The sequence below is a fragment of the Antechinus flavipes genome, chromosome 5, assembly GCF_016432865.1.
Source record: "Antechinus flavipes isolate AdamAnt ecotype Samford, QLD, Australia chromosome 5, AdamAnt_v2, whole genome shotgun sequence".
Taxonomy (NCBI): Eukaryota; Metazoa; Chordata; class Mammalia; order Dasyuromorphia; family Dasyuridae; genus Antechinus; species Antechinus flavipes.
Genome location: NC_067402.1, coordinates 199,936,079 through 200,224,436, shown reverse-complemented (window position 1 = coordinate 200,224,436; position 288,358 = coordinate 199,936,079). Strand labels below are relative to the sequence as shown.

Sequence of the window (288,358 nt, the reverse complement as noted above, 5' to 3'; positions counted from 1 at the left end):
GTACCTTGTAAAACATTCACCAATAATGATAAATGATGAGAAATTGCCTTCTTGCCAGAATCTTTGTGGAAAAAGTAGTGATATTAGTCTCAGACTTCATTATTTGTTAACCATATAAGTAACTCTAAGTTCCTTCGGTTTCTCTATCTATAAGGGAATAGGATTTTCATTTTCCTGACTAAAGTATAAAACTTGTAAAGACAAAAAAATCTTTTATTCCATGATTATACATACCATCCAATGCTGTCTGCTTTGGTAAAAAAAAAAATTTGGTAAAAAATGTGTTCCTTAATTCTAAAAAGGACCAATCTCAATATTTAAGTATGATTTTAACTAGAACATCCAATGCTCAATAAATGCAGTAACTCTGATACTATCATCTTCATTTTTTGTAGTGTTCTCACCAAAATGTAACATTCCCTTGTTGGGTTTTCTTGGGGTCTCTGAGAGCAGCCTTCATTTCAGTTCAGAGTAATCACCTCAAGAATAGCCAGGGGTTAAAGTCTAAATCTTTTATTCTCTTCTTCAAAGTCTTGTCTCCTTTCCTGGGGCCCGGTTAGCTTCCTTAGAGATAGGTCTCTAAGACCTATCTCTCTCCTTGGTCCCGAGAGCTTGAGCTCCTGCTCAAGTCCTTTGTCTTCTCTGCTTCTGCCTCTGGCTTCCTGAATCTCTCCTAATTCCAAGGTTTGTGCTTCAGCCTCCAGCCACCACAAAGGTGGATGATGGAATGAATCTGTTCAGCCTCCGAGAGCTTCTAGTGCTTTTGTCCTTTCAGGCCCTGAGAGCTTCTTGCTTATATACCCCACACTGAGTACATTCCAATTGTTACATCACTAGGAAACCATTATTTGTTATAGGATTAAGTCAGTGCTAAACTAGATTTAACCATTGTTTCCTCCATTCCACTTATTACCTTGTTTCAAGTTCTGGCCCATTACAATTTTTATTTTGCTGTTGTTTGTCCTTTGTTCTTGAAGAGAACTATAGCATCTGGAATGTGATGCCATGACATGCAGGTGAATTGGATTTAAGTGAAGGAGGGCTATGAAAGGTCATCTGTCTCAATTTTTTATTATAAAGAGGCTAAGGCTGAGGTTGAATGATAGTATAAATCTCTACATATTTTTGATAGATTACTCATAAAATCTCTCTGTGTTCCTAGCCCAGATGAATTATTTCCTGTTTGGTCAACTTGACGGAGAATTTAATTTAAATGAATATGATTGTTTCTGAAATATACTTCTAGGAGACTCAAAAATTAGAACTATCAAAAAAAACCCAAAACAACCCTTAATGTTTGTAATGAATATTTTGCAATTTTTGATAGCAAATGAATGTTTCCAAGTATTGTGCTACCACTTCAAGACTCTTCTTGGATTGGCTGATTGTCACACTCAGTGGATAAAAACTACATTGGGTTTTTTTTTCCTTAACAAAAAGTTTGTGTTTCACTTAAAGAAGAAAAACCAGCAATTTCTTTGCAGAAGTATTTGAGTAAAAGATACTCTTTTAAAACCAGTGAATACTAGGCTTAGTGCTTCTGCTAACTGTGTAACTTTGAACAAGTTATTCTCTAGGTCTTTATTTCCTCATCTCTATTTGGACTTTAAAGACAAAGATATACAGTAGAGAGTACTGTCTCTGAAGTCAGAGTCCTTAGGTTCAAATCCTGTTTAAGCTACTTAATAACTGTGTGATTTGTACACATGCTTCAACATAGCCAGGGTAACCAGCAGATAGAAAGAAAAATTCCACTTAAAATAATTACAAGCAATATAAAATACTTGTGGGGAAATTGGGACATTAATGCATTGTTTGTAGAGTTGTAAACTGATCCAGTCATTCTGGAGAGCAATTTGGAATTGTGCTCAAAGTGTTACAAAACTATCTTTTGATTCATAAATACCACTCCTAGATCTGTGTCCTGAAGGGTTCATAAAAAACGTGGGAAAGGACTTGCATTTGCAAAACAGTTATAGTAGTCTTTTTCATGGTGGCAAAATACTGGAAACTGAGGGGATGCTTATCAATTAGGGAATGACTATAGTATATGAATGTAATGGAATACTATTGTGCAATAAGAAAGGATGAAAAGCAGATTTTAGATGTGTGTGAATTGATGCAAAGGGAAATAACCAGAACCAGCATACATGATATCAGCAACATAGTGTGATACTTAACTATGAATGACTCAAATATGCTCAGCAACACATGAAGGAAAGTGCTATCCAATCCAGATAAACAACTAATGGACTCTGAATGCAGATCAAAGCATTTTATTCTTTTTTATTTTTTTGTGTTGTCATTTGTTTATTTTAAAGCTTTTTATTTTCAAAACATATGCATAATTTTCAACATTCACTCTTGCAAAACCTTGTGTTCCAAATTTTTTTCTCCCTCCTTTCCCCCTACCCCCTCCTAACTGGCAAGTAATTCAATATGTGTTAAACATGCAATTATTCTATAGATAGATATTTCCACATTTATCATGCTGCACAAGAAAAATTAGCTCAAAAAGGGAAAAAATTAGAAAGAAAACAAAATGCAAGCAAACAACCACAAAAAAGTGACAATACTATGTTGTGATCCTCATATATAGGGATCCTCAGTCTTCTCTCCAAGTGCAAATGGTCCTCTCCATCACAAGACCATTGGAACTGGTCTGAATCATTTCACTGTTTAAAAGAGCCTCATTCATCAGAATTGATCATTGCATAATCTTATTGCCATGTACAATGTTCTCCTGTTTCTACTTACTTCAGTTAGCATCAGTTCATATAAGTCTCTCCAGACCTTTCTGAAATCATCCTGCTGATCGTTTCTTATAGAACAATAATATTCCATTACATTCATATACCATAATCTATTCAGCCATTCTCCAAACTCATGGGCATCCACTCAGTTTCTAGTTCTTTGCCACTATAAAAAGGGCTGCCACAAACATGTTTGCACATGTACATCCTTTTCTCTGTGTTTTTTTTTCTTTTGATCTGTTTTTTCTTTCACAACCATGACTAGTATGGACATATGATTTAAATCATAGCACATATATAACCTATACCAAATTGTCTATCATTTTAGTAAGTGGGAAGGTGAGAGAGGAAGAAAAATTTCAAACTCAAACCTTGTAAAAAATGAATGCTAAAAACTGTCTTGACATGTATTGGAAAAAAAAAACTATTAAAAATAAAAATGCCAAATTGCTATAATTGCATATAATTTTCTCTCATTGATCTTATCTTATATTTTAGTATTAAATTTTGTCTCTGGCAAGATTATTTAACTGTACACATACAAAAATAATTTTAAAATTACTGTTTTTGCTTAGGGGTGGGAGATTATGGAAATGCATGTTTTATTTCATAAATTAAAATAAAATAAATAAATAAAATTCAAAGTGACATATTTTTGCTATATGCTCCTCTGTGGACATTTTTGTAATGAAATCAACAAGTATTTAAATGTTTATTTAATTTAGAAGGTCTTATCTAGTTCATCATAGAATTTCTCTATATCTTGATCTTCTCCAACAAATGCTGTTGTATTCTCATAGTGGTCTTTTTTTTTTTTTAATCATCATCATTATTTTTATTTTTCCCACAAATTTACTTTATTTGAAGAAACAGAATAAGATAAAAGAAGAACAGAAAAGCAATACAAAACAAAAGAGAATATTGTCATGTGCCAAGCAGAATATCAGGGAGGATTCAAAATATATAATAACAAATACCAATTAATGAAAGTACATATATATATATTATATGAAATCATATTCATGAGCGTGTCTTTTCTTTACTTCATTGTAAATTGTTCTTTTGTTCTTTGCTGCACATCTTATTTACTTTATTCTTCCCCCCTTTCATCTGTCCTCCATCTCCAAGTAAACTACAGTTCAGAAAAGATATTTATGTATACATATGTAGATATATACATATACTTATATACACATAAAAACTTCTTTTAATTCCCACCACCACACCTAAGCAAGCTTCAGTTAAGAAAAGATATATTTATACAAACAGTCCTGGAGGAGAAAGTCTCCGTGGTTCCTGCTGAGAATCCAGCCAAACTCAACTAGCCTGAGGGGTCCCCACTTGACAATTCTGAGGAGCTAACCTGGAGTTTGTTGCAATTCAGACAGGTTAATCTTGTCAGATCTTCGCGGGTTATATCTATAGGATCGCTCTTTTGCCCCAAGTTTTTTTTTGATTTTTCACTAGTTTATGGTCTCTGAGGTGCAAATTTGTTCTATTTGGGGGGAAATTCTACTCCATCTTCCCAGAATCCTTCTCTCACAGTCTTTTTGTAAATATTTATGAGTATCTTCTGTCTCCTAGTCAGATATCACTGAATCTAAGTCCTGAACTAAGTCATACAACTTTTTTGACTTATTCACGTTCCAACCTTTAAGTGAAAGAAACTCACAATTCTTACTACACAGTTTGAATGGGTCAAATTATCTGCCTATTGCAGACTTCTCAATCTGCATGTCCAGCCCTAAACTATCTTTTTGTTATCCTCATGTTCAACTCTTCATTACCCCACTTAGAGTTTTCTTGGCAAAGATAGTAGAATGATTTTGCCATTTCCTTCTCCAGCTCATTTTCCAGATGAGGAGGCTGAGGCAAACAGAGTTAAATGACTTATCCAAGATCACACAAAACTAGTGTCTGAAGTCAGATTAATCTACCTGACTTCAAGTCTGGCATTCTAGCCTCTGAGCCACCTGATCTATCTGGAATCTTGTAAATTTGTTACCTAAACTCAATTGGGCTCTCACTACTTTCCAGGCCATGATTTCACTCTTCTCTGATTCTCTAAACTTTTCTATTTAAGTTTCAGATACCACTGCCACCTTATCTCACATTGAGAAAATAAATGACCTTCACTCTTACCTTCTTCTCCCTTAATTTACATCTCAAACCCCTATTACTTTGGTCCCTTTTCTCTCCCCTAATCCAACACTAATAAAATGAAGGTAATTTGGCTTGATCTCATTCCTTTCATCTCCTGCAATCACTCTCAATCTCCCTCTCTAATCTTTAGCCTCTTCCAGGCTACTGGCTTTCCCCCAACTGCTTGTACTTTTACTTGATCCTACTGTCCCCTTGAGCTATTTTTGTTCATTTTTAGTGTCTTTCATAGTCAAATTCCTTGAAAAAGCTGTCTCCTCTCATTGCTTTCATTTTCTCTCCTTTCATTCACTTCTCTATGTTTAGGAATCTGGTTTCTAGTTTTATCATTCAACTAAACCTACCTATTCCAATTTTTACCAAATGACCTCTTGATTGCTAGATCTCACAATCTTTTCTCATTCCTCTTCTTTCTTGACCTTTTCATAGTATGTGACACTGTTTTCCACCTAGATGTTTTCTCTCCTCTAGATTTTCCTAACAGTGCTTTCTTTTTATTCTCCTGGTCACTCCATTTCAGCTTCCCTGATCTATATATCCAATCCTGATATTTCTTCTGAGTACCTTAAGATAAGTTTCCATTCCTTTTTACTCTTTTCTTTTCTCTTAAGTTAACTATACTTTGGCTTCTGTCATCTTCATGCAATTGAAATTGCCTTCTCCAAAGTTACCAGTTATCTCAGTCACCAAATCTAATGATCTTTCTTCAATCCTCATCCTTCTTGACTTCTCCGTAGTCTTTAATATTGTTAATTATCCTTTTTGTCTTGATCACATTGCTAATAAGGGTCATTCAGCTAGTAATTAAGGGTCTGAGGCCAGATTTGAACTTATATCCACCTGAACCCAGGGCTGATGCTCTATCCATTGTGTCACCTAACTGTCCTCAATGGACTTTCCAGGAAAAAAAAAAAAATGTACCTTCCTTTTATTATGATGAAAAGCAGCACCATCTTCCCTATCACCCAGTCTCACAACCTAGGTCATCTTTGAATCTTCACTTCTATTTTCCCCCCATGTCCAATCTCTTGTTAATCCTGTCAATTCTACTTTTATAACTCTCTCTTCTATACCACTCTATTGCAGGATCTCATCAATTTCTATCTGAACTATTTTAATAATCTATTTTAATTGTTGGTTTCTTTGTATCACATTTCTCCCCACTTCAATCTGGGGAGACTGATTGACCAGTGATTGATCAAAGTGATCATTTTCGAAGTGATCTTCCTAAACCATGGCCCTCTATCACCACATACATACCCAAACTGTTCTATTTCAGGTTTAAAGCCTTTCATAAGCCAGTTCCCTTCTCCTATTCCAGTCTTCTTACTCTTTTCTAGGTCCTCAATGACAGTGACAGCTAGCCGTTTTCTATTTTTCAAATAGGACATACTACCTCCCAACTTTGTATATTTTTACTAGTTATCTCCCATGTCTAGAATTCTCTCCCTCTTTGTTTCTTGGTTTTGGTAGCTTCAAATCTCACCTAAATCCAAACTTCTGTAAGAAACTTTCCCCCAATTCTAGGGGAAAATTATACTTCACTCTGTGACCATTCTCATAACCAGTAGATATGCTCTCTGCATTCTTGACTGCCTCCCCCAGTTTTCTAGTCCTAGAACCATAATCAAATCAGCCCTGTTATTGATACTGAAAAGGGTGTGTCCATCTAATCCATTATAATTTTATTCATCATCCCTGTAACTTTTGAAACCAAAATATTCTTCCTTGACTAGCATCCCTTTATTTGTTGTCTCTTCCTATTACCATATAAGTTTTTTGACTTACAGGGACTTTCTTTGCATCAAATAAATTTTCATTTATTCAATATTATTAATACAAATAGGGGAAGGAAAGTGCCAAAAAGAGAAATGGACATTAAGATAGAGTAATAAAAAAATGTATGAAATATCTGAGAATAATAATTTTGGCATCTATAAGATTCTTATACAAAGTTAAATATAAAGAAATTTTTACCAAAAATAAAAAAAAACAAAATTACTTAGGGTTCAGTGTTAGATCAAGTTAATATAATAATGACTGACAATGACTTTCCAAAATAATCTATAGATTTAACATGTCAAAATACTAATAGTCTTGAAAGAATTAGATAAAATAGTAATAAATTTCATATTGAAGCACAAAAGATAAAAATATCAAGGTATGAAAAAGAAAAATATTCACATAATGTATATGCCCACTTAAAAAAAAAAACAACTAGAAAACATGAATTACTAGACAAATTTGACTATGTAAAAATTAGAAGCTTTTGCCCAATAAGAAGTAACAATAAATTTGTATCAAACACTTTTGAGAAAAATATAACTTTCAAATTTATAAAGCATTGCTAAAATATGTATAAGATAAAAAATTTCTTAAAGTTATCAAAAGATATTTAAACAAGAAGTTCTAGTATAAGGAAACAAATTATAAATAAGTGCATGAAAGTATTCAAAACTTCTTATAATCAGAAGCATACAAATTAAAACTAATATTATACCTTATACCCATCAAAATACAAAAAAAATCAATGCTAGTAGGACTATGGTAAAAAATAAAATAGGATAATTGTTGATTATTGTTGGAGTTGTAAATTAGTCCAAAACTTTTGGAGAGCAATATGCAATTATACAGTAAGAATTACAAAAATGTTCATACTCTGACCACTAGCATCTATCTATACAAAAATATTACAGTCAGTAACATTTTAAATAACAAACACTGGAAATAAAATACATTTCTAATGATCAAGAAATTACTAAACAAATCATAATATTTGAATGTAATATATTCTCATGACTTAATGACAAATGTGAACAACATAAATATGGCAAGATTTATTTGAAATGATTCAGAAAGAAGAAAATAGAATGAAAAAAATTTCTGTAATGTAGATTACAATTACTTAAAATAAACAATAATAATTTCTTAGTATAAACAGAATGGTAAAAAGATAAGGTTACTGCAATTATGTTAAAAACAACATACACATTTTTAAGGTTGATGTTAATAAATAAGGGAAGTTAACGTAAACATATGAAATAATTTACAATTTATTAATTTTGTTTCACATTTATGTTCTGTATTTTATGCTATTTTTTAAATGCCCTTGTTTGTATTACATGCATTTGACCATGAAAATTAAGATAAAGCACAGTCAAGCAAACAAATGACATCAATAAGCTGAAAAACAATGCACTGGGATTTTGAATCTGGGATTCAATGAATCCCACTGGGATAATGAATAGTCTCAAGATTGTGCCTTTTAAAGACTTGTGAAAGGAACTAGGAAAGCTTACTCTTGAGAAGAGATATAAAGAGAATTTGGAAATTGTCTTCAAGCCTATGATATGGAATGTGTTTTCCCCCCTTCTTGTTTCCACAGACAAAACTAGAAAGCATTGGGTAAAAATACAAGAGAAGAAAATTTTTTACATAGTAAATGTTTAATAAGGTTTTTTTTTTGTCTTAATTGAACAGATAAAAGCAGAACTTTGCAGAAGTAGAGAGCTATTTGGAGAGGGGGAATGAAGATTGGACTTTTCCTTACTTACAGGCTTCAAGTAAAGGCTGACTGATTATTTGGTGAAGGAAAGATTCTGGATCAGGTATGGTTTATACTAGATAGCCTAAGATACCTTTTAGCTCCTCCAATTCTGTGGTTCTATGATACCATATTAATATGGGAGTTTAAATACACGATATCCTCTTCTTTCTCACTCAACCCAATCTTGACAATTCCTTTGTCACTTTACTCTTTGTATTATGTATATACTAAGGATAATTGACTTCTTAATTTTATCCTTCCTAATAATGTACAAGAACCCTTGAAACTGAGCTGATGCACCCAGGTGACTTACTGAACAATTTATAACTATATTAGTATTTGAATGGACATATTTAGAAACAGTTCATTGGCTATGGGATTTATGAAGCTCATCTGTTCTGCACTGTAAGTTAATGCCAGAGAGAGAATATTAAACAATCCATCAATAGCCTTCACTTGAGATGAACTCAGTGAGAATCAGAATATGTGTAGAAAAGTCTTTTCAAAGTTCCTGTTAGAAATGCACAGTTGTCTAAAGAGTCAGAAGATCTTCTTTTCTGATTTCCCATCTCTTTACTTCCATGGTTTGAGTGAATGAAGGAGAAGGGAAGAGTAGGAGGGATAAAAACAATAAATTTTTGTTCATTGAAAATATAAAATTTAAATATATATATTACATACATATATATAAATGCCTTCCATCTTTTGGAATTTTTCCTAACTTTGAAAAGCTTACTTCTATGAATGGAGGTAGAGGATATAAAAGATAAACATAATACAAAATAATTTGAAGAAAGAGAGGAAACAAGCAGTTCGGGGGCTGTAAGAATAAAGAAAAGGTTTCACTGCATATGTAGCTCCAGAATGTGACCTTGAAGAAAACAAGAATTTTGATAGATAAAGATGTTGATGGTGCATCTTTCACACTTGATTAATAACTATATGAAGGTAAAAGATGATAGTACTATGTAAGATTAGCAGTTACTTCTGGCGAGATGAGGAGAACAGTTTCAAAGGGAAGAAGTAAGAATATATGATTCCCATTTATCTATAGATGTTGTTTGGGCTATGCAGTGGCAGATGCCCTCTTCTCAAAGGCCCAAAACTATTCAGGGCTCAAGCTTATACAGAGTCAGGCAGAATTGACAGGGTACCAATAAGAGACTTCAATGTTACCAATGGAACAAGATAATGGAGTGTTATAGAATATTCTTATTAGACAATGACCCAAGACAATTCCAAAAGACTTGTGATGAAAACTGCTATCCACATTCAGAAAAAGGACTAAGGAAAGAAATCAAGGCTGGAGGATAGCCAGGGAAAATGTTCAGTGAGGAGATGGAGTATCTTGTTAAGGAACAGCAAGGATTATAAGTAATATATAAGGAGACTAGAATGGTAGGAAGATTTTTAAAGCCAAAGAAAAGATTTAGTATTTGTTTCTGGAGGTAAGAAAGACACATACACACATACAACACATATACACTTTTATAAAAATCACATTGCAAAAGAAAACATAAATCCCTCCCCCAAAAAACCCTCAAGAAAAAAAAAGAAAGTTGTTTGGTCTTTTTTTGTTGTTGTTGTTGTTGTGTTTTTTTTTTTTTTTTTAGTATGCTTCAGTCTATATTCAGACACAATTAATTCTTTCTCTGGTTGTAGATAATATTTTTCCTAAGTCTCTCAGAGTAAACTTGGACTATTGTATTGCTGAGAATAGCAAAGTCATTCACAGTTGATCATCCCACAACTTTGCTAAAAGTTGCTAAAAAAAAAAAAAAATCCTCACTTTTGAGCTCACTGACTCAGTGGTGAATTCAACAATAATTGACAATAGGAAGAAGGAAAGATTTTAGGGGAAGAAATAAGGAGTTTAGTTTTGGACATTGAATTAGATATATATGTCCCTAGATGTCTAAAAGGAAGCTAGAATGTGAGATTTAAAGGTCAAGAGAAAGATTAGGGGTAGACATGGGGATTTGATAAACCTAGAGATGATCCCTTAATCCATGAGAGCTGAGATCACCGGTGAAGAAGAATAGAGGGGAAGAGAAGGGGATCCAGAACAAAGTTTGGGGGAGTACCCATGAGTTAACAAGCATGATTTGGTTTAAAAATCCACCAAAAGGAGACTGAGAAGTGGTCAAACAATTTATTTATGGGTTAGACTAGATAGCTGTGGAGGACGTTCCCATCTCAAATTCTGTGATTCTCTTCGCATAGACTGAGGTAGAACAATCAGAAGTAATGAAGTAGCAGGATATGAGGATCATGGAAGGACCAATAATTCCAAGCCAATGCAAGGATATGTTAAACTAGGGATCCGGCATGTCAAGCAAAAGGCAAATTTAGATGAAAAGTTTTTTGCAATTTTTCAGTCATACCCTAGACATGGCTGAATAAAATCTAACTCTATGAACCTGAGTTCATAGATCTTTATTTCCATAGGGAAAGAACAAATGGAAATAAAGATCCACACTTAGGAATTGTTTCCTCTGAGAGAAAACGTGCTATAGCAGCCCTCATATTTATCCAGGCACTCATTAGCCAGTGTTCCTCTGTCCCAAACTAATAGGATGATATTTTCAGCACAAAGCTTCTTACCACAAGAGATTGTGTAGTGATTCAAATTGCTCCAATTTTTAAAGGCACGAAAGCCACCAAGGTCTTGCCCTTGAGCAAGCTACAGCTTCCCCGTCTGTTCTGACCAATCAACAACTCATTCACCTCACACTCAAAGTTTTACTGCCGTTTATCCAGCAAGTCGCTAGAGGTGTGGGGGTGAGGAATGAATTTTAGAAATGGTTTTAGATCTGAGCAGGACCCTTTCATACTTTTCTGTTATATTCCTTCAGCTTTAAGCTTGATCCTAGCACCAAGTAGTAATGCAGAAAGATGCACCATCTTAATATGTCAGGAAACATGGATTCTAGTTCAATTTGGGCCACAATCTTGCTATGTAGTTATAAGAAAACAATAGCTTCTAAGCCTCAATTTTCCCATTTGTAAAAACATGGGTGATTGATTAGGAAATTGAGGTTCAGGCAAGATGAATGATAACACAGACATATTAAGTTTCTGAGGAAATATTAGAACGCAAGAGGTCACAGAATATTGGAGATGTCAGAAATTTTATACAGATGATCTAAATTATCTCCCAGATGGGAAACTGAGGCTCAGAGAGTTGAATTATCATGTAGCTAAAAAGTGATAAAGCCAGAACTCAGTTCATACCATCTGACCCTTTTAGATCACATATAGAAAGCTTGATATAGAATGGGGGAAAGAGTACTAGATTTGAAGCCAGAAAAGTTGGATTTGAATCCCAGCTTCTCAGGGTTGTTATGAGGACCAAAGTGAATTATGTGTGCAAAGTGTGCAGAACATTCCCTGAAATAATTTGGAATTTACTGTGTATATAGTTTTTATTTGCTTTTTTCTGAACAAGAAATGGGCTCTTGATTTTGCCTTTTTTTATCCTGAAAACATAGCTTAGTACTTTGCACACAGTAGTTATATTTTTAATGCTTTATTAAATTTAATTGTTCACTTAATAAATCATTTCAATACAAATTAAAAGTGAAACTTTATTAAGAATTAGATTGAGTGATAAAATACTGCCTAAGGCCAACCATTGGTAACCTATTTACAAGGATCTCTGACAGAAAACAAATTAAATGTTAATGTAGTTGCAATAATAGACTTCAGAAATAAAATAATCAGATTCAATTTCCACCAGTTATATGATCTTGGGCAAGGCATCTGGGTCACAGCTTCTTCACAATGTGAAGGGGTTGGATATAATTTCTAAGGTACCTTCTGGATATAATGTTCTAAGGTTGTAGTTTAAGGCTGAATTTTCTTTTTTAAAAATTTATTTATTAGTTTTCAACATTTATTTTTATAATATTTTGATTTCCCTTTTTATCTTTCTCCTTCCAACCCTCCCTTCTCCCCAAGATTATAATCAATTTTACCTAGACTATACATGTATAATCATATTAAACCTATTTTTACATTAGTCATGTTGGGAAGGAAGCATAAAAGCAAAAGGGGAAAACCACAAGAGAGAAAAAACAACAAAGAAATCAAAATAGTATACTTCGATCTGTATTCAGACTCTATAGTTCTTTGTCCAGATGTGGATATCATTTTAAATCATGAGTTACAGTTGAATATTAAAGGACAGTTATGGAAATAATTCAATCCAGATTACTGATTTAGGCTTCCTGTTGCTATGTCTATGACACTAAGTAGCACCAGCCAGAAAGGGGAAAAATTAAAAAATGAAGGGTAGGTAGGTAGTATAGTGGATAGAAGCCTTGGAGTCAGGAGGATCTGTGTTCAAAATGGGTCTCAGACACTTACTAACTGTGATCCTGGGCAAGTCACTTAATTCCTATTGCTTCCAAGAAAAAGAAAACTAGACTCTTAGAATCTCTGAACTAGAAGGGGCTTTCACTCCAGTATTTTATACTTTTACAGATTTAGAAATTATGATCCACAGAAGAGAAGTAATTTCAATCAATTAATATTTATTAAACACCTATTATGTGCCACATTTAGAGTCTGTGGCAGAGCAAGGACTCAAATTCAGCATTTCCTGAATTCCCCAATAGTGTTATCTAGGTCATTTTTAATAACTGAGATGACTTTTGCATAGATCTTTCTTCCCAGAGTTAGAAATACTTCACAGTCCTGATTCATAAAACAAACAAACAAATAAAAAACCACCTCAGTCCAAGAGAAAACTTTGTGCCTAGAAAACAGAATTAACCGACAAATTCTAAGTTAGTTTGAAAGTTTATTTTGTTATGAAAAGTGCGTGAGATAGTAAGATGTTTGTTAACAGATGGGCAATGTTAGTCTTAGGCATTGGTTATTGGAATGCATTACAAGCATAAAATTATCATAGATAAGAACAGATCTATTTCGTGGCTCAGGTGAATCATCAGAAGGGCCTAAATAAAGATGAATAAAACAAGGAACAATTTAAATTAAAATCCTGCAAACTAATGAGCAACCAGAGGAACCCAGATTCAATGTGCAGTCCCTAAGTAGTCATCATTAGGAATAGAAGTCATTGGTTTAATGCAGGGTTGCTCAACACTAGAAGTATATTCTAGAAGGGCTTATTGGAGTAATTAAAGGTTATGAAAGTAATTAAGATAAAAGGAACAGAGCTAATAAAAGTCAGACAATATTCTGACATTATGTAGCATTCAGAAAATATGAGTGCAGTTTAATTAATTTCCTCACAGTCCTTATATCATTCCTCTGATTGACAACATAAAGATTTCTTAGGTCTTTTGGAGTAGCGTTAGTGCCTAGTGAAAGAGTTCTGGGTGATTTGAGGTTTTGCTTCTGTCCTTCAACTAATTAGTAATTCCACCTTATTACCTCCACTCTTTCTACTTGTGTTCGATATTTTGAAGCCATGGATCTGCTCTTTTGAATGAAAAGTAATTCATTAAGCATGTATATATCAAATACTATGCAAAATTCTGTAAATACAAAAATATAAAATACAGGAATATAATACAAAAGTGAAGACAATCATTTTCTTCAAAAAAGTTATATTTTGTTAACTGCATTAGCTTAAGGAGGGATATCTTGGTTTAGAAAGTTATAATGGAAAAATGAGTAAATTGTTACAGTCTCTTTTTTTTGATTTTACCCAGACCTGCAATTGCACCTGCTACTCATAGCCTGACCACACCACTTTAATCTGTTCTCTTTCCAAACTGGGTTAGGTAGCCCAGTGCTCTCCTATCCTTACTCCATGACTCCTGTACCAAGGAGTTCTTAGGAACTATATTGGTGTCTGGCTTAGTGTGAAAATCTGATCAATTGTACTGCCCTACTTTTAGCCGTATTCCATAACTTAAGAGATCAGCCTCCCCAGTTTACAGGCATGTACTACCATGACCAAAGATTTACTCTTTCTAGTAGCAGGGGCAGCATTGATTTAACTACAAGAGGACTGAGCAGATATTCCAAAACTAAATATTAACCTTTTATGAATTATTAATCCTCTCTACCAAATATTATTATTCCCCTTTTCATACCTGCTGTTTTCTGAGATTAATGCCCAATTAGATTGTCAGATCTTTGAGAACAGAGATTCTAAAGAACACTGATAAGCTGGAGATTGTCCAGAAGAAGGCAAACCAACTTTTGAATCAGTGAAAAATGACTATCAATCATTGTTGTTCAGTCATTTCAACCCCGTCCACCTTTTTGTGATCCCATTCGAGAATTTGCTTGGTTGTTGTTGTTTGCAAAGATACAAGATATTAGTTTGCCATTTCCTCCTCCAGTCCATTTTACAGATGAGGAAACAGACAAACAGGATTAAGTGGCAGGTGATTTTTAGTCTGAAGAAGAGAAAACTCAGGAGAGAGAGACATGATAATTTTCAAGGATGTGAAGAACTGTTATGTAGAAGAATGGGTTGAAGCTGCAAAGGGGAAATTTAGGCTTGATGTAAGGGAAAAACATTCCTAATAATTAGAGTGATCCAACAGTAAAATGACTGCTCTGTTAGAGATTTTCCAATGAAGGAGGAAGAATGATTTGTTAAGTAGCTTGTAGGGGGGAAGGCTGATATCTTGAGTTTCATCAAAATATAAAATATTTTTTGTATTTCATATTTCATCTCAATTATGGATTTTGTCTTATTAAATAGCCAAGCTTTATCTTCTTTTTGGTGGTTAATCTGCCAAAGCTATAGTCTTTCCTTCACTGTGTTGGGCAGACTTTTAGACTCTTTTTGGAACATTACACATTCATCTAGGACTATAAGAGGACAAACACTAGACGGGATAGAGGGAGCCATATACATGAGAGACAAAGCACCTGCCCATTCTCCCACCTATCTCTCAAGATTCAGCTTGAAAACTACCTCATACTTCAGCCAGATAGGAAGAAAATGAGAGAACAGCAAATTGTTTAAATAGACTGGTTTGGAATTCAAAGATAATTGATTAATTTATGAGAGACGCTATTTGTAATAATTTATAAGGAAGTATTAAAAAAAATACTCCTTGATATGGAATAAGAAAAGAATGAATAAGTGATGAATCAAATAGTAGGCTTAAATATAAAAAGAACACTATGAAATTGTTTAAAGACCTGAAAAAAAAAAAACTGGAGAAATATGAAGTAATGAATTAGTAGATCAGGAAAAACTATTCAATTGTTATTTTGTGAATTATCAGAATTAGTTAGTCAACTCAAAAATTCTTGTGATGCAGTAATAGTAGGGGCTAATGTCTGGAAATTGATCTCCATCCTCTAAAAAAGTTTTGTTTTGTTGTTGTTGTTTCTCTGAGGCAATTGTGGATAAGTGACTTGCTCAGGGTCACACAGCGAGGAAGTGTTAAGTGTCTGAGGGCAGAGTTGAATTCAAGTCCTCCTGATTTCAGGCTGGTGCTCTATCCACTGCACCACCTAACTGCCCTTAAAAAGTTTTTTTTTCCCTTTAAATTTAGAAGATAACAAAATCTTACAGAAGAAGAAAGTTAGAGCTATGTATCCTACTAAAGCTCATCTTAATCGTAGATTAAGGCAAGCCTAGGCCTTGGATATGGAAATAAATGAGGGCCCTTAGCATATAAATGGAGAAAGAAGAAAAAAACAGCTTAAGATTTGGACCTATGCCTGAATCACTGCACAGCCTAACATATAAAGATTATTTTTCACTTCAGGGATTTCTAGTGTCACTTTCTCCCTTGGTAGAGTATGGCCAGGAGGTAAAGCACTTCAATCATATTATATCTGACAGGATGATCTCTATTCTCTATCTTTAGAAATAAAATGGAAACCAAATTGAATCCTAGCGGAACAGAGAAATTCATTTAAGTCACAGACCCCCGTGCTCATTTCCATCATTGTCAATGGGGAAGGAAATAGCATTTTAGTGGACTTGAAGGAGGATCTATTTGAGTGCTTCTGGGAGGTTTTTTCATTTGAAGCTGTCATGGTGAAGATGGAGTCCCTTCCTTCCAAATCCCTGAGAGTTGCACTGACAAATCTGAAGATTCAGTTTCTTGAAATTTCCTGCCCAACTTTGTCAATTTGTCTCTTTAATCCTAACCTTCTCCCTACACTATATTTCCTGTATTCTTTTCCTCTCTTCTAATGTTCCTGGCTATTGTTTCTCTCAAATCAGACATTATTATTGTTTTCAATTAAGTATAAACCAAATGCCCCTAAAATGACAACAGCATAAGCTGCTACTCATCCCAACAATTTGAGAAAGGCAAGATTACTATGAGTGCAACATGACTGTCAACAATGCTTATATGATCTTGGATTGTATTGAGAGAATAAATGAGTCCAGAATAAGGGAGGTGATAATCCTACTGTCCATTACCTCTGTTAGATTCCATCTGGAAGACTGGTTGTGTTTACAACTAATAGAAAAATATTGATAAGGTAAAAAATATCCAGATTCTAGAGAGTAGAGGCTGGCAACCATTATAGGGAAAAGATTTGACATCATACCATATGAGAATACCATGTGGGGATTTTTATACTAGAAAAGAGGAAATAAAGGGATATAACAGCTGGCTTTAAGTATTTGAAAGGCTGTCAATCAGTTACTAATATTTATTAAGTGCTTACTATTTTTCAGGCACTGTGTTAAATGCTGGAAATAGAAAGGCAAAAGACAAAACATACTTTTTTAAATTTTATTTTTCTTGAGATCTTTTTTGGGGATAGAGGTCTATGTTTTCTTTTACAATATGACTTTTATTTAATTTTTTTAAAAGAAAGGCAAAAGACAGTTCCTGCCCTTGAGGAATTCAACAGTCTAGTGGAGGAGAAAACATGCAAGCAACTAAGTACAGACAAGCTATTTATTGGATAAATAGGAAATAATCAACAGAGGGAAGGTTAAGAGCTAAGAAGGGACTAAAAAAGTCTTCTGTAGAAGGGAAGATTTAGTTTGGGACTTAAGGAAGCCAGGGAAGTCAGCAGGCAGAGACGAGAAGAGAAACAATCACAGGTATGGGAAGCAGCCGAAGAAAATGCCCCTTTCCAACGAAAGGGGAGTATCTTATTTGGAAAAACAGCCAGGAGGCCAGGAACAATCACCCTGAGCAGTGACTTAACTCTGCCTCAGTTTTCTTATCTGTAAAATGATCTGAAGAAGGGAATGGCAAACCACTCCAATATGTTTGCCAAGATAACTCTAAATAGGGTCACAAAGAGTTGGACATGATTGGAAAATGACTGAACATTAACAGAGGGAGTTTAAAAATAAATGACAGAGTGGAGATGACAGCAGAGGAGAGAGCATGAAATAGGATTGCTTGAATAGGTAGGGGTTAGCCTTGGTAAGGCAAAGGCATTTCATCTTGTGAGATAAGGCTGAAGGATGAGATAGTGGTTAAAGGCACTTAAGTGATAGCAAATGAAAAAGAAGAAAAGGAAGTTCATAGCAAATGACTTCAAAATTTTTTTTTTTCTGTAAAATATGAGGCAAAATTCTCAACTGAGAGAGTGAGGGGAGAGGGGCCATAGAAGATTTGAGGAGGGGTGAAAAGCTTTAGAGGAACTGCTGTGGACAATGAGATAGTGAATTGACAAGGAAGGTATAATAGGATTGCCTAACAGCAGTGAGAGGTTGTGTAACAAATTAGTAGTGGATTAATCAGAATGGTTGTGTGATTTTTCTCCATCTTCATTCAGTAGCCTTTGTGTAGGGGTGAAGGCAGTGAATGATCAAAGTGATCCAAGACTGAGACCTGGTTGGGATTAATTGGCAATATAGGCAGGACAGAGATTCAAAGAAAGAGGACAGTGGAATTGAATTAGCCCTTAGTCCCATGGCTCCTGTCTCAGAAGGAATCAGAGCTCTCCATCAGAGACCATAGACTGGATTCCTGGTTTGGTCATTTCAGTTTCTGCCCCCATCAGGAGAAATCCCTTCAATTTTGAGCCCAATTCTTGCTGCTATTGAGGCAAATTTCCAAGATGCTTTTGGCCATGTCACAGTTCTATGCCCCCAGAGTGCTTTGTGAATCTAAGTTCTGGCATAAGGGAAAATCATATTGAGTCCCGAAGCTGCACCTGATATTGAGAGACACTGGCAGAGGCCTAAGTTCCATTCAACGCAACCACAAGATCCAGAAAATCTCAAAAATTTTCTTTCCTGCCTTCAACCTCCACCTTAAACACCAGCTGCACCAGCTCAGTCTGACAGAGCTGAGAATAGAGCTGAGATTGTCTCAAGCACAGATGTGTCCACCAGTACCCAATAGCTAGCTGATTACCCACTGACATACTTCCACCTGCTTCACACTGCCTTCAAACCACATATCCAGAAAAGTAGCTGGGCTTAATTTAAGCATATTCAGACATTCTCAAAACTCATACAAAGAAGACAATGTTTATGTGGTTGTTCAAAGTCATTCATAAATCATTTTCTTTTATTCTGCATATTTCTTATTTATCTTAATATCTAAATAATTGTTTGTGCCTTTGATGAGAATAGGGTCCTCTAAATGTATTTCAAAAAATTGCATGTGTTTAACCTGCATTGGATTGCTTGCTATTTAGGGGAAAGAGGGGAGGGAGAAAAATTCTGCAAGGATGTTGAAACTATTTTTGCATGTTTTTTGAAAAATAAAAAGCTAATTATTATTTTAAAATAAAATAGTAAATTAAAAAACATGAATCAGGAGAGAGACTGCTTGTCTGAGTCTAAGGGCAATATTTTGGAGTCCCTTCCAACTCTGAAATTCTATGAAGTTTTTGATGCTCAAAGGGAAGAATCTGTAACATTCTAATTTTAGACTTGATAACAGTGCTTTTAAATAGACAGACCCACCCTAACTCATCCAAATCAGCTGCAACTTTCTCTTTCTACTAATAAGGCCAGTCCTGATTATATATATGTAAAACCTGTCAGATTGTGCCTATAAGTAAAGGCTAACCTATTAATCATCCCTCACCCCTTAGCTTGGGAAAGAAAAGAACTCTCTTTCTCCTTTTCAAGGACATATCTTTCTTTTTCAGTGACTCACATCCCACTCCCATTTGAGATTTGAAACTTATGTTTCAAACCCAGTATGCTAAAATGCTTGTTCTTTGTGTGCCAGCTTGCTTTACTATCTCTCAGATCTTGTTCTGCATGCTTTACTTTCTCTGGGAGAGTATCTTTCTTTTACTGGGTTACATCTAGGTTAATTATAATCCCCCAAATTGTTCTCTTCCTCCCCTCCCCCCCTTCTGATCTCAATTAAACATGTGGTTCTAGTGCTCAATAAGTTTGCACTATCAAAATCTAAATGGTGTATATAAACTCAGTAATTTAAATCTGCATTCTTTCTGGGTTTCTTTCCTTCTTTATTAAATCTCATTTAATACATTTATATTACATTAAATAATTACATTTAAATAAATAAAATTGGTCTAGACTCCAAGAACTGTCTAGCTTTTAACAGAATATCAATTGCCTACCAAGAAAACTTAAAACAGTTTTAACAAGATAACAATTGTAAATAGGGCCACATAGTCATGGGATTGGGGAAGGAGGAAGAAACAGAATGACTAGCTTTCCCTTCTCTTGCCCCAAGATATAGAATTTTATGATGTTTCCCAAAACAAGTATGAACCTGATATCCAAAGATTAAATTCCTGCATGTATTTGACTCCTAGCTCTAAGTTCTTACTAGTCTCTGGGAGAGGTTATATATATATATATCTATCCTTATTCCCTATTAGACAATAAATTTCTTAATTCCCTATTAGATACTATATATATATATATATATCCTTATTCCCTATTAGATAATAAATTTCTTAATATATCCTTATTCCCTATTAGATACTATATATATATATATATATATATATATATATATATATTATATATATATATATATCCTTATTCCCTATTAGACAATAAATTTCTTAATATATCCTTATTCCCTATTAGATAATAAATTTCTTGTAATCTCTTGGCTATGTATCTTAAACATCTCTGTACTTTTGGGATGCTAGGTAGGTACTTAGTGATCAAGGGCTTAAGGTTCTCTGAGTCACTAACTCAACTGCTAATAAAACTTTTTTTTGAATCATCTACTCTGTTCCTGTGATATCATATTCCTTTAAAAAAAATCATACTGTCATACTAATCATTAACAGTAGTTTTCAATGCATCTGGTAATGGATTAACACAAGAGTAGGGATCCTTCCTAACTGCACATTTTAAGTAAGCACTTAGTGCTTGCTAAAATGTTGTTTGCCTTGGCTCCACGGTGATCACTAATGGGAAACTTACTGTTTTGGGGATATGCATCTCTCTCCGGGGTCACCACCATTCCAATCCAATTTTTGATGCTTCTCTGATATTGACTTTTTTCCTGTCTCCTGGCTTCTTAACCATTCACCTACAGCAGTTTTTCTAAATAGATCACCAAGAAATTTCTTTTGAGGAACTGGACCCAATGCATTTAGAATAACAGTTCATACTTGAAAAGCATTGGAGAGTTTACAAACTTTGTCAATATGTCTTTTTTTAATAAATATTACATTTGTATGAGAATAATCTGCATATATATTGAGGCTATTCTTGAGAAGGGAAGTAAGGGCAAAAGCAGAAATCAAATGAAAATGATGTTGGAGAAAAAAAGGCTGAAAACATCATAGACTAAATCACAAAATGCCCTTTTGCCAAATTACAATCTAGAAAGACACATATAAAAGGGAAGAAAAGAGGAAAACGATAAAAGGAAATATATAATGTCTCTTTCTTAAGTTAAAAGCTTAAAATGAAAAGGAAATAACTCCTGTCACTTTTCAAGAAGAAATTCTACAGGGCAATGAACAAGGAGGCAAAAAGGATTTTAAGAAGGGTAGGCATGAGGAGGAGATGTTTCAGTGATAGAAAGAGTATCATTGATGAATGTTTATGTCAGAGAAGAGAGATATTCTGTAATATGAGATGGGGACCTTTTCAGTATTATTGGCAGGGATCTGATGCTCAAGGAACATTCATCCTTCTTCAGGAGAAGGGGAATCAGAGTATCTAGACGCAAATAAAAGTAGAAGGGCATGAACCCAGAGAAGACATTTTGAGGAAAATAACCAAAGGGAAGGCAAAGTTACATAAAGAACTGCACAATTAAGGATGTAGGAATATTCCTACCATGGAACAATATATTTTTAATCACCTGTAAGAGTGAGACACAGCAGAAAAAGACAACCTCCAGGGGGTTAGATCTACAAGGAAAAACAGAAGCTGTTTAGAATAGGGAACACAAAATAGGTAGCTCATAAGTTTGAGTTCTGTGAGGAAATCAGAGAATAAAGAAAGGCTAAATAAGGAACAGGGTCATGAATCATACCCTGACCACGAATTCAGATTATACAGAGGCTTAGAGGATAAAGGACAAGAAGTTCCAGTGAACATCATAGGAGCCCCAACTATTCATCCTTTGAACTGCTTCTTGAGTATTTGACGTACTCCTTAGTACCACAAGAATGAAAGAATAGGTTGAGTTTGAAATTTAGCAAGGGGACAGGTGTATTTTCAGGGCATGAATGAACTGCTGAATGTGCTTGAATTCTAACTCATCAAATATAATTCACTAATTCCTGATCCTTCAGAAAAGGAGCTAGGAGGATACCTCTGTCAGAAATCATATCAAAGAAATGCTGATTAATGTCATCATCACTGAATCTGGGAGCTATCATGTATCACCCATAGGGTGGTACCTAAGAAAAATGGAAAGATGCAATCTTATTTATTACTGAACTTTGAACAAGAGGACTAAAGTGGACCAGTACACTATGCTATAAGTTCAAGATACCCCGGATTGCCTGCTCAGCAGCCAACAGTTTTCAGTCTTGAACTTAAATAGTAGATTCTATCCTATAGTGATTCCTATATGTGAGAAAGACAAAGAAAAAATAGCTTTCAACTGCTGAGGGACTTACTTCCAATTTGACTATTGGAAAGCTAACCCATAAAAAGCAAAATAACTCCTGAGAATGGAAGAGACCCTATCAGAACTTTACCATAGCTACTATTGTCCATAAGAATTAGATGAATTTTCTAATGGACGCTCACCTGAGAAAAGTCTGAGGAAGAATCCTGTACATAGACTTTCTGATTCATATGTGGGTACTGAAAATGATGAATCTTGAACTTGTGGTAAAGTGTTCCGGTCCACTTTAGTCTTCTTGTTCAGTAATAAATAGAATTATATCTTTCTCATTGCTATAGAACTCTGTCCTTATTGCTAGGGGCAAGTATCCTGTTCTAAAAAGAGGGATATGATGGAGTTGGTGAGAATGAAAGAGCTCTAGCCTTCTTCAGTTTTCTCTGGGTTTCTTCAAATTTTAAATTATTTTAGGCACTTTTAGCTTTTAGCTTTGAGAAGGAAGATGGAAAAGGACAAATCCTACATCAGATTACTGAAGGAGAAAACTATGGGAAGATATAAGAGGAGTTAATAGTTTCCATCATGTCCCTATCCTCAGCTTGCTACATTGGTTACTTCAGAGAGTTTCTGCTTGGGTAAGATTAAAGATTCTGTCCTAGTTGATCTGAATTATTTTTTATTTCTTTTTTTTTTTTAGTGAGCTTTTTTTTTTAGTGAGTATATAATATTATACTGTAACCTATTCAACATGTAAAGGACTGCTTGCCATCTGGGGGAGGGGGTGGAGGGAGGGAGGGGAAAAATCGGAACAGAAGTGAATGCAAGGGATAATGCTGTAAAAAATTACCCTGGCATGAGTTCTATCAATAAAAAGTTATTTAAAAAAAACCAAGTATATAATATTAATTGGCAGAACACTGAATACAAGCTTCACCATCATAAAATCAAAACATTAAGCAATATTCCAAAAAGATTTTTAGGCAAAAAACTAGCCACCAAGAGTACAAAAATTACACAGCAACACAAAGCATAAAAACATAAACTTTCAGATGAAACAGTCAAAAAGATCTGTAGTTTTATTTCTCCATACTGTGATAATTTCAGGTCTTTCTTTCACTACACAATGTTAAAGGCTTAGTAGTTGCAATGTCTACTGTCTTCTAACTCTAAATCTGTCCCATCTGAGAAACTGCTTTCTTTTTTTGCCCAAATAAGTTATTTGGGATACTCATTTACACCAATGTTCTATATACATATATTAAGCTAAATTCAAACTTAAGCTCATTCTTCAAACATAAGCTTGTATATGAAAGAATTAAATGCAATGATAACATATACAAAATATTATTCCCCATAACTTTTTTTAACCTTAATCTTTTCAGAAATTAGAATTTACACAAACAAAAACTCCAAGAAAATTTGATGTTAATTTATGAGCAGAATTATTTCAATCCAATGCAAGAACTTCTTCACTCTGTATTTTCTGATATACTTTCCTATGTAAACTTTCTTTTTCTTTGTTACTACAATTGGGATAAATTTGCTATTTGCTATGTACATTCATTATGGAACTGGTATTTGAAGGGGAAAAGTTCTAACTTTTCATAGAACTTGAAGTCCTGCTTCCCCTGAATAATGACAGAACAATCAGAAGTTAGATTGAACCTGATTGTATCCTCTAGTCTAACAGTATTTAAAGGGGGGCAGATCTATGTAATCCTAACTATAACCCCTTTTCTCTGAGGAAAGCAAAGTGGTCCTTCAGTTCCAATCTCGTTTCCTCTTCTATTAGGAAGGAGAGACCTTTGGAGAAGAATGGAGGATAAGAAGCTAGCTCTTTGAATCACATACCAATACTCCATGCTACATACAAGGGATAGCTCTCATTACACATGAAGCTTTCTCTATAAACAATTACAGCAAGAGAATTCATATGGTTCTTTCTTATGCTTGTAAACTCTGCCAAAAAGATGAGAATTCCTGTCTTAAAAGACCACTGCACATTAATATGATTCTTAGTAGATTTTCTTGAAGAAATAAAATGATTTGAAACTGACCTACTCCTTGATATGAATGATCTGAGATTTTAGTTTAAGGATAAATGCCATTATAATATCATCATTTAGGATTATAAATTTAGAGTTGAAAAGATACTTTTGAATGTGCAAAATTATGATTTATTATCAGTAAATGTTTGATTTGTACATCTATTTTATGTACCTATATATTTAAGGTCATGTAAAAATCTCTTAGGTGCAAAAGGGTCACCAATGGAAAAAGTTTAACAAGCCCTGATCTAATCCAAGCATCTCATTCTGTAAAGGAGAAAACTGCCTTCTGGCCATTACTGAGTCAGTAGCAATAAAGAAACATAAAGGCCAGTAATGATTTTCTCTTATCATGATCTCTTATCATTCTCTTATCATGTTCTCTCCTATTAAAACTTCTTTGTTTCACATAAAAAATATGTTAAGGACGAAAAAAATTGCATCTCTGGCTAACTTAAGAATTGTGTTCTTTCCCCAAACTCAATCTAAACAAAACACTTTGTACTTTGGATATTGTGTTCCTATAACTCTGTAGATTGCTCATAACAGAAGAGCAGGCTGTTCATAATAGTAGAGGCTATATTAAGTATGGATATATTTATAGATAAATATATATAATATATATACATTATATATAAGTATACAAAAGCATACACACATATATATATATAGATCAAAAATAATATCAATATAGCTGACATATAATATAAATTTTTCTCTTTTGACACTCTTTTTTAACTCTGACTTTGTCCAAGATCAATGATTACTAACTTCACTTTTTTTCTAATAAATTCTACTCTTCATCACTATTATTGTGTTTGTGTATGACTCTTGTTTCCTATCCTTGTTATGTAATGCCTGATGTCATGGTTCTCTTAGAAAATAAAGGATGAATAGCAAGAATCTCTGCTAATTCTTCTACTTTACTTTTACCCCTAGCCTGCCTTACTATTACTTAACCCCACTTTCCCTACCCCTACCTCACAGAGGAGCCCTTCCTTATTAATTCCCCATACCCTTTCCCTCCCTCTTTATCCCATTCCTATTAATCTACACACTTTACCCCATTTCCATTCATCTACACACTCTTCTATACCCTGCCTTATTCTATTTCTTCCCCCTCTTATTTCTGTACAAATTTTAGAATTGTATATTCTTCCAGATATAAATGTATTATTCCCCTTTTACCTCACATCCACCTCTTTAACTGTGAGTAGGATTCCTCTTCCCCCATCTAATTCCTTTGTGTTAATTCTTGCTATTGCACTTCATTCATATAATGTTTTTGCCTTTTACTATAAGGTTTTACTTTTTAGAATCACATCATATTCAACCCTACTTTTTCTTTTGAGCTATCCAATTACTAGTGACAATCTTAAACATATGGCTTATATTTCCACATATAAAACATAGCTTGCTCTTATCAAGTCCCTTGAAATTAGTCTTTGATGTTAACTCTTACATGTTAAATTTTCGATTAAGTTCAGGTTTATTTTCAACAAAATACTGAAAATCTGGCAACTCATTGAATGTCCATTCTTTTTGTTCAGTATTACTTTAATTTTGCTACATATAACATTTTAACTGCATCTATAGTTATTTTTGTTGTTGATATATAGTATTGTAGGACCAGCAGTTTTTTTTTGTAGCTGCTGATAAATCTTGTGTGATTCTGATTGTGGCTCCAAGATATTTGAATTTTTTTTTTTGTTTTTGGTGTTCTTTGTATAATTTTCTCTTTGATCTGAGGGTTTCCAAATTTAGCAATGATGTTCCTATTAGCTTTCCTTGTAGAATCTCTTTCAGGTGGTGATGGGTGGATTTTTTTTTTCTAAAAAAAAAATTTCTTGTATTATTGTATCTGTATTATTATTTTTTTTTGGTCATAGCTTTCAGATAGTCCAATTATTTTTGTTTCCTTTTCTTGATCTTTTCTCTAGATCTATTTTTCTTACGAGGTGCCTCACACTCTCTTCTGTTTTTTCATAAATCTTTATATTTTGTTTTATTATATATTGGTCTCATTGGCTTCTCTTTGCTCAATTCTAATTTTCAAAGAGTCACTTTTTTCCTTAAGACTCTTTTCTGGTTGATTGACTTTGTTTTCACAATTTTCTTGTTTTTCTTGGGTTGTTTGCTTTGACTTTTTTCTCTATCTCTCTGATTTGATTTTAAAAGTCTTTTTTATATCCTATGAATTTGCGGGGGGAGGGAGAAGGGAGGGCAAATGACATTACTCTTTGAGGTAGGAGAGACTTTATTACTTCAATATCCTCCTCTGAAGCTGAATGCTGATCTTCCCTATCCCCATAGTATTTTTCTATATTTGAGTTCTTTCTCCTTTGCCCAATCATTTTTTTTTTTTTTTTTAAGATTGTTAGTGTAATCACTTCCCATCCTGTGATGGGGTTGAAGATGGAGAGGGTTGTGAGATGATGGTACCTCTGTCCTCAGATCCTTCTTCAGTTCTCTCCTGTGATCTGGAACCCCAAACTGAGCACTCCCAGGGCTGAATCTGTGTGGTTCACTTGGGCCTGAGGTTCCTAAGCAGGGATTCTCTCAATTTTCTCCATTCAGACACCTAACTCCCAAAACTATCTGGGATGTGGTAATTCCTCTGGTTGGGCCCTAGACAATCTCCCAATCCTGGGTTTACCAGGATTTCAATGAAATTGAATGTTTCATTCAACTTGTTTCAATGAAATTAGCCTGAGGCCAGACTTCAATTTTTCTTTGGATCTTCTCTTAGTGTCCCAGGAGGACCACTGTTCTGCCTCAACTTGTATATTTTTTAACCACCATATGTCAGACCCGAGGAACAGTTTTGCCTTATTTGTGAAGGAAATCTGAAAAGCTTTGAATTTTCTGACCTACTCTGTTATCTTCCTAGAATCCTCCCTCAGTACTAGTTTCTTCAACTAGACTTTATAGCACATAACCTCAAGGATTTTCACACGGGAAAGAATATTGAATTTAAAGTCTTATGTATTACCTGTGTGATCTGAGGCAAGTCACTTCAGGTTGGGGACAATAGGAATCTATGATTTTTTATCCTAGTATCATTCTGATTTTTTCCTTTGGACATGCTTCAGATAATCATCTGATTATCTGAATATTTTTTTAAAGCATGACTTTTTAAAAGCAATATCTTTTAAAAATGATAACTTGCAGAACTGAACACAATGCTCTAATATGAGTTGGTAAAGGCAGAGTACAGAAAGATTTTCACATTCTCCTTTCTGGAAATTATTTCTCCCTTCATGGAGCTGAAGATCAGGTTAGGATAGACGTGGGAGTCAGAACTGGAAATCAGAAAGACTTAAATCTGAATTCTGCTTTGGACAGTAAGTACTATGTCACCTTAAACAAGTTATATAAGCTCTATTTGTCTCAACTTATATGTAAAATGGGGATAATAATCATAACAACAACAGCAATAATAATGCTTACTTTCCAGTATTATTGTGAAGATCAAATGAGATATGTATATCTCATATATGATATGATGAGATAGACATATACAAAATTCTTAGTAAACCTTAAAATGCAAATCTAGTTATTCTTGTTAACATTTTTGGCTATTATATCACAATGTTGATTTTTACCAACCCAAACCTTAGATTTTCAGAAAAATTGCTTTCTAATCATACTTACCCTATCTTGTACTAACAAAGTTTTTTTTTTAGGTTAATACCTTGTATTTATCACTACTGAATTTCAATTATTAGGTTTGGTTCATGCTGGAGCCTCCCAAGTTTTTGATGCTGGAAGTGGGAGAAAGAGAATTTGTATGACATATACTATGAAAAATCTGAGGTTAATGAATGATAATATGTCCAAAGGAGGATAACCAGATCAGTTGAAGGAAGTGGACATTTAAAGAAAGGTAAGGGAGGAAATGATGTTGTTTTCAAATATTTGAAGAATTATCATGGGAAACAGGGATTAGATTAGTTGGTTTGGTGCCAGAGTGAGAAATTAAGAAGTGACTTGAAGCAAATTATCCATAATTTCTAGAGAGAGGAAATAAAAGAAACAACAAGTAGCATATCTATAGAACATTAAGGTTTGCAATGTACTTTCCAAATGTCACTGATGTACTAAGCAGTAAAATGACTCACCAAGTGTCTAAAGAAAAAGAACTGGAGGAGTAGCAGTGTCATTTTTGTTTCGATCATTCATTTCTTATCTGGATGACAGCTTTTCAATAGTATTATCCCTTTTCTTTTCTTTTTTAAGACCTTCTGTGATATAAAAGTGGCTTCTGTCCTTCAGAAAGATATACCTTTTTTGAAATCTCATTGTTCTTTAGGTATAGTATGTGGGACCCCTTCCTCAGCAGGTCAAGGTCATCACTTCCTCATCTAATATTCATTCTTCTCAGCACAATAGAAAGATTATTATTATTGTGTCTAATTACTCTTAGATATCTTGCTTAGTTAAAGATAGTTGTGAGTTGGTTGATAGTTAGCATGAGTGATGGATTTTGTGCAAATTTTTACTTTCACCTCCATCCCCTTTGCCCTTCATCATGGCTGATTCACAGCTGTTTCTTCATTACCACAAAATCTGGGGGCAGGAGCATCCTATTCCCAGATGCCATTAGCATATTTATTTTAAAGATCTTTTGAGTGATGAGCTTGGCATATTCAAAAATTTCCTAAGTGATCCCTTCAAAACAGGTTTTCAAGCACATTCAACTCTGGGATTCAAATCTTTATTTTGACACTTTCTAGCTTTTTGTCCATTGGAGTCATTTAATCTAAGTCTCCCATCTTTAAAAAAGGACTAACAATATTTATAGTACTTGCTTTTTTTGCATGTTTTAAGAATCAAATGAGGTAATATATTTTGAAGCATTTTCCAGTTGTTATTAGCATTATTATTTTGTAATTCATGAAGGGGAGAGATGGTTGAAATTGTTGTTCTTGTTTGTTCTTCACTGTAGAAGAGGACCATGGCATCAGGGAGGTGATACCATGACATGCAAGTGAATGAGACAGGACTGGGCAAACTCACTCTCTTCTCCAGAAACCTCTGGGTGCAATAGCTAGATATGAATAGAACTGGACAACTGGTGATGGCTCTGAATGCAGTGGAAGATCTTGAGATATGGATTTTTATTTCTGTCTGGCTTTGAAATATAGTCTGAGGTACAGTCTCTTGGGGAAGGTAATTTTCAAATATATACTATCAACAGACTCAGTGACCAAGAGAGGAAGGAATTCTAACTCGAGTCATTTTGGTGGGATTAATTGGAATTATAGTCAGGTTCAAAAAAAAAGGACCCTTCAGGCTGAGTCCTGAGATAGCAGCTTGGATCAAGATAAGGCATTAGATTTAAAACAAGGTCAGTAATAAGGACATCTTTTATTGAGAAATATTATCAAGCACTTAAAAGAGATACAAAGATGATGGGCTATGGTATCTGACCAGAAGTCACCTGAGTTCACAATCTTAGAGTTATTGTCTTCTCCACACTGTCACACATACAGCCAATTACAGTCCATCACAACTAGCTCCAACCTACCTTTTCAGACTTATTATACATTATTTTCCTCAATGTACTCAATAATCCAGTTAAACTGGCCTTTTTATTGTTCTTCATATGTGGCACTCTATCGTCCCTGTATATTTCTTTGCACTGACTATGAAATGCATTCCTTAGTCATCTCTGTCTCTTGGAATCCTTAAATTCCTTCACGGCCTAGTTCAAGCATGACAAGAATTTTTCCAATCTCTCCTCCCATGTTAATACCTTTGCAGAATTATCTTGTTTCTATTTTGTATATATCTGTAAATCTCTCCCCTTCCTAGATTTTAAACTCCTTGGGAACAAGGATTCTTTTACTTTATTTATCTCCAGAGTCCTCCACAGATTGACACATATTGGGAGCCAATATGTGCTTATGGATTATTTGTTTGACTGACAGAGCAAATGTAGATAAGGCATTTGTATAAATAATTAGAATCTGTACAAATCTGAATCAGTTTTCTCCTCAAAGTTCACCAGTACCAGAAAGTAGCATCCTGAGAACTGGAAAAGGGAGAAATATGCCTTAAACTTTTTGAAGGGAACCACTGAAGATAGAAAGATCCTAAACATATTAAAATACTTTTTATTGTATGGTAAGAAACAATGAATATGAACTCTACTCAGAAGCATGGGAAGTTATATCAACTGATGCAAAGTGAAGTACACAGAACCAAGAAAACAATAACTTTAGTGATATAAATGAAAGTGGAATAACAGAAAGAAAAATGAATGCTACATAATTATAATGATAAAATGCTGACTCTGAAGAGATAAGAAAACATGCCTCCCTCTGTTCTTAAGAGATTTTAAGTGTGGAACACTAGATGTATATTGTCAAGATCAATTGATATGTTGATTAATTTTGATTTTTTCTCCCATTCATTTTTATCCTCTGTTACAAAAACTGGCTCTCTAGAGGAAGAGAGAAGGACAGAAATATTTTGGGGAAAAGATGTTATGAAAATAAAAGAGATAATTTTTTTTCCTAAAAAAGAAGGTAACAAAATAGGTCTAAAGCAGTGGATCATTAGTAGGAAGGAATATTCCTAACTTTACCTGTTAGTGATTTTCTTCTGCTTTCATCCTAGATAATTGATTAAATCCTAAATTATTTCAGCTAGGTGGTGTAGTAAGTAAATAGAGCGCCAGGGTTGGAGTCAGAAAGAGTTGAGTTAGAAATCTGGTCTCAGACATTTACTAGCTGTGTGACTCTGGCCAAGTCTCTTAACCCTGTTTGCCTCAGATTACTCATCTGTAAAATGAGCTGGAGAAGGAAAATCATTTTATTTATTTATTTTGAGAGGCAATTGGGGATAAGTGACTTGTGTAGGGTCACACAGCTAGTAAGTATTAAATATCTGAGGCTAGACTTGAACTCAGGTCCTCCTGACTCCAGAGCAGGTAATCTATCTATTGCTCTATTTATTGCTCTATCTAGCTGCCCTACGGCAGACCATTTTGTCAAACAAACCTCAAATGGGGTCATGAAGAGTTAGACATGATTGAAATGATCGACTAACAACATCTCATCTTTATGACTCTCTGCAGAATCTAAATAGTCAGAATTCTTAGATACAACTATGACTCCATCATCATCTCCCTCCATTATTAAAAAGAAACCAAATAGTAGCATGTACCTCCAAATTAAGACTGGCTAGAAAATTCAGTCCTTTAATTTCCTAGCTAAACAATACACTTAATATCACCCCTCAGTCCCACTTCTTTACTCCAGTATCTGATGAAGAGATGGACTATTTTCTTTTCATTTCCCCATTCATTCCTTCTTAATCTTCTCCTCAATCATCTCTATTATCTCTCTACTGTTCAGTTTCTCATTTTACTACATTTTACTCATTTACTGCCCAACTTCCCTCCATCTTTAAAAAATCTTCACTAGATTCTTCCATACCCTCAAATTATCATCTTATGACTCTCCTCTCTTCCTTAACCACACTCCTTTCAGGGGGCTGTGATTGGGGGAACCATGTACTTAATGGCTATTCCATGGATAAAACTACCTGTGCTTCTGATGATGAACCATTTGACAATATTAAGGACTTTTGGTGTCAAGAACATTATTTTCCAGGTATTCAAGGACTGCCGTACGTATAGAAGCATTTGTCAGTTTGCATCCAATGGTTGCTTTCCTGGATCATTGCTGATGGAGCAAGGCCAGTGATGAGGGAGTATTGTTACTCCAAGGATTCCTGGGATTAAGATAGTGAGCTGTTTCCACTGAAGCTGGGAGAAGTGATTAGATTTGCACATGCTGCTCAGGGTACCTTGCTATTTTATCACTTGACTGAATCATCTCTCTCTAAAGTTTCCATTGCTCTCTTAATTGTCAAATATTCTAGTCTTTCCTTGAGCCTCATCCTTTTTAGCCTTTCTGCTGTAATTTGACTCTAACATTCTCTCTTCCTAGAGATCTTTGGGTTTTCATGACACATTACTATTGTTATTACTTTTTTTTTCTGTCTACTTTTCAGGCTCTCATCATCCATACCTTCCTACCTATGAATATATCCCACTCTGTACTGATCCCTATTCTCACTCTGTACTTTCTTGCTTGGTGACCTCATCAATTCCCATGCCTTTAATTTTCATATCTAGGAAGATGACTTCCAGATCTATATGTTCAGTCTTAATTTTAAAAAAAGTTGGATTTATTTTATTTTAAGTGTAAATAGAAAAAAAAAGAAAAAATTGTCATGTGCACAGAAGAACATGAGAAGATTCAAAATATAAAGCAATAAACTTCCATTTCAACAAAGTCTATATAATAAATAATACACATTGTGTTCAGAGCTGTCCATCTTTTTTTTGTTCTCTTGTAGGTTTTCTTTTGTTCTCTGCTTTGCAAATTTTTCTTTATTTTCCCCCCTTTCTCTTCCCCTCCCAAAGAGGGCTACAATTAAGCACCGATATGTATATGTAGATAAATAGATAGATGGACAGGTATATAGATATACAAAATATATCTATATACATACATCATACACATACACAGATGTCTATAATCATGTACATATATACACACAGAGACATTCATACAAATATATGTAAATAATACTATGCTTATTTCCAGTTGTCCTTTGTTTCTCTGATAGTGAATAGTATCCTTCTTTATAAGTCCAAGTCTTTCTATATTTTTTTCAATCCACTGGCTCATCATTTCTTACACCACAGCAATATTCCAATCTTATACTGTCTTGTTATGTTAAAATATTGTAAAACAATATTAATAAATATGGCTGGCATATAATGTGGTATCTCTATTTTTTCTCTTTTGATTAAACCTATTTTAGCTTTAACTTTGTCTGAGATCGTGATTAGTCCTGCGTTTTTTAATACAATAAATTCTATTCCTGATTTTTATTTTATGTTTGTGTGTATCTCTCATTTTTATAACATTTCCTGAAAGCAACATATTATTGAAATCAAATTTTCAATCTACTGTTTCCATTTTAGGCATGAATTCATTCAATTCACATTCTAAGCTATAATTACTAGTTTATTTTCCTCTTTCCTAATTTCCCCACACTAGCCTTCTCACCTAATTCCTATTCCTCCTCACTTCTCTATTTTACTTCACTTGCTACTTTGCTTTCCTATTCCTTAACTTATCCCCCTCTCTAAGAATTCCCACCTTATTCTTTTCTCCCAAATGTTCCCCTTGTCTTTTTATTCCTTTCTGAATGTAAAAGACTTTTATACCTTTCTAGATATATATGTTGTTCCCTCATTAACCCATTCTCAATGAGAATGAGATTTCATTACTACCCATCCTTCCCTTCTACTAACTTCTTCTCTATCAGTTTATCCTTTTTCACCTCATTTTTATGAGGTAATTGCTCCTTTATATCTCTTCCTACACAATTTCACTTTTTTAAAAAAAAGAGTCTTTCAGTTTGTTAAATGTCCTTTTGTTTTCCATTCAGGATTATATTTAACTTTTCTGGGTATGTTACTCTGGGTCATAACTCCAGATATATTTGTACAAAATATGGCATTCCAAGGCTGCGAGGTCTTGTGTAATCTTTTTTTTCACTGTATATAGTATATATATTACATAAGTTCTTCTTCTTCTTCTTCTTCTTCTTCTTCTTCTTCTTCTTCTTCTTCTTCTTCTTCTTCTTCTTCTTCTTCTTCTTCTTTTGAAACATATATACCACTACACACCTCTCAGATTGGCTAAGATGACAGGAAAAGATAATGACGAATGTTGGAGGGGTTGTGGGAAAACTGGGACACTGATACATTGTTGGTAGAATTGTGAACTGATCCAATAGCTCTGGAGAGCAATTTGGAACTATGCTCAAAAAGCTATCAAATCTATGACCCAGAAGTGTTACTACTGGGCTTATATCCCAAAGAGATCTTGAAAGGGGGAAAGGGATCTGTATGTGCAAAAATGTTTGTGGCAGCCTTTTTTGTAGTGGCCAGAAACTGGAAACTGAGTGGATGCCCATTAATTGGAGAATGGCTGAATAAATTGTGGTATATGAATGTTATGGAATATTATTGTTCTGTAAGAAATGATCAACGATGATTTCAGAGAGGCCTGGAGAGACCTATATGAACTGATGCCAAGTGAAATGAGCAGGGCCAGGAGATCATTGTACATGACAGCAACAAGACTATATGATGATCAATTCTGATGGACATCACTCTCTTCAACAATTAGATGATTCAAACAACTCCAATTGTTCAGTGATGAAGAGAGCCATCTACACCCAGAGAGAAGCCTGTGGGAACTGAGGGTGGATCACAACATAGCATTCTCACTCTCTCTGTTGTTGTTTGCTTACATTTTGTTTTCCTTCCCAATTTTTCTTTTTTCCTTCTGATCCAGTTTTTCTTGTGAAGCAAGATAACAGTATAAATATGTATACATATATTGGATTTAACTTATATTTTAACACATTTAACATGTATTGGACTACCTGCCATCAAGGGAAAGGGGTGGAGGGAAGGAAGGGATAATTTGGAACAGAAGGTTTTGTAAGGGTCAGTGTTGAAAAATTACCCATGCATATGTTTTGTAAATAAAAAGCTTTAATAAATAAAATAAAATATTTATTTTTAAAAAAAGAAACAAAGGTATATAGCTTTAATTTACCTATTAAGCTAAATTACCAAAAAGAACAATAGTAAGTTAGAGAAACTATCTTCCTGAAAACAATCATTCCTTATTTAAATACTCTCCTTTCAATCTGGTCAAAGATGGACAAAGGATACTCTTCTTTTTTTTTTTTTTTTCATTTTAATATATTTTGGGTTTTTAATTGAGCATTCAATCAAAATAGAGATTACTTGTCTTTTTTAATAATTTTTTTCTAATAAATTTATTTTTAATACACATTACTTTATGAATCACGGTGAGAGAAAAAAAATCAGAACAAAAGGGAAAAACCATGGAAGAGATTAAAAAAAAAAAACAACAGAAAAAAGAAGTGAACATAACATGTGTTGATTTACATTCATTTCTTTTTCAGGATGTAGATGGCATTTTCTGTCCAAAGACTATTGGGATTGCTTTGAACACTGAACCACTGAGAAAAACCAAGTCTTTCATAGTTGATCATAATACATTCTTGCTGTTACTAAATATGATGTATTCCTAGTTTTGCTTGCTTTGCTTGGCATCAGTATTTGTAAATCTTTCCAGACCTTTCTAAAATTAGCTTGTTCATCATTTTTATAGAACAATAATATTCTGTTATCTTCATATACCACAACTTATCAGCCATTTCCCAATTGATGAGCATCTACTCATTTTCTAATTCTTTATTATCACAAAAAAAAGCTGCTACAAATATTTTTTCACATATGTGTCCTTTTCCCTCCTTTAAAATTTCTTTTGCATGGTCTTGTGTAATCTTAATTTTAGCTCCATAATATTTAAATAGTTTTTTTCTTGTTGCTTCCAATATTTTCTTCTTAACTTGGGAGCTCTGAAACTTGGCTATGATATTCTTGAAAATTTTCTTCCTGGAAAGTCCTTCAAGTGATGATTGTTGGATTTTTTTCTATTTCTGTTTTGCCTTTTTGTTTTAGAACTCCTTTTTCCTTTATAATTTCTTGTAATATTGTAACAAGAGTCTTTTTTAAATCACAATTTTCTGGCAACCTGACTATTTTTATATTATTTCTCCTTGATCTGTCCTCCAGATCCATTGTTTTTCTGATGTTTCACATTCTTTTCTATTTTTTCATTCTTTTGTTTTTGTTTTATTTCTTTGTGTCTTAGAATATATTAGCTTTCTTTTACCCAATTCTAGTTTTCAAGGAATGATTTTCTTCCTTAAGTTTTTGTTTCTCTATTTTAAGTTGGTTGACTTTCTTTTCATAATTTTCTTGTATTGCTCCATTTTCCCCTCATTTTTCCTCAATTTTTCTTATTTGGTTTTTAAAACTCTTTTTTAGTTTTTCCCAGAATTCTTTTTAAAATCAGGACCATTTGATATTTTTTACGGGAAAAGAAAGCAATGGCTTTTTTAGCTTTAGTATCTTCCTTTGAATATAAACCTTGGTGTTCTCTATCACCATAGTAGCTATCTACGGTTTTTTGCTAATTATTTTTGGTTTTCTTATTTTATTTTTAGCAACTATTAGTGAGATTCGGTTCTAGACTTCTATGAAGAAAGGAGAATAATGCCCCAAGACTCAGGTCCTTCTGTTCTGTTCCTACTTAGGATTTTATTTCCTGCAATCCCTCTGGTGGCTGCAGACTACAGTTGTCCTCCCTTCCCTGCAAATGAAACCAGGGACTCTGCTCACCTGCAGGTGCCCACGGCCACCAGAGTCCTTGCCCCTCTGCTACTGCACTGCCCAGATGGCGGTACCTCTTTCTCCCAGGCAGTTGCAGTCTGTCCCAGGATGGATGTGTCTAGTTAACACAGCTATGCTTAGCATCCCTCCACAGGGGAAGGTCCTTCAATTTTCTCCTCCACCATCAGAACCCCACACTGTCTGAGAGATGGACATTTCTAAGCCTGAAGCTGCCCCCAGAGCTTGTTGTTTGTTGATTCTGCACCTAGACTAAACATTTCCTCTTCATTATGGCAGAACCTCTGCCCCTGAAGGTCAGGTCTTTCCTAGGATTTTCTTTGGTTGTCTTAAGTGATCAACTGCTTGGATTTCAGAGATACCTGGAGAGACTTACATGAACTGATGCTAAATGAAATGAGCAGAGCTAGGAGATCATTACACATGGCAACAACAAGACTATAGGATGATCAATTCTGATGGACAAGGCTCTCTTCAGCAACAAGAGGATTCAGGCCAGTTCCAAATGTTCAGTTATAAAGAGAATCAGCTACACCCACAGAGAGAACTATAGGAACTGAGTGTGGATCACAACATAGCATTTTCATTCTTTTTGTTGTTGTTTGCTTTCATTTTGTTTTCTTTCTCACTTTTTTCCTTTTTGATCTGATTTTTCTTGTGCAGCATGATATTTGTGGAAATATGTATAGAAGAATTGCTGTTTTTTGACATATATTTGACATATATTGAATTGCTTGCCATCTCGGGGAAGGGATGGAGGGAAGAGAGGGAAAAAAGTTGGATCCCAAGATTTTGCAAGGGTGAATGTTGAAAATTATTCATGCATATGTTTTAAAAAATAAAAAGATTTAATTTTTAAAAAGGTAAAAAGAGATATCAACTGCTTTATCTTGATTTTTGATTACTTCTGCTCTTCTATGTTATTTCTGAGGCAATGTTCTATTTTTTTCTGTGGAGGAAATTTGGAGAGCTGAAAATTTTCTGACTTACTCTACCGTGTTCCAGGAATCCTCTCCTATCCAGCCCTAGACTTTTCAGAACTTCAGTACTCATCACCACTTGTGTGTGCTATAGGAAGTTCAGATTCAATATACCCCAAAACAAAATTTGTTATTTTTCCTCATTATCCACAACTTTTCTAAACTTCCCTATTTCCCTAAAACAACCTCATTATCTTTCTTACCTCTTCTTCCTCCCTAAGCCTGTATATGAAATCAGATGCTGAGTCTTGCCATATCTATTTATTCAGCAATCTCCCCCTTTTTACAAATCACACCACCATTTAGTTCAGGGCCTTATCACCTCCAGCCTATACTATTACAGCGATCTCCTAATTGTACTCTTTGCTCAAGTCTCCTTCTTGCTCTGGTCTATCCCCCACTTGTCAGAGAGACTTTCTTTAAGCATAGATCTGATTGGCCATGTTACATGCTGATTGTATAGATTTTAGTGGCTTCCTATTGCCACAAGGAGCACACCCATATATATGATATAATTCCAAAGGAATTATACACAACACTTGAACAGCCAGGTAGTAGAATAAATCCATCCAGGTGCATTTTTTATCTATAATAGCCTAGGGACTTTTAAATCTTTAGATTGCATTTTCAGGGGAAGTTTGCATTAAAGACAACACCCTAGTTAGGTTTATTGAAGCCTCAAGTTTCCCTTCAGGCAACTGGTTTTCCAGTCTTTACAGCATTTTCCTCTCTGCTGTTAGAAACATGAGCTTATATCAATTCAATGAAGTTATTTTTGGTACCATATTATTGTTCTTTTTGTCCCAATGCTCCCATAATAAGAACCCAGATCCTTTGGCTACAGATGTTTAATTAATGCTTATTAGTTGATGTATTTATTGTTTATCTATTCCCATTTTTTTGCCCCAACACTGAGTACCTTTTTAATCTTGCTCCAGGAAAAGTCAGACTGAAAGAATCTAATGGACATTTACCAGCCTGAATGCTCAATTTTCCCTTCTCTAGCTCTATACTAGAATGAATAATTTTACAATCTCTTGGTCACTCTGACCTCTCACTGAAAGAATCTCAATTATGATTGTTTTCTTGATTTTCTTTATTCTAACAGAAAAAAGAAAATCTTGGAAATCCATTGCTCTTCAGCCTTGGATCAGCTTTAAGCTTCTGCTTGAAGACTTCTGAGGGGAAACCACCACCTTTCAAGCGCAGATCAATTTTTCTTTCACTTTTGTTTTGGCTAATATAACCTGGTCCTTTGAGTATACCTGGTTTGGCTGAAAATAAGGGCGCTGCATGGATAAGTCTTTAAAATTTGTGAGGCAAAGTTGGCCCTCTCTTTTCATCATTTTTTTTTTTTTTGGCCAGACTCTTTTTCTGTAACTCTTATTTGCTTTGCTCAGCATGAATAACCATGTACTGAACTGATGAGAAGGGAGGGATTTGCCTTTCCTTTTACCCAGGCTCCAAAGAAATAGTCCTGGAGATGTTTGTTTCTGTTCTGCATTATTTGTTCTCAGTTTTAGGTAGTGGGAAATGGACAGGTATGTAGCCGTGTGAGTCATGATGATCCAGGAGGATTGCAGATATGAAAGTGCAGCCCAAAAAAATGATGGGAAGAGAGAGACTACCTTGGTCTCACCAGTTTTAAAGATTCAGTGACCAATCAAAGGGGGCTACCCTACCCATCTTTTTAACAAACTGGGCATCCTCAAAAGTCCAGGTTATACCATCTTTTAAAAATGAATGCCTCAAAAAACATAAGTGCCTTCATCACTACAGTGTAGTTTTTATCCTTATTTTAGGTTATTTTCATGGTGACAGCATTTAGATAATTTTTTTAATGCATTATTCTCAGGGAAACAAAATCTTTCACTTCTCCAGTGACCCCCATTGCTTCATCGATCAAGTCACCTAGAAGAGATTTTTGCTAATCTTCTTTTATTTAAAAAATTAATTGTTTTATTATTTTTTCTGATTATACATGTATATTAACTTTTTAAATACACATTTTTTTATGAATCATGTTGGGAGAAAAAAGATCAGAACAAAAAGGAAAAACCACAAGAGGAAAAAAAAAAAGTGAAAATAGCATGTATTGATTTACATTCAGTTTCCATAGTTCTTTCTGGATGCAGATGGCATTTTCTATCCAAAGTCTATTGGGATTACCTTGGATCACTGAACTGCTGAGAAGAACCAAGTCTTTCATAGTTGATCATCGCACCATCTTGCTGTTACTGTGTATGATGTATTCCTGGTTCTGCTTGTTTTGCTCAATCTCAGTTCATGTAAATCTTTGCAGGACTTTCTAAAATCAGCTTGTTCATCATTTTTTATACAAAGAACAACAATATTCCATTATTTTCATATACCACAACTTGCTCAACCGCTCCCCAGTTGATGGACATTCATTCATTTTCCAATTCTTTGCTACCACAAAAAAAGCTGCTACAAACATTCTTGCAATGAGAGTCCTTTTCCCTCCCTGATGATTCCGTTGGGATACAGACCCAGTAATGGCACTGCTGGGCCAAAGGATATGTATAGTTTTATAGCCCTTTGGGGATCTGATTTTTTCTTTAAAATAAGTTGTAAGCGAAATAGATATGAGCATGTTTTTTAAGTGTGACTGAGACATGTTGATTGCCTGTGTCCTGTAAATGGGAAGGTTTTAGCAGAGAGCCAGTACTTTATACCATTTAATTTCCTTGCTCAGCATGGATTTTAAACAGCTCCACCACCTGGACCTGTAGTTTGAGTGCCCTGCCACCCGGTGGAGACATGAGAGATCACAATCTCTTGTAGCAGAAGACTTATTACGATGCTATACTAATTTTCCTCCAACTTAAGAAAAGAAACAAGTTGATCTCGACTGTTTGCTTTGTAAAGTCCATACATAGTTTCCCAAGTGCCATGTATGGTTCAAATAACTGTCCTAGAGTTATTTGACTCTTCAGGGCTTCTCGCATCTCATCCATCATTAATCAATTGCCAATCTTTTCAACCCTACTTCCACTATGTCTCCACCATCTGTCTCCTTTTCTTCACTTACATGGCTACCCCCTTTGCCTGTACCTTTAACATCTCTTATTTGGACTATTAGATTACTCTCCTAATTGATTTATTTATATCACATCTGTCCCCTCCCTGGTCCATCTTCCACAGACTTGCCAAACTGAAGCTTTCTGTTACTTCTCGGTTAAAATACGAACTCTCAGTGGCATTTAAAATGCTTTACAATCTGGCTCCAGCCCAATTTCATAGACATTACCTATTGCTCCCTCTTACAGCATCTTTCTATTCACTGCTATTGCCTATAGATGATATTCTTTCTCCTATCTATATGACTTTTCATTTGGACTATTCCCCATGCTTGGAATATTGAAATGAAATATTAGGAATATGGCTTAATTATATAAGGAAATGGAGATTAACCTTGATGGCTAGAGAGAGATTAAATGAAGAACAGAGATTATGGACCAAGAAAACTTCTATCCTGAAGATTGAGTTAAGGAGAAAAAATAGAAAAGGTAAGATCCTAAAAGAAAAGAATTTAACTTTTATCTTTCAAAGAACATTATGAAGAAAATTCTTAAGAATCTTTGTCTGCCATTCTAAGAGAGTTAAATGTTGGAACTACATTTCCAAAACTGAGCCATGTTGGTTAGATGTGATGTTCTATTCATAGATGTATTATAATTATTTGTTTGTTGTACTTTTGATGATTTGAAAAGCTAGTAACTTAGAGAAACAGGTTTCTTTGAGCACAGATCCTAATCTATGGGATTAGGGAATTTCATATGGATATAGAGATGAAGATAAGCTTATGGCAGAAAAGTTTCTCTGATTTCTTTAATAAATAATATTTTATAAGCTGGGGTGGGGCACAGATTATTGGTTAAATAATAAAAAAAAATGTTATGTTGTAATTTATGAGAAAATATCAACATTTACTTCTTGAAACCTGGGATGAGATAAGAAGGTAAAATTGGCCCCTTCTCCCACTGATGAGTTCTTTCCAGACCTTTTATTTTGAAGAAAGACTGAATTCATTCTCTAGATTTAGCCACATACTCTCATGCAAGTACCTTCTTCCCTCTGTACTTTCTTCCCTCTACCCCACTTTTCAGCTCCTCTTTTATGTATTGCATTATCCATAAAAATGTTAGCTCTTTGAGGGAGAAGCTTATATTCTTTTTGTTTCTAATTGTAGTCCAGGCACTGAACACAGTATTTGGCAAATTGTAAAATAAATGCTTATTGACTGACAAAGAGAAAAGACATGTTTTTTTTGTTGACTAGGTCATTGTAGCACACTGCTTATCTGATTCCCATGTAGTCTATACAAAGATCTTAAACTTTGTGATCAATGCAAGCTCCTTCAGGATAAAGAGAATAAATACAGTGCTATGTAATCCTGAATGAGTCAGCCAAAGTCATAGGTTAGATTGTACAACATTTTTATTGGAAGGGGGGAAATCTATTACTAGAGAACTGTCAACACTCCGAAGATTATTTCTGGGAAACATTTGGATGATATCACAGAATATAAAGTACTTAGGCATGAGATACCTGATGGAGACATTTGCAATAAATTTTAGGCTGGGAAAAAAATCAATCTTGATTCAGATTTTGAAGATGGAAGGGAATGAATGATGAGCCCTAAGATAATTGACTACACAGAGCATGCTGACCCAGATAACCTGATGAGTCTATTGTTCATAATTCTCCTATTGGAAATAAATAGCACCACTGAAGGAGAGATTGAGCACCTGATCCAAGGTAGATTGTGGGAGGGGAGGGGAGGCACAGGTAACAAAGTTTGAAGCCTGTGCTATGGTAGCCGCTTGACACAGACATGTGTGCTAATGCTGGGAGTAGAGAGCAAGTCACAACCTGTACTTTCAGTCTGAAACCTTTACTGATGTGGGAAAGATTCCTTTTTAGATTCCCACCCGCTCCTAGTTAATGTAATTACTCTTTAACTCACAAATCCTGGTCCTTTTGTATTCCAATAGAAGATCCGGACCTGTCCCAGCCCCACCCACATCGGAGCCATCTTTGGGGCTACACCCAAAAAGCCTCTCTAGCTAAATCTCCTATTATAAAAGGGACACATTGGGAGCCCCTCTTTGCAGAGGTCCCAAACATGCTAGCCATGTGAGGACCCTCTATCCACTGGACCCTCTGTCTGGTGCCCTCCTTATCTCTACCTTCACCTATCTCCTTTCTTCCAAGCCCAATAATAAACCTCTTTTATCAATCTAGCTCTTGGGCCAATAAATGCCTTTATTGGGGAGTCCCACCACTATTAGACCTCATTTACCACCATATCCTTGCGCCAAATCCAGGGGGATTGCAAGGGAGCTCCATTTGACTCCCTGTACCCCAAACCTGCTACTAGACCTCAACTAAACCCTAATTTCATTTAAGTACCCCAAATTTAGACCTCAACATTACCAGTGGTATTTGACTCAGTGCAGGGAAAAAAGGACTATGTAGAAATAATGCATGGGAAAATGACTGGTAAGAGGTCATATAGAAACCCCATATCTTATCATTTCTTATAAACACTCTTCCAGCCCAAATTTTTCATTAGTGTCAAGAAGACCACCATTTTCTCAGTCCTTCCAGCTCTCACTTTCAATGTCTTCCTTGATTCCACATTCACTTGACTTGTGATTCACTCCACATTTCTAATCCATTGCTGTATCGTCTTGTTTTTACCTTCAAAATATAATACATATACATATATATGTATATATGTTTGTTCCTATGGCACTAAATGGCACAATATCTAGTCTACTGGGCTTGGAATTAGGAACTCTCATCTTCCTGAGTCCAAGTCTGGTCTCAGACACTTACTAGCTATGACTGGGGAAGTCACTTAACCCTCCTTGCCTCAGTTCCTCCTTTGTAAAATGAGCGGAGAAAGAAACAATAATTCATGCTAGTATTTCTGCCCCCAAACCCTAAAATGGGATCACAGCGTCAAATGTGACTGAGCAACAATATCAATAAAATATGTCTTTTTACCATCAATCATATAGCTACAACCGTACTTCAAGCTGCCATTATATCCCTTTTCGGTTACTGTAATAACCTTCTAATAAGTTTCTCTGCTTCAAATCTCTTTCTTCTCCAATCCATGCCCTACTTGCTGCCAAAAAGATTTTTCTAAACAATAGATCTGATCATGTCCTACTCAGTGAGCTCCAGTGATGGCGTTACTTCCTTATAAGACTCATAATTTTCATGCCTCTTTTATACATATTAGTTATATGGCAAAGAGGGTCATATCAAATCCATTTTCCAGGAATCTCTAGATTCACAAATACAGCTTTGGGAACTTTTATCAAATGTGTAAGATAAATGGTTTGGATTTTCCCACCAAATTATATAACAGTTTCTTTAATATTTGCATTAAGATAAAGTTTTTTTAAATTGTATTCATAGCCAAATAATAAACATGCATGCATCCTGGCACAGCCTTCTCTGTTTCTAACTTGAACATCCTCGGACTCTATTTGCTTTCTATGTGAACTCGGCAAAGTCAATTATCACCTTAAGGACTTAATTTTTTTTAATTAAAGTTTTTTTGTTTTCAAAACATATGCGTCAATAATTTTTCAACATTAAACCAATTTTTCAACATTAACCCTTGCAAAATCTTGTATTCCAATTCCCTCCCTTTTTCCACCCCCTTCCTTAGATAGCAAGTAATTCAATAAATGTCAAACATGGTAGAAATATATGTTAAATCCAATATATGCATACCAATTTATACAATTATCTTGCTGCACAAGAAAAATCAGATCAAATAGGAAACAAATGAGAAAGAAAATAAAATGCAAGCAAACAATAATAAAAAAAAGTAAAAATGCTATGTTGTGAACCACATTCAGTTCCCACAGGCCTCTCTCTGGGTGTAGATGGCTCTCTTCATCACTGAACAATTAGAGCTGGCATCAGTCATCTCATTGTTGGAAAGAGCCAAATCCATCAGAATTGATCATTGTATAATCTTCTTGTTGTTGTTTGCAATGATCTTCTGATTCTGCTCATTTCACTTAGCATCAGTTCATGTAGGTCTCTCCTGGCTTCTCTGAAATTATCCTGCTGATCATTTCTTACAGAACAATAATATTCTATAACATTCATATACCACAATTTATTCAGCCATTCTCCAATGATGGGCATCCATTCTGTATCTAGTTCCTTGCCACTACAAAGGGCTGCCACAAACATTTTTGCACATACAGGTCCCTTTCCCTTCTTTAATATCTCTTTGGGATATAAGACCAGTAGTAACACTGCTGGATCAAAGGGTATGCAGTTTGATAACTTTTTGAACATAGCTCCAAATTGCTCTCCAGAATGGTTAGATCCATTCACAATTCCACCAACAATGTATTAGTGTCCCAGTTTTCCCACATACCCTCCAGCATTTATCATTATCTTTTCCTCTCATCTTAGCCAATCTGAAAGGTATGTAGTGGTACCTCAGAGTTGTCTTAATTTGCATTTCTCTGATCAACAGTGATTTAGAACCCCTTTTCATATGATTAGAAGTGATATCAATTTCTTCATCTGAAAATTGTCTGTTCATATCCTCTGACCATTTATCAAATTCTTATAAGTTTGAGTCAGTTCTCTTTATATTTTAGAAATGAGGTCTTTATCAGAACTCTTGAATGTAAAATTCTTAGCCAGTACCAAATGGTTTTGATGACCATTACTTTATAATATAGTTTTAGATCTGGTACAGCTAGGCCACCTTTATTTGCAATTTTTTCATTAATTCCCTTGAAATTCTTGAAATTTTGTTCTTACAGATGAACTTTGTTATTATTTTTTTTCTAAATCAGTAAAATACTTTCTTGATTGACTAAATAAGTAGATTAATTTAGGTAGTATTGTCATTTTTATTATATATTCTTAGTCTACCCGAGCACTTGATATTTTTCCAATTGTTTAAATTTGATTTTGTGTGGAAAGTGTTATGTAGTTGTGTTCATATAGTTCCTGACTTTGCCTTGGCAGGTAGTCTCCCAAATATTTTATGTTATTGACAGTTATTTTAAATGGAATTTCTCTTTGTATCGCTTGCTGCTGGACTTTGTAGATAACATATAAAAATGCTGATGATTTATGTGGATTTATTTTGTATCCTGATAAAGTTGTGGATTGTTTCTAGTGGTTTTTTAGTTGATTCTCTAAAGTTCTCTAAGTATACCATCATATCATCTACAAAGAGTAATAATTTGGCTTCCTCATTACCTACTCTAATTCTTTTAATATCTTTTTCTTCTCTTATTGACAAATCTAACATTTCTAATACAATATTGAGTAGTAATGGTGATAGTGGGCAATCTTGTTTCACCCCTGATCTTACTGGGAATGATTCTAGTCTGTCCTCCTTGCATATGATGCTTGCTGATGATTTTAACCAGATACTACTGATCATTTTTAGGAAAAGTCCATTTATTCCTATACTCTCTAGTGTTTTTAATAGGAATGGATGGAAATTTTTTTTGTTGTATTTTATCAAATGCTTTTTCTGCATCTATTGAGGTAATCATAAGGTTTTTTGTTAGTTTGGTTATGGATATAGTCAATTATGTTAATAGTTTTCCTAATATTGAATCAGCCCTGCATTCCTGTTATAAATTCTACTTGGTCATTGGTCCTGGGGATGACTTTCTGTAATCTCTTTGCTAATATGTTATTTAACATTTTTACATCAATATTCATTAAGGAAATTGGTCTATAATTTTCTTTCTCTGTTTTCATCCTACCTGATTTAGGTATCAGTATCATGTCTGTGAAGGACTTAATTTTATAAAATGAGGTGTAGTGCCCAGGTACTTACATAAATCTTAAATTTTATTTGAGTTTGTCATCTAGGGCCCTGGATCTGGAGTTCAAATTCTAACTTCTACTAGAACCTCTCTGGATTTGCTCATCTATAAAAGAAAGTTGTTGGACCAGATCTCCAGGGGCCTATCAATATCTCAATTTATATTTTGGGATCTATGATGTGTTCAAAACTACTTTTCTCAAGTTTTTTCTCAAGAGTTTTCTCAAACTCTCAATTTTCTCTGAACCTCTCAAAAGGCAATTAAAATTTGATAGCATGAAATAATAAGATGACTGTTTACTCAAGAATGACGAAAGAATATTTACAGAACAAAGGATTAAGTCAAGCAAAAACCATTTTGAGTACCTATTTACCTAAGAACCTTTATTCTCACCTGCAATCCTGAGGGGTACAAATCTAAGTTTCCCAGTTCCCATGCTGGCTTGTCAGTAGGATGAAGGCTAAAATCTTGATGTCCGAAAGATGACCTTGTTTCTCAAATTATTCTAGTGGAATCTTAGTCAAAGAAATGTTGTTTTTCTAGTACTACAATGCTGAACTTTTCATATTTACAAAGTGCTTCAAGAGCAGAGTGGGGATTTTGTTATTAACAGAAGGAATTAAGGGAAGCTGTTGAATGTCTACTGGCACTATATCAATATTTTTCTTTCGCTCTCTCTTTTGTCTATTCTCTGGCTCTCTCTTACTCCTCCCATTTGAGTGTTCCAAAAATCTTTTTTCCCACAAGGGTTAGTGGCTGGCCTCTCACCAGATGAAATGTAAATGGCCCCCTTCCAAACAGAGCCTACACTTTGCTCGTATCATCCATCAACCTCTGTGCCCTAAATAGACTTTTCAGGGATACAATTCCCAAAGAGAACATGTTCAAACTAGATGATGTCTAAGATTTCTTGTGGTGAAAATTGATTTCATAAGCTTGTTTTCAATCTTTTAGTTCTTTAATCCTCACAGGTTTTTCCTCTTTCTGTTGTATCTCTATAGTGTGGAGACTATAAGTCAATAGAGGATCACGTCCCAAGGAGAAGGAATAAGAATGATAAAAATCATCAGTGACAGAAGAATAACGTGCCAGGTTAAAAACTTCTAGAAAATAGATTACATATTGAATGCAAACATGTAAATTGCATGCTTTTTGGGGATTCAAGATGCGGGCTTGTTTCCCACATCTCTTCTCCCTCAACTACTTGGTAATACTGGAACATGACCTTTGGGAAATGTTAGTGGAAACCATTGTTTTAGGTCAACTTTTGCTATATGATAGTCAGGGGAAATTTAAAAAAAAAAAAAAACTTGCTCATGGTTCCTTTCAATTCTTTCAGGGCACTTTTTTCCTTGCCATAAGCAGGAAAAGCACAGTAACTTAACTTTGGGAACATGATGGCAGCATTTATTGCCAAAAGGTCTACAGTGGATATCAGTCTCACTCCTATTCCAAAGCTGCCAGTGGGCAACATATAAAAGCAAGGAATGTTCAAGTCTTTGAGTTAATACTATTAATATGCCCCTTCTAATATGGTCATTGATTTGAGTGTGTCAAAAGGAAGGAGAAAAAGACAGAGGAGAACGCTTTGATGTTGTTTACCTGGGCTGTTTGCCCTATATCTATGGTTATGCTTCTTTGAATTGTGTCTTAAATATAAGCTTGTTTGGCAACTTGCTTTATGAAGTATTGGGCAAAAAATGGTTGACAAAACCTTCTGAGCTTTTCTTTTGGATTTCCTGTTTCAGAAATCATGGTGACCCTGGCAGTTAGTGGATTAAAAGGAAATAGCTGGTGAGAGGAAAGGGCCAGATTACCAAGAGGAAATTATTTTCCAACCTAGATTAAATCCAAGTAAGGGAAATACACAACTTTCCTCCTTTTCCTGCCCCACCCCCCATCATGAATCCCTTTATTATCCAATTAGCAGAGTCCTGCTTATTAACATTAGGACCAGCTTTATGAATAGTTTATAATTAGCTGCACGGTGTAATTTGAAAGGCATATGAAAAGATTTCCTGCCATAATTTAAATTGATTGGCTTCCTTAAAGTATATTAAAGTAATAAATCATCCAAATTAATGAACATTTTCAGACTGCAAAGCCACAAAATCAAGAGTATTAGCGTTAGATATAACCTTAGATACGATCTAGTTAAATCCTGTCATTTTTTTAAATGAGGAAATTGAGAGATGAAATGATTGTTCATGAAATATAGTCAGTTAGTACTAGAACTGGAACTTAGACCTCTGTCTTCTGATTGGCAAGCCACTACACCATACTCAAAGGATTCCCAAAGCAGAGCAATGATCGCAAAAGGAATTAAAGGGTGGTTGAAGATGCCCAGAATAATTAGAAGATGGGAAAAGCATAAGAATAAGTTAATCATGGATTGCCTTATCTACTAATCTAATACAAACTAGTGGAGAAAATGTCAGATCTAAATTACTTCTAACCAATGGTTGATGTGTATATTCCAGGTAAGTGACATTCTTAGTTCTTGTAACTTCCAGGTGTCATTGGGAATGTTTCCATTTTAATAGAATTTGAAATATTAACTTCTTTCATTCTTTTCCCCAGTTTCTAAATTAGAACGAACCTTTTCCAAATTTTCCCCTCCTTCCTCCCACCTCCTCCCCTAACTAGCAGGTAGTCCAATACATGTTAAATATGTTAAATACAATATATGTATACATATTTATATAATTATCTTGCTGCACAAAAAAAATCAGATCAAGAAGAGAGAAAGAAAACAAAATGCGAGCAAACAACAGAATGAGAATGCTATGTTGTAGTCCACACTCAGTTCCTACAGCTCTCTGTCTCTGGGTGTCAATGGCTTTCTTCATCACTGAACAATTGGAACTGGTTTGAATCATCTCATTGTTGAAAGAGCCACATCCATCAGAACTGATCATCATATAGTCTTGTTGCCATGCACAATGATGTTCTAGTTCTGCTCATTTCACTCAGCATCAGTTCATGTAAGTCTCTCCAGACCTCTCTGAAATCATCCTGTTGGTCGTTTCTTATAGAACAATAATATTCCATAACATTCATATACCACAATTTATTCAGTCATTCTCTAATTGATGGGCATCTACTTAGTTTCCAGTTTCTGGCCACTACAAAGAAGGCTGACACAAACATTCGTGCACATATAGATCCTTTCCTTTCTTTAAGATCTCTTTGGGATATAAGCCTAGTAGTAACACTGCTGCTTCAAAGGATGTGCACAGTTTGATAGCCTTTTGGGCATAGTTCCAAACTGCTCTCCAGAATGGTTGGATCCGTTCACAATTCCACCAACAATGTATCAGTGTCTCAGTTTTCCCACATCCCCTCCAACCAACATTTGTCATTATCTTTTTCTATCATCTTAGCCAATCTGACAGGTGTATAGTGGTATCTCAGAGTTGTCTTACTTTGCATTTCTCTGATCAATAGTGATTTGGAGCACCTTTTCATATAACTACAAGTAGTTTCAATTTCTTCATCTGAAAATTGTCTGTTCATATCCTTTGACTATTTATAAATTGGAGAATGGTTTGAACTATTACAAATTTGACTCAGTTCTCTATATATTTTAGAAATGAGGTCTTTATCAGAACCTTTGAATATAAAAATATTTTCCCAGTTGCTTCCCTTCTAATCTTGTCTGCATTAGTTTTGTTTGTATAAATACTTTTTAAATTAATATAATCAAAATTATCCATTTTGTAATCAATAATGATCTCTAGTTCTTCTTTGGTCGCAAACTCTTTCTTCCTCCACATATCTGAAAGGTAAACTATCCTATGTTCTTCTAATTTGTTTATAATATCATTCTTTATGTCCAAATCATGAACCCATTTCAACTTTATCTTGGTATATACTAGGGTCAATGCCTAGTTTCTGCCATATTCATTTCCAATTTTCTTAGCATTTTTTGTAAAATAGTGAATTCTTATCCCCAAAACTGGGAATCTTTAGGTTTGTCAAATACTAGATTGCTATAGTCATTGACTATTTTTCAACTTCCATTTCCTTTCTGGGAAGGGCAAATACAGAGCAGCTAAAAATAAATAGGAGTTGAGTCAGAACAGTGGTATTTGGGGTCAATAGAAGATCTGAAGAAAGATGTAAGGATTGAGTTTTAACTCCTGTAAAGTGTAAACACTTCCAGGCTAGTTCTCCTGAAACAAGAAGCAGTGAATTCTGGAGTTGGCTGGGTTGGAAGGAAGCCTAGATTTCAGCCACAAGAACTTTTCCTAGATAGTATGGGGCGTTGGGTGTTTGAGTAGGAGCAAATTGAGGTAGCCTCTGTTGATAAGGAGCGCCAGGTTCAGCTGTGTTGTCCTAGGTGAGAAGGAACCAGTTTATGTGCAGAAGCAGTGGGACAAAGAAGCTTCTATTTGTAGGCACTTAGAGGAGGATAGTGTTTTTGGTTTGGGGTTCCAGGTGAGAACTGAAGGAAGACCAGAAGCCAGAGGCAATATCCCCTCCATCTAGGATTAGAGGTAATTATACTAACAATTTTTTTTAATTGATCAGACAAAGAAAAAAAACCCAATCATACAAAGTTACTATGGGAATGGGGAAGACCAAGGTTCATCTTTAAAGGATGATAGTGAAGTTTTTTTTTTTTTTAAAAGCGTCTTCTATCCCAAGAGTAACAACGAATGATGACCTGACCAAAAAGAATTTATACAACTAAAAAAAGACTTTAAAAATCAAAAGAGGAGTTTAAATCCAGCCTCAGATACTTGACCCTTATTAACTGTGTGATCCTGGGCAAGTAACAATCCCAATTGCCTTAAAAAAGGGAAAAAACCCTAAATTAAACTTAAAAATCCAAACCCTTCTCCCCAAAAAAGTCAAATGAGAGAGACTGAGGAAAAACTGAAAGCAAATACAAATAGAAGAAAATCAAGACTATGAAAAGAAAGTCAACCAACTATGTTATGCTCCTATGGACTACCTCTAACCTGGTAGCTCCTCTTTGAGCTACTCTTAATGCCCATCTGTCAATGGCACAGCTAGGCCACACTTACCTGTCTTCAGGCACCAACCTGGATCCCACAGAGACAGACCACCAGTAGGTAGGGGTGAAGCGAAAGAGAACTTTATTCTTAGATAGCATATTTATACCCCCCTGAGGTTCTGGGAGAAGGGGAGGTCCTCTAGGAACCTGGCATAATGGGATTGGCTGAGAAGAAAGAGAATGGAGTGCTAGGCTTTGAGAGCACTACCTCTCAAAGTGTGGTACCTGGGTCAGACACCGCCTCCTGGGGCTATGCTCCACCTCCACGTAGGAATCACCTGCACCTCGGTACCTCTCATCCCTCAGGTCCTCCCACATGCCTTGAACTGCATTCCTTGCTTCTAGAGGCTTTTTAACCCTTACATCTCCCCCTCTTTTATTAATAAGATCAAATGTTCTCATGTTGAAAAATGAGAAACTCTTCATATGCACCTCTAAAGAATTTTTTAAAGAATACATATAAAGCATCCTAGCAAAGTAGGTAAAAGCAAAAGAAGCAACAATACAAAAATGGCTACATAGAGCCCATGGGATACAAGAGAAGGGGATGGGAAAGGAAGTATATTGGATCCAATCACTAAGCCAGTCTGGCAAGAGTAGTCATCTCTCTGCTATGGCGCTGTTTTGGGCATCTCCTGGGTCATCTCCTTTTCTTCTATTTCAGATCCTGTTTTTAATAGGGGCAACTTTCCTTGTCCTTCTTTCTGGAATCCAGCAGCCTTCCCTGTCAGGATCTGGAAGACATAAATATCCCAGCCCTCTCCAAAGTACTAAGGATGGACCTTGCCAATGTCCCTCCTCGTCCTTACAAAGGACCTTTTGAATGTTCTCTGGCACTTGAAGCGCAGTTTTCATGGAGCTTAGTTTTCTGGTATCCCTATCCAGGCACATAAAATTGTAAGTATATAAGGTCTTATCCACATGCATCTGTGTGGGCCATCGGGGATTCTGTCTACTTCCTCTCCCTTTCTGTTTAAGAAGGGTGGCCTTCAGAGTATGATGGGCCTGTTCCACTGGGGCCTGACCCTGTGGGTTGTAGGGAATCCCTGTAACATGTTTAATGATAAATGTGGCGAGGAAGGTGGCCAGCTGTTTAGAGGTATAAGCTGGCCCATTATTGGTCTTTATGGTATTAGGAACTCCATGAAAGGAGAAGCAACAATACAAATGTTTAATGACTGGAGGAATGTTCTCATGGAAAGGCACTGTGGCCCAAAGGAATCTAGAAAAGGTGTCAATGCAAATCTGGACGGCCACATGGCCCACATGTGTCACGTCCATTTGCCACAAATCATTGGGGAATAAACCCCAGGGATTAACTCCTTTACTAGGTAGAGGAAGGAGAAATTAACACACTGCTTTCCTATTCGTTGGGCTTGTTCACAGGTGAGGCCATAAAGGTGACATAGAGAATTACCGGGTAAGTGAAGAAAATCACGGGCACACTCAGGGGGTGTGATGACCGTGAGAAGGGAACAGTGTAAAGCACAATCCACCACCTCATTGCCAGCAAATATGCCTCCTACACCGCATTGGTGAGAGTATCCATATAGGATGTAAATGGGATGTTTCCTAGTCTGTAAAATCAGCTACAAGTCAGCAAGGAGGTCAGCAATTGAAGAGTTCTGAGGCTGTAGGACAGCATCCTCAATGCCTCTGAGCACTTGGACAGCATATACTCTGTCTGATAGGATATTAATGGGCTCTGGGTATCTCTTACATCCTTTTAAGATGTCATATAAAGGTTGCATCAAAGAAATAGGAATAAGGGCACAAGCCCTTAACCACTGAATTTGTCCAACCAGTTTCTGAAATAGGTTCAGAGTATTCACCTTGTCTAAGGGTAAGTTAGGTATCTGATGAGTAACTGCAGAAGTCCCCATGCAGAGTCCCAGGTAAATGATGGAATAGTTATGTTGGCTCTTTTCTGGGGCTACCATCACTCCATGTGGAGTGAGAATGCTTATGGTCTCTAAGCAAGGCAGAGAAGTCTTTCCCATTGCTCATTGGTAACAGTATATCATCCATATAATGCAGTATCATGGCATGAAGCCACGCCTTCCTAATTGGTTCTAGCACTTGCGCTATGTACACAAAGTGGGGCTACAACACATCCCTCGGGGGAGAACTTTCCATTGGTAATGCAGATCAGGCCCTGCATTGTTTATAGAGGGAATAGTAAAAGCAAATCTTTTCTTCTCCTCTAGGGCTAGAGGGATGGAGAAGAAACTATCTTGTATGTCTATTACTGTAACTGGCCAGCCGGTGGGTACTAGGTTAGGAGATGGCATGCCAGATTGTAGGGCTCCTATAGGTTCGATAGTAACATTAATAGCTCTGGGGTCCACTAGCATTCTGAGTTTCCCAGATTTTTTCTTTATAATAAATACATGGCTATTCCATGGGCTGGACATTGGTTCTATATGTCCGGCCTTCAACTGTTGTTGCATAATTCCACATAAGGCTTGGGCTTTGTAAGCTGAGAAAGGCCACTGGGGCACCCAAACCGGGGTGTTAGGTTTCCACGTTAATGATGTGGGTATGATTTGAAAGGTGGTGCCCCAAAACCCAATGACCCCAATTTAAAATCCTGTGGAGGGAGTATATAAACTGAGGCCCCACAAGCCTTCAATATATCCCTGCCCCATTGATTGTAGCTGAGAATTGAGACCCCCAGGGGTTGGAATACCCCCTGTTTGTCTGCAAACTGCCAGGGCAGATCTTTTGCTGCAACCCCTGTAGATATAGCAGCTGCAAGGACATCCATTTGAAAGGCACTAGAGCCAGAATCCTCACATCTCTTTATCATCTCTTTCAGGCCAGCTTCCCCATGTACAGTGAGAATGGCCTTCTGGCAGTACTATTAGCATTCTCCCCTGCCAATTTCTGTACAAGGAGGCTGGAGGTTTCTCTGCCCACTGACCTCTCAACAGCTGCCTGTAGGCGGGCCACAAAATCAGGAAAAGGTTCATCTGGGCCCTGTTTAATTTTAGTCATCGAGGGCCTCTGCTTTCCAGAAGCCTGAATTTTGCTAAATGCTCTTTGGGTACATTGGGACACAGCTGCTATACTGCTGCATTATACTGCATTTGATCCTCATTTCTTTTATACTTTCCAGCTTTCTGTATTATTTGTCCTAAACTTGTCTGGGAATTTCCAAAGCCTTCACAGAGGGGTGCAGAGGGAGCTGACGGGAGACATATCTCCTCAGGGAAGGTGGGGGATGAGGGAGAAGGCCATGCCTTGGAGAAGGAGGCGACCTTCCCTCTGTTTGCTTTCTCCTCCCTCGTCTTATCACTGTCCTTTTCCTCAAGGTCATATGTCTCTCTGTTTACTTTCTCATTACTCATCTTACCCCTGCCCCTTCCTGTTCTGTCATATCCACCTCCTGCTTCTTCCTCACTACCTCTTCCTTCTTTCACGTCACATCCACCTCCTTCATCTTTCTGTTTATTTCCTGGTTCTTTCCCACAGATAACTTCCGCCAGCTCCATTTTATGAGCATGGCTGGTCCCCATGAGGGCTGGTTTACAACCCTCATTTGTTTTATGACTCTCCATTTGCACTTCATTATCTACTTTTAATGTATTGCGGCTTGTACCTCTTAAAGTGCTCCCAATCACTTGATGCCCTTCTGGGATGGCTCCCAGAGTTTCCTTATCATAGGAAGCCATCTGACTATCTACTACCTCCCACTTTTTAAAATCCATTTCCAATTCTGCTTGCTTTACTATTCTATAAGCTTCTTTCCCTGGTACCTCCTGGTCTGGGACCCTCACAACAATCTGTCCCATTTTCCTAACTTTCTTCTCACTCTAGAGCAGAGTTCTGTCTCTCTTCCCACCTGTAGGCCTGCTACAAGGGGAGGTCTTAGACAAAATTGCCCCACGTTGGGCGCCACTTGTTATGCCCCTATGGACTACTCTAATCTGGTAGCTCCTCTTTGAGCTGCTCTTAATGCCTGTTCATTGGATTCCACAGAGACAGACCACCAGGAGGTAGGGGTGAAGCAAAAGAGAACTTTATTCTTAGATAGCACATCCCCCTGAGGTTCTGGGGAAAGGGGAGGTCCTCTAGGAACCTGGCATAATGGGATTGGCCCGAGAAGAAGGAGAGAGGTGTGCTAGGCTTTGAGATCACTAAGGAGGGAGATATGATACCTGGATCAGACACCGCTTCCTGGGGCTATGTCCCACCTCCAGGTAGGACTCACCTGCACCTCAGTACCTCTCATCCCTCAGGTCCGCCCACATGCCTTGAACTGCATTCTTTGCTTCTAGAGGCTTTTTAACCTTTACACAACTGGAACAAAAAAGAGTCTTAAGGAAGAAAATTACTTTTGAAGATTAGAATCAGGCAAGGGGAAGTCAGTAAAGTTACAAGAGACCAAAAAATAATACAACAAAATATAAAGAATGGAAAAAAATAGAAGTGAATTGAGACATCTCATAAGAAAATAAGCAGACCTGGAGAACAGATCAAGAGGAGAAAATATAACAATAATTGGACTACCTGAAAACTATGAACAAAAAATTATCTAGATATAAAAAATAATTATAGAAAATTGTTCTGAAGTGTTAGAACAAAAGGGGAAAGTAGAAATAGAAAAAAAAATCACCTATCACCATTTGAAAGAGATCTTATGAGGAAAATTAACAGAAATTAAATTTTGAAACCTCCAGATCAGAGATAATTTTACAAGCAACAACAACGAAGTTCAAATATGCCGGAGCAACAATTAAAATCATATAAGACCTATTAGTGGCTACAATAAAAAACCTCGCAGGTTTTGGAATACTGTAAAGAGAAATTAGATGAAGGAGGAGAACTGGTAGTTCTAAAAATCCTACTTATATTGGGAGTGAATTAAAGAGTGAACAATACATACATTTATATATATATATATGTAAGCAGGGTGGTGAGGGAAGGTCTGAGGGAGAGGAGGGGATGTATATATTTCTCTATACATGTGTGTATATATATATGTATATATATATATACATATATATATACATATATATATATATATATATATATATTTCTCTATACATGTATGTATGTGTATATATATATCTAGAAAGACATAAAACTCTCCAAAACTTATAAAGAAATAAATGGGAGAGGGAACAAGATGAGGTAGGGTATATAAGGGTGCATAGATGGATAGGAATGGGATAAGGTGAATAAAGGAATGGATAAAGGAGAAGGGAAAAGGTAGAAGGAGGAAAAATGGGAGGGATATTTGGTTAAGTAATAGTAGGGCAAGTTAGAAGTAAAAAGTAAAGTAGAAGAGTTAGCAGGGACAGGAAACAAAAGACATATACAACCACAATAATAATAATCAGAAGTAGAATTTATTTTTTAAAAAAAGTAGGGGTAGTAATCATTGATATCAGACAAAGTTAAAAAAGGGTTAGTCAAAAGAGAGAAATGTACATTATATGTCAGCCATATTAATACTGTTTTAGGCTATTCAAAACAATTAAATAGTATAAGATTGGAATATTGCTGTAACATAGGAAATGAGTTGGTTTTAGGTTGGATTTAGAAAAATATGGAAAGACTTGGATCTAGAAAGGATGATGTTATCCACCTTCAGAAAAACAGAGGACAAGTAAGTGTATAACTTTAATAGAGATATATGTGAATACATATGTATATATAGGTATGATTACAGATATCTCTATATATGTATGTGCATATGAGTATATATATATATATACATAAATATTTCCATCCTTTTAACAGTCATTTATTTTCAAACCTTTGCAAAGACATAGACTCAGATTACAAAAGCCTATTACTACATTCAGAGGTAAAGTGGTGAAATTTAAAGGAAAAAAAGTGAAATTTAAACAGATTGTTGAAATTAGAAGGTGAAATTGTTATATTTTTGATTGAGCAGAAATCATATTTTGTCATTTTTTCATAATGAATTATGGCTTTCAAAACTATTATTTGTCAGATGTTTTGGAAAAACTCAAGGATTTTAAAATGTTGCTTCCAGGAAAAAATGTAACATTTATGCTAAAAATAAAAAGGAAAGTTTTACTTTAACAGTTAACATATGGAAAAAATAGGGTGAAAATGGTTTTTTAGAAATATTTACAGCTTCAGATGATTTTACAATTGAAAATACCTTTCCAAAGGTGTAAGTGTTAAAATTGGTCATCTGAAGTGCCTACAGAAACAGGTTCCAAATGCTTTCTTTTAAATTTTGATTCTAAAAAACAAAGTTGGGTTCATAAAACATATTCAACTGAAAATTTAAAAGTTAGTCATTTCTCATTAAAAGTTCAAAAAGAATTTGCTAAGTTATACAGGTTTAAAACTTGAGTTTCCTTTAAAAAAATTGTTAAATGAATTTTCGCTTGGGATTAAGACAGAATTTTCAACAATTTCTGAAATGACCCTAAACATACTCCTGCCATTTTGTACTACATATGTATGCAAAGCAATATTCTCAGCACTGACGATTAAAAAATTGAAATATTGATCACAAAACTTTGAAGAGATTTTATGTTCTATAGTATCAAATATTCTACCAAGACTTAATTCTTTATGCAAAAATAAGCAAGTACATCCATCTCATTAGTGTGCTTGTATTTAATAAATGGCAAAATTGAATGTGTACCAAAAAATTGTTTCCTTCCCAAGCTGTGTGACTGACTCTGACCCACAGGTGAGGTGCCTCTCTGGACCCTCTGTCTTTACATGAACAAGGGAGGGGCTGAGATCCCTCAGCTCCAGGCACCTACTGTGAGGAAAGGGTCAGATTCACTAAAGATGGATCAGAGGGACAAACAGAAGGAGCAGACAGACCCCCTCCCAGCAGCAATATTGCTGTAGACCAGTTGTGAGGGGATGAGGGCCTGCTCCAGGGCCAGGGATCATGGCAGAGGAGGGGAGGGGGCCTTTGGGAGAGATGTTGCAGAGGCAGAATTGACAGGCCAAGCTTGGAGACAGATTGGAGAGGGGACAAGGGACAGATAGGGAGAAGACCAGGGTGCAAGGTTAGACTATACCAGAGAGAGAATGGCAGGGCATTCAGTTGTAATAGAGAAGGTATGATTAGGAGTGTCAGAGTTGGGAGGGGACTTAGAACAGGGAATGTCAAAGCTGGAAGGTGCCTTAGAACAGGGGCTGCCTTAGAGCAGGGGATGTGAGAGCTAGTAATGGCTTTAGAACAGGGGCTGTCAGTGCTGAGAGGGGCCTTAGAATGGGGATGTCTTAGAGTAGGGATCATCAGTGCTGAGAGAGGTCTTAGAACAGGGGATGTCAGAGCTGCGAGGGGACTTAGAACAGGGGATGTCTTAGAACAGAGAATGTCTGGACTGGCAAGGGCCTGAGAATAAGGGATATCAGGGTTGGAAGGGCCTTGGAACAGGAAAGATCAGAGCTAAAAGGGAACCTAGAACAGGGAAATCAGAGCAGAGAGAAGCTCTAGAGCATTATCTGTCTGGTCCCCTCATTTCTCTGGTGAGGGCTCTGAGGCCTCCAAGGGGAAAGGACTGCCCCAACATCACACAGTCATTGAGGATAGGAGCCCCATGACCGTGGCTATTTTCTCTTTTCTTGCAGTCCATCTGCTCACTCACTGTAACTGTCTTCTAAAGGATTTCATGAGGTACACAGATGGGCATGTGGGTAACCCCTGGCAAGCCATAGGTTACCCACATTAGCCATATTCCTGGGACCATATCCTGCTCTTCAGTGATGTTCACCTCCTCAGGTCCTTCCTTACAGACCATGGCAGGTCCAGGAGCTTCTAAGTGCCCTTCAGGAACTGGACCCGTAAGCAAGGTGGTGAGGGAAGGGCTGAGGGGGAGGAGGGAAGGAAACGGACAGTGGTGGAGGGCTAGGGTCTGGGCCATCCCACTCTAAGGCTCCCAGAGAGGAGGGGGAGAGATCTGGAGACAGCTCCAGCTCCTCCCAAGATTTTTCAACGAAATGGGAAGAGAATCCTTGTTTCTGGGGATATCTGGTGTGGGAGAGCCTCAGCCAGAGCCTGGGAGAACTGGCCCTTGACTGTGAGGGACATATTTCAGACAGGACATTGATCTGGGGGAGTTTGTATGCAGATGAGTGCACACCACCAAGTCCAGCATCAGAAATACGGGCGATTGGATCAATTAAATGGAGAGGCAGGAGCATCTAGCTGGTCCTGGAGCCCAGAAGTCCATAAGGCCTCTCTGCCCAACTGGAGGCTGAAGCCTCCCTCCTATGGCATCTCCCCCACCAGGAGCCGGGCTGGCTGGTTTTCCTCTTCTACGCCTGACCCGTGGCACAAAGGGAGGGCTCCACAAATGTCTTAGTCGTTATTAATGGCGTGCCAGCAGCTCGGCTGCTTGACCAACTAAACCACCGTCCTGTCTGCAAGTGGCCTAGAGGTGTCCGGGAGAGGGGGGGAGGGTCACGGGCTCTGGGTCCGGGTCCCACCTCTGATATTCATTCCCAGGTGCCCCACCTCCTCTGGCCTCAGTTTCCCCCTCCGTCGCTGTTTCTGCTTCGAAGCCACAACTCCCGGTGGCTCTCACCCTCCGGGTGGCCGACGTCAGGGAAGCGGGCAGGTGCCCAGCAGGGGAGGAGGGGAAGAAAGCCCTCGGCTTGCCGAAGGGCTCAGTCGTCGCGCCCGCCTCTGTGCAAGCTCCTCATACACCAGCCGCTCCATCTCCTCGCAGAGAGAATCACAGCCGGAACGGGGTAATGAAGCCGGCCATGGCCAGTCCGTATGAGGGCAGGAGCGGGTGCGCCCTCCAAGGCTGACACACAGTAAGGGCAGATGTTCTGTGCGGAGGGGCTGCTATCGGGCCGTCGGGGGAGCCCAAGACCCAGTCCGCAAAGATGGACGCTCCCCCCGGAGGACCGCGGGACAGACGGCTGCCTCCGAGGGAGCCGCACGTCCCGGAAGAATCCAGCCGCCGGCCGCGGGGATCTCGGGGTGCCGGCCCCCTGTGCCGGGGGTGGGTGGGCGGCGGGGCGGGAAGGCGGCCGGGGGCAAACATAGAAGAGGAGAGAGCAGCCATCGAGGGCCAAGGATCAAGTTCGTCCGTTAGCATTTGTTAACGTGCCGGGCTTTGTGCCGGACGGCGGGGATAGAGACAAAAATGAACATCGCCTGCCCTCGAGGAGCTTGCGTTTCTACTAGGGGGACACCACGTGCACACAGACTTATTCTGCATCTAGAGCCGCATTTCCATCATCAACGGCGGACTCCTGAGTGTCCCGGCTCTGCTCTTGGATCCCGCCGAGCGTGGAGCTGCGTGAAGGGTCACTGGTAGATGCCGTTATTGGCAGGCAGGGTCACGGCCGCTGCTCCCCAAGCACTGAATTCTCCAGGTGATGCTGCTCTCAGCCTGGGTCACAGGACACTGATCTCCGTGTGGCCAGGGCCGGCCAGGGGCCTTCTGGAGAAAGCCGGCAAGTCGAGGGACTTCTACCCCACCACTTATTGCCTGAACGACTGCCCCGTACCATCGGCAATGGAGAGATTCTAGGGGATGTGGCCTCGGGACTGCCAGAAAATGGCTTGTAACCTTCCCGGCCTGCACACAGCATCCCAGCAGACAAAGTGCTCCAGCTGTCAAGTATTTCCTGCAGGAGCCCGTCCCATACAGAGAGAAGTAGCGGTAACTTTCGCTGCCACTGACTAAAAGGCACCGTGTGCCCTCTAATCACCACTGACAACCAGAGTGCTCCGTGCTATTGAAAGGCTTACCTACTATGGAGCTAGATTTTTTTCCCCTTAAACATAAGCGGATGTTTTTCTTACACACACACACACACACACACAGTCACCGGCTTGAAGATTGTTTTCTCATTTTTCTTTTTATGTCTAGGACAGCCAGACTTAAAACCAACTGGCCCATATGAAATTGCTCCTCACCTTTGGCCTAATTATGGTGTGCTTGGGGAGCCCTGAATGCTGAGAGGAGGTTATTTTCCTGTTAGCTTGCCAAGCCTGGACAATCGTATTTAAACTAATAATAGGTATGAATATTTTAGTATCAATTGCTACCATTTCGACTTGCACTCCACTGTAAAATTTCCAGGAGAGATGCCCTTCCAGGAGTAGCAAATAAGAGCACCTGAAGCCATAGGACCATTAAAGGTCTTTTTAAGATGATTCCACCAAAGGACATTGGTAGGGACACAGTTGTTATCTAAGTCCCAGTGTATTTCTCTAAGTGCTCAAACCGCTGCCCTAAATCTCAAGGGAAGGTAGATGTGGGTGGGAAGTCCTCCATAGTTTTCCCTGTGACTAGTAGACTGAATCCTTCGTTTCTAGCCCTGGACACTGGAGAATTTCAGTTCCTCCCAGAAGCCACAGATGCACTGAAAGGAATTTATACATCCTTGAGTGCTATAGACCAGACCAAGGAGACAGCTTAAATCTGCATAGCAAGAGGGAAGCAAATCCCCATCTCTCACTTCTTACCCCTTCCATCATGTACAACTTTGCATCCCTTAGGGAGTACTTGGATGAGGTAGCCAGAGGCATAATCATTCAGTACATCATCACCCTTTGCCCCCTGCATTCCTTCATCTGTTAACATTATTAAAGCTTTCACTTCAAAATCTGACTTCAGATTCTTAAGCCTTAGGATGAAGCAATTCTCATACAGGCATTAACAGGTTTAAAATAGGCAAAATATTGAGGGGGCTGTTTTTGCACAATCAGAGCCTCTGATACCTGTCCATACTGAGGGTCTCCATTTAATCACCTCATTCAAAACCTCAGAAATCCAGAAGCTTATTTTACTTTTTCTACACAGACCAGAGAGCCTAGAAAAATGGCACCTCAGAGAACTTCCCCCACCCCCCACCGGAAAAGCCACTGACCAGTCCACCAAAGTCCTACTTTGAACACTCCTCCTGACAGATATAGGGTGCAGAATAATACTTTGTTTGTTTGTTTGTTTTGAGGCAATTGGGGGTTAAGTGACTCCCCCAGGACCTCACAGCTAGAAGTGTTGTGTTAAGTGTCTGAAGTGGGCTTTGAACTCAAGATCCTCCTAAATTCGAGGTTGGTGTTCTATCCACTGTGCCAGATCAAGACTTTTAACTACTCTATTCAATGGGGAAATTTATTTTACTTGACTATGAATATTTGTTACAAAGGTTTTGAGTTTTGATTTTTTACAGGGTGAGGGAGTGGAAAGGGCAAAAATGGTTTTCATTGAAGCAAAGTTAATTAAAAAACAAAGTATTGATAGTTCTTTTTGAATTGGCAAAGAAGTGGTAACTAAGGAAGTGGTTATTAATTGGGCTATGACTAAGCACAATTGTATGTAACTGTATTGACATAAGAAATGAAGAGAAATCTTGAAAGATATAGATGAGCTGAAGCAGAGTGAGGTGAGCAGAACCAGGAGAGCAATGAATACAATAACATAAACACTGCAAGAAAAAACAAAACCATTCTGAAAGCAATAAGAACTGTAATGAATGCAATGGCCATCTGTGATTCCAAAGAACTGGTGATGAAGCCTTCCGCCCACCTCTTGACAGGGATATAATGGACTCAGGGTATAATGTATACCCTGCATAATGTATAATTTTGGATGTCACCAAAATAAGGATCCTTTACTTTACATTTGTGACAAGGGTTTTCTTTTGCTTTTTTTCCAATGGTGTCATACTGAGGATGAGAGGGCATAGGAATAAGATAGCAAAAAGAAATCTTTAAGTAATCTTTTAAAAACAAATGCAAAGTCAATCAACAAACATTTATTGGGCATCTAGTATATGAACAGCACTAGAAACAGAAACAAAATAAAGTACAAATAAATAGAACAGCTTTGAAAGTAACATATTACATTTATTATGTATGTTTTTAATGAAAAAAACACAACTTTATTTTTATTAGCCTCTAATTTAGTATTAGACTAAAATTTAGTATTTTATAAAATTATGAATGTAACTATGTTTTTTTTTAAATGAGACTTTTAGTAGATGAGGTCAATGGGGAAATTTATTTTGCTTGATTATGAATATTTGTTACAATAGGGAGTGGAAAGGAAAAATTTTAAATAAATTCTTTTGGGGCTGGGAAAAAACTGGAAACTAGGGAAGTGACTATCAATTGGGATATGGCTAAATAAATGATGGTATATAACAATGATGTCATAAAAAATGAAAAAGATGGTTTCAGAGAATCCGAGGAAGATGTATATAAATTGATGCAGAATGAGATGAACTGAACCAGGAAACAAACATATACAATAATTTTTTTTTAAAACCCAAAATTCTGAAAGCAATAAGAATTCTAATCAGTGTAATGTCGATCCATGGTTCCAGAGGACTGGAATGATGAAGCAGGCCACCCTCCTCTTGACAGAGAAATAATGGACTCAATGAGTCACTGAGATGATAATTTTGGACATCACCAAAATAGGGATTTGTTTCCTTTATATTTGTGACAAGCGTTTTTTTATCTTTTCCCAGGAGTGTAAGGCTGTGTGGGTGAGGAAAAATAGGAATAGGAGAGCAAAAAGAAAAGAAAGCAGGATCTTTAAATCTTTTTTTTTTTTAAAGCAAAGTCAATCAAAAATTTACTAGACATCTATTATGTGAAGAGAACTGAAAACAAAGAATAGAAAAAAGCAGCACAGAGAAGTAGGATAGCTTTGAAAGTAGCATATTAAGTATTTTTTAAAGCAAGTTACAAAAACAGGCAGTTTCATATGCAATCTTTTTCTATTCTACTACATACATGAAAATATACATTTTATTTGGGGTTATGTTCAGAATAAACATAAGTTTTAAGAAATAGAAATGGGAAGAATGCCAAGTAAGGAAAATTAAAATGAAAATACTACAAAAATTAATTTATACCTTAATATTATATCACATAAATCCAAGGGGATAATTTATAGAATTTGATAAAAAATAATATTCATTTGAAAAAAATAAAGATCTAGATTCTCAAGGGAAGGGGTAAAGGAGGAATAGCATTTGTAGATTTCAAAGCTACATGATAAACATCATGAAAATATCTAGTATTGGTTAAAGAATAGAAAGGTTGATAGAGCAGAGTACATAAAAAAGATCAGAAACAACAGAACTCAAAGTTTGAAATGGTTGAAAACATAAATTACCAAGCAAAATCTCTTCATTTAATAAAAACTGCAGGGAAAACTGGACAGCAGTCTGGAAGAAATTAGACCATCACCTTATACCACACTTCACCATACATCTTAAATGGATATTCAACTTTAATGTTAAAGATCATACCATAAAGATCATACCTTCATATTCCTCTCATATCTATGTAATCATTTTTATTTTTATAAGAGGTATATTCTTAACCAAACAAGATGGGATGGGAAAGGATTCCTGAAGGAGGTTTGGCAAGGGAGCAAGGGATTCTAAGGCGCAGCTAGGGGGCTCTTAAATGCACAGAGCACTAGATCTAGCATCCGCAGGACCTGAGTTCAAATCCAATCCCAGACACTTCACCCTCAGCCAGTTATTTCACTCTGCTTCCTCAGTTTCTTCATCTGGAAAATGACCCAGAGAAGAAAATGGCCAATTTCTCTAGTACCTCTGCCAAGAAAACCCTAAATGGGGTCTCAGAGGGTCAGACACAAGTGAAATGACAACCAAGGGATGTATTATCTACAGGCTAATATCTGTGTCACACTCAAGTAATGTGTACACACAAACCCAGGGTCTGCTCCACACTCCCCCCCCCATCCTCTCTCCCCCACCCCCCTCTTCCCCCAGGCCCTTCCACGGGCAGTGCTTGAGATCCTGTTATTTCATCCCCATCCTAATCCCAGTCACCCCATGTCTGTCCCTCTACCCCTCTACTTCTTTTATTCAGTATTTCCTGATTCCATTTTACCCCAGTTTGGTGTTATTGGGGGAGTGGGCTGCATGATCAACCCCTCTCCTTTCCCCTATAGGGACTCTCAAGGAGGAAACTCTCTTCCTTATGCTGATCTCAACCCTACTTTGTGTTCAGTAAAATAAGGATGAGTAAAGAAATTGCATAACGTGGGGAGAAAACTTCCAACAGGTTCAGAAAGCAAAGGTAGGAGCCCCTACCTCAGCTGGCTCTGAAGCAGAAACAGCTTGTCCGAGCCCCCACAGCCCCAGGAAGTCTGAATCAGGACCTCAGTGCGGAGTTCCAGACTTGAGGCGCGCTCTGGGCTCCCTGGAAGATGCTGCTCCGTGGCCTGTGGGCCCGCTCCCTCCCCAGGGACACAGCCTGCTTCTGGCCCGTCTCCCCCATTAGGGCCTTTCTCAGGAATGTCCCTTGGGAGCTCCAGGCTAGGACTGCTGGACCTGAGGCCAGAGGTGGTTGGGATGCTGGACTACCTTTCCAGGGATGCTGCACCTGTCCCCAAACCTCATTTTGTAGCCCCGAGAGGTGAGCGTCCTGGCTTAGAAGGTATCAGCCCCAGATGAGGGATTCTGTTGCTCAGATGTTTCTTCGCTGGATGCCCAGTGTGCCCCTCAGCATCTGTGGAGCTCCTTGGCAATTGTTGAGAGCCCTGGATTTCCTTGGTAGGAAGCAGCTGCCCCTGGGCCAGTAGCTTTTGGATGGCCACTGGGTAACGGATTCAGGAAATTCTTGTTCGTGTAGGGGTTGGAGTCTTGTCACTCAACAAGCATTGATTAAATGCCCACTCTGTGCCAGCCATCATAGTGGACGCAGGGCCAGTCTCAATGTGCACCCCCAGAACTTGGCCCCTCGTCAGCACTGAATACACACACCGATTCTCCTCGGAAAAGGCCCCTGGTTTGGAGAAGTGAACAGCTCGTTCTGATGCAGGAGACCATCAGAGGAGGGAGCTCCAGAGGCTTCATGCTGCAGGAAGCACATATGGAGCATTACTGAACTCTGGGCATATACACACCACTGGAAAGGTCCAGTGTTAGTTCAGTAGAGTGAGCCCTTAATCAATGCTGATTATAATTGCTAAAAGCTCCCTTAGCCTACATGAAAGGTATTTATTATTTTGGATTGATGGAAACGAACCTCTTGGAAGCCTTTATTTTGCCCTTGACTTTAGTCAGAATATTGAGCAATTAGAACAGGCTATTGGCAGTTAGGGAGTATATTCAACAGACTATTGGAATTAGGAGAATGTGAATTCAAATCTTGTCTCAGACTTTCAGTAGATAGGGCAGTGGATAGAGAGCACTGGTGCCTGGAATCAGGAAGCCTCATCTTCTTGAGTTCAAATCCCACCTCAGACATTTGCTAGCTGTGTGACCCTGAGCAAATCACTTGTTTGCCTCAGTTTGTCAGTAAATAAGATGGAAAATAATCCCCAAAATGAACTCAGTAAAAGTAGAACATGACTGAGAAAACTTAAGACACTATCTGTGGCAAGTCACTTTATTCCTGCCTTATTTTTTCCTTAATTGTATTTAGCTATAACTCTAATTTAATATTTTTCCCACTCACATTCAAAACAATTTACATTTTTTTAAAACTTTTGAGTTCCAGATTCTCTTATTCTTATCTCCCAATCCCCCTTAAGAAACTACATATAAATTTATGCAAAACATTTCCATAAAAGTCATGTTGTGAAATAAAACTTAGAGCTCCCACCCTAACTTTCCAAGAAAAATAGCTTCTTAAAAAAAAAAGAGAATATGATTCAATATATATTTAGACACAATTTCTTCTCTGGGTATGGCTGGGATTTTTCATCTTAAGTCCTTCATAGTAGTCATGGATCATTGTACTGCTGAGAATAGCAAAGCCATTCAGTTGCTCATCATTGCTATTACTTTGTATACAATATATTTTACTTTGCTTGAGTTTATGGAGGACTTTCCAGGTGATTTTTTTTGAGAGTATCCTCCTTATCACTTCCCACAGAACAATATTTCATGGCAATCACACACCACAGTTCACTCAACTATTCCCCAATTGATGGGCATCAATCTCTAATTTTTTGCTCAGAGAAGAGTTTCTACATTTGTGTATATCTTTGTACTTTTCCTTTCAAATCTTGTGTATTCATACCTAATAATGGTATTATTAGGTCAAAGGATATGCATGAATTTATAGCCCTTTGAGCATAGATTATTGTAGAGGGTCACAGTCAGTGGGGGAACTCTGGATAAAGTAAAAAACCCTCCAGCCCTGAGGGAACTTGCTGACAATGTCTGGTTTGGCTCCTCATCTCCCCTAAGGGCTCTCAGACTTTCCTGAGAAGTGTATGGGGGGTGACAACCTGTGTTGTGATTGAAGCAGAGAGATACCAGGAGGCAAACTACGTACAATAACAAGTTGTTTATGTGGTCCCACATGCACAGTATTTTTGCTGCATAAGGGTATGAGGGTATAAAAAGGGGAAAGTCCTTGAAATAAATGGCTGAGAGAGCTGGAAACCACCAGTACCAGGTTGATTCAGAAGTCCTGCTTTGCTCAGGCTGGGCCTGGGACTGGAGCTGGAGCACAGACCTTTTCTGCTCTCCTTCCAAGTCTGCTTTGGTGTCTCGGGGCTGAGGGGGCTGGAAACCACTAGTACCAGGTTGATTCAGAAGTCCTGCTTTGCTCAGGCTGGGCTAGGACTGGAGCTGGAGCACAGACCTTTTCTGCTCTCTTTCCAAATCTGCTTTGGTGTCTCTGGGCTGAGGGGGCTGGAAACCACTAGTACCAGGTTGATTCAGAAGTCCTGCTTTGCTCAGGCCGGGCTAGGACTGGAGCTAGAGCACAGACCTTTTCTGCTCTCCTTCCAAGTCTGCTTTGGTGTCTCTGGGCTGAGAGGGCTGGAAACCACCAGTACCAGGTTGATTCAGGAGTCCTGCTTTGCTCAGGCTGGGCTAGGACTGGAGCTGGAGCACAGACCTTTTCTGCTCTCCTTCCAAGTCTGCTTTGGTGTCTCTGGGCTGAGGGGGCTGGAAACCACTAGTACCAGGCTGATTCAGGAGTCCTGCTTTGCTCAGGCCGGGCTAGGACTGGAGCTGGAGCACAGACCTTTTCTGCTCTCTTTCCAAGTCTGCTTTGGTGTCTCTGGGCTGAGGGGGCTGGAAACCACCAGTACCAGGCTGATTCAGAAGTCCTGCTTTGCTCAGGCCGGGCTAGGACTGGAGCTGGAGCACAGACCTTTTCTGCTCTCCTTCCAAGTCTGCTTTGGTGTCTCGGGGCTGAGGGGGCTGGAAACCACCAGTACCAGGCTGATTCAGAAGTCCTGCTTTGCTCAGGCCGGGCTAGGACTGGAGCTGGAGCACAGACCTTTTCTGCTCTCCTTCCAAGTCTGCTTTGGTGTCTCGGGGCTGAGGGGGCTGGAAACCACTAGTACCAGGTTGATTCAGGAGTCCTGCTTTGCTCAGGCCGGGCTAGGACTGGAGCTGGAGCCCGGACTATACTAGTGAGTCCTGCACGCTGGGCTCCCACCCTGTCTCCACAGACCTTTTCTGCTGATCTAAGTTGCCTCCAGCTGGAAACTGTTCTGGGGCGTTCTGATGCTCTCATTTTTTTTGAGTCATTAAAGGAATTTGGCTCCCTTTGAGGGAGAGGTGGTGGACTTCCTGCCTTTTACTTCATCTTGGCTCCATCTCCAGAAACAAACCTCTGTGATCAAGTGGAACAGTTCTGGTTCTGGGCTCTGGCCAGTTGTCTTCTGACCTGGTAGTGAATAATCCTCGCCTGGCCTCTGCAAAGCCGACCTTTTAAATTAGCCTCCAGTGCAGAGCTGACCTTGAACCTGAGGCATTCTTTCTGTATCTCTTAAGCACTTAATATTGTGCAATGCATCATCCTTAAGCACCTGCTGTGTGCAATGCACCATCTGTGGCAGGGGTAAGGGTGAGAAATAAAGATGACCAAGGCATCCCTGCCTTCATGGGGATTCTAGTCTACGGTGAATGGCACAGAAACACTGAGAAACAAAAGACAAGCTAGAGAAAGGCAGTGGGGAGTATTGCAAATGACACCCTGTTGTGCCACAGTTCTCTTTTATTGTCCTGACTCAGTTTCCCTAATTGTCTTGACTCAGTTTCCCCAAATTGTTCTGCCTCACTCCCCATACTGGCTATGTGATGTCCCCTTTTGTCATCCATAAGCGGGGAGCACCTCTCTGCTACTGACTCCTCCACTCTCAGGGCTACTGTGGGTAGAATACCAGAGAAACTGTCAAGTTTCACAATCGGGAGAGTTCTTGGGCCTGGTAAGAGAGTTCTAGAGACTGCAGCCTGGCTTCCAGTCCCAGCTCTGACCGCTCTCTGGAGGATGGACGGGCCCCGTGACTTCAAGGCTGCTGAGGAGGTGTGGGAAGAGGAAGTGGAGGAGCAGCTTACCTCCAGCCACTGAGCACAATCAACTGAGGTGAGAGAACAAAAAATATGGAAGCCATGGGGAGCTCGGCAGGATGGGGCTCTTTCCAGGACATTTCTGTCAGACCCCAGAGAATTTCTAATAATAGTAATAATGAGAGCTGCACAACAGAGTCATGAAGCACCATCGGATCAAAGGACAGAGAAATCCCACGTGGCAGAGGGCTGTCCCCTGGTCCCACTGCTCTGAGCCAATTTTTCTCTGATTTCTTGTATTAAAATGGTAGGAGAGGACATTCAAAGGTGGCCAAGATGGGTCCTTTTCTCGGCCTTAGGAAAAGCTGAACCAAGGAGGGTCTTTAGATGAGGAATTGTGCCTTTCCCTCATCCCCCACTTAGGTCCCCAGTTTTTTAGAGAGGGATTGTCATCCTCACCCACAGGCTGACCCAGGGAGATTGAGACCCTGTCCTGCCCTGAGGCAGCTTCCCACCTTGTCTAAACCGAGCCAACCTCCTCCAGCAAAGCAGAGGGTTCCCATTCATCAAAGAACAGCAGCCTGCAGGGACTCTGTCATGACATTCCCCTGGGGGGGAGGAGGAAATCCTGCCAGAGCCTGGCATTTAGCTGGCATTCAGTGCCCTGCTGGCTCCCTCCACCCATGGATGCAATCCTTCCCCAAGGATTTTGCATGGCTCATTTCCAGAAAGATGGCCCTGGCAGGGATTTTCAGGGGGAGAATCATGTAGCTTCTTCCCCTGAACAGTAACAATCCCCAGCTTTCCCAGGGCATCCGTGAGCATGCCAGGTTTTGCACAGCCCTCCCAGCACGGAATTTATCATCTATTAGATTCAGGGAGCAGCCTAAAGGGCTCTGCTTTTGACCAGGCAGAGTGTGCCCAGAGTACAAGAATTTTCCCATCTGTTCTTTTGAGTCTCCCCCAGCTAAGGATAAGGTTATGTGTCTGTATACAGTAAGTACTTCATAGGGAGTGCAGGGTTTACCAAGTGTGTGTTGATTAAACGGGAAAATCTCTGAGTTTCTTTGCTTCCTTTCCTCCCGACACCAGCTTGAACCTGACATTCCCCCAAAGAGGCGTGTTGTCTCCTAAAATTCCCATTGTAGAGTTAACATCATATGTTTGAGACGTACAAGAAAAAGCCGGCTCAGTCAGCCTGGAGTAAGGAAATGTAACCAGGACATAGTGTTTTGTCCGTATTTATCCCCTCACTGCGCCACTAAGGGGCGCCATTAGTGCACAGTGCTGGGTCTGGAATCAGGAAAACCTGAGTTCAAATCTGTACTCAGAAACTTCCTAGTTATGTGACTGTGGAAAAGTCACTTCATTCTGCTTGCCTCAGTTTTCTTATCTGTCGGAAATGGCAATCCACTCCTGTCCCTTTGCCCAGAAAACCCAAATGGAGTCAGGGAGAGTCAGACGTGACTGAACCCCAAATGGCCCGATTAATGTTCTAGAGTGCCTGCTGGTAAGTGAGAACTCTACAAGCTCCTGTTTTCCATCCACTCTGTGGATGCTTCAGTTCTCCCTCACCCCAGCTGCCCTTTCCTCATCTGTAGAAGCAGCATAAACCCTGACAGCAGCCTGGCTCCAGGGAGTCACAAATGTTTCAGGCAAGGCCGGACCAGGAACCTGAGCAGCCCCTGAAAGGGATGTTTGGTTAGTCTCCTCCCTGTGAATCCCTGTCTGTCACCATTTTTATCAGAAGAAGAAAGCCTCCATGGACATCTGTAGGAGGAAACAAGTCAGAAGGGTCTGCTTCCTTTGTCTGAAAATGATCCGAGGGTCTTAAAGAGACTCCAGCTTCCCTGAGTTGACAGTATGATACAGCAGCCAAGAAAATCAATGCTACCTTGGGTAATAGACGACCAGATTCCACCTCTGGAAAAGAATGGGGGAGATAAAGGATAGAATAACTGTGCCCCAGGGGTTAGGACTAGGAAAGAGGGGCAAATTTAGGGTGGACATCAGCAGAGATCCCACTAATAAGAGGTGCCCTGACTCTGGGGACTACTTGGAGCAGGGGAGAGAGAAGGGTCTATCTTATGGGAGGGCTGTCCCCTCCTTGTTGAGGTTGGAGCTTGTGTCCAGCAGCAAGAACCTATCCAGAGCCAGGGATTCCCCTGATCCATCCCCGAAGGCTATCTGCAAATCCAACAGATGCCTGGTCAGTCCGTCAATAGCCCCCATCTAGGAGATGAAAGCAGAGCTCAAGGATGGGATGTCCTTCATGTAGAGTTCAGAATCCAACTGGAAGGTCAAGGCCCCGTGCCCTAACCACTGCTCAAGCCTCTTTAGTTGGCCCCATTAAGGACAATGATATTGGGGACTGAGGGAGAACTTTATAAATATCCTGTTTTTTTGGAAAGGATTGACTTGGGGGAGACTCCTGGTCCACCTATGGCCTTGGTATTGTAATTCAGAGGACATACCTATTGTACACCTGTTGTATACCTGCTGTATATCTCTTATCATTTCTTAGATTCCTGTGCAACTGGGGTTGGCCTAAAGGCTTTGGGATAGCAAAGGAATGAATGAGTGTTTTTCCTTCCTCCCTTCTCCATCTTCAGTGACCTTGGTGGGGGGTCCTCCCTCCACTGCTGCAGATTGTGACCCTCTGCCTTACTAAATGATCTTTGAAGGTCATTGTGGCTGCGGAATCCATCCTTCACTTAGGAAGGATGGTCCTCTGAGAGCAGATTCTCTTGTCCATCTCTGGACCTGGGCTCAGAGCCCTCCCAGCCTGCTTGAACCTGACATTCCCCCAAAGGGGCATGTTGACTCCTAAAATTCCCATTGTAGATTTAACATCATGTGTTTGAGATGTACAAGAAAAAGCCGGCTCAGTCGGCCTGGAGTAAGGAACTGTAACCAGGACATAGTGTTTTGTCCGTATTTATCCCCTCACTGCGCCACTAAGGGGCGCCATTAGTGCACAGTGCTGGGTCTGGAATCAGGAAAACCTGAGTTCAAATCTGTACTCAGAAACTTCCTAGTTATGTGACTGTGGAAAAGTCACTTCATTCTGCTTATGGGAGTCTATGGGAGGGCTCACCAGAGCTTGTTCTCTGGGAGGTCGAGGAGGAGGAGGAGGAAGAAATGTCAATAAAATAACTACCGTGGGGGGTGGAGGGCTGTGCACCAAGATAATGAAGCAGGGTAGAAGGGCCAGCTAGTAAGTGGAGAGGCTCATTAACCCAGGAGAACCTAGTGAGGTGAGGGCAGGCTGCAGTCTGCAGGTGTGGGTGCAAGGGATGAAGCGCATGGGGGCTGGAAGCTCGTAACATAGACATTTGGGTGTCGCTGGATCTCTTTTCCAGTTTGCCTTCCACATGAATTAATCCAGTTTGTCATTCATCATATACTTTTGGCTGCTGAAGAGCACTGAGCCTAGACTCAGGGAGACCTGAGTCCAAATCTAGTCTCAGACACTAAATAGTGTGACCCTAGCCAAATAATTGTACCTCTGTCTGCCTCAGTCTTCTCATGTAAAAAATGGGTATCATATCTCACAGGGTTTTTGTGAGGATCAAATGAAATAAAAATTAGTGTATCTGTGTGTGTGTGTGTGTGTGTGTGTGTGTGTGTGTATTTCCAACTCTCTCCTGAGCTCCTTTGCTCCATTCAGCTGTCAGTTGGACAGCTCCCTTAGCACACAGCAAGTGCATTATCAGTTAATTGACTGACCTGCCACTCACTCCCATTATCTCTCCTTGCCACCCTCTCTGCTGCTCTTGCTGCCCGTTCTCCATCGGACTTAGGCTGTCTGGGACGGCTTTGGCCCTTTCTCTGGCTTAGATCTATAAGCGTTTGCTCTGCACCTACTGCATACAGGCACAGGGTGGGGAGGAAAGAAAATAGCCGCCCCGGAATCTCCTCTCTGCCCAAACAGGCTCCTCCCCTACCCAGCTCTTATCAATTCCTGTCCCTTCTCTGAACCACCCCCCAAAGCTGGACGTCCATCCCCGCCTCGCTGCCTCCAGGATGGGCTCCAGGCGCCCTCCTCTGCCTCCACCCTCAGCCCCCTACCCAGCCCTTGCAGGACCCCTCCCAGCGCCGTGCGCCCTCCCCCACCCAGGCGTCTCCAGGGACTCTGCTAGTGGCGGTTCCAAGCTTCAGTTTCCCCGAATCTTCCCCCGCCTCTCCTGCCCCCCCGCCCCCCAACCGCCCATCTCACTAGAGCCGGGTCTGGAGGGCCCAGTAACGGGTCGGAGTCATCAAGCAGCGTTTGTTGCCATAACTACTGGCACCGCACCCTGCTGCGGCGGATAGAAAAGGTGGCGCCCTCCTACCCCACCCCCACCATCTCCCCTCCCCTCCCCCTCCCGTGCCCCCTGTCCCGTTCCTAGCCGTTGTAACGGCTGAACTTCGTGTCTGGTACTGGTACGTGCGCGAGTCCGGCCGGAGGAAGAAAGCGGGCGTCCCCGAGCGGGAAGGGTCACGACGGCCAGTCTTCAGTCCCGAACTTGTCTTGCTGCCTCTTCTCAACTGTTTTTTGTGCCGCAAGTGAAAATATTTCTAGTAACAAGTCCAGAGTTCCTGTCTCGCACATCTCTGACAGCTGTCCCCAAACTCAGCTCCGGGCGGGAGGACGAAGGAAGCGCCGGCCTTGGGACCGGGAGGTCCCTCTCCAAAAATGGGTCAGTAAACTTAATCCGAGGAGGCAAAGTACATCCAGGACCAGGCTCCGGATCTGCCTTCAGCCTCCCAGGTCACCAGGCTTCCCACCGCTCTGTGGTCTCTCCTCGGAAATGTGGATTAGCATGTCCGGTTGGGATTATGGGACAAAATTATATTGGGTAACTCATGTTAGGAAAAGCCGACCTGTTTCACGCCAAGAGTCACTCTCCCAGCTTCCCCATGAGTACCCCGCCTGTAATTCGTGGATATTTGCCCCATAGGGTTCTGGCATGAGGGATCATTGGCGGGATAGGATTCCTTGATGATCAATCCTAGAAGACGACCCAGAATGTCAGTTACAGTCCCATGAGTTCTAACGGCAAGTTCCAATGATCAGTTTCATAGCTAAATTTCATCCTTAATGACTAAGATCATATATCCTTGATGTAGATTAAAAAAAATTCAAGGCATTGAATTTTATATTTTTAAAACAAATCATATTCTTTTTAAAAAAAAAAAAAGCTCTAAAATGACTTTTTCCTTCTAGATCTGTTTCAAGTTGTCAAGATTTAACTCAAACTCATTAAGAGCTACAACAACAATTAGTATGTTGAAAACACAAAATTCAACTAGAACTTGAGAATTTTAATTATTACAATTATTACATGATGAGGGCCTTTATTGGAAAATGAATATTTCTCTTACACATTATTAGAAGTTTCAAACAATTTTTACATGTAAAATACTTAATCCAATTTTGGAAATTTGTGTTACATCTCCTATTTTATCATGATGAAAGAATGTTACAGGGTGATATTTTATAAACTAGCCCATCAATGATAAGACTTCATTATTTGTGATTCAAAATGACAATTCAAAATAAACCCTCACTATACTAGCATATATAACTAATCACTTAATAGAGTTCATCTTTTTTTCTTTCTTTTCTTTTTTTTAAATACTTATCCTTGTCAATGGAATTTGCTGCATGAGAAAGCAGGACATAGCAGCATTAGTTCTCTTTGATTTCAGGTAGGAGAGTCATAAGTAGCTAATAATATGACAGGACTTTATGACCAGATTAGAAAAGTTCTTATTCACCAAGGAAGGTGGAAAAATCCTACCTTCACTTTCAGAAAATCATTCTCTCAACTTGCCCAGGGACAGACATCACCTACTGAAGTTATTATAGTGTAGAGATACATGACATTTCCCTTGAATGATGAACCAGCAGCCTTATGCAAGGCTAAGACACTTAGACCTGCATTCAAGACTCAGAATAACAGCAAACTGAAGTCCCAAGAGACTTTCTCAAACAGCAAAACTTTACTAATTATAATAGCTTAGGGCTTTTCTCACATATTAGCCTTAAAATCACATTTAGAATTTTTTAAAGTATTCACAAATTTCATCTATTAGTAACTATCATTCCTTCCACCTCCCTCATCCCCTGGTTGGCAGAGAAAGCTAAAGGGAAAAGATTAGACTATTTCTAGAATACATTGGGATAAGACTGAAATGAAATCCCCTCAACAGCATTCATGTAGACAAATAGGTCATACTTGTGCACAGTTTCCTTGGTGGAGGCTATAGTCTCAGAAGGAGCCTTATCTTTAGAATTAGGGAATAGTTCAACTTTGATCAAGGACTGACTTGACACAATTATAATCTGCTATAAGTGCTCAAAGAGGGATGCAAGCTAGCAGACAGCCAATGTGACTTGAAAGGGAAGCTGCTTAAAAGGTCCACAAGTTAGATAAGTGGCTGTCATGTGAGTTGCCACTAGGGTGGGATCTGAAGTAAACCATTATTGCTTAATTAAATCTATTATCCCATGTGTGCTACAATAACTCCCTTTTATGAACTAAAAAGTATAGCTGAAGGTAGAAGTTCTGGAAAGGAATGCCTTCCTTTCCTTAAGTCACCCAGACCCAAGAGACCTGTTTAGCATTGTACTGTTGTTTTCACTTCTTCACTACAAGTTCATACACAGTGAATAGTTGATTCAATAATGGCATTAAAAAGATACACGAGTTTCAACTGATCTCAAATAACATCCACTTTACTATTCAAAAATGTCATTTTTTTTTCACTTTGGGTGAGAGAGATCTTAGTTTCTCAAAGGCAATGATGCAGAGTTTGACATTGCCCTGTCAGTAGGGCTCACACTAAGGAACTTCGCAAAGATCTCCTGAGAGGATTCTACCATGCCAACAGTAAGTCATTTAGTATTATTTTCTATTTAAATAAATATACATATATATGTATATGTATATATATATGTCTATATATATGTACACACACTAATATCCACATAATATATTTGTAATATAATGGTATTGAAATTGAAAAGAGGAAGAAATTTCAACAGTTTCTCTTAGCCTTTTTGCATTTAAAATATCATTAAGCATATAAATACCTTTCAAACTTCTCAATTCATAGAAAGTGATTTATCTCATTGTCCCCTGGCACTTTCATGCTAATCATAGTAGTTTATGCAGTGCCCACTATATGCCAGGCTTTTTCTAAGTCTTGAAAGTTGCTTAAAACTTGAGAGCATAAGAATAAATGTATTTTTCCTTAAAATAGTCAGGAGCATATATTTAAAACCATCAGTAAGCATCATATGCAATGGGGAAAAACTGGAACCTTTCCCAGTAAGATCTGGAGTGAAGCAAGGTTGCCCACTATCACCATTATTATTCAATATCGTATTAGAAACACTAGCCTCTGCAATAAGAGTAGAGAAAGATATTAAAGGAATTAGAGTAGGCAATGAGGAAACCAAACTATCACTCTTTGCATCATATGATGATGGTATACCTAGAGAACCCCAGAGATTCTACTAAAAAGCTATTAGAAATAATTCATAATTTTAGCAAAGTAGCTGGATACAAAATAAATCCCCATAAATCCTCAGCATTTTTATACCTCTCCAACAAAAGTTGCTTAAGGGGCAGCTAGGTCGTACAATGGATACAGCCCTAGCCCTGATGTCAGGAGGACCAGAGTTCAAATCTGATCTCAGACACTTCCTAGCTTGTATGACTCTGGTCAAGTCACTTAACCCCGATTGCGTCAGCAAAAAATAAAATAAAATAAAGTTACTTAAGCCTATTTTTTTAGTAATACTTTAATATGTTTAGCCAAAAGTTTCCCAGTTTTGTTAATATTCCATGCCAATTAAAAGAAATACCAATAAATGGATAGCATCTTGCTCAACTATATTCCTACAAGGTCTGAATAGTATTTTTTTACATAAACCAGGCACTGAGTTAAGCACTTAATAACAGTGTGTTTCTCCTACCTATGTCCCAATAGGGGTAAATATTTATTATTCTTTTTATACATACAAAGACTGATATAATTTACTAATATTACAATATTTCCAACTGTCGATTTTGATTGATAATTAGTGGTAATAACTAAATGTCATTTTGCACAAGGTGCCATTATTTTTAAGTGGCTTATATTCAAAAGAATTTGTGGTAATACTTCCAATTTCCCATTACTGCCTTTTTTTTGTTACCAAAAAGAAACTGATTCCTTTTATATTGTCTTAATTACTAATCCTTTGGTGTAACTATTGAAACTAGAGCACCAAGATCCTTTCTCTAGCAATGAATCAACAGGGATTTTATGAAGCATATTTTGTAGTCTTAAATTGATTGGGGAAGCAACACATGCATTAACTATGAAAAGGATATTAAAAATATTCCTATATGTTTTCTATCTCACTGGGATTAAGACCCTCTCTGAAATTTCCTTTACAAAATTCTAAACCCCTTTACTATGTAACCTTGAATTTATATTGAAAGTTCAAATAACCTCTTAACTTTATCCATCTAATCATGCTTAACTTTCCTTATCTATGAAACACTATTTTTCTACTTAATTTTTCTAGTAAATTCCATTTTGGTTCTTTAATGGTTACAAATAGAAAATTTCATATTAATTTCTTTAAGGACTATTAGTGCTATGTTACAAACACATAGTTTTTTTTTTTTTTTTTTAATGAAAGGTATTTAGATTCAAAACCAACTCAGCACAATGAGTTCCTCTTTGTAGAGGTGTCACAGATTATAGTAAGCAAGATAATTTTAAAGAAACTATCTCCTCAAAACTCATCTCTTTTACGCAGGTAAAATCAATTCTCTGGTTCCTTTGGCAGTTTGGTGTCCTCAGGTGTTAGTCAGTTAAAAGTAGCAAAATGAAGATTAAATCAACTCCAATACTAACCACATTGACTTTTTTCTGAAGATGGTCTAAAATTTCCTTATTCCTTCTAATAATAAATATTCCTTCCTAAAATAATAGTTGTTAAGTACATTTTTATTCAATAAATTAAATTAAAATCAATTTCATAAATCGATGTCCCAAAATTTCAAAGATTAGTAAACTGAAACTTATTTAAAATTGCAAATTCTGAGTTGTGAAATTATTTAAATTCATAAGACTTTTAATCTAATTTTTCCTATAATATTTCCTAATATTTTCTTATTTTCATACTCCTTTGAATTTTTATTCCATTGCATCTTTCCTAAATATCTCTCATGGCTAAAAAGACAGTTCTTAAAAAGCAAACTTTAGCTTTAAATCAATCATTAGTCATTTTTAGGTTTCTCTAAGGAATAATTTGTGCATTTTTTGGCTGATGTTGTGGCTGTTTTCATTAAACTCTACAGAGTTTACTAATACCCTAAAAGTTCATTAAAATATTTTATAATTTTTTCCAAATTATAATTTAAAAATTAAAGAAATTTATTTTATTTTTTTTTTTTTACAAATTTGGTTTCCATTTTTATCATAGTTGGTTCAATTAATTTTTATGTCTGCCTTTTCTCTCATCAATTTCCTACATGGCAGTGTTAAAAACAGAGGGGGGGAAAGAGATCTGTTCTTTACAAAATCTTTTTTAAAAAGTTTATTTTTTATAGCCTGTTTCTTTTGATTGCACACTCCATGAGAAAAGGCTTAGGTAAAAACACCTGTTAGCTATGGGTTAGCACAAAGCACAAATAGTATAGATAAAACAGACACATTTCCCATTCTTAAAGATTTTTCTAATATAAAGTTCCTATCTATCTGAAGTAAAGAACCCACTTTTCCTAAACTTGGCTTGATCATTTACAAAACACACACACACAGAACACATAACAAGATGATGCAACTTTTAAGTCAGGCCTGAATGTCTCCTTAAGTATAGAACTTATAACTTGTCAGTCTGGGATATTCTTTCTGTTTCCAAATTAAATGAATACTTTCAGAATCATATCAATAATGTAAATTATTAACAAAAATTGCTTTTGTCTAATTTACCAATTGAATCATTCATTTTAAGTGCTCTTTGTATTAAGTCCCTAACAGATAACAGAATTGGGTTAGTTAAAGTCCCATTTCTTTTTTTTTTTAAATACAACCACAGGAAGAAGAAAAAAAAAAACCATGAAGAATTTAGCAGTATCAATAGTTCATTTGTCCTAAGCTGATTTTTGGAGATTATTCAATAAGATTTCATAACTTTTCTAAGGAATCAAAAGTTGTATACTTTGTCCAAAACACTCCTCTAAACCCTTGATGTCCTCAAACCAAACTTTACATAGTTTAATGGCTCATTCTTTAGTCATTCCCCTAACAGAGACTCCAACTCTGTCCTAATTGGGATTCTATAGGATGCATTGCTCCCCTTACCTGATCTTTTCTCTATGGCATCCCCGATCAGGAGGGCACTTCTCAGAGGACCTTCCCCTAAGAAAATTGGATCAAATTTCCAAAGACCTGTTTTATCCGTCTGAGAATTTCTCCAACTGAAGATGCTGGAGATTACCTGTCTCCAATATGAAGCAAGAGAGAGCATTTCCTATCTGCTTGAGTCCTCCCTACATAATATCTTTCTATAGCTAACACTATAATATTCAGGGGTTTGTTTTGGCAAATTCTCTAATATTTGTAATTCTTGACTTATTTCTCTAAGAGAAATTCCAAGGCTCACACAGCTACCCAGGGCAGGGCTGAAATCCAGGTCTCTGGCCTCCAAAGCATGCCCTTTGTCCACAAGCCACACTCTGAGATTGGGGGGCTCTAAAGTCACCCAAAATAAGAGACTGGCCCTGAGTCTCTGGACCCTGATGGGGGCAGCACTTGGAGGACTTGGGTTCTCAATTACAGCCAAATAATCCATGTTGAAATGTTTGAATTGCAGATTATGCCCAGCTTTCTGTCCACTGGGTCGGTGGTAGATGTTGTGGACAGCTACTCTAGGCTGTAGAGATTTCAGATGGAAGGTGAGTCACTTTTTCTTCTTGCCCTTGATTTGGCATTTTCCAGGAATCTGGCATCTCCCAACATTTTCATCAATGACTGATAAATGCCACATGGCAGGCTTACCCAACCTCCCATGGACTCAAAATAAGGTGGCAGACCCATGGGATGCCAGGTGCCCACAAACATCAGCAGCCTTGCACATTAGCCCAAATCTAAAAAGAGACCAAAATAAAGGCCTTTACTGAGCCTAAATACTCAATTTCACGAGTACACGAAAGAGAAGCTCTAGCTGGAAAATATCTTGGATTCTTAGGTAACTAAGTAGAATGAGTGTGGTAGAAGAGCCAGGATCCAAGAAAGCTGGCATGGTCTTGGGAGACAGTGGGAAAGGCAATGGGTCCAGAGCTACAGAGTGAGGGATCATTGTGTAGCTAACAGACTGGTTTGTGCAAATTGAAGTTTGGGCTCAAGGGAGCTGAGGCTCCTGGGTCCCTTGGATCCTGCACAGCTTGGAGCTGCTTGATGAAGTGGGTTTCACATGTGCATCACCAAGCTCAGCATGTGGCACTTAGACCTTGCACCCACGTAGGCAGAAGTGAATGCACTGTGCATCATTAGCACCGAAGAGGCCTTTGCTGTCATCACTTGAGAGAAACTCATAGAAATATTCTGAAGCAACCTTTTTTTTTTTTCCCTGCACATTGGTGGTGAGGTGGAGGTTAGAAGTACTTACTGGGCTGCCTCGGTTGCTTCCCTGACATCACACCTAAACTGAAAGCCCTGCAGAATGAACAGCAAGGTATAACTGGGAAGGTAGAATTGGTAATGTGCCAGGCATGGAGGCCCATGATGGCTATACTTTTTGTATAGCTGATCATCCTCAAGGAAGAGAAATCCTTAAACCAGAAATGTTTGGTTACAATGGGCGACAAGTCGGCCGATGAAGTTTATAGGTAGATTTCAGGGCTGACACAAGAAGTTGGTAGATGGCTGTTACTTCTTCTGGCAGCTTACTGCCACTGCTCCTCTAAGCACTATATGCTCAAGGTAATGCTCCCCTTAGTATGAGGTGATGGATATTTCACCAGCAGGCTTTGCAGGAATAGCTTTAGCATACCTTCTGGATAAATCTGGCAAGACCCACCCCACTTGTTATTTTTTGAGTGGCTTATCTATAGCACAACCACTTTAGCAGTGGAGAGATTCTATGTAATGTAGTCTTGGGAATGCTAGGAAATAGCTTGCAACCTACTCAGCCTATATACAACATTGCCCCAGAAAAAGGTGTTCCAAGCTGCTATGTATTTCCTGCAGAAGTCCATCCCATGTATAAAAGAGGTAGCAGAAATTTCTGCTGCCACTGACTAAAAGGCACTGTGCCCTCCAGTTACTACTTCGATATAGGTGTGCAAAACTTTAGCTACCATGGAGCTAGGTTTTTTCCCCTTTCTTAAAGCATACACGGGTGTGTGTGTGTGTGTATGTACATATGCATGAATTTGTACATGCACACACACCACAGTTCCAGATTTGAAGAACACTATTTTGTCATTGTTGTTCTTATTCCTAGGCCAGGTAGAATCATTAGCTTGGCTCTAGTTATGGTGTATTTGGGGAATATTGCATGCTGAGAAGAAAATGGTCCTTTTATCATTTTCCAAGCATGGATAATTGTTTTTAAACCAATAATGTATGTGAGTATAGCATCAATTGCTGCCATTTCTGCTTCCACTTCACCATAAATGTGCCAAGTGAGATGCCCTTCCAAAAATAGCAAATAAGAGCATCTGAAGTCATGGGACCACTAAAGGTCTAAAGGACATTGATAGGTACTCAGTTGCTACCTAAGCTTCAGTGCATTTCTCTTAATTGCTTGCAACTGGTACCCTAAATCTCAAGGGAAGATGGATGTGGTGGGAAGTCCTCCATAGTTTTCTCCGTGGTTAGTAAACTGAATCCTTTTCTACTATTGGATATTGGAGGATTTCATTATCTCCCAGAGGCCACAGTTTTACTGATAGGTTTTTATTCTTCCTTGGGTACTATATGTAGACCTGGCAGACCAGAGAAGTGTGGGAAATTAGCCTCCAGCTTAAATCTGTTCAGGAAGAAGCAAATGCACATATCTCCCCATCCCTTCTATACCATTAAAATAATTTTGCATCTTTATAAAGGATTGCTTGCATTGGAGTGAGGCAGCTGGAGCCTGTGATCATCCAGCACATCATCATCTTTTGTCCCCCATTCTTTCAAATTCCATCCTTCTCAAGGAGATCCAAGGACATGCTCTCCACCCTCCCCCATCTGTTATCATTACTAAGATTTTCACTTTAAAATCTGACAAGAGATTCTTGTATGTCCCACCAATATTGGGTAACAGAAATGAGGTTAAGCCACAGAATGGAGTTAAATAAGTAAAAACTTTTCATGGAGAGAGCTCATGCAGAAGGAAGGGCCAATCAGAGCCCCTGATATCTGTCCATATTGAAGATCTCTACTTAATCATTTTGTTCAAAGCTTCCTCCTGACTTGGAAACATGGTCCCATGACTTCAGATGCTCTTATTTGCTATTTTTGGAAGGGCATCTCACCTGGCACATTTATGCTACAGTTAAAAGTGGAACTCCTCATTATTGACCTGGATTTGACCCAAGCAATGATGGACCATTGTATAGTGATTCAGAAATACAGAATGAGGAATTTGTGTTGTCAAACTATAGCTCTTTTCTCATAGTCTATTGCTTTTGCTTATCGAGCTATGTATTACCTCCTTTAGATGATAAAATATTGTCTGTTTTAATTTTTTTAAATTATCATCAGAATAGTCAGGAAGCCCAGAGTGATGGGAAGGACTTGATCCACTTGGGAAATGGCACAAAACGAGTTGAAATCATGCAGTTTCTGGAGATATGTCAAGGATTTTCTTGGCCATTCTGAATTAGATGTAGAGAAGAAAAATAAGAGAAACATTGAACACATTCCTGATGGTAGTGTCTTTTTCCTTATAGATGGTGACTGTCTCCATGGATACACTATGATAAATAACATGGCAGCTCTATATAGCTATAGCTCAAGCTGACTTCGCCTGTGAAAGAGGAGACTGAACGAGTGGACAGCCAAACATAGGTGGATGACCCTCAGTCTCTAGTACAGAATAAGTTGGTGTCTGAATTAAAGATGGCCAGCTCCAGGACCACAGACCATGTCCCTTCATGGACCTATTGGCTCCAACGTTCCTGCAGCCTTAATTGTTGCATCACACAGCTGCTGGTCAAGGAAGAAATAAGAGAATACACCCCCCCCCCATTCCATAGGCATAAGCCAGTCTGTAGGAATAATAGACCCATTTCTGTCCACAGAAGAGTCAGTGGGGGCGGTCCAAAAGCTGCTAGAGTTTTTCTGATCCTCCATGACCTGGATGTATTGGCTTTTGACAATGGATGCCCTTTTTCATTAACATATCAGCTGTGGTACCAGAGAGGAAGATTTGGTGCTCACTTGTCACATCCTTGGCAAGTCCAGGGAGCTGGACCGATTGTTAGAGAGAAAAGCTGGATTCTGGCTATCGTGAACAGCAGGATCCGGGCGCCACCTGCAGCTGTCATTCAGTTCTCTGACCTTTTTGAGGTTCCTGGAGAACTGCCTCCAGCCTGCCTGGTGGAAGCCGTGGAGGTCCCGGGACGGGAGGCGAGGCCCGCATGGGAGCAAAGGCTGAGGGCGTTCCTCTCTTCCCGATCCTCTCCTTCCTTTTGAATATTCTGGTTTCATTTTCCACCAAGGGTTGGTACATTCTAGTGTTGTGGATCCGGATGATGTCATAGTGCTGTTCTCTTGTGTCATCAGCATCGAAGTTCGTGCCTTGCAGTCTGCCCTCGATGTTATTGTACCTCGTTGTCCAGGAGATGTTCTCACAGTTCTTGGCTCTGCTTCACTTGATGCCGGACAAGAGCAAGATCTTGGTCACCTGGATCAGAAATATTGACCTGCTCAGGGAGGACACGGAGGCCAGCAGCCAATCCTAGGACTTGTGGTATCCGCCCGTTGGCCCCACGCGGGATGATGAAAAAGGAGCAAAGGTCACAGCCGCAGCGGACCAGGAGCCAGGCCCGCAGGCGCGCCCCCAGGGGAGGACAAAGCGAGGCTTGGCTTCGCAGAGCATGACTTTCTTAGGCCTGTCTTCTAGGATTTCACCTGAAAAACGATGGACGTCTCGGTGGTTATCTGGGACAAGCTGTCCTAAGTTGGAGGGTGCTGAACTCCCGGCCGGCCGCGGTTGGGACGGCAGCGATCTGTTCTGGGAGCCCAGAGCTTCGCCTTGGTTTTATGTGAGGGCACTGGCTGCCGCCTCCGGAAGCATCACGTTGTTCCTCGGGGCCTGCTTTTTTGTGGGGACTCCGTGGCCCCGAATCTGCGGTCGGCCCGTCTCAGGATAGGACCCCATCTCCAGGCGCTCGTTGCAGTTTGGGAAGAAGCCCTCCTGAAGGGGTGAGGGCGCGGAGCCACGTGCGCCCCAGGCCCAGGGAGACCTTTCTCTGGGAATAGGTGAAGAGAGCACGAATGGCCATCTCCAGAGGCTCATAGAACAGAGAGCTCTTCATGGCCTCGTCACGTCCTGCAACTCAGGAAGGAGCTTCCCCTCCTGGTCCCAGCTGAAGAGCATGATATTACAGAGGAGCGAGCTCAGGAGCTCCAGCAGAGAGCGGCCGCAGCCGGTTGGGGGGTCCCGGGAGCACGCTGGCGAAGACGGCCAGCCAGACGTGATTGGGGGCCGAGCAGATTCGCGGCTGGAGGTGGAAGTAGTCCTTCATGCTGAGGGGCTGCGCCTTGTGGATGGGCTCAACGTCTGCCCCTGTGACTCCTCCGAGAGCCAGGTCTGGCAGAGCCGAGAGCCAGGTCTGGCAGAGGAAAAGCCAGATGTGCGGGTTGGAGAGTTTTCGACCTTTACCCTGCTCAGAGTTTTCGACTTTGACCCTGCTCAGGTACCAGCTGGGCCGGCGGCCTTGGGTGTGGTCCCACACTTGGATGGCCCGGATGTTCCCCCAGGTCTTTTATGATGGTCAGACGGAAGGTGTCGGTGCTGCCCCCGGAGAAGGGGGTGAAGTCGGCGTGACTCGGGAAGTGCACCTCGCTGGACTTCCTTCTGTTGCCAGGAGCTAGAGAAAGAGGTTGGCCCGGGCGCCCGAGCCCAGGTAGCTAGCACCCGGTGTAGATGACCAGGTAGCAAATGTATTTTTTTTTTTTTAAGCAAGTTGTGGATAGGCCGTTTCCTTCAATAGAGATAGGCCGTTTCATAAACAGTCTTTTCCTATTCTACTACGTATATGGAAATAACCATTTTATTTGGTGTTTCTTATGTTCAGAGTAAACATGAATTTAAAGAAGAGAAAAGTATCCCTATTTGCTGACAATATGATAGTTTACTTTGAAAATCTTACAGACTCAGCAAAAATGGAGATTTCAACAACAGCTTTAGCAAAGCTGCAGGCTACAAAATCCTCAAAAATCAACATTTCTATATAACAAAATGTAAGAGCAAATAGTAGCGAAATTCCATTCCAAATGCCTATAAAATGAATAAAATAGCTGGAGACCCAGTCTCTAAAAGCAAGCAAAAGATTTCTATGGATTCAATTACAAAGAAATAAAGAACAACTTGAATAATTGGAGAAATATTTAGTGTTCATGACTAGGCCAAGCCAATAAAATAAAAAATGAAAATACCAAAATTTATGCCTTTAGCATTATATTAAATTACCAAGGGGATAATTTATAGAACTTGATAAAATTCACTTAGAAAAACAAAAGATTGAGATTTTCAAAGGAAGTGGTGAAAAGCAGGGATAAAAAAGGAATAACATTTCCAGATTTCAAAATAAAACAGTCACCATCAAAATCACCTGGTATTGGTTAAAAGAATAGAGATCAATGGAGCAGACTAGACAAAAGAAACCAAGAAACAATAGATAGCAATAACCCAGTGTTTGATAAAGTTGAACACATAAAGGGAAAACCTTATTTAATAAAAACGTAAGGGAAAACTCTAAATTAGCCTGGAAGAAAATAAGCATAAACCAGCATTTCATACCACACTCTATAATACAGCCTAACTGGATATACAACTTTAATATTTTATATTAAAGAGAAATAATGTATTTTTTTATTTTTATAAGAAATGTATTTTTAACCAAAAAGGAGAGGGGCAATTATAAAAGATAATTTTGATTACTTGAAACTGACATTAATGCATCTAAAATAAGGGAGGTTGTCAAATTGGGGGGAGGTGGAATTTTTATCACTTTCTCTGTGAAAAGTATGATTATCAAGATAAAATGACTAATAACCATTCTCCAATAAGGAAGTGGTCACAGGATATGAACAGTTCTCCAAAGAACTGCAGTGTTCACAACCAAATTGAAAAAAAAATGCTCTAAAACACTTTAAAAAATGCCTGAGGTTTCATTTCAAAACCTGCAAGTTGACAAAAATGATCAAAAGTGGGTGTACCAGTCAACGTTTGAGAACTTGAACACTTTAATGAGCATTTTGTCCAAATCTTGGAACTAGAAATTCCATTCACTGGTCTTAAATCTCAAAGAAGCCACTGATAGAAATGCTCATAATATTCCAAAATACTTAGATTAGAGCAAGCACTTTTTCTGATATGTCCATCAATTAGACTAAACAATGGAAGCACATGAATGCAATGGAAAATGACTGCTATAAGAAGTGATGTATGTGATGAATGCAAAGAAGCATGCAGAGATTAAAGTATAATGATGCAGTGAAGTCAGCAAAGCCAAGAAAACAATCTACCCAATGATTACCATAGTGTAAAAGGAAAGTACACTCCCTAAATACAGAGGACTCAACAAAAAACGGTGGGGAGGCCAACAGTTACACATAACATAGTTTCTGGATTTTTAAAATATGTTGGTGCTGATGGCCTCTAAAAAATAGGGGATGGCTCTCTGGGAAAGAGGGATACTTGAGGTACACTGATAATAAAAACATCCCACCCTCATTTATCCAATATGCATTCATTAAATGCCCATTTTGAGCTGGATGGTTGGGGATACAAAGAAAATCCTTGTCCTCATTCAATCCAATTCCCTTATATCAGGGAAACAATGCGGATAATCTTTGCACAAAGTAATTTGTAGTGAAGACCTCTCATGAGCCAAGTTTGGCAGGGAGTGAAGTTTTTTTAAGGGGCAGCTAGGTGGTGCCATAGTGCACAGAACACTAGACCTGGAGTTGGCAGAACCTGAATTCAAATCTCCTCAGCCTGTTTGCCTCAGTTTCATGTGGGAAATGAGCCAGAGAAGGAATTGCCAATCTCTGGCAAGAAAACCTTAAATGTGTTCCTGGAGATATAATCACCAGTAAAATGACAATGGCTGTGTTACTTAGCTAATGTCTATCTCGTGTAATGTGTACACACACCCAGTGGTCTCCTTCCACGTTCCCACCCTCCAATCGCCCTATGTCTGCCCCTCAGCCCCACTTTTCACAGAAGTCCAGCCCATTTCACCCCAGATCCCGGCCTCCCCCGGCTCTTCTCCTGTCAGGCTGCCTTTGGCCCATCCAGCTCCACTGAAAGGTTCTTGTAGCACCATCTGCCTAATGTCATTCTATGGCTCTGACTTTGGGTGATTGCAAGATGTAGGGATGGAACAAATGGGACTCCTTCCCTCAAAGGTGGAAGGAGGGTGCCCCAGACAGCCAAGCTCCTGCTGGTTCTAAGCTCTTAAGCTTGGTCTTCCAGCCTTCCTTTTCCCCTCTTAGCCCACCGATCCTGATCAGGTCACACAAATCTGGCTTCTGCCTGTTACCTCAACCTTGAGGCGCTTCCCGATGGCCCCTCTCACCCATAGCTGTGACTCATGAGTTAGGAAGAGTATTGTTACAGTGTAAACAAGGGACTCCCTTTAGTTCCCTCAGCTAAGGGGCAGAGTTCTTGTCTGGCCTGGAGCCATGAGACAGGACCATTCCCTGAGAACCCGGTTGGTCAAGCAGGCTATGTGCCTTGTGGTTCCAGACAGGTCAAACTTGCTTTAAGAAGCTGCCAGGTCAGTGCCCAGAAAAGCTCCACATAGCCTGAGAGAAGATGAGGAGGGTGCTAGGGACAGATGCCCCTGGGCAGGGATCTGGGGGGGCGGGGTTGGTGGCCTGTGGGCAGAGCCAGCAATATGTGACATGGCCTGTGTCATACTGCGTTTCTCTTTTTGTTGAATATTTGCGAATTCCATTTTACCCATTTGATGGCCTACAAATGGGGCCAAAGGATGGACCTTTCCTCTCCCCACTACAGGGACAACAAGCTGGTAGATGACTGTTATTCTTTCTAAAAGGCAGGGTTACTGCCACTGCTCCTCCAAACTCTACATGTTCAAGGTGATGCTGTTCTTAGCATAAATCTCTGGATGTTTCACCTGCAGGCCTTGCAGGAAAATATTTCATGTGGCCAGGGCTGGCCAGGGGCCTTCTGGATAAAATTGGCAAGTCGAGGGACTTCTACTACGCTACTTATTGCCTGAATGACTTCTCCATAGCACAACACTTTGGCAGTGGAGAGATTCAATGTGATATGGCCTTGGGAGTGCCAGAAAATAGCTTTCAACCTACTCAGCCTGCATATAACAACGCAGGAATAGAAGCCTGTCCTGCGTACAGAACAGCAGGTTCTGCTGCCACTGACTAAAAGGCACCACTTCAATATCCGCCTTCCCTGTTCACATCCTTAACCCCGAGTCTGCAGGCGGCCATCTCAGGAACATCTCCAGGCACTCCTTGCAGTATGGGAAGTCAGCCCTCCTGAAGGGGTGAAAGCGCAGAGCCACATGCGTCATGGGCACGGGGAGACCTTCCTTTGGACTTCGGTGAAGAGAGCACGAAGGGCTAATTGAGTAGATAAGAGCCAATAAAGACTGGAAGAGATTCATTGCATCTTCGTCAGTCTCCTGGTGGCTCACCTGTCTTCTTCTCCTGGGGCCCGGCTGGCTCTCTGGAGGCCCTCTGGAATGGGTCTTGGTTTCAGTGCAGGAGGCAGGAGAGCCACCAGGAGCCTGATCAAAGATGGGATGTCTTTCTCCCAGTCCTTGTTGGCTTTTATATATTTTATTACAAGTACATCATCGTAGGTGTCAATCTTGTAAAATAGATGTCAACTTGTAGAACTATATTGCGTACTAAGTACATGTAAATTAGAAAATCTATCTCAATTCCATTGAGTTAACACTTTATTTTAGGATTATGTCAGTCATACTGAACTAGAGAACTATTAATCACTGTGCTTAACTAGGTAACCGTTGTCTTATCAATTCCACTGAGTTAACACCTTGTTGTAGGATTAAGTCAATCACACAGAGTTCCAGCCCTTTACAAATGGCCACCTCCAGAGGCCCACACACCAAGGCACTTTCTGTGGCCCTCATCAAGCCCCGCCCGTGCTTCAGCTCCCCCGGAAGGAGCTTCTCCTCCTAGTCGTCCTGGCTGAAGAGCCCGATATTACAGAGGAGCGTGCCCAGGAGCTCCAGCAGGAAGGAGAGTGGCTGCAGCCGGTTGGAGGGCCCCATTAGCACAATGGTGAAGATGGACAGCCAAAGGTGATTGGTGGTGAGCAGGTTCGAGGCTGGAGGAGGAAGTATTCCTTCCTGCGAGTGGTCCTTGTGGACCGGCTCAAATAGCTCTCCAGGGACTCGGAGAGCCATGACCTGCGGAGGAAGAGCCAGATGTGCCGGTTGGAGAGGTTTTTGACCTTCACCCTGCTCAGGTACCAGCTGGGCTTGCTGTCTTGCGTGTTGTGCCGGATGGCCCGGATGTTCCCTCAGGTTACTTGTGGTGGTCAGTAGGAAGGTGTTGGTGCTGCCCCGGGGGAAGGGGGTTGAGTCAGGGTGACTCAGGCAGTGCATCTCCCTGGACGTCCGGGTTCTGTTCCCCGGAGCTGGGGAAGGATGTCATAGAAGGTGACCAGGTAGCAAATGTGATCGTGGGGACCTGTGTAGAGGAGGGTGATCACGTGATCCTGGAGAAAATGGTCTCTCTCATCTTTGTGCATTGCCCTGGAAGCCAGGACCAAGTAGATGAAAAAGATGAAGATCACGATGAAGAGTGTCACCGGGTCTTGGGGGAGTTCCCATTTCCTTCACGGAAAAGCTAAAGTCTTCAGAGCCCGGTGAGGTCAGCATCCTACTGTTCTATTTATTAGAAACATAGAAAAAAATTCTCAGAAATCCAGAAGCCTAATCTCTTACCTTTTCTATGCAGACAAAAGAGGCTAGCCCCCAACATACTGAGAAAGAAGCTGAACTTCAGAGATTCCTCCCGAAAACCCAGCTGACCAGTCCACCAAGGTCCCAGGATGAAACCTGCTACTCACCTCCTCACAGAATTGGGATGCAGAAATTAACTTTTTATTAATGTGGTCAATGGGGAAATTTATTTTGCTTGATTATGTATATTTGTTGCAAAAGTTTTGGGTTTTGGTTTTGTAAAGAAGGGCAAGGGAGTGAGAAGGAATGAAAATAGATTTTTGTTCATTGAAACATTTAATTTAAAAACATAAGGTATTTCCATTCTCCAATTGATAAATGATCAAAGGATAGGAACAGACACTTTTCAGATGAAGAAATTGAAACTATTTGTAGTCACTTGAAAAAGTGCCCCAAATCACTGTTGATCAGAGAAATACAAATTAAGACAATTCTGAGGTACTACTATACACCTGTCAGATTGGCTAGAGTGACAGGGAAAGGTAATGACCAATGTTGGAGGGGATGTGGGAAAACTGGGACACTGATGCATTGTTGGTGGAATTGTGAACAAATCCAACCATTCTGGCTAGCAATTTGGAATTATACCCAAAAAGTTATCAAACTGTGCATATCCTTTGATCCAGCAATGCTACTACTGGGCTTATATCCCAAAGAGATTTTTTAAAAGGGAAAGGAACCTGTATGTGCAAGAATGTTTGTGGCAGCCCTCTTTGTAGTGGCCAGAAACTGGAAACTGAGTGGATGCCCATCAGTTGTAGAATGGATGAGTAAATTGTGGTATAGGAATGTTATGGAATATTATTGTTCTGTAAGAAATGACCAGCAAGATGATTTCAGAGAGGTCTGGGGAGACTTATGAACTGATGCTGAGTAAAATGAGCAGAACCAGAAGGTCATTGTACAGAGCCATCTACACCCAGAGAGAGAACTGTGGAAATTGAATGTGGTTCACTTTTTATTGTTGTTTGCTTGCATTTTATTTTATTTCCCATTTGGGGGGTTTGATTTGATTTTTCTTGTGCAGCAAGATAATTGTATAAATATGTATGCATATATTGGATTAAACATATATTTCTACCATGTTTAACAGATATTGGACTACACCATATAGGGGAGGAGATGGGGGGAGAAGGTAACAATTGAAACACAAGGTTTTGCAAGGGTTAATGTTGAAGAATTATCCATGCATATGCTATGAAAATAAAAAGTTTTAATCAAAAAAAAAAAAAGACCCAGCTTTTTTTTTCTTTCTGCTATTTCTATTCCCCCTCACACTCACAACCTCAAATCATTGGAGGGAAAAAAGAAAACCTTTGTTAGGAACATAGAGTAAAAGAAACAAATCCTTGCTTTGGCAGTGTCCAAAAATAATCATCTCAGTGGTATGCTGACTTCATTATTTCTCTCTCAAAGTGGGTGGCAGGCTTCTTCTTCTGGAATCATGGATGGCCATTGCATTTATTAAAAGTTCTTATTGCTTTCAGAATGATTTTTAAAGCTAGTTTTCCATTTTTTTTACAATGTTGTCATTGTATATATGGTTCTCCTGCTCACCTCACTCTGCATCAGTTCATATACATCTTCCTAAGATTCTCTGAAATCATCTTTATCATTTCTTATGGCATCACAATAATATACCATCATTTCCTTAGCCATATTCCGATTGATGGTAACTCCCTTAGTTTCCAGTTGTCTGCTAACACACACACACACACACACACACACACACACACACACACAACTTTGTCTTTAAATTCAATGTTTCAATTACCAAAAATCTATTTTCTTTCCTGCCAAATCCCTCGCCCTTTTAGAAAACCCAAACCCAAGACTTTTGTAACAAATATTCATAGTCAAGCAAAATAAATTTCCCATTGACCCCGTCCGCTAAAATCTGATTCTGCACCCGGTGTCTATCACGAGGAACGTATCGGGTTTCATCGTGGGACTTTGATGAGCAGGTCAGCTGGGTTTGCGAGTGGGGAAGAGTCTCTTGCGACTACATTTGTCTATCTTGTAGGATGAGAGTCGGCTCCTTGTAGAAAATGTGAAAAAATAAACTTCTGGATTTCTGAGTTGTTTTTTTTTTTTTTCTACTTTTCTAGAACGGCGGGGTGCTGACCTCGCGGGGCTCTGAAATCTTCGGTTTTTCCCTGGATAAAACGGGCGTTAGGCTCGTGGGTCAGTGCGCGATTTGGACCGCGAGCCTCAGGAAAACGACATTCCGATAAACAGACGCGCGTTCGTAGGCACGCACACTAGCAAACACACGTTGCTGGGTGACGCAGCTCGAACCTGCAGGTGGCAAACGTTGGTCTCGCAGCTCGGACCGAGCGGAGCCAGTCCCGCTTGAATGATGGTGCGAGAAGGAGCGCTGGCTCCCTTCTTACTGCTACTGCCGCCCCAGCATCCCAAGAACTGCCCAAGCGCTTCGCCTGCTCCTCCCGCTCCAGCCCGACCAGCCTCCAGGCAGAACCTCTACTCGTGCCTCCGAGTGCTCTTTTTGCCACCCCATCCCCACTGCTACCCTTGCCGGAGCTCTAATTTACCCCTGGCCCGTTATCCAGAATCCTTTTCGGGTTTCCCTTTATCCTGGGCCCTTGCGCCTGACGGTGGCCCTGATTTCCTGTCCTCCATAGGTCGGGGCTCCTGAGGAGATCTGGCTCTAAGCCTTGACTTGCCATCTAAGCCCAGACTAGGCTCAGAAACAGCTCCTGCCAGAGCATCTTTCACCTGCCTCCTCAGTAAAAATCCAGATCAGGCCCCAGTCCCATTCCTGGGAGGCCTGCAGAGGCTGCCTTGTTTCATACCCTCAGTACAAGTTCCCTTCCCCTGTCCCAGGGGCCCACTGGGGCCCTGTACCTCACCTGAGTTCTCCAGTCCACAGGATCTATGCTAATCCTCAAATTGTACTAGCCCCCCAGGCTGTGTCATTTGCCAGGTCTAGAAAGTAATCTATATCTCTATCTTAAGAGGTGACATCTTCTGAAATCCTAGTAATAATTCTGGGCAAGGGGGCACCAGTTGAACACTGGCTCACCACTTCTGGCCAGAGATGGGACTGGGGGTCCTGCTTAGTCATTGGTCAGGCCCTGGAGGGAGACCTGTACCTTATCAGCACTTCTGTAGATATCCAAGTGAAAGGCAGAACTCTGAGCCTGAATTTCAAACAGGCCCAGAAAGGCTCCTGTGACTCTGGCTTCTATTACTCCAAGACAGTCCCAGGCATAGACAGTTCCCAGAAAATCCCAAAAAAACATCTTTTCTGTCAGCCGCAAGGCCTGTCTTGGCTGTTTGCTTTGGATTCTCTTGGGAGTCATCATGAACAACTGAAGGTGCATCTCTGTCTCAAAAGGGTGGCCTCCTTTGGGACCCCATGGACTCATTTACTTCTTGTGGCCATCCTCTTATGGCAAACCTCTCCATGGTCTCCAACGGACTTTTCACCTCTGGCTCAGAGCAGCCTCAGAATAAGGTGACATAAGTACAGCAACTACCCCAGTGCCTCCTGTGTCATTACTCATTCATTCTTGCCATTCCACCCTGACAGCCATGCAGGCTTTATGGAGAAAGCAGAATGCCCCACAAGCAATCTGGAGCCAGCCATTGTAAAAGCCTCCCTTGGACACATGGTCCAAAGTGCTCAAGCCTTTCTGTTTCCAGAACTGCTGTTGCATCCATGAGGTGAGGATCAAGGAAGGCAATCCTGTTTTGTTAGAACTCAGATGGGAGTCATCCCCTCACCCTGAATACTGCCGTGAAAGTCAATTGTAGCATCCCCAATAACATGACTCAGGAACAGAACTTTTACTGGATCCCTCATGTAAACACCACTCCAGACTGGAGCAGCCCCATAAAGTTGTGGGGGATGATTCAAGTGAAGCACTTTTCCCAGCTGTCTCCGCCCAGGGCACACCTCCGTGTTCATGCGTTGTCCCTATATCATCATGAAGCCTAAAGACAAATTTTCAAGGATTTCCATTTTCACAAGACAGGTGAACATGGATGGCGTTCCACAGCATGGGGGGAAGGGCTGTGAGGTGGGGGAGAATAGCAGCTGGAGGCAAGAGCCCCTCATCTGTCCACTGAAGTCGGAACGCAGGAATAAGACGAATCTAGAGAGCCACAGCACCACAAGGCCAGGATCAAATACCTGACCTCCCATTTGGTGGTGATGCCCGCCAGCACTGACCTGCACATGGACGTTACTCAGACCCTCCCCAAAACCCGGTGGCCCTGATCTTTATCTTTTACACCTACCTGGTCCTGGTTTTCTGGGCGATGCACAAAGATGAAAGAGCCGCGTTTCTCTGGGAGCACATGATGACCCTCCCTGGCCCAGATCCTCTCCCAACACATTTGCTACCCGCTCACCTACATGGGGAGCCTCCTGGGTTCGGCCCCCCAGCCAATGTCTTTCTCCAGCTTCGGGGAACAGAGGCGTCTAGCGAGGTGCACTGCCTGTCTTGAGTCGGTCCACAAGGCGCAGCCCCTCAGCAGGAAGACCTACTCCCTCCGCCTCGAACCTGCTCGGCACCAGTCACCTCTGGCTGCCCATCTTCACCTGCGTGCTCACGGGTCCCTCCAACCGCCTGCGTCGGGCTGGGCTGCCACCTGAACGTGCTGCTGGTCACGCTGTTCTGTAACATCCTGTTCTTCAGCTGGGACGAGGAGGGGGAGCTCCTTGCAGAGGAGCTGAAGCACCTGGGGGCGTGACGGGGCCACGAGGGGCGCCTGGACCTGTGCGCCTCGGGAGGTGGCCATTCGTGCTCTCTTCACCTACTCCCAGAGGAAGGTCTCCGCGGTGCCGCTGGCGCCCATGACTTCGCGCCTAAAGCCCTTTAGGAGGGCTCCTAAATTTGCTGTGGACCGCAGATTCGGGGCCAGGGCGTCCCCACAAAAAAGCAGGCCTTGGGGACAATGGGATGCTTCCGGAAGCAGCAGCCAATGCTATAACAGAAACCGAGGGGAAAGCTCCCCGACTCTGGGCTTCCAGGACAGAACGCTGCCGCCCCAAAGGCCACGGAGGGAGGCCCCGCCGGCCAGGACCAGACCTCCCCAGAGCCAGGAGGCGGGGCCGCGAATTCAGCGCCCTCCGGCTTAGAAGAACAAGAACCAGAAGTCCATCCTTTTTCAGGTGAACTCCCGGAAAACAGGCTTAAGAAAGTCATGCTCTGTGAAGCCAAGCCTCGCTTTGTCCTCCCCTGGTGGGGTGTACGTGGCCTGGATCCTGGTCACCTGCAGCTCCGGCGTTTGCTACTTTTTCTTAATCAGTGGGCTAAAAACGTACGGATACCGAAGTCCGTGGATTGGCTGCTCACCTGGGTGTTCTCCTTGAGCAGATCAATATTTATGATCCAGGTGGTCAGGATCTTGCCTTTGTCCAGCATCAAGTCAAGCAAGCCCAGGCAAAAACAACACATCTGGACAACGGGATACGATATATTGAGAACAGACTGCGAGGAACGAACTTCAATGCTGGTGACACAAGATAATGGTACTATGACATCATCCGGATCCACAGTACTAGAATATACCAACCCTTGGTGGAAGATGAAACCAGAATATTCAAAAGGAGGAAGAGAATTCAGAAGAACGCCATCGTGATTGTGAGGACCCTCATCAACTATTTCATCTTTCTCGCTCTCTTGTTGTGCATCCCTTCCCTTACTGAGCACTCCCACAACTTCCACCTAACCGGGCAGCTCGGAGGCAGTTCTCCAGGAACCTCAAAAAGGTCAGAGAACTGAATGACACCTACAGGGGGCGCCCTGGTGTCCCGCTGTCCGTGGTCCACACTAGCCAGAATCCAACTTTTCTGTCTTAACAGCTGGCTCAGGATTCTGGGTTTGCCAAGGAGGCCACAAGTGAGCACCAAGTCTATTAGAAAGTCCTCCATCTACCATGGCTGATATGTTAATGAAAAAAGGCATACACTGTCAAAGCCAGTGTGATGGAGGATCAGAAAAACTCTAGCAGCATTTGGACTGCCCCCAGCGACTCTTTGGACAGAAGTTAGTCAGCTTTATTCAAAGGGTGGGGAATGGGTCTATTATTCCTACAGATTGGCTTATGCCTATGGAATGGGGGTACCCCTTTTACTTATTCCCTGACCAGCAGCTGTGCAATTTACAATAGGGCTACAGGAACTTTGTGATAACTGGGGGCTCGATGAAAGAACATGGGCTGTGATCCTGTAGCTGGCCACCTTTAATTCAGACATCAGCTTATTCTGTACTATCTCAGTCTCCCCATGGAAGGTCATCAACCCATGTTTGGCTGTCCATTTGTTCAGTCTCCCCTTTTTCCACAGGGGAGTCAACTTGAAATGTATCTGTATCTGAAGCTGCCATGGTATTTATTGTAGTGTATCTGATAAAGGCAGTTATCTACAAGGAAAAGAATTACACCAGCAATGTGTTAAATCTCCTTAACTTTGGGTTCAAGTCAGTGTCTATTATTTTTCTTCTTTACTTCCAATTCAGGATGGCCAAGAAAATCTTTTTTACCTCCAGAACTTGGATGATTTCACCCCATTTTGTTCCATTTCCCATGTAGATTCAAGTCTTTCCCATCACTACTGTTTTCTGACTATTCTGAAGATGTTAATGTATTTTTAAAAATAAAAATGTTACTATTTTATTATCTAAATGAAGTAATATAGCCCAAAAACAATAGGATATGAGAAGTGGAAAATGCAGCAGAAATTCCTCTCTGAAATTCTGGGCCCAAGCAGTGATGGACCATGATGGGGGGTGGTTAAGTCCAGGTCAGTAATGATTAGTTTCACTTTAACTGCAGCAGCAAATGGGTTTCCTACCAGGAGGCAGTCTTGAATGAAGTGACCAGTATTATAGGCATTAGAGGCTCTGATGGCCATAACCCACCCTTTAACATGAGTGCTTTCCATGCATAATATGTTTTACTCATTTAACTGCCTATCATAAAGAACTGTTGCATCCAGTATTTTTATAACCCAACAATAGACATGACATTCAAGAATCTGGGAACAGATTTTAAAGTGAATGCCTTACTAATGTGAACAGATTGGGGTATATAGTGAGGGTCATGTCCTTGGCTCTTGATGGAATTGGAGAGGGTGGGAGGAGAAGAGTAATATATTGAATGATCATAGGCTCCAGCTACCTCACCCTGATGGAAGTACTCAGGTATGCAAAGTTTTAAAGGTACAAGATGAAGGTGGTAGGGAATGAAAGATATGGAGATTTGTTACATAATTCACTGGTCTCCCAGCTCAAGTACATAGCACTCAAAGGAGGAATCAAGTCTTAGGTTAAGGCAGCAGGTGCAAGCACTTAAACTGGAAGCAACTGAATAGCAAATTGCTATTCCTGGAAGAGCATCTCTTGCCAAATTTACACTAGATTGCAAACACAAATGGCAAAACCGCTGGGCAGTTGCTTTTTGGTTATAGGTAATAGTGTCACACAGGATGGGTTTTTTTGCGATATATCACATATGTGCATGCAGTATCACTGCCATGACATCACAGAATTCACTGCCAAAGTTATGTAGTCATCTTGCAAGCTCTGGCCACACAGTCCCAAAGGCCTAAAATGTAGGGCAATGGTAGTAAAACACTGCCAGGAAATAACAGCCATACCAGCTTATTGCATCCACCCTTCAAAACCACCTTAGTTCTGACATTCACCTTTGGGTTTAGGTGTGACTAAAGCAACTGAGGCAACCCAATAACTTTTACTTTTGACCAAAAAACTGGACCTCTTCACCTATGTAGCAAGATGTAGGTGCTGCAAAGTTGGGCTTGGACTTCCAGGATCCAAGAAGAGCTGGGGCAATGAGCATCCAGACACTAAGCCTATGCAAGTGTGGAAGTGTTCTGGATACAGAATAGGGGTATAACAAGGAGTAGTATACAGAGCTATATGCAGTGAATGTTATGTTTTGCTACAAATCCAACACTCATCCATTGCCCCAACACTATCTTCCCATGTGAATTTTATGGGGAAAAATAAAAATCTTCCCCAAAGGGTGACGAGAGGGTGACAAATTAGTTTTTGCAATTTTGGGAATAAAACTATGTACACAAAATGTAATTTGTTTCAAGAAATCATTGTATTGAGAATGGTCCATCTTTGATTTACAGTAGATTTTTTATCCCATATTTTCCTCCCCACAATTTCCAAGCAGGCTATAAATTCAATATATATATATGGCAATATATATATATGACATGTATCTCTAAAAGTGGATATCCTTCCTAGCTCCAAGTCTTTTCTAAATTCACCTCATTTCCTATGTATGCTTCAGCAATATTCCAATCTTATACTAAAATATGGTTGACTTAATGTAGATCTCTCTAGGCTCTAACTTTTGAGATTATCCTTATTTTTTCCTAATTCTATTCCCCATTACAGTGTTTATCTCCTTTCCTATCCCTGCTAACTTCTCTACTTTTACCTCTAGCTTGCCATACTATTACTTTCCTCCTTTATCCCAATTCCTATTAAACACATCTTTATCCCACATCTTATTCCCTCCCACTTATAAATTTTGGAGAGTTTTATACTGTGTGTGTGTGTGCTTTTATACTGTGTGTGTGTGTGCTTTTATACTGTGTGTGTGTGTGTGTGTGTGCATAATCTCTCTTTAATCCATTCCCAATATGAATAGGATTTTAATTAACAGCCCTCTTAATTTCTCTTTATAGTATTCCAAGATCTGTATTCTTTTATCGTAGCTGCTGATAGGTCTTCTATGATTCTAATTGTGCTTGTAATTGTTCCAGCATATTTGAATTTTTTTTGTGCTTTTCCCCCTTTCTACTGGGACAGCACCATCTTCCTATTGACCACCACAAATGACTTGGGGAATATCTGGGCCATCTGAATCTGGGACAACACGGCAAGGCAGCCGGCCCAGCTGGTACCTGAGCAGGGTCAAGTCGAAAACTCCAACCTGCACAGCTGGCTCTTCCTCTGCCGGACCGGGCTCTCAGAGGAGACACAGGAGCAGACTTTTTGAGCCGATCCACAAGGCGCAGCTTATCAGCAGAAAGGACTACTTCCTCCTCCAGCCTCTAACCTGCTCCGCACCAACCACCTCTGGCTGTCTCTCTTCACCAGCGTGCTCACGGGGCCCTCCACCCCTACGGCCGTGCTCCCGAGCTCGCTCCTCTGTAATATGCTCTTCAGCTGTGACAAGGAGGGGGGACCCCTTCCCAAGGAGCTGAAGCACCTGCGGGGCTGGATGAGGGCCATGGAGAGCACCCTGATCTGTGGGGCTCTAGAGGTGGCCATTCGTGCTCTCTTCACCTACTCTCAGAGGAAGGTCTCCTCCGAGCCTGTGGCCCACGTGGCTCTGCACCTTCATCCCTTCAGGAGGGCTGACTTCCCAAACTGCAACGAGCGCCTGGAGATATGGTCCTATACTGAGACCACAGATTCAGGGCCACCGCGTCCCCACAAAAAAAGTAGGCCCTGAGGAACAACGTGATGCTTCCGGAGGCAGCAGCCAATGTCATCACAAAAAGCAAGGGGAATATCCCCAACTCTGGACTCCCAAAACAGAACACTGCCGCCCTTAAGTCAGTTACTGCAGGGGGCCTCGGAAACCCAGGACCAAACCTTCCCAGTCCGAGGACCAGACCTTTCCCCGAGCCAAGAGGCGGGGCCTCGACTTCGGCGTCCTTGGCAGGAGAACTTGGGGCCAAATAAAGACAAGTTTGTCTTCTCCCAGGAGACAGGTCTAAGAAAGTGAAGCTCTTTGCCGCCAAACTTCGCTTTGTCCTCCCCTATGTGGCCGGCTCCTGGTCCTCTGAAGCTTTGGGTGTTTTGTTTTTTCATCATCCCGTATGGGCTAGCGGACGGATAGGAGGAGACTGGCTGTTTGCCTCTGTGCCCTAACCTAAGCTGGTAGATATTTCTGATCCAGGTGACCAAGATCTTGTTCTTGTCCCGCATCAACTCAAGCAGAGCTAATAAGTATTGTGGCAACATCGCTTGGACTACAAGGTATAATGACATCAAGATCCAACTGCAGGACATGAATTTCGATGCTGATGGGGCTAAACAAGTGCTATGTTTAGTACTATGATACAAGATAAACAGTACTATGACATCATCCGGATCCACGACACTAGAATATATCAACTCTTGCTGGAAGCTAAAATCAGAACATTCAAAAGGAGGAAGAGAATTCAGAAGAACGCCATTCATAGTGAGAAACATCATCAACCATTTCATCTTTCTCGCTCCCTTGTTGTGCAGTGTCTTCTTTATTGGGCACTCCCACAGCTTCCACAATAGTCAAGGCAGTTCCGAGGTAGTTCTCCAGGAATCTTGAAAAGATCAGAGAACTGAATGACAGCTGCAAGTGGCTCCCTGGTGTCTTGTTGCCTTTGGTCCATAATAGCCAGAATCCAACTTTTCTGTCTTAACAGCTGGTCCAGGATTCTGGGCTTGCCCAGGATGCCACAAGTGAGCACCAAGTCTATCAGAAAGTCCTGCTTCTTCTCTGGTACCACAACTGATATGTTAATGAAAAGAGGCAACTATTTTCAAAGCCAATATAGCCAGGCAGTGGTAGATCAGAAAAACTAGCAGCTTTTGGACTGCCCAGGTGACTCTTCCATGGACAAGAAAGAAGCCAATCAACTTTACTGAAAGCTTGGAAATAGGGCCCCTTATTCGGGCCCATTATTCCTATGGATTGGCTCATGCCTGTGGAATGGGGGACTGTTCTTTATTTCTTCTGTGATCAGCAGCTGTGTAATTTGGAAATAAGACTGCAGAAACTTTGAGAACTGCTGGCTAAATGAAAGAACATGGGCTGCGATCTTGGAGCTAGTCACCTTTAATTCAGACACTAGCTTATTCTGTACTATCTCAATCTCCCTATGGAGGGTCATCAGCCCATGTATGGCTGTCCACTCATTCAGTCTCTGGTGGAGTCAGCTTGAGCTGTATCTGTATGGAGCTGCCGTGGTGTTTATCAGAGTGTATCTGGTAGAGACAGTCATCATCATCTACAAGGAAAAATGAGAAATGAGAGAAATGTCAGGAATGTGTTCAATTTCATGACAATTCTGAAGGGGAAGATGTTTTTTTAAAAATAAAAGCTGTTGCTATTTTATTATCTAAAGGTGGTAATACATAGCCCATTAAGTAAAAGCAATAGGATGTAACTGGAAAATTGTCCGAATCTGACAGCCACCCCATAGATCATTATGGGGTGGATCATCATTCCTTGGGCCAAGTCCAAGTCAGTAATGATGAGTTCCATTTAAACTGCAGCAGCAAATGGATTTCCAAAGCAGGAGGCAGCTTTGAATAAGGTGACTAAGTGGAGATCTTCAGTCTGGAAGAGCTTTTTGCCTGTTCAACTTTTAAGCATTTAACTGCCTGTATAAGAGCTACTCCATCCTTAGGCTTATTTCTATGACCCACAATAGACATGATATTCAAGAATTCTGGATCAGATTTTAAAGGGAAAGCCTAAGTAGTTCTAACAGATCTGGATGGGATAGGGAAGGGAGTGTGTCCCTGAATCTTTTTTGATGAGGATGGCATTTGAAGGAATAGGTGGGCAAAAGGTGATGAACTGAATGAAGGCTCCAGTTACCTCACCCTAGTTCTCTCAGGTCTAGTATATAGCACCCAAAGAAGAATAAAGTCCTTTCAGTGTAACTGTAGCCTTCAGAACTGAAATTCTACAACCTCCAGTGCTAAGAAAGTAGATTTCCCTCTATTAGCCACAGGGAAAACTACATAGGACTTGCCACCATCTACCTTCCCTTGAGATTTAGGGCAGCATACAATCCCAATAGAAAACACATCTGTATCCAGAAAGAGAATTATGGAGATTGAAAGCTATGTTCACTTTTTTCCCCTTTTCTATGGTTTTTTTCCCTTTTATTCATAAATGTGATATAAAAAGTTAACATACATATATAACTAGAAAAAGATTTAGAGCAGTAGGTGGCAGTAATTAGAAATACACCAGGGCTCAGGTAGCAACTGTGTCTCTAATCAATGTCCTTTGGGGGAACCATATTAAAAGGATCTTTAAATGGTCCTATGGCTTCAGGTGTTCTTATTTGCTACTAGAACGCTCTCCTAGCAAATTTACATTGGAGTGCAAACAAATGGCAGCAATTGATGCTAAAAAACACATTAGTTTAAATACAACTATTCAGGCTTGGCAAGCTAATAGGAAGGTGATCACTCCCTTGTCTGCGTGAAGTGCTCCTCAAGCACACCAAAGATGATTAGTGATTTCACATGGGCCAGTTTTTCTTCTGGCTGGCCTCCTAGGCATAAAAAGAACAAGAACAAAAGTGTTCTGCAAATCTAGGATGTGTTCGTGTGTGTTGTGTCTGTGCATATACACTCATGCGTAGAAACACACATCTGTATGTATTTTAAGAAAGGGAAAATATCTACCTCCATGAGAGCAAAGGTTGTGTACGGCACTGTGGTGACTAAATTTAGTCAGTGGCAGCCAAGTTGCTGCCCTTCTCTTCTACACATGGTTTGGGCTTCTGCAGGAAATACAAGACAGCCTGGACCCACTGACGTCTTTCTCCAGCTCCAGGGAACAGAGGCATCCAGCGAGGTGCACTTCCCGACTCACGCCGACTTCACCCCCTTCTCCGGGGGCAGCACCGACACCTTCCTACTGCCCACCACAAATGACCTGGGGAACACCCGGGCCATCCAGGTGCGGGACAACACCCAAGGCAGCGGCCCAGCTGGTACCTGAGCAGGGTCAAGTCGAAAACTCTCCAACCCGCACATCTGGCTCTTCCTCCGCGGGTCATGCTCTTGCAGGAGCCAGTCCACTGGCTCAAGGACCAGCAAGAAGGACTACCTCCTCCTCCAGCCTCTAGCCTGCTCCGCTCCAACCACTTCTGGCTATCCATGTTTGCCAGCGTGCTCACTGGGCCCTCCAACCGACCGCGGCGGCTCCCGCCTGCCTGACCGTGTTCCTGAGCACGCTCCTTTGGCACATCCTCTTCTCCACCTGGGCCAGTGAAGCGGCAGCACCTGCAGGTTTTGATGACAGCCTTGGAGTGTGGGCCTTCTCTGGGGGACTCTGGAGATGGCCATTCGTGCTCTCCTCACCTGTTCCCAGAGAAAGGTCTCCCTGGGGCCTGTGGCGCACGTGGCTCCGCGCCCTCACCCCTTCAGGAGGGCTTCTTCCCAAACTGCAACGAGCGCCTGGAGATGGGGTCCTATCCTGAGACGGGCGACCGCAGATTCGGGGCTACGGAGTCCCTACAAAAAAGCAGGCCCCGAGGAACAACGTGATGCTTCCGGAGGCGGCGGCCAGTGCCCTCACAAACAAAGGGCAAGCTCCCAAATTCTGGGGTCCCAGAACAGAACGCTGCTGCCCCTAAGTAAATTACTGCAGCGAGGGAGGCCCCGGACACCGAGGAGCAAACTTCCCCAGAGTCAGGGGGCGGGGCCTCGACGTCAACACCTAAAATTTAGGAGAGCCAGTTCCAGAAGTCCATTGTTTTTCAGATGAAGTCCCAGAAGACAGACCTAAGAAAGTGATACTCTGTAAAGCCAAGACTCGTTTTGTCCTCCTCTGGGGGTGCACCTGCGGAGCCTGGCTCCTGGCTATCTGCAGCTCAGCATTTGCTCCTTTTTTATTATCCTGTATGGCCTAAAGTACTGGATGCCAGAAGTCCACGGATCGGACTTTGTGATTCCTGATTCAGGAGACCAAGATTCCGGCATCAAATCAAGCCCAGCCAAGTATTTTAAGAACATCTCTTGGACAAGGAGGTACAGTGATATCGAGGGCAGACTGCCGGCCATGATGCTGATGACACAAAAGAACTTCACTAAGATCACCTGGGTCCAAAACCGAGAATGTCGTATTTGGGGTCTCCCTGTTGGGTGTCAACCACTCACGTTTGCTTGTCCACTGGATTTCAGTAGTTCATATGTACATTGGGTTTTACATCCTGTGAAACAGTGGCCATTAGATAGGCAAGATAACCTGCACCAGATGAATTCTGAGTAAGGTTGTAACAAGAGACTCAACATGGTATTTAGTATGTTTCTGTCCAAAGGAGAATTCTTAGCAGCATACAGGGTCACTTTTGGGAGAAGGCATCCAGAGAATCATAGACTTAAGCATATTATCACCACCAAGTAGTTACTGGTTGACCTCACAATTGGAAAGTCATCATCACAGGCTGAGCCTCAAAGTATGTCATAGCCCCAAAGAACTTTTATCATCCACATCCCAGAAATTCAAAGCTATGATTTTTAAACAGATAAGTTATAGTCTCTAAAATTGCTACACTGGACTGCAAATTTGGTCACTAGAGCTATGCCTTTGTCAAGGTTGAGTGTTGCAGTGACCACAATGGAAAATTGACATCTCCAATTTGACAACTTAAGAGAAATGAAGCAGAACTGATCTGGAAAACCCTTAAAAGCCAAAGCCTTGATGGACAAGGATTGGTAGGCCCAGTGATAAGTTGATGTACCCAATCAAACAGGCTCTTGTTTCTTGAGTAACTTGTGTGACCAGAGATAGTAAACAGGAACCACCCTACAGCCTGTGCATCTTCCAGACAAGAAAATCTGATCTGTTATAATTGATTTTTACAATTTTCAATGCATGAAAATCTTATGGCAGGTGGGGGACTGGATGACTGTCAATATGACAGAATCAATATGATTCTCTGATCAGTAAATCATTTCCTCTCCTCCTCCTGAACCACCAGGAGGTAATAAAAGACTTGGTTGCCTCTTGAGTGTTCTTAGTAACACTGTATGCACAGGGTCAGATTCCTGAATCCACCTCAGAAGGGTCCCTAAATTCAGAATCCAAGTAAGTTGACTCATCCAAAGTCCAGCTCTGGTTGAAAGCCATCTCTCAATAACTGCCGCCAGTTCCTTTTTAGAAATCAAAACAAACATAAAAGTAGAGGTTTTCATCAGCTTCTCAGCAGAGGTGACAGACATGGTGAAATTGGCCAGATACAGTGCTTGTGCCAAGACTAGCTCAGGAATTTGGAAGAAGGAAAAGTGCTTCTTTTGATTCCTGCTCCAGTCTGGAGTGGTGTTTACATTAGGGATGGGGTACAAATTCTATTCCCCAGTCATTATGGGGGATGCTGCAGTTGACCTTCACAGCAGTATTCAGGGGAAGAGGGTGGTTCCCTTCTAGCTCTAACAAACAAGATTGCTTTCCTCACCTCATTGATGAAACAGGGCTTCTGGATACACCCCACTGTTGACGAGCTCTTTGGAACCATGTGTGTCCAAGGAGGCTTTTAAGATGGATGGCTCCAGGTTGCTTGTGGGGCATTCTGCTTTCTCCATGAAGCCTGCATGGCTGTTAGGGTGGAATGGCAAGACTGAACAAGGAATGAAGCAGGAGGCTCTGGGGTATGTTGCTGTAAGGATATGGCAGATTGGCCCCAGGAAGCTGGAAGTGAAAAGTCCATTGGAGGAACAGGAGAGGATTCTCTAAGTCCTCTTGCTGAAATAGAGTGGTCAGCACTACCCAAGGTAGATGAGCCCATGGGACTCCAAGGGACCACTTCAGATCTTTTGTGAGTCCTGGTCCCAAAGAAGGCTCCATCTTTGGGGCTGAGATAGAGATGTACACATCAAAAAGCCCAAATTAAACAGCCTTGCTGCTGATAGAAAAGGAGATGGGTCTGGACTTCCTGGGGACTTCTACTACCTGCAGCTGTCCTGAAGTAATAGATGCCAGGGTAAGGGAGCCTGTCTGGAACTGTCAGATTCAGGCTCCGAGCTCTGCCCATCATTCCTATGCCAAAAATGGTCAATATGGGAATATTGACTAGGCACTGGTCTCTCTCCAGGGTCTGGAGGATCCAGTCCCATCCCTGACCTGCAAAAGATAAGTCAGCATCCAGTTGGATTTCCCTTGTCCAAGGGTTTCATCAGGGATGCCTTAAGATGAGAGTTGCAGGTCACTTTCCAGACCTGGCAGAGGACACACCTGGAGGCTGATACACCCTGAAGGTGAGCCGGGATTCTGTGAGCTGGAGAGCCCAAGAGAGGTGGATGGCCCCAGTGGGCCTCTGGGACAAGGAAGGGGAACTTAACAGTTAGGGTATGAAGCAAGAATCCTCTGCAGGCCTCCCGGGAACGGGGCTGGGATCTGAACTAGATTTTAACTGGGGAGCCAGGTATGGGGCATCCTGGCAACCTGAGCCAGAACTGGCTCTGAACCTAGGCTGGGCGTATGTGCTAATTCAAGGCCTAGAGTCAAGTCCCATTGGAGCCGGGAGCTGTGGAGGAGACAGGATCAGGACCACCATCAGACTCACGGGTCCGGAGTAAAGGAAACCCCGAATCGGATTCTGGAGAAGGGACCAAGAGTAAAATGGAGCCCGGGGTGGAGGGGGAGGGCGTACAAAGGCAAAAGGAGCACTTGGAGGCATGAATGGAAACTCCTCTCGGAGGCTGGTCGGGCTGGAGCCGGAAAAGCAGGGGCAGAGCTGGAGCAGCTCCTGGGAAGCTGAGGCAGCAGCATCAACAGCAAGAAGCCACCGAGCGCTCCTTCTCGCACCGTCATTCCAGCGAAACTGGCTCCGCTCGCTCCTCGGCCAACGTTTATCACCTACACGCTCACGCTCCATCGCCCCGCAACGGGTGTGCGTGCGAACGAGTGTGTGTCTGTTTGTGGGAACCTCGCTCTCGCCAAGGCTCGCGGTCCAAATCGCCCGCGGGCCCGAGGTCCATTTCCTCCACAGAAAAACGGAGACTTCAGAGCCCCGCGAGGTCAACCCCCGATCGTTCTACTTACCAGAAAAGAAGAAAAAAATCTCAGAAACCCTCCCAAAACCTATCCCCGCACCTTTTCTACACAGACTGAAGAGCCGATTCCCAAACTACAGATAAACGGGGTGGCAGAGATCCTTCCCCCACTCGTGATCACAGCTGACCACTCCACCAACGTCCCACGATGAAACCTGATACCCACCTCCTCACAGAGATGGAGTGCAGAATAAGGCTTTTAACGGACGGAATCTCCCTCACCTACCAGCCCCAGCACTATCAATGAGAGGGTCCTGCTGCCCTGCAAAAGAAGCTTGAGACAATCCCCCTTGCTCCCCAGGAGCTGGGCTCAACTTTTTTTTTTAATTTTTATTTAATAATTACTTTATATTGACAGAATCCCTGCCAGGGTAATTTGTTTTTACAACATTATCCCTTGTACTCGTTTCTGTTCCGATTTTTCCCCTCCCTCCCTCCACCTCCTCCCCTAGATGGCAAGCAGTTTTATATATGTTAACTGAGCTCAACTTTTAAAAATGGTCAATGGCGAAGTTTATTTTGCTTGACTATGAACTATTTGTTACAAAGGTTTTGTATTTTGGGGGTTTTTAAGGGAGAAGGAAGTGGAAAGGAAAGAAAATGGACTTTTGTTAGTGGAAACAAATTTAATTTAAAAATAAAATATTTATAAGAAGTTCTTTTTGTTTTCTTAGAGGACTGGAAACTAAGGGAGTGATTATCTTTGGAATATGGCTAAGCAAATTATCATATATAACTAATGCCGTAAGAAATGAAGAGAAATCTTGAAAGATGTAGGTGATGCAGAATGAGGTGAGCAGAACTAGGAGAATAATATACACACTAATGGCAACATTGTAAGAAAAAACAAAACCATTCTGAAAGCAATAAAAACTTTTCCAAAGGATTGGTGAAGATCCCTCCACTCACCTCTTGAAAGAGAAACAATAGGTTCAGCGTACCACTGAGATGTATAATTTTGGATATCACCAAAATAGGGATTTGTTTTCCTTACTATTTGTGACAGGGGTTTTTCCCGCCCTCCCCCCTTTTTTTCCAAAGAGATTGTGAGCATGAGAGGGAATGAGCTAAATTGGAGCCCTGGAGTGGAAAATGGGGCAGGAGGGCAAAAGGAGCACTTGGAGGCATGAGTGGAGGTTCTGCTCAGAATGGGCTGGAACCAGAAAAGCAGGAGCTGTGCTGGGACAGATCCTGGAAAACTGAGGCAGCAGCAGCAGCAAGAAGCCAGTGTCTGCTCCTCCTTCCCAGCGGAAATAAATTCTGCTGGGTCCAAGGTGCAAGGCCAATGTTTGTCACTTACAGGTTCACACTCCATCACCCAGCAACTAACATTTGCTAGTGTGCCTTTGTATTATTAGTGCATGCATACAAGTAAAAAAAAAAAAAAAAAAAAAAAAGGAAAGAGGGCATTTAAGTCATCTTTTTTAAAAAATCCATTAACTACACATTTTTTAAAGCATTTATTAATGTGACCAGCACTGGAAACAGAACAAAGCACAGAAAGGAGCACAGAAAAGTAGGACAGTTTTGAAATTGACATACTACATTTATTATGTGTTGGTTTTTTAAACAACAAATTATAAATAATAGACACAGGCAGTTTCATATATAGTCTTTTTCTATTATACTATATACATGGAAAATATCTATTTTATTTGGTATGTTCACAGTAAAAAAAAAAAAAAAAAAAGGTTGAACAGAAATGGAAGGATGCCCAGTCTTCCCACTATTATTTGATATAATTCTATAAATGTTAGCAATAACATAATAGGAAAAAAAAATGAGAAACTAAAGAACTAATTCTAGGTAAAAAGGAGATTAAACCATCCGTATTTGCTGATAATGATGGCTTACTTTGAAAATCTTATTGAATCAGATTGAGACAACAGCTTTAGTAAAGTCACAGACCAAAAAATAAATCCTCAAAAATCAATAGCATTTCTATCTAATAATAACAAAACATAAGAAGTAGAAGTTGTGGGCAGCGCCAATATGATAAGAGATTAGAACATTGCCTGAACTTTCTCCAACTTCTCTCAGAAACAACACTAGATCAAGTCTCTGAATGAATTTTGGAGTGACAGACCTCACAGAGTGTAATGATTTTCCAGCTTAAGATATCTTGTAAGGACTTCAGGAAAGATCTATCTCAATTTGGCTGGAGGAATGGGGAATGGTGGGAGGTTTTGTTTAGGGAGTCAGGGAGGGAGACTATTAGCCAAAATACAGCAGCTTTGTCTACTCTGTTCAGAAAATCAGTGGTCAGCATCCTCCAACACAATCACAGAATGCAATTTATGAGCCTCCAAACTCCAGCATAACAGGATTTGGCCAGGACCACCCAGAACCATGGAAAAGCCTACGACAGCCCCAGCATTATCAATGAGAGGGTCCTGCTGCCCTGCAAAAGAAGCTTGAAACAATCTACCCTGGGCCCTAGGAGCAGAATTCAACTTTTAAAAATGAGCAAAAAAGTAAAAAAGCTCTAACCATAGAAAGCTACTATGGAGACAGGGAAAAATCAGAAACCCAGAGGAAGATAGCAAAGACAAAATGCCTACCAAAAAAAAAAAAAAAAAAAAAAAAGCCTCACAGGAAAATAGGAACTGACCTGAAGTTCAAAAGGCTCTCTTGGGAGATTTCAAAAAGGATCTTAAAAGAGAGAAAAGAAAATGGAGTGGGGATAAATGGGAGTTATGAAGGAGAATTATGAAAGGGGGCAGGGATGGGGGGAGCCAGCAGCTTGGAAAAGGAAGCACAGAAATTGACTGAAGAAAGCAACTCCTTAAAAATAAAATTGTGAAATGAAAAAAGAAAACAATTTTTAAAAAATAGCTATTTTTCAAAATACATGCAAAGATAGTTTTTAGCATTCACCTTTGCAAAAGATTGTGTTCCAAAGTTTTCTCCTTCCCTCCCATCCTCTCCCCTCACTTAGACAGCAAGCAATCAAATGTAGATTCAACATGGCAATTCCTCTAAACATTTTCACATTTGTCATGCTGCACTAGAAAAATCAGATTAAAAAAAAAGTGAGAAAGAAGCAAACAAAAAATAATAAAAAAGGTGAAAATATTATGGTTCATTCACATTCATTCTCCATAGTTCTCTCTCTGGATATGGATTACTTTTCATATAGAACAAAAATATTTCATTAAATTCATATACCATAACTTATCCATCTATTCCCCAACTGAAGAACATTCACTCAGTTTCCAGTTACTTGCCACTACATAAAGGATGTGGGTCCTTTTCCATAAATTACTTACTCCCATTTTGGAAAAAAGAAATTAAGCTATTAATGAACTATCTAAGAAAAAATCTCCAGGGCCAGATGGATTTACAAATGAATTCTATCAAATATTTAAAGAATTAATTCCAATACTATGCAAATTATTTGGAAAAAATGTGGAATGGAGTACTCCCAAATTTCTTTTATGACAGGGTGTTTATACTTAAACCAGGTAGGGTCAAAATAGAGAAAATTATAGACCGACATCCCTAATTAAAATTTATGCAAAAATATTAAATATTAGCAAAGAGATTACAGCAATTCAGCACAGGATAATGACCAACTGGAATTTTTACCAGGAGTATAGGGCTAGTTCAATATCAGGAAATCAGCATTATTGACCATGTAACCAAACTAACAGAAATCACTATTTTAATGATTGCAGAAAAAGCATTTGACAAAATACAACACTCATTCCTATTAAAAACATTCCTAGACATGAACAGAAAATTTTCAGATGAAGAAATTGAAACTATTTCTAGCCATATGAAAAGATGCTCCAAGTCATTATCAATCAGAGAAATGCAACTTAAGACAACTCTGAGATACCACTACACACCTCTCAGATTGGCTAGAGTGACAGGGAAAGAAAATGCTGAATGTTGGTGAGGAATTAGCTCTGGGAAGCTAATTTGTAAGATTAATCTTGGTTCAGAATTCACATTCAACAGGCAGGTTTTTTTTTTTTGACATTAATCTGGGTCATTTAATTTTATATTCTTCCTTTTTTTTTTTAATAACTTTTTATTGCTAGAACCCATCAGTTCATGGGACTGGGAAAACAGGGACACTGATACATTGTTGGTGGAATTGTGAACACATCCAGCCATTCTGGAGAGCAATTTGGAACTATGCTCAAAAAGTTATCAAGCTGTGCATACCCTTTGATCCAACAGTGTTTCTACTGGGCTTATATCCCAAAGAGATACTAAAGGGAAAGGGACCTGTATGTGCCAAAATGTTTGTAGCAGCCCTATTTGTAGTGGCTAGAAGCTGGAAAATGAATGGATGCCCATCAATTGGAGAATGGCTGGGTACATTGTGGTATATGAATGTTATGGAATATTATTGTTCTGTAAGGAATGACCAGCAGGATGAATACAGAAAGGACTGGCGAGACTTACATGAACTGATGCTAAGTGAAATGAGCAAAACCAGGAGATCATTATATACCTCAACAATGATACTGTTTGAGCATGTATTCTGATGGAAGTGGATCTCTTCGATAAAGAGAGCTAATTCAGTTTCTATTGATCAAGGATGGACAGAAGCAGCTACACCCAAAGAAAGTACGCTGGGAAATGAATATAAACTGCTTTCATTTTTGTTTTTCTTCCCGGGTTATTTATACCTTCTGAATCCAATTCTCCCTGTGCAACAAGAAAACTATTCAGTTCTGCACACATATATTGTATCTAGGATATACTGTAACCTATTCAACATGTAAAGGACTGCTTGCCATCTGGGGGAGGGGGTGGAGGGAGGGAGGGGAAAAATCGGAACAGAAGTGAGTGCAAGGAATAATGCTGTAAAAAATTACCCTGGCATGGGTTCTATCAATAAAAAGTTATTTAAAAAAAAAGGAAGAATATAAAATTAAATGACCCAGATTAATGTCAAAAAAAAAAAAAAAAAAACAACTGCCTGTTGAATGTGAATTCTGAACCAAGATTAATCTTACAAAAGAGTTCAGATGTGTATTATAAATGAGATGTTTTCTCAAGAAGGGCTTGACTCTCATAAATATTTTTTCTACCAGGATGTTCTTGGACTGGAAGTCAAATTAGGTAAGTAATCAAACTGAAAAAAAAAATGAGATTGGCACACTAAGGAAAACATCGGTATATAAAATTTTAATTGCATTTAAAATATATATATAACTCTATATGGCTGAGAGACCAGACTGCTGCTTAGAGAGCAGATTTAATGTTTAACTCAGGACTGCAAGTTACACTGATCAGGAAGACAGATCCATAGATTGGTGTGTGGATTTTTATCCTTTTATTCATCTCAATCAATCCATATGTCTTATGCAAGGCCAATCAAATTCAAATGTTTCCTTATTCCTTTTTTGAATCCTAAATAATGTGTAACAATAGACACTTGGAGGAGCAGACCATCTTTTTTCAGCTCTCCCCCTAACTTCCACTACATTTAATAAATTTCTAAAATTTTTTAGCTCTTGGTATCTTCTCTGCCAAAAACTTTAGTTGGTGTCAGAAATAGAATCTCTGACAGTCAATTTCAAAAACCCAAAATAGGGCTGGATGGACGTAGATGGGGATCAATTCATTACCTTAAGATCTAAGTAGAATGCAATAATTTTTCCTTTGTTTGAACTCTATATAATGTGGAAGTTGTGTGACATCTTGACTCTAGAACTAGCCTCACCACATTATCAATAAATGATTAGTCCTTTAAGAGTGCTTACCTATCTGATAAAGGCCTCATTTCCAAAATATATAGAGAATTGACCCTAATTTATAAAAATTCAAGCCATTCTCCAATTGATAAATGGTCAAAGGATATGAACAGACAATTTTCGGATAAAGAAATTGAAACTATTTCTAGTCATATGAAAAGATGCTCCAAGTCATTATTAATCAGAGAAATGCAAATTAAGACAACTCTGAGATACCACTACACACCTGTCAGATTGGCTAGAATGACAGGGAAAGATAATGTGGAATGTTGGAGGGGATGTGGGAAAACAGGGACACTGATGCATTGTTGGTGGAATTGTGAATGGATCCAGCCATTCTGGAGAATAATTGGGAACTATGCTCAAAGTTATCAAACTGTGCATACCCTTTCATCCAACAGTGTTTCTACTGGGCTTATACCCCACAGAGATACTAAAGAAGGGAAAAGGACCTGTATGTGCCAAAATGTTTGTGGCAGCCCTGTTTGTAGTGGCCAGAAGCTGGAAACTGAGTGGATGCCCATCAATTGAAGAATGGTTGAATAAATTGTGGTTTGTGAATATTATGGAATATTATTGTTCTGTAAAAAATGACCAGCAGGATGATTTTAGAGAGGCTTGGAGAGACTTACACGAATTAATGCTGAGTGAAATGAGCAGGACCAAGAGATCATTATATACTTCAACAATAATATGAGGATCAATTCTGATGGACAATCAGAACCTCTCTTCAACAATGAGAGGATCCAAATCAGTTCCAATTGATCAGTAATGAACAGAACCAGCTACACCTAGTGAAAGAACACTGGGAAATGAGTGTGAACCACAATATAGCATTTACACTCTTTCCGTTATTGTTTGCTTGCATTTTTGTTTTTCTTCCCAGGTTATTTTTACCTTTCTAAATCCGATTTTTCTTGTGCAACAAGAGAACTGTATAAATATGAACATATATATTTTATTTAAGATCTACTTTAACATGTTAAAAAAAATTTTTTTAAAGGGTGCTTACCTAAAGACCTTACAAACAATGCTGCCATCTGTTAAATTTGACAACTAATAAATTGTGTTTCAATCTTTGCTTCCTTTTTTCCCCCTTTTACTGTATTTCCCTTAATCCCTGTGGCCCATTAGAAATAAACTGGATGCCTGTGTCTGGCGGTAGTCACCCGAATATCTTGCTGAGTATGGCCCTGATCTAGTACTAAAATGCAAAGGCCATCAGTTGAACCATATGAATCACTGTCCATAGGCCAGTGTTGTCTTCTCATATTCTAACAACTCTTTAATTGATTGAGCTTGATGAATAGCTCACCTAATAAGCTTCAATGTGCATTAGTCAAATATATTTTTGACCAGGATTGGACATTTGTGGGCCAAATAATAGTACCCCAATAGTAGGAAACCCCTTTTCTACTCTTTAAGGTCCCCAGAGTGTTCTGTCATATCTGGTATTATTTGGATATTTTGCTACCTTGGAAGATTTCAAAGGAGAAAATGCAGCTGAGCAATAAAGACAGGAAGAAAATTTACCAAGAGGGAGAATGGAGGGAAAGACTAGTGAAGTTTCATATTTGAACAGTTTTCCCAGCTTTCTATAATTTTATGCAAAATTCTCCTTCCTAATAACCAGAGTTTTACTCCCACTTCAGACTTTTAGCTCAAGATAAAGTTTTAGGAATTTAAAAAAGAGAGAGAGAAAAAATTTTTTAAAAGAAAAAGAAAAAATTTCAAAATACTTTCTGTCATTTCAACCCTAGTCAGATTGGTGTTACAGAGATAAAGATAAATAAAGACAATCTTTTTTCCTGGTTTGTAGAAATTTATTATAAATTAATTAGAAAACAAATTGGTAAATGTAATATCTTTATTGCAAATTTCCAAATTACAGTTTAAAAGTTTTTGTAAATGCTGAAATATCTTAAGGTGATAAGAACATGAAACTATCATTGTAAATCTTTGGAAGAGAGCTAATTTAAAGCATGTGGTGCTATAAATTGAGGTGCCAGCAACTTAAAGACCTTTGGGAAATTGAAGTTTTGAATGAGATTATTTGTGATTGTAAATCCAAACTAAACTATAATGTAGTGCATTTAAAATGAAATAATCCTAACATTTTACCCTTTATGAGTAGATCATGCGTTAATAAAAAAAATTGATATTTGACATTAAGGTGATTTATTTAGAAACTTCATGAATAAGAATTAAAAGTGTAACTACTTCATACTGCTTTTTTGAATGTAGTTAATAAATGAAACCTTTTTTATGTAAGATGATTTATATATGGATTTAACCAAATTGATGATATTTTACTGGCAATAAATTTAAAAATCCATCATACTGATTATGTTATTGTTAGACTTAAAAGCTTAAAAGATTTATAAAATAAATAATGATTTTTGATAGATTTGATAAGATTTTTATTTGATAGATTGCTTGGTCATTAATTATTAAAATTATGAAATGTACCTGAAATTGTATTCAAATTATATCTTCTTTATTAAATTGATCCCAGATTTAAAGATTTTATTTTTGCCTTTGGGTTTACCTCAGATATAGATATTTGTCAGTCTCAAGGCTTATGGTGACTAGTATTGTTCATTATTTATGTGTAATCATAGAATATAATTACTTTCTTAATTGCTAATGCTTGATTTGTGCTCCAAGAAGGATTTAAGCTAAAAAAGGATTATTATTATTACTATTTTTTTTTTTACTAATGAATGACTTACTTCTGTACCCCATTAATGGCAAATCACAACACATTCCAGGAATTATAGAAATTAGTACATTCATGTTAATGTGAAAGCAGCTGAAATGAAATTATAGAGGAATGAAGGGGACTGCCATTCCTAGGACAATTTATCTGTAGTATTGTATAAATGGAAGTAAAGAAATAATCCATGAGAATTAAGGAGATTAAGGAATTGAATACTTACAATGTTAAAGAGGATATCGACATATATGTTGAATTATTTACTATAATGATAAGATCTTAAGAAAGAGGAAAATTGAGACTCTATTGACTTACTCCATACAATCTCTCAGAGTAAAGGTTACTTTTCTTGGGAAACAGTAGATAAAATTTGCACTACTGCATGAAAAGTGACTGGCAAACTTTGAAATGCTACATAAATGTATACCATTATATCTGTCTTATTGGAGCAGAAAAAGCAGAACTTATAATAGAGTAGAATTAAAAATAGAAATAGAAGCTTTAAGCTAAGTCTTAATATAGAGATGTGGTTTGACCATAATAATAGATTTCATTTCCATGAAAATCACCAGAATGTCATTTATTTCTTTGAGAAACCTTCAATGCCTCGGGACCACAAATCTTCTGAGTCAGAACTCCATTAGTAATCATCATTAAAAGGATAATTGATATTGTCCTGGAATCTAAAAAGGAGAAACAAACACATTTTAGGTATTAAAGAAATCTCTCCAATGTACCAACTCAAACACCTTCCCTTTCCCCAAACCCAACCTCCTCAAATACACCCTTTCTCAGATTAAGAAATTTATAATCTTTGTAGTAGTTTGTTTTCTTTGGCCCCTGTATCTAAACACTTAGGTATAAATCTCTCTTGTCTTGGATTCAATCAGATTTTGTTCAGGTTCCTTAAACAAGAAAGCATTTCTGAGATACAAGACAAATAAAGGGATGGTTTAGTATCTCTGAAGAAGAAAATGTCAAACCAGCCTGGTATCTTTGCTAAGAAAACCCCAAATGATATCATGAAGAGTCAAGACATGGCTAAATTGACTGAACAGTAAGCATAATAGGTCCTAGTCCTAAAAGCAGAAAACTTGGGTCTAAATTCTGGCGCTCTCAATTACTGACTCTGTGGCTATAGACATAACCATAATATCTCAGAAGCTTAATTTTCTCATCTTTAAAATGAGTAATAATATTTTTGGACTACATAGGTTATTATAATAATATGATATATATAATATAATAACTACAGGGTTATTGTAAAGTTCACCTGAGACTATAGGTACATAGTACCCTGCAATCATAAATCACTATATGTCAACTCTTCATTAAGAAGGGTCATATAACAAGGTGTGTTTGAAAAGGTTTGTCTTCAAAGATAAAAGATTTAGAAAATTGAAGTTAACAGAAGGAAGTTACTTATCAAGTCAAACTAGTAATAGGTGGCTGAGAAGAATCAAAGCCAAAATTTAAGGTTTTCGATTCAGCGTTTGTTCCATAATAATCCTCACACTGCCTCCCCACACCATGGCATAAAATCAACATCAATCAACAAAACAGCCTTTGCTCCACAACATGGAGGGAATTTAGAGCAGGATGAATAGAGCAGTGGACTTTGCCGGGTTCTCCTCATGACCCCATTAAATTCTGATTGTTTGTATAGAATCAGAAGGAAGAAATAACCCAAGAACAATCAAAAGCATAGAAAATATTGCACTGTGCAGTCAGTCAGTCAGTCAAAAAACATATAGTATGTGTACTACATGTGAGGTCCTGTGGTAAGCAATGGGGATGCAAAGAAAAGCAAAAAATACTCTCCGCTCTTAAACAGCACACAATCTAAAAAGGGAGACCACAGGAAACAAATATATATGTAATACCAAAAAAGGACATAATCAAAAGAAGGAAGGCACTAGAATTAAAAAGGACTGGAAAAAGGTTCCTATAGAAGATCACATTTTAGATGGAACTTGAGGAAAGCCAGTAAGACAGGTGAGGGGAAGAGTATTCTGAGAATGGATGAGAGCCGGAGAAAATACCCAGAGCTCTGAGATGAAGTGCTTTGTTTATAAAATGCAAGAATACATGACAGGGAGTAAGATGTGAGAAGACTGGAGAGTAGGGAAGGGAGAGTAGGTTATGAAGGACTCTTAATATCAAACAAAGAAGTTTGTATTTGCTCCTGGAGATGAGAGGGAGCCATGAAAATTAGGTAACAGTGACTCAATGGAGTATGGGCTGAAATGGGGAGATTTACATCAGCCAGGCTCACTAAAAGTCTATGTAATAGTTCAGGTATAAGGTAATAAAGGCTTGCACTATGTGGGTGGCCAAATCAGAATAAAAGGCAGCATATACACATAATGTTAGAAATCCTTGGGTCTCCAAGGAAATCAGTGTCCTTGACAGTAATAGGGCAAGGTTAGAGTAGGGAGTGCATGGAGGAAAGATAATCAATTCAATTTTAGACATGAAAAACAAAAGTTGCCAAGTTAGAGACAAAACCCAAGGATATATACCATGCTTACTTTAATGATCATGGTTATAAAATTTCCCAACATCCCTAGTGTTGGGACTAGTCAACTAATGAGAATAAAAGCAGTCATGGAAAAAGGCTTTTCAGAACTTTACTTCTTGAGGAATGATAGAGGAGTACAAGAAACATGATAGGAAATGGGTTTTCTTCATCAATCCTTGCATGTCTATGACTACTCCCTTCCATGGTAAATTCATTTAAAATGTTTAAAATTTAAATTCATTTAAAATTTAAATTAATGTATAATTTTTAAAATTTTAATTAATTTAAAAAATTTTAATTTAAATTAAATTTAAAATTAATTAAAACGAAAGAGTTCATCTTCACAGAATCTATGCCCAGGCTAAAAGCCTAATTTGAAAACTTTAAAGATCATCTAATCCAAATGCTGCTTTTTCCAGATTTTCTAAGAAACTTGAGATCCAGAGAGGTTAAGGGATTTGTTCACTATCTCATAGCTAATAAGCAGAGACATAATTAGGATCTAAATTTCTGAAATAAGATACATCTCCTTTTGTATGGGAGAAGTTTGGTTACTGTAAGTAGAGAATTGAACAGTCATGTTTGAGGGCAGAGAAATGACCATGTAGTGAATGCCTTATTGCAATTTATCCTTGAGCTTCTAAAATGGCTTTTTTAAGACCTGAAGAAATACATAGGAGAGGTCCAGGATGCTACTTCATATAAAAGGAAGAAGTATACTTTGTAGATTTATAACTTCTCCATTAAGGATTTGAAGAAAGAACTTCTTCCTTTAATGTATTGTCCTATGTCCCTGCAGTCACAAATTTCTAAGATAGAAAATAAGATGCTAAAAGCAAACACTCACATATCAAGAGTCAGATAGCGCATGTTTCTGTTAAGGCCATCAATGACTTTCATGTCTTCTGAAGTTAACTGGAAATCAAATACCTGCCAGGGAAAAGAAAATATTATAGTAAGTAGGGGAACTTACTCAGAAAGGAACAGACAACTTGATTAATTGAATCATTCACATTCTCCCCTGGGACTTAAAATTCTGTCTGGAATTGGAGGTATTTAGGATACATGAAAACTATCTTACTTCCACTTAGATAGCCCTCATCTTCTTGGGTGGAGTAGCCCTTTGTGATATCCTCCTTTTAGGATTGTAGACTTTCCCTCAATCAAGAAATTTTTCACTTAGCTATTCATGGGGAACCACTTGAAAACTCTGTATATTGGTCTAATAGGTTCATATTTTAAACAATTTAATTCTGCTTTAAGTAGCAAATAATTGCTCAAAATTTGTTGCAAATATATTTTCCCCTGTGACAAGGATGTGTGACAAGGATTTAAACACAAGGATGTGTTTAAAGCAATATAAGTTTGTTTTTGAAAAAAATTCAAAACTATCATTCCCACAATGATTTCTGTGTCTGTACAGCTGCTAACAGCAAAGGGATTTTCTGACTTACTTAACATATTATTGAAGTTTCTCAACCTATCAAATTGTTTCCAAACAGTCATGGCCATGGAAATCCAATATTTGGGTACAGATTCCCAAGAAGTGATCAGATTCATGAACATACCCTCATTTGCATTCTGTATGCCAAATCAAAGAGCTCCTTCATCCACCTCTGTTAGCATTTATAGACCTCATCAGTGATATAATCAGGAGATCAAGATGCTGATATTTGCATTCTTGCAGTGCAAAAAAAAAATATCAGACTGTTTGAAAACTATGGTCACTCACAAGCCATTGTGGACTCTCACAAGCATTCAGCAGAAAAAAAAAAAAAAACCTTATATTGCTTTTTATTTCTGTATGAAGACTGTTTCCTAACTGAAATATATCCTCTGCTTTTGTTACTATTCTTAAGTTTGGGAAATTTTCAAATGAACTGATGAGTGTTTCAGCAGTACCTCTTTGAGGCACTCCACCAGTGGTAGAAAAGGATAAAGTTTTATCTGAAGAGATTCTCACCCTACAAAGGATAATTTAGAAATAAATATTATTTAAAATGAAGCAAAATATGTAATTGCCTCTTTAGTGCATTTATCATTTCATACAGTGATTTTTATTAACCATTAGAAAAGTCTTTTAAAGGTTATTCAAGCAATTTATAGTAGACTTGTGATGGAGTCATTTGCATCTAGAGAGAGGTTTGTGGGGACTGAATGTGGATTCCACTATAGTATTTTCACCTTTTTTGTTGTGTTGAAGTCTAGCTCCAATGTGTGACAAAGGGTATGAAATGACAACTGAGGGCCAGGTGGAAGATTGTCTTATGTAATCTTCAAATTTATTGATCAGAGAGTCTATCTATCTATCTGTATGTGTATGTGTGTTTCTAATGTTTATAGAGTCAATACCTAATACACGTTTTGATATTCCTGTATCCCCCTAACAATCAGCCTGCTCCAATGAAATGCAAATGGTTAGACCCAGATTTTGGCCACTTCAACAGAATTGCAAATAGTTGTGATACCCAACAGAGCAAAATGATCATACCAATTTCTTCAATACATTTCTCACAAATGTCTTTGATCTCCATTGTGGATTGCTTTTTCTTGTACTAAGTTCAAAGGTATGTCTTTGATCTATTATATAATCGAGTTTGCATTTGTTTCAGTTGCAGGAATCTCTTATCAATGTATTAAATAAATCTGTCTCAGCAAATGTTTATTGGAAAAGGAATCTGAGCCAAGTTACCTTTGGTTTCAAAACTTGAAATGGACTCTTATTTCCTTATCCTTTACATTGTTGTTGTTGTTTGCCTTTTTGTATTTTTGTTTCTCATTTCTCCCTTTTGATCTGATTTTTCTGTGCAGCATGATAAATGAAAAATTGCACATGTTTAAGCTATACTGGATTATTTGCTGTCTAAGGGAGGAGAAAGAGGAAGAGAGAGGGGGGAAAATTTTAGAACAACGTTTTGCAAGGGTGAATGTTGAAAAAAAATTTTCAATATTTTGAAAAATAAAAAGCTATTATTTTTTAAACATTTATATCTTAACTAGCTATTTATTTTGTTAATTACATGGTTAAAAATTTTAATGAACTTTTATTTTTAATAAAGAGAACATGTAAAATTCTTCTACTATTTTCCACCATATTATTTTAGGGAGCAAAAGTTTTCACTTTATTCTTATTTTAAACTAAAATACAGAAATAAACTTGATGTGGAAATAGTTTTAAAATGTTTTATTGATTGTTGAGTCAAAAATTGCAAAACTCAGTTCAAATAAAAGAGCTCAATATAAAAATTTAGTTTGCATAAGACTGTAATTCCACAGTAATTTCCTGTTTTTCATATTCAAAAACATGTAAAAAAAAATATGAAGTCTTGCAGATAATTGTAATCTTACTGCAATACCCTTTAAAATTCTTAGTGAAAAAAACAAAAATAAATAAAATTCTTAGTAAATGGCCTACATAAAATATTCAGAATTATAATTTTAAAGTTTTCTATTTGAAGTTTTCATAATTTTAGGTAGAATATTTATGCTTTATAATTACTTAATATAAATTTCCATTTGGAGTTTTTCGTGCAAAATTTTATCGCTGTTATTTAAAGCCCTTAATTATTTGGTGATTCACAACACATGACATGTTGTTGGAAAGGGTTGGTGGAACAAAACAGTTGGGAACACTTTCACAGTGTAAGAAGTAAATGTGCCTGAAGCATCCTTATAATTATTTTCTTTCCCCTAATGTTATTGTTTTAACTTCTGTTTTTCTGGTTTTGAGGGTTTGAGGAAGTAGAACACAACAACTTAATTCATGTAGGTTGTCACCTAACTTGCGAAATTTATAAAATATTTAAAAATCATTGATTCCCTCTCATTTGTCCCCATCCAGATCCCCCTAGTAAAATCAGGCTAAAAGATTCTATATTCTCTCTCCACCCAGTTCTCTTTTTCCTAATCAAATATCAGTATCAAAGCCCTATACCTCTTCTTTGCACTCAATAGAGACAAATAATATAGCAAAGAAACAAAAATATTTAGGATTTTTAAAATTAGTTTTACTACTAATTAAAACAGAAGATGTCAGAGTAAGGCAGGAACTCACCTAAACTGTTCCAAACTCACCTCCAAACAATTATAAAATAATGCTTCAAAATGAATTTTAGAACATGAACCAATGAAAGGACAGGGAGAAAAAATTTTCCAGTCTAAGACAACTTAGAAAGTCGGTGGGAAAACTGTCTCAGGTAAAAGGAGAGCACAGGCCCATGCAGATGACATCCAGTCGTGTCAGTAGCAAGGTCCTGAGTCAACAGCCCCAACATATCAGGCCCTTCAGTCCCTGATCAGGCCAGCTGAGAGACTCCACACCCCCAGCACTGCAGACCAGTGGTGAGGTGCAAGAAGCTTGAAACAGTATCCTTGTTATCTTAGGAATAGAGCCCAACTTTAAGTCATGAAATAGACTAGAAAAAGAACCACCCATAGAAAATTACTATAATGGCAGAGAAGATTAAAACACAAATTCAGAGGAAGACAACAATGTCAAAACATGTGCAAACTCACAAAGAAAAAACTGTGAGTTGGTCTTACTCAAGCCCAAAAAGAACAGCCAGAAGAGCTCAAAAAGGATTTAAAATTTTAATAAAAGAGGTAGAAGGAAAACTGGGAAAGGAAATGAGAGTGAAAAAAAAAAATAAGTCAACAGCTTAGTAAAGGAAGCAAAGAAAATAGATGTATGACAATTTAATGAAGAAAACTCTTTGAGAGGATTCTAAGATGGTGGAGTAGGTCAGAAAATTCCAAGTACTCCAGATTTTCCCCACAAACAAAATAAAATTCTATCTCAGGGCAAATACAGACCAATAAAAAGCAAATAAGACTTGGGAGGCAGAACAGGGGTTCTCTTAGGACAATGACAAGCTCTGTTCAAACAGCAAGCAAGGAGCCCTAGGTGGCTGACTAAGTTCTGAGGTAGCCTCAATCATTATCACAGTACTTTCACCTCCTAGACAGTGTGGGGAGGGCTTGAGTCCTGGAAGACTGAGGAAACTTCTTCAGCTGATAAAGAACCCCAAACCCAGCTGAAGAGTAATGTAAAACAGTTATTTGCTCAGAAAGAATTCATAGAAGAATTCAAAAAAAGATTTTAAAAATCAAATGAGATTGAGGAAAATCTAAGAACAACCCAAGAATAACAAAATTATGAAAAGAAAGTCAATCAACTAAGAAGAAAATGACTCTGAAAATTAGAATTGAGCAAGAGGAAATCGGTGAAGTTATAAAAGATTAAGACATAATAAAACAAAATGTAAAGAATGGAAAAAACAGAAAAGAATGTGAAACATCTTAGAAGAAAAACAACAGATATAGAAAAGATTAAGAAAAACCATTAATATAATTGGATTACCTGAAAACTATATATAATTTTTTTAAAAAGAACCTTGACCCAATAGTACAAAAAATAATGAAAGTTGTTCTGAAATGATAGTACAAAAAGGGAAAGTAGAAATAGAAAAAAAAAAAAAAAAAAAAAAAAACACCAACGACCTCAAAGTGATCCTACAAGGAAAACACAGGAATATCATTGCTAAAAATTGAAACTTATTGATCAAAGGAAAAAATTTACAAGCAACAAAAAGAAAAAAAAATTCAAATATTCTAGAACAACATTATGAATTGTACAGGATTTATCAGTGATTAAAATGAAAGGCTATAAGTTCTGAAATAATTATATATCCACAATCAAAAGAACTAGGGTTGTGGCCAAGAATATACCCAGCAAATTTAAGTATAATATTGAATGGGAAAAAAAGACATTCAATGTACTGTCAGATTTTCAGGATTTTGTCTCCAAAAAACCTGAATTCAATAAGAAAGTAAACAAAATCCAACATCAAAAACTAATTTCAAGAGACTCACACAGGACAAATTGTTTATGTTTTATACAGGGAACTGCAAACCATATATCTTATATCTAAGATTGGCAATAATAATTGTAGTCCAAAAGAAAGATTGGGGTAGAACTCAGTATGATGTGACTTTAAAAAGCAAAACTTAAAAAAATAAAATAAAAATAGTTATTATGTTATACTACTAAAGTGTAAGAGCAAGAACCAACACAGAGGAAGTAGATGGGGAGGAGGGCTGTTAGTTCTGAAAACCTTCTCACATTGGGAATGAGTTGAAATGGGAATAATATAAAACACACACACACACACACACACACACACACACACACACACACACACACATACACACACGTATGTATAACAAGAAGGTATAGCACTCTCCAAAATCTATAAAGAAGTAAGGGAAGGGGGGGCAATGGGATAAGGTAGGATATAGAAGAATGTGTAAATCAATGAGAGTGGGATAAGATATGTAGATTAATGGGAAAGGGATAATGAGGGAGGGAAAGGGGACATAGAATAAGAAGGGGTACAGAAGGGCATCTAGAAATTAATAGGAGTAGGATGAGGTGTGTAGATTAATAGGAATAGGACCAAGTGGGAAAGAAAGGGTGGGGAGAGAAGACAAGGGAGAGATCCATGGTGCAGGAGGTGAAGAGAGATTAAATAATAGCAAGGCATGTTAACAAGTAGAAGTAAAAAAAGAAGAGTTTAGCAAGGATATGAAATAAGAGATATTCACAAACATAACAAAGATTAGTACAATTTATTAGGGTAGTTATCATTGAGCTCAAAATCAATAAAAAAATTCAATCAAGAGAGAAATTTATTACAAATTAAGACAACTCTTAGATACCACTACATACCTCTCAGATTGGCTAAAATGGTAGGAAAAGATAATGACGAATGTGGGAAGGAAAACTGGGACACTGATACATTGTTGGTGGAATTGTGAATGGATCCAACCATTCTGGAGAGCAATCTGGAATTATGCCCCAGAAGTTATGAAACTGTGCATACCCTTTGATCCAGTAGTGTTTCTACTGGACTTATACCCCAAAGAGATGTTAAAGAAGGAAAAGGGACCCATACGTGCAAAAATGTTTGTGGCAGCCCTTTCTATAGTAGCTAGAAACTGGAGAAATTGTAAATTGTGGTATATGAATATTATGGAATATAATTGTTCTGTAAGAAATGACCAGCAAGATGATTTCAGAGAGGACTGGAGAGATTTACATGAACTGATGCTGAGTGAAATGAGCAGAACCAGGAGTCACTGTACACAGCAACAACAAGAATATGTGGTAATCAATTCTGACAGACGTGGTTCTTTTCAATAATGAGATGATTGATGCTAGTTCCAATGATCTTGTGATGAAGAGAGCCAACTACACTCAGAGAGAAGACTATGGGAACTGAGTGTGTTTCACAACATAGCATTTTTATTTTTTTTGTTGTTTGCTTGCTTTTTGTTTTCTTTCTCATTTTTTTCCTTTTTGATCTGATTTTTCTTGTGCAGCATGGCAGTTGTGGAAATATATATAAAAGAATTGCACATAGACACAGAAAAAAGCTTTTGACAAAATACAGCACCCATTCCTATTAAAAACACTAGAGAACATAGGGATAAAAGGAGCTTTCCTTAAAATAATAAGCAATATCTATCTAAAACTTACAGCAAGCATTTTTGTAATGAAGAGAAGCTGGACACATTCCCAATAGAACCAGAGGTGAAATAAGAATGTCCATTAAGAACTGCACATGTTTAACATATATTGGATTACTTGTCCTGTCTAGGAGAGAGGGTGGGAGGAAGGGAGGCAAAAAAATTGGAGCACAAGGTTTTGCAAAGGCAAATGTTGAAAATTATCTATGGATATATTTTGAAAAAAAAGAAGTTCACATTTTCAGTCACTAATATTGTTTTAAATGTGTATGTATGTATATATGGGTATGTATATATATGAGTGTATATCTATGTATGTAGTTTCAAGGATTTGTGTGTGTGTATATGTGTGTGTGTGTGTGTGTGTGTGTGTGTGTATAAAATATATGTATTGTTTATATCTCTGTATGTTTATCTGTGTGTGTGTAGGTGTGGATATACATGTATAAAAGTATATCTATTCTTAATTGTAGCCAGCTTCAGGGAGGTAGGGAGACAGAGGAAAGGGGGGAAAAAAGAGTAAAATAAAAAGTGCACAACAAAGAACAAAAGAAAACCTAAAAGGAAGCAAAGAAAAAAAAAATGGACAATTAAGAATATAATGTCTTCTTGACTTGTGACTTGAGCTTTCTTGAAATAGAAATTTATTGTTACATATTTTGAATCCTCCCTGATGTTCTCCTGGGCACATGACAATGTATTTTTTTCAGTCTCTCTTTTTTATTTTTATTTTTATTATTTTCATCTAAGTTTTAAATAAATTAATACATTTTAAAAGAAAACAACTCCTTAAAAAGGAGATCTAGAATCCAACCATTCTGGAGAGCAATCTGGAACTATGCCCAAAAAGTTATCAAACTGTGCATATCCTTTGATCCAGCAGTGTTTCTACTGGGCTTATATCCCAAAGAGATACTACAGAAGGGAAAGGGACCTGTGTGTGCCAAAATGTTTGTGGCAGCCCTGTTTGTAGTGGCTAGAAACTGGAAAATGAATGGATGCCCATCAGTTGGAGAATTGTTGGGTAAATTGTGGTATATGAATGTTATGGAATATTATTGTTCTGTAAGGAATGACCAGCAGGATGAATACAGAGAGGCTTGGAGAGACTTACAGGAACTGATGCAAAATGAAATGAGCAGAACCAGGAGATCATTATATACCTCAACAACGATACTGTATGAGGATGTATTCTGATGGAAGTGGATTTCTTTGACAAAGAGAAGATCTAACTCAGTTTCAATTGATCAATGATGGACAGAAGCAGCTACACCCAAAAAAAGAACATTGGGAAATGAATGTAAACTGTTTGCATTTTTGTTTTTCTTCCTGGGTTATTTATACCTTCTGAATCCAATTCTCCCTGTGCAACAAGAGAACTGTTCGGTTCTGCAAACATATATTGTATCTAGGATATACTGCAACGTATTTAACATGTATAGGACTGCTTGCCATCTGGGAAAGGGAGTGGAGGGAGGGAGGGGAAAATCGGAGCAGAAGTGAGTGCAAGGGATAATGTTGTAAAAAATTACCTTGGCATAGGTTCTGTCAATTAAAAAAGCTATAATTATTTTTTTAAAAAAAGATGATTTAAAAGCTCACTAAAGAAAATAATTCCTTAAAAATTAGAATTATGCAAGTAGAAGTTGCATAATTAAGGAATTATTTTCATTTCATCAGAAAAACAACAAATCTGGGAAATAGATCCAAGACAGACAATTAAAACTATTTAAAACTTTGAAAACTGTTATCAAAAAGAGCCTGGACATATTTCAAGAAAATATCAAGCCTCAATATCCTAGAACCAGAAAGCAAAATAGAAATTAAAAGAATCCACCAATAATCTCTTGAAAGACATACCCAAATGAAAATTTCAAGGAATATTACAGCCAAATTCCAGAACTCTCAGGAAGTAGAAGGGAAGGGAAATAAGAAGCAGGGGTATTGATACAAAGGAGGGTGGATTGAGGGAGATAATGGTCAGAAGCAAAACACTATTGAGGAGGGGCAGGGTGAAAAGAGAGAGAAAGATAAACAGGGAGAAAATTGGATGAAGGGAAATATACAATAATCAAGTTTATAAATATGAATGGGATGACCTCACCTATAAAATGGAAGCAGATAGAGGTGTTATTAAAAACCAGAATCTTACAATATATTCTTTACAAGAAATACGTTTAAAGTAGACATACACACATATACACAGAATAAAGGTAAGAGTATGGAGCAGAATCTATTATCCTTCAGCTGAAACAATAATTGAAACAGAAAAGTTAAAAATTTTAAAGAACAAAGAGTACTTTAATGTCAGCACTCTCAAACAGCTAGAAGCATGGAGAGACTGACTGGAAGGATGGGAAGAAGAGACAGAGTTCACTTATTAGAAATCCTCAGAAAATTGAAACAAACAAATAATTTCTTGGATATCTCTTGAGAATAGCAGAGAATGGAGGTGAATTTACACTTCCAACCATCAGATTGAACCACTTCAGGTCCCAACTAGACTCTTCAGAAATTACCTTCCTAATGAACACCTTTTAAACTTCTCAATTTTTCGTCATTTTCTCCAGTATTCCATTTAGCAACATTAATATTTGTGCATGTTTGTATACCTGAAAGTTCTCTTTGATCCGCTTTTCAGTGAAGCTCTTTGCCAAGACTACCACTCCTCGCTGAATCTGGTATCGAAGAGCAACCTGGGCTGGTGAACGATTGTGTTTCTTGGCAATGGTTCCCAGGACTGGGTCATCTAACAGAACAGGAGTCTTTTCATCTACCCTGTAAGAGAAAATAAATGTTTTGAAATCTGTGGTCAGGACAGAGTTCAATTGATAGTAATCACCCTTCATATTACTCTAGCTTTTTACATTTTTAAAAGCATCTCCAGACATCTCATTTGGACCTCCTAATAATACCATGAGATGGGAAGAGTAAATGTTATTAAATTCTGTTTACATATAATGAAATGTGGCTTAGAAAGGTTAAATTATTTCTTCAAACTATTTCTACTCATATGAAAGAGTGTTCCAAATCATTACTGATTCAGAGAAATGCAAATTAAGACAACTCTGAGATACCACTACACACCTGTCAGATTGGCTAAGATGACAGGGAAAGATAATGAGGAATGTTGGAGGGGATGCGGGAAAACTGGGACACTGATGCATTGTTGGTGGAATTGTGAACGAATCCAACCATTCTGCAGAGCAATCTGGAATTATGCTCAACTGTGCATACTCTTTGATCCAGCAGTGTTTCTACTGGGCTTATACCCCAAAGAGATCTTAAAGAAGGGAAAGGGACCTGTATGTGCAATGTTTGTGGCAGCCCTGTTTGTAGTGGCCAGAAACTAGAAACTGAGTGGATGTCCATCAATTGGAGAATGGTTGAATAAATTGTGGTATATGAATATTATGGAATATTATTGTTCAGTATGAAATGACCAGCAGGAGGATTTCAGAAGGGCTTGGAGAGACTTACATGAACTGATGCTGAGTGAAATGAGCAGGACCAGGAGATCATTACATACTTCAACAACAATACTCCATAGGGATCAATTCTGATGGAAATGGCCATCTTCAGCAATGAGATGAACCAAATCAGTTCCAATTGATCAGTGATGAACAGAACCAGCTATACCCAGCAAAAGAACTCTGGGAAATGAGTGTGGACCACAACATAGCATTTCTACTCTTTCTATTATTGTTTGCTTGCATTTTTGTTTTCCTTCTCGGGTTATTTTTACCTTCTTTCTCAATCTGATTTTTCTTATGCAACAAGATGTATACATTTGGATTTAACATATTGGATTTAACATACACGGTAACATGTTTAACATGTAAGGGACTGCCTGCCATCTAGGGGAGGGGGTGGCGGGAAGGAAGTTTTTGCAAGGGTCAATGTTGAAAAATTACCCATGCATATATTTTCTCAATAAAAAGCTATTAAAAAAAAAAAAAGACTTGGATCCCTCAGGGATTGCTGAAGGATCAAATGAGAAAATCCTATAAATCAAGTTGCAAATCTTCAAAACCTTTATGATGCTAACTCCTATTATTAGTTATTGTTATTATTATTAACTGTTTTTCCTAGACCTTAGCAGATCAACAATAGGAAATTTAAAGAAAAGCTTGGCATATTGGTAGTTGTAACAAATGACAGCTGGAAAGCTGAAAGAAAAACTAGTGAAAGGACACAAGAAATAAGAGCATGCCAGTCATCAGATATTTAGACCAGGAAAAGATGGTTCTATATCACCTAATAGTTTCTCAAGTCATATGATATATATGTGTGTGTGTGTGTGTGTGTGTGTGTGTGTGTGTATAAACAAGGTATATATATATACATATATATACACCTTGTTTATAGGGTATAGGGAATTTGGTATTTATTATTATTGCCTGGGCAATCAAGAAAAGGTGATGCAATGTTATGAATTAATTGGTCAAAGAGGCATGAGGATATCTATAGATACATATTTATATCTATATCTATATCTACACATATCTGTATATGTAATATATTTTGTAATTTTTTTTATTTTAAATGATAAAAAAATGAATAAAATAAGTTTCAGAAAATTAAAAATTTTTGTTTCTTCAAGATCATGCAATTAGGAAAATGCAAGAGCAGGGAGTTAAATCCCATTAAGTATAATCCCCTAGTCAATACTATTTCCACTATCAATGTTGCATAATTTGTAAACATACAAAATTTGGAATCAACTGTATAAGTGATTAAAGAATCCATTCTAGGTCCCCTTTTCTTACTTACCATGGAGACTCTCTGTGGGATCCCAAAGCACTGTATGCTACTAATATGATGTCCTTTGACTTGCAGAACTCCAATAATTTGCTCTGGTTTAGGTAAGGATGACATTCCACCTGTAGTATAATAAATACTGAAGTTTTAACTAATAAAAATAAGGTGTATGTGGCCCAAAAAGTACAATATTTAGCATTTTAATAATTAAAGGACTTGAGAATTTGCTGGTTACACTCCAAATCACAGAATGTTAGCATAATATATTTCCACTTAAGGCTCCCTCTTTTCAAGAAAAAAATTTTTTGCAAGGCAATTAGGGTTAAGTGACTTGCTTAGGATCACACACTAATTAACTTTAAGTATTTGAGCCCAGATTGTTACATAGAGCAGTTAGTGCTGAAAGGGACAAAAAAGTAGTTTTATGCTAAAGAAAAAAACTTTAAACCAACTGATAAAGGTTATAAGGTTCAGATACTGCCATTGGTGAATAGTTTGATGTTTGAAAGTAGGAAAAGAACTTTGGTTTAATGAAAATTATTTATAATGCTGAATGAAGTAAGCAAAACCAGGAGAACATTACACATAGTAACAGCAAGATTATATAATGATCAACTATGAAAGACTTAGCTTCTCTCAGCAATGCAGTGATGCAAGACTTGGGATGAAAAATGTCATCTGCATTTAGAGAGAGAACTATGGAAACTGAATGTGGATCATAGCACAGTATTTTCACTTTTTGTTTGTTTTTTTCTCTTGGTTTTTTTCCCTTTTAGTCTGGTTTTTCTTCCACAACATGATAAATGTGGAAATATATTTTAAATGATTGAACAGGTACAATCTTTATTCGATTGCTTACTGTCTTGGGGAGGAGGAAAGTAAAGGATGGAGGAGAAAAAATTTGAAGTGCAAAAATCTAACAAAAATGAATGTTAAAGAGGTGATTCAGGTCAATTCCAATAGATTTGTGATGGAGAGATCCATCTGTATCCAGAGAGAGGAATATGGGTATTGAATACATAGTATTTTCATTTTTACCAGTTTGTTTTTTTCTATCTCATTTTTCCCATTTGATATGATTCTTCATGTGCAAAATGATAAATGTAGAAATATGTGTAGAAGAATTGCCCTTGTTTAACCTATATTGAATTGCTTGCTGTCTAGATCAGGGGGAGAGGAAGGGAGGGAGAAAAATTTGCAATATAGGTTTTGCAAGGGTGAATGCTGAAAATTACCTTTGCATGTATTTTTAAAAAATTAAAAAATATATATTATAAAAATGAATGTTGAAAACTATCTTTACATGTATTTAAAAAAATACTTTAAAAATTATTTGTAAAGCCTTTTATTATTTATTAATGAATCACTTCATTGTTGAAAAGAGCCATGTCCATCAGTATTGATCATCACATAATCTTGTTGTTGCTGTGTACAATGTTTTCTTGATTCTACTCACTTCACTTAGTGATGTTCATGTAAGTTTCTCCAGGCTTTTTTGAAATCAACCTACTGATCACTTCTTACAGAATAATAATATTCCATAACATTCATATATCATATCTTATTCAGCCATTCTCCAGCTAATAGGCATCTACTCAATTTCCAATTTCTTGCCACTACAAAAAGAGTTGTTATAAACATTTTTACCCCTGTGGGTCTTTTTCCCTTTTTTATGATCTCTTTGGGATATAGGCCCAGTAGAGACACCGCTGGATTAAAGGGTATACACAGTTTGATAACTTTTTGAGCATAATTCCAAATTGCTCTCCAGAATGGCTGGATCCATTCACAATTCCACCAACAATGTATCAGTGTCCCAGTTTTTCTACATCCCCTCCAACATTCATCATTATCTTTTCCTGTCATCTTAATCAATTTGAGAAATGTGTAGTGGTACTTCAGAGTTAACTTATACTTCTCTGAGCAATAGTAAATTAGAGCACCTTTTCATATGACTAGAAATGATTTTAATTTCTTTATCTGAAAACTGTTCATATCCTTTGGCCATTTATCAATTGGAGAATAGCCTCTTTTCTTATAAATTGGAGTCAATTCTCTATATATTTTAGAAATGAGGCCTTTTATCAGAACCCTTAGATATAAAATTTTTTCTCCCTTTTTCTGCTTTCCTTCTAATCCTAGCTGCATTGGTTTTATTTGCACAAAAACTTTTAAACTTAATATAATCAAAATTATCCATTCTGCATTCCATAATGTAATCTAATTCTTCTTTGGCCACAAATTCCTTCTCCACAGATCTTTTAATTTGCTTATAGTATCACTCTTTATGTCTAAACATGAACCCATTTTGATCTTATCTTGGTATGAGGTGTTGAGTTTGGGTCAGTGACTAATTTCTACCATACTATTTTCCAATTTTCCTAGGAATTTTTGTCAAATAATGAGTTCTTAACCCAGAAGCTGGAGTCTCATAAAATACTCTTAAGAAAAAAAAATTTAATAAAAATTCTTTAAATGTGTGTAGAGAAACAGCTTTTAGGTAGTAATTATTTGAGCCATTTTAATAGGAAATCAACCATGTGATAAAAATATATTCATTTGATGTGTTCATATGATAAAAATATGACCTTATGGATTATATAGGATGAAACCTTGCATGTCTGTTAAAAGTTTTATGGTTTAAAGGATCAAGGACATAAGTTTTATTTATTAAAAACTTGAAAAATGTAAGTAAGAAGAAATAGATTCAAGCACCAAAAATGAGATGGGAGCACCATGATGAAGATAAGAATGGCAGGGAACTATGGTCTCTCCTTTCATTTGAAAGGAAAGCTGATAAGAAAATAATTGCACTAGAAAAGGGATTTTTTTTACCTGATTGCAGACAGGTTTATATTTAAGCCCAGTTTTGTTCAGAATCATTTCCAATTGCCTGCGGTTGAAGTTGGAAACTCCAATGGACTTCACGAGGCCTGCATCCTTACATTTCTCCATGGCCTGAGTAGAGAAAGATTGTGAACCACTGTGAAATATTGGAGGACACGATGAGTAGATTCCTTCTCCCACTCCATCATGTAGCCTCTGTCTTTTTTATTTCCTCTCCTTTGATTTGAAAAAAGACCCTCATAGAATTTAAAACTAGAAGGAGCTTTAGATAAAATTTAGTCTGATTTCCTCTTTTTTTTTTAGTCAAGGAAATTAGGATCTAGAGAAGTTATTGACAAATTCTATCTAGGTAGTTGAGACCAAACCATAATGTGAGTTCAGGTCTTTTGACTTTATTACTATGCTGATTTAGAGGACAGCTCTTCACTAGGTATCTTTCTAGTTTTAAAAGAAATATATTTACTAGACTTCATCTACATGACATTGAATCCCATATGCCTTTTCAAGAAAAGTATGAAAATCTGGAAGATAAGTCGCTATTTCAGTGAATGAAATTTAAACTCATAAGACCCAAAGTCAACATACTCAGAAATTTCAAATTAGCCTTTCATTCTTTGATATGGGTAACAAAATCTATACTGCCAAGAAACAAAAACAGCAATAAGCACCAGAAAAACAAATTCCCTAGCTATCGACTTTCTATTGTTTTCCCATGCTTTTTGGTATTTTCTCCCCTGCTATTCCCTTTCTATTTGACCTGGGACTTTTTCTTTTTATCTGATCTGACAAGATGTCTAAATTTCTTGGTGTTTGGGAGAAATTCTGGGAGTGTCCTCCCCATTCTATAATCCAAATCAGAGAAGCCAAGATCCCATTGCCACCAACAGAACCTGCTTCAACAATATCTTGAAGTCCACCATTCCCTGGATTTTCCAGTTAACCTCTCAATAGTCATTTAATCCACACTCATATTTTTTGTATTAATATAGAATAACAAACCATTAGGGTCTATATTTTAGTCCAATTGTCCTTATTTATCAGATTTTTGAGATAACTCACAACATTCCCAAATTAGTGTCAAAGATAAAATTCTAAGTGTAGATTTCTAGTACTGTACTTATGCCATTTAACAAGTTGTCTTTTGTCTTTTCCTTGATAAAATTCACTTCCAATTACCTGAAGGTCTCCTTCTCCAGGCACAATCATTTTCAGGCAGAGTTAATTGTATCTCAAAACCACAACATGTTTTTGGTTATCTACTGCCACAAGTCACCTACCTCCCAAGTGTCACGCAAATCCACAAACTCAGATATAATTTTCTGATTTTCATCCTTTGGGATCTTATCTTTGCCACGCTGTAATTAGAAAAGAGAAACTTATCTTTCTGATATTGTCAAGCAAGTGAATGAGTCCATCAAGCAAGTGAATGAGTCCATTCAAGTCAACAAACATTTATTAAATACCTACTGTGTTTATTGTATAAGGTACTGTGTCAGGTGCCATAAAATAAAACATAAAAGGGTGACATTGTTCTTGCTTTATCAGTTTTTACCTTCTACTAGTAGGGAATCAATCAAGTACATGAATAATAACACTACAACTCCAGAAGATAAGAAATGTAGATCTGAAAAAAAATCTTAGAAATCATCTAATCAAACCCTCTCTTTGTTTAAAACTTTATTGATTATTTGTAACACAAAATATTTCTTAACAAACCCCAATAGGAAGCCTATTTCCTCAAACAATTAAGCAAACCACCTAATTTAATAACATGGCTATGACTGATAGTATGTACCACTTTTTAACTTGGTAGTCTACTGATTTTTAAAAAGAAAAGAGGGGTCCTTTTTTTATTTAAATAGCCTAGTATTTTTTTTATACTGTTGGATTCATTTATATCCATTAATTCAATTGCTCATAAAGCATTTATTAAGCACCTGTGATATTTATATAGCAGCTCCTAAGCTAGCCTCTGGGTATACCAAAAGGAATTACCTCATTACTAGATAGTTTTTGTAATTCCTGTTTTGTGATCCTTGGCTCAGAACCAGAATGCTAAATCTTCAATTCGTTTTTATGAATGATTATTCTGGTTAAAAATTCTCCCCTTCCCTAACACATTCATTCCTCTTCCCTCTCTCATTTCCCTTTTGTCCCCATTCATTTTATCCTTTTTTTCCTTGTACTTCCCTTCCCCAAAAGAGATAATGGTATGATTCGTAAATCCCTTCATCCCCCAACTCTCTTTATAGGTTATCTCTTAAATACCCATACAATTTCTCTTTCTTTGTCACTAACCAATAAAAGTAGAGTTTCCTTTTTTAGTATGAAAGCATTGGGACCTCATCCAGTTTTTTTAAGCTAATATAGACTGTTAACATTGCTCAAATTTCTTTTGTCCCTTGCATTTTTTTTTTTGAGGCAATTGGGATTAAGCAATTTGTCTAGGGTAACACAACTACTAAGTGTCTGAGGCTACATTTGAATTCAGGTTCTCCTTATTCCAGGGCCAATACTCTGCAACACTTAGCTGCCCCTGTCCTTTGCATTTCAAAGACTATTGAAGATAACTTTCTAAATATGTTTAGGAGAATTGCACATTTTTAACCCATATTGGATTACTTGCTGTCTAAGGGAGGGGACAAGTAGGGCGGGAGGGAGAAAAATTTGGAACACAAGGTTTTGCAAGGGTGAATGTTGAAAACTATCTTTCCATGTATTTTGAAAAATAAAAAGCTATTTAAAAATCAATTTTTTTTAAAAATGGCCTCCAAAAATAGAGAAAAGCAGCCCAGCTACCACCTACTTATTCTTGCAAAACTGAACTTTATGTCACACTGAATAATGATCAAGAAATCAATGAGAAACGATAAGTGAAATCTTACACTCCAGAACTGCAGAAAAAGTCATCTAGCAGCCCCAAAACAAGTAAAGTACACTCTTCCCCTCTCTCCCAGGCAAAGCTTCCCAGAGAGATGTGGCATCTGTAGCCTGAAGGGCTCCGATTTGGATTCATCAAGAATGGAGAGTTTGCCTGAGAAAGTCCTGAGGTGCAGACCTTGGAAACTCTAGGGAGGAACAACTGGAAGAACTACTAAGTTGCTTGAGTCAGAACAGTCAAGGCCAAAGCTTAGGGGATCCAAACACTGTTCTGAGATGTCAGAGATGTCAGCTTTCTGAACTTTGAAGAACCTTGGGGAGCACGAGGCAAAACTAAACAGCCCTTCATTAGCTCAGGACTCAAGAATCTACCTGCCTTAGTCTCCCTCCCTAAAGGCCAGATACGGAAAAAAAAATTAGGCAACACAAATATTATGTGACATCTTAATAAACTAAAAATTAGAAATTAGAAATGCCCAAACCTTCTAGTGGGCTTATATTAGACCGTCCCTAACCTCTATGCGGAGACAAAGTATGAGGTTGAGGATGGATTTATGCCATTGTCGTAACTTCTTTCTGTCCATTAATAAGACATACCAATGTTTTTTTTCTTAAAAGATTTGCTTTCACCATTATCAAAGGCTAATTATGAAACCTTGTTCTTTTCCTCTTATCCCTTGCTATTGTACATTTTTTAAAAATTCTGATAATAAATTCTGCTACATATGTTTCAAATACTCTTGTTTTTCTCCTTGGACTGATACCCCAATCTTTTTCTGAGAAATGCTTTTCTTTTCTATCTTAAGTTGCTGTACAATGCTGCTGATTTGGCTATAAGCATCCTGAAAGTTATAAAAATCAAATTCATACAAAATTAAAGGAATATGAATTTGCTATCAACAAGAGCAGATTCCTTAGCACTCTAATGTATTTCTAAGTTTTTTTCTCCTTATCTGTGACCCACAGTCATTGGATCTTGTTGGCAGATATACCTTTCCCAAGACTTCAAATGAATTCCCCAATGCAGGGACTACAAGTATACATCACCATGACCAGTCTCATCTCTTAAAGTTAAATCAGGATATTCTTTGCTTGCAATATTTAGGCATCTAATTTAAATATTAGGACACTGCCACCCAGTCCTATCAACAAAGGCTTTTTTTTTCTCCTGTCAGAACCTTAATCTGCAGTCCTCTAGACCAAAGCTTTTTATACTGTGAATTGTGACCCCACATGGGGTCTTATAACTGAATGCGGGAGTTGCAAAATTATGATTTATTATCAGCAAATGTTTTATTTGTATACCTATTTTATATAGCTATAATTCCACATGTGAGGTCTTGTAACTGAATGTGGGGGTCATGAAATTATGATTTATTTTCAATAAATATTTGATTTATATATCTATTTTATATACTTGGGGTCATGTAAAAATTTCTCAAGAAAGAGTGGGGGATGGAGGGCGATGAGTAGAAAAAGCCCTGCTCTAGACAAAGCCTGAATAAGGACAAAACATTCCTCTTCTTATAGAAGCAGGATTAAAAAATGCTAAGGCTGAAAGAGAAAAAAGTTTTGTACACCTCAAAGCAGTTCTAATACTTACTTTCAGAGAGACAGGCCAATGGATAATATAGAGATCGATGTAATCAAGCTGGAGGGCCTTGAGGGTCTGTTCCAGGGCAGGCCTGACCAAATCAGGGTGGTGGTGTGTACTCCAGAGCTAAAGAGATCCAAAGAGTGTTCAGTTGTGTATTCTTTATCAAAGCAATTCCAAGCAGACCAGACAAATCATGTCAATACCAGAACAGCAAGCTGAGTTCCCAGAATGGCCAGTTACCAAAACCATCTTAAAGCAGCTTGTTTTTCCTTGTCACTTAATCTCTCTATGTCTGTTTATAAAATGAAGGATAATAAATAAATTCTATTTCCCTCCAAGAGTTCTTAGGAAATTCAAAAAAGATGTCACAGACTTTGAAAATTGCAAAAGGAACCTCTTTGAGGAGAAATTTTACCCACTAGAACATGGGTCTGAACGGTCCATTAAAGGAAGTTGGGAGTGAATGTATATCCACTATAGAGACATCTCTAAATGGAGATGGGAAGTGGAAATATGACTTAAAAGAAGTAATAGATAAGCCTGGAACTAGAAAGGTGAGAAGGAGAAAAAATAGTCATGAAGTGAAATGCTTCTCCTGGGCTAAACTTTCTGGACTAGACCTACTGAACTCGTGAACAATAAAGTATCCTCTCAACTCATGTTAATGCTGGAATTTTAATAAATTTTAATAAAACTGTGTTTTGATAAGCTTTTGAGATTTTCTTCCATCTATGCATAGCTACAGAATTAAATGTCAAAAAGAGATGATAGGGAAGTAGGCATTGAAATCCAACACCTTCACTTTCACCTTATGTGTTGGGTAGGTGCCTAATTTACCTTACATTGTTTCCTAAAATGATGGAACACAAAATTTAGATTTAGATTTAGATTTAGAATGATTTAGAAGCACAGGACAGACAATATGCTAGAATAGAAATTTTCTATGCCTGTAATTTGGGAGGAGGTTTTAGGAAATGTTGCTATTACTTTAGTATTTTATTATTTACTTTTCTGTTTCATTTTAGGACTTTTCATACAATTTCATTGGAACAATAAGTTTTGATTGTTCTCATATAAATCCCTGCCTCCAATAAATTAATGTAATAGCTAACATCTTTGGCAAGTTTCAAGGACAAAGTACTAGAAACTAGTTACTATGGGGAACCAAAGGAAAAGAATTTAAATTGAGCTAGAAGAAAAAAAAACTGACAAAAGTTTATTTTAATCCTTTTCTTGTCTAAATCCAGTTAAATATGGATGGTAAGACAAGACTATGAGAACACCTTTAAATTAAGCATATGAGATTTTTTTTTATAAGTTTATTTTTAATACACATTGCTTTATGAATCATGTTGGGAGAGAAAAATCAGAGCAAAAGGGAAAAACCATGGGAGAGATTTTTTAAAAAAACAGAAAAAAAGAAATGAACATAATATGTGTTGATTTACATTCAGTTTCCTTAAATATTTTTCTGGATACAGATGGCATTTTCTGTCCAAAATCTATTGAGATTGCTTTGGATCACTGAACTGCTTAGAAGAACTAAGCCTTTCATAGTGCACATAAGACTTTTGAATTAAATTACATAATAGTATGTTGCTAAATTTCTACCAAATTTGAGGACACATTACTACAGTTCAGAAGCAGTTAACTCCATGTTACCTTCCTTAAAAAGAAGTCTACTTCAGGCATAGACCCACACCTAACACTGTATACCAACATAAGACTTAATTGGGTTCATGATCTAGGCATAAAGAATGATATTATAAACAAATTAGAAGACCATAGGGAACCACTACATAGAATTCCCAATCCCTCTATTTTTGTCTGCCTGCATTTTTGATTTCCTTCACAGGCTAATTGTACACTATTTCAAAATCTGATTCTTTTTGTACAGCAAAATAACTGTTTGGACATGTATACTTACATTGTATTTAATTTATACTTTAACATATTTAACATGTATTGGTCAACCTGCCATCTGGGGAGGAGGGGAGGGGAAAGAGGGGAAAAATTGGAACAAAAGGTTTGGCAATTGTCAATGCTGTAAAATTACCCATGCATATAACTTGTAAATAAAAAGCTACAATAAAAAAATAAGAACATAGGGTTTGTGGAAGAGAAAGTCATTATTGATCACAAAATAGAGAATTTTGATTATATTATGTTAAACAGTTTTTGCACAAACAAAACTAATGCAGACAAAGTTAGAAGGGAAGCAAACATTTTTACATCCAAAGAATCTCATTTCTAAAATATATACAGAATTGACTCAAATTTATAATAGTTCAAGCCATTCTCCAGTTGATAAATTTTGATCAAAGGATATGAACAGACAATTTTCAGATGAAGAAATTGAAACTATTTGTAGTCAATTTAAAAGGTGCTCCAAATCACTATTGATCAGAGAAATGCAAATTAAGACAACTCTGAGATACCACTCTCAGATTGGCTAAAATGACAGGAAAAGATAATGGGGAATGTTGGAGGGGATGTGGGAAAACTGAGACATTGATGCATTGTTGGTGGAATTGTAAACAGATCCAATCATTCTGGAGAGCAATTTGGAACTAGGCTCAAAAAGTTATCAAACTGTTCATACCCTTCGATCCAGTGGTGTTACTATTGGGCTTATATCCCAAAGAGATACTAAAGAGGGTAAGGGACCTGTATGTGCAAAAATGTTTGTGGCAGCCCTTTTTGTAGTGGCCAGAAACTGGAAACTGAGTGAATGCCCATCAATGGGGGAATGGCTGAATAAATTATGGTATATGAATGCTATAGAATATTACTGTTCTGTAAGAAACGATCAGCCGAATGAGCAGGACCAGGAGATCATTATACTTCAACAACAATACTATATGATGATCAATTCTGATGGACCTGGCCATCTTCAGCAATGAGATGAGCCAAATCAGTTCTAATGAAGCAGTAATGAACTGAACCAGCTACACCCAGCAAAAGAACTCTGGGAGATGACTATGAACCATTACATTGAATTCCCAGTTGCTCTATTTTTGCCCACCTGCATTTTTTTGATTTCCTTCACAGACTAATTGTACACTATTTCAAAGCCCGATTCTTTTTGTACAGCAAAATAACGGTTTGGACATGTATACTTATTTTGTATTTAATTTATACTTTAATATATTTAACATGTATTGGTCAACCTGCCATCTAGGGGAGGGGATGGGGGGAAGGAGGGGAAACATTGGAACAAAAGGTTGGCAATTGTCAATGCTGTAAAATTACCCATGCATATAACTTGTAAATAAAAAGCTATTAAAAAAAAAAAAAAGAAAGAAACAATCAGCAGGAGGATTTCAGAGAGGCTTGAAGAGGCCTACATGAATTGATTCTAAGTGAAATGAGCAGAACCAGGAGATCATTGTATATGGTAACAACAAGACTATATGATGATCAATTCTGATGGACGTGACTCTCTTCAACAATGAGATGATTCAAACCAGTTCCACTTGTTCAGTGATGAAGAGAGCCATCTACACCCAGAGAAGAGGACCATGGGAACTGAGTGTGGACCACAACATAGCATTCTCACTCTCTCTGTTGTTATTTGCTTGCATTTTGTTTTCTTTCTTAGTTTTTTCTTCCTTCTTGATCTGATTTTTCTTGTTCAGCAAAATAACTGCATAAATATGTATATGTGTGTATATATATGTATATGTGTATATATATATATACACACACACGCACACATATATATGTTGGATTTAACATGCATTTCGACATATTTAACATGTATTGGACTACCTGCCAGCTAGGGGAGGAGGTAGGGGGAAGGAGGGGAAAATCTGGAACAAATGGTTTTGCAAGGGCCAGGGTTGGAAAAATTACCCATGCATATGCTTTATAAATAAAAAAATTAATTAATTTTAAAAAAAGAAATCTACTTTGTTTTTGTCTCACCTTTAAGGCATCGTTCGGTTTTCCCAAGAATAAGGTAGTTTTAAATAATGATTAATAATCAACTACATGTTTATGATTTATTATTCTTTGTATTAAATCTGGAATTTAACTTCCTGTTAGACATTTTGCCTCTAATTTAGGGAAAATACAAATTTGCCAAACATTAAATTCTTTTTTTTAATTTAATGTTAGGTGAATGACTTGCCTAGAGCCATACAATTAATACATGTCAGGTATCCAGATTTGATCTCAGGTCCTTCTCACTCCAATGCTGATACTCTATGTACTGCACCATTTAGACAACCCCACTAAATTTCACGGTAAAAATATCATTTTCCCACAAACTCTACTTCTGATCCACTGGAAAAATAAAAATAAAAAATCCACTAACTGATCATCCCATATATTCTTCTCATGGTTTAGTCAAGAAACTTACATTCTGGTTGAAAGTAGGAATAATTTATATTTTAGTCTTCAAAACTAAATTTAAACTACTATTATACAATTGCCAGTTATGCAACTGACAGATAAGAACGTCCTCTAAACACACACACACAAAAAAATGACATTTGGTGCTTCAAAATAAAAATAATCTCACAGCTGTTCATACAGAAAATAGGGTCACTGTCCTAGTGGTAATTCATTTTCCTTGTCCTTGCAGAGATTTCTTAATTATTTACTTGGGGAAATTAAATATCTAATTATTTTATACTACCTTATAGGAGTATAAGCTCTTGAAGATCAAAGACAGTATCTATTCTTTAATGAAGATACTTGTGCAAATATATATCTTGCTCATTAGCTGAGTGACCACTCTACTTTCAAAAAAATTAGATGGGAATTAAATTCCATAGTTTCTCATCAACACTAGTTAGACCTCTTTTTTCTTTTACAGAATAATTCCTTTTTGTTCTTTAGATTGTCTTTGTGGAGAGGATACCTTTTTGTTTCCCATAAGATATTGTTTATATATCATATTATTTTTCAATTAAAAAAAAAGTCCCACAAAACTCAATCATTGATTTCCTCCCAACAGTACCTTCCCTGTGTAGAATATCTCTTCTCTGGTCACTGTCCCATCCGCAATCTTTGCTCGGATTCCCTGTCCAACTTCTTTTTCATTTTCATATAGGAAAGCGGAATCAATATGGCGGAAGCCCACGTCAATAGCCACCTTTACAGCCATCTCAGCTTCATGTTTGGGAACCTAGAGATTCAAAGAGAAAGAATTTTTCAACCTGAATAAAAACAACTAAGCCAGTGGACCTCCTTTTTTAAACATAGTTCTTTAACTTTTGCTTCTCCTTTCCACTCTCTTTTTCATCCCCACATTCTCTCTTGCTCATCTTTTTCTTGGTCAAATATTATTCAAGTTCTTCCATACACAGCCACATTTTGCAATTTGTTTTCATTAGACCCTTGTTTAATTTTTCATTTGTCATTCTAGAAATATGGGGCTGTTGGGCAATAGAAGAATTAGATTATTTTGCCAAATAGACATCTGGCCAGGTCAGCTGAATTTTTTGGCTTAGACTCTGGTTTTTAAACTTTCAGTTTTAAGATCTGCTGCTATATTCCATGCCTTTCTTAGAATGTTTTAAGTTAGCTGAATTTCAGGCTATTGAAGATAGCAGAGTACTATGCCAGAAAACTGAGCAATACTGATTTACATTGCAGAGATAATAAAGGCTAAAGAAAGAGAAAAGCTTTCCCCAGCTACTCAACCAATAAATCCAGACAGACCCTCCCGCTATGTAACCATAAACAATCATAAAAATTTATTTAGATAACTGCACTCTGCAACAATAATTCACTCCCTCCAAAAAAAGTTTTCTTTTCACCTCAGAACCTAAAGGGAAGGGGCAAAGCATTTCTGATAAATGGACAGTGACATCTAAGGATAGAACAGGTTCGGAGCTGTGGTTGTTGGTCCTTTCTACTTAACTCCCAAGAAGTCAGGGCAATCATCCACCCACTTTCAAACACCCACATCCCTCTAAAGTGCACAGGCTCATTAAGTAATCTATGTCCAGAGAGTATAACTAGTAATTCTGTGGTACAGATTTACTTCAAAAATTAGGAAATAGCTCATGCTTATGCTCTCAGAGCAAAAAGAACTTCTTGTCTTGGGCAAAATTGCAATCAAAGAGTTAAGTATCAAGTCATCCATAGCTGCAAAATATTTAAACTTATATAATTAAATTTAAATGTCATGTAATAATGATTCCTTATATAATTCATACAATAATTTATAAATATAATTAAATATTAATTAAGCAAATATTATTTTAAAAAAACACTATTAAACAGAAATAAGGTGACGGGACAGAAAATCAACACTGCCGGTTCCTCATGTTTTTTTCTTAGCACTCAGGCTCCTGGATCTAACGTGCAAAATATATAGCCCCACATCTCTCCTCTCATCTATTTAAATATCATCTCTCCTGAAAATGGAAAGTCTTGAAGATAGGAAAGGCAGATATAGCAGACACTGTCTGACCAAGATGTTCACCTCTCCTCTTACACTCTCAAGAATTTTTTCAAACTCTTGACTTAGTGAAAAACCATACTCCTCCTATCTGAGGGCTAACCCCATGTTAGCTTTCTTTTCCAAGCCTACAAAGAACTACAACACCCAGGATGTCCGTGGCCAGCCCATGGTTGTCAGATTCAGTTATGTGCTACATTTAGCGCAGTCACGTTTTACAGAAATTCACTAGCCCCCATGTGACATGTAAATGTGTATTTGCAGCCAAGAGTCTTTAGCGCTATATTGGGTATTATGGGACCAGAAAGGAATAAGGATAATATACTTCATCCACCCTCCCGGAGTAGAAGTCCTCACAAACACCAGTCCTCCCTGTACTTACCTTTTGGGGTGCATAAGTACCAAGTCCCAGCACTGGGATAGTATTCCCATCATTCATTGTCATCCTAAATCTGGAAAGAGCCATTTCTTTTCAGCCCACGGGTCAGGTAGATCAAGTGCAAAATCAGAAAACTCCCGCACCGGAGCAAAGACCAATTCACTGAAGACCTGACTTTATATTTGTACTCCAATGCCCAATGAAGCTCAGAGGGAGTGGCTTGGTTTTTAAAGTTGCTCGGAAGTGGGGTGGGGGACGGAGGAAATATCTAACTGAATTTCCTCCTTACTGCTTCCCCAAAAATGTAGCCGCTTTGAGCTGTGAAAAGAAAGTAAACAAAATCTCCATTTGACTTAAAATTTGATTGCATTATCCCCCTTTTCTGTAGTTATTCCTAAAAAAATAGTGGGATCGGGGTCCTAAAAAAATGGTGGGGTCGGGGTTGGAGGACCCGGAAAGAGGAGGGGGGGAGATTAAAAAAGGAGAAGAGGACGAGGAGGGAGAGATCATCTGTAAGGGAGTGGATGAGGAGGGAGAGATCATCTGGAAGTAGAGAGATGGGAAGGAAGAAGGGAACTAAATCAGTGGGCGGATTTGTACAGCCTTTTGCTCCTTTCCCTACGATACAAACTGTCAGCCTTTCCCCCCAGAGTTTGGTCTCAGGAAAACAAAACTGTTAGCTTGTATCCGTGACTTTATTCCTCCTAAATGAGCAGACATGTACGCATGAAAGCACAGTTAGAAGCAAGCTCAAGGTGAGCGCTGGCAGCAGGAGTTAGGAAGACTAGAATCACTGTGCCGGGAAGGGACAGAGGAGGAGTGTCTAATCTTAAGTAGTCTTCACAAGGTCTCCAAGCCCTGCGTTGTTTTCCAGAACTGAGAGCTGATAAATCAACCTGCGTTGCTTATCTGGCATAGCAGGGGAAATTCTGGGTTCAGTATGGCAACACGTTCGTGAATATTGAAAGAATGCTCTGATAGCACAGAATGCTCAATTTTACCCGACTCTCAATTCAATCTGGTCTTCTGGAAGGTAAAGGAGCTTGAACGAATCAAGGTGATTCGTAAAGTCATTAATCATTCCATTTTCACCACACTGAGTCTGAAAGGAAGCAGTTTCCCCCAAAGGAAAGAAAACTCTCCAAGAAAGAGAATGGCTTCATGATCTCCAGACATTGAGATCTTGCCTGCCAGAATCTCCTTGTGGTTAGATATTGGGTTAAAGGAATTAACTTTTTTCTATTTTTAGTGTTTTTAAAGTAGATTGTTTACTATTATAAAAATAGTAAAATTGTCACTGAAAATGTTTATTTTTTTTCTTTAATTTTGATGCTTTTGAATTTTGAGCTGATTTCTGCTCAGCATTTTTATTTTTTACTTATTTTCTTTTTGCTGAGGCAATTGGGGTTGAGTGATTTGCCCAGGATCACACAGCTGGGAAGTGTTAAAGTGTCTGAGACTAGATTGCAATTCAGGTTCTCTTGACTTCAGGGTTAGTATTCTATCCACTATGACATCTAGCTGCCTCAGAAGTTCTTAATATTTTTGAATAATTTTCTTTACTTCCTTTTATAATGTTTGATGTATGTACTTTTTTATTATTATTATAGCCTTTTATTTACAAGTTATATGCATTGGTAATTTTACAGCATTGACAATTGCCAAAACTTTTGTTCCAATTTTTCCCCTCCTTTCCCCCACCCCACTCCCGCAGATGGCAGGTTGACCATACATGTTAAATATATTAAAGTATAAATTAAATACAATATAAGTGATGTATATATTTTTAAACAGTTTGACTGACATTACAGATTGATTTTTTTTTTTAAATCTAGTTTTGAATTTGTTTTCTTTTACATTGATTTAGTTTCTGATGAGCATTTCCTCTATCAGGTTGATTTATAAGATTCATATCATAAATGGCATTTAAAAAGTGCTGTTCCATTGCTACTAAAATGTCACAAGTAATGTTAGGCTGAGATTATATATTATGCATTGCAACATGCTCTTAATAGCATAATAAAATGTTTGCCCCTTGATTTGGAGAATGCCCAAGCCTACAAATTCTTTTTGAAAATGTCTTTTATTTTTTATTTTAAATAATAGATTTTTATTATGAAAATATATGCAAAGATAGTTTTCAATATTCACCCTTGCAAAACCTTTTGTTCCAAATTTTTCTCCCTCCCTTCCCCCCTACCCTAGAGAGTTAACATTCCAATATATGTTAAACATTTCCACATTTATCACAGTGCACAAGTAAAATCAGATTAAAAGAGAGAAAAATGAAAAAGAAAACAAAAAGCAGGCAAACAACAACAAAAAAGATGAAAATACTATTGATGCTGTTTGAGTGGTCTAGATTAATGATTATAAGAAAATTGTTAAGAATACCCTTTAAATCAGTCACAGGTTTTAGGAGTGAAAGAATTCACTCATTCCCAAATTATTAATTGCAAAATGAAAGTTTATGTGCATACCCTTTGATCCAGCAGTGTTACTACTGGGCTTATATCCCAAAGAGATCATAAAGAAGGGAAAGGGATCTGTATGTGCACGAATGTTTGTGGCAGCCCTTTTTGTAGTGGCCAGAAACTGGAAACTGAGTGGATGCCCATTAATTGGAGAATGGCTGAATAAATCGTGGCATATGAATATTATGGAATATTATTGTTTGGTAAGAAATGACCAGCAGGATGATTTCAGAAAGGCCTGGAGAGACTTACACGAACTGATGCTGAGTGAAACAAGCAGACCCAGGAGATCATTATATACTTCAACAATAATACTATATGATGACCAATTCTGATGGACCTGGCCATCCTCAGCAAAGAGATGAACCAAATCAGTTCCAATGGAGCAGTAATGAATTGAACCAGCTACACCCAGCGAAAGAACTCTGGGAGATGACTAAGAACTATTATATTCAATTCCCAATCCCTATATTTTTGCCTGCCTGCATTTTGGATTTCTTTCACAGGCTAATTGTACAATATTTCAGAGTCCGATTCTTTTTGTATAGCAAAATAATGGTTTGGTCATGTATACTTATTATGTATCTAATTTATATTTTAATATATTTAACATCTACTGGTCATCCTGCCATCTGGGGGAGTAGGTGGGGGGGGAAGGAGGAGAAAAATTGGAACAAGAGGTTTGGCAATTGTCAATGCTGTAGAGTTACCATACATATAACCTGTAAATAAAAGGCTATTAAAATAAAAAATAAAAAAATAAAAAAATTTTAAAAATGAAAGTTTATTGTTAGATAGAAATCAGTTTAATCAAAGACTGACTTCTATAATGTCAGATCTATGGGAAAATGGAGTTTTGCACTAAGAATGCAGTTCTCAGTGGACAGAAAGTCCTGGCAGCTGAGTGAGCTACCGAGGTCCATCTGCAAAAGACCTTCTTTGATGGAAGCTTATTATATTGGGTGTCTTGGTGGGGGCTGGGACAGCCTGAGCAGGTCAGACCCAGTGGGGGCTGGGACAGCCCAGATCTCCTATTGGAATTAACAGCACTTCAAAGGAGTGCTTTTTGACCAGGATATGTAATTGAATCAAAGGCCCTGGCATCCTGGAAAGACAACTTATCTAGGGAAGATATGCCTTCCCCAGGAATGGTTGAGAATCTGAAAAGGATCACAGATCAAAAGGAAATACAATTTTTTTAAAGGGACCACAACCACTTCACTATGTTGTGATCCACTCAATTCTCACAGTCCTCTCTTTGGAGGCAGATGGCTTTCTTCATCACAAGTCTTTTGGAATTAGCCTGAATCACCTCATTGTTCAAAATGCATAACTACAAATTCTTCTGAAAGAAGAACACCAGCTACACCAGCCCATAATCCCAATATTCTTTTGGGGTATCACTCCATACCCCTTTATTTTGGTGGCCTTGTACAGGGAGAATCTGACTGCACCCTGTAACCTCAGCAGTACTCTTTGTGAACCCATTTGGGACTTAGGGATTTTCTTGCCAAAGATACTGAAATAGTTGCCTGGCAGAGCCTCAAGCCACGTACTGGCTTACCAGAAGATGGATCCTGATGAAGTTGTCCAGAGAGTTGAGATAGAGGTGAAGTAGCAGTGAAATGACTCTATCCAGTTGTCTCTTGGATGCTATGCTTCATTTTTTTTTTTTTTTTTTTTTTTTTTTTTTTTAGTGAAAGCTTTTTATTTTCAAAATATATACATGGATAATCTTCAACATTCACCCTTGAAAAACCTTGTGTTCCAATTTTTTTTCTCTTCCTTCCCTCTCACCTTCTCCCCTAGATGGCATGTAATCCAATATATGTTAAAAATGTGCAACTCTTCTTTATATATTTCCACAAATATCATGCTGCACAAGAAAAATCAGATCAAAAGGGAAAAAATGAGGAAAAAAACAAAATGCAAGCAAACAACAACAAAAAGGGGTGAAAACACTATGTTGTTATCCACATTCAGTTCCCATAGTCCTTTCTCTGAGTTATGCTTAATTTTATAATCAATTGTAGGAATATGCAGATAATTTTATATTGCCTAGCTGTTTAATTCTTTAAGTATTCATTGTATGTTTCATTACTTTATTAGTGCATATTACACTGCATGTTTTAACATATGATAAGAAACTGATTCTGACCCAGGGGATACTGGGTCACTCTCTTTCCCTCTGGGGTCTCTCGTGTGGACTGAGGGGTGCAAAGAAAGGCTAATCTCTAAAGAAAGGTTCTTTCTTTTTTCTTTAGTTCTTTATACTCTCCATTCTGGAAAACTTGGGGAAATCATCTGAAGGTTATATATGACTCATGTCAAGGGTCTCTACAGAAAGGGATTGAAGAAGTAATCAATGTGTATTGTAGATAAAAAATAGAGCTATTAATTTCCTCCCCAACAATAACAAAAAGCTTAAAATACAAAAGAATCAATAGGTAAACATTGACAGAAACCTAAAAGGTGAAACAATCCATAACTCTTAGCCTTCTCTCTTGAGAGGTTGATACTTAAAATATTAAACCACTAAAATAGGTAGTGCATGGCTAGAGCACTGGCCCTGGAATGGGGAGATTCTGAGTTAAAATTTGGCCATAGATATTTATTAGCTCTATGACACTGAGCAAGTCACTTAATCCTGTTTGTCTCCATTTCCTCATCTGTAAAATAAGATAAAGAAGGAAATGGCAAACCATTTCTGTATCTTTGCAAACAAAACAAAACCAAATAAAAAACCAAAATGGGGTCAGGAAAAGTCAGACATGACCAATCAAAGAACAACAAAAAGAACTTGCTGAACTGCCATTTCCTTTTATTTCAACTCTCTAAACAATTCCATCAAGTCCTATCTCCTAACAAATTAGGTTATAACTTGGGGTTCTGCCAATCAACTCTGACTAAGCAATCCTGGACACCAGGTCTTTCAAATTCACATTTGCTGTCAAGACTGGAAACATTCATCTCAGGGTCACTAAGCTTAGTTACCTGTTCAGCAAAAAAATTCACAAAGCAAAAGAGGCAATTAGGGGCCTAAGAGTCAGGCTTAAGCCTGCTAAAGCATCCCTCTCAACACTTATTATCTTCCTTTTTTGTTATCCTGGTCATTCTAATAGATGGAATTTCAATAAATGGAATTTCAAAGTTACTTTAACTTTCATTTCTCTGATTATTTGTGATTTAGAGTATTTTTCATGTGGATATTAGTTTAAAATTGTTCTTATAATTTGGGATTTGCTACTGTTAGGCCCTTTTACTATTTTTGAAATTCTTCATTTTTGTTCCTTCAGATTAGCAGGTTCTAAAACTCAATATATCAACCATATATAGATGCTCTTAGATAGTTTTCAGAGTGGTCCAAGAACTTAAATGGGAAAAAGTATGTGTTTATTTGAATATAATTTATTTCTTTTGTAATCCTATGTTTTTTTGTTTTATGCATTTAAAGATATTATTTTGAGAGAAGGTCCCAGGTTTTACCAGACTGCCAAAGGGATCCATGACACACAAAATAGTTAAGAATCCCTGCTTCAGATGAATTTTATTGTTATTTTTTTCTAGCTCTTTAAAATAATTCTTGGATTGTTTGCTTGGTATGGCATTAAATAATCACTTTGTAATAAATATTACAAGATAATCACAATTAATTAATAATAACATAGCTAATAAATATAATAATTTATTACAAATTTTATTATATTTATGTCACATTTACCATATTAAGAAAAGATTTATTTATCACTTTGTTTCTAGGGTTTTTAAAAGAAATTAAAGTTGAATTTTGTCAAAAGTTTTTTTCTGTATCCATTGGTATGATCATGTGATTTTTAAATTATTGTTGCTAATAATATGGTTTATTTTAGCTTTAGTTTTCTTAATATTGAACCATCCTTACATTTACAATATTAATCCAACCTGGGCATAATTTATGTATTATAGCTAATGTTTGATTTAAAATTATTGATTTGAAATTATAGCTAATGTTTGATATTGAAATCAATGTTATTGTTTTGTCATTTGTTTTTTTTTTTTTGTTTTGATTCTTCCTAGTTTAGACATCAAGACCAAAACAAAACAAAACAAAACCCTTTCACTCTTAATAATTAAATTCCTTCTCACTGCCTTAAAAACAAACTGAATGCTTTTTTTAAAAAATTCTAAATTTAGACACACACACACAAAAGAGCATTTCCAAACAGTGGATAAAGCTGAGTCTAATATAAGGAAGATCTGATTTTTAAATACAGCCTGGAAAGACTTACTAGCTGAGAGATACAGGTAAGTCAATTAACCTCTCTCTATCTCAGTTTCCTCAACTATAAAATGGGGGTAATAATTGCACTTACTTTTCAGGAGTGCTATAAAAAGGATAAAATGAGATATTTCAAAAGTGTTTAGCACAATGCCTGGTATACAGTAAGCACTTAAAAATGATTTTTCTTTTATTCCTTCCTTTCACATAGCAGAAAACAAAAAAGGAATATGTATGAAGCCATGAATCTCCATAGCATATGACTTTTTTAAAAAATTCACATAATAAATTCTATACAGTATTTTCAAAATTACCCTGCTTATCTGTGCTTCCTTCTGATCTTTTTTTCCTGCACTTTTTAAACTGATACAAGAGCTCTTTTTTTTTTTTTTTTAACATCATTTTGGATAACTTCTTTACTTTCCTTCCATTGCCCCTCCCCCAATTAAAAACAGAAAAAAAAAAAATCTTATAACAACTAAGTGTTGTTCTGTAAACCATATACGTAGTACCCATGTCTAAAAAGGCATCTCTATATCTCAGTTCTTTCTCTGGAATTGGCCATCTCCCCATCAGCAGATTTGCATAATCTAAAATGCATCTACCCTAGGGCCTACTCTCCTGATTCTTATCTGGGATCACCAAATCAAGTCAGACCACAAAACTGAATTTATTGTCTTTCCTCCAAAAAAGTGGCATTTTCCTAACTTCCCTGTTTCTCTGTATATCACCATTCTCCTAACTACTCAGACTTGCAAATTAGATGTCAAATTTGACTCCTCCTCTTCTCATTCCTCATAAAAATTTGTTGCCAAGAGCTATTAATTTTATTTTCTTAACATACAGTATATTCTTAACTATATTCCCCCCATCTCCTTTCTGACACTGCCATCACATAGGGCAAGCCCTCACCACCTCATTGCATATTATGTTCCATTAGAATGTGAGTTCCTTTGAGAGAAGGGACTGGTTTTGGGGATTGGGTTTTTTGTTAAGGGGACTTGTTTTTTTGGTTTTTGCCTTTCTTGGTGTGTTCAGCTCTAAGCACAGTGCCTAGCACATTGCAAGAGCTTAATAAAGTCTGATTGAGTGACTAACCCCAGCCTTCACTCCCAGCTCAACTTAGTTTTTGGAAAACTCCACCTCTTACCCTTGTCTATCTCAAGCTCCTTCTCTTATGAATTTTCCATCAAGATCTTCACTGCCTGTTTAGTATCTTTACTTGCAGCTTAACTCATTGTTCTCCTCCTCAATTTTCATCTCCCCATTATGTTTTATCTTTCCCTATTAAAATGAAGAGGGATTTAATTAGGAATTAGTTCTCTCCACTATTAATTATTTCAGATTGTTATTTCATTAAGGTTCTTGGTTTCTTAGCCTGTGCAGACAGTTTATATGACTTTGCCTTTTTTTGCATAATTATTATTTGGACTTGTGAGGAATGGAGAAAATGTCTAGTTTTTCATCTTATTTGTTCATTTCTTGGAAAAGTTTTACCTCTTCATCTTTAAACTACTAATTTTTCTACTACTTTCTTCCTTCAGAGATTTTATTTCCTTTTTTATTCCATTATATATCCTAAGTATTCATGTAGTCCTTATAGAAAATCCATTATTATTATTATTATTTGGTTCTTGTAGTTGTTATTCCTTTTTTTAAATTTCTAGGTTTATAATAATTGTTATACCTGTAAATGTTTTCTTTAATTTGATCATCTCTTCAGATTAAGTACTTTAAAGGTTGCCTTGTACTAGGGCCAGAGCCTTCCTTCTTGCTGCCCTTGTGGATAAGGATAAGGATTTTTATTCTACTTGGTCTCAGTCTGGATCTCCTGAATTTTTGCATTGTCCTTCGCCTGGTGGGTGATCCCCAGATGGGACAGCAATGCATGGACCTTAGCCTCTTTTGGTCGGTTCCTGCAAGGGACCATTTTCATTCATGGCTTCCTCATGGAAAACAACCTGGGAAGTTGGACTCCCCTCGGTATCTGCACCTAAATTCTTGACCCTGAAATAAATCTCTTCAAGATTCCTGAGTCTGCCTCAATTTACTCTACATTAAATTTCACTAAGAAGGGTCCCCAATTAGTCTAAGAGGGACAATTTGAATTTATGATTAATTCATCTAAATTTATAAGCTCTGGTGCACTCTATTTTTGTAAAATTTATATGGCCATAATTTTTTTCTTTAAACATAGATTGCTGTTTACATTTTTTTCCCCTTCATTTTGCTTAGTTTCACTTTGTTAAGACCAGAAAGATTTATCGGTGAAATTGCTAGTTCCTCATTTTCAGCCCGCTAGTCACAAGAACTTCCTGCAGTTAAAGTAGACTTTTTTGCCTTTAAATTCTCATAACAAGATTAGTAATTAAATTATTTTTGTCATTAAATTGGTTGAGGGGGAACTATCAGTGACTTACAATGTGGTAAGAAACTCATCTTGTGAATTAAAAGTATTGGAGAATTTGTCAAAATAAATCAGTGTTAACTTGTAGGAAAGATGCCCATGTAGGTGGGTTTTGAACAGATAGGAAATGCCCCACTTGCTTCATATTCAAGGGAGTAATCTCCATTTGAGAACTTCTCAGAGAAAGGGTCTTTTGGAATTATCCAATTCTCTCAGGGGACGTTTTCACAGGAGAGATGGGATCAAGCATAAAGAGATCAATGAATGGATCCTACAGGATCCCAATTAAGACAGGGTGGACCCATTGTTGGGACATGACTAAAGAAAGAGCTATTAAGCTATGTAAAGTCTGATTTGAGAACACAAAGGATTTAGGGGATTGTATTGGACTTTTGACTATTTAGAAAGCTTTGGAATTTTATTGAATGCTCTCCCAAAATCAGCTTAGAACAAATGAACAAATGATATTGCTATATTCTTCATCATTCTCAGTTTTTCTTCTTGTGATTATACATTTTTTAAAAAGCAATTTTGTATTGTTACTAAATTATATTTTTATAAGATTCTAAAAGTATCAACAGGAAAATTAAGAAATTAGGAAAAATAAATTAGGAAAGAGAAAGATTATCCTAGTCTGACAGTCATAAATTCTATACTTAATAGAGGAGACAGATAAGATCTTGATCAAAATATTCTGGAGAAAAACTCAGAAGTTCAGGCTTGATTTAATGTTGTGTCTTGTCATATGTTCTGTGTGTGTCTTCTTTGTAAATGATGAAACCATGATTAGGAATGGTGGGTTCTTTACTTCAGATAGAAAAGGACCTTATACAATCAGGAAAATCTTTATGAGACTGGGAAGTGTCTGTTTGGTCTAGATTCTTTGTGCTTTGTACTAAACCATAGCTAAATGGGTGTTTTACCTAAGCCATTTCTTTTGGCATGATCAAAAAAATAAAATAAAAACAGGCTATTTTTGTAGTGGCAAGGAACTGGAAACTGAAAGGATGCCCATCAGTAGGAGAATGGATGAATAAGTTATGATATATCAATGTTATGGAATATTATTGTTCTGTAAGAAACGACCAACAGGATGATTTCAGAAAGATTTTGGAGAGACTTACATGAACTGATGCTAAGTGAAGTCAGCAGAACTAAGAGAACATTGCACATGATAACAAGATTACATGATGATCAACTGTGAAGGACACGGCTCTTTTCAACAATGTGGTGGTTCAGCCAATTCCAATAGACTTGTGATGAAGAGAGCCATCTGCATCTGGTAAAAGGACTGTGGGACTGAATGTAGATCACAACATAGTATTTTTCATCTTTTTTGTTATTGTTTGCTTGATTTTTGTTTTCTTTCTTATTTTTTCCTCCTTTTTGATCTGGTTTTTCCTGTGCAGCATTATAAATATAGAAATATGAATAGAAATATTGCATGTTTAACCTATATCAGATTGCTTGCTGTCTGGGAAAGGGAGTGGGAGGAGGGAAAGAGAAAAATTTAGAACACAAGATTTTGCAAAGGTGAATGCTGAAAACTATCTCTGCATATATTTTGAAAATAAAAAGCTATTGTTGAAAAAAAAAAAAACACAGGCCATTAAAAAACTTTTAGAAAAGGCTTAAAAGAAGACAAATCTCTCTTTTTTCTCGTTTTTAACAATGGCCATGTTGAAAATTGATGAGAGAAAAGACAGATACAGAAATTAATTGAAAACTAAGATACCAAAAAAGAAAAAAAAGATTCATTGGAAACCAAATTGGGGGGGGGGGGGGAAGAATAATCAAATTTCTTTCATTTCTAAATTATAATTTGGATGATTTTATAAAGTAGTTTGATGAGCTAATGGGATATTGAGTGAGTTGTTTTTGAGTCTATTTACCATTGGGAGAAAAGTATGGTGAAATCCTCTTATCTTTGTCTGTGAAGTTCCTTGGGATGAGCCCTATTGACAGGGTATTGTGAAACTGCAGCACTGCCATTCAAGAGCTGAAGTCTCTCCCATCCATAGTGGAAAAATGATATTTTTGAATAGTAAAGTGGGTCTCATTTGGGATCCCTTTGAAACTCATGTGTCTTTTAATGCCATTATTGAAGCAATTATTCACAGTGTATGAATTTGGAGTAAAGTAGAAACAGCAATACATTGCTAAAGAGGTTTCTTGGATCTGGGTGATTGAGGAGACATTCCTTCCCAGAATTTCCATCACCAGATTTATTTTTTTAGTTCATAAAAAGTGTTATTTTTCTCACATATGGTATAATAGATTTAATTTAGACTTTAGACAACCACTGTAGTAGTAACTCACATGACAACCACTTGTCCACTTTCTGCAGCTTTAACCAATTTGCTTTTCAAGTCATATTGGTCATTTGCTACTTTGCACCCCTTTGGACATTTATAGAAGAAGATTTTAATTGTGCCCAAGTCACTTCTTGACTTGACTTGACCAAGGCTTAATCATTTCCTGGTTCTAAAGCCAAAGTTCTCTCTGATATTACTATAACCTTCACCAAGGAAATTGTGCACAGATATGACCTTCTTGTCTATGTGAACTCTGTTAAAAAAATCTCATCTCAGTCTCATCCCAAATCTATCCTAGAATTGGGCTGATGTTCTCGCTTTGACTTTATCTGCAGACCAGGAGGAGGTAGTATTGGGGGAGGGGATAATAGTTTTTTTAAAAAATTCTAGATGAGATTTTGAGGCTAATATATGAGAAAAACAACAATTATCTAATCCTACACTATTATAATTAGTGAAATTTTGCTGTTTGAGGAAGAGTCTCTTAGGACTTCAATTTTCTGCTATTTTTAGTGTTGAATCTAGGGATAAGTGTCTTATAGTGCATCAAGCTGCTGGTTCATCATTCAAGGGAAATGTCATGTGCCCCTGCAGTCTGAGGACAGACACATTGAGGACATGTGATCCTTATACTGGAGCATATCTGAATTATTACAAAAAGATACAGGCATAAGCTTGAGCTTATTAGCCTAAAATTTTAGTCCTTCCTAAAATTAATGTAAATATTTAACATATATTGTTCAACCTGCCATCAGGAGGAAGGGATGGGGGGAAGGAGGGGAAAAATTGGAACAAAAGGTTTGGCAATTGTCAGTGCTATAAAATTACCCATGCATATAACTTGTAAATAAAAAGCTATAATCAAAAATCAAATCAAATTAAATTAAATTAATGTAAGGATAATTGAGTATTGATGGAACAATTTATAGGACTAAATTGTTGTTTTATTAATGATTTAGAAGAAATATGCTTATTTTTGGTTTTAAATATAGAGAATGACAGACTATCTTGGGTTACCTAAATGGGCAAAGCCAACTTTATTTGAGTTTATTATTACCACCTTAAAGGTGAATGTGTCTTGAAAGGCAAACATGTTTGTACAATCTTGAAACTGACTACTCAATACTTTTATCTACCTTATCCCAGAACTTTTTGTCACAACTAAAATTATTCTGGCAACTTTTAAATAAATTCAGTTATGTATTTTTTAAAAAAAAAGGTACTCTATTAATAATTCCCTAGCAAAATCTCACCCTTCTAGAGAAGGCATGAGCAGTTAAAAGAAAAATAATCAGAGTGATAATTTTTCAGTTGTATTAATAAATAGTTATAACAGGATTAGCTAGTTATATATGCTGAATGTAAAAATGGGTTGAGAATTTTTTTAATTTTTCAGTTGTTTGAATTTGTCATCCTGAAATATAATTCTCTGATCCAGTGATGTTTATATTAGTTCTATTAAGGTTAGAGTTGGTTCTCAATACCTGGCTTGCTTATTTTAATAGCAGCCTAAAATTGTATTTAGATCTACTTTTGTCCAAAAATTTTAACAGAGAAGGAGCCTGGAAAAGCAAATGCACTGTTCAGAAGTCCCATTCATTTCAGTGTGCCTGAGAGGAGAAATTGCCAAAGGACAAGAAGACCAGGGCACTGGATCAGATGTTTCTAGAGTAACTGTCAAAATTGCTTGAATCTGTTTCACAATCACAGAAAATTTCCAAAACTCATATGTAGGGCAGAAAAAGCATTGTTGTCCTGGATCAATTGCCTTATGGATTCCCAATTGTAGGACATGTTTTATCAGGAGGTATCCCTCCCTCATGATTATTGATTAATGAGTCATCTCAGATATTCATTGTAAATTTAGGTTATTATGAGTTAATATATAATCAAATGGAACATAATCAGTAGGGATTATTATTAATTGTGCCCATTTTCCTCTTTTCTAATGTCATCTTTGTATCATAGTAAGGGAAGTGGCCCCTTCTGATTTTGCATTGCCCATAGAAGATTGCCCTCCATGCATTTAAGTTATAACAATCTGTTCTGTAAGAAACGACCAGCAGGATGATTTCAGAGAGCTCTGGAGAGACTTACATGAACTGACTGAGATAAGCAGAATCAGGAGATCATTGTACACAGCAACAATAAGATTATATGATGACCAATTCTGATGGACGAGGTTCTCTTCAACAATGAGATAATTCAGACCAGTTCCATTAATCTTGTGATAAAGAGAGGCATCTGCACCCAGCCAGAGGAGTGTGGGAACTGAGTGAGATTCACAATATAACATTCTCATTCTTTTTGATGTTGTTTGCTCGCATTTTATTTTCTGTCTTTTTTTTCCACTTTAATTTGATTTTTCCTGTGCAGCAAGATAATTATATAAATATGTATGCATATATTGGATTTAATTGTATTTCTATCATGTATTTCTACCATGTTTAACATATACTGGGTAGGACATGAGGGAAAGGGGGGAAATTGGAACAAGAGGTTTTGCAAGGGTTAGTGTCAAAAAATTATCCATGCATATGTTTTGAAAAATTAGAAGCTTTAATAAAAAAATAATGCAAGTAAAAATAAATAAATAAATTATAACAATCCATAGAAAAACTAGTATCTTTCTATGAAGTGAAGGGAGGCAGTGAGAGAAATAATTCACTTTGGACCTTTCCTATATTCCAATCATTATAAATCAATTTAATAGAATCATATCAAAATTCTGGATATGAGATCCCAGAGCTATGAACTGCCGATTCTAAGTTTACTTGTTTAACTATAAGAAGTTAACTAAAGACCTTCCACTCTTGTTTTTCCTTGTCATGATGACCAAGCCCATGTGACCAAAGTGATTCAATTCATAGAAAATCCTCAAAAATATATATATACATATATATTTTTTTTACCTCTGGACCAATCATTTATCTAATAGGAGCAAATGACCATCTTATGACCACTCTGACAGTTTGTACCATTTCCTCTGCCCAAATTAAGGAGAAACTTGTCCATCTTATCTGGAGATAGATATTCCTTGTTTCACCCAACTTATGACTTTGCTTTCATATTATTTTGCCTATTCAGTGGAATTTTGAGGTTCAAAACACTGCATTTTTGGAGCTCCCTTACCGCTCCCCCCCCCTTTTTTGGCATTTTAGGACAGGTGTTAGAGATCTTTAAGCCCAAGAATCCTGGATTACCCCAGTGTTAACACTGTGGCACAAGCTATTTGTTGTCTTGTGCCTCCTACCCCCATGCTTCTAAAATCCTCACCTTAAGGTTTGTTTGTTTTTAAACATCCTGGAGCTTATATTCAAATAAAAAACTATTGAAATAAGAACTGACTATATCTAAAGAGTTATAAAAAAGTGCATCCCTTTGATCCAGCAGTGTCTCTACTGGATCTATATCCCAAAGAGATCAAAAAGGAGGGAAAAGGACCCACATGTGCAAAAATGTTTGTGGCAGCCCTTTTTGTAGTGGCAAGAAACAGTCAATGTTGTATTTATCTATCTCCCCTTTAATGGCTTCTTCCTTCTGGTAAATGATTAATTGCTAAAATCCCATTTCCTTGCTAAAGAGTGTTACTGTTTTGGGGTCCCTTCCCAACCTCAATAGTGGGACTAAAAAGATAATCTTGTTTTTTTTCTGTGAAAAGGCTTACCAGGCCATCTTCTATAAGAACCACATTTTGCTTCCAATTACAGGAACCCAGTCTGGTCTGATAATCAGTTTTTCTTAAATGACTGAAAAATATCCCATTGGCTATGTTTGCTAAACCGTACCCAGGGTGTATGGCAGCATAATCAGCTGAGATTTGTTATCATCAGCAGCCTTCCTCGGGTGCTATTTTCTTTTTAATTTGGTTTAATTAAGGGAGTTGACTGCTGGACTGAACTCAGAGAAATTAGCAAAGATCTACAGAATGAGCTCTTATAGGGGAAATATAAGGATGAGGTGGGGATGGGTTAGCATCATAACTTGGCTTTCTGATTGGAAATGGTAAAGGTGGGGTTTCTAGAGTGCTCCAACTGAGGTGAGACTACAATCAAAAGTCTATTTGAACAATTAAGGGAATAAAAGGAAGTAAATTTGACTTCTATTCTGACTAAGGACCCCAGACTAGAAAAATGCTCCTAGGAGAACCAACTATCTCTTGGCTAGAAATTCTCCAGCAAACAACTCTTGCAATGATGAAGTCTTAGCTGTGGCCCCAGCCCCAATAATCCTATCACTTACTCTTCCTTGTGGACCACTTTAGAACAAAAGGGTCTTTTTACCTTTTTCTAAGCATAACTTAATCCTATTGATGAGGTTTAGGTTTTGGGGTTCCCTTTAGTAGGGAACCAAATAATGAGGTCTAGATTTAGGGAACCAAAATGAGATTAGGGTTTCTGGTGGTCAGGGAGTTAAATGATAAGGTCTAGTGGCAGGTTTGGGGTTCAGGGAACCAAATGGAGAAATTTGGCTCCCCTGCAACTCCTTGGGAGACAGCGCAAGGGTAGGGAGTTTTGGGGAAGCCCCTTCTGATGGCACAGAGATTCGCTGTAAAGGAATTTACAAACCCCAAAAACCTAGATTCATAAAAGAGGTTTATTATAGGAATTGGGAAGTAAGGTTAGAAATCCTGACAGAGTCATAAAGTCTCGTTAGGGAAATAGGTGAGGGTAAAGAGAGGGTGACACTGGAAAAGAATATTATTCCAGCAGGCAGAGGTTTCCATGGCATAACCTAGCATGGCATAGCATGGCATGTTTGGAACCTCTGCAAAGAGAGGATTTTAGTTTGGCTCTTTTATAATAGGAGCTTTGGGTATGTGCTGAAGGGGACTCCTATCTGGGTTTCAGCTTGAGCTGGAATTTGAATAGAATGAGTTTCTTGAATAGAGTTGGAATTCTTTTCCTAAAGACTAAAATCAGCCCCACCTAGATAACAGGATGAAACTGTTTGCTTTCTCTGGGGCTGAGTCCCTCATTAAGGGCAGAGTTGAAGGAGATTTTCTCCTTCAAGGAGTTTTAGAGTTTCAGGGTAAAATGGAAAAGCTCCCCAAAATGGGACCGTGAGAAACATAATCTTGAATCTTTGTAGTTAGAAGTTTATTACTAGTTCTTCCTTCCCTGATGCAGATGGTATTTTTAACAACCCAGAGGTATTGTCCTGAGAGTCTTGAGACCTTGACAACCTGATAAGCTTAAAGAAATGCTACTTTCTGCTGCCTGAGAATGACACCCTCAGAGTGATAACTTTTTTTTGCCTCCTATTTAGAATAGAAATTCCTTTATTATGACAAATGTATCAAGAAACATTTTGATGTCTCTCTCTTCTTTCTGTAAATATATGACCCTAAGGCCACTCATTACTGATCCCTCCTGTGTTGGGGTTGGGGTTCAGTCGCTAGCTAGCAATAAACGCTCTTAAAATTTCATTATTTTGGCTGCCCTGTTTTTCTCTCACCTGGGCACTTCATTTGGAGGCCCCAGCGAGATAGCCTTTGGCTCTGTTTCGCTAGCCAGTCCTTTTCCCTGTATCTAATAGAAGGATTGTTAAAATGTGTTTATAGTATGTAGCTGAGGGAAAGAAAAGAGTTAAGTAGGAAGGGTTTTAATGGAAGGATTTCTGTGTGGGGAAGCCTGAGTGGGAACGGGGGGGGGGGGGATCTTTTGTGCAGATTTAGCTCACCTTCCTTTTCCCTTTCCTCCCCCTTCCCCCCACTAAATGTGTGCAAGCTTTTTTTTTTTTTTTTTTTTTTTTTTTGTCAAGTTGCAGCCAGCTGACAGGAGCAACTGTGATTTTAAAGGGACAGCCTGTATTTGTTTTTGTTTTTGTTTTTTGAATACATAATGATTTCCTTGCTTAAGGAATATAGTTATAAATGTGATCTATAATTTGGTAAAGTTATCTTTAAAAGTTTAATTGATGTTTTAAAGAATCTTTCAGATTCCTTTATGTGCTATTAGGATATTCTGTATAAGTTTTAATTGAGTATATTGATTGTATGCCCATCATTTAAAGGACTTCTGAAAATAATAGTTTTTTTCTTTGTCCTTTTAGAAATGTCTCTGTTATAGGCAATATGTAATTTGGAATTTTTCTATGTATTAGGTATTTTAAAGCAAAATGATTTGTATAATGTTCAACTTATGACACTGCCTACTTAGATATGAAAGATGACTTGAGAACTTATTGGAACAAATTTCTTACTGTTATCAATATAATGTCATGGTAAATACCTGTTTGGGATCTACCTGAAACTTTGTTCAATGGAATTTGTTATTGGAAGTAAAATTTGTTAGGCTTGTAATTAATATTTATAGGGAGTTTTTAAGCTCCACCTTCTGATGGTTAGTGGGACAATTACCTGGAGTATGACTGGATTAAGGCTTCTTTATCCTATGTACTGTATGTGCTGAAGGATCAGTTTTTATATTACGTTATACTCATATTTCTGCATTGTTTTTCTCCTCATGTGCCTAATAGGAGCCAATGGTCACTAGAATTGTTAATGCAATTCAATTATGTCATACCTTGCTGTTTCCAATATGGTCTTATGTAATCATTGTATCCTAAATACTTAGGCAAATGAGTGTTTGACCTGGTCATCTATCTGTTACTAGACATTTGTGTCCGAAGATATTCAGGTTTTTATAGGTTTCTAAATGATGAGAGGACAATTAACAGTGGTCTGTGAAACCCAACTGCTGTTTTTATTGGGACTACAGCTGACAGGCATTTGGCTGTCCTGTGAGACAAACATGTTTCTTTCCATGGGCAGCTGCTGGCCGGTCTATTTTGACCTCCTCACATCTTGCAGCAGTCCTTGTGCTTTCTACCTCAGACTGTCTTTGCCCCTTATCAGCATGAAGCAGTTTTTGGATGAGATGCTTCGCCCCCTGCCCCTGATAGACTGATATGGGAATTGGAAAATGGTTGATGAATGACTATTAAACCCTCCATGGGTCATTTATTACTGTGTATTGAGATTGGGATGGAAATTGTTAAAATTGTGTAACTCTTGCTGTTATGTTTGAATGATTTTTAGGAAACCCTACTATGATATGTATAGGAATTCATTCTTGGGTTTTATATGTGGGATGGTTAATTGACAATTTATTTGCTTTTTTTTTTTTTTTTTTTTTGATGATTCCATTTGCCTGAGAGAAAAGGGGTGGGTGGGAAGAAGAGATAGGCAATTGAGAAAAGAGGAAGAATGGGAACCCTTAGTTTCCTGTTTACTTTGCCCTAGGTACTTCTGCCCACCCGCTCTCTCACTAGTTCAGATTAATTAGCCCAAAGAAGGACTCTGCCGAGGGAAAACATCCCCATAGGCCCTAATACACCTCCTCAGCCTCCACTCCCCGAGGACCGCTGTGTCCCTATGGGACCTTTATGTCAGCCCTTGATGGGATACACCGGCTGATAAATCTGACCAGCCCCACCCTCCCACAAGCTGCTGGCTCTGCCTGGACCTACCTCCCCTTCCCCCCCTACTTTGTGGGCATAGGTCTACGTGCCACCTGGGGGACAAAGGCCCCTTCCATCCTGAGTCTTTTACTCTCGGCTGAGAACCTGCCCTGGAGTGCACTGCCTATGTTCCCAGGGTAACTTTGGGAGGGGGTAAGGGGGAGGCACGGTGCATCAAATTGGAGGGCTCCAATCTAGAGCACTCCCATACAAGAAGCACTGTGTGGAAGTTGTCACCCTTTCCCCACACAAAGATACTGTAAAAATCTCTAATACGGCCCCTGCAGGGTCCTATTGTGCATGTACTATGGGATAAACCCCTTGTATCAGTGAATTCACTTTAACCTTGAAAGAATCCCTTGAGCTTTGCCTGCTTGTGTACCTGTTCCCTCAGGTCTATCTGTATTCTAAGAAGGGGCCAAAGAACATTTTGGTCTGTTAGATAGGGCAAGGAGTTCTGCTCCTACTCTAGTTCCCTTCCTGGTGGGTTTAACTACCCCCACAGCTGTGGGGACCGCTGCCCTGATCCATGGGGACAGCCCGCTATTGGCTCTGGGTTTCCAGGCGGACCAGGAATTGAAGGACCTGGGAAATTAAATATCCTTCTTGGAGAAGTCTCTGCACTCCTTGGCAAAGGTGGTCCTACATAATCACTGGGGGCTAGATTTTTCTCTATCTTAAGCAAGGAGGGGTACATATGGCCCTCAGCTCAGCTTGCTGTTTCTATGTTAACAACTCTGGGGTAATAAGAGAGTCCCTCTCTGCAGATAGACAGCGGATCAAGGACCGGGAGACATATCAACGTCAATCAATGTCTTAGTCCAAGTCACTTTTCAATTGCTTCCCCTGAGTAACCTCTCTTGTGACCTCCCTGATAGGCCCCCTTACCCTGTTTCTGCTGGATCTACTGATTGCCCCTGTTTGATTGTTTAACCACATATATCAGGAAGAGGATCCGGGCTGTTAAATTGTTTATTGCCAGGGTCACTTACTCTCCCCTGGCCTCTGATGAATCCAGTCTCTGACGGTGTCAAGAAAAGGGGGGAGTGAAGTAGAAAAGCGCCCCAAAATGGGACCGTGAGAAACATAATCTTGAATCTTTGTAGTTAGAAGTTTATTATTAGTTCTTTACTCCCTAATGCAGATGGTATAAAGAAATGCTGCTTACTGCTGCCTGAGAATGACCCCCTTAGAGTAATAACTTTTTGCCTCCTATTTAGAATAGAAAGTCCTGTGTGGGTCAGAAACCATTAATAAAAAAAGACTGGAGAGATCTCTAGAAGCAAAAGCAAAGTTTATTATATGTTCTCGAGAGAATCCGGGGACCCACCCATTGAAAAGACAATGGAAGGGAGGAAGCATCGTAGGGGGCAGGGTCAACGCTTTTAATCAACCTAACGCAAATTCCCCCTCCCACCACTGACCCTCATCCTTATTGGCTAAGGATCTTACATTCTAAATGCGGGAACTACCCAAGAAATTGAACTTGACTAATAAGTATATAGTTGCCCATATTTGGTTGAAATAGGGAGGATAACAAGAAGGGAACTTAAGTATACCCTTAGGGGGATAGCAGGGAGGAGACTTTAAGTATGCCCTTGACTTAATGCTTAAAGTCCTTCAGGCCTACTCATATTTTGAAATAGATGAAGCCTTACTCGATTTTCACAACTGTCTTGAAAGATCTCACCCTATCTCCTTCAGTCCTTATGACAAATGTATCAAGAAACATTTTGATGTCTCTCTTTTCTTTCTATAAATATATGGCCCTCAGGCCACTCATTACTGACCCTTCCAGTGTTGGTGATGGGGTTCAGTTGATAGCTAGCAATAAATGCTCTTAAAACTTCATTATTTTGGCTGCCTTGTTTTTCTCTCGCCTGAGTACTTCAGGGGTTCCTTCTTCACTATCACAGGAACTTTTCTGAGATTGCTTAAAAATATGCAAACATCTCCTCAGAGATCACACAATTCTCCAGTTACATTTTTTCCCCTTATTCCCTACTGTATATAAATCCTCTCCTTATTCAGTTGTCCCTCTCCCTTAAGGAGGAAGCACACAGAGTATGTCACCCCTTACTCCAAGTAGATGCCCAAGTAAATATCATGCTTGACTTGGAGGTAGGTTTGAGCATGATTCTTATTGACCTTTTGTTTTTCCATATGAACTTTGTTGTTATTTTTTCTAGGTCATTAAAATAGTTTTTTTGGGGAGATTGAGTGGTATAGCGCTAAATAAATAGATTATTTTAGGTAGTATTGTCATCTTTATTATATTTTCTCACCCTATCCAAGAGCATTTAATATTTTTCCAGGTGGTTAGATCAGACTTAATTTGTGTGGAAAATGTTTTGTAGTTTTGCTCATAAAGTTTCTGATTTTCCCTTGGCAGATAGATTCCTAAGTATTTTATACTATCAGTAGTTACTTTACATGGAATTTCTCTTTGTAACTCTGACTGTTGGATTTTGTTAGTGATATATAAGAATGCCAATGACTTATATGGATTTATTTTGTATCCTGCAACTTTGCTAAAGGTGTGGATTATTTCTAATAACTTTTTAGTAGAATCTCTGGGGTTCTCTAAGTTTACCATCATATCATCAGTAAAGAGTGATGATTTGGTTTCCTTATTACTTACTCTAATTCCTTTAATTTCTTTCTTAACTCTTATTGCCACAGCTAGCATTTCTAATACAATATTGAATAGTAATAGTGATAGTGGGCAACCTTGTTTCACCCCTGATCTTATTGGAAATGGTTGCAGTTTGTCCCCATTACATATGATGCTTACTGATAGTTTTAAATAGATGCTACTGATTATTTTAAGGAAAAGTCCATTTATTCCTATACTCTCAAGTGTTTTTAATAGGAATGGAAGTTGTATTTTATCAAATGCTTTTTCTGCATCTATTGAGATGATCATATGGTTTTTTTTAATTTGGTTATTAATATTGAGCATGATTCTTTCAGAGATATCACTGAAATCCACATCTTAATACCCCCAAATCTTTGGTTTATCTCAACATTTCCAAATACATCTGAGTCAAAAAAAAAAAAAACACATTATGATCAAATTGAATCTTTATTATTTCACTTACCATTACTTTATTTATATCATGTATTTCTCCACAGTGAATTAACTGGATAAGGTATAGTTAGGTACTATAACATACAGATTATTGGTGATTTATAGGTCAGTATTCTAAAATATCTTAATATACTGTCTTCAGTTGCTTAGACAGCACTAGAGACTGCAAAAAAATGCAAAGTTTGGCCACCCTCCAATTCTTTATATTTCCCAATCAAAGCTGCTCCTCTATACATTTTTTTTAAACTACAAATCACTTTCTGGGGTATGGGATATAGAGGAAGTTTTCTAGAAGTTAAGATTGCTGTCTTTGCATTCTGCTGGGAAAGGCAAAACAAGAAGGCCAGTGGAGATCATCTTCAGTATTCTATGTTGAAAGGATAGTCTTTGTGATTTTTAGCACTACAAAAACAGAAAGAAAAGATCTTGGTATGAATTTAACAAATAAGCATTTGAACTGAATAATGTGCATTGTTTCTATAATGTTTATTAAGTTAGTCTTAACAGCCTTTAGTAGCTTACATAGGTGTTAATGCAGCTATGGCTGGAAGTGGGAAGGATGAGACTAATGATTTCGCTCACACAGGGACCCCTTGGTGAGGAAACCCCCACCTTCTCTGTATTTTAGAGTCTTAGAAAGCTGCTTTGAGTAGGGGTCCCCTGTTTGTTTTAAAAAAGAAAAACACTTTAAAAATGTAAAAAAACATTATTAGTAAATTATATTTAGTATATTTAGTAAGTTATTGGTAATATTATTAGTAAAAATAGATGGGAGGACAGTTTTTGTGCTCAGAACCCTAATTTGCCTCCCACTCCCCACACCCCACCGTATTTCACCTCAACTCCTCAAAAGTGAAGGGACTTGCTCCATTTGTCAGAGCCAGAGATTGAACCCATCTTCTTAGCTTTCACATCATCTCTCTATCCAGCACCCCATACTGTCTCTTAAACAGTTTAATCAATCCTAATCATTATATAAGACCCTATTCCATGTGACAATTTGCAAAGCATGGTATAGATGGTTACATGAACAAAACATCCTTTGGTATACCTTTTAACTCCCAACCTAAGAAAGATTTATTGTTATTTTCACTGTTGTCATTAGTTAATTCTGCAAAGACCAAAATATTGATGTTATTGAGAGAATTAGTTCCAGATTAATGGTATTATAAAATTGGGAATCAGCTGAATATAAGAGGGTTATAGTAATGCGTAGTATTTAGGACTATGAATGAATTGTTAGACACCTTAACAGCTTTTGGGGAATTTCCCAGACTGGTGTTGCAGGTTTTACAAGAAGTCCCAGTCTCCAAGTTGAGTTTTGGCAAAAAGGGTTTATTGACAGAGCAGTTCTCAGTGAGCTCCTGATTAGGAAGGTAACAGCAATTTGGGATACAGAGTTCAATTCTATTTAGCTTTCTGTGGCCCGGGGGAACAGAGGGAGTAATCTCTAAATCAGTAATGGGTGGTGATTATTCTGGAGGCCAGGATCTCCAAGACAGTTGAAAGTGGGGATTATTTTAGGAGTTTCCCAAAGCCAAGTAAAAAGGTAGCGAGGGATTGTCAAGAGATTCAGGGTTTTCTGACCCAGGGCCCCTCATAAAGATCAGGAGACCAAAGAGTCCTAATATATCAATTGACTGGAAGAAAAAATAATATACATGATTATAATGACGGAGAAACTGAACGGGATAGAGATTAGAGAGTATTTAATAATTTATTTAAAAGGGAGAGATTTACTGGAACCAAAGGATCCATGGTTTGGTCCCAGGGCTGAATGAGACTATCGCCTCCAAGAATCCAGCTAACAATGTGAGTTCTCAATGATGTATATACACGTGGCTCAGACTCAGGAGGTAGATCGAGGCAGGGGCAGAGGCAGGATGCTGAGAGCCAGAAGGGGACTCTGAAAGGGTCGGGGGAGTCTCCGTAGATGAGATGACATAATCAGGGGGAGGCTCCCCGATATGGGGAGAGGTGTCTTGATAAGACGGTATCTGACATTCCAATAGCTTGGGATAGGGAGAGGCATTCTGATATTCTAAAACATAAGATCTTTTATCCTTATCAAGTTTTCTGATAAAGAGGGAAGGGAGGATTTGCAGGACTGAGAAGCAGGGAAACTGAGGCAGGACTGAGTCAGGATAATTAGGGATACTGAGTCAGGACACTAAAAGAGAACTGTGGCATAATAATGATGACTACAAAGAATATTATAATAACTGAAACTAAACATTATGAAATGATAATTACCACATTTGGTCCCCAAAAAAAGAGATGTGACGATTTAGTTTCCTCTTTTCTTTTCAGAAGTGTGGGTTTAAGATACGTAATACTGCAGATATTAGACTTTTTCTATACATTGTTTTTGATAAAGTTTTCTTTTATAAATTTTGATTATAAGATAACTCTTTGGTGGAAAATGGCAATAGAAAATGCTGAAGAACTGGCGAGACTTACATGAACTGATGCTGAGTGAAATGAACAGAACCAGGAGATCATTATATACCTCAACAACGATACTGTTTGAGGATGTATTCTGATGGAAGTGGATCTCTTCGATAAAGAGAGCCTTAATTGATCAAAGATGGACAGAAGCAGCTACACCCAGAGAAAGAATAAAGGGAAATGAATATAAACTGCTTGCATTTTTGTTTTTCTTCCCGGGTTATTTATACCTTCTGAATTCAATTCTCCCTGTGCAACAAGAAAACTGTCCGGTTCTGCACAATATATTGTATCCAGGATATACTGTAACCTATTCAACATGTAAAGGACTGCTTGCCATCTGGGGGAAGGGGTGGAGGGAGGGAGGGGAAAAATCGGAACAGAAATGAATGCAAGGGATAATGCTGTAAAAAATTACCCTGGCATGCGTTCTATCAATAAAAAGATATTAAAATTAAAAAAAAAAAAAAGAAAATGCTGAAGAAAAAAATGTTAATAATTTTTTCTTTGATGGAAGAAGTTTCCATGTCAAAAGTCTTCCATAATGATGAAATCAGGGATTCTTCTAAATCATATGTGTCCTAAACAAGTATATGATGTGCCTAAACTGAAAATCCACAAAAAATCAAAAAAATACACAAATTGGAATCATTTTGAAATTAGCTCTGACTTTTATCAATGACTCCCTTGGACTATTCAAACTCAACTAAGTAAATTTACAGCTGATTTACATCTTCAACACCTACTAAGTCTATGCAGGCATTTGATTGACCCAAATTCTTGTCTGTGGTTTCCCTTTCTGTTCCTAATGTAAATTAAGTTCCTATCTTGGACCTTAAATTCTAGACTGTGAGAAATTACTCAATTGGATTTCGGAGTCCTGAAATTAAAAGTCTGTAATTATACTGCAGAAGGGAAGAGGGGGGTGTTCTATGGAATAGGAATGCTTAGAATCAATACTTGTCCTTTTTTACACCTTAAATCTAAGCCCTTCCCTTGATACCTTATTGGCTAACTACCGGAGGTCACAACCTATCAGGCGTGAATAATTCCCCCCACGTGAGTGTGAATCTCCACCCCCTGATTACATTATTACTCTTCCCTCAGTGGTCTCCTCATTTGGATGCAGTTCACTCCTTCTCCTGATTTCCTATTGGCTGTCCTATCTGAAGAATCTAATTCCCCTGTCGGCCCCTTCTTCCTCTTGTGAAAATGGTTCTCTATTTCTAATTACAATCATTTGCTGAATCCCTACATTTTTCCTTTTATATTTTTATTTCCTTGTTCCCCATCCTAGCATTCCAGCCTCCATCTAATTCTCACATAGACTAAACATGATCATTTCAATTCTACCATAGTTCCTTGCCTTGATTTCGCCATTGAGAAAGGATAAGTGGCCAGAACAACCTTGACTTTCACCTACCATTCTATCTGCTCCTAATTGATCCATCATCACAATCATTCACCACTAAAGCATGATAGACATATAGAGATGTCTATAAATCATAGACAATTATCTGCATCAGGAGAGAGGACTTTGGGGACTGGATGTGAATCACAACATAATATTTTCATCTTGTTTTAATTTGTTTGTTTTATTCTTTTTCATTTTCTTTTCTGATCTGATTTTTCTTGTGTAGCATGATAAATATGGAAATATGTGTAGCAGAATTACACATGTTAACATATACTGGATTACTTGTTGTCTAAGGGAGAGAGAAAAGGAAAAGGAAGGAGAAAAATTTGGATCAGAAGCTTTTGTGAGGGTAAATGTCGAAAACTACTTTTGCAAGAATTTTGAAAACAAAATCACCTGTAAATTTACTTAGTTGAGTTTGAATAGTCCAAGGGAGTCACTGAAAAAAGTCAGAGCTGATTTCAAAATGATTCCATTTTGTGTATTTTTTGGATTTTTGTGGATTTTCAATTTAGGCACATCATATACTTGTTTAGGACACATATGATTTCAGAAGAATCCCTGATTTCATCATTATGGAAGACTTTTGACATGGAAACTTCCTCCACCAAAGAAAAAATAATTAACATTTTTTCTTCAGCATTTTCTATTGCCACTTTCCACCAAAGAGGTTGTGACCTCTGGTAGTTAGCCAATAAGGCATCAAGGGAAGGGCTTGGATTTAAGGTGTAAAAAAGGACAAGTATTGATTCTAAGCATTCCTATTCCATAGAACACCCCCCTTTTCCCCTCTGCAGTATAATTACAGACTTTTAATTTCAGGACTCCAAAATCCTATTGAGTAATCCTGTCTCAGGATTGGGTTAGAGTTAATCCCATGATTCTTGACCCCCAGCTAAAACTGATAACTACTGCTTTTTGTTTCCCCAGAATAGGATATCACTTGCTTAACTATAGGAAATTAACTAAAAGTCCTCCACCCTCATATCTACTTGGCAAAGTAAAGTATATTTATATACCACCTGTTTATACATTTCTGAGATGTATGTTTAGAAAATAAGTGGGAGGGTTTCTGGCAAACTGATGAACAATCATTCATTAAGTATTCATGAGCCATTAGACATTGTGTGAATGCTGAGGTTACAAAGACAAAAGGGGGAGAATTTCTCCCCTCTTTCTCCCTGCCCCAGAAAAATACAGCACTTTCTACTCTCATAACTCTATTAGAGTGATATAACATGTACAGAGAAAAGTACATATGCAACATATAGAAAATGCTGACATTTGAGGAAGGGAACATTAATACTTAGGGGGAATATGGGAAAACCTTTTGAAGGAATTTAGGAGTTCTAAGTTACTGAGCTGAGTGTGATATGAAGTAAAGTGACATCTGAGGCAGCTTGTACAATGACAAGGAGACAGACAAGAGGGAGCAGATATAACAGGTGAGTATAACAAAAAGTTCAAATATTTGGGCAGAGCAGAAGAAAATTGTCCCTTACTGATTAAAATGCAACAAATACAAGTTATGCTTCTGTCTCTGCAAAATGAAAAATTTGGGCAAGCAATGCCCTGTATCTGGTCCCTAGTATTTGATTTTCTGAAAATGGAAATGAAGTTGGAGTAAGCATGCAAGATTCCAACATCTGTCTTTACATTTGAAGCATTTCAAAGCTCATCTTCAATTTAAATGATTTTTGTTGTGACAATGAAACTAGTAAAATCCTCCTCCCTGCTATAAGCAATCATGTTCAATAATTATCATTGATGAACATCCCGCTGTTTAAAACAGAAGGAAGGGAAGGTAGACTTACTAAGGAAATGTAGCCAATCGAAGATTCCTATTCAGGCTAAGGAGGGAATCCATGTCTTCTTTTGAAAGTTCAAAATCAAACACCTAGAACCATAGAATATCATAAAATTTATTATTGAAAAAAAGAGGCTAGACATAATCTATGGAGAAGTAGTGTAGTATAGAGGAAGTTGGGAAGACCCACTGTGGAACACTGTATGATCTTAGATAAGTCATTCCCTAAGCCTTAGTATCCTCATCCATTTAATAAGGAAAATAATAGTTGCCTTGCACTGGAATTCTATAATTATGGAAGCATAAGTAAAGTTGATGATTTTGTGCCATTCTGTGACATTTAAATCCAATTCAAACTTAATATCACCTAGAATGTTAATTGGTTCTCTTTGAATGAATGACTCTACCTTCCTCAAAAGGTCCTTATGGTCCTTTCCTTGGTGTCTTCTTTCCTTATTGGGGCAGCCCAGCTGCATTTGAATAAGTTGCCAAAATGAGGACCATCAAAGGAAAGAGGAGAGGGACAGATACATGCTTCCTAGGCTCTTTCGAAAACATGGAATGGTTCCTTTGACTATATATATGCAAATATGCAAGAAAGGTGATATTATAGATATCGAGGGTATGGACACAGTTCAACAAGGAATACCCCACAAATGTGACCCTGGCAAAACTGGTCTATAATGTTACTCAACATGCCACTGGCATTGTTGTCAACAAACAAATTAAGGGCAAGATTCTAGCCAAGAGAATTAATGTCCATAATTGAGCATATTAAACACTCTAAGAGCAGAGATAGCTTCCTGAAGCAGTAAAGGAAAATGATCAGAAGAAGAAGGAAGCCAAACAAAAAGGCACTTAGGTTTAACTGAAACATGAGCCTGCTCCACCCAGAGAAGCCTGAGTTCTTGGAACCAATCCCCCACAAATTCATGGCATAAATGACTATTAAAAAATAAATAAATAAATCTTTTATATATATAAACTTTTTTTATTTATTATGGATTGTGGAGAAAAAAAGCTTTTTTATGAAGATACAGTGAGATCATGCATGTATGGGATTTTATAAACCTTAAAGTGTTAAAGCAATTATCACCATCAAAATCACCATTCCCACATGGTTCAAACTCTTTATTTTGAAAATAAGGCTAAAATTGCCAGATCTTTTACAGTCTCTATAATTAATTTTTCTTAATCCCAAAATAAGATTTTACAATTATCCTAATGAATGTCATCTTATTAAATTCAGGAAAATGTCCTAGCCATCAATCACATTTGCCATTTTTGCCTTTAGTCAAGCCACTGATACAAATGGCAAAATGCACAGAGACAAACTTATTGTTCCCTGGAGAATTATATTAAAGAATTAGATTAATTAGATATTTATTTATATTGATTATTTTATTATCATTATATTTATATAAATAATTATATATTCATATCATATAAATAATTATATAAATAGTAATTTAAATGATGTTTTATTCACATTAATTAATTAGCTAATAAAATATTAAATGTATTATATTAATTAGAATTATATTAAAGAATGACTACTCTGGTTACAAAACTAGTTCTGAATTCATCTTAACGTCACTATTGTCAACATGCTATCCTACTACCTTATCCACTAAAATAGTTTGAGATATTTTGTCATATGCTCTCTTGAAAACTAATTATACTATGTTTACTGCATAATCTAACAATCCTGTCCAAAAAAAAAAAAAAAACCTTCATTTGTTCCAGAGTTTAATATGGTTTGATTTGCAACTACCAAGCATTCCAACTCTCCTGCAGAATATACAATTCCGTTAGGTTGGCCATATTGTTAGAATGCCAAATGTACAGTTGCCCCCCAAAAAACAATATTTTAGGAAGAACTCACACCAGGCAAGTGCTCACAAGATGGTCAGAAAAAGCGATATAAGGACACTCTCAAGGTCTCTTTTAAGAACTTTAGAATTGATTGTATGACATGTCACAGGACTGCCCAGCATGGCATGCCCTCATCAGAGAAGGTGCTGGGCTCTATGAGCTAAGCAGAATTGAATTAGCCCAAAGGAAATGCAAAATATCCAGAATTAGAGAAGCTGCCCCAAATGTTCACATAGACTATTTGTGTCCAACCTGTGTCAGAGCATTTCAAGCTCATATTGGTCTGATCAGCCACAATCAGACATATTTAACTCAGCTCTAACATAGTGATGCCATTTTGTTCCTCTTTGAAGACTAAGGACAACAACAATTTAATTATAGAGAGAAATTTTTAAAAAGAAAAAGAACATGAGATGAGGCATAGAGAGACTTAAGTGGTAAGGGATAAGCATCAGAACCAAGACTTGAATTCAAGTCTTTTGACTCTAAGTCAGGGGGCTTTTTATTTGAAGAGAAGTTTAAAGCCAGGAAATGAAAAACTGGCTATAAATGTTTATGAGGTTAGATTTTAATGAACACAAACTAAGGATAGCAGTTCAAAGTATTATAATTCAGGAAACTACTCCATCCCTGATGAGATGATTCCTTTCTAAATCAACTCCAGAATATTATGTATCTATATACTTAGAAACTTCCTTTAATCTCATTTGTTCTGAAATAAACAATCTGCTCTTATTTCTAGCAGTTTGGACAAGAATGATCCTGACCTGCTCTGACTTGCTCTGACCTGACCCAATCTAACGTTCTGTTTCATATAGGATAAAAAAAAAATGTTCCATTGCTAAGAAGAATTAGCTTGCATTTTGCTGTTTACAACAGATGTCACATTGATGACTGATATTCAAACAAGCATTGTTACTTAGAGAGTAGTTTTCCAAAGTCACCATTATATAACCAGTGTCCTAAGAGAATTTTAGTACAGCTGCTATTTTGCCTGAGACAGTAAGTCACATAACAGGCTGGAACTTAGAAAATTTAGCTGAGAGATGAAACTCTGGCTCAGATTAGTGAGAGAAGAATTTCTGGTTCAGCTTTATTATACCTGTTCAATTAAGCTCAGACACAAATTACAACCTTGACACTGTCTGATCAGTTCCTTCTCTATTTTCAAAATTCCAACTTGAGAAATTAGCTTTAGCTCAAATATTTGCTAATCAGTTTGTTTATTTACCTGATGTGTATCTTTTTGTTATCCATTCTTTGATGTATAAATTTTTACTTTCCTTCTATAAAATTCCTAATAATATCCTAATTTGTCTTCTGTAACACTTGTAGAAATGTTACTTGTTTCTAAATTGGTTTTTGAGTACCATGACACTCTGCTCTGAGCATACCAGTTATTAAAATTTCTCTTCATGTTGATAAATAAGATTGGCAGCAGTACTTATCAAAGAATTCCTGGATATTTTTATATCCCTGGTATTTGGATAAAATTTCCCATTCAAATATGAAGATATCAAAAAATGCAAATAAAAGTTTATCAAAGCAGATTAAGAAATTCTTGTCCAGGACTTAAGAGTCTCAACCAGTTCCACAAAGGTCCCAAGTTGCATTCTCACTGTTGGAGTACTTACAAAGTGACCTAATTACTGTAATACTTTACAATTACCATCTCAACTTTGTGAGTTCCTATAATGTTCCCTGGATTGGGAGAAGGGGGAATGATGGTGGTAGATTAGAGAAAAGCAATAGATATGAGAGGAAAAAAACCAAAACATTAGAAATACATTTTTCAATGCTCAGAAGAGAAATGGCAAAAAAGGGGGGAGGGAGCAGTTTTGTTACTAGTTTGTTAAATTACATATATATATATATTTAGAAGCAAAATATAAAGTTCAATTTCTTGTTTTTGTTGTTGCTTAGTTGTTTCCAACTCTTCATGACCTCATTTGAGGTTTTCTTGGCAAAGATATTGGAGTACTTTGCCATTTTACTCTCCAGCTCATTTTACTGGATGAGGAAACTGAAGTAAGCAAGGTTAAGTGACTTGCCCTGGCCAAAATTAGTAAGTATCTGAATCTCTCTCTCTGTCTCTCTGTCCCTCTGTCTCTCTGTCTCTCTCTCTCTCTGTCTCTCTTTTCTCTCTCTCTCTCTCTCTCTCTCTCTCTGTCTCTCTCTCTCTCTCCCTCTCTCCCTCTCTTTTTCTCCCTTTCTCTTTCTCTCCCTCCTTTCCTCTCTCTGTTTCTCTCTTCCCCTCTCTTTCATATTTAAATGTTTGATTTAATGTTTGATTTATTTGAAATGATGATTAAGTTCACACTAAAAAAAAGAAATTTTTTTTTTAATGGGAAAGGAAAAGAATTAAGCGTATTCATATAATCCTTATTACAGACCAGGCCTAGTAATAAGCACTTTATAAACTTCATCATTTGGTCTTTTCACTAGCTTTGATTTGGACAAGGAGGTGGGGTTGATAACCTTCTAGAAACTGTTAAACCCTGTTCATCTGCCTTCCTTGGGTAAAAGAGTTAGCAGCCTGAAGAAAAAGGAAGCTACCCTGACCTCCCCTTAACAATCTCTCTCCTATTTTGGTTGGGTGGGGTGGAGAAGGGAGGGCATCCAGGCCTATGTTTCCACTGATTTGCGCAATTCCTAGCCTGGGAGTTCCTAGTCTTAGAGCTGAAATTAAGTGATTTGTCCAGTGTCACACATACACATAAAGTATGTATCAAAGGAAATAAATCCAGGGATTTTTGACTCCAATCTGACTCTCTAGGCACTTGAGCCAGGCTAATTTCTATCTTTCATATACAGTCTATTAATTAGATATTCATTTGATTTAAAAAATTATTTCTTTAATCCAATCAATCATTTACACCCTTACCTAAGCAGATAATAATGTCTCAATCCTTAATATCTAGTTATTAAACAGTCCTGTTACCCAGAGAGAAAGGAAGTTTTGAATAGAGGATAAAAGGAAGTAATTTAATATCCAGGAATTCAGTAGGAAGGAATTTTAAATACATAAATGGATAGAGGAAAATATGAATGTACCAAAAAAAGGTTTGAGAAAGGAGTAGTAACAACATCTCAGTGAAGACACTGCCCAAGGGTAACTCCAAGATACTCTTGGGAGCTCTTCCATGTTTTTTTTCTATTATCTAAGGATATCTTCATTTTCCCTGACATAACCCACTCCACCTGCCTGTGACTCCATCATAGGATCATAGATTGAATTGGAAGGAAACTTAGAAATTATCTGGTTCAAACTCTTCATTTTTATAGGCCTGAAGGAGTTAAATGATAGCAGAGCTAGGATTTGAACTCAGATTTTCTGATTACAGATTTAGTAGTACCTGTCCCACTCTGTTCTCCTATCTCAAACTCCCTGATCCCGAAATCTAAGGAGATTGCTGAAAGACAATTCCCTTCATACCTTTTGGCCTGATGACTTGTAAATTAATTGTTGGCCCAGTCACCTACCAACCAGTCATATTTACCTGAAAGTTCTCTTTTATTCGACTTGGTGTGACAGATTTAGGGATTACTATCACATTTCTCTGTATATGAAATCGGATCAAAACCTGTAGAAAAAACCCAAACATAGAGATTGCTTGGTGTCAGCTAATTATAGTTTTTCCCTACAAAGAGTAAAATTTTGTATAATTATTTTAATGCCTCCCTACCCCAAAAATAATCATTCCAATAAATAATTATTAATGATATTGATATGGCAGATGTAGCACCAGCTGATGTGCTTTAGGTAAAGCACCAAATGTTGGGTTTTGGTTACATGAAGTATTTACAATGGCCATTCTCTTTGGCAAAAGGTAGGTTTATTTAGGAGAAGAGGTTACAGACAAAATGAAGGGATATAAAAGACACTAGGAATGGTAAATATGAAATAGAATAAGAGAACATGTAGTAAAGCAAGAAAGGAGTTTTCATAATTATTTATGGAAACTTCAAGTTCCTTAGTGGAACTCACAATTACTCAGTAGAAAAGGTACCTGTGTTGGAATATGTCCTTAGCTGGCAGGCTAAATCCCAAAAGGGATTTAGACTCCAAAAGAGTTAGTTAGCTATAAGGAGAAGTGGGGTTGAAAAGAGAGACACCATAAGGCGGAGTGAGGTTAGCAGAAACACCATGCGACATGAGGGAGGCGTAAGGGGAAAGATATCATGAGACAAGGTGGAATGGCAGACTGACCCAAATGAGAGCAGCAGCCTCAGAGGATGGACCTCAGGGTCTCAGGGATCCTATTAGATTTCTGACTGGACACAGGAATATTGGGGGGGAACCTCCACAGGGAGTGGGGTTCCACTAAGCTAAACTGATCTCTATCAGCGCCTTTTCCCTGTCTGCCCCAGGGAAAAATTCAATCAATACTTGAGTCTTTCTCTGCCAAATGCCCACAGCATTTAGGACCTCATTAATATCATCACCAAAGTCTAAATTAATTAGCCAAATTCTGTCACCATGTCATATGAGGAAGGTCAGTGAGCTTCATACTCTAGTAATTATGACAGTAGAACAAAATGAATTTTTAAAATAAATTGTGTCTTCCAATACACTTTTGTAAAATATTCTGAAGAAATTAGTTTGCTAGGGAATGCTACAGATACTTCTGTTCTTATTCTTATATTTAGGGAAGAGATTAAATTGTGAATTGTTAAACATGTAAACCACCACCACCACCACCATCATCATCATCATCATTTCTCCTTAGGCTCTTGGGACACTGAAAGGCCCATGAATGATTTGCCGTCATTCACCAAATGAACCAGACTGAGACTTGAGATATAGTTTTTCAGAAAAGGAAAGAAAAATCTTAGGATTTCTGGTTTTTATTCTCCTTCATACTTTTGTTTTATTTTGTTTCCCCCTTTTCTCCTTAGTAATGTCTATGCTAGCCAGACTGCCTAGTAAAAACTCTATAAGCCTTTAAATGATGGAAGGTCCTCTAGAAGATTCTCAAGACTTCACAACTAATGGATAGTATATGATAGGGCCAGCATTTCCCTAATGCAACTTCTTTCCATTTACAACATGGGGAGGTTTTATTTAAAAGAAAATAAATCTATCCCCTAGATTTAACCAGTTTTACCTTTCTTAAAATAGTTTTCTTTCCTCCCATCCCTCTTTCTTCAATCAACACTAGGCAGATCTAGGACAAAACTGCCTCATGACCTGATTGCCTCCAGCTTCCTGATTATGTAGGGGCATAACAAGTCCATTCCTGTGGAGTCTCAGCCTCTCAGATATGGAGGGTGTTCAAGACCACACAAGTTATTCTGCTGACCCCCAATTATATACATTTCCAAAAAGAGACAAGGGAAAGCTTGTCCAGAGTAGCTAAGTACCATTTGTTGCATATTCTTGCTGTTTAGGACAAAGTAAATTTCCTTTCATAAATGTTCAATAACTTGTAAATAATTCATTTCATCACAATTAAACCTGAATGAAGAAAGTGCTGATGTTAGAGCTGTATACTCTAACACATATCTTATTTCTTTTGAAAAGTAGGGATTGGTTTTTATTTATTTTTGACTCTCCCAGAGAGTCTAGTAGAGTATATTTTACATGGAAGGGACCCAATAAACATTTATCAAGTTTGCTGAATACCATCCAGCAAATATGGCGGAACTGTTCATCCCAATACCTGAGCCACAGATTTCTTATATTTTTCTGCAATCTTCTTAATAATAGGCTCATTGAAGAAATCACTAGAGAGAGGGAACACAAGAAAGTTAAACAGTAGACTAAACACCAGCCTACCCATTCTCTTCCTTTATCACCATTCCTCTAGACTCCCTGCATCCACATTCTCCCTTCTCCAATCTATCCAAATGTCTGCCAAGTTAGTATTATTAAATAAGGGCCTGAAATTGTCACACCCCCACACAAAAAGTTTTAATAATCTCAAGATACAAACTTCTGGTGTTTTATATTTCACATTTTCACAACCTGACTCCTACCTTCCTAAGCTTACTGTTTATTACACTACTCCACACACTATACATTCTAACCACACTGGTCTACTAGTCCTATGTACACAATATTCCATCTCCCACTATCTTGCTTTTGTACAAGTTATCCTCCAAATCTGGTCTGTACTTTCTCAGCATAATCCTTCGCTCACTTCAAAGCTCAACTTATGTGTCACCTCCTATGCAAGGCTACTCTTGATCACTTTCTAGTACTCCATTCCATGGAAATTTCTTCATATATAATTTACATTATTTCATATTATTTCCCTCAATAAAATGTGCATGTTATTTCCCTCAATAAAATGAAAGCTCCCTAACAAAGCATACTTACCTTGTGCCTCCAAGTGGACGATAGGCTGTCACAGAGATACCTTTCGAATGGCAATAGTTGATCAGCTTCTCCTGAGTAAGGAATGGGTGGCACTCTATCTAGAATCAGATTTGCAATTTATATTAAAAGAAAACCACAAAGATAATTTTTTTGGTTGGGTCTGATTATTTTATGGAATTGTATTTTACTTTTATTCGTGCCTTTTGTTTTTAACATTGTATTTATTTCTGAATATATATATATACCTCTCTCCAACCCTTTGCAAAAGGCTTCAAAAGAAAGTAGGGGAGAAAGTGGTTAAAAAAAATCCCCAGCTAATACATTGACTATGTCTGATAGTAAATACAATATTTCAGACTCTTAATCTCTTAATTACTTTTGCAATGAGAAATCTTTTCACCTTTTCTTGGAGACAAGGCTTTGTCATTTTAATTAAAAAGCATCTAGTTTATTTTTTTTCTGTTTACATTGTTTCAATTGTGTATATCATTTTATTAGTTCTTCTTATTCACTGTGTATCAGAATAACTTCTCTCAATTTGTTATATTTCTCATTTCTCATGGTAAAATAATATTCCACTACATTCATGCATTAGATTAGTTTAGCCCATTCCCACAATTAATATTCCTCATTTTAGCTCTCTGCTTCTTTGCTATCACATAAAATCTCTGGGTCATAGCATGTGACATTATCATCATTTTTTTTTTTTTTAGAACAAATTGGAAATTACTTTCAGGTAAATTGAAGTTCACAATACTAAGATTACTACAAATTGTACTTCCTGACTGAAAACACACTACTTTTGTCTAATGACTATCTCAAAGTGGAGTTTCAGACTGTGGACAGTGACAGCAGGTCTGGCAGTTGAGAACTGTGACAGGATCTTAAAGAATCAACCTTGAATCTTGTCACCCGCCTCTATCAGCATACTTCACTCTTTCTCTTCCTGGTTGTTGTTCGGTTGGTTTCATTAAGGCCCCATTTAAAATTGTCTTGGTTTATTAAGCCTGGACTCATTCTCAAAAGGGTGATACTAAATCCATGGTAGCCAAAAAAAATGAATCCTCCTCTCCCTCTAGCCATCCTTTCCCTTTCTATCACTCACTATAATCCTACCCCTTACAAAGTCCCAGGTCCTCTCTCCTCTTCCATTGTAGCCTCCAAAATGCTTAATGCAGAATTAATAAACCTATCTCATATGACTGCCTTTCTAGATCTGTCTTATGGCACTCACTGAGATCTGGCTCCTTCCTGATGAAACTGCATCTCTGGCCAACCTCTCCAGTAGTTGGTTATGCTTTGTTTCACACTCTATCATGGTCTTGGTAGAAGCAGCCAGAAGATTTCTTGTTTCCTATAGCCACTTCCAACTCTCCTTCTATAACCCTCCTTCAGCAACCACTACTTTGAAGTCAGTGCAATTTAAATTTATGACAGTTCTGTCTGCTAGTACCTGGTATCTTCCAGCAATCAGGATAATCTCTCTCTTTTCTCAGTGAATTCAGTACTTGACTCATAGTCTCTCTTGCTACCTCAATTCCTGTTTTCATTCCAGGGGTATTCAAGAAAATATTGATGCAAATATATTTATACATTTACATATATACCCTAACTTTAAATATCCCAACTTTCCAGATCTACTCAACTACTATGACCTACTCTTCCACTCTATCTCAACTACCCATGCATAGAGATGGTCATACTTACAAGTGTTTTTTTTCCATATAAAAGAATCCTGAATTTCCTTTATCCTTTACTACATCAACACCTTTTTCCTTTCTGTTTTCTCTATGCTTTATTCCTAAAATTATTCATCATCTTCATAAACTTTATTCCTTCCATCCCTAAGAGCCATCATTCTTGTGTTACTACTTTTTTCCCCTTCCTAATCTTGAACCCTTATTGAGGCAATCACTGGAACTCCTTACTCCCTTGTCCTATTGTCAAATCCAATGGTGTCTTCTCTAACCTAATTGTTCCTGACTTTTTTTCAGTCTTTGCCACTGTGGATCACTCTTTTCTCCTGGATTACTTTCTCCTCTCAATGTCTTTAGAATACCAGAGTTTGGGTGGATGGCTGGTAGAATACTAGGATTAATAACAGTAGGTTAGGTTTGTTAATACTCATTTATTAATACTCATACTCAGCATAGTATGAAGAGATGAAAAGCAATTTCTGCAGGGATAGGGCTATATGCAGCCTCCTTCACATGTGGCAGTATGCAAACTTGCAGGTAGATATACATTAACAACAACTGAAGACAGAGCTGCTAATTTCCTAGTTTATATAGATTTTCAAAGTAGCAGCTGTGCTAGCTGTCATATCACTGGTGGGGCAATAGTTTTAACATGGACCAATAGCAAAAGTGGATCTCTAAAAATGAGCAAAAAGAGATCAATTCAAAAGAAGAGAGAGGGAATTATAATTGTGACTCATTAGTGAGTTGGAGGGATTCTTTTAGCAGCCAGTTCTAATTAGAACTGAGTACAATGAAAGCCTTATATACACTGGCATTGTGTAGGAGCCAGGCCCTGGGAAAATAGGGTCATAGACTCCTTTGGTTATCCACGATCTAATCCGTTGCCAAATTTCATCCTTTCTGTCTCTACAGAACCTCTCATATACGTTCCCTTCTCTCCATTTGTCCTCAATAAATCCAGTTTAGGCCTTTATTACTTTTTGCATGGATTATTATAGTACACTGTAGTGTGTAAGTAGACTACCTGCCTTACATTATCCCACTCCAGTCTACCTTCCATCTTGTTGCCAAAGTGATTTTCTAAAGCACAGGTGTGACTATATTACCCTTCTATAAATTCCTATAGCTCCCTATTACCTCTAGGATCAAATCTTCATCTGACCTTTAGGGCTCATCACAACCTGACTCCTTCCTGTCTTTCTAGTCTTTTAACATATTACTTCTTTCCATGTATTCTCTCTAGCCATACTGACTTGCTTGCTGATCCTCACAGATGGCATTCTAGAACCCATCTTTATGTTTTTTTCATTGACTCTTCCCCATGCCTGGATTGGGTAGAAAATAATTCCTAGCTATTAAAGGCCATTTCTCTCTCTATTTGTATCTCCGCACACTCATGGCCCACGATTGATGCATAATAAATACTTGTTTATGATTGATAATCACATATGGTAACCCTCATAGAAATACAAACTACAAGCACAGTTGCACAACCAAACAGAGAATTTCTTTTCCATGGAAATATGATGTCACAAGACGTATACAGCAAGAAATCTCATCTGACTTCAGATGAGCGTTTAACCTTGGGAACAGGATCTTGTCTACTTGCTTGTTAATGTAACCAACAATTAATCATGGGCAACTAGAAAACATTAATTCTGGTAGAACATTAAAACTAAAAAGACATTTTTATCTACTGGCAAATTCTCTAATTCGTTTACAAACTCACCTGGTTGTTTGTTGGCTTGTACCGTAAGCCAGGCTTATTCAAAAGTCTCTCAATTTGTTTGTGGTTAAAGTTTGAAATCCCTATAGTTTTCACCAGTCCCTCTTCCACCAGATCCTCCATGGCCTATAGGATGACAGGAAGTACATTTAACATGAAGGAAGGAAGGAAGGAAGGAAGGAAGGAGGAAGGGAGGGAAGGAAGGAAAGAAGGAAGAATAGTTAGTCCACTCTATTTTGGACACCTTTACCATCCTTTATAATCTACTATATATCATGCTTCATATCTCTACCCCAGACATCTTGCCATATAGGCTGCTGTAGAGCCATACTTCTCTTCCCACTCCCTACTTCCTCCTGAGTTCAAGATCTAGATTATGTGACATGGACAAACTGCTTTATCTCTCCAGGCTTCAATTTATCCATCTGTAAATGAAGAGCTTAAAGTATATCATTATTAAGATTACTTGGAAATATAATGTTCTGTAAGTCTACAGAAAAGGCTTGGCTTATTGAATAAAGCAACTAATCTGATTGTGGTACCATACTCTCAGGGGATCCCAAGGCCAGTCTTAGGAAATCTAGAGGTCAAAACTATTTTCATAAAAATACTAAGTAATGTTACTTGCCAATTAAAGTGTTCCTCTGATTTCCAAATACATATCTTTGTGAGTTTGGATTTTCTTCATATATTTTCAACCAAAACAACATGCACCAGATTGAATGCAGAAGCAGACATGAGCATACAGGTATCTTCTATTAAGTAAAATATTAGAGATTTGTAAAAAATAAAAATAAGACAATACCATTCTTTTTATGTTTTTGTTTTAAAATATATTTATTTTTCATTTTTAAAAACATGCTATTTAACATGCAATAGTTTTAGTCTTATTATTTTTAATGTATTAGCATAAATTTTAATTCTTTTTCTTTTTTGAGAAGAAATTGGAGTTAAATGATTTTTCCAGAGTCACACAGCTAAGTATTGTCTGAGGCTGGATTTGAACTCAGGTTCTCCTGACTCCAGGACAGGTTCTCTATCCATTGCACCATCTAACTGCCCCTAAATTTTGATTTCTAATATGGCAAATATTGATAAATATACCTCCTCAGGTCCTCAATAACTTTTAGAATATGTAAGGGTCTTAAAACCAAAAAGTGCCAGAATTGTTGATCCAACAGAACTCTAAAGACCAAGAAATCTTAGTTAATGAATCATCTTTTAATTTACCCTTCTTTGAATTGATGGCCCACAGCAATTGTGGGGTGGGGCATGGAGGAAGCAGGGCATAGGTTGGGAGGAGGTGTTATTATCCCTAAAGCTAATGCTATAGATTGGAGTAGAATTCAGGCTCATTTATAAATAGTAGTATATAAAGAATATTTCCAAGATTTTGGATTTTTCAGCTAAGTTTTCTTTATAATTCATGTAGCAAAGTACCTGTTTCAAGCTGACAACTCCATTTTGTAGAAAGCAGCCACCACTAGTAAAGACCCTATAATTTTCTAAACCAAAGACTGTCATATGTGAGAATCTGGACTTACCTCCCATGTGTCCAAGTAGTCTGTTTCACTGGCAATAATCATCCCATTCTGATCTGTTGGAATATCATCATCTCCTACCTGTAGAAATAAGGAGACTAGCTTAATACAACTCTCCTTTCCTTATCCTTGCTAGTAAAATAAGAGTTCTCTCTTCTCCACTTTCCACATAAAATCAATTGCCAACACCCCAAAATTCTCCCTCTATAATATTGTCACAGCAATTTCTTCCTCTCTATGCCTACAGTTAACACCATAATTAAGAACTTTGTTACTTCATATCTTTTAGTCGGTCTATTTTCCTTTAATAGTCTACTTTCCTACTCTGCCCTTCCAATCTATCATTTTATTTTTTATAATAGCTTTTTATTTTTCAAAAAGCATGCATAAGATAAGTTTTCAACATTCATTTTTGCAAAACCTTATGTTCCATATTTTTCTCCCTCCCTCCTTCCCTTTCCCCTCTCCTAGACAGTAATTCAATATAGGTTAAACATGTGCAATTATTCTAAACATATTTAGACTCAATCTATCATTTTTTTAAAAAATAGATATTTTGTTTTATGTATCAATATAACTTCTGGATAATTCCTCCAATAAAATCCTCTCAACACAAAGAATGCAGAAAAAAGAAAGATCACAAAAACTGTGTTTCTGTGCATCAAAAATACATTGATGTATTGTTGTGTATCAGACAATACAAACCACATTCTTTATCTGTGGTACAAAGTCAGGAAAAATGTATCATTATCAGTGCTGTACAGTCAAGATCTTTCAATCAATCCACTAGCAAATTAATTTTTTCTTACATATAGAGCTTCATTATCAGATTGGCTCTAGTGTGTTGAATTTTTTTGTTTTGATACCTCTGCAAAATAATTCCATGATGTGAAATAATTCATTTGGATCCCTATTCTATTTCAATCAGAACTCTGCTTCTTCTTCCTCAATCTCTTTTATTGTGGTAGGACAGTTTTAATCCCCACAATAGAGAGAATGGGATCTATGGAGGAACAACCAAATTGACATTTTTATACATCATTAATGTATCAATGTGTGCATAAATCAACTTATCTTTGCACAATTTTTCAGACACCTTATTTCCTGCCAAAATAAATGACCAAATTCCTCACCTTGGTATTCAAGGCCCTCTACAAGCTCAGCATGTCAGAGTTGGAAAAAAAAAAAAAAACCTCAGAGGCATTTTTCTCAACCTCTTTCTGAACAAGAAACTCTTCTTCAATATCCCTAACAAGCTGTCTCATCCATCCTTTACTTGAAGACCTTCAATGAAGGGAAAGGCTTTATATCCTTAGATAAGCATTCGTCTTTTTCCTAGTTAGGAAGTTTTTTTTCCTTATATCAGTCCAAAATATTTCTTTCTGCAGCTTCCAAATATTTCTTCTAGTAATCCCGTGGAGCCAACAGAACAAACTGATGAAGTGACTAGATGAGAAGAATATACAGAAAAAATAAAGAGAGCCTTGATGTAACTCACAGTTAAGAGATATGATATGACATAAATGATGATCTAGCAAAGGAGACTGAGAAGTGGTCAGAAAAATAGAAGACAAACAAAGAGAACTCTGTATCACGAAAACCCAGCAAAGAGATGGTTTGGCTGCAAAGAGGACTAAAACATTGGAAAAAATTGGATATGAAGGCTAGTTGTTGTCCTTCATTTTCGAAGAGGACCAAAATGATATCACTATGTTAGAATCAAATTACAGTGTGTCCGATTGTGGCTGATCAGACCAGTATGAGCTCAGAATGCTCTGCCACAGCTCAGACACAAACAGTCTATATGAACATTTGGGGGAGCTTCTCTTATTTTGCACATCTTGCATTTCTTTTGTCTAATTCAATACTGCTTTGCTAATAGGGTCTAGTCAAATGTTTTTAAAGATGGTGAGATCTGGACATGTTTGTAGGCAGCAAGGAGTAAACCAGTAAGTAGAAGGGAACTAGATGAGATGAGAAAGGAATAATGGAGAGAGAAGACAAGAGAAAGGGCAAGGTTAGAATCAAGGATTTTTCTCCTTCCCTCCTTCCCTTTCCCCTCTCCTAGATAGTAATTCAATATAGGTTAAATGTGCAATTCTTCTAAACATATTTAGAATTAGAATTTGTAGAGCTGAGGACTTTGTCAAGGAGAAGAGTCATCTCAATTTCAGAGACTGAAGTAAAGGAGAAAATAGTGGAAGATACTTATGAGGCAAAGTCCTCAACTGAAATCATGGGAGAAGGGGGAAATGTAACCAGTTAGAGGAGAGAAGAAAAAGGTCTGTAATAACCTTGGTGGAAGTTGGGGAAACAAACTAGGGAGGAGGAGAAAGATTGTCACACAGTCAAGGTTTTCAGTCATATCTGGCTTTTCAAGACCCATCTGAATTTTCTTGGCAAAGATATTGAAGTGGTTTTGCCGTTTCCTTCTCTAGTTCATTTCACAGTTGAGGAACTGGGGTAAACAGGTTAAGCGTAGATAACATAAATTTGTAATGACCCAATAAGCTCAGTTGTAACACGTTACTTCCTTCAGACCTATTCAGCAACAAATACAAGAGCAGAGGGGAAAGAAGAGGAGGATGGAAGTGAAACAAAATTCCATTTGGTAAATAGCAACATAATTTTCTATTAGAAAACTGGAGGTCACAGGTTTTACTGCTGACTCATTTCTTAGCTTTCGCTTCCTGTGAATTTTTGGGAATCTCTATTGCTCCTGAATTGTAACTAATTTCTATGCTTGGCAGAGAGATATGAAAATAATTTTATTTTTCCTTTTCTGTTAAAAGTCCTTTTGTTTAAACTTGTAAGGCTAAAAGCAAATGAATTCTTTCTACTCCTTATTAGGTGGACACTATTGCTGGCCAAGAGCCTATCATGTCTATATTTCAAGCCAGAAATCCAAATCCTATTCTCAGGCCCCAATCTTCTCATTTAAATGTTCACTTCCCATAACTGTCTCTTATACAGTTCTCATTTTCCCCCAGCAGCAATGATGAAAGCATCATTTTTGTCTTTAAGAGCTTTGATTTTCTTGTCTAATATTTCATAATCCTTATCTACTTCTGATACTTAATTACCTTTGAAACCAAGGCAGGTAGCTTAATCTCTTTGATTTGTTTTCTCACTTGTTAAATGAGGGCGTTGTATTGTTTAATCTCTGAGGTCTCTCCCAACTCTGTTTCTTGAATTTATGATCTTAAAACCTAGTGCTTTCTATATTCCTTCTAACATGTAGCTGTTTCTGTGTCTTCTGTGATTTTAATTGTCGTTCCACAGTATTTGAATTGGTTTTTTTTTATTGTTGTTTATAATATTTTCTCTTTGATAGAATCTGGTTATGGTCCTCTTAGTTTTTCTCATAGGATCTCTTTCTTGTGATAATCAGTGGATTTTGTCTATTTCTATTTTCCCCTCTTGTTCTAACACTTTAGGACAACTTTCATTATTTCTTATATTACTGTATCAAGATTCTTTATTTTTTTTAAACATAGTTTTCAGGTAATACAATTAGTCTTATGTTTCCCTGTTTGATCTGTTTTCCAAAGCAGTTGTTTTCCTCATGAATTGTCTCAATTCTCTTCTACTTTTTCATTCTTTATATTTTGTTTTATTATTTCTTGGTCTCTTATAACTTCACTGATTTCCTCTTGCTCAATTCCAATTTTCATTTCACCAGTTCTGTTTTTTAGGGCGTTATTCTCTTTTTCCATTTTGCCAAATCTATTTTTTAAGGAGTTGTATTCTTTTTCCTTTTCATCAAATTAATTTTTAAGGAGTTTTCTTCAAATAATTTATGCTTCTCTTTCCAAACTCTCCTACCTATTATTATAGGTTTCTAACCATATAAACTGTAAGAAGATCCTAAGCTTCAGAAAAGTTTTTGATAGTAGTTAATATTTTAGAGGATGAAAATTAGAGAATGTTAAAGGTGAAAAGGATCTTGAGATCTAGTCTAAACCCCACCCTTTCTCATATGAGGGAATTGAGACCCATAGAAATGAAAAGATTTGTATGACAGCTAATTGGTGACCAAACTGGGAATAAATTTCAGGTATTCCCACTCAATTATTGATTAGCTCAAATCAATACACATGAGTTTAGTATCTACTATGTGCAGGATAGTATTCTAGATTCTGGGAATATAAAAACAAAAATGCCACAGAATCAAAGGGCTTACCTTCTACAAATAAGGAAATATAGAAGGTCATTTATGGAGGAAAAGAACACTAACAAAAAACAAGATTTCACTGCCTCTTCTGAAACAAACTCTGAGGCTGCATATTTAAGTAACACCCTGTGCTTAGAGTTAGAAGGGACTAAGTCTGAAGGATGAACTTTATTACTATAATGTACCTTAAAACCCATAGGACAATGAACAAGGTAAAGGTCCAAGTAGTCCAACTGGAGATTCTTCAAGCTATTTTGGCAAGCACTTTTCACGAGGTGCTTCTCATGGAAGGTATTCCAGAGCTATAAAAAGGGAAAATAAAATTATATAAACATGCTTAAAATTATCAGGATAAGGGCTCTCCAACTCAAAGATGAGATAGATTATCTGAGACAACAAGGTCCATAATCCAAAGAGATTGATACAAGTTAATATATAAAAGAGATAAAGATTAAAATTAATATTCAAAACCTAATATAGTGATGAGATTAGTCTGATCTACATTTATACAAAAGAGTTTTTTATATGGGCATATTAAACAAGTCTGATTTTATAAAGTCTGATATATAAAGATTTTATATATATACATCTCCAATTTAGCTTGTTCAATGTAGGGATTCAGTCGATCAAAGAAGCATTTATTAAATGTCTATCTTGTAACAGCCACTATTAGAGGCTAAATTTAAAAGAAAATGAAACAATTCATGCCCACAAGAAACTTAGATTTTACTGAAGGAAGATAATGTGAATATATAGAGATATGCAATATATATATATTTGTGTGTGTGTGTATGTATGTATATATATATGTGTGTATGTATATATACATATCTATATATAGGTATACATCTATGTCTAGGTGTATATTTATATACTATGTAATATATATACATATTTATAAAGTGTCTGTGTTTATGAAATAGATGCTAGTCAGGGTGGGGAAGTAGCAAGACTTCATGAAGAAGATGTCACTTGAATTGAGTCTTACAAGAAGAGTAGGGTTTCCAAGAGTCTAAGATGAATAAAGAATACATTCCAGGCAAAACCAAGAAGTTGCAAAATGAAGTAGCATAAATAAGGGACAGTATTGTGGTTGTGGTTGTGGTTGTTGAGTTGTAGCCAACTGCTCATGACCCTATTTAGGGATTTCTTGGCAAAGATACCACAGGAGTGGTTTGCCATTTCCTTCTCCACCCCTGTTACAGATGAGGAAATTGAGATAAACAGGGTTAAGTGACTTGCCTAGGATCATATAGCTAGTAAGTGTTCTGAAGCCATATTTGAAATGAGGGACACTAAGAAGGTAAGTTTGCCTTAAGTTTTTAGTCATGTTACTTGGCCTAGGTTTGGACCAGTGGAACACATTATAAAAAAGAAGTTCCTGACCAACAAACATGATTAATTAGTCAACATAACCTTCTGGACTCTAAAAAATCCTTCTGCCAATTCTACCAGGTAGGAGCCCAGGGGTTGTTTTCCCAGCAGAAAGGACATACCTTGGTCACAATGAAAAGATCCTCCCGTTTCACAATGCCTTCTTTGATCTTTTGCTGGATACCTTCTCCCACCTCCTTTTCATTATGGTAGAAAAAGGCAGTGTCAAAGTGTCGGTAACCCAAGTCTATAGCAATCTTTATTGCTTCAGTCACTTGCTGTGGAGAAGACTGCAGCATGAGAAAAATAAAAATAATTCCATTATATTCATGAGATCCCAACTTTAGTTATTCCCTTTTAACTTTGGTTTTAGCATTTAGTGAACAGATGAAAAATCAATTCTGTAAGTATATCAATAAGACTTAAGGAAAATACAAAGAATTACAGATAAAAATTACCATGTACTGTGATAGGTACTGTGGATTCAAGTTTAAAATCCCTTCTCCCAAGGGGTTTATATTCTAGTAAATATAAATTTACACATTTATATTATTGTGTTATATTATATGTCATTATAATACATCATATATTTATATTATTCTTATATAAGTATGAGCTGCATCTTCAAGGAAGAGAGATTCTAAGGCAGAGATGTCAGAAGCCCCTACCTCAAGGAATTTACATTCTAGTTAGTGAAACAATTAGAAACACAATTGCGAATAATAAAAAGCAGTGCAAATTGCAGAGGGGAATCATACAGAATCTAAGGCATTTCTTCAGAAGAATGGAGCATCTAGGTGGTACAATGGATGCAGGGATGCAGGGGACTTACCCTGAAAAACATATTTCTTATTCCTGCCATCACTCTTTTGCTTTTTTTCCACAACCTAGAAAAGGGGTAGGGAACCTCCAGCCTGTGGGCTATGTAAGGTCCAGCTCATAATCAACCCAAGCAATGATGAGCTGAAAGCCAGATGCAACAGCCTCCCACTCCTAAAGTTGTACAAGTTGATAATTGTGAAGCCCTTGAATGATGTTATAAATATTCAAATAAGGAGAGCCGTTAGAAAGTGCAGTGGATAGAGCATGAGCCCTAGAGTCAGGAGGTTCAAATGCAGCCTCAGACACTTAACACTTACTAGCTGTGTGACCCTAAAACTCCAATTGCCTCTCAAAAAACAAATCAAAACAAAATTTAAAAAACAATAAATATTCAAGTGGCCCTTGGCAAAAAAATAAATAAATAAAGATTCTCCACCTCTGGCCTAGATGTCTCCCCTCAGCCTTTTTGAGTGTCCTTTTTCAGAATCCTGATTTGCTACCCATCTCTTTCTCAAAGCTTTCTGTTATCAATAGCCAACAGTGAGTATTCTCTCTCTCTCCTAAACTGTTGTTTTCGTGTTTGTTCAGTTGTTTCAGTTCTTTCCAACTCTTCATGATCCTATGTGGGATATTTGTGGCAAAGATACTCCAGCGGTTTGCCATTTCCTTCTCCAGCTCACTTTACAGATAAGGAAACTGAGGTAAACAAGGAAAGTGGCTTGCTCAGGATCTTACAGTAAATATCTGAGATTGGATCTGAACTCAGGTCTTTCTGTTTCCAGGACCAATGCTCTATCCACTGCGCTTTCTAACTGTCCCCCATTTGAATATTGATAACATCATTCATTATAACATTATAACATAATCTCTCTACTTAGCTGCACCTTCTGCTTTTAATATAATTTGAGATATGAAATAGTGATATTTAGGCTTGGCAATGGAGTTCATTCGGCCCTGATGTGGAGAGACATGGAGAATGAACAGCAAAGTTCAAATCAAATCAAAAAGAAATTCCCTATAAATGGCAAACTCTCCAGATGTTCATATTTGTGGATAGCATTATGCAGATTGCATCAAGTACAGAAAATTGCCATGAAATGAAATCCAAAGTCACTTTAATTTAATAATATTATTTGGCCACCCAGAAAAAAAAATCAAGTAAATGAAGAAAGCCTATTGTCAGACTATGACATTTAGTTAGGCAGATATCCCACAGATTTATCTGGGCACATCAATACACATATTTTAGACTGAACTTGTATAGAATAATAAACTAGACTGAGGATTGAATAGAAGGAGAAAAAGTAGACTAGGTTTCATTGATAATGGAAAAGAAATGAATAATGTGAGGAAATGTGGATGGCTTCCTAAATCAAACACTAGAGAAAATAGCCCTATTGATGAATTCACAGATCGATTTAATGACTGAAGTAATATGATAGCAAAAAGGGAAAATCATATAAGGTGAAATAGTAACTGGAGAGTTGCCATCTGCTTTGGCACACAATCTGTGATCCCACTCTGAGTGGGCATGAGTAAAATCATGTACCTCTAAGTCATTTTTCAAGTCCAAAGCTGGAACAGATGAGATACCAACGGGAACCTCATCAGACTTTTTGTACTATTAACATAACCCAAGACAATCAAGATGGCAGAGGGAAAGAAAGCATTTTTTGCCTACTTCACAAAGACTGAATTCTGATCAGGGAAGCCAAGAAAAAGTCACAGTGAATCATGTTTTCCAGCTCGGGACAGTACAGGGAAACCATACAGAGAGGTCTGTGAACACCAGGGATGGGGGCCATCCAGGAGACCACTTATGGAAACACCAGAAAGAACATTCTAATACTTGAGAATAGAAAAGGAGCCAAGACAAAAAGCACACCAAAAGAAATTCCAGAGGATACTCAAATTAGCACTGGGTATGGGAGCTGGCAGCTTTGTTAATCACCCAGTCTCTGGGTCAAAGATCCAACGATTCACAAGGTGGGTACTAGCTGTACTTTGCACCAGGCAAAGAACAAACTTTGGAAGCACAGCTACAAAAATTACATTCAATAAAAGGACTTTGAAATATAAATTAAAAATTAACTAGAAACTCAATAAATTTATCCTAAGAATGGGTGGTCAATGAACAAATCATGAAAACAATAATTTTATTATAGCTAATGGTAACAATGATATGACATACAAAAATTTGTGGGATATTGCCAAATATTGTTTAGGAAACACATCAGTAAAAGAGTGAAAAAGGAGTTTGATGAATTGGGCAACAAACTAAGAAAACTAGACAACTAACTAATTTAAACTCCCCATTGGACCTGATATCAGACTAGAAATCCTAACGATCAAAAGAGGGATTAACAAATTTAAAAGTTTAAAAAAATTGAACTAATAAAACTAGAAGCTGTTTTTATGAGAGAAAAACCTAATAAAATAGATAAGCCATTAGCTAATTTCATTTCTTAAAAAATGAATATTATCAAAAATAAAAAGGCAAATTTACAACCAATGAAGATGAAATAAAAGCAATAACTCTATCTTAGAAAAAGAAATTGAACAAGTCACAAATGAACTTTCAAAGGAAAAATTTCCCAGGACTAGATAGATTTACAATTCCATATCTACCAAATATTTAAACAATTAATTGCAATACTAAATAAATTGTTTTGGGGAAAATATAGGTAAAAAAGAAATCCTATTAAATTCCTTCTATGAAACAAATATGCTCTTGATGACTAAAGCAGGGAGAGTCAAAGCAGAGAAAGAAAATTATAGACTAATTTTCCTGATGAATATTAATACAAAAAATTAAATAAAATACTAAGAAGGAGCAATATATCACAAAGATCATATTTTATTATGACCAGACTCACTTCATACCAGGAATGAAGAACTGGCTTGATATTAGGAAAACTATTAATCATAATTGACTATATTTAATGTCAAACCAATAAAAATCATATGATTATTGTAATAAATATAGACAAGGTTTTTTGACAAAATACAACATCATTGTTAAAAACACTAGGAAACAAAAATCAAAATTTCTTTATTGTAGAATTATTAAATATCTAATAAAAAGTCTAGTAATATCAAAATTTCTTTATAGAATTACCAAATTTCTTTCATTTTAAAAAAATGTCTAATAACACAAAAAAGCACATAAATAAATTGGACTTTCTTTAAAATGACAGGTAATATCTATCTAAAAGCAAAAATATAAAGTGTAATAAGAATAGGCTAGAAACCTTTCCAACAAGATGGGGTTGAGATAAAGTAATGGCTTCACCATAATTATTTAATATTAACTATAAGATAAGAAAAAGAAATTGAAGGAAATAAGAAGGAAAAAAAGGTATCACCCTTTAAATTGATTCACTTAGAGAACCCAAGTCAACTAAAAAATAATTGAATTAACTAACAACTACAGCAGATTTTCAGTCTATATAAATAAACCCACATCAATCATCAGGATTTCTATACATAATAAACTACTGCACGAAGAGATATAAAGAGAAATTTCATTTTAAATAACTATGGACAGGATTAAATAATACATAAACACAATTACAAAACACTTCACATAAATAAAGTTACAGATAAGCAGGGACCGAGGAGACTTTGAAATACAATCCATCTGCTGCCTGCACGGGTAATCAGAGGTAAAACTGACAGAGAAGGTAAACATGCGTGACCAGGGAACTCGTTGTTAATCTCAGCCGACCAAGTGAAGCAAGAGCCGAGAGCTTCCTGCTTCCAAGTCAGATTAACCTTCCCTTTCCCCGAATAATGGAAATATCCCTTACCTTCCAGGTGCCAAGACCCAAAAGAGGGATTTTCTCCATTTTGTTTCAGGCTGATACAGGCGATCACTGAGCAACTAACTCCAGCAGCTCTGGAATCAATACAACGCTAAATGCTATCTGATAGGCTGTTTGGAGGCTATTGGGGTTTTGATTCATTTATTCATTCTTCTACTTTGGCCTCTGTTTTTCTGGTTGGCTGGTAAGCAGTGGTTAACTCTGATCTAAAGTTGCTGATCTCTCGTGAGGGGAGGATAAAGCTATTCCTAAGGGTGATAATCTGCTAGAGGAAATAGCTTTATTGATCATCTTTCATGGATGTTATGTTCATGTACATCAACATATTATGTCTTATGTATTATATGAGATATATTAGTTAAAGATATGCATGTATTTAATGATTATTAGCAATATTTATATTAATGTATTTAGTAATGTTTACTTAATATGTATATTATTATATGATAGAGGACTATAAATGTATGCTCTATATACATAAATATTTGTTTATACATAATATGTAAATTACATGCTTATATGGGAGGGGAATATATATGAATGTCCTATGTATAAGTATGTCTTGTAGCATAAATATTATGTAATAAATTTTTTGCAAAAAAAATTTAATACTGAGATAATATCAAATTAAAATTCGTTAACTAATTGAAAAAAAATTCTTTGATGAAATGCAGGAAGTAGTTTGAGGAGAATATCAACTTTGGGTATTGATGGTGGGGTGTAATGCCTTCTTCCTGATGTGTCCTAGGAAGAGGTGTACCTTCATTACTTGTTATGAGCCAGAACTTGAAACAAGGTGATAACTCAATGGAATTGATAGAAACAATGCTTAAATTAACATCTTTGAGAGTTCACACATTAGCTCACACATTAGTTCACACTTTTGGGAGATTTCAGGGTTCAGTATGAGATATCCAAATTCACACCTCCCATAATCCCATTCTCAGAGGAGGAGTCAACCTTTGAGTTTACACCTCTAAAAGAGCATAAAAACAGTTGAGCTCAGTCAGGAGAGTTCAGTTGAAAAGATTGAGAGGGGAGCGTCAGTTAGAGATTGAGAAGCCAGGAGTCGGAGTTGAGCTGGAGGCAGAAGCTGGCAGAGAAGCTGCAAGAGCTCTTGGAACCAAGCAGAGAGATAGGCCTCTAAGAAAACTAACTGGGCTATTTTGGAAGAGACAATAAAAGATTGGATTTTAACTCCTGGCTGTATTTGAGGTGATTATTACTTTGAACGGAAACTAAGGCTGCCTCCAGAAACCTCTCCAAGAAACCTGCTCCCACAGAGAACCATCATATATATTATACAAAAGAAGAGAACACCACAATTACTGACTTACAAGGCCAGTATTTTGATTAAATCACTTTGACTCTTCACTAAGGTTTTAATATATAGTTCTCAAATAAGCCTGCTAGGGGTATGAGGACAATGATGAGTAAGAAGTAGAAAATAGAGGCCAGCTGGCCTATGATGATAAATGGTTGTTCTACAGGTTGGCCGCCAATTCAGATGAGTGTGATCAGGTTGGCAGTAAGGATCCAGAATAGCGTTTGGGATACTGGTTGGAACATTGTGCTTCTTTGGTTGACTGTGTGGAGAAAAGGAGTGATTAGGAGAATTAGGATTGAGGCTAGCAGGGTCAGTATATTGCCTAGTTAATTGGGGATTGAGTGGAGGATGGTGTATGCAAATGGAAAGTATCACTCTGATTTGATGTGAGGAGGGGTATTTAAGGGGTTGGCTGGTGAGAAATTGTCTGGGTCTCCTAATAAGTCTGGTGAGAACAGGGCTAGAATAAGAAGTACAAGAAGAAATAGGATTAGGCCCAGGATATCTTTAATGGTGTAGTAAAAGAGGAATGGGATTTTGTCTGAGTTGAATGCCTGAAGGGTTGTTAGAGACTGTTTTGTTGAGGAAAAGGAGATGGATGATAGCTAGTGCTATAATAATGAATGGGAGGATGGAGTGGAATGTGAAGAACTGGGTGAGGGTGGCTTTGTCTACTGAAAAGCCCCTCAAATTCATTCTGCCAGGGTGGTCCCAGTGTAGGGGATGGCTGACAAAAGGTTTGTGATTACAGTGGCACCTCAGAAGAGTACATATACTAAGAAAGCAGTGACTGTAACAGTTAGGAAGAGAATTACTCGGATGATTCATGCTTCTTTTTAGAGGTAGGATCCATAGTAGATACCGTGGCAGACATGCAGGAACAGGCATAAGAAAAATAGTGTGGCTCCATTAGCATGGAGGTTGCGGATTAGTCTGCCATGATTGAAGTCGAGGCAGATGTGGGCTACTGAGGAGAAGGCACTTAGGGTGTCAGAGGTGTAGTGTAGTGTATGGCAAGAAATAGATTTGTCAGGATTTGGATATCTAGGCAAACTCCCAGTAAAGATCCAAAATTCCATCAGGCAGAAATGTTAGAGGGTACAAGATCAATGAATGAGTGGCTAGTGATTTTTATTACTGGGTGGGTTTTATGTAGGTTAGTCATTAGTTTTTGTAGTTGAGTTACAACAATGATTTTTCATGCCATAGGTTATGATTAGAATCCATACTAAAATTATTATGGAAATGATAGTAATTTTCTTATTATCTTTGTTGCTTTTGCTTCTAAGCCCTCTCCTGTATACGGAGGTTTAAATCTTGCAGCTAGTGGGGGTTTAGGCTGTACAATTGTTATAAGTTTGAATAATACTTTTTTAGGTTAATTGTTTTTTTGATCTACTTAAGAGGAATATTAGTGGTGTTTGGTTATACTGCAGCTATGGTTACTGAGGAGTACCCAGAGAGTTGAGTGAGGAATCCAGTAGCTTTTAATATGTTGTTGCTTACTTTGTTAATAGAAGTAATTTGGTATATGATGTCGGGTGAAGTTGAGGTTGTCACAGCTGTTGAGTTGTTTGATTCGTTAGGTAATTATTGTGTGGGTCAGGATTGAAGTGGGGTATCTTTGTTGTATGGCTGTGGGGGTTGGGCTATAGTATTATTAGGTTGAATTTTGGGAGAAGTGTAAGTAAGCCCCCTATTTTGCAGATGTCTTATTCATCATTGAGGCTGTGGATAATAGAGGCGGAGCATAGGAAGAGCATTGCTTTAAAGAAGGCGTGTGTATAAATATGGAAGAACGCTAGGTGTGCCGGTTGCAGCGATGATAAGTCCCAGCAATGCCAGGGTATTGATGTTTGTTAGGAAGATGCGTTGGATGTCTCAAGAGTTGCTGTTGATTATCAGTCATGCTACAGTTAGTATAAAGCCAATGTCGCCAATTTGGTTATAGAGAACGGCCTATAGGACGGCAGTAGGTTCTGCTGAATCACCATCCGATGAGTATGAATGATATGATTCCTACGCCTTCTCATCCGATGAAAAGCTGGAATAGGTTGTTTGCAGAGACAAGAATAATTATGGTAACTAGAAAAGTGATTGGGTATTTAAAGAAATGGTGGATGTTGGAATCTGCCGTGTATGTATCATGTTGAGAATTCTAGGATCAACCAATACAGTGCCATCAGGATGAAGATAATGGAGAAATAGTCTAGTTTGAAGCTTATGGTTAGATTAAAAGTGTTTATTGAGAATCATTGTCAGTTAGTGACTGTGGTTTCTTGTCCTGAGTAAATGAAGAGGGTGGGTGGGATGAGGCTGATAAAGAAAGCGAGTTTAACTGTGTTTTTACATAGTGTGGGGAAGTTGTTAGTTTTATGTAGGAAAATAATGTTATAGATTAGAGGAAAAGTATGATAATAGATAGTAAAAATGAAGAATTTAATAGATGGTTAATTACTTTTATTTGGAATTGCACCAAAATTTTTGGTTCCTAAGACCAACGGATGACTTATTATCCTTTAAAATAAGTAAGAAAGCTATGGGTTTTAGGCTTGGGTTCAAGAGTTAGCAGTTCTTGTAACTTTCTCAGGCATATAAGGAGATTTAAACTCCTAAGTTTAGACTCAAAATCTAATGTTTTTGTTAAACTATATTTCAATATGTAGGGCCCAGGATGAATTTGGGGTTGATGGAAGTAATTAGGAAGGGTAGGAGGTGGAGTGCCATTAGCATATGTTCTCCAGTGAAGGTTGGTTGGATAAGTAAATTTACCTGGTTGTGAGGTAATTAGAATGTGGAGTGAATAAAGGGCAATAATTACTGTGTTGATACCTAGGAGGATAAGGGAGAAGTTAGATCAGAAGAATAAGGTTATGATTACTCTTAGTTCACCTAATAGGTTAATGGTAGGGGATTGGTCTAGATTTGCCAGGCTGGCAAACCATCAGGCACATATAAGTGGAAGTACTATTTGGAGGCCTCAGGTTAGGATGCGTTCATATAGGTTTTGATTTTGGTTTGCAATTATCATCAGTGGAAGAAGTCAACACGATAGGACTAGGAGTGGTCCTGATAGAGAATCTAGTGAGAAGGAGTTGTAGCCTAGGTTAGAGTTATGGTAGAGAAGAGTTAGGCTTCAGATGCCAATTAGGAAGCTGTGGGCTGTCGTATTGGTTCTTACTCAGGGTTTTTTGGAGTATCAGGTTAGTGGGGTAAGTATAGAGGTTGAGGTTGATACAAGGATTTTTAGCATTGCAGCAGGTTGAGGTTTTGAATGTAGTCATTACCATGAGTGCCAGAGAGTTTGACCAGTAGTGCAAGGCCAATGCCTGCCTTGAAAGCTAAAAAGACCAGTAGGATTAGAGGGGTTATGGATATTGAGAATATGTGGAAGTAGGTAATCAGGAGGGTCATAAAGATGAACATTATACCCTTTAGGCATAAGAGAGTAGATATTATATGAGATTGATAGATTAAGACTCCTACAAGGGCCAGCAGGAAAGCCATAATTAGGTTTAGGTTGATAGGAAGCATTCATGGGGTAGAACCATGATTTAATGAGCCTAAATCAATTATCTTAATTAGATTAAAAACCTATTGGGTTCATTCAAGACCTTTTTAGAACCACTCATAAGCTAGACCGCCTATGAGAAGGATGATGAGGGAGTACGATAGGGCAAGCATAGTGTTGGTTGTTGGTAATTGGATGGCTCAGGGTAGTGGTAAAAGGAGGGCAATTTCAAGGTTGAATAGGAGAAATGTAATAGCAATTAGGAAGACTTTTATGAGAATAGGAGTGGGGGGAGAGCCTAAGGGGTCAAACCTGCATTCATAGGGACTAGATTTTTCCAGGTACAGGTAGAGTTGTGGTCATCAAAAGGCGATAAGAACGATGATTGTGCTAGGGCAGAGTTGATCAGGAGAGTTAGGATTAGGTTAATTATTATTTTTTTTTACCCGTAAGTTAATGATTGGAAATCAGTAGTACCAATTATACTAGAGAAATACGAGCCTCATCAGTAAATAGACACATATAGGAATAGTCAGACTACGTCTATGAAGTATCAGTATCAGGCAGCAGCTTTGAAGCCAAAGTGGTGAGTGGATGTGAAGTGGGAAAAGAGTTGTCGGAGTAGACACACGATTAGGAAGAGCGATCCCAGAATTACGTGAAGGCCATGGAAGCCCTTTGCTACAAAAAATGTTGAGCCGTAAATACCATCAAGATGGTAAATGGTGTTTCATAATATTCTATGGCTTGAAGGGTTGTGAAATATACACCAAGGCAATAGTGATTGATAGGGCTTGAATCATTTGTTTGTGGTTTCCCTCTATAAGAGTGTGGTGGGCTCATGTGATGGAGACGCCCCAAGCGAGCAGGATGGCCATATTTAGCAGTGGGACTTCTAAGAGATTTAGTGGGTGAATTCCTACTCTATTCAGCAGCCTCCCAATTCTAAGGCAGGAGAAAAACTTGAGTGGTAAAAAGCTCAGAAGAAACCTACAAAAAAAGAAGACTTCTGACATGATGAAGAGGACTATACCGTTGTCATGTAAGTCGAGGCTTACTAGTAATGTGAAGACATAGTCCTGGATCATAGCTATGGCCAGTTCTAGGATGGTGAGAAGGAAGAGGATGATGAATGTTATTGATGACAGTGCAATGCTGATGGACAAGAGGGCTAAGGGACTGAACCGATTAAGTGGATCAGGAAGTGGCCGGCTGTTAGACATACTGCTAAGGCTAGTGGTTGAATAAACAGGCTGATTGTTTCGATAATTAGTATAGGGATTAGGAGTGTTGGAGTGCCTTGTGGGAGGAAGTGAGCAAATGAGACTTTTGGTTTATTGTGAAAGCCTATTACTACTGTTCCTATTCAAAGTGGAATGGCCTTGCTACTATTTGAGAGTTGTGTAGTAGGGGTAAATGAGTAGGGAAGGAGAGCAAGAAGGTTTGTTGTTGCAATAAATAGAATTAGGGATATAAGTATAAGGGCTCATGATCGACCAAGATTTTTATGTATTGATATTATTTGCTTGGTGATGAGGCGGATAAGTCAAATTTATAGAATTTGGATTCGGTTTGGGAGTCAGCGCTTAGGCGTTGTAAAGACTAGACATGGAAATAGGATAATAATAGGTAGGGTGGAAATGCCTATGATAGTAGGGCAGATGAAAGGAGCATATAGATTTTCGTTCATTTTTTCTCTCAGGGGAACAGAATTTCTGGAAGTTTGAATATTTCTTCTGGTGGATAAATATAAATTATTTTGTTACCAATGATCTGGAGTTGAAATGAGCAGAAAACACTGAATAGGGTGAAGCCAGCTATGTAGAATCAAGTTGATGTGTCTAATTGTGGCATAGACTTTGAGGAGATATTAAACTCTGGTAATATTTAAGTATTATGTTAATTTCTCAAAGATGTCTGCATCATATGTGACCAGTTTTCCATATATTTTAGAGTGGATATTTCTAATACAATGGACATGAAGCTGTGGTTGGAACCACAAACTTCTGAGCGTTGCCCATAATAAACCCCAGAGCAAGGGGAGGTTAGGGTCATCCTGGGATAGTGTCCTATTTGAGTCCTAGAGAGGGGACCACTCAAGTGTGAAGTACATCCTCCGGTGAGATTAGCATTCAAATTGGAAGTTCTATGGGTAGAACTACTCTACCTAGTCTACTTCAATAGTGGGAATTGGCCGGGGGCTAAATGTGGGGTAGGTACTATGTATGAGTCAAAGGAAAGGTTTTCATAGTCAGTGTACTCATAGCTTCAGTATCATTGATGGCCCATGACTTTGACTGTGAGTAGGGATCAATGATTTCTTCTATCATGTATAAGATGTGTAGGGATAGGAAGGCAATTAGGACAAGGATAACTGACGTATGATTGTTCAAATAGTTTCGACTTCTTGGCAGTCCATGGTGCTGGTATGGGTTAATTTTGTTGTGAGTATAAGAATAAGAACACATAGCACTAATGAGCTAATTAAGAAGACAATTATTAGTATATGGTCGTGAAAGTATATGAGTTCTTCCACTACAAAGAATTCCCAATCCCTCTATTTTTGTCCGTCTGCATTTTTTATTTTCTTCACAGGTTAATTTACACTATTTCAAAGTCCAACTCTTTTTGTACAGCAAAATAACTGTTTGGACATGTATACATATATTGTATTTAATTTATACTTTAATACATTTAACATGCATTGGTCAACCTGCCATCTGGGGGAAGGGGTGGAGGAAGAAGGGGAAAAGTTGGAACAAAATGTTTGGCAATTGTCAATGCTGAAAAATTGCTCATGCAGATAACTTGTAAATAAAAAGCTATAGCATCTTGAAAGCCCAGTTGCATAGGATAAGGCATAATAAGATATAGAGGTTAAATCCTATATAAACCTATAATTTAATTATGGCAAAGTTATGTAATGATTGTTACTAATGTCTTCGTGAGAAAGTCATAAAGGTTATGGGGTTGGAACCTGTGACCTGCTACTAAGCCATGTTTATTTTGGATGTTTCTAAATTTAGCTGTTTCCAAATGGAGAGAAATGCAATGAAGTATAATACCTTATCTTGTCTGAAAGGCATTTGGAGATGGAAGATCAGTAACTCAGCAGAGTTTGAGTCAGGAGAGGTAAGATTGAGAAACATCAGTACAAATCACTTCCTAGAAGAGAAATGATGAACTTTTAATGCAGACTGAAGCACATTTTTAAAAGTTTTCTTTATTTTTCTCTTTGTATTTTCTTTTGCAACTTGGCTATTATGGAAATATGACTTCATGTGCATAATCCAGATCAAATTGCTTGCCTTCTCAAAGAATGAGGTAGAGGTAGAAAGGAAAGAGAAAATTTAAAACTCAAAAATTTTTAAATTAATGTTAAAATTTACTTGCAATTGGAGGATTTTAAAAGAAATACATAGAATGATAGAATAGATACATCTATATATATATTTTAGATGAGAATCATCAGCTAGAGATGATATTTAAATTCATAGGAGCTGATAAGATTACTAAGGGAAGTAGTATAGAGGGAGAAAAGAAGAGAATCAGAGATAATGTTATTCCCTCCAGCTATCCTATATAACCTACAGCAATAAGTATAAGGATTGGGGGTAGGGGGGAGAGTAGTGGAGAAAGAGAGAGAGAAGAGAGAGGGTCTATTAAAAGATGCTTGGTTCTAAAGCAGTGGGGAGCTGGGGGGCGGGGATAATCAACCCTCTAGGGATATTTAAAAACAAATGTCATTTTGCAAAGTCAAAGTATTGGAACTAAAAAGGTGTGTTTCAATCGGGGAATGATTGAACAAGTTATGGTATGTGAATATTATTTAATGCCATTGTGCTGAAAGAAATGGTGAAGGGGATGGTTTCTCTGAGAAGACTTGTGCAAAATGATGCAGAGTGAAGTGAGCAGAACTAGAACAATTTATACAATAGCAACAATATTATGCTGAAAAACAATTTTGAAAGTCTTAAGAACTTTGATCAGCAGTAACCAAACTCAATTCTAGGAGACTCAATAAAGTGGGTTACCTATTTCCTAACAGAAAAGTGATGTACTCAGTGCAAATTAATTATATTTTATTTCTGGATATGAAGAATGGAAGAATTGTAATTTTGCTTGATTATACATATTTGTAATCAGTTGTGTTTTTTTTTTAATTTCTCAGTGCAGGGAGAAATATTGGAAAAGTGAAAAAATAAAATTTAACATTAAAAAAGTTGCTAAGATATTGTTATATCCATCCTCCAAATTATAATGTATGGGGAAAATACACTTTGAATAGATAACCTAACTAATATCAAAGTTTAAAAAAGGAAGCAATAACCCAAAGTATGTAGTACTTGTAGGATTTAACAAAAACAGGGATTATAGGGAAAGCTAGGGAAAGGAAACTTTTAGTGTCTCTCTATCTCCTACTTGCCAAATCCAGTGGCCTTTTCTCAGTCCTCCTTCTCCTTGACTTTTCTGCAGGCTTTTGACTCTGCTAATCATTCTCCCTTCATACTGTCAGTCTGACTAGAATCAGGCTCCAACCTGTGGGAAGCCAGAGCCACACAAAGCAGGTTAGAAACAGGAGAATCAGGACACAAACAGAAATTTAATCAATTTCAGATTAAGGAAAATGGTGTTTGCAAATGGAATTTCCTTCCTCCTCCCCCCAACCAAAAGGAGGGTTTGATATGCTGAACCAAATCTTATATAACACTAGTGGGCTGGATTATGATGTAATCATTTTTAGGTCTTGAGTTACTGTTCCCATGGGCTCTGTAATTGTGTCTCAAGTCCTGATGATTGTGCCTATTCTGCAGGGTTCAGAACCAGAGTTCTGTAATGGATTGGAGTACAGTACCAATCAGTGACAAGAAACAGGGATTGTGAATGTATGATGGATGTACCTGGGAAATAGGAGGAGCTAAACTCCTCAGCAAACACCTGATGCTAGAAACACATCTTCGTCAGAAGGTGACATCATCCTGAGTGCAAAAGATTATTGTTATAGCAAGTTCAGGACAAGTTCTGGATGCTAAAATCCAGCAAGCAGGCTGTGTCAATATTTCGACAATATTCTCTTTTTTCTAGAATTTTGGTTCATCATTCTCCTAGTTCTAGGGCATTTTCTCTGGCTGGAATTCTCTCCCAATTTTGCTCTAACTTTTGACCTCCCTGGTTTCATCTAAGTTTCAACTAAAATCCCATCTTCTTCAGGAAGCTTTCCTTAACATGTCTTAATTCCAGTGTCTTCCCTCCTTTAATTATTTCCTATTTTTCTGTATATAGCTTGCTCTGTATATATTTGTTTTTCATGTTGTTTTCCCTATTAGATACTAATATCCTTTAGGGCAGGAACTATATTTTGACTCTTTTTGGATCTCCAGTGCTTAGTGTAGTAGGGCCTAGCAAATAATAGGCCTTTCATGATTTAATAATTTACTTTCACCATGTTGCATGCATCCTTCTTTTACTAAGTGTCTGACCAAGGAAAGAGAAAAGAAGAGAAAGTTGAAAGAACAATGAAGAGAGAAATGTTAATGATTAAAAATTGCTAACACAGAATAAAATGTCAGTTGGTCAAGTGGCTAATTTGCTTTTGCCTAAAAGGAACTATAATGTGGAAAGGAAGGGGAATGCAGAGGAAGGAGGGTGAGGTGAAGGAAGAGAAGAAGTGTTTATATAATGCTTACCATGAGCCAGCACTGTGCTAAATGCTTCCCAAGTATTATCTCACTTGATTCTCACAACAATTTTGGAAGGTGAATGCTGTTATTATCACTATTTTGTAGTTGAGCAAACCAAGGCAAATAGAATTTAAGTGACTTTCCCAGGATCACACAGCTAGCGTCTGAGATTGGATCTGAATTCAAGTCTTTCTGATTCCAGGCCTAGTGCTCTATTGACTGTATTACCTATGTCTTCTATAATCGAAAATCAAATCTTCTTAAGAAAATAATTTTTCTACAAACAGAGTTTGAAAAGAACTCAAAAATTATCTTGTGTAACCCCTGCCTGAAGTAAGAATCCCCTCTACCACATGATAGCATGGTTCAAAGAAAGAACCCTGATGTGAATTCCAGTTTATTTATATTCAATTTCCTGAATATAGTTTTCTTTCCCAAACTTTCCTTTCTATAGCTTTCCCTATAATCTCTCTCTTTGTTAAATCCTACAAGTACTACATACTGTAGTTTATTTCCTTTTTTTCCCTTTTTAAACTTTGATATTAGTTAAATGCACTTTTGAAGCCACCTGATCTCTATCTCAGTTTTCTCATATATCACAGGGCTGAGCTTAAGCTCATTTGGGGGGAAGGGACCCTTCAAGTTCTAAATAAGACTCAACTTGTGGTCCAGCACTTAGCACAGTGTCTGGGGAGGAAGATAATAAATATTGATTGATTAATTGTTAAGCTTGCAATGAAAGAATGTCCAAGGACATATCTCCCAAGTCAGCCTATTCTTCCTCTAAATGGTCTATTCTAATTTTTAGAAATTTTTCCTTGTATTAAGCTGAAATACATTTCCTTAAGTTGTGAACTGATCCAGCCATTCTGTAGAGCAATTTGGAACTATGCCCAAAGGACTATCAAACTGTGTATACCCTTTCACCCAGTAGTCTCACTACTGAGTCTATATCCCAAAAAGATCATAAAAGAGGGAAAAGGATGCACATGTTTTTGTGGTGGCAAAAAGTTGGAAAATGGATAGATGCCCATTAACTGGAATGGCTGAATATGTTATGAAATATGAAAGTAATTGAATATTATTGTTCTATTAAAAATTATGAACAGACTGATTTTAGAAAGATCTGGAAAGATTTACATGAACTGATGCTGACTGAGCAAAACAAGCAGAACCAGGAAAACACTGTTCATAACAAGATTTTGTGATGATCAGTTGTGATAAATTTGATTTTTCTCAGCAGTTTGGTGATCCAAGACAATCCCAATAAACTTTGAATGGAAAATGCCATCCAAATACAGAGTGAGAGACTTTGGAGACCAAATATAAATCAACACATGCAGCTCTCTTCAGCAAAGAGAGGATCCAAATCAGTTCTAGTTGATCCAGTGAACAGAACCAGCTATACTTAGGGAAAGAACACTGGGAAATGAGTATAAAAAAACACAACATAACATTTCCACTCTTTCTGTTATGTTTGCTTGCATTTTTGTTTTTTCTTCTCAGGTTATTTTTACCTTCTTTCTAAATCCAATCTTTCTTGTGCAACAAGATAACAGTATAAATATGTATACACATATTTATTTAACATATACTTTAACATATTTAACATATATGGTACTGCCTGCCATCTAGGGGAGGGGATGGAGGAAGAAGGTAAAAAATTGAAACAGAGACTTTTGCAAGGGTCAATGTTGAAAAATTACCCATGCATATGTTTTGTATATAAAAAGTTATAATAAAAAAATCAGCACATGCTATGTTCACCTTTTTTTTTTGTCTTCTGGTTCTTTTCTCTCATGGTTTTTCCTTTTTGTTCTGATTTTTCTCTCCCAATATTATTCACATGGAAATAAGTACAAAATGAATGTACATGTATAACCAAAAAAAAAAAAATGTGGTTTTACATGTAATTAGAGAATTTTTTTGAGTAAAAAAAAAATACACTCCCTATAATTTCCACACATTAGTACTTCCTGGGATCAAGAATGAGAGTCAATCCAAAAAAAAAAAAGAGACCTTAAGCAAAAGTGTAGTGCCACTCAGATGTGGGTGGGAAGGCTTGGCAGAGAGCCAAGTGCATATTTATATATGATATCTTCTCCATGTGCCTTATCTCCCATCATGTGGAATAACCTAGAGATAATTAGGAGTCACTGAAGTTTATTGAAGAAATAATGGGGTGAGATGGTCAGATATGCATTTGAGGAGAATCACTCTGGCAACTGCATGCCAAAAGAAGTAGGGAGACATAAGAGAGAGTGTTCATTTAGGAGACTATGATAATAATCCAGGTAAGAATTGATAAGGATCTGAGTGAGGGTGGTGGTCATTATGAATGACCATAAGGGAACTCATCAAAGGCATGTTGAAATCTGTAATACCTCTGCTATGGAAACAGATGGATGATTGGTCAGAAGACACAAGTACTTATTTTCTCTTGCTATAGGCTTTTCACCCAGATGATCACAATAGCCCTTTCCTCCCCTCAAATCTGCCCTTCATAAAGTTGCAGAATTAATCTTCCCTATTTAAAAACTTCACTAGCTCCCCTTTGCCTAAAGAGTAAAATATAAATTCTTTCATCTGTGTTTTAAGGCCCTACACATAACTGTTCCAATCTGCCTTTCTGGTCTTATTTTGTATGTCTCTACCTTCATATACTCTGTGGATTCTAATTTCCAACTCTACTGTACTGTACAACTAGATGTATTTCAATTTCAATCTTCCCTCTTCTGCTTCTGTGCATTAATGTATTGTGTCCTTCGTACCTGGAACATTTCTTCTACATCTCTGGTATTAAATCCATTTCTTCCCTTCAAGACTCAGTTCAAATTACACACATTTAATAAAACTTTCCTCCAACTTTCTGTTAGGTAAAAAGAGAGTGACCAATGAGAGCTTAATCGTTAGAACAGGTTCCAACTTTCGCTTCTTGGTGATTTATACAGAGCAAGCACAATATTTTCCACCTGTAACAAACCAACACATGAATCTTTTTTTGTTTTGGAGGAGGGGAAGCTTATTTATTTTTAACACACATTGCTTTATGAATCATTTTGGAAGAGAAAACAATGGGAGAAATTAAAAAGCAGAAAAAAGAAGTGAACATAGCTTGTGTTGCTTTACATTCAGTCTTCTTAAATCTTTTTCTGGTTGCAGATGACATTTTCTGTACATTGACTATTGGGGTTGCTTTGAATCACTGAATGGTTAAGAAGAACCAAGCCTTTCATACATGATCGTCACCCATTCTTGCTATTAATATGTACAATGTATTCCTGGTTCTGTTCATTTCACTCAGCATTAGTTCATGTAAATCTTTCCAGGCCTTTCTATAATCAGTTTGTTCATCATTTTTTATAGGACAATAATATTCCATTACCCCTTCATGTACCACCGCTTGTTCATCCATTCCCAATTGAAGAGCATTCACTCTTTTTTCAATTCTTTGTTACCATGAAAAGAGCTGCTACAAACATTTTTGCACATGTAGATCTTTTCTCCTCCTTTATGATTTCCTTGGGGTACAGACCCAGTACTTCTGGGTCAAAGGGTATGCACAGTTTTATAACCTTTGGAAATAGTTCCAGATTGCTCTCCAGAATGAGAATCTTGATGGGCTTATTTCTGGCCACACATTACCTATGGGCTGCTACTTTAGAGTGGAATCATCTCATTGGATGAGGAGTCAGAATGATTGATAAACTAAAACTGTGGTTATAAGCAAAAAGATAAATATGTCCAAGAAGATGCTGGAGATCAAACTAGCTCTTAAGAGTTGATTGTTAAATTTTTAGTGTGAATATTAATACCTCTGAAGTGCAAAAATACTACAAATCAGTAGTTTTTTTTTGTTGTTGTTGGTTTTTTGGACTTAAGAAAATGATGGCAAAAACACTAATAATACAGATTTAAAATGTGTTATCATGCCTGTTTTTTTTTCCCCAGAAAGCCAGTTGTTAAAAGCTTTATTAACATTCCACGGAATAAACCCCTTTCTTAGCCCTTTTGCTCTTTTTTACTTCCTGGTGATAAAGTTGATAGAAATACTATTAGTTGCTGGGTGGGAAGCAGTAAGCTATATTCCCCCAGTGACCTGCCATGAGTCTATGAACGCATCACCTTTATTTCTTCTGTATTGATTTTTTCCTGTTGTTTGGTAAATGAGTATCCTGAAAAGAGAATTGTCCAGTGGGTTTAGGAGATTTATGAAAACTGCCAGAGATTCTGCAAGCAATTGAAATTGGTATTAGAGTCCACTGGAATCAGTAGCAGCAGTAGCCAAGAAACCTACATGACTGAAGTAGTCATTGACCTTTCCACCATGTATAAGGAGCAAGTAAAGCTGAATGAAGAAGGAGCAACTCTTTTATCACCAATATCACGTCCATGGGGACTCCACATGAAGAAAAGAACTCTTAGAACTAGGAATCACACTACCCAAAATTCCCATATGTTCCCTACATGTATCCACTCCCCAAAGAAACTTTGTGTTTTTAAGGGGAACAATGTATCCCTGGTTTGGGAAGAATACTTTGTATCATCTGCCTTTAGTTTGATCCTACTATCTGTCCCCAGGAATCCCATATGCAAAAGAGAACAGCCCCAGATGCTTCTGAACTTACTATACCTTTAAAAAAAATATTCCTTTTGTAAAAGCTAATTGATGTCAACTTCTTGGTTGCTACTGGCAAGTACACAAGCATATTATTGCTTGTGAGCAATATAACAGAAGTCATGGCCTCTTAGGATTACCCCAATGACCTAAGAAACTAACCTACCAGTGCAAATGGAAAAGTGGACTCAGAGAGGATACTAAATAAGCACTTTTCCCAAACTTTCCCTTTGCCCAAATCTCATTCTACTACTTATCATACTTACTGTTTGCAGATAGAGATACATGACTATATTTATCTATAGCTATATGTATCCACACAAACAAGCATGATGCATGCATACACATATTTTCTAATTAAACTTAAAAAGCTATCTCCTTTCCCAATCCACATATGTATATATAATTACATATATGCATATGCACACATATATCTGTATATAATTGAACTGGATAAAGGCTCCTATCTCTCTCTCTCTTTTTTTTTATTATAGCTTTTTATTTACAAGTTATGTGCATGGGTAATTTTTCAGCATTGACAGTTGCAAATCCTTTTGTTCCAACTTTTTCCCTCCTTCCTCCACCCCTTCCCCAAGATAGCAGGTTAACCAATACATGTTACATATTTTAAAGTATAAATTAAATAAAATATATGTATACATGTCCAAACATTTCTATCTCTCTTTTTTCAAGTCCTATCATTTGCATCTAGTTACCTCACAATCTTGCCAGATTGAACCAGTCACTTTTCATAACCTTCTTATGGTATTTTTCATGGACTTCATTATATTGTATTTATTTTTATATACATCCCATCAGTTAACAAGCATTTACTAATCACTTTTAATGTGCCATATACAGTGCTAGCCAAGAGAAACACAAAGGCCGAAGAGAGACAAACTCTGCCCTCAAAAAAAACTTACATTCTATCAAGGGAACACAGCATATAAAGGCAAGTAATGGCCATGCAATTAAGCTTTGTTAATTGAATCTAGCCAAATGTAGAAACTGGAAAATGAATGGATGCCCATCAATTGGAGAATGGTTGGGTAAATTGTGGATTATGAATGTTATGGAATATTATTGTTCTGTAAGAAATTACCAGCAGGATGAATACAGAGAGGATTGGAGAGACTTACATGAACTGATGCTAAGTGAAATGAGCAGAACCAGGAGATCATTATACACTTCGACAACGATACTGTATGAGGATGTATTCTAACAGAAGTGGATTTCTTCGACAAAGAGATCTAACTCAGTTTCAATTGATCAATGATGGACACAAGCAGCTACACCCAAAAAAAGAACACTGGGAAATGAATGTAAACTGTTTGCATTTTTATTTTTCTTCCCAGGTTATTTTTATCCTCTGAATCCAATTCTTCCTGTGCAACAAGGGAACTGTTCGGTTCTGCAAACATATATTGTATTTAGGATATACTGTGACATATTTAACAAGTATAGGACTGCTTGCCATCTGGGGAAGGGGATGGAGGGAGGAAGGAAAAAAGTCAGAACAGAAGTGAGTGCAAGGGATAATGCTATAAAGAAATTTTTTTCAAAATAAAAAAAGAGAAAAAAAATCGAGTCTAGCCAAATGAAGGTAAATTGTCAAACCCTTTTCAGATGCAATAATAATATCAATTTTATTATTCCAAAGTCAAGAACAAGACTCTGATTTTCTGGTGGAGCGCTGAACAGTACATGAAGCTTAATCAAGAACTAACTACACATAGTGGATTGAAATGAATTTTTACTTAAACATTCAATAATTAGGGTAGCTCAGCCTCAGTTGAGGCTGGTCTAAAATGTGGTTGTTCTGGTAGAGAGAAGGAAGGCAAGACAAATGGCAAAATTCCCACACTGGATAACATGAGATGGGATATATTACTGTTAAGGAATATTAAGGGGTCGCCTGAACTTGTCTTTTTGAATGGCCATATCTTCCAGAAACATACAGGACCCAGAGCTGGCATAATTTGTTATTTGTATCCCAGCTGGACTCCCTGTAGATCCTTTGGAATCCAGACAGGAGACAGTCAACAGTTGACTGACTGAGAAAGTGCTTGTGCAGCCAGTAATCTTATAGATAAGCAGACCATCTCATGATCTAACGGTCCCCAAGAAAAAAAGAAAGTTGTTTTTGCCATAACCTTGCTCCTCCCCTTCAGCTAAGCTCCCCTTTTGTCCTTTTCCCACATTTACTTCATTTTCCTCCCTCCCATGCCATGCCCCTTTAGGTAGAGATGTGTTTTCTTCTTCTTCCTTTATTGTATTATCATAGATATGCAAACTTCTGTATAGATTGTGAATTCTTTGGGTTCCACACACATGTTCATCCCTCTTGTAATAAATCTACTTCTCACATGTTTCATGAAGTTGTGATTGCCTGTTGACAGTATCTTTTTTAAGTTTTTTAAGGATAAGAAGTTGTTTATCAATCATAATACTTAGCACAGCATCTCTTGTGTAGTAAGTATTCAGTGGATATTTGTGGAAGGCAGGAGTGCTGAAGAATACAGGAAGGAAAACAGGAAGGCAAGAAGGATGTAACATCAAGTTCAATGACATTTGATAAATAATTGTGCTTGACAATAAACATAATTATATAGACACACACCAAGATTGAGTTCTCCTGGAACTATACATGGAATTGATTGCCATATAAATAGTGAAGACATAAAGAGTCCTTTTTAAAAAGTCAATATATTTTAGGGCAACTAGGTGGTGCAGTGATAGAGCACTGGTCCTGAAGTCAGGAGGATTTTACTAGCTGTGTGACCCTAGCAAATCACTTAACCCTGATTGCCTTGCCAAAAACCAAACAAAAAAAAAAAGTCAATATCTTTTGCTTAATTTTTTTTTGGCTGAGGCAATTGGGAAGTCAATATGTTTTGAAGCTAGAAAAGAACTGGTATTATTTGATAGTTGTGGAAGTAGCTGGAGAACTAGCCAACTAGCTCTCAACCTTCATGTAAACCAGAAGATAAGCTGTTTCTCCCCTAAGAAAAGAGGAATAGAGAGAAACATTTTAGTTAGTTAATGCAAAAGTTTGGAAGGGATAGTGACAAAAATCAAGCCATCTCCTAAGTATTATTCTTATGGTCACTGGTAATACAGCAATTAAAGGAGTATTGCTTCTCTCCTGTTCATTTGCATCTTTTGGCACTATAACCTACATCTAAAATGGCACACTTAAAAATCCAGAATCATCCCCTCCCAAAAAAATAATAAAGTTAGCCGTCCCACTTCAATGTTAAATTATTCTTTCACATTCACCCCATACAATAGGCAATCAAAAATATATCTGGTCTCTGAATGATTAAGACTATTTTCTATTCTAGGACATAAAGTATAAAGACAAACTTATAGTATGTATAATAAATCATCTTTTGAGTTATATGGCCAATTAATAGAAGAGAGACAAGGTAAAAATCTTTGCACTATTTTGTTAACATAGCAAACTGACAACTACAATTCATTATTTGAGGGGTTATTTTTTTGGTTACCTTTTTATAATACACAAAAAGAAAGTAATGGAAGAGTGAATATAAGGTTCCCAGCCCAGTTGTTGCTCAAAAAAATTCAGATTCCTAACTGTCAATAGCAAAGGCCAAGTCTTTTTTGCACAATTGATGAAACAAATATTTCTCTTACCAATATAAACAATAGTTCCCATAAGTTCTTTTGATATCTTCCCATGTAGCCTAGAAGAACAGAAAGAGATAAAGTCAAATAGCCAACTTTATTAAATGCTTAAAGCATGGTCCTATACAACACAGGTTTGCTCATCCCCACCTCAGTCATCACAAGTGAACCCAAGACCCTGGAATTAATCCAATTTTAGAATGTCCTTTCTGCAATGCCATTTCTGATTCTTCTCATATAATACCAGTTTGCTTAGTTTCTTTATCATATATAATACTTGAGTCTGTGGTTCTTAACTTCACTTAGTATACATATGATGCAGTTCTTTGTCACAGTCTCTCCTGATGCTCCTTCAAATATATTAAAGTTTAGGGACAATGAATTTAAATCTTCAAATCTTTGGAAATTATTCCTAACAGTTAAATTCAGCAGAAGAGCCTTCCTAACAAAAGGGTCTAGAGACCCTAATTTTAAGTCTCCCAAACCACAAAAGGAACCCCCCAAATTCCAAAAATCAGACCCCAAAGCATTTTTTGGTATCGTGAACCCATCTAATATTGATTCTATTCCATTAGTATGCTCTAATTCCAATTAAAATTATTTTGAATGTCCTGAAAGTGTGGTTAACCTAATGTAGAAAGTCATATTCCTCACCCAGCAGACACTGGAGTCATTGAAGCAAAACCATCTGCCATCAGCAGAATTACAAATATAGGCACAGTAATGTCCATAGTTGGCTGTCCCCATGTGAGCAACCACTGCAAAAAGTTCATATTTCTGGGAAGGAAGGAAACAAAGAACAATGTGGAACCCCTATGACATTTTTAGGCAACAGTGTAAAGGGGATAATAGGAGGGCTATGACATTTGTAAGAATTAACTTGTCTATTTATACTACATTCTTTAAAGAGGTAATAATAACATTTCCCTCCTAGGATTATAGTGAGGATAAAATAAGATGTGAAATATATGTAAAGCACATTATAAATAATATAATTTAGAGAAAGCATATAAACAACTGACCCAAACTTTAAAGCATTACATAAATGGTTAGCTACCACTGATGTTTTTATTGTTGTTGTTAATATTCTGTCGGAACATTAATTAATAATTAATCATCAATAAATTAATAATTAGGAAGTTAGGGACTAAGAAATAGCTGTAGTAATTTAAAATTCCAGTCCCTTTAAAAACAATAAATTTTCTTTGTTATCGATTGCATCCATGATTCCAAGCATATCTAGAATAGAAAGAATTTTGGGTTTGGAGTCATATAACTCAGATCCTGGTTCTGCCACTTACTACCTACATGAATTTGGGCAAGTCACTTAATTTCTGAAGATAATCAGCTTCTCCTCATCTATAAAATAGTGGTGGATAAGCAACTAAGATAAGTTCTAAGATAGAGTTTCTATAATCATCTTCCTCAAAGAAATGGGGACTATTTTCTTAAAATCAGTAGAGGGAATGGAATTAAGAAAGAGAAATTCTTCCTATGTACAATATACCAACAGTAACTAAAGAGCTTATGATATGAATGCACTAATCCAAACAATCAACAGGTTTTTTTGTCCCTTGCCTGTTCTAATTTCTATAAACAAATTCTACAAAAAAAAAAAATTCTATGTGGTGCCATAGTACATAGAGCTTTGGGCTTAGAGTTAAGAAAACCTGAATTCAAATCCAACTCACAATCCAAGTCATTTAATTGCCTCAGTGTCTTTAATTATAAAATGGGGATCATAATAGCACTGACCTGCAGGGTTGTTGTGAGGATCAAATGAGATAATTGTAAAGCAATTAGCACAATGTTTGGCACATAGTAGATTGCTTAATAAATGCTTATTCCCTTCCTTTTCTCTAAACAGAAACTATTATTACTGAACCAAGAGTAAATGGGATGGGAATAAAGACCAAGACGGGTGTTCAAAGATGTTCTTTCTGAGAGTGGATCCATTCTTTTCTAACAGGCTTCTAGATCTTCAAGGTTCTCCAAGCCAAGCCAATGAATAGGAGAAAAGAATCATTTCTCTGACTTGGGTTCTCAGTACCCCCTACCTGTCCTTCAGAGTCCCACCAATCTTGTTCTGCTGAAAAGACCAGGTTTTTGGGAAAACTCAGTGGATGGTTGATCTTCTGAGTCTCTGAGAAATTCGTGGAGGAGAACCGCCTGAGGTGGAATGTCAATATTGGGGGCAAATGTGTGATCTTCAGGGTCTGAAAAGTAGAAACATGAAGACCAAAAGTGTGAAAATCTGAAGTGAAAGAAAATCAAAAATGAAGAAAGATGCGAGGATGAAAAGTCAGCCCAGCATGCGAATATTAGAATTAATTCCACCGATTTATCTTGGGAAGATGACTCAAGATTGAAGCAATGGGACATCTACCTAGCTGTCAACAAATTAGCCCCTACTTCTTGCATTTTAGGAAAGTTCAGTATCAGCTTACTATACTAGAAATTCTATTCAATTAAATAAATTTAATTCAAAAAACATTTGTTATTTTCTGGTCATAGTAGGAATTTGTCCAGCATTTCTAATGGAAGTAGTCTAACCTTTAAGGGATTGTCCCTCATTGTTCTCCATTCTCCTGCTTTGAAACACCTTTCTTTTAAGAATGAAGTGCTCTGATGAACTGTGACCACATTTGGTGGTCAAAATCCCTGTTTCAGTTTTGATATTGACATCGTCCCCCTGCCCTCATCATGAGCTCAGAAACTCAGACCAAGGTCCAGGGACCCAAGATGGAATGAACTCAAGGACCTGAAGCGATTATAGGGAAACTCTACCTGAGCCCAAAAACATCATACAACTTCAAGGACAATCTTGGAATAACAAAAAGTCTGGAGAAGGATGCAGGCCCTCACACGAAATTAATTACCTGTTCCCAACAAGTCAACTTCCCACAGTTGTCACAGAAACATTTGTTTTTGCCTGATAATTTCATGGGCTGGAAAAAACAATGTATGGAATCCTCCTGTCACAAAAGACACAAAGGGAAACACGTCAGACAAGCACTTTAACAGTTTTGATTTCTATCTTATCAGATTTCTCCTCTTCTTCCTCACAACTGCCCAGTCCCCTCAACTCCAATCTGAGGCATTCACCAAGTAGCTTTACTTTGGGGGGCTAAGGAAAGATGAATGCTAATGCATTCCTAATGCTACCACTTTCTCTTTGGTACAATATGGGTTCCCCTTTATGTAGCAGTAAAAATCTGAGAAGAACAAAGGAGATATGCATCATTTGAAAAAAAGGAGAGCAAATTGAGCTACATGGATATAATAGAATATTAATACATTATAAGAATTGATAAAGAATTCAGAGAAGCATACAAACTAAATACAGACTGAAATAAAAAGAATCAGGGGGAAATACATACATACATATATATATATATATATATATATATATATATATATGTTGACCATATAAATGGAAAGAATAAAAAATTGAATCTGAATATTGTATAATGTTTTTTTAAAAAAAAACGAGCTTGGCCCCAAAAATACTTAAGAAAATTCACCTTCCTACCTTCTTTAAGAGATGAAGACTATGGGTATGAACAATGCATATACATGATCAGACTTGATTGATGTATTGGTTAATTTACTAAACTACTTTTTTCTCTCTTTTGTATTTAATGGGGGAGAGAGAAGATACACTTGGAAGTGAAGGAAGTAAAAAATAAAAGATAACTCTGGGGGAAATGATAAGGCAGGGATTTTTAAAGAGAACCTTACTCATGTCAGATTAGGGTTAGAGAGAATAACATACATTTAGAAGGGAACAAAAGTCATCTAAAGTTATAAAAAATAAGAGGGTAAGGGAATTATATGGGGTGTGGTACAGAAAAGTGTGTAGATTAAAACCAGTGGGATAACATGTGTAGATTAAGAGGAATGGGATAAAAGGGAGGCAAAGAGTGAGGAAGAGGATAAGGGAGGGATCCTTGAAGGGAGGAGAAAATAATCAGAAGGCTTGGTAATAGGTAGAAGTAAAGCAAGAGGAGTCAGGAAAAATAGGAAATAAGAGATACAAACAAATATAATAATAAAGATCAGTACTGGAATCTATTTGGAAAAAAAGTAGGGATAGTAATGATTGATCTGAAAGGTAAAGCTAAAAATAGATTTAATAAAAAGAGAAAAAAAAGTAAACTACACTATACGTCAGCCATATTAACCAATATTGTTTTAGACTATTTAAAATAACTAGCCAAAGATGACAGGAAAAGATAATGCTGAATTTTGAAGGGGATGTGGGAAAACTGGGACACTAATGCATCGTTGGTGGAGTTGTGAACTGATCGAGCCATTCTAGAGAGCAATTTGGAACTATACATAAAGGGTTATAAAACTTTTGATAGCCTTTGATCTATCAATGTCATTACTGGGTCTGTATCACAAAGAGATCATAAAAGGGGGGAAAGGATCCACATGAGCAAAAATGTTTATTAGCAGTTCTTTTTGTAGTGGTAAGGAATTGGAAGTTGAGTAGATTCCCATCAATTGGGGAATGGCTGACTATGTTATGGTATATGAATGTAATGGAATAGTACTGATTTCAGAAAAGCCTGGACTTATGTGAACTGATGCTGAGTGAAGCAAGCAGAACCAAGAGAACATTATACACAGTAATAAGAAGATTATATGATGATCAATTGTGATGGACATGACTCTTCTCAACAATGTTGTGATTTGAGACAATTCCAACAGATGAAAATGCCATCTGCATCTAGAGAGAGAACTATGAAGACTGAATATGGATTGAATCATGGTATTTTCACCTTTGGTGGGGTGGTTAGTTGTCGATTTGCTTTTTATTTCTCATGGTTTTTTCCCTTTTTGGTCTGATTTTTATTGCACAATATGACTAATATAGAAACATGTTTAAAAGGGTTGCACATGTTTAACCTATATCAGATTCCTTGATGTCTTGGGGAAGGAGGAGGGAGGGAAAGGAGGAAGAAAAAAAATGGAACATAAAATCTTACAGAAATCAATGTTGAAAACTACCTTTAAATGTATTTGGAAAGATAAGATACTATTGAGAAAAAAAGAAAGAAAGAAAATTAAATTTGACAGTATAACTATTACATGTAATAAATGCATTATAAGTTCTTTCAAAAATAAAATAAAATAAATAACCAGTATAAGGTTAGAATAGCCTATGGTATGGGCAATGCTGAGTTGGTAGAGTTAGAAAAATATGGAAAGACTAGGACTTATGAAGAAAAAAGTTATTCACCTTGAGAGAAGCAAAGGACAAACAAGCGCAGTACAATCTTACATAGATATATATATATATATATGTTGACCATATAAATGGAAAGAATAAAAAATTGAATCTGAATATTGTATAATGTTTAAAAAAAAAAAAAAACGAGCTTGGCCCCAAAAATACTTAAGAAAATTCACCTTCCTACCTTCTTTAAGAGATGAAGACTATGGGTATGAACAATGCATATACATGATCAGACTTGATTGATGTATTGGTTAATTTACTAAACTACTTTTTTCTCTCTTGTATTTAATGGGGCAGAGAGAAGATACACTTGGAAGTAAAGGAAGTAAAAAATAAAAGATAACTCTGGGGGAAATGATAGGGCAGGGATTTTTAAAGGGAACCCTACTCATGTCAGATTAGGAGGGTTAGAGAGAATAACATACATTTAGAAGGGAACAAAAGTCATCTAAAGTTATAAAAAATAAGAGGGTAAGGGAATTATATGGGGTGTGGTACAGAAAAGTGTGTAGATTAAAACCAGTGGGATAACATGTGTAGATTAAGGGGAATGGGATAAAAGGGAGGCAAAGAGTGAGGAAGAGGATAAGGGAGGGATCCTTGAAGGGAGGAGAAAATAATCAGAAGGCTTGGTAATAGGTAGAAGTAAAGCAAGAGGAGTCAGGAAAAATAGGAAATAAGAGATACAAACAAATATAATAATAAAGATCAGTACTGGAATCTATTTGGAAAAAAAGTAGGGATAGTAATGATTGATCTGAAAGGTAAAGCTAAAAATAGATTTAATAAAAAGAGAAAAAAAAGTAAACTACACTATACGTCAGCCATATTAACCAATATTGTTTTAGACTATCCAAAGATGACAGGAAAAGATAATGCTGAATTTTGGAGGGGATGTGGGAAAACTGGGACACTAATGCATTGTTGGTGGAGTTGTGAACTGATCGAGCCATTCTAGAGAGCAATTTGGAACTATACATAAAGGGTTATAAAACTTGATAGCCTTTGATCTATCAATGTCATTACTGGGTCTGTATCACAAAGAGATCATAAAAGGGGGGAAAGGATCCACATGAGCAAAAATGTTTATTAGCAGTTCTTTTTGTAGTGGTAAGGAATTGGAAGTTGAGTAGATTCCCATCAATTGGGGAATGGCTGACTATGTTATGGTATATGAATGTAATGGAATAGTACTGATTTCAGAAAAGCCTGGACTTATGTGAACTGATGCTGAGTGAAGCAAGCAGAACCAAGAGAACATTATACACAGTAATAAGAAGATTATATGATGATCAATTGTGATGGACATGACTCTTCTCAACAATGTTGTGATTTGAGACAATTCCAACAGATGAAAATGCCATCTGCATCTAGAGAGAGAACTATGAAGACTGAATATGGATTGAATCATGGTATTTTCACCTTTGGTGGGGTGGTTAGTTGTCGATTTGCTTTTTATTTCTCATGGTTTTTTCCCTTTTTGGTCTGATTTTTATTGCACAATATGACTAATATAGAAACATGTTTAAAAGGGTTGCACATGTTTAACCTATATCAGATTCCTTGATGTCTTGGAGAAGGAGGAGGGAGGGAAAGGAGGAAGAAAAAAAATGGAACATAAAATCTTACAGAAATCAATGTTGCAAAAAAAAAAAACAAAAAAATAATAATAAGAAGAAGAAGAAATCAATGTTGAAAACTACCTTTAAATGTATTTGGAAAGATAAGATACTATTGAGAAAAAAAGAAAGAAAGAAAATTAAATTTGACAGTATAACTATTACATGTAATAAATGCATTATAAGTTCTTTCAAAAATAAAATAAAATAAATAACCAGTATAAGCTTAGAATAGCCTATGGTGTGGGCAATGCTGAGTTGGTAGAGTTAGAAAAATATGGAAAGACTAGGACTTATGAAGAAAAAAGTTATTCACCTTGAGAGAAGCAAAGGACAAACAAGCACAGTACAATCTTACATATATATATATATATATGTGTGTGTATATATATGTATGACTATAGATATATATATGTGTATATGTATGTACATATATTTGTGTATGTGTGTGTGTATCTGCACTTAATTGTAGCCTCCTGGGACATGGGGGCAGGAAGGAAGAGGAAAAATTGAATAAAATAAAAAGTACACAACAGAGAATAAAAGAAAATCTACAGAGAAATAAAGAAAATGTGGACAACTCTGAACACAATGTGTAGTATTTATTGTATAGGCTTTCTTGAAATATATTTTTATTGCTTAATATTTTGAATTCTTTAATGTTCTGTTGTACACATGGTAATGTTATTTTCTTCCTATTTTCTATTTAAGTTTAAAAAAAAATAAATTTTAATTTTAAAATAGACCAGTATAGAGTAGAATCTTTGAACTGCAATGCAAGAGACAAGTTAACAGTAATAACATTAATAATAATGAACATTAATAATTGAAAAAAATGAATGCCCCTCAATTGAGAAATGTTTGAACAAATTATGGTATGTAAATGAAATTGAACATTATGCCACAAAAATGATGAAAATGATATATTCCAAAAAATCTAAGAAGACTTCAATGAATTAATACAGAGTAAAGTGAACAGAACCAGAACAATTTAACATATTTATATATGTATGTATAATGTGAATAAAATAAGGAAAAGATCAATGAAATGACCAATTATGATTTCACAAGGGCAATTGAGGAAGTATTTTCAGTGATGACCAAAGTCCAAATTCCTTGAATATATTTGTTACATGGGAGGCTTTAATTGGTGGGAAAGTGAGGATTGTTGTAAGGTCAGAATGGAAGGTAATGATAATGATGCAAAAAAAAAAAAAAATAGACAAAGGAGTATCCATGAAAAAAAAGCAGAAGAAGTTTACAAAGGGACATAAACAAGTAGGATAGTTAAGTTTCCCCCATCCTGCCAGTCACTGGTACAAATGCTAAGTATCATCCTCAATTTCTCACCTCTCTCACCAGCTCCCCACTCCCATATCCAATCTATTGCCAAAGCTTGTCAATTTTACCTTCATAACATCTCTCATATATCCCTCCTTCTCTGCTCTGACACTGCTGGTCATCCTGGTGACGTCCTTCATCACCTCATACCTGTACTTTCTGCAATAAGGTACTGGTGGAGTTGCCTGCTTCGAGTGTCTCCTTGTTCCAATCCATCCTCTATCCAACTGTCAAAAAGATCTTCCTAAAAGGTTAGGTCTAACCATGTCACCCTTAACCCCCACCTATTCCTTCTAGGATCAAATGTAAAGTCTTCTGGCATTCAAAGATCTTCATAACTTCTCTTCTCCCTCACCTTTCTAGGTTGTTTTCCCCTTACACATTTCCCCCCGTTTCATATATTCTGCCCTCCAAAGGCCCTAGCCTCCTTGCTATTCCTCACACAAGACACTTCATCTCCCTACTCAGGGCATTTTTTCAGGTTATTCACTATACCTGGAATACTCTCTCTTCTAATCTCCTGGCCTACAAGTTCCACATAAAATCCTCCCTTCTCCAAGATGCATTTTCTCAATCCCCTTAATACCAGTACCTTCTCTCCATGGATTACTTCCAATTTATCCTATATGTAGCTTGTTTGTACATAACTATTCACATTTGTCTCCTCCATTGTACTCTAAGCTCCTTAGCAGCAGGGACTGCCTTTTACTTTCTTTGTATCCCATGAACATAGCACAGTGCTTGACACATAGTAGACGCTTAATAAATATTTGATGTCTGACTGGTACTATTGTGTTAAATTTAATGTATACCATAAAAAACAAGCTGTGAAGATAGAGTGTCATACAATCATTTTTGTGTTTCATTTACACATAAAAATGTAAATGTTTCTTGCTGTTTGCTAATTGTTAATTCTTTAAATTATACCCAAAAAAGTTATCAATAAAATTTTTAATGAACTTAGATATATTTTGGATGGTTGTCTCTGAACTATAAAGATATCCTATAATATGGGGATCCTCAAAAGAACTTTTCTATCTATTATAGGGCCATTTCAAGGAGAACAATCCCTTCCCCCTATATTTAAAAACAAGGGAAAAAGACTCTTGACTTCTAATTACTCTAGAAAGGAATAGAGAGCCAGTTGCATTATCCTCACTTGACACTTGGCTTGTCCCACTGTGATCAAGGTTTGCCAAAAAAGAAAATAGTCTCTGAGTTATAAAGTTTCAGTCAACAACAACAAAAAAAAATAGAATTTACTAAGAAAGTCAATCTGTACTATGTAATGTAGTAGCTAAGTGTTTATTTGTAAATTTGTTCATCATTTCACATGTGTTTGTTTTGTCTCCTTAGTTACCCTTGCACAATGAAGGTAACTACCTCACAGTGTAGTTCCTCTTGTTTAATAATCAAGAATTATGTCTTATGCTTTGATTTCAAGCATGGTACACATGATTAAAAGATCCCTTTCTCCTCTACTTATTGGTTATGTCACCTTGAACAAGTCAGTTATTTTGCAATTTCAGTTTCCCCATCTGTAAAATGGGGATAGGGAAGCATTTATCTCTTCCTCAGAACTACTGAATTAGTGTAAATTATAGAGTGTTTGTTAGGGTAATCATAAGTCAAATCCCACTATCTTGCTTATTCCCTGTGTGACAAGGCAGGTCACCTAACCTTTCTGGGTCTCAGGTTCCTCATCTACAAAATGAAGGAGTTGGACTAGATGGTCTCTGAGGTTCTTTCTAGCTCTAACTCTACAATCCTAAGTAAGGTACTTTATCACCATAAAGCCCAATATAAACCTAAAGTTATTATCATTTCTTAAATACCAATGAGTATATCTTCAATACCAAACATGGTTCCCCCCCACACTTAATAGTATTTTCTTGTTTCCAATTAACTGTAAAGATAATTTTCAATATTTTCTTTTATAAGATTTTGATTTCCATTTCCCCCTCTCCTCCTAACTCTCCCAGACAGATATATATATATGCTATCATATTAAACATATTTACATAAAAGAAAAATCAGACCAAAAAGAAAAAAATTACAAGAAAGAAAAATTAAACAAACAAAAAAATGAAAATAGTATACTTTGATTTGCATTCAGACTCCATAGTTCTTTCTCTGGATGTGTATAGTAGTTTCTATCATGAGTCTTTTGGAATTGCCTTAGATCATTATAATGCTGAGAAGAGTTGATCAACTAACCATGGTTTTTAAAATAGGGAATATGAAAGAACACAAATAAGGGATTTGTGTCAGGGGAAGAAAGGAATTGGAAGGGAAGAAAAAAAGATGGAGATTAAAGAAATTGACAAAAAGGAAAAATAATTAAAGAATGACTTCAAAGGAAAATAGTTTAGCCAAATCTAATAGAATTCTGAATAGTTTAAATCTATAAATAAATGAAAAAGAGCTATACTGAAATACAAAGACACCTCGCTATATAAATCTAAGCTGGTAGTTATCAAGGATAGCCAAAGTTTAAATGAGTAATGCAGATTTTCCAAGCTCAGCTGGGACTAGTATTATCGAGACATAGAGTATCAAGAAATGTTGTGATTAGAAGCTAATTTTATCCTAAGCACAATCCTGAAGCCTACAGTGAGACAAGACTAGGAAAGAGGATTATGATAGACATCCAAGGAAGAAATGGAACTAGAATGAGAGAACCTGCAGAAGAGAAGGCTAAGGGGTCCCTGAATAAATTTTAAAACATCGTAAGAGTCCCAAAGCAGAAGACAACAAGATTGTCTAATGAAAATCAACCCAGAAAAAAAGCTTTAAAGAGTCATGAAGAATGTACAATCGACACAGGTAAGGCATTTCCTGACAGCAAAGTTAGCTGAATACTAAGAAAGTCACCAAGGGCAATACTAGTTGAATTAAAGTTATTTCAAAAGATTTTTAAGATAGAATCTCATCTCTTTAGGATGCTTTATATGTCATCTGTCTTAAGGAAGAAGGGAAGATAAGATGGTATCTTAAAAGTCTCTTCTGGTTTCTCTAAAGATCTTAAAATCTCTTCTTAAATTACATGACTCAAAAAAAGTACTGGGATAATCAATAAGAACATAGGCTATTGATCATATCAAAGTTGGAACAGAAAATTCTCTAAGAGGAAACACTAACCAGGGTTTTCAGAGGTTGTGACTCAGTATCAAAAAGAGAGAGGGAAAGGATCAATGTGTAGCTATCCCTCTGATTCTTCACACCACAGTCTAGACAATTCAAGGACTCCCGCATTGTGATCGTGTACAATGTCTTCAGCCTCTCTGACTGCAAAAAGAAAAAGACATGTTAGCAAAGGCTCAAGCAATAACTAAAACTGCTTAGCTACTATTTCTACCCTCTACTTCTTCCCAAACACTTCTTTTAATTTTTACCTTCCTTTTTCTCTTCCCTTATCCCAATTAAATTGGTAAGTTTCTCAAGAACAAGGACTGTGTTTTCCTTGCTTCAATCTGTGATGATTATAACTGGCTCCCTTCACATTGCCTTTCATTCATTCATTTACTAAATTTTTTTGAGTATCTTTAATGAGCAGAACACTTCTCTAAGCCTTTAAATCATCTCCTTTCTTTTCTTCCTTTCTCTTACGTTCTACAGGAAGCCTTTCCAATTCCTCCTTAACTCTAGTGCCTTCCTTCTGTTGATTATCTTTAATTTATCTGTATGTGGCTTGCTTATACATAGCTGTTTGCATATTATCTCTCCCACTAGATTGAGAGTTCCTTGAGAGCAAGGACCATCTCCAGTGTTTAGCATGATGCTTGGGATATAGTATGTGTTTAACAAATATTTATTCACTGGCTGAATGACTCCTAGAATAAGTAACATTTTACATTTTTAAAATTCCAAGTCCTTACCAGCTCTGAGTCTGTAATTTGGCTCTGAATCAAGTTCCAAAGGGTCAGGAAAAGTTGGGCAGCATCGTGCTGAACGAACACTGCCAAAGGAAACAAAAAAGCCTATCAGTTGTTTGACAGCTGTCTCTTGTCCTTTTCTCATTTTTCCCTCCTGCTGCTCTCCATTTGGGAAACTGTTTGCACAGGCCATCATTCTGACATCTGCTCTCACACAAATGGCAACTCATTACCCTAAATTTAAAGTTCCTTCTCCATTTCCAATCACAGAATCTCAGAATTGGAAAAGATCTCTAAAATCCAAACCATGTAGAAAGCCCTCTACAACATCCCTGGAAGATGATCAGGCAACCTCTACTTGAAAACCTCAAGTGAGGAAGAACCTACTAATGTCCCAAAGGCAGGCCATTCTCCTTTGAGATAACTAGACATGAAGCCATTTTGCCATTTTTTTTTAACAAGTTAAATATTTTCTGTTCCTTTAATTAATCCTTATCCATTATGTTTACCATACTGGTGACTCAGCTCTAAATATGCTCCATTTTGTCAATGTCCTTCATAAAATGTGGTACCCAGAGTAGGACATAATACCTCATGGCATAGCTTAGTGGACAAATTAGAGTTCTTCTATCCCTTATTTCTTTTTGTTACCCTAATTCTGGAAGTTCTCTAGTTTATCAATCTCATTCCCAAAATGAAACCCAGAATTAAAGGTTGTACTTCAGTTATAGTCTAAGACAAAAAATCATAAAATCACAGAATTTGAGACTTGCAAGGGATCTTTTATAATCTAGTATAAATCATATCTCAAAGGAATCTCCATTCTATATATATATATAACAATATACATAATAAAAGATTATAAATAAAAAAGAATAAAATAAATAATAAGAGTGAATACATATAAATAAATAAGAAAACAAGGGCTATCATTTATACAGCACTATAAGGTTTGAAAAACACTTTACATAGATGGTCTCGTTTAAACCTCACTTGGACTTGGACAGGATCCCACAGATATTCAAACTTGGACTTTTAAGTTCAGTAGCCCCACCTAGTGGTCTGGACTAACAAGTGGTCATCCCACCTCAGAACAACTCCAAGAACAACCCATGTCCTCTCAGAGTGGCCCATTCCACTTTTGGCTACTCTAATTTTTAGGAAGTTTTTCCCGACATCCAGCCTAAACTTGGTTCCTTCCAACTTAAACTTTCTATTCCTGACTCTGCCCTCGGCAGCCAAAGAACTGATCCTTCCTTCACATGATGACCTTTCATAAACTTGAAAACATCTGTCATAATCCCAGATGTTTTTCTCATTTCTTTCAACCAAAACTCATATGACATGAATTCCTGACCCCTCTAGCCCTAAGTCCTTGTCTGGACGCTTTCCACTTTATAAATGCTCTTCTTAAACTGTGACTCCCAGAACTTAATACAACACTCCAGAGGAGATCTGACAAGGACCCAGTGGGACTATCCTATCTATCCCTGAAAACTTTGCATCTTTTCATTCAAATTAAGATGGTGTTAACTTTATTTTGACTGCTACATGACACATCATGCTGAATTTGTAGTCCACCAAAACCCTTAGAACTTCTTCAGCTCAGCTGTTGTCTAATCATATTTCCTTTTTATTGCATGAGGATAAATTTTTTGGGAAGCTAAATGTACACTTTATATTTTTCCCTCTTGAATCTCATTTTATTATTATTATATTATTATACTATTCAGTTATTATTATTGTTCATCTCCCTGCATTAACTTGTCAAGATCGGATCCAAATGGTATGTGGTATATTAGCTGTCCCTCACAGCTTTATGCCCATCTGTTGATTTGACAAGCATGTCACCTATGTATTTATTCAAGTAAATGATAAAAATACCAAACAAACTAGGGCTAAGCCCTGGGCCCCAGAGTATTCCATTAAAGACCTCCTGCTATACTAATTTCAAACCATTAATTAATATAATTTATTATATCTAGCCAGCCAACCAATTCTGAATATATCTAAATATATTGTCATCAACTGGAACATAATAGGCACCATATAAATATTAGTAATTATTATTTCTATCTTTTCCATAAGAAATAGTATGAGGTACTTTATCAAAATGCTTTACTGAAATCCAGACAATCTCTATCTATAGCATTCTCTTCTCATCTATTACTTTAATTATTCTGACAGAAAAAAAATGAGGTTAGTCTAACATGATATGTTCTTGATAAATTCATGCCAGTTCTTTGTAATCAATTCCATGATGATCCATTCTAGATGTTTGCTTGTTTTTCCATTGTATGTTTTCCCAGGAATCAGAGTGAAATTCATTGATCTATAGTTTAGAGACTAAAATATTTGAAGAACATTTATTCTCAAATCTTCTGGTTTCTCTCTCCTTCTCTATGACCCTTCAATTCTTGCTACCAATGCATTCACAATATCAATTCTTTCAAGAGTTGGAACATAGTTCATCTGATCAAGGTGACTGGAATTCCTAGATTCATAGATAAGTGTTCTTAAACTATCACATTTATTTATTTGGAGTGTCTGTTATCTGTTAACATTATTTTTATTCTCTAGCATAGTGGATAAAAAACTAACCATGAAACCAAGAAGATCTAGGGTCAAGTCCCACCTCTGACAAATACTGGCTGTGTGACTCTAGGAAGTAACTCAGTACTTTCAGAAACTCTCCAAGATTATTGTAAGTTGCAGAGAAGATGGCAAATACATTGGTAAATGAAGTCTCCTTCCTTGGGAGTTCCCTACACTAATGAAATCTGTCCTTTTCTAGTGAAAAACTAGTTCTGCTCCCAAGTCTAAGCATTAATGTTTCTCAACTTGGCAGAGCCAAAGACTGTGTAACTCCTGCACGCAGCAATTTTGATGACTAAATTACTCTGAATGACTCATATATTCATCCTTACACAGATATATACAAACATCCATCTTCACTCTTTCTAGCCCAACTGTAAACAATAGAACCATAGCCAAAGGACTTCCTTACATGGAAGATTATAGTTTTGCAGGCAGAGTACCAGCTCCGTGGGCCATACTGCTTTCAAACGGCTGTCTTGCATCTTCTCCAAGAGCAAAAGCAATTGGTAAGGAACACTTCTCTTTCGTTCCTCCAGTCCCCGAGGCATTGTGATACTGAAAAAAGCAGGGGATGGCACATTGTGAGAGTTCCAAGAACAGAGCAGCTCAAAAGAATACCCTCTCAGGAAGGAGACAGACACATTTTCTCATCATCATTACCATCCCCTACACTACATTGCCATTATACTAGAAGTCAAACCAAAAATGACAGGGGACCATAATGCTATTCTGAGAGCCTAGAATCATTGTCAACATCTCTGCTAGGTTCCTGTAAAACAAATTGTAGATTTTCTACAAGAGTTAGAGGATCACCCCACTGCACCTAGAAACTAAGGAAAAAACAATATATAATAGAAATGAATATCCCCACACCCATTTTTCAGGACTTGGGTAGTACAGGAAAGTAGTTCATTGCTCTCACACAATAGATGAATTGGTGATCTTTACTCTCTGGACATAAAAGGAAAAAATATTCAGGAAACAGACTGTCCCAGTGTGTCCAGTTTTAAATAAGCAACCTTTCCAGCTACACAGTCAAAGGAGGCTATCCCCACTCATGCGTTAAGGTACTTAAGTAGGTGCACCAAGCCTAGATTCAGGAAGAATCATCTTCAAATTTGGCCTCAGTCATTTACTAGCTATGTGACCCTAAGCAAGTCACTTTACCATGTTTACCCGAGTTTCCTCACCTGTAAGAAGACCTGGTTTGGAAATGGCAGACCACCTTAGTATCTTTGCCAAGAAAACCCCAAATGGTATCACAAGTGAAATGACTGGAGAACAACAAAGGTAAGCCCCGGTACATCAATAAAATGAAAAATAATTAACAGTGATCAAGAATAACTCTTATGAAAAACTTTCCTTCCCCTCCTCCAGTTCCTTAGGCACTATGATCCTAAATAAGTAGAAAGGTCACATATTGTGAGAATTCCTAAAAAAGAATCAGCTCAAAAGAATGCAAAAGGAGACAGATAAATTTATTTCCCCATAATCATACCCCTACCCTGATTAAATGGATGATAGGAGACTATCCTAAAATTGAGGGGAACCCAATAGCAGGTGTTAGAGCCATAAGCAGAGTCTATACACTTCAATCCCCCTTGAACATATCAGAGATTCCTAGGGTAGAGGTGAAATGTGAAAAGTACCCTGTGTTACACTGCTATTTTATTTATTACAATTTATTTTGTGTTTTATTTGTTTTATTTTTTTATAAATTATTTTGTATTTTCTTAACAATATTCATGTTGTTTTTCCAGTACAATATAAGGGATGGGAATGTTTCATTTTTATCTTTGTATTTCTAATCCTTAGTAGGGGAGAGAAGGTTATGGGAAAAAGAAAGGGAAAGGGAAAAGAATGGCTTTTATAATTTAATATTTTTTATCTTCCCTAGTTACAGGTAAAACAATTTTTTACATTTCTTTTTTAAAACTTTGAGTTCCATATGCTCTCCCTTCCTTCACCACTCCCCTCATTGAGAAGGCAGATGTGAAGATAACTAAAATATTTCTATAAAAGTCATATTATGAAAGAAAACATAGATCTCTCCCTCTAGTCCTCCCCCCAAAAAAATTCTCAAGAAAAATAAAGCTAAAAAAAACTATTCAGACACAATCAGTTCTTTCTCTGGGTATAGTTAGCATCTTACATCAAAAAGTCCTTCAGATCATTATTTTGCTGAGAATAGCAAGTCAGAGAATAAGCATTTATGTAGCACCTACTATGTGCCAGTCATTCTGCTAAGTGCTTTTACAAATATTATTTCATTTGATCCTCACAATAACCTTGGAAATTAGGTGCTATTATTATCCCCATTTTACAGATAAGGGAACTGAGGCAAACAAAAATTTAGTAATTTGCCCAGGATCCACACAGCTAGTAAGTGCTTGAGGGAAGATTTGAATTCAGGTCCTCTGGACTCCAAGCCCAGGGCTCTATTGATGTGTAATTTATGTTTTTTGAATTGAGTAGATTGAATTGAGTAATCCAAACTGATAAATATAGACAGGTTCAAGCACTTGGAAGAAAGAAGCAGAACAAAGGGATTACTTGGGTGTTCTTGAAATTGAGAAATTCAGTTACAGAAAGATGGATTTGGAGTCAGTGACTCTAAATCAAAATCTGTTATTCATCTGTGTAATTTTGGGTTGGATAATCTCTAATATCCCTTTTAGTTTTAATCTACAATCCTAAGAGAATTGGTCAATACAAAAAAATAGACACTGAACCATTCTATGTCTAGATCTCTGATTGACCTTTTCCAGTAGCTAAGAAGATGGCTGGTCAATGAGGAAGGAATTAACAAAGTATAAGCTTCTGGAGGACAGACACTGTTTTGTGTTTGTATTCTTGGAGGTGAGTATAATCTTACACGTGATACTTAATAAATAATTATCTAAGCCAGAGGGTCCCCAGCTTACATGAACAATTGATATTTTTCCCATAAGCAAAAAAAGAAAATACAAATTTATAATTTACCATACTGAGCCAAAAGCTGATAAACTACCCCAGAAAAGGTCTCACCTCTTCAAGATTTTGGCAAAATTCTGGTTCATGATGAACACTTGGAGCAAAGAGTTGAGGCAACAAGTCTGTCCAATGTTATACAAACCAACAGGACCTGAAACATGGCAAAGACCGAAATGAATAAAAATTAACAAAATCAGACTTAAACTTGAAGGGATACATTCAAATTCTCAAGTACTTATTGAGCACTAAAAGCACCTAAGGTGCTGCTATGCATTGTGAGGGAGGTTACAGAGTTGGAAAAAAGCACCTTGGCTTTGGGAACTTTGCTGTCAAGTGGAAGTTAAAAATCAAAGTACATGAAAAGTTAAGTAACAAAGACAGGAGAGATATCACAAGGAATGTGTGATTAATGAATTGTACAAAGAACAATTCATTTCCATTTAGAAAAGTGTATATATTCTATTATAGAAGACATTTATAACTGTCCATCTTTTTTTTCTGATTCCTTGTAAGTTTTCTTTTGTTTTCTACTATGCACTTATTTATTCTTTTCTTTCCCCTTTCCGTCCCATCTTTCCCAAGCATGTTGTAGTTAAGTATGGGTATATTTATGTAAACATATGTATATACATACTTGCACAGAGAGAGACATATATATGCAAATAGGTACATGTGCACATACACACATTTATATACATGCACATGCATCTAAAATAATATTAATATGGCTGACATAGATGTCTCTCTTTATCAAAACTTTTTTATATGTGACTTATTGAAAGCCCATGCTTGATATATTGCAACAACTTCTGTGTTCTTATATAATCAAAGACTTACCTTTATGGCTGTCTCCAGCACTGCAGAGATATCTCAACTGCACTGTCTTTCTCTTCATGATAGTTAGTCCTTTATCTCAGAAGAATTCGACTTCAAGTCCAGAAATTCCACTGATTCTGTTTCTCAGCTTCTATTAAAAAAAAATAAGATACCTTGCTCTTTATGACCCCTAATAGAAGCTCCCGAAGCACAATACTACAAGCCTGTCTTTAATTCAAAGATAGGCACTGACCACTGAGTATGATCCATAGGAACCCTCGGGGTCATTATTTCTGTGAAATATAAACTATGTGTAAGGAGTACTATGAAAGGAATGAGGAAATAAGTCCTTAAACAAGCTCTTTTGTCAAGATCACCTAATAATGATGGATCCAATTTTTAAAAAGTTTTTTCTTTTCAAAACATATGCATGCACAATTTTTCAACATTGACCCTTGCAAAATCTTATGTTCCAATTCCCCTCCTCCTCTCCACTCCCTCCCTCAGAGGCAATATATGTTAAATATGGAAAACAATTTTTTTTTAATTAAGTTCTGAATCCTAAAAAGCCTTATCCAAACCCTAGAGGGCTCATAAAAATACAGGCCATGTTGTTTGACAAAGGAAATCCAAAGTTGTTGTTCTTTGAAGTTCTTTTGAAGTATTCCAAGAGGAATAAATTGTAGAGTTGAATAGAAATAAGTCAGAAAGAGAAGTTTAATCTATATGCTGAACTGGGTAATAAAGGAGCCAAGTTTAATTCTGTTCCTAATTTAGAAAGAAAAAAAAAACTATCCAAATACTTTTATTTCTGTCAATTCAACTGAAAAGTAGTAATCTTGCTTCCTTTTTTCCCTTCTTCTTGGGACAGAAATGCTTTGCCTAGTTTTGACCAGAAACAACCTAAAATCACTTCTTTGACTTCATTTATTTTGTCTGTGTTGGAATTTTCACAAGCTCCTTCCTTCTCCCTTCTTTTCTCTGCCCTCCTCCCCAGCATTCAAAACTGATTTACTGAGAAAAGGATCATCAAAATTATTCTTACAAAAGTCATAATATAAAAATTATATATAATTTTAGTCTATATTTTGTTATATATAAATCATACATATTTACATATATTATATATAATTATATATTATACATTATAATATATTGTGTACATATTATATACATATATTATTACATATATTATATATATATATTACAAATTTATATATAATATAATATATTTAAAAATAAATACATAAACATACTATTTATATTATATAATATTTATGTATAAATAATGTTTATTACATGTAAATTATCTATTTGTATATAAATGTAATATTTTATTATATAAAATAATTTTTTAAAACTTCCTAATATAAAAAAATAAGACAAAGTAGGACAGACTTTATTCACTTGCTTGTGAAATTCAGAAACTACTTACTGTGCAACAGTGCCACTTAGTGGAATAAGCCAAGAAGCAACAACTCTATAATAAAATATTTCCATTCGATATTACAAAATATTTTCTTTACACAAACCTGTTAGTATGATTAGGCCCATTTTACAACTGAAAACACATGGGTTCAAATAGACAGACTGACTTGATCCAAATTAAACAGATAGCAGAGTTATTTAGACCTAGAACAATCAATTGACAAATATCTAGCTACTGTGCTAGGTAGCATGGGGGCACAGCAATGGAAAGATAGAAAGCTTGCAGTTTGGATAGGCTATGGCACATTACAAATAAGAATCTCAAAGAAGATTTGGTGTAAAGAATGTCATCAAAGACCCAAATGACAAAAAAAATATAGAGAAATCAAGAGCTTATCAACTAATAAATAACCCAGTTTGTTTTCTTGTGATATCAAGAAAAAGTGAGGGAAATGATCTCACATAAAAGAGGTTAGAAAACACTTTTATAATAGAGAGGAAGATGGCAGAGTGGGGAGTATACAACACAAAACTTACTCTTCTCAGAATTGAATCAAAGAGAGAATATCACACATATTCAGTTGTGTATAGAAATTTATCTTATTCTACAGAAAAGTAGGAAGAAAAGGGGATAGAAGGGAGCCACTGATAGGAGGGAGAATTGGGGAATGTGAAGGTCAGAAGCAAAACACTTTTGAGGACTGATAAGGCAAAAGGAGAGAGAAACAAGGGAAAATAAGATGGAGAAAAATAAATAATAATCATAACTGTGAAAAAATTTTACAAATTATTCTTATAAAGGCCACATTGCCTAAATATATAGAGAACAAAGTTAAATTTATAATGCAAATCACTTCTCAGTTGATAAAGAGTGAAAAGACATGAACAGGAAGTTTTCAGATGAAGAAATGAAAGTTATCTATTGTCATATAAAAATGTTCTAAATCACTATTGATTAGAGAAATGAAAATTAAAACAATTCTGAGGTTTCACCTTATACCTATCACAAATGACAAATGTTGGAGGGAATGTAAGAAAACTGGAATAACACATGTTGATGGAGTTGTGAACTGATTTGACCATTCTGAGGAATAATTTGGAACTATACCCAAAGAGCTATAAAATTTTATACCTTTTGACCCAGCAGTACCACTACTATGTTTGTATCCCAAAGAGATTTTTAAAAATTATGAAAAGGAAATATTTATGAAAGCTCTTTTTATAGTCTCAAAAAATAGAAATTGAAGGAATGTCCATTAACTGGGGAGTATGGAATATATATTATACTATAAAAATGATGAGCAGGATACTTTCAGAAAAATCTGGAAATACATAAACTGATACAAAGTGAAGTAAGCAGAAAAAGGAGAACATTAGACACAGTAATGGCAATTTTGTATGATGATCAACTGTGAATGACTTAGTTATTCTCAGAAAAACAGTGATCTAAAACATTTCCAGAGAGCTCCTGATGTAAAATGTTATTCTCCTGCAGAAAAAGAACTAATGGAATCTGAATGTGGATCAAAGCATAGTTTTTAAACTTATTTTATTTTTCTTGGTGTTTTGAGGGGAGAGGTTTGTGTTTGCTTTCACAATATGACTAAAATGGAAATAGGTTTTGCATGAATTGCTTGCCTTTTCAATGAGAGGGGAGGGAGAAAGGGAATTTTGAATTCAAAATCTTAAAAAGTAATCTTATTGTTTTTATATGCAATTGGAAAAAAAGTAAATGTTAATTTTTAAAAAAAGAAATCCAAAAAGAAAACATGAGGGACACCTCTAGGACGCTGGATGAATCCCCATGTTGAATGTATGGGAAGATTTGACTTAACATTATACAGGACAGGCAAGTATGGATTATGATCTACATAAATGGCAGGAATATTACACCGACGAATCACAGCTCCATTTAAATACTTTAGTACTGCACAATAGCTTACAACAATGTAAGTGAAAAGAACAATTGCAAGATAATCAAAATTAAGTGCTGCAAAATTATAATGATGAAACTTGGCTCCAAAGAAGAGAGATGAGAGGGCACTTTTCCCTGCTTCTTTGTCAATGTGGAAGATTGGCAGACTTTTTTCATATGTTGGTTAGATGTTTTTTAAAAAATAAATTTGTTTTAATATGTTTTGGTTTTCCATCCCCTAAATTTCTACCCATGTCCTTCCTCTCTCCTCCTGTGGAGCCAATCCACATAACAAAGGTTTTTACTTTTTTTTTTTTTTAAAGAGAAAAGAAGCAACATCCGTCAATTATTTTTTAAAAGTATGCTATGTTCCACATTCACTTTTCCTTCCATGCCCCATCTGTGCAAAGGAATGGGAGATGGTGTCTTCTTATATCTCTTCTATTCAACCAAGTTGTTCTTTGAAATTTCACAACGTTCATTTTCTATTGCTTTGTTATTATTGAGTTTTTTCCCTTATTAACATTGCTACAATCATTGTCATATTGTTTTCTTGGCCCTGCTTATTTTATTTTATGTCTACTCATCTAAGCCTTTCCATGATTCCTAGTATCTATTATATTTGTCATTTCTTACACCATGATAATACTTTATTACATGCATATACCGCAATTTGTTTAGCCATTCCCCAGTCAATGAGCATCTACTTTGCTTCTAGTCCTTTGCTACCACAAAATGTACTGCCATAAATATTTTAGTTTCTCAGGATTCCACTACTCTCTTTTTACTATTAGGAGATATCCTGTTTTTCGGACATAAGGTCCAGAAAGCAAGCTGTGCCCTGAACTTGGCATAAGAACACTCCTTTGCACTGATCCTCTGTATGAATTCAGCCATAGCAAAATCCCACAATTGTTTCATACCAGTACCAGGTGGTCCCTGAGCTTGTATAGGTATCTACAGTAACCATGGTCCAGTCATGAAGCCCTGCTATGGATGAAACTTTTCTCATTGTTTCTCACTCCTCATTGACAGGACTACAGCTCATTATGTAGCCACTAATATATGTATTAAGATTTGCCTACACTAAAACAGATCTCCTATTGGAGAAAGCCCTGGCATATATATCTAGTATCTCTCCTCCAATGGAATAAAGAAAACTTTGTGCTTATGATCACTATTATTGACTCTTTGGTTTCATTTTATTTTTATTTTACTTTTTTTTTTAACTTTTCAGAGTTAACTCTGGTTGCGATAGCCTGTTTGAGCTCTTTGGTATTTTTAGAGTTAATAGTGATTGCATAAAATCTGTGACTCTTTGGCCATTTGTTTTCAGAGTTTCTAAGTGAATATGGGGAATTCCTTCTCATCAATGACCACTTTGGGATATGTGCCTAGCAGTGAAATTCCTAGGTCAAAGAGTATGGACATTTTAGCTTTTTTTCATAATTTCAAATTACTTTTCAAAATGATTCCACAAAATCACAGCTCCATCAACAATTCATTAGTGTTAGTATTTTTCCAAAACCCTTCCAACACTGACTTTTAGTTTTTGTCATCTTTGTCAATTTGTTGAATATGAGGTAAAAATTGAGGGTTATTTTGATTTGTATTTCTTTTCTTATTAGAATATTATTTGATGTGGTTATTAATAGCTCACAATTCTTCTTCTGAGAACTATTTGTTCTTTTTTTTTTTTTTACCATATTGTTATTAAACAATAGTTTTTGGTCATCTTGGACACCAAACTCTTATCTGAGAAATTTAGTACAAAGTTGTTTTCTTTCCTCACTTGACTGCTTCTCTGTTTATCTTAGAGGTATTAATTTTGTTTTTGCAGAAGCTTTTCGATTTCACATGCTCAAATTATCTGTTTTCTCTTTTGTAATTACCTCTGTCCTTTGGTCATTGGTTAGTTTTAATAAACTTTTTTGTTCCTCTTCTTGTTCTTTGGTAGAGGGAATAGCTATCTGAAAAGTTGAGGCAATAAACTATGCTCCTTAAGCAATGGAAAAAAAACCAAAAATATCAATAGAAATTTATTTTTAAAAGTATTTGAGTACTGAATTGAGCAGGGCTTTTTCTATGATCTAAATCATTCACTTCCAAAGTATTCCCCTACATATTTAATTGAAATAGAGTCAAAAAGAGGAGTCCCTTAGGAAATATTGGAGTACTTTCCATGAAGCTGACCCTTCACCTTGACCCCTTTCAGTTGGCCTTATGTCTAAGCCTCTTCCTAAAGAATGCATGGCACACTACTGGTTGGTGCCCATGGTCTCTGTCTGTGGGGACTATGTCAAAGATGACTGACATCTGTGCAGGAAGAACTTCTTATTTGAACACGGAGTTTTATATTCCAAAAGCTCCCTTTTGGACTTCTGACAGGGGTTGAGGGGTTATCACCTGAAGCCCAGGGGGCACACATACACACACAAGGAAGGAGCTCTTGCTCTGGATTTCTATGGACCAGGTTCAATCTTGGGCAAGCCTGAACCCCCAAATGGAAGAATGAAGCTTATTTTTTTTTATTTTTTGCATTTTATGACTTATTATGTCTCCATCTTAGAATCCCAGGAAAATTTCCTGAGACTATTAACAAATTCTCTTCCAAAAAAATATTCAATGTACAAAGTAGTAATTATCAGGTATAGGAAGCTCTATAAAACTAGAGTCAGAAGACTTTACTGGCAAATACTGAAAACATAAAACAGTAACCCTTCAATCCAAATATGCTTTCCCAAGAGAAAAAAGACTTTAGGGATACTTGGAGTTTTGCTAAATAGACTTTACTTTCACCTCAGTCTACACTCTAAACAGGTCTTCTGGTCAGCCAGATCATGCCTTCTAGCAACAGTATCAACTTGTCCGAGAAGGATATATAGCTGCAGACTCTACTTTCCACTCCCACCAATTTAGAACATAGGAGGTAACCTCCAAGATGAAAAATATCCACTTCAGGATTGCTTTTGGCTACCTGTGCTTAGGAAGAAAAACAAAACACAAGATGCAGCCAGGGTTAGCATCATTAGAACAGGTATAGTATAGAAACTCTTGTGTTTACTCTAAGGTGACTATAGTTACAATGTTTGCCACTGGATGGAGAAAGGGGAGAGAAATTACCACAAGGAGTGATGCTGGTGCTGATGCTGGAGCTGGTGGTGAAACAGACAAACAGAAAAGACCATTTCTGACTTTATTTTTTAAATTGATTAAGGGGAAGGCTTCCTGGATCAGATAGTAATTCTCTTTGGCAAGTTTCCTCCCCCAAACCCATCCCTAGTTATGACATGTAAACTACTAGGAGGGGCCAGGATATAGGTTCCTCTAATTACCCTATTACATAAATTAGTCAGCCAAGGTCTTCTTTTCTTAGTTCAGATCTCACAGAAAGTGACCATACCTGGATTTAAACCTGGATCTTTGTGCTAATTTAGGTCCAGTCTAATTTCCACTCTGTCGCTTCAACTAAAATCCTAAAAAATATCTAGAGATGCTAACTCTAAATCCTACAAATGAAACACTAATTTTTTTTTAAAGAATAACTGGACCTGGGACAGCTAGTTGGTGCAATGGACAGCTCTGAAGTCAGGAGGACTTGAGTTCAAATCTGACCTCAGACATTTAACACTTCCTAGTGACCCTGGGCAAGTCACTTAACCCCAATTGCCTCAGGGGAAAAAATAGCAAGACCTGCTTATGAGGTAAGTATCTTTTTTCTATTTTGAAACTCATGTCTGTACTCTAGAGAAGCAACAGGGGTATTAGAATTCTGGGCTTGGGATCAAAAGAATCTGAATTCAAATCCCATCTCTAACATTTATTAAATTGATGATTCCCATGTGCCTCAAGATATCCCCTAAAATTTATTCATGAAATCATCCAGGATTACATAAGAGTTTCCCATAAGACAAAATTAAAGGTCCTTTCCATATCTACAGTCCTGAGCACAAGATATTCTTAGGAGGGGCAAAAGCAGTAACTTAATTTCTTTTGTAAAAGTATTATGCATCCAATTTTCTAACATAGAAAGGATCACAGAAAATCTTTTTAAAAATAGCTTTGATAGTACAGCTCTACATCTGAGGCTTTTCATGAGCAAGAGTTATGCTTCCAAACCACTCTGCGAAATTTTTCATATATATATATATGGCACTATATTGTGTAATGAAAAAGAACTGGATATGAAATCTTAAAATCTAGGTTAAAATTTAGATTCCAAAATTTGTTATCTGTGAAATATTGAAAAAGTAGTCACCTCTCTGAACCTCAGCTTCCTGATCTGTAAAACGGGAATAATATTTGTACTTCCTATCTCATAGAATTGTTATGAAGAAGGTGATTTTAAACTTTAAAGCAGTACAGAAAGGTGAACTATTTTCATTATATAGTGTGCACTCTGTGCTGACCTCCTCAGATGGCAAAAGTATGGATGCCAGAAGTTGAAATGTCTTTATAGATGACTGTTATATGAGCAGTTGATCAGGATCTCAACATTTCAGCATAATACTTAATAAATTCTGGAATCTATTTTAATATATATATAAAATATCATTATTGTGATCATATTATTTCTGGTCATTTCTTGAATAATTTTATCTAGCCAAATGATTAAATGGCAACCTAATTAAAAGATACTAAGATTGCTAGCACCACAGTGGATTTTTCTTGTAATTAATATTCATATTTTTCATTATTGTGATTTTCTTGTTTGCTATTAGCAAGCTAGTTTTTTTCCCCCCTTTTGGCTTTTGTTTATTTATTTAGCAGACAATAAAATCCAGTAATGAGCAAATGTGCTTCATCTATAATTCTTCTAAATATGTACACATTTTTAACTTGTTTCATCCTTATTTTTTCTTTTCAATAATATTTTATTTCTTCTAAATACTTAAAAATAGTTTTCAATATTCATTTTTGTAAGAAAATTTTTTCTCTTTCTTTCCCTTATTTTCCCATTCCCCAAAACAAGCAATCTGCTATAAGTTAAATATGTGTAATTCTTTTAAACATATTTCCATATTTGTCATGTAGTGCAAGAAAAATCAGACTACAAGGGGAAAAAAAACACTAGATAGAAACAAACAACAAAAGAGGTGGAAATACTATACTGCAATCCATTTTCAGTCTCCATAGTTCTCTCTCTAAATGCGGATGGCATTTTCCATCCCAAGTCTAATGGAATTAACAACTTAAATAGTAAATGTGCTTACATAAATGGGGATCCAATTATTTTGAGAAAACTAGTAAGTAAAAATTTCTTCTTCTCCCCCCCCCCCAAGAAAAAAAATCAGCTCAGAAACTAGTAAAAATATTTTCTCATTTCCTAAAAGACTGGAAATAGTGCAGTAATTTGCAACAAATTACCCAACTAATCTAGAAATTCCAATTAATAAAAACTAGGGGTCCCAAAACTGTCTCAGCAAATTAAGGAGTTGCCTGAATTCTCTGCCCTACTCTCTCTGCGTCAGAGATAGAAATCGAACCCAAATGTTCTTGTAACTAGTGCTAGCCACTTCTCTCCTCTACTTTATAAGAACAGTACAATTTTAAAATTTTGTCAAATATAGCCTGAGGCAAAAACATTCACTAACTCGGCTAAGCATCCTCCTTTTCTATCAGTTAATCCATACACGCATCAAGCATCCACTATGATGTGCCAGTGCTAAGTGCTGGGGATAGCACAAAAAGGGCAAAAGACAAATAAGCCCTTAAATTTTCATCTATTTAATTTTTAGTGGGGAAATTGTCTTTATTTCTTTATGTAGTCTGTTTTCTATAAAGCCCATACTTTCAGAACTGTTACTATATTTGTAAAAAATATTTTGAATTTCATTTTTCCCAAGTAGAATTAAAAAAAAAAAACAACCTTTTTTTAAGTCTAAATTGTCAAGATAATGCATGAAAAAATTGATTAGGTTTTTTTTGTTTTGTTTTGTTTTTGTAAATCACCATAACAATTAAGCCTTTGCCCATTCAAACAGGTGTAGAAAATCCTGAAGTGGCTTAAGATATGTCAAATTTACTCGGACTTTTTGGAGAAAATCTTTTTCAACTTAAGCCCTGAACTACCGCAAGAGACAAACCAAGTACGGGAGTATGAAGCGAGTCCACTTACTCAGTGCAGGCAGTAAAATCCTAGCGTGGAGCTTCCGCAAAGCATTTTCTTCTTGTGAGGCACTGGAAGAGTTTCCTGACATCTATCAGGAAAGCGTCCTGCTTTCATCTGTGCCTTTCTTGCGTATATTCTGCGATTTTTCTACAGAGGGCAACTGTGAGCTCAGTTGAGTTTTGATTTCTCCTAGAATGGAAAGTGAAACTCAACAAGCTACCGTGGCGCTGTCCCGCAATCTCCTTCGGCTAGCGTGGAAGCAAAATTTCTTCCAGCAGAAGAGAAAGGGGGAGGAGAGTCAGGTAAAATGCCGTTTGTCTGCACCAATCACTGAGGAACCCACCCCACTTCTGTCTCGAAACCTAGAGCACCACGTACACTGGAGCTTATAGACTGGGAACAGCATAGAAGAGTTGTGAGATATATGTTTTATTTCGGCCAGGACTTAGATTTTACAGTTTGATGTACATTGTGCACATAAGTATTTTTACGTGGGTGTGAATGTGCTGGGTCTATAACGTATACATAAAAGTTCTGAGAAAATAAATCACGGTCTACATAGAATATGCATAATAACCCTTTCTGTCTGTCTGTCTCTCTTTGTGTCTGTCTCCGTTTCTCCCTCTCCCTCTCTCTCTCCTTCCCTCCCTTCTTCCCACTCTCCTCCCTCTCCCCTCCTCTCTCTCATATACATACATGAAACAAGATAGCAACTCATGGATCTGGAAATGGCTAAACAAGTAGTGGTTCCAGAATGTAATGGAATATCATTTCACCTTAAAAAAATAGAGTACAAAAACTCAAAGCATCAGAAAACAAAAATGAACTGATGTGCTATAAGGTAAGGAAAACAATATACACAATTTAAATGGCATGAACAATAAAAATGAAGTGAGCAGTGTAATTGTAATGACCAAACTTAACTCAGAGATGAGTTGCATTCTTCCCTTCTTTGCAAAGATAAGAGTGTGTAATATTGCATATATCATGGCACACAATTGCATTGACTGTTTGAACTGCTGTCTTCATCTGTTGTACTCTGTTAAACAGGATAATTCCCCAGCAAAAAGAGTAAAGGATTAGATGCTTAGTGGTCCAATATTTTTAAAAAGAAAAAAAACTATAGACTCTTATTAATGAGAAATCTAATCCTTGATGAGGGACCCAGAAGGGATAGAATGTTCTCAAAAACTGATAATATAGCTACATACAGTCTGAAAAAGGAGAAAAGGGAAGACATAGTTCTCATGCAAAGAACACGCTGGACAGGGAATTGTAAGACTTGGGTTCTAAATAATTAAATGTGTAACCTTAAAGAGGTCACTTTATTTATTTAGTTGGACTTCTGAGATCTCATTTGTAAAGGAGCTTGAGCTTATCTATGTCTAACATCTCTTCCATGTTTAACACTGTTGTATACCAGTGGGGCTATGTTGGGGTAGATGAACTTTCAACAACTTTGATTTTTTTTTGGAACCATAAAAATTTATAAATTCCAATAATCTCCAAGCTACATGGAATGAAAAAGTTTTAAAAACAGTCTTAGAAGAAGAAATTCTCACCATGTGAGAATGGGATGGGATACACCTTATCACTATCATTCTTTCTTTTTTTTTCCCTTTAAATAATATTTTATTTATTTCTCAATTGCATGTTAAAACAATTTTTTAAAGATTTTTTTAAGTTTTAGGTCCAAATTTTATCCCTCCCTTCTTCTTCTTCCTGTTCTCTGAGAGGGTAAGCAATCAGATATATTTCTACATGGGCAGTCATGTGAAATATTTCCATATGAGTCATTGTATAGGAAAACTTGAACAGGCAAGAAAAAGAAAAAGAGAAAAGAAAGTGAAAAACAGCACGCTTCAATCTGTATTCAGACAATAGTTCTTTCTTCAGAGACAGACAGTGTTTTTTATCATGAGTCTTTTAGGATTGTATTGGATCATTGTATTACTGAGAATAGCTGTCATTCACAGTTCTTCATCATGCAATATTGTTGTTACTGTGTACAATGTTCTGCTCACTTTACTGTATATCAGTTCATGTAATGCTTGCCAGGTTTTTCTGATATGATTCTGTTTGTCTCTTATAACACAATAATATTGCATCATAAACATATACCATAATTTGTTCAGCCATTCCCAATTGATAGACATTTTCTCAATTTCCAATTCTCAGACACCACAAAAAGAGCTGCTATAATTTATATATATATATATATATGTAATTTTCCCTTTCAAAAAAACTCTTTGGGATGTAGACTTTGCAATATTACTGGGTCAAAGGGTATGTTTTATATATTATATACATGTTTTATGTTTACAGTTTGATAGTTCTTTGGTCATAGTTCCAAGTTGCCCTCCAGAATGATTGGATCAGTTCATAAATCTACCACCAACACTGCATTAGTGTTACTATGGGAACAGAGAAGACTAGGATTCATCTTTAGAGGAGAATACTGAAATAAAAAATGTTTCCCCTACCCCCAAAAAAGTGATGCTAAATGACTACCTGACCAAAAATGATTTATAAAAGAACTTTAAAAAACTTTAAAAATCAAATAAGAGAGGTTGAGGAAAAAGTTTAAAACTTTAAAAAAAAAACCTTTAAAACGTTAAAAAAAATCAATCTAAAAAACACAATAAGATTATGAAAAGAAAGTCAACCTGCTAGAAAAGAAAATCCAGAAAAGGACTCTTTGAAAATTAAAATTAGGCAAAGAAAGTCAGTGAAATTATAAGAGACTAAGAAATAATATAATAAAATAGAAAGAATGAAAAAAATAGAAAAGAATGTGAAATATAAGAAAAATAACAGATTTGGAGAAAAGATCAAGAAGAGAAAACATTGTGGCAACCCTCTTTGTAGTGGCAAGAAACTGGAAACTGAGTGGATACCCATCAGTTGGAGAATGGCTGAATAACTTAGGTTATATGAATGTTAGGGAATATTATTGTTCTATAAGAAATGACCAACAGGATGATTTCAAAAAGTCCTGGAGAGACTTACATGAACTGATGCTAAATGAAATGAGTAGAACCAGGAGATCATTGTACATGACAACATCAAGATTATATATACAATGAGTAATTTTGATGGACATGGTTCTTTTCAACAATGAGATAATTCAGGCCAGTTCCAATGATCTTGTGATGAAGACAGCCACCTGCAACCAAAGAGAGGACTGTGGAGACTGAGTATGAATCGCAATATCATAATATTTTCACTCTTTTTGTTGTGGTTTGCTTGAATTTTGTCTTCTTTCTCATTTTTTCCCTTTTTGATCTGATTTTTCTTGTGCAGCATGATAATTGTTGAAATACGTATAGAAAAATTGCACACATGATTAACATATTGGATGGATTACTTGCTGTCTAGGAGAGGGGATGGAGTGAAGGGAGAAAATAAAATTTAGAACACAAGGTTTTGTAAGGGTGAATGTTGAAAATTATGTATGTATATGTTTTGAAAATAAAAAGCTTTAATAAAAAAAGAAAGAAAAAAAGAGCTGCTATAAACTCAATGTCAATTCTAAGAAAAAAATAAGGATATAAAGAAAGAAAAAGAGAGAAAGAGAGAAGGAAGTAGGGAGGGAGGAAGAAAGGAAAACAATTAAAAAACACTGGAACTACAATTAGAATTGCACAGAATTTATCAGTGGCTACAATAAAAGATCACAGGTCTTAAAATAGTATATATCAAAAATCAAAAGAACTAGGATTGTAGGAGAAAATATATATCCAGCAAAATTAAGTATATTGTATGAAAAAAATTTTAAAGGACATTCAATGAATTGCCAGATGTTCAGGATTTTGTCTCAAATAAATTTGAACTCAATAGAAAATTTAATAGGAAGAACTAATAATAATGAATAATTTCAAGGGACTCAGTAAGAACAAATTGTTTATATTTTATATGTAGAAATGTGAAAATGTAAACCATATGTCTCAGATTGACATTAGTAATTGGATAGGTCCAAAAGAAAGATTGGGGTAGAGCTAAGTATGATGTGTCTCTAAAAAACAAAACAATGTGGAAAAAGGTTAAAAATATTAATTTTGCTATATGAATGATGGGGGTGGAGGGCTGGTAGTTCTGAAAACCTATTCACATTGGGAATGGGTTAAAGAGGAAGATCTTATACATGAACATCTGTGTGTGTGTGTGTGTGTGTGTGTGTGTATACATATACATACATACACCAAGAAGGATACAGAATCCTCCAAAATCTATAAAGTAATAAGGGGGAGAGAAAAGGGGGAGAATAGGATAAGGCAGGGTATAAAAGGGAGTGTAAATCAATGAGAATGGGATAAGGTATGTAGATTAATGGGAAAGGGATAAAGAGGGAGAGAAAGAAACATAGAATAAAGTGGGGTATGGAATACCATTTAGGTTAACAGGTGTGGGATAAGGTTTATAGATTAATAGGGATGAGGTAAAGAAAGAGGGACTGGGTAAGGAGAAGAGATAAGGGATGGATCCAATATGGAGAGGAAATATCAAGGAGATTAAATAATAGTAAGGCAAGTTAGTAGATAGAAGTAAAACAGAAGAGTTACCAGGGATCAGAAATAAGAGATGTACACAAACTTAATAACAATAATCAGGAATAGAATTTATTAGAAACAAAAGTAGGGTTAGTTGATCTTAGATAAAGTAAAACTTTTAAAAGATTCAATCAAGAGAGATACCTACATTATGTGTCAGTTATATTGATATTGTCTTAGATATATGTATATGTGTTATCTAACATATATAGGATTGCTTGCCATCTAGGGAAGGGGGTGGAGGGAGGGGGAAAATCGGAACAGAAACGAGCGCAAGGGATAATGTCGTAAAAAAATTACCCTGGCATGGATTCTATCAATATAAAGTTATTATTAAATAAAATAAAAAAATTTTTTAAAATATGTAGATATGTATGTATTATATATATGTATATGTATATCTGTGTGAGTAGGTGTGTCTATATATATTTATATGTGTATATATACACACACACATACATACATAAATATACCTGTGCTTAATTGCAGTGTGCTTAGATGGCAGGGAGGAAAGGGAGAAAAAGGAATAAAATAAAAAGCATACAGCAGAAACAAAAGAAAACCTAAAAGGAAGCAAATAAAAGATGGATAGTTATGTATATAGTATCATCTATTATTATATATGCTTTATTGAAATGGAAATTTATTGCTATATATTTTGAATCCTTCCCAATATTCTGCTGAATATATGACAAATTTTCTTTTGTTTTTTTTTGTCTTCTTTTTTCTAATTTTTTTATTTTGCATTTAAGTTTTAAATAAATACATTAAGAAATAAAAATTGGCATAGATATATAATATTATTGACAAACAAAAGCCCTAAGTGAACTATGGGCAATTTTTTAAAATTTGCTAATTTTTATATTTACTTATATATGTTCAGAGGAGAGTAAATAGAGTGGCAATGGCAACACCTATTCTGTAACAGTTAATTTTTCTAAGATACAGATCCACTCCTTAAAACATAGTAACACTATCAGCCAGCCTAGAATAGACAAGGTATTAGTCCTGATAAGGATTAATATGACCAGGCTCCAGAATACTTCAGAATGTCCCAAAGGAAACAGGAAATGGCAATTCACATAGCCAAGTAGATAATAAATACTAACATTTTACCCATACAATGCATGCCTTGAATCTAATTGCTTACATTTATTGATACATGTGGTGATTACTTCATGTTTAAGCAAATTTTTGTTTTATTATGCTTTTATTTATGTATATGCTAATGTAACATATTCTTCATGTAAACTAGCAATGTAGTGACTAAAGCCTATCAAGTGGCCTGTCTATTGTTTGACAGTTGCTGTATATTTGCTGAACCTAAGATCATAAGGGGATTGCCTGAGACAAGGAATTAATTGTCATTCTTCTATTGTATTTGATTCTAAATGGCATGTCTAGCACAACTTATTTACAAATTCTTTTTTAATGTTCTGTTTTTTCTAATTACATGCAAAAATAGTTTTTAGCATTTGTTTTTTTAAATTTGAGTTCCAAATTTTCTCTCATCTTCCTTTCCATTCTTAACACATTGAGAAGGCAAGCAATTTTATATATGTCATGCAAAACACATTTCCATATTAGTTATATTGTCCATTAGTCCAGACACCTCTTCTCCCCCCCCCAAAAAAAGAAGAAAGAATGTTTTAAAAGTATGCTTCAATCTGTGCTCAGATTCCATAAATTCTTTCTCTGAAGATGGTATTTTATGTCACGAGTCCTTTGGAATTGTCTTGAATCATTCTGTTGCTGAAAATAGCTGTCATTTACAGTTAATATATATGTTTTATATATTAATATATTATATTACATAATTATATTGTACTGATTATTATATATTAACATATAATATTAGTTTTACTGTATATTATGTTCTCCTGTCTCTGCTCACTTAATTTTGCATCAGATCATGTAAGTTCTTGTAAGAGTATGTAAATTCATGCATCAGTTCATGCAAGTCTTTCCAGGGTTTTTCTGAAAGCATCCTGCTCATCATTCCTTATAAGATAATAGTATTCTATATCCTCCAATTTATAAACATCCCCTTAATTTTCAATTCTTTGCTAATTTATAGCAGCCAAGAGAGATGCTATAAATATTTTGTACATATAGATTCTTTCCACCTTTTAAAAAAATCTTTTTGAAATATAGATCTAGCAGTAGTATTGATGAGTCAAAAAGTGTGCAATTGTATAAACCTTTAAGCTTAGATACAAATTGTTTTCCAGTATAGTTGAATCAGTTCACAATTCCACCAAGAGTGTCCCAATTTTCCCACATCCCTTCTAACATTTGCCTTTTTTCTGTTATAATAGCCAATTTGATAGATATAAGGTGGTACCTCAGAGTTATTTTAACTTATTTTTCTCTAATTAATAGTGGTTTAGACCTTTTTTTCATATGACTATAGATAGCTTTGATTTCTTTGTCTGAAAACTGAAAATGAATATAATATTCTTTGATAATTTTTCAATTGGGGAATGACTTATATTCTTATAAATTTAGTCCTGTTCTCTATACATTTGCAAAATGAAACCTTTATCAGAGAAACATGGTAAATTTCTTCCCTCCCACCCCATCCCAGTTTTCTGCTTTCCTTCTGATCTTGACTACATGGGTCTTATTTGATCCAACTATTTTATATTGTCTATAGTTATTTAAAATGGAATTTTTCATTTTATATCATGATTAGAATTTTGTTGATATTATATAGAAATGCTAATGATTGATGCAGGTTTATTTGATATTATATAGAAATGCTAATGATTGATGCAGGTTTATTTGATATCCTGCAACTTTTCTAAAGTTGTTAATTATCTCAACTAGTTTTTTTTAGTTGATTCTCTAGGATTCTCCAAATATGCCATCATATCATCTGCAAAGAAGGATAATTTTGTTACCTCATTGTGTATCCTAATTCTTTCAGTTTCTTTTTCTTCTCGTACTGCTATAGTTAACATTTCCTGTATAACATTGAAATTTACACCCATTACAGACAAACTACCAACCAGCCTAAGTTCAATTTAATATAGGACCCCAAAGTTTCAATTTCCAACCCCCTGTATGAATTGAGACTTTGACTAGTTATATAGAAAGCAAGGTAAATATCCTGAGACATCTGTATTTCTACTTCTTTCACTTCATAAGAGAGGGATCAGATAACATACATCCTGGGCACAATAGAACTTCCAGAATTTAGGAAACAACAAACATCTTCATTGATATTTCTACATGTTTTATTATGCATTGAGCAAAGTTCTGTTTTAGGCAATTTATTTTAAGCATTAAGTTGGCAAACTAGAGATTACCTTGAACATAGTAAGGAATCTAAAAAACTTGTCATATTAAAAACTAATTAAGAAGATTAATGGTGTTTATACTAGAAAAGAAAAAATTAATGGGAAATACAATTGTTTCTATATATTTGAAGAGTACTCAGGGCAGCTAGGTAAAGGAATGATTAGAATATAAGGTCTCATCTTACTGAATTTAAATCCAGCCTTAGACATTTAGTAGTTATGTGACTCTGAGCCAATCATTTAACCTTGTCTGCCTTAGAATGAGCCAGAGAAGGAAATAGCAAGTCATCCCAGTATCTTTGTGAAGAAAATCCCAAATGACATCAACTGAAAAATGATTGAAAAACAGCAATAATACAAAAGAAAGGGGTTATAATTATTCTAATTAGTTATAGAGGTTAGAGTTAGAAGCGATTGGTAGAAATGGAGCCAGAATGGCAGCCATAGAGAGCTGGCCTTAAAGTTAAGGAAGTCTGGGTGCAGGTTGTCTTACCATCTTCTCATTTCATTATTCAGCTAAAATTGTTCTCTCCAAAGTTACTAATGATCTTTTAATTGCCAAATCTAATGGTCTTTGCTCAATACTTAGTCTTTGAATTCTCTGAAGCCTATGATATCATCAATCACTTCTTCTTCTTGATACCTTCTTTTCTCTAGGTTTCTGTGAAATCCTCACAACAGCTTCTTCTCTGAATCCTTTGTTGGACCTTCATCTAGGCTACGTTTACAAACTTGAGATGTCCTTCACCTGTTCTGACTCCTCTTCTCTTCTTCCTCTGTACTATTTTACTTGACTATGTCTTCAATTCCCATAAATTCAACTATCATCTGCATGCATATGGCTCTCAGATATATTTATCTAACTCCCTCAAATATCTCCAATGGAATGTCCTTGGACATCTACTCAATACACTTCAAACCAAATTGATTATCTTTCCCTTGACTCCTTCCTTCTTCTTAACTTCCCTATTACTATTGAGTAAACCACCATTCTACCAGTCATCCAGGATCTCAGCCTAAGTGTTCTCATCAACATCTCATACTTTCTTACCCTCCTCCAGCCCCTGCCATATCCAATCTATTGCCAAGTCCTGTCACTTCTATATTGGCAATATCTCTTGGACACTCCCTCTTCTCTCTTATAATACTGCCACCCACTTGGCATAAACCCTTATCACCATACTTCTGGAATATTGCAGTACCCTGATTAGTCTGTCACTACTCTCTCCCAACTCCAGTCTATGTTTCAAAGTAATCTTCCTAAAGTGAAATTCAATAAACTGCAGCTGTCATCCAAAACCCCCAGGACAAAATATAAAAATCGTTTTTGGCTTTTAAAGCTTTTCACAACATGATTTCTGCCTTTTATAATGGGGTATCAGCACATACTACCTCCTTTACATTGTCTTGTAAATTTTAGCCAAATGGAACTCCATTCCCTCTTCTCCTGCCCTTTCCTATCGGCATACTATTGCTCAAGCAAACCCTCATTCCCCGTGCCTACAATGGCTACCTCTCACCTACATCTATTGAAGACTTTTCCTTTCTTCATTACTCAACTGAAATATAGCTCCATTTTTGAGGTCTTCTCTGGCATTCTATCATCATTACAATGAGAAGAGGATCTCTTCTTTCTGATATTTCTTGTGGCATTTGCCTGACTTTCTTTTGCCTCTATCATATCTTATTTTGTACCACACTTTTTTGTGTCCATGCTCTATCAAGCTGCTATTAGACTTAAGAGCAAAGACAATGTCTTTTTTATCTTAGCAGGCACTTCACAGCTATCTACTGAACTGACTTAAAATTGAACTCACATGGTTTGCTCTGTGGAGTATATTTAAACTTTTCAATGGAGTCTGGTTCTTTATGGCTTTATTTTGTCATTTACCATTTAAGTGGTAAAAATTTACCATTAAAAAACCACTTACCTTGAGGAAAGTTACTTGAAGAAAGTCTAGTGAGAATAAAATTTTTCAAGAATTCTGTGAAAAAGAATGTCAATCTTATTTTCCTAGTAAAGATCATAGGCTTTAAGTAGCAAAATATTGTAGAGGTTATCTGGCCCAATCCCTTTGTTTTACAGGAGAGCTCCAGAAAGATTAAATAAATTGTCAGAGGTCACACACATAGTAAAAACAGACAGGATTCAAACTCAGGTCCTTCGACCTAAAATATTTCCATTCCCACTTTCCTTTTAATTTTTCTTATTATTCTTATTTATAATTTTACACATGAATGTTTAAGATTCTGTTATTTCATGAAATAACCTATTGACATGTTGATTGGCATTATGTTAAATCTGCAAGTTAAGTTAGGTAATATTAACTTTTTAAACTGTATTTGCTCAACATAAGCATTAATAATAAATATGCAGTGCCTTTTCCACTATACTACATTGCTTTTCCTCAGAAAAATGTGGTCTGTCCCTTTGGGAGAAAAAAAATTACTGGTGACATAAATTTCATATATATATGTTTGGTGAGACAATTGGGAAGTATCTGAGGCCAGATGATTTCAGGGCAATATTCTATACACTACACCATCTAGCTGCCCCTATTTATATTTCTTGATGAAATTTATTCAATCATGCAAATATATAAAGCTGTGTTAAGCTGTTATTGAATGACTTCCCTTGTTTAATTTCTCCATCCCATTTTTATTGCTTTTTTTAATATGCATTATTTTTTATTCTTCTATTCTTCTTTCCCATTATGCTAAAAATGTTTGCTTTTGAAAGTGAACGGATTATATTGTTTCTATGCTAGTTCTACTGGACACTATCTTTTAAGAGGTATGTATAGTCTAAACTGAAGCATGTTAAGGGCAGGGTAAGAGAGAAAAAAGAGAATATTTTAAGTTTCTTTTTCTCGGTGTGTACTGCAGGAAGGTTAAAGTTGGCAGAGAATGAAAGGAAATGAATCATCATGGTTCCATTTGTTTTCCTATTCCCCTTTAATTCTTTAGCTTCCTGTAGTCTTTTGGCATCTTGCTGAATGAATGAATGAAGAAATGAAAGAATAAAGAAAAAATGCCATTTATTAAGTGCTTAATATGTGTCAGGTACTAGGAATACAAATACAAATCAAAAACCTGTTTATCAGCTCGAGAAGTTTACATTCTAGAGCACTGAACCTGAAGTCAGGAAGGTCCAAGTTTATATGTGGTCTTGGATACTACTAGCTGTGTGACCTTGGGCAGGTCACTTAAACTCTTTCTGCCTCAGTTTCCACTGCTATAAAATGGAGATAATAATAGCATTTATCTCATAGAGTTATTGTGAGGATCAAATGAGATATTTGTAAAGCATTTTGTAAATATTAAAACATTACATAAACTATTATTATTATTATTATGGAAGATAACACATATGGAGAAGTGATGACCAGGGAGGGGGAGTTTTGATCTGGGAAGTCAATTGACTCCTTTCCAGAAACTGTAGCACTGTAGCATTGGTTCAATTACTATATGAAGAGCAAGAATGAAAAGCACAGTAGTTTAGCTGAAGGACAATCAGTCTGGAGATAATTAGATATAATAAATTCCAACTCTTCAGGATATAGTCCCAAGGCTCTGGGGCAAGAGCTGTGGTGCTGGGGTTTGGGTAGAGAAAAATGAGATATTCAATTCCAAATGCTTCAGCACTAAGTCTGGGGAGGAGAAAAAGAAAGACTCTTTTGCAAAAAACAGTTTCTCAATATGTTCCTGATTTCCAGCTTGTCTGTCTAGAGGCTTTGAGAAATTTTCCTCTGAATGAGATTGGGCTTGTCTCCTGGTTAAACAAGATGTCAGTTCATCCCTATCTAAAAGACTTATGTTCTGTTATATTTCAATTTGTAGAAATCTGATTTCTTTTTGGATAAATGGTTTTAATCCCTACTGATTACTTGTAATCGTCTTTTGTGAAACTAGCTTGAAGGTATAAATCTAGATTACTCTCCTCCTTTAAAAAATAGCATCAAAGAAAGTATCTTGGATCTAAAAATCACATCCCTAAACTAGCCAATATTTAGAGCAGGAGAATGGACTCAGAAGTTATACCTCTGTTTTTCTTTGAATGAGAAAGGTCCTGGATTAGAATTATAACTATCTATTTCCTGTAAGGTCTCTGTATATACTTTTAGACATCCCATGTGGATCTTTGGGCATATACTCTATGTGAGTATGTCTATTGCTTATAAACCGCCACCAATGGATATACCCTCAAAAAATCAACCAGGATATAATTAGCCATGCTACAGGTATCGTGAACCCCATTTTGGAGGTGAGGAAATTAAATTGAAAAAAATTCAGTGAATTGCCAAAAGTTACATAGTTAGGTCAGAGTCAGGATTAGCACACAGGTTTCATGAATCCAAATATAATGCTCTTGCAATTAGCATTTAAGCTTGGAACATCTTGAAAGCCAAGCAATAAAAAGGCATGAAATCAAAATTTTAAAAAACTACTGTTTTCCCCAAAATAAAGGGAACATGGGATCAGAAAACAATTCCCCAAACTTGGTTAAAGAAAAATCTAAGAGTGAGGGAAAGGAAGGTCCAGGAGGATAACTAGTAGTGAGCACTTTCAATGAATCTACACTCAACCAATGGAACCAAAGGCCTCCTTGGGTCACTTTATACTTGCTGCTACTAGGAGTTACCATAGTGCATAGAATGCCAGGTCCCTGAGTCGGGAAGTTTCCTGTTCCTGAGCCTCAGACACTAGCTGTATGAATGGACAAGTCCTTACTTTGTTTGTTTCAGTTTCCTCATCTATAAAATCAGCTGAAGAAGAAAACTCCAGTATCTGCCAAGAAAACTTCAAAAGTCATTCACAAAGAATCAGACGTGATTGAAAATGACTGAGCATTTCTCTGTTTACATATTACATTTTCTCAATAAAATGGAAGCTCCTTGAAGCAAGGGACTACTTGTCATTTTATTTTCATTTTGTATCAACACCTAGCAAAGGGGAAGGAGGAAAAAGAGGGAAGGATTACACATTTATATAGTTCCTACTATGTGCCAGGCACTGGGCTAAGTGCTTTTAGAAATATTCTCTCATGACACCATACTGAATGTTAAAAAACCAAACAGTGAAATAATTCAGGGAAGGGAGAGGAGATGATTCTTTTCAAATAAATCTCAGGAAAAGAAAGAAAAAAAGAAAGAAAGAAAGAAAGAAAGAAGAAAGAAAGAAAGAAAGAAAGAAAAGAAAGAAAGAAAAGAAAGAAAGAAAAGAAAGAAAGAAGAAAGAAAGAAGGAAGGAAGGAAGGAAGGAAGGAAGGAAGGAAGGAAGGAAGGAAGGAAGGAAGGAAGGAAGGAAGGAAAGAAAGAAAGAAAGGAAAGAAAGAAAGAAGGAAGGAAGGAAGGAAAGGGGGAAGGAAGGAAGGAAGGAAAGGGGGAAGAAAGGAAGGAAGGAAAGGGGGAAGGAAGGAATGAAGGAAAAGAGAGAGAGAAAGGAAGGAAGAAAAGAAGGGAGGGAGGGAGGGGAGAGAGAGAGGGAGAGAGAGAGAAAGGAAAGAAAGAAAGAAAGAAAGATCTCACTTGATCCAACCCTATCTCACAGTGAAGTAGGTATTTTTATCATATTTTACAGTTGAGAAATGAAGGTAAACAGAGGTTAAGCAGCTTCCTCAAAGTCATACAGTTACTAAGTGTCTAAGGCTGAATCTAAATTCAGGTCCATGTGGATCTTTGGGCATATACTCTATGTGAGTTCCACGCCCCTTGAACCTCCTACTGCCTCCACTTGCCTTTCTTGCACACAGTAGATCCATAACTAAATGTGTGTTGGATTAGATTGGATCAGAACAAGTGTGATCTAGCTATATCCAAGGCTCAGTGATGTTTATGGTGTTGTTCAGCATGTAAGATGGTGTGTTGACTGGATAATTGCCACTGGAGAAGGAAAAACTCCACTACTCCATGAGGAAGAAGGACAAGAAATCTGGAAAGGATGACGTGGGAGAGTGTTTAATGGATGACCTATCAGTGCATTAATTACATTTTCTGACATGGGAATTTTATCAAAAAAGTATCTTTGCCTAAAGTTTCCTGATACTTTGGTTGGAGTTATTTTTGTGGTAGTGAGTAACTGCCATCAGATCCCTGATCTTTTTTTTTTTTTTTTGTATATTTTCTGAGAAATAGTTGAGATCCAAGGGTCATGTCTTAAATCAAAACCAATCTGATTTTCATTGGTTGACCACCAATAGATCCTAGGCCAAGCCCCATTCTGTCATTTTTTGGGTCCTGATTGACTCAAAATGAATATAAATAATAATCATTTCTGCTTTGGCTAGAAACCTCAGGGTCTTCCCTTCCCAGATTTATTGATTTAGATTTTTTTAACATAGGAAATTCTTGGCTTCTATTGCTACCCAGCCTTAATCACTGAATGGGTACCTCCTTGGTCAGACTGAGACCTGTGGAAGACCTTGGACCCAGAACCATTTCCAGTGTCCTGATCTATATCTGGCCCCTGGACTCAGATGGCTCTGGAGGCAAAAGTGAGGCAGATGACCTTGCACAGCCCTCTCTCACTTACATCCAATTCACTTGCATGTCACACCATCACCTCCCTGAATTCATGGTCACCTTGGAGAAGAAAGGACAAACAAGATGCAGGGTGGACTGGGTGCAAAGGGGGCAGAGACCAATAGAAGAGGATATCCTAGTAAGCTGGAGGATAAATTGGAAATGGCATCCCAAAGATGGAATCATCAAACCATGATTAACAGGCAGAAAATCTAAGAACCACTGATGCAGAGCAAGGCAATGACTGTAAGCTTTCATACTGTGTGAGGCAGACACATGATGGTGAGCAAAAGACCAAATGAGATCCTGTACTAAACAGCTTTTGTAGAATCAGTTCTACCTACTTCAGCATCTGAAGGTCAGAATAAGCAGAATTTCCCTCCCTTTCTTATTTAGTAGGATAAGTCTTTTGAATTGTAAAAAACAAAATGTATGTCCTTTATATAAAAGGATAATGCTACTCCCAATACCATATCATAAAAGGATAATGCTATTCCACTCACTGTTTCTTATTGAGCTGTTCTGACATTTTTATTTGCTTTTCCCCAAAACTAGCATCAATTTTCCATGGAATTTTCACAGACAGCTGGTTGGATGTCAGGGGTGCAAGGACATAAGAGTGAAACTAAGTAGCCTAAAGAGGAAATAAATATGTGCTCACCCTCCTGAATAAAGGCTTAGGCTTCCCAGCCTCACCAATCACCGACTTGATCAGTTATAGAAAATGTCAAATTGGGGCAGCTAGTTGGTGCAGTGAATAGAATAATGGCCCTGAAGTCAGGAGGAGCTGAGTTGAAATGTGGCCTCAGACACTTAATACTTCCTAGGTGTGTGATCCTCCCAAAAAAGAAAAGAAAAACAAAATCTCAAATATTCTATGATGAAGAAAGAGTGGCTGATAAGGAGAAATAATAGTATCCTTGAATTTAGAGGTGAAAGGAAATTGAGCCCAGCGTGTTATTTCCCAGATGAGGACCCTAAGGACATGAAAGATAAAATGTCTTCAGGTTAAGTAGAAAGTAAACAGGAAAATCAGCATTTGAACCCAGAACATCCTCTGGATATTTTTACATTGAGGAAAATGACCAATTATTTAATTTCTCCCAAATAGAGGAAGACTCAAGTACTCCTTTAATTCTATTTATTTATTCACAGGATCTCATAATCTTTTCTCTGTCCCCATCCCCAGGCCTTGCTGCTTTCCCCTAAAAACAAACAAATAAACACATAACCCAGTCCCAATTTCCTTGAGCTGTTGATCCAAACCTGAACTGCAAAATAAAACTATTGGTTGCACCCCACCTCAGGTTTACATGGGATTTAATTGGAGCATTGAAATCAGGCCTTTGGATAGTGACCCACAAGTTGGTTGAACATACAGAAGGACATGGTTGACTGGGTGAAATTTGGGTTCATTACTGAACCTATTAGCAACTACCTAACCTATGAGTGTTGTTTCCAGGTACCCATTCCAGTGAGTCAGGCGTATCTTCTTTGGAAAATCAGATTTCATTGAGCAGAGGCCATACACATGAGCAAACATAGACATAAACATAAGGGGAATGTATATAATTAAAACTCATCCCCTTCATTCTCATCTTCGAACGAGTCAGTCCCCACCTCTTCATAGTCTTTCTCCAGAGCAGCCAGATCTTCTCTGGCTTCTGAAAACTCGCCTTCTTCCATGCCCTCGCCAACATACCAGTGCACAAAGGCCCGTTTAGCATACATCAAGTCAAACTTGTGATCCAGTCGGGCCCAGGCTTCAGCAATGGCAGTGGTGTTGCTCAGCATGCAGACAGCCCGATGAACCTTTGCCAGGTCTCCTCCTGGCACCACTGTTGGGGGCTGATAGTTGATACCCACCTAAAGTACAAAAGGAGGGGAAAAAATCAGAAGTGACTCTCGGTCAGTCATTGAGTCAGCTGGAAATATGAACATAACATAGACGTACTAAAGGTGCTTTGATGATAATGATCAGCCAAGTAGTAAGAGACTGAGATGTAGATTGAGAAGTAGATTGAGATGTAAAAGGAAGTGAGTTGATAAGTATATGTGGAGGAGAATGGTAAAAAGAGGAAGTTCAGGTCCAGGGTATGGAGGAAAAGGAGTAGAAGAGGTGACTTAAGGGATAAAAAATAATAGCAGAGTGCTAAGTAAGCTATGTGGAAAATTCTAAAGTTTTAAGGGCTAGAGAGAGAAAGGGTCATGGGAAGATCAGGAGGACAGCCCAGGAGAGGGGGAATGATGAGGACAAATTTTATATTGTTATCTCCCCCTTCTTCAAACTCTTTCTTCCCATGAATTGATTTTCTTTCTACCTTTTCCTTTACAGTAACTTTTGATAACTTCTCCAAATATTTATGTTTCCCCTTAACTCTAGAAATCTCTCAAAGCTCTGATCTTTCTTCTTTACACACTGTTTCTTTGAGAGTTCAACAACTTCTCACATTTCCCCACAGGATTTTATAATTTTCCTTTTGTACTTTCTCTTATACTTTATAATAAGATTATTTGTAACAAGAAATGTCTTTTTTTCCCCTCCTAAGCTCCATGAGGGAGGGCCAAGACCATGTCTTATTCTTTTTAATGTTTCCCACAGTTCCTAACACTGAGCCTTCCAAATAAGAAGAATTATGTAAATATTTGTTGAATGAGTGAAATTTATAAACAAAACAGGTTAATGGGAAAATACAAGTTGACAAATAAGAGTAGTAAATAGGATTATTATTGATGTGTAGGAAGATACATCAGATTAGGACATATGCATCCCCCAAATGGGATTTATAGTATTTTATACATTTAAATCTTTGTGAAAAAATTGGTTTCTTTCCAGCTGGCAAGTTTCTTTTAGAAATATAATCAAAAGGAAAACTATATGACAAAGTAGATAGAGTACCAGTCCTGAAGTCAGGAGGCCCTGAGTTCAAATATGACCTTAAATACTTAATGCTTACTACCTGTGACCCCAGGCATGTCACTTAATCCCAATCACAAAAAAGGAAGGAAGGAAGGAAGGAAGGAAGAAAGGAAAGAAGGAAGGAAGGAGGGAAGAAGGCAGGGAAGGAGGGAGGGAGGGAGAAAGACATAACCAAAAAGTTTAGGGAAGGTGATCTTTTAAGGATTGGGACCTATTCCAAGTTCTCTGGTCATCAAGATTTAATGCTAGCAGGTGCCCATATCTCCTGAGAGAGGCACAATTGAAAAGAAAAACAAGAAAATTGACTAAGAAAAACAAGCCAGGCCTGACTTTCTGACTGATCAAGTGATAGCAAATAGACAATGTCTCCTCTGGGGAATCCCAGCACGAGTTGAAAATGAGACTATTATTCTAGCAAACGTTCCCATATAGTCCCCTACCTCAACCCTAAGCACAGAGAAAACCCAAGAGACTAGAAAAAGCTTGGAGCTCAGATCTGAGGGTACCAAATCACAATGTGTTTTTTTGGTTTTGTTTTTTTGTTTTTTTCAAAGATTGGGAAGGACACTAGAAAAAAATCCTTCAAAAATTTCACATTTCACCTCCTATTTATATCTCAACTCCCTATAATTTGGTTTTCAGTCCCTTCACTCAAACAAAACTGCACTCCCCAAGGTCACCAAGTAATTTGTTTATCTGCTAAATCTGATGACTTATCAATTCTTACTTAATTTCTCTAAAACCTTTGACACTGATGATCCACTGATGATCAACTTTTCTTCCTGGATATTCTCTCCTCATTAGACTGTTTTACTATTTTCTCTCCTAGTTTTCTTGCTACCTAACTTTCCTTTCCTGGTCTCCCTTCCTCAAAGCTGATGTACCCCTATCACACGTATTCCCCAAGGCTATCTAAACCCACCCTCCTCCCTTCTCTTTTCCATCATCTCTCTGAATCAGTAGATTACTAAATGTCCTCTCTGCTTCCATTTTGTAGTAGATAACGTAGATATTCTAGTCTATCCTTCATACCATTACCAACATTTTCCTAAGAAACAATCTGACCAGGTCACTCTTCTACTCAAAAATCTTCAATAGCTCCCAATTGTTTGTGGATAAAATACAAAATACTTATTCTGAAACTGAAAACCTTCCAATCTGCTGATTGTCTTGTTTTATATCCTTTTTTGTATTCTTCAGGTTCTGGTCAAACTAGAACCTATTGGCTATTTCCAGAAAACAGAATCTCTGTGCTGAAACATACTCCCTACTTATTTCTGCTTCTGTTGCTGTCTGTAGTGGGAACTTAGTAAATGTTTAGGATCAATTTGTTTAGAATTAGAAAGGGTCCTAAGGTCTAACTCCTTTATGCTTAGAAGTGTAAAGTGATCTGAATAAAGTTATACAGAGAGCAAGTGGCAGATAGGGGATTTCAATCCTATATCTTATGATTTCAGAGTCAGCATTCTTTTTATTACATAGTGATGCTGTTGGTAATTGGCAAAACCCTTCATTATGGGGTCAGTCTCCATTCATCACTAAAACGCCTAGACGGAGGTGCTATTAAAATTCATGACTTAATGAATATGGAATTATGTTTAGAAGAATTGCACGTGTTTAACCTATATTGGACTGCTTGCTGCTTTGGGAGGGGAAAAGAAAGAGAAAGGAAGAAAAACCTGAAACACAAGGTTTTGCAAAGGTGAATGTTGAAAATTATCTTTGCATGTATTTGGAAAAATAAAATGCTATTTAAAAATGATTGCCAGCATCCAGGCACCTTTCCTAGAGTCCTATGTGCCTATTACCCTCAAAGATCTGGCATTTTCTAAAATAGAATGACTCAGCTAAGATTATACACAGTCCACCCATCTTACCCAGCTTATATATGACAAGAAAGAAATGCCCAAGTTTTGTGGGTAGCTGAAAGAATTCTAAATTGTTCCCTTAATTAGCTATTTAGTTCCCCAATCTATAAAAATAATGGAATACAATCACTCAGGAGCCAAATAAACCCAGCATACATAAACTTCTATATAGATTGATGGGGGATTCAAATTCTCGTGTTGAGCCAAGTTATGTCATTCTCATTTTTTATTTTTTTAATTTAAATTATTTGCTTGATTAAAATATAAAAATAGTGAAAGAATTATTATATCTTTACAAATAAATATATACAGTGGCTAAGTTTTAGTATCTCTAGGCAGAGATTCAAAACACATTTTCTAAAATTATTAATGGAATATTACAATAATCTGCTAACCAAATATGGAAGGATTCACTATTTCACTTTTTTTTTTTATTTGATCAAACAATTGGGATTAATTTAAGTGATTTACCCAGGATCACACAGCTAGGAAGTGTTTTAAGTATCTGAGATCAGATTTGAACGAAGGCCCTCCTGACTTCAGGGCCGCGCCACCTGGCCGCGCCACCTGGCCGCGCCACCTGGCCGCGCCACCTGGCCGCGCCACCTGGCCGCGCCACCTGGCCGCGCCACCTGGCCGCGCCACCTGGCCGCGCCACCTGGCCGCGCCAGATTCTCTATTTCACTACGTGAATGCCCGAGAGATTCAGAAACCCCCTCAGTGGTTCTCAAACTTTTGTTTTCAGTATCTTTATCCCATTAAAAATTATTGAGGATCCCTCCAAAGAGTTTTGGTTTATCTGGGTTATATTTATAGACATTTACTCTATTGGAAATAAAAACTATTTTTGAATTTGTAGACCCTCTAAAAGGGTTTCAGAGATCCCCAGGATTCAGAACTCCCCAGAAGAATGCTTTTCTTCCTGTTTCTTTTGCTTTCCTTTCTCCACATCAGCGTGCTTACCTTGAAACCCGTGGGGCACCAATCCACAAACTGGATGGTCCTCTTGGTCTTGATGGCAGCAATAGCAACATTGACATCCTTGGGGACCACGTCCCCTCGGTAAAGCATACAGCAAGCCATGTACTTGCCGTGCCTCGGGTCACACTTGACCATCTGGCTGTTGGGCTCGAAGCAGGAGCTGGTGATCTCCGCCACTGAGAGCTGCTCGTGGTAGGCTTTCTCGGAGGAAATGATAGGTGCGTAGGTGACCAAGGGGAAGTGAATGCGAGGGTAAGGCACCAAGTTGGTCTGGAACTCCGTGAGGTCCACGTTGAGGGCACCATCAAAGCGGAGGGACGCGGTGATGGAGGAAACGATCTGGCTAATGAGGCGGTTGAGGTTGGTGTAGGTGGGCCGCTCGATGTCCAGGTTGCGACGGCAGATGTCGTAGATCGCCTCGTTGTCCACCATGAAAGCGCAGTCCGAGTGTTCCAGGGTAGTGTGGGTGGTCAGGATGGAGTTGTAAGGCTCCACCACCGCGGTGGAGACCTGAGGCGCCGGATAGATGGCGAACTCCAGCTTGGACTTCTTGCCATAGTCCAGGGAGAGGCGTTCCATCAGCAGGGAGGTAAAACCGGAGCCAGTACCCCCGCCAAAGCTGTGAAAAATGAGGAAGCCCTGAAGCCCCGAACAGGAGTCTGTCTGAGAGACAAAGAGAAATCAAAACATATGCTGATAGATATATTACATATATAATATCAATATTTCAAAAATGATCAGTTTTGAAGATTACAAATAATCCTCAAAACTGATTTTTTGGTAATATTGATCAGTTTTGAGGATTATAAATAATCAATTTAAGGAGATCAATTTATGCAATAACAACATTATTAGAACAAACACCTTTGAAGGCTGTAACAAAACGATGGCCATTCATGATTTTCAGAAAACATATTTCATTCAGATGAGTTTTTTTCCTTTTTTTTTTTTTTTTAAAGAGTTTGCAAGAAGAGGATGGGAGCAGGCAAATAGTCAGATATGCCATTGTCCCTTTGATCCAATGCCAGCATAGACAGAACAAAAGCAAATCAGACTATGTGCTGCTTCAGGCTGGAAAAAAAATCAGGTTAGCACAAGCATCATGGAGTACATGTGCTGCCTGCACACATACCTCTTTTTTTGATAGGGGGCAGTTCCTCTTGGATACTTTTTTGGGGGTTTTAGGATACTACTATCTTCTGCTTCTCTGGGTTTTGTTTATTTGGAGGTTTTTTGTTTGTTTGACTGATGTATTTTCTCTTTTTTTTTTTAATTTTTTTTTACTGATATATTTTCTTTTAAAATTAGAAACACTGGGGCAGCTAGGTGGCACAGTGTATGATAGAGCACCAGCCCTGAAGTCAGAAGAACCAGAGTTTAAATCTGGCCTCAGACACTTAACACTTTCTAGCTGTGTGACCGGGGGCAAATCACTTAACTCCAATTGCCTCAACAACAAAAATAAAATAAAATTACAAACATTTACGGATTATTCTCACTTTATAAAAGATCTCTTGTAATAAAAACTATTAAGTAAAATTTATATACAGTGAGAGCATGCAGCATTCCACATCTCTGCCCCCCCATCTCTCTATTAAAAAAAAATTGAAAGACATCTGCTTTTTTTCTCCTTGCTACTTCCCACCGCATTGGGGGAAGAAAGAAGACAAATTTCTTGTAACAATTAGGTATAATAAAATAAAAAGAAAAATTCCATTAAAGGCTATTTACAAAAATATATGTGTGTCATTCTGCCCCTTAAATCCATCATCTCTCTGTAATGGATAAGTATGTTTTATCATGTTTTCTGAAATCATGAATGATCATTGCATTGTTGATCATAGTTTTTACAGCCTTCAAAGTTATTTGTTCTAATAGTATTGTTGTTATTGTATAAATTGATCTCCTCAGATTGATTATTTACAATCCTCATGATCGATCATTTTTATAATATTGATGTTTATATATATACACATATATATAATTCTTCTGGTTCTGTTTATTTCACTCTGCATCAGTTCATATAAATCTTGCCATTAACTTTTAAATAATCTATTTCCTTATTTCTTACAATGCAGTAAATAATCACACTCATATACCACAATTTAATCACAATATAATTTAATTGATGGATATATTCTTATTTTCTAGAATTTTGCTACTACAAAAAGAACTGCTATAAATTTTTTATACATAAAATATCTTTTTCTTCTTTCTTTGAACTCTTTTGAATATAGGCCTAGCAATGACATAAATGTGTCAAAAAGTACATATTGTTTATTAATTTTTTGTTTATATAGGTCCACCAATAGGTCTTTGGTGTGCTTGTTTTCCCACAGCCTCTATATATGAATCATTTTCCTTTTAAAATTCTTTTCTATTTTGACGCTTGTGAAGAGAAATCTTAGAAATGCTTCATTTTGCATTAATTACAGTTAACAGGAAAAAAACAATCTTTGTTGGAAATTTCTCTGATAAAGCTCTAATTTCCAAGATTTATAATAAATCAAATTTATAAGAATAAAAATCCTTCTAGGTTATGAAAGGCAGTTATTATAAGGGAAAACCTCAGGTTACCTATATGAAAAAATGCTCCATATCACTGCTAATTAGAAAACTATTTCTCCTTATACCTATTTTTCCCTCGAACTTTTGACTTCAGATCTACTGTCCCACTTTCAATTAGCACCCCATCCCACCCCTCCTCTTGGTTCAGGGGCCGAATGATAGTCCCTTAGAGAAATGAGCTGATATGAAAAGATGCTTCAAGTCATTATTAATCAGAGAAATACAAATTAAGACAACTCTGAGATACCACTACACACCTGTCAGATTGGCTAGAATGACAGGGAAAGAGAATGCAGAATGTTGGAGGGAATGTGGGAAAACTGGGACACTAATACATTGTTGGTGGAATTGTGAACACATCCAGCCATTCTGGAGAGCAATTTGGAACTATGCTCAAAAAGTTATCACACTGTGCATACCCTTTGACCCAGCAGTGTTTCTACTGGGCTTATACCCCAAAGAGATACTAAAGGAAAAGGGACCTGTATGTGCCAAAATGTTTGTGGCAGCCCTGTTTGTAGTGGCTAGAAGCTGGAAACTGAATAGATGCCCATCAACTGGAGAATGGCTTAATAAATTGTGGTACATGAATGTTATGGAATATTATTGTTTGGTAAGAAATGACCAGCAAGATGATTTCAGAAAGGCCTGGAGAGACTTACACGAACTGATGCTGAGTGAAATGAGCAGGACCAGGAGATCATTATATACTTCAACAACAATACTATATGATGATCAAGTCTGATGGACCTGGCCATCCTCAGCAATGAGATGAACCAAATCAGTTCTAATGGAGCAGTAATGAATTGAACCAGCTACACCCAGCAAAAGAATTCTGGGAGATGACTAAGAACCATTACATCGAATTCCCAATCCTTATATTTTTGCCCTCCTGCATTTTTGATTTCCTTCACAGGCTAATTGTACAATATTTCAGAGTCTGATTCTTTTTGTACAGCAAAATAATGGTTTGGACATGTATACTTATTTTGTATTTAATTTATCCTCTAATATATTTAACATGTATTGGTCATTCTGCTATCTAGGGGAGGGGGTGGGGGGAAGGAGGGGAAAAATTGGAACAAAAGGTTTGGCAATTGTCAATGCTGTAAAATTACCCATGCATATAACTTGTAAATAAAAAGCTATTAAAATTTAAAAAAAAGAAAAGAAAAGAAAAGAAATGGGCTGGGAAGGCAGGCTGCTACAGCTGGAAAACTCAGGGACTGGATGGAAAGTCAACTATAATGGAACAAGACAAAGATCCTTGGATGTCCATCAACTAAGGAATAGCTAAACAAGTTGTGGTATATGATTATAATAGAATACTATTGTTCTATAAGAAATAAGGAATAGGAAAATCTGCAAAGACTAACGTGAAGTGAAAAGAGAGTTAAGTGAGCAGAACCTGGAGAACAGTACACTTACAGCAATATTGTTCAACTAAAAATGATTTAGTTATTCTCAGCAATTCAGTGATCCAAGAAAATTCCAAAAAGATTCATGATAAAAAATGCTTTCCACCTTCAGAGAAAGAACTGATAGAATCTGAATGCAGATTGTTTTCCATGGGTGTTTTTGTTTTTTGGTCTGAATTTTCTTTTACAACATGACTAATATAGAAATACATTTTGTATGATTACATGTGTATAACCTATATCAAATTGAAGGAAGACGGGAAAGAGAAAATTTGGAACTCAGAAAAAAATTAAAGTGTTAAAAATTGTTTTTACCTATAACTGGGAAAAATACTATTAAAAAAAAGACAAGGATCCTAGTTATTGAAGTTGTGACACAAAGTCAGAACAGGACCAACAACAAAAAAGTAGAATGAATACTGAATTACTGAACTATGGGAATGATTAAATAGAGAGATGAGAGGATGAAGGCGAAAGGGGTAGGAGGAGTCTCAATTTCTTAATCTAAAAAATGGAGTTAGACTGGCTGACCTCTGAGCCTTGGACATTCTTTTATAATCTGTTGGAAAACCGTGTTCCTTACTTAGAGTCAAATACCTTCAGTTCCCAGATGGGAGCTTCTTTTTGTCTGAAATTCATAGGCAAATGGTATTTAAGAGCTGGAAGGAACCTGAGACAATCCAATCTTTATATTTCATTTTATAAATAAGGAAACTGAGTCCCAGAGAAGTTACATGACTTGCTTATATCGAAACATTTAAGCAATGTCAGAGCAGGGACCAGAACCTGTCAACATGGGTTCTGCAATGACTATACTATATGTTAAAATTTCCCTTCTTCACAGGAGAACAGGACAATGGCATCACACAACAATCAGTCAATTAAAAAGATTTCTGAGACTCAGAGCTGCTTGATATAATAATGATCCCTTGCCAGTGAACTTGCTGCCAGAAACCACAAAATTGGAGCAGAAGCTGCAAACTCTAAATCTTACTTGAGAATTTCTAAACATCTTGCTGCCTGGCTTTTATTGTGTCTACATATGTCTTCTTCTTTAATCTCCACTATCCACCCAAAAGCATTCAGAAACTATAATATCTCATCTTTTTTCCACAACCTTTTAAGCAGCTGAGAACTTTCTCCTTCTCTGCTCATTTGTAGGATCTCTCCCTCACAAGCCTTTTCTCAGATGATAAATGCTTTTAATTAGTGTATCAGACTGTTTCATTTCAGGTGACTATATGGGTCTGGGGGTATTTGGTCACAAACCCAATTCTCATAATGGGACTGCGCTGGTCCAAGACTTTTTCTAAGAATTTACGTTGTAGCAGACACCTGATATTCATTGACTCCAACATAAATGGATAAGTGTTTAAGTTACTGCTAGAAACTAGAAATTTTAGTTTTCTTTTCATCTGAATCTTCCACAGGCTACCTGGTAGAAGCAGTAATTGGGCATTAGTCTATGACAGGGATCCTCAAGCTACGGCCCGCGGGCCAGATGCGGCAGCTGAGGACATTTATCCCCCTCACCCAGGACTATGAAGTTTCTTTATTTAAAGGCCCACAAAACAAATTTTTTGTTTTTACTATAGTCCAGCCCTCCAACAGTCTGAGGGACAGTGAACTGGCCCCGTATTTAAAAAGTTTGAGGACCCCTGGACTCTATGGCATATAATTGAAAAGGAAGACAATTATCTATATTCTAAGTTCAGACCTTAACCAAGGAACTCAATCTCTTTGGAACTTAATTCCTCTTGGTTTCATATCACCAAAAATTAATACCCTAACCTCAGGGGAAGGATTGGTGATAATGCTTGCTCCAGGGGGTATACATCTGACCCATGATCTATACATATTTATGATGATGATTTACTGAGAAAAATGAGTTTTAAGAACAGGAGTGGGAGGGTAATATGATTTGAACTCAGCATATAACTGTTTTTGGTCTCCCTTTTCAGTTTGGGCACAATAGGCTCAATAGTATCTTCCTCAGACAATCCTGAAGAAGATTTCAAGCAAAAAAACTGTTAAAGTCCCTGATTTCTAGCTGTTGCCTAATTATACATTTAAGTTGGATTCGTGAATTTACAAAGTCTACATTTTACACAGCAACATCAATATTACATGACGATCAATTCTAATGAACGTGACTTTTTCCAACGATGAGATGCTTGAGGCTAGTTCCAATGATCTTGTGACAAAGAAAGCCATCTACACCCAGAGAGAGGACTGTGGGGACTGAGGGTGGACCGGACCACAACATAACATTCTCACTCTTTTTCTTGTTGTTTACTTGCATTGTTTTCTTTCTCATTTTCTTTCCTCTTTGATCTGATCTTTCTTGGGCAGCAAGAGAATTGTATAAATATGTTTACACATAGTATATTTAACATGTATTATATAACATGTGTAAAAAAATTTACAAGGTCTAGTACTAGATAAAGCACAGTCTTGTCATTAGATCTGAATTTTAGTTCCAGCTCTTCCATTAGCAGTTTGACCTTAACAAGGCATTCAATCTCTCTGTAACTTAATTTCCATAACTACAAAATGAAGAGGTTGAACTAGATGATGCTCCCAAGAAGGGCAGTGGTAATGATTCCCACCTATGGATGCCTTTGGACATCACTATTTCTCAGAAGTTTCATCTTTTAAAGTTAGGACCAATGGCTTAGCATAGTGGGACATTTACCTTATTAACTCAGAGAGAAGTGTGCCTTCACTGTTCCCAACCCTTAACTTTTCTAGCTACTTACCAGCTTCCTGATTCGATCCAAAACCAGGTCAATGCTCTCCTTGCCAATGGTATAGTGGCCACGAGCATAATTGTTAGCAGCATCTTCCTTCCCAGTGATCAACTGCTCTGGATGGAAGAGTTGTCTATAGGTCCCAGCCCGAACCTCATCTGTACAGAGAAAAACATGAATATCCAAAACCAGAACTAACACGTTCCCTGACCTGAACACCTGGAATCAGTGTAGGATGAGGAAAAGAATCCATGTTGAAGGCAATATAAATTTGTTAATCTCAGCCCTTCCCCTCCCCTAGACCCCAGCCTCTTGTTGCTCAATTTTTTTTATTTTTTTTTTATTAATTAAAGCTTTTTATTTTCAAAACACATGTATGGATAATTTTTCAACATTAACCTTTGCAAAACCTTGTGTTCCAATTTCCCTTCCCTAGATGGCAAGTAATCTAATATATATGTTAAACATAGTAGAAATAAATGTTAAATCCAACATATGCATACGTATTTATACAGTTATCTTGCTGCACAAGAAAAATCAAATCAAACAGGAAAAAATGAGAAAGAAAATAAAATGCAAGCAAAAAACAAAAAAAAAGTGAAAATACTATGTTGTGAATCAGACTCAGTTCCCACAATCCTTTCTCTGCTCATTTCAGACAAGATCATTGGAATTGGCCTGAATCATTTCATTGTTGAAGAGAACCACATCCGTCAGAAATTATTATTGCATAATCTTATTGCCTTGTATAATGATCTCCTGGTTTTGATCATTTCACTTCTGCTCAATTTTTTTTAAAGCAATTACTTTTCATCTAATAATATTTTATCCCTCCTCCATTCCTTCACTTTTCTAGTACTCACTGAAACCAAGTTTTCTATTAAAGACATCTTTCTAACCTTTCCTAAAAGAAAGGTCACACTTCTTTACATTTAATCAGTCAGTCAATAAGTATTTATTAAGCACCCAGTGTGTGCTACATGATGTGCTAAATACTGGGGAAAGAAAAAGGCAAAAGATAGCCCCTGCCTTCACAGAGCTCAAATGCTAATGGGGGGAGGCAAAACGCAATTATTAACAAACCATATATAAGATAAATTGGGGAATGTTTGAACAACTTGTGGTATATGATTGTGATGGAAAGATGCTGTAACAAAAACCATGGAAAAAACCTGCACAAAATAATAGAGTGAAATGAGCAGAATCAAGAGAACATTACATACAGTAACAGGAATATTGTTTTAAGAACAACTTTGAGTGAATAAGTCATTTTGACTATTATAAATACCAAATTAATTACAAAAGACATATGAAGGAAGATGCTATCTATATTCAGAAAAAGACCTGATAAATAGAAGTATGTATAGAATGATTTTATATGAATATGTGTGTATACATACATATGTATATATATATATATAATATGTGTGTGTGTGTATATATATATATAATATATATATAATATATAGACATATTTGTGGTTAATGGTAGCTATCTTGGGGGAAGGAAAGAAAAATAAGGGGGGAAAAGAAATTTACATGATACTTTATTATAGATTTAAGAGGAATTGAAAGTTGTTCCATATATGATCATCTTTTTATTATGTTATGGAAATGCTTGTTTTACTTTATGAATTGAAAATTTTAAAAACCTAAATTTTTAAAAATGATAACTAGGAAATAATGAACAGAGGGGAGGCATTAGACCTGGGAAAGGCTTTCCAGAGAAAGTGAGATTTTTAACTGGAACTTGAAGGACCAAGGAAGGGTGTGGAGATGAGGATTCTAAGAGCATTCTAAGTGAAAATGCTCTGAGTAGAGGGATGGAGTGTCTTGTTCAAGGAACAGAAAGGAGGCCAATGTCATTTGACTGAAGAGTTTTTGGGAGAGGGGATGTGTTAAGGTGTGAAAAGACTAGAGAGATAGAGTGGCTGCTAAGTTAGGAAGGGCTTTGCATACCAGACCTGGAAATGATAGCAAGCCACTAGAATGCATTGAATACCAGTGAGCTTTAGAAAATTCACTTTGGGAACTGAATGGAGGATGGATGGAAGTAGGGAGAGACTTGTGGCAGACTTTTATGGAGTTCCTCTATCTTTGCTTCAAACGCTGAATAAAGGGAGAAGCAGAATGATATAGTAGTGAGAGCAAAAACCACAATTAATCAGGATTTTCCAGGACTGCCAAGCATGTACCTCTTAACAAAGAAGTCTAGAATGAGATCTATATGTTCAAATATGGCCAATTCATTGATCTATTTTGCTTAACTGTGTGCTTACTTGTTACAAAAAAGGTGTCTGTTAAGGGAGGGAGAGTCATTCATAAGTGACAATGATGTCAAAAAATGATGTTAAAAATGATGTTAAAAAAGGCTTCAGAAAACTTTTTTTAAAAAGCAAAGAACAAAAGAATTAGAGGAAATTCTTATTCAAGTATGAGATGGACTAGATGGGCTTTGGGATCCATTCCAACTCTGAACTTCTTGAGTCAGAAGACTTGAATTTGAATCCTGGCTCTTTAGCTAACAAGTTGTAGGACTTTGAGCAAATCCCTTTCCTTCTCTCACCTTCCATTTCCTCCTCTGTGAAATAAGGAGCTTGGATTAGATGACTTTTTGAGGTCCCTTTCAAATCTCAGGTCTATGACACTTTTGCAAAAAAATTCCAAATTTGTGGCTATTTGGTAGCACATCCAAGAAGGGAAGTTAGATCACCTCCATGCAAAATCAGCATTTTCCAGCATTTATCAATGTGTAATTGGAGGCAGATACTCCCTAGTGAGTAGGCACTTACCTACTACAGAGGGTTCCAGATCAACCATTACTGCCCGGGGCACATGCTTCCCGGTGCCAGTCTCACTGAAAAAGGTGGTGAAGGAATCATCATTGTTGATCTTGCTGGCCTGGGTGCCAAAAGTACCATCAGCTTGGATGCCATGCTCTAAGCAGAAAAGTTCCCAACAAGCATTGCCAATCTGGACTCCTGCTTGACCCACATGGACTGATATACATTCACGCTGTGAGAGGGGAAGAAAAAAAGAAAGAATATAGAGTGCCAGTCATTCCTTTGCCTTTGGGGAGTTTGTTCATCCCTGAAACATCTCTAACTAAAAATTCAATTTGTACCTGTTACCATATCTAGAACCATTCCACCGAGATCATCTTCTTGGGTCCAGGGAATGATTTCCTAGAATTTTGTGTGAAATTATACACCCCACCCATCTCACCCCTCCATTCCCAGGAGGCCATGGCACTGTTTTAGGGACAGAAGCAGGAGTTTGAATGTCTAGTTATTTCCCATGAATTTTTAATTAAAAAAAAAAAAGAGAGTTAAGCTCAAGTTTTCCCTTTTCTCTCTTCCTTCTCTACTCCTACCAAAGCAATCACAGCCTTTAGGACAGAGTTCACTACACGCCAGCCAGCCCAGAGCCAGAAGACTTGCAACATATTCCCAGGAGGAAAAGCATGTGACTCATCTGTTTATTTCTATTCTTATCCATGGTTTGACGCAGACTGGAATGGCATTTTGAAACTCAGAGTTCTCCAAAATGGGGGTGGAGTTTCCCAACCATTCCATTCAGTTGCTGGATAATAGGTCCCCCCATGATTTTGTGAGTTTCTCTAGGGACAGAACCAGGATATAGGGAACAAAGCAATATTTCTATTTCATATTCCCCAAAGGGCACCAGGACCAAGTGCTTTCGAATTTGATAAATTCCAAAAGTATTTAAGGAAAATCAACCATAAAGTAGACAGTACCAGTACTACACCAGTTCCTGAGTGATATAGAATAAGTATAAGGTGTAGTATAGACCACACTACATAGAAGCATACAAGCTAAGAAAACAAGATTTAGCAAACAAATAGGAAACATTCAGGAATCAATACCAAACAGCATGTAATAAGGCGGTAAATTTACAGACTTGTAGAAATGAGAACTAGAAAGGCACTTTGCTGTTGTTCAGTCATATCTGACTCTTTACGAACCATATTGGAATGGGGCTTTGTTGGCAAAGATCTTGAAATGGTTTGCCATTTCTTTCTCCAATAGATTAAGGCAAACAAATTATGACTTGTTCAAGTTCACACAGCTGGTGTCTGAGCCCTTGTTTGAACTCAGGTCTTCCTGACTTCAGTGCTCTATCCAGTGAGACATCTTAGCTACCTTTAGAAAGGTACTTAAAAATCACTCAATCCAATGCCTTTATTTTACATATAAAGTAGAAAAAGAGGAGTTCAGTAGATTTATTCAAGAGAAGCTAGTCAATGGTAAAAGCAGGGCTAGAATCTAGGTTCAGTGTCCTTTCTCCTATATCACAAGTAAAATAATTAACTAACAAAATAAGCACAAATCCTCTGGACTATTGGGAAGTTTACTGACCTAAACTTCTCTGCCCCAATGTCAGTCATTCAACTAGCATTTATTAAGTAGCTACTAAAAGAAGAACAGGTAAGACTTGTAAATCAATGATCCTGACTCTGCCTGGAGATCCCCAAAGGCATCTCGCCTCTGTGGTACCCTACCATCCCACGGTCCCTGAACTCCACCCCTATGCTAGAACTCCCTTGGGCATAAGAGTAGGCAGTTGTGCTTCGGAGGTCTTTTTATGGTCTGGGTCCTTGGCAGCATAATGATTCTCTATTTCAAAATACCTATTTCATTATCTTACTAGTTTACACCCACACATCTGGCATCGGCTGTGACTTTCCGGTTTCTTAGAGGCTATCATCACCATAAAGTATTAGGACATCTCAAACACTAACTTCTAGACATTCTCTATAAACTCTAGAAGGGTAGGGTTATGTCTTATAGTTAAAAATGACTGAAGAACAACTTTGTTTTATCTCATTTCACATCTCTTCCAACACCTAGCACCATCCTCTTGCACACAATATGTGCAAATGCTCACTGAATAGTTCTGACCTCCCAAGTAAAATCCATCCATATCTCTGGTCTTATCCAAGGAATAGCTCTGCCTCTAGTCTGTTTCTCCTCTTCCTTTCCTCCCAGAACAATAGTCAGATAACTGACCCAGACATAAGGGGATATAGGGGGAAAAGAAAGTAGAGCAAAAATGTTACTAAAATATGCATATCTTTTGGCCCAGTGTTACTACTGCTAAGTCTCCAAGAAACCAAAAAAAGGGGAAAAGAACTCATATAGGCAAAAATATTAATAGCATCTCTTTTTTGCTATGTCAAACACCTGGAAACTAGAGGAGCATGTACTCTTTGGAGAATGGCTAAACAAATAAATATGAATATAAAATTTATATAAATATAAATAGGATGGACTATTGTAAGAAATTATGAAAGGGAAGGTTTCAGAGAAACCTACCAGGAATCATATAAATTGATATAACGTAAAGTGAGAAAAACTAGGAGAATAATTTATATAATAACATTTATTTAAGTATCACATATTTATACAATAACAAAAGAAAACAACTTTGAAAAATGTAAGAATTCTAATCATTGCAATAAGTGACAATGATTCTAGACGATCAATGACGCTCCCTAACTCCTGATTCAAGATGACAAGACATACATTTTCAGACCTAGCCAATGTGAGAATCTGTTTAGTTTGACCATGCATATTTGTCACAATGTTTTGACCTTTTTTCCTTTTTTTAAAGAAGGGAGACAAAGAGGGATGAAAAAAAGGTAAAGAAAAAAATTCAAAAAGAATCAATAAAAGATGGATGCTGAAGCATTTCTTTGAAAGAAAGCTACATGTTAAATTTGTTACATATTTTAAAAAGAAAAGTTGTGCATAATAAAGAATTCACAATTTCATGTACAATCCTCTTTCCATACTATTATGGATATGGAAATGTTCTCTTAATTTGATTTTTTTTTAAGTTCAAAATTTTTAAATTTTTTTAAAAATAGATACATAAATAAGACAGTCTTTCCCCTCAAGGAGTTTACATTTCTATTTAGTGTTTTATTTTCCCTCAGTTACATTTAAAACAATAAAAAGAATAAAATTCTTTTTTGTTGTTGTTTTTTACTGAGGCAATTTGGGTTAAGTGACTTGCCCAGGGTCACACAGCTATTAAGTATTAAATGTCTGAGGTCAGATTTGAATTCAGATCTTCCTGACTTCAGGGTTGGTGCTTTATCCACTTACCAACTAGCTGCCCGTAAAATTCTTTAAAAAAAAAAAAAAAGAAGAAAAATTAAAGTGGGTAACATTTTACCTGCTTTTAAAAAACATATTTTGAAGTCATGAGACCCAGGTCAATTCTGCTTACTGTGTCACTGGACAAATCACTTTACCTTTTGAACATTAGCTTCCTAATTTGTAAAATGAAGGGATCATATGTCTAAGATCTCCTCTAGCCCTAAATCCAATGATCTATGATTCTCTGTGGAGAGGATAGGCTAAGAAATTACAAAATCCTTCAAGGATTGGCCAACTTGAATATATGGTGAATCACTAGTTTAGTGACTGTCACTTCATTTTTCTTCTTAATGACTTTATGAGCCCATACTATTAAGCAAACAACAATATTCCCATCTTCTTTCACAGTCAACCCACCTATAGAATTCAAAGCAGCCACCAACCTCATCCACAGAGATTATAAGATACAGGGTACCAGGAATATGTAGATGGCCACAATTGCCAAAAAATCAGGAGAGATTGCTTCAGTCAAGGGCAATGGGAAGTCACCACAGAAAATAAAAGAGTTATTCCTCTAAATGGCCTAAAGAGGTTATAATAGAGTAGGAAACAGAAAATCCCTACATATATTCTTATCATTAGGGTCAGGGTTCTTGTCTGAGACAATAAAATTCCCCCATTCCACTGCAGTATAAGTTAGTTAGAGAAGAGAAAGGTTCTTTTTTCTTTTAAAGGCTGTTTTGGGTGAAAGGAGGGCTATCCTGTCCATATTCTTTAATTTATAGAACTGAAAAAGCTTTCTTAATCATCATCCTAATAAGCTTCTCCATGGTCCTGAAATCTTAAAATTTCTCTAATCTCCACACAGAAATCCCCAAGCTCAGTGATTGATACACAATGATAACACAGGACATAATCAAGCCATAGCTAAATAGCAGCAGCATTTTGCCCCCAACTAGATTCCAAAACTTCACATAGGAAGCAGAGAAAAGTAAAAAATAGCTCATAGAAATAGCTTTCTCGAAAATAGGTCATCCCTCCCTAACAGAGCCAGGGGCCAATATGCCTCAGCCCAAGGGTAAGCTGATCCTACAGAGGAAATTTAAGTCCTAGATCTACTACAAACTCATATTTCAAATATCCTTTCTGGCCATCCAGGACTTACACTTATTCTTTCTAATTATATTTGTGTGGCTCTATATTAAACCTGAGCTTGTCACTCCAGGGCCTTCTGGTTTAGGGTTTTTGTGTAGTCTCCGTATGAATTTACAAAATCAGTTTTAGGGTCTCAGTTTTACCAGTTGAAAGAGGCAAGTTATTATTAAGGGCATCTATTTCCCTGAGTGTGTGTGTATGTGTGTGTATGTGTACAGAATTCTCTCCAAAAGTCACGTAATCCATTCCCAACTTTCAGGTAACCTAAGCTATCCTTGATAGGGCGATCCATCTTAACTGGAAATACCAAGAGTGAAGGAAACACTATGCCTTCAAACGATCCAATTCTAACTTCTCTATCAAGAAATCTTTTCAAATACTTTAACAGGTCATTTCAGGGTGCCATTGTAATGCATTTCTCTCTACCTGAAGAATAACTAACTGGTCACATCATTTTTTCTAAAAGAAATCTTTAAAAGACTTGAAAAATATTAGGTCACTTTGAGAACTACTATTGGATATTCTAAGGAAGGTACTGCAACTATTCTCAAATCCTGAGACTAATTAAAAATCATATTTTCAACCCTGAATCCCTCATCATGAAATATTGTGCTTTATATTTATTTGCACACATACTTTATTGCTCAGTTGGCTTATATGCATCATGAAGGCAGGAGTTATGCCTTGTCTAGGAAGCATTTAGTAAGAATTTGATAGATGAATATTTGTTGAGCGAATTTTGTTATCTTACATGGCATAAACTTTTGTTTAGAAAAAATAATATTACTAGTTGCTAGGCTAAGGTTATTAGGGATATGATACTGTTGGTCAGGGTAGTTAGTAGAAATGAGATATTTATATTACAGAGGGAAAATTAAAAGCTAATGAACTTCAAAAGATTGTTTGGACTCCTGCCCTATTAATTCTAATTAGGACATATTTTAATTGAAGGCTCCGTGAGATCAAAGGATGAACATGAACAAGTAGGTCTAGATTCATGTCAGTGAGTAAATGTGGCACAAAAAAGAATCAGATATTAAATTAGAGTCTATTATAAAGCCTAAAAATTTCATTATGATAAAAATTAGGAATAGTGGCTGCTTTTTATTAAGTGCATTGGCAATGGGCGATAAAAAGATATGTGAGCTAAAAACTTCTTTAGCATTGCAGAGCTGCAGAAGATGATAGGATCATAAATTTGGGCTTGAAAGGGATTCTAGAAGATCTCTAATCTAATTCCTTCATTTCAAAGACAAGGAATCTGAGGTCCAGAGATGTTATATGACATAATAAAAGGTCACATAGTAAGTGACATTTGGTCACTTTGGTGATTTTCAGTCTCAGATAAAATGCCTGTCCTATTCAGGCCAATTTAATTAATCAAATATTGGTTGAGAATCCACTGTAGTCCAAGTCTTTGGCTTTTCCATAAATTCACCTCCATTTCTTAACTTTTCCTTCCTTTATGGTAAAAAAAAATAGGATCAAGTTTCCATCAAGGAGGAAGAAGGCAAAATACTTTTCTAATATAAGGGTCTGCCCCTTGGGCAGACTTTGACAAATTTGATTTTTAAAAGGGGAAAAAACAAAAATTTGTATGTGAAAAATACTAAAAAAAAAAAAAAAAAAGAAAGAAAGGACAATTCACCAGGCAAGTGCAAAGCTTACTACATTATTCTGTTACAGCTTCTATTTGTATATGACAAAATGGAGAACTTTGGAGTTAACAAATGGAGACTCATGATCCCAGAACTGTTTTATGATCATTGAACAAATATACATTACCTTGCTATGGTTTAGCTAGCGTAAATAAACATTTAGTTACTCATCATGAATAAGTTATTTCTAAATCAGGAAGAACTGACCAAAGAAAATTGTGTAAGTCTCAGTCTCTCTCTGTGTCTCTCTCTCTGTCTCTTCTATCTCTCTCTGTCTTTGTCTCTCTTCTCTCTCTCTCTCTCTCTCTCTTTCTCTCCCTCTCTCTCTTTCTCTCTCTCTTCTCTCTCTCTCTCTCTTTCTCTGTCTCTCATTTCTGTCTTTCTTGTCTCTGTGTGTCTCTGTCTCTCTGTCTCTGTCTCTCTTTTCTCTCTGTTTCTTTCCCTCCCCTTTTCTCTCGCCTCTCTTTTCTTTCTTCTCTCTCTGCCTCTATGTCTGCCTCTCTTCTGTGTCTATTTCTTTGTGTCTCTTTCTCTGTCTCTGCCTCTGTCTCTTTTTTCTCTCTTTCTCTCTGTCTCTCTGTCTCTTCTATCTCTCTCTGTCTTTGTCTCTCTTCGCTGTCTCTGTCTCTCTCTTCTCTCTTTTCTCTCTCTTCTCTGTCTCTGCCTTTCTGTGTGTCTCTCTGTCTCTTTATTTGTCTTTCTTCTCTTTCTGTCTCTGTCTCTTTCTCCTCTGACTCTTCTCTGAATGTCTGCCTATCTCTCCACTGCCATCTCAAAAATAAAATAAGAACCTTAAATCCCAGGTAAAGAAGTAGAAACCAGGTTAAGGATCTCTAGCTTTCTAAAAGAACATCATATCTCAGCTGAGGGCATCATCTGAGCCTGAAGCTACAAGTGTCAGAGGTTATAGATGTCACCAAGGAGCAAGTCCAGTTGAGCAAAAGAACAGCCATTCTAGCAGCAGAATAGCCATTAGGGTAGTTTAGTGCCTTGACCTTTTCAGATGAGGCTCCATGCTCTTAGGAGTTAGTCCAGTACAAAGTGGAACAGCCCAGTTTAGCAACAGAATCACTCATCCAACACAAATCCATTAAAGTGACCTTTGGAAAGACAGGTTCTAAAAAAGAGAAAGCACACTGGAGCCAAAGTTCCAGAGTCATGTTACTCTGGCTACTTGTTCCTCATTACCATGGTACTTCATTTCTGCCCAGTTTTCCCTATTGGATACTGTGCATTGGTGGGAAAATACACTTTATGTTTATCAGTGGAATATTATATAATTATCATTCTTGTTTTGTCTTTTTAGTAAAAATTTTTGATTGTCAACTGGATGATTTATTATTGGGAAAATATACCAATGGGGTTTAGAAAATATAGTATATAACATTAATTAAGAAAAAATATTTCTTTGAAAATCCATTATGACTGGTTCAATTTCTTTCTCTGAAATTAGGTTAAATTCTTTATTAAATGTTCTATTAATCTAGGAAAAAAAGAAAATTATAGTATAACATGAATAGCAATCCACAAGGATTAACCCTAAAACCCTGAAAGTAGCATTTATAGAAACCACTCTCTCTTAGGACATTCCTGTCTGTCAACCTGGATACAAGTTGAGGGGAAATGAGCTAGAAAGATGGAAACGTGGGCCAAACCAGTAATTCATATTTTTGTATATTTTTGTTATTTAGTTCTTTTCAGTCATATCTGACTATTTATGACTCTATTGGAAGTTTTCTTATCAGGTATACTAGAGTGGTTTGCCATTTCCTTCTCCAGATCATTTTTACAGATGGAGAAATTAAGGCAAACAGAGTAAGTAATACATAGCTAGTGTCTTAAGACTGGGTTTGAATTCAGTCTTCTTGATTCTAGGCCTAGTGTTCCATACACTGTACCACTTAACTGCCCCTATAAGTCATATACAACAATTGTGGATTTTACTCAGACCTATTTTATAGAGGAGTTAGAATTTCAATCACTTCCCGTGAGGTAATTATTCTTGTCATTCATTATATTAATGGAATGCAAGCTTTCATTTTTCATTTTATCTAATGCACGTTTGTTCTTGGAATTATTTTTTATCATGTAGAAGACTAGAATACTTTCTCATTATTCTTCTTCTTTAGGAGTTCTTTTTCTCCTCTAATTTCCTCACTTCTCAAACTTCTGTAGTATAATTTTAAATTAACTTTAATTGTTTATGTGGGTCTTTACAATATTTTGGCTTCTCTCACTTTGTTGATTAAGAGTATTCAGAATTTTTGATATATTTTTGTATTCCAGATTCCATTCCATTTTTAACAGTCTTTAATTAGATGAGATAGAACTCAAGTTTTATGCTGCATTCATCTGGTAGATATTGATAAAATTTTCCAATGCTTTTCAACAGGTCTTCAATAATTTTCTCAAGGCATTACTATCATGGCTATATTTGATGTCTGTCCTTTCTTAGACGTTTTCCTAGATAACTCTATTTTTCTTCCTATGCTACTTACCACAGCACAGTCACAATATATACTTTGTGTGTAGATCTTGAAATTTTTTTACACATTGTGATATATTGTGGAATAATGCTTATAACATATTATCAAATAATGTGGGACATGATCGTCTAGCAAATACCAACTTTTTTGAATTGCTCTGTTTTGGTATAGCCAGTTTCTTTGATGGATTCACATTCAAAAAAGACTTTTTTGAAACTCTAAGTATATTCATCTTTTCATAATCATTCAAATCACTTTCATTTTTGCCATCTATTGCATTATTTGTTAGCAATTCTGGTATTTATGTTAAATGGAGGTTTTTCAATGGCTTCCATTTGCAGTTCTTTCTTCTTTAAATTTAAGAACTATTCAACTATTTCAGTTTCAACTATTATTTCATCTAATCTGGGTTGAGCATAAAGGTTTTTTTTTTCTTTTTACAAGTTACCCTACATTGATATGCAATATATTGTTGTGTAATTTAAAGGTGAGGATATCTTTGAGAAAAAAAGAACATGAAACCATTGCCTAAATCTGTTAAAAATTTGTTTCTTTATTATTGTTCTATAAGAAATAAAGAGCAGGATGCTTCCAGAAAAATCTAGAAAGTACTCCATGAACTCAAGCATAGTAAAGTACTGAGTATAAAGTAATAGCAATGTTGTGGGGTGATCAGCTGTGAATGCCTTTGCTATTCTCAGCAATACAATGATCCAAGACTGCCCTGAAGGACTTATGATGAAAAATGCTATTCACACCCAGAGAAAGAACTGATTGTTTCTGAACACAGATTGAAGCTTTTTTTTTTTTTCCTTGAGGGTCTTTTGTTTTCTTAGTGGGGAGATGTATGTATTCTTTTGCAACATGACTTTTATGGAAATATTTTATATAATTTCACATTTACCTTCTCAATGCAGGGAGAGGGGGAAAAAGAAAAAGAATCAGAAATTTCAAGTTTTAAACACAAATGTGAAAAAAAATTTACATGTAATTGGGGAAGTAGAAATATCAAATAAAAAGTTACACTTGGAAAAAAATAAAATAAATTTTTTTAAAGAAAATGTTTCCTATTTTGATATGTAGCAGTGGCACATAATTAATGCCTTCCTAACTCCAATCATTTCATTTCATATGATTTGCCTGTTTCAGTGAATGGCACAAAATGCACTGAAGCATTGCTATTAATTGGAATAGCATTATTTCTGAGTTGCTTGGCTATATATGTATTGCCCTTGTTATGGCACCAGAACACATAGCACCAGATGATCCACTGTCTTACATGTCAAGTTGCTCATCATAATGGTCCCAACAGGGCCAGTCTGCAACCCTATGTCCCCAGTAGGGTGGGAGCAGCATTCGTTTATTTATTTATTTTGTTTGTTTTTGTTTTTAATTAAAGCTTTTTTATTTTCAAAACATATGCATGGCTCATTTTTCAACATTAACTCCTGCAAAACCCTTGTGTTCCAAATTCCCTCCTCCTCCCCCTAATCCCTCTCCTAGATGGCAAGTAATTTAATATATGTTAAACATAGTAGAAATATGTTAAATCCAATATATGCAAATGTATTTATACAATTATCTGAGCAACATTATTTTAAATTAATTTCTGACATATTTGGTGTCACATCACCAAAATTTTTCTTGTGTCCTTTTAAATTTTCTTTTTTTTCTTTTAAACATATTTTAATTTATTGATTTTTTGGTTTTCATATTACTTACATTGAAAATTCTCCCTCCCCCCCATTTCCTTGTCCATTCCATATAACTAAGAATTTTTTTAAAAGAAACTTTCAAAAGCAGAAAAGGAGAAAAAATTCAGCAAAACTACATCAATTCATTGGGGGAAAAAAATCTGACATTGTAGGCAACATTCATACCAATAGAACTCTGCCCCACCCTTACATATACACATTCACAACAACAAATGAGACAGATGAAGTGTCTTCTCATCTCTCCTTTGGCACCAAATTTGTTCTTTATTTGTTCTTTGTTTCTTCACAGCATTTACTTTAGCCTTTTTCTTTTTTTGGCTGTTGCTCTTTCCAATGTATTTGTAAATATACTGTTGCATTCATTGTGAGTTTTCCTGGCTCTGCTTACTTCATTTTCAAAAATTCATCTAAGTCTTTCCATAAGGAACAGCATTTTAATCTCCCCTGCCCCTATACAAATTGTTTATATTTTTCCTTATAAGATATTGAAATTGTAGCAGTTAGATGGCACATTGGATAGAGTACCAGTCCTGAAATCAGGAGAAGCTGAGTTCAAAACCAGCTTCAGATATTTAACATTTAATAGCTGTGTGACCCTGGATAAGTCACCTAGTCCCAATTGCTTTGGGGGAAAAAGATATTAAAAACCATCCTGGATTCTCAACAGCCTCAGGGAACTAAAGTCTTACTTATGCTGTTGATATCCCCTTCTGGTCACTTGAACACAAAAAGTCACAAGGAACTTCAATCTCCCACCAATGTTTATCTGGAGGATAGTGGGCAATAGATTTTGCTCAAGTGAATCAGTCTCTGATGTCCTCCCTCACTGCAAGTCCTTGTTGAATATCCTTCCCCTGTTATGGCTACTTTTATCTTCTTCTGTTGTCTGTTGAATAACCTCCACGTGCCTCTTTTCATTCCAATATTGTTCATCGCTACCAGGAGATTGGTTTGAGTGGGGTTCAGTGTAAGACACCCATCTGTTTCTTAGATTTCATCACACTGGCTAACCCCAAACCCAATTGTAGGCTTTCTTCCTAGCTATCACATCAGGTACTTAACCCTGAATAGCTTTCCTTTATTTTGCCATTGCCTCCCCCTCACAACATTAATGATGGGTTGGGATTTCTGGTAGTCATCATTACTATATTTATTATTAAGGGAACAGGACACTTTAATAAGGACACTAAGTATCCCATAGTCACAACTCTCCAACCTAAACAGATTGTCCCTGAGATCACTGTTTCCTCCTTAAAACACTTCTGCTACATTGAGTGATAACCCCATTACTATAAGAAAGAGGGTGAAGAGTACCTGAATCAGGCTATATAAGGGTTTGTTGAAGCCCATTTAGGCTAGTCATGGAGGAGTACTGTCAGGAACACCAAACCTCTGACTCTCAATCATTAAATTTCAATCAATTCCCAAGAAGATTGAATGCAGTCAATCTGGATTATAACAGAAAAGATTTCCTGTTTCTGAACAAACTTCTAACTTAAAACCAGTTAAATCTAATAAATTACTACAACTTTCTATAAAGTGAAATATTTTTATTATTTTTATTAAAGCTTTTTTATTTTCAAAACATATTAATGGATAATTTTTCAACATCAAACCTTGCAAAATCTTATGCTCCAAATTTTCCCCTTCTTCCCTCCACTCCTTCCCCCTAGATGGCAAGTAATCCAATACATGTTAAACTTGTTAAAATATATGTTAAATCCAATATATGTATACATATTTATACAATTATCTTGTTGCATAAGAAAAATCAGATCAAAAAGAAAAACAAAAATGAGAAAGAAAACAAAATATAAGCAAATAACAACAAAAAGAGTGAAAATGCCATGTTGTGATCCACACTCAGTTCCCACAGTCTTCTCTCTGTGTATAGATGGCTCTTTTCATCACTAGATCATTGGAACTGGCCCTACTCATCTCATTGTTTAAAAGAGTCTAAAGTGAAATATTAAAAAAAAAAACTATAAATCTTTGTGAAACCTATCTTCAGCAAGGGATACATTCCAAAGTCTTGAATCTTTCACCATCAACTCATCAGTGTAGATCAAGAGAAAGGGTTAAGAGTGGAAAATAATATTGATACTACTAATAATAACTGCATATCAATATACTCAGTAGGTGCCAAAGACAGATACAAAAATACTGAAACTACATATTAGAGACTGCTTGATTATTCTTTTTACAAAAGATTCTTTCACTTAACCCACTCCTCTTTTTAAAAAAAAAATCAGCCACAGATTTCTATTAAGTAAATAGCTACCTTGGTGAATTTAAAATATACTACTTTAAAAATCTCATTTTCATAACTTTTCAGGAGTACATCCAGGACTGTACTTGGAGTCAGCTCTCACCAGGTTGGAGAGACAGTTGTTAAATTTTCAATATGAACATTGATACTTCATAAATAATCAGTTGCTTAAAATCAGGGTTTGATTTACTGTTTTGACTTTTAAAAGTTAATAAGGCAAGTTAAATTTAAAACTGTGTATACTTATTCTTCTACTCCACCTCAGACTAATTGTTAAAAATTTACCAAAACACCCCTGAATTGTTCTATAAATAATGTCTGAGCTTAGGAACAGTGCAGTAAAAGGTAGAAGAGTGACATTATCATCAGGTAGCCTGTGTTTGCATGGGGTAAGCTTTACTTGGAAGTAGTCTTCTGTAACAGTACTTACTTGGAGACTACTATTACTACTACTACTACTACTACTACTACTATACTACTACTACTACTACTACTACTACTACTACTACTACTACTATTACTATTACTACTACTACTACTACTACTATTACTACTACTACCACCCACCATCACCATCACCACTACTACTCCTACTCCTTCTAGTCCTCTTACTCCTACTACCATTAGTATTACTATTACTATCAGCATCATCACCCCTAATAATAATAAAAAAACTGGCATTTATAAAAAGCTTTAATATTGCAAAGTACTTTATTTTATTTGAGTCTCACAACCCACCTGAATTTATCTATTTATTAAAAGAAATATAGCTTTAAAACTTGGATAAATAACACTAAGTTTAAAACTTACTGGTTTTTTTTTTTTTTTTTCTATGCTGGGTAGACTTGGAGTAACTATCACATCACTGCATATGGAAACTATATTATTTAATACAGAAACACAGGAGGAAGTAAACAAAAATCACTTAGAATATTTTATAAAGTGCTATCTTAATTTGAGATTATCAGTACCAAAGCTTTAAAAGAATTTTAAGATCACGTGGTCCTTTTTGCAAGAGGAAGCGCAAACCAATTAAGTAGTGTGCCTAAACCTACACAGGTAAATTAGTGGCAAAACCAGGACTAAAAGTAAGTTTTCCCTAGAGTAAAAGTCTTGTCTCATCCTCAGTACTCCAGGAATATTACACAACTGCCCATTATTAGGACAGGACCCTTAAGAAATTTATCATTTGGCTCACAACTTTTTTAGACAGTGCCCTCTGGAGCAGTATTCCAAAGAGAAGCAATGGGGAGAGGGAAAGGGTTTAGGAAAGGACTACATGGGGAGGACAGAAGGGAAGGTCATAAACAGGTAGAACTGAGCCCACACTGAGAATCAGTACCATTCTAAGCAGGGCATGTATTCTACTTTCCATTCCCCACCCCCATCATTTTCCTCTGCCCTTCCCCTGTAGTAGTGAGGCCAGAAGTACTATAATTACCATCTCGTACAGGGACTGAAATTTGAGGAGTCTTTATGGGTTTACTTACTTTGCTACCTATTTCAGGGACCTAGGATAGGGGGAAGTATTCTACTTGAAGGTATAGGAATACGTGACACAAGAGGAGATCTCTGAGGGATCCCCAAAAAAACTGGATCTCTAATTAAAGATTGGAATACTTCCTGACTGTGTAGCTCAGGAACAGAAAAAATGGATTGCTACTTTTCTGGGTGGGAGAGAGATGGAGAATAAGAGTAGGGACTGGAGAAAGGCGTTAAGATACACCAGAGTGAGATAAGCAGCTTCCCCAGCCACTGGGATCTTGATCCAACCTTTCCCTGTGGTATGTGGAGATTTGTGCCAGACAGCCTGAGCCTGAAAGTTGAAAGCCTGTAAGCCAGCCTTCTGTTCTCCCCACCCGAGGGTCAGGATCAGGTAAGAGCTGAGGGCACCTGAGTTACCTCACTTCCCACTCCCAAATTCTGAGACCATCAATTCAAAGTTCCCTCGGGGGCCATGTTTTCCCTGCACCACCTGTGTCGGTGTCATGTTAAAGAAGCAATAGATTGGGAGTTGTAGCTCCACATACTTTGGAGAATGGTTGGATTGAAGTCCTAGGGCTGCTCCTTGACCAGCGTGATCTCAGAAAGTTATTTGACCTCTCTGGGTCTGGCCTAAATAAGCTCTAAGGTTCCCTTCAGCCCCAAATCGTTTGAATTCAGTACACCCAAGTTATTCTCCTAGCCAGCCGCCCCCACCTTGTGTCCCTAGAATTACTCCTTCCCCTCTTTCCCCCTCCGCCCGTCTCCCCCATCCATGGCAAACACACATCACCTTCACCCGGTCCGGATCTCCCCCCTTGAATTAAGTGGAAGTTCCCCCGATTCTCCAGACTATTCCCCTGAATCCCTCGTCCCTGATTCCATCCCGGGCTCTGATCCCCGCGGCTTCCCAGCTCCGGGACAATCCCACCCCGTTTTCTGCACTTTTCCCTCAGGTAAGGTGTCCGTGGCTAGTGCGCGATGCAGATCGCCTCGGGTCCTGCGGGGTCCCGTGCCCTCAGCAACCCAAAGAAGCCAGTTGCCCTTTCCCGTCCCGGCACTGCTCCCAGCCCCCCGCTTCCCGGGGCTCCCCGGGTCTGGGATCTCTCACCATTCTGGCGGCGGCGGCGGCGGCGGCGCTTGCGTCCCGCGGGCTCCTCTCGGCAGGTACAGCTTCTCTGCCCCTCCGCTACCAAGTCCGCCCGTGCCTGCTCCGCTGCCGGGACACACTGAGGCTAGAGGGAGCCAGGGACAGGGACGGACTCAGACGGTGGCTGCCCTCCAGCTTCACAGTCCCCTGGGAGGAGGGAGGGGGAGGAGGGAGCCCAAGTGACATCTAGCCCCATCCCCTTCTCCTGCTCCAGCCTTCCGAGCTAAGGAAGGCGAAACACACGCGTAATTTTCGTGAATCATTGTTACTGCCAGCACTAGGTTATATTTACAAGACGCTTGCTTATGCTGGCAAAATTATTGACATGGATTTTCATTTGAGCTCCACAAAACTCTTGTTGGGCAATCTGTACATATATTATATACATTTTTTTTCCTGAGGCAATTGGGATTAAGTGACTTGTCCAGGGTCACACAGCTAGGAATATTATATATTTTAAAGAACACAGGGAAGTGAGGTGACTTGCTTACAGAAACAGGGACTCTGTTTTTTGCATTC

At 37.1% G+C, this 288,358-nt stretch overlaps 4 protein-coding genes, 1 long non-coding RNA gene and 2 pseudogenes across 6 annotated transcripts; 2 read left to right on the top strand and 5 right to left on the bottom strand.

The window, feature by feature from the left end:
• Positions 1–83,220: 83,220 nt before the first annotated feature.
• Positions 83,221–92,961, bottom strand: LOC127538670 (polycystin family receptor for egg jelly-like; annotated as a pseudogene).
• Positions 92,962–99,097: 6,136 nt separating this feature from the next.
• On the top strand, positions 99,098–101,421 carry LOC127564830 (polycystin family receptor for egg jelly-like; annotated as a pseudogene).
• Positions 101,422–115,386: 13,965 nt separating this feature from the next.
• On the bottom strand, positions 115,387–145,361 carry LOC127564339 (aldo-keto reductase family 1 member C1-like). Its single transcript, XM_052000814.1, has 9 exons — positions 145,180–145,361; positions 143,349–143,516; positions 138,389–138,505; positions 135,183–135,260; positions 133,894–134,016; positions 131,071–131,180; positions 128,910–129,075; positions 119,618–119,700; positions 115,387–116,932 (listed from the first exon to the last, which is right to left on the bottom strand). The coding sequence occupies exons 1-9, from the start codon at positions 145,261–145,263 to the stop codon at positions 116,890–116,892; spliced, it is 972 nt and encodes a 323-aa protein (XP_051856774.1). The 5' UTR covers positions 145,264–145,361; the 3' UTR covers positions 115,387–116,889.
• Positions 145,362–167,160: 21,799 nt separating this feature from the next.
• Positions 167,161–196,342, bottom strand: LOC127539131 (1,5-anhydro-D-fructose reductase-like). Of its 2 annotated transcripts, XM_051963149.1 has the most exons (10): positions 196,201–196,316; positions 191,692–191,859; positions 190,381–190,497; positions 186,025–186,102; positions 184,484–184,606; positions 181,055–181,152; positions 180,396–180,459; positions 178,233–178,316; positions 172,865–172,947; positions 167,161–167,587 (listed from the first exon to the last, which is right to left on the bottom strand). In XM_051963149.1, the coding sequence occupies exons 1-10, from the start codon at positions 196,237–196,239 to the stop codon at positions 167,545–167,547; spliced, it is 897 nt and encodes a 298-aa protein (XP_051819109.1). In that variant the 5' UTR covers positions 196,240–196,316; the 3' UTR covers positions 167,161–167,544. The 2 variants fall into 2 exon arrangements, with proteins under 2 accessions (XP_051819109.1, XP_051819110.1); XM_051963150.1 differs by lacking the exon at positions 172,865–172,947 and having other exon boundaries at positions 196,201–196,342.
• Positions 196,318–217,068, top strand: LOC127539132 (uncharacterized). The gene is made up of 3 exons (XR_007947850.1): positions 196,318–196,399; positions 204,080–204,185; positions 216,970–217,068. It is a non-coding gene; the product is annotated as an uncharacterized LOC127539132 (long non-coding RNA).
• On the bottom strand, positions 212,972–243,262 carry USP18 (ubiquitin specific peptidase 18). The gene is made up of 11 exons (XM_051963148.1): positions 242,929–243,262; positions 233,489–233,618; positions 232,706–232,802; positions 230,088–230,233; positions 227,084–227,163; positions 226,347–226,493; positions 217,880–217,975; positions 217,058–217,216; positions 215,655–215,777; positions 215,010–215,059; positions 212,972–214,354 (listed from the first exon to the last, which is right to left on the bottom strand). The coding sequence occupies exons 2-11, from the start codon at positions 233,544–233,546 to the stop codon at positions 214,309–214,311; spliced, it is 1,002 nt and encodes a 333-aa protein (XP_051819108.1). The 5' UTR covers positions 233,547–233,618; positions 242,929–243,262; the 3' UTR covers positions 212,972–214,308.
• A 15,160-nt stretch (positions 243,263–258,422) lies between these two features.
• Positions 258,423–287,933, bottom strand: LOC127564152 (tubulin alpha-8 chain). Its single transcript, XM_052000491.1, has 5 exons — positions 287,801–287,933; positions 272,592–272,814; positions 269,810–269,958; positions 263,047–263,727; positions 258,423–259,161 (listed from the first exon to the last, which is right to left on the bottom strand). Exons 1-5 carry the CDS (start codon positions 287,801–287,803, stop codon positions 258,868–258,870), a joined length of 1,350 nt encoding a protein of 449 aa, XP_051856451.1. The 5' UTR covers positions 287,804–287,933; the 3' UTR covers positions 258,423–258,867.
• Between the last annotated feature and the right edge of the window lie 425 nt (positions 287,934–288,358).

Bases quoted from the DNA above. Each gene is read 5' to 3' on its own strand.
- LOC127539131 (XM_051963149.1), bottom strand. From the start codon at position 196,239: ATGGAGAAAATCCCTCTTTTGGGTCTTGGCACCTGGAAG. The intron at 191,860-196,200 runs GTAAGGGATATT...CTCATGCTGCAG, and splicing joins TGGGTCTTGGCACCTGGAAG to TCTTCTCCACAGCAAGTGAC. The intron at 184,607-186,024 runs GTAAGTCCAGAT...GTCATCCTATAG, and splicing joins ACTACTTGGACACATGGGAG to GCCATGGAGGATCTGGTGGA.
- LOC127564152 (XM_052000491.1), bottom strand. The intron at 269,959-272,591 runs GTAAGTGCCTAC...TTCTCTGTACAG, and splicing joins TCTGGAACCCTCTGTAGTAG to ATGAGGTTCGGGCTGGGACC. The intron at 263,728-269,809 runs GTAAGTAGCTAG...TTTGTCTCTCAG, and splicing joins TGGATCGAATCAGGAAGCTG to ACAGACTCCTGTTCGGGGCT.
- USP18 (XM_051963148.1), bottom strand. From the start codon at position 233,546: ATGAAGAGAAAGACAGTGCAGTTGAGATATCTCTGCAGTGCTGGAGAC. The intron at 227,164-230,087 runs GTAAGGAAGTCC...TTCCTTTGGCAG, and splicing joins GCAAAACTATAATCTTCCAT to TGTTCGTTCAGCACGATGCT. The intron at 217,217-217,879 runs GTAATTAATTTC...TCTACTTTTCAG, and splicing joins AGTTGACTTGTTGGGAACAG to ACCCTGAAGATCACACATTT.
- LOC127564339 (XM_052000814.1), bottom strand. From the start codon at position 145,263: ATGGCTCTTTCCAGATTTAGGATGACAATGAATGATGGGAATACTATC. The intron at 138,506-143,348 runs GTACTGTTGGGA...GGATCTCTTTAG, and splicing joins AGATATTCTACACAGGGAAG to CTCTGGAGTACACACCACCA. The intron at 129,076-131,070 runs GTAAGTAAGAAA...TTTCTCTTACAG, and splicing joins TCCCACAGAGAGTCTCCATG to GGTAGATGAAAAGACTCCTG.